The 288358-nt window shown below is 36.8% G+C and overlaps 2 protein-coding genes across 2 annotated transcripts; both read right to left on the bottom strand.

The window, feature by feature from the left end:
• Positions 1-67263: 67263 nt before the first annotated feature.
• Positions 67264-206143, bottom strand: FSIP2 (fibrous sheath interacting protein 2). The gene is made up of 23 exons (XM_061135004.1): positions 206045-206143; positions 205572-205697; positions 197783-197944; positions 197015-197104; positions 195907-196046; positions 191422-191563; positions 187831-187941; positions 173276-173402; positions 165298-165318; positions 160576-160688; positions 159688-159733; positions 158176-158282; positions 153835-153895; positions 121532-121589; positions 114014-114050; positions 102014-110957; positions 90638-100119; positions 87385-87879; positions 85737-85837; positions 78539-78582; positions 75259-75302; positions 71030-71099; positions 67264-67403 (listed from the first exon to the last, which is right to left on the bottom strand). The coding sequence occupies exons 1-23, from the start codon at positions 206141-206143 to the stop codon at positions 67264-67266; spliced, it is 20760 nt and encodes a 6919-aa protein (XP_060990987.1).
• LOC133050900 (zinc finger CCHC domain-containing protein 17) lies at positions 200099-201106 on the bottom strand. Its single transcript, XM_061135194.1, has one exon. It carries the CDS (start codon positions 201002-201004, stop codon positions 200279-200281), a length of 726 nt encoding a protein of 241 aa, XP_060991177.1. The 5' UTR covers positions 201005-201106; the 3' UTR covers positions 200099-200278.
• Positions 206144-288358: the final 82215 nt, after the last annotated feature.

Raw genomic sequence — 288358 nt, forward strand, 5'->3', positions numbered from 1 at the left:
ATATTTTAAGGGAGATTATTTATAATAAAAAGTACACAGTGTTTAAATTCAGAAGATATGATTGGATCTAGACTTTGCTATTTACTAGTTAAGTAGCCTTAAGAAAATAATTTAAGCACTAGAGCCTTCTGTTCATCATCTATAACTACAATTATAAATGCTTATGTACTAAGAAGGCTGTTCATATGATAAAACAGTGGACTATAAATGTTATAAACTACAAGCTCTAAAGTTATATTAGAAATATACAGCAATAAAAAAGTTAGTTTATGATTAAGTACTCCATTAGCTTAATAATAAAAATGGTCATATATTAGCAATTTCCGACCCCATGGACTATACAGTCCATGGAATTCTCCAGGCAAGAATACTGAAGTGGGTAGCCACTCCCTTCTCCAGGGGATCTTCCCAACCCAGGGATCAAACCCAGGTCTCCCACACTGCAGGTGGATTCTTTACCAGTTGAGCCACCAGGGAAGCCCTCTTTATATGTTAACTAGTTATATATGTAGGCAGAGTTCCAAAGAATAGCCAGGAGAAATGAGAAAGCCTTCCTCAGCGATCAATGCAAAGCAATAGAGGAAAACACAGAATGGGAAAGACTAGAGATCTCTTCAAGAAAATTAGAGATACCAAGGGAACATTCCATGCAAAATTGTGTTTGATAAAGGAGAGAAATGGTATGGACCTAAGAAGCATAAGATATTAAGAACAGGTGGCAAGAATACACAGAAGAACTATAGAAAAAGATCTTCATGACCCAGATAATCACAAAGCTGTGATCACTCACCTAGAGCCAGACATCCTGGAATGAGAAGTCAAGGGGGCCTTAGAAAGCATCACTATGAACAAAGCTAGTGTATGTAATGGAATTCCAGTTGAGTTATTTCAAATCCTGAAAGATGATGCTGTGAAAGTGCTGCACTCATTATGTCACCAAATTTGGAAAACTCAGCTGTGGTCACAGGACTGGAAAAGGTCTGTTTTCATTCCAATCCCTAAGAAAGGCAATCCCAAAGAATGCTCAAAATACCGCACAATTGCACTCATCTCACACGCTAGTAAAGTAATGCTCAAAGTTCTCAAAGCAAGGCTTCAGCAATACGTGATCCATGAACTCCCAGATGTTCAAGCTGGTTTTAGAAAAGGCAGAGGAACCAGAGATCAAATTGCCAATATCCACTGGATCATCGAAAAAGCAAGAGAGTTCCAGAACAACATCTATTTCTGCTTTACTGACTATGCCAAAGCCTTTGACTGTATGGATCATAATAAACTGTGGAAAATTCTGAAAGAGGTGGGATTATCAGACCACCTGACCTGCCTCTTGAGAAACCTATATGCAGGTCAGGAAGCAACAGTTAGAAGTGGACATGGAACAACAGACTGGTTCCAAATAGGAAAAGGAGTACGCCAAGGCTGTATATTGTCACCCTGCTTATTTAACTTATATGCAGAATACATCATGAGAAACACTGGACTGGAGAAAGAACAAGTTGGAATCAAGAATGCTGAGGAAATATCAATAACCTCAGATATGCAGATGACACCACCCTCATGGCAGAAAGTGAAGAGGAACTAAAGAGCCTCTTGATGAAAGTGAAAGAGGAGCGTGAAAAAGTTGGCTTAAAGCTCAACATTCAGAAAACTAAGATCATGGCATCTGCTCCCATTACTTCATGGGAAATAGATGGGGAAACAGTGGAAACAGTGTCAGACTTCATTTTTGGGGGCTCCAAAATCACTGCAGATGGTGATTGCAGCCATGAAATTAAAAGACGCTTACTCCTTGGAAGCAAAGTTATGACCAACCTTGACAGCACATTAAAAAGCAGAGACATTACTTTGCCAACAAAGGTCCGTGTGGTCAAGGCTATGGTTTTTCCAGTGGTCATGTGTGGATGTGAGTGTTGGATTGTGAAGAAAGCTGAACGCCAAAGAAAATGATGCTTTTGAACTATGGTGTTGGAGAAGACTCTTGAGAGTCCCTTGGACTGCAAGGAGACCCAACCAGTCCATCCTAAAGGAGATCAGTCCTGGGTGTTCATTGGAAGGACTGATGTTGAAGCTGAAACTCCAGTACTTTGGCTACCTCATGCGAAGAGTTGACTCATTGGACAAGATCTGATGCTGGGAACGATTTGGGGCAGGAGGAGAAGGGGATGACAGAGTATGAGATGGCTGGATGGCATCACCAACTCAATGGACATGAGTTTGAGTAAACTCCGGGAGTTGGTGATGGACAGGGAGTCCTGGCGTGCTGCGATTCATGGGGTGGCAAAGAGTTGGACACGACTGAGTGACTGAACTGAACTGAAATACAGGGATTAAATAATTTTTATAATCAAGTTATATCACAATATGGAGATAGTAAATCTAGTATACAAAATTTCTCTTCAGTTGTTAAAAGAAAGTAAGTTTCAAGCATCAAATATAATTGTTTCCCCTGTGCTTATGATTTTATTTCTTTCTGCATCATGCCTTATGCCCCAAGTATCTTAAATTCTTAGTCTCTCAATTTCCTCTTAGGTATTTAATTTTAATTTCTGATTTTTGAGCTGAGAACACAGACTGTAAATAAATACAGAATATACTCAGTATAGTTATGACAAATATTAAATACTAGACTCCCCAAAATACCATTGAAACCACTTATTAATAAGACAAAGGTGAGTCCATTACTTTCTTAAGAGTGAGCAGTACCTAGATAAGAGACTTAGCATTGCAGAGGGAGACCCAGAGTTGTGAAATTTATGACCTTTTTGATATCATAGTCTGATTAGGATATGATTAGGATTGGGTAAAGATTGATATGATAGTTCAGGCCTTGTGGATACAGCAAAGTGAGGATTTTGAAGAAAGGGTTTAGAAGGGTCTAGGCCTGGAAAATTTCATGGACAGAGGAGCCTGGTGGGCTACAGTTCATGGGGCTGCAAAAAGTTAGACATGACTGAACAACTGAGCACCAGGAGATCTTATGGTAGTTCTAATTATTCCACTTCTGAGTATTTATTCAAAGAAAGCAAAAACACTAATTTGAAAAGATATATGCACCCCTATGTCAATTACAGTGTTGTTTGTAATAGCCAAGATATGTAGGCAACCTAAGGTCGATTGATCGGTGAATGGATAAAGAAAATGTGGCGCACACACATACACACACACACATATATATATGTCACTTTTATGGTGACAGATGGTAATTGTCAAAGTAGACTTATTGTGTTGATTACTTTGTAATGTATATAAGTGTTAAATCACTATTTTGTACACTAATTTAATATTGTATGTCAAGTATACTTCAATAAAAACAAAACAAGAGTTTGGGGAAAGAGAACAATCATTTGGGATTGTTGATTAAATTACTCAATAATCTGATGTTCAATGAATAGATCTTTCAGGAAGTCCCTGAAATGAGTAATAAAATTATTTGTGGCTTTTTTCTTCCTTGGCAAGAAGTTCCTGGAAAACACAGGAAAAACTTTGAAAGCCATAACTACGTTTTGTCCACTTGGTGACGGTGATGAAGTAACTAAGTCACATAAATATAAACAGTAAACTGTGTGGATATACCCTCAGTTCAGTTCAGTTCAGTCACTCAGTCGTATTCGACTCTTTGCGACCCCATGAATCGCAGCACGCCAGGCCTCCCTGTCCATCACCAACTCCCGGAGTTTACTCAAACTCATGCCCATCGAGTCGGTGATGCCATCCAGCCATCTCATACTCTGTCGTCCCCTTCTCCTCTTGCCCCCAATCCCTCCCAACATCAGGGTCTTTTCCAATGAATCAACTCTTTGCATGAGGTGGCCAAAGTATTGGAGTTTCAGCTTCAGCATCAGTCCTTCCAATAAACACCCAGGACTGACCTCCTTTATGATGGACTGGTTGGATCTCCTTGCAGTCCAAGGGTTTCTCAAGAGTCTTCTCCATCACCATAGTTCAAAAGCATCAATTTTTCATCACTCAACTTTCCTCACAGTCCAACTCTCACATCCACACATGACCACCGGAAAAACCATAGCATTGACCACACGGACCTTTGTTGGCAAAGTAATGTCTCTGCTTTTTAATGTGCTGTCAAGGTTGGTCATAACTTTGCTTCCAAGGAGTAAGCGTCTTGTAATTTCATGGCTGCAATCACCATCTGCAGTGATTTTGGAGCCCCAAAACATGAAGTCTGACACTGTTTCCCCATCTATTTCCCATGAAGTAATGGGAGCAGATGCCATGATCTTAGTTTTCTGAATGTTGAGCTTTAAGCCAACTTTTTCACGCTCCTCTTTCACTTTCATCAAGAGGCTCTTTAGTTCCTCTTCACTTTCTGCCATGAGGGTGGTGTCATCTGCATATCTGAGGTATTGATATTTCTCCCAGCAATCTTGATTCCAGCTTGTGCTTTCTCCAGTCCAGTGTTTCTCATGATGTATTCTGCATATAAGTTAAATAAGCAGGGTGACAATATACAGCCTTGACGTACTCCTTTTCCTTTTGGAACCAGCCTGTTGTTCCATGTTCACTTCTAACTGTTGCTTCCTGACCTGCATATAGGTTTCTCAAGAGGCAGGTCAGGTGGTCTGATAATCCCACCTCTTTCAGAATTTTCCACAGTTTATTATGATCCATACAGTCAAAGGCTTTGGCATAGTCAGTAAAGCAGAAATAGATGTTGTTCTGGAACTCTCTTGCTTTTTCGATGATCCAGTGGATGTTGGCAATTTGATCTCTGGTTCCTCTGCCTTTTCTAAAACCAGCTTGAACATCTGGGAGTTCACGTTTCACGTATTGCTGTAGCCTGGCTTGGAGAATTATGAGCATTACTTTACTAGTGTGTGAGATGAGTGCAATTGTGCGGTATTTTGAGCATTCTTTGGGATTGTCTTTCTTAGGGATTGGAATGAAAACGGACCTTTTCCAGTCCTGTGGCCACTGCTGAGTTTTCCAAATTTGGTGACATAATGAGTGATGCACTTTCACAGCATCATCTTTTAGGATCTGAAATAGCTCAACTGGAATTTCATTACATCCACTAGCTTTGTTCATAGTGATGCTTTCTAAGGCCCACTTGACTTCTCATTCCAGGATGTCTGACTCTAGGTGAGTGATCACAGCTTTGTGATTATCTGGGTCGTGAAGATCTTTTTTTGTACAGTTCTTCAGTGTATTCTTGCCACCTCTTCTTAATATCTTCTGCTTCTGTTAGGTCCATACCATTTTTGCCCTTTATCAAACCCATCTTTGCCTGAAATGTTCCCTTGGTATCTCTAATTTTCTTGAAGAGATCTCTAGTCTTTCCTATTCTGTTGTTTTCCTCTATTTCTTTGCATTGATCTCTGAGGAAGGCTTTCTTATCTCTCCTGGTTATTCTTTGGAACTCTGCATTCAAATGGAAATATCTTTCCTTTTCTCCTTTGCTTTTCGTTTCTCTTCTTTTCACAGCTATTTGTAAGGCCTTGTCAGATTTTGCCGTTTTTCATTTCTTTTCCATGGGGATGGTCTTGATCCCTGTCTGCTGTACAATGTCATGAACCTCTGTCCATAGTTCATCAGGCACTCTGTCTATCAGATCTAGTCCTTTAAATCTATTTCTCTCTTTTGCTGTATAGTCATAGGGGATTTGATTTAGGTCATACCTGAATGGTCTAGTGGTTTTCCCTACATTCTTCAGTTTAAGTCTGAATTTGGCCCTAAGGGGTTCATGATCTGAGCCACAGTCAGCTCCTGGTCTTGTTTTTGCTGACTGTATGAGCTTCTCCATCTTTGGCTGCAACAAATATAATCAATCTGATTTCGGTGTTGACTATCTGGTGATGTCCATGTGTAGAGTCTTCTCTTGTGTTGTTGGGAGAGGGTATTTGCTATGACCAGTGTGTTCTCTTGGCAAAACTCTATTAGCCTTTCCCTGCTTCATTCCGTACTCCAAGGCCAAATTTGCCTGTTACTCTAGGTTTTTCTCAACTTCCTACTTTTGCATTCCAGTCCCCTATAATGAGAAAGACAGCTTTTTTGGGTGTTAGTTCTAAAAGGTCTTGTAGGTCTTCATAGAACTGTTCAACTTCAACTTCTTCAGCATTACTGGTTGGGGCATAGGCTTGGATTACCATGATATTGATTGGTTTGCCTTGGAAACGAACAGAGATCATTCTGTAGTTTTTGAGATTGCATCCAAGTACTGCATTTCAGACTCTTTGGTTGACCATGATAGCTACTCCATTTCTTCTAAGGGATCCCTGCCCACAGTAGAAGTAGAAGATATAATGGTCATCTGAGTTAAATTCACCCATTCCAGTCCATTTTAGTTAGCTGATTCCTAGAATGTCGACATTCACTCTTGCCATCTCCTGTTTCACCACTTCCAATTTGCCTTGATTCATGGACCTAACATTGCAGGTTCCTATGCAATATTGCTCTTTACAGCGTCGGACCTTGCTTCTATCACCAGTCACATCCACAATTGGGTATTGTTTTTGCTTTGGCTCCATCCCTTCATTCTTTCTGAAGTTATTTCTCCACTGATCTCCATTAGCATATTGGGCACCTACAGACCTGGGGAGTTCCTCTTTCAGTATCCTATCAATTTGCCTTTTCCTGCTGTTCATGGGGTTCTCAAGACAAGAATTCTGAAGTGGTTTGCCATTCCCTTCTCCAGTGACACAGATATACCCTAAATGGTTTCAGTTCTCACACATCTTAAAAATGGAAATTTAAAATGTAAATAAATTATGGAAAACTATTTTCTCCAAGTTAGTGTGACTGTTCAGTGTGTGTATGTGTGTGTGTGCGCTTATTGGTATACTGGATGTCTATTAAGGTTTATAGGCGAGAACAATATTTGAGAGGTCATCTGCTGTTTGTTTAGGGCTGATAATCCACTTGAGTGTCCCTGGTGGCTCAGTGGTAAAGAATCTGCCTGCCAGTACAGGAGTCACAGGTTTGGCCTTGGATTAGAAAGATTCCCTGAGGAAGGAAATAGTAACCCACTCCAGTATTCCTGCCTGGCAAATTCCATGGCCAGATGAGGCTGGTCGGTTACAGTCCAGGGGATCTCAAAGAGTCAGACACGACTTAGCGACACAACAACAACAACAAGAAGCACTTGAAAGCAAGAACAGTATTTTATTCATATGCCATATTTTGTCTTTGGGTTAGAGGGACCAATTATCTTTTTCTGCAATAGATATGCATGTAAATTTTAGTAAATCAAACCAGTAAATACCAAAATATAAAATAATAATATGGGAAAGAGTGTAACATGTCGGGAACCGGCGAGAGAAACCCCGCACATGATAAGGTCTGGGTTCAAGGAGCTGGCACGCAAAGGCGTCCGGACCTCTGGGGGTGTCTCGCGACCGCCCCGCCATCCACTCCCAGGCCTTCATCCTTTCATCTTCTAATGCTTGGCGTTCTTCTATGTTCCCTAAAAACTAGTCTGGCTCTTACCTAAAAGCCCTCCTTGAAACCTCTGCGTGGCAGCAACGCAGTCCCTGGGGGCACATGGGTCCCAATAAACAGGCCTATCTATCCCATAAGCAAAAGTAGATAGAGTCCATTACGAGATTGAGAAGATTCCTTAGGGTGTGATTAGGAGGGAATTCATGAGACCTCTGACCCTTAGGATTACATACCAGAGCTAAATCCGCCCGGGGCTGAGCTTCCCAAGATAAGGTTTGTAGATGGCTTTTCACAGTTGACTAGCTGCTGCCATTGAATTGTTTTAAAGTTATGTGTAGGTATTGACTGTTCTGGAAAGTTACTTATGATGTAACCCATGATTATGCACCTGGTACAATCTTATCATCCCCCCCCCCGCCCCGGGCCTTAAACCTCTTTAAAGGATTATTGGTTTTAGGGTATAGAAGCACTGATGTAAAAGAATACAGTAGTCTTGATTCTGCACTCAACCAAGACTCGACTCGCTTTCTTTTCTTCGCAGACGCCGCTCATCCAAAGGGAAGCCCTGGAATCCGCCGGGGCTGGACCCCGGCAGTAACACTACACAAAGATATACACCTTGTTAGTATTTCCGACTGTATAAAATATGGGTTCTTGGCTCAAGTAGAGATAACTGAGTTTAGGCAGTTTGGATAGATATTATGGTATGGATGATGTCTGTTCTGGGGCATGAAAGACATACAGACTTTCAATAATTAAAATCATCAAAGGCAGTCATATATACGTAGATGAACAAGAGTGCTAAGGTTGCACCTGGCACATAGTAGGTACTCAATGATTTGAGTAAAATTACAAGTGAGTTATGTGTTGGTAAACATTCCTGGTTGCTCAGATGGTAAAGTGTCTGCCTACAATGCAGGAGACCTGGGTTTGATTCCTGGGTCGGCAAGATCCCCTGGAGAAAGAAATGGCAACCCACTCCAGTATTCTTGCCCGGAAAATCCCATGGATGGAGGAGCCGAGTAGGCTACAGAGTCGCAAAGAGTTGGACACAACTGAGTGACTTCACTTTTATGTGTTGGCAAGTAGACTTGTGATCTTTAAACACAAATTTCCTGTAAGATATTAATGGGAAATTCGATTAAAAAACTATTTGGGCAAGGTTACAAAAAACATTAAGTAAGATAATGAATGTAGAGAGTTTTCTTACAGGTAGTAGAAAATTGATGACTCTTGCACAGAGAAATCATTTGAGGGTGTTTTTTGAAAGAATAAGAAAGAAACACTATGCTGGGACAATTCAAAGAAGAGAAGCTGGTAGTGGTGGAAGTAGTTGGAAAGAATGTCAATCTAAAATGGAACCAGAGGTATAAAATGGAAAATCTCAGCATGTGCCCTCAGGTAAACAAAACTTAAGGACTGAGAAACTGATTCCCTGTAAATGCTTGATTTACAGACGACTGATAATGGAATTTTCTTAAATAATAGGGAGTGGTTAAGGTTGCCTCATATCAACCTTGGAACAGTTTCCTTATGGTTTCCAGAGGCATGAACAAGAAATGACCCAGGTCTGGATGGTCTTGAAAAAATAAGCTGAATTGAAATTTGTTGATATGATTGGACTGGACTTGTCTGCTCAAGGAATTTTCAAAGCTGGTCCCCTTTGTGTGTTTTATTTTATTTTATTTTTTTTTATTTTAACTGACTCCAAATGCACTTTCTCTTTATATTCCCTGTCCATATATACAGCCTACCCCAAACCCTCAGTGGGCTTGCCAGTTTGCCTCTCTGGAATTGTAGTTCCTCTGTTATTCCAGAATAAACTTTTCCTTTTGACAATTTTCAGCTTGCTTTGTTTTACCTTAAAAGTTTAGGTTGACAGAAGTTTAATACAATATCCCATAAAGAGCTATATGTTACCTTTGTCTTAAGAGGAAGGACAGTAAATGGTTGTTTATTGAACATTTAAAATATGTGATTCATTATGTAGTGTTTTGGAAAACTGTAGTAATTTAATGCACAGCACTCACCAGCTTATACTTGACTATGACAGAAAGGATGTTACCTGGTTAGATCTTGACATCACTTTTAGGTTATTTACAAATAAGCTGAAATGCATATTAAAAACACATAATTTTTTCTGGATATAAAATTATAAACTTAATTCTAATATATTAACTATTTACCATTCTGTTCTTATAACTGGACATGTGAAAAGGGTGAACATCTTTGACAGGATAAAAGGGGTTATAAAATGTTTAATTAAATCCAAGCATTGCTGTTGATAATTTTGTGGCTAACTTGAGATGCAGTGGTTAATGTGATTTAATTTGTTGGCATTAAAGTCCTAATTAAAAAGAGGAGTACAGCCTTTTGTCATACATTAAATGAATTTTCTCTGATGTGGTTCATATGGTATATGACTTAGGCAGATATTTTCATAATAAAATGATGGGGGAGAAAAGCCTTTACATTTTTAACAACAGTAATTAAACCATATAGGTTTGTTGGCCAAAAAGCCATTGTAAACATTTATATATTTCCCTTTTTAGGTTATTTTAAAGTTAAGTGGAAATGAATAGATATTTTGAAGCAGGTTTGCAAACATATTAGTAAGTTTGACTGGTAGTGTCATAAATGAAAACATAAAAATTATTGAATGTGTCATTTGTGCAGAATTCTTTAAATAGAAAGAAGATAACACATAAATTATGCTCTAAAACATTTAAGGTGGAAAAATGACTAGTAATTTGTGTTATCTTTTAAAAAAGCAATCAAATTCTCCTTGAAATTTTGTTATTCATGCACATGTCAACTACTTGAAAAGAGATTTTTGTCTTAATTACTTTCTGCATTCCCAATAGTACTTTTTATATTTTAGCTTATTAATTACTTAACTATTATTGATAAATTTATATTAGATATGGAGATTATTTAGATCAAAGTTATAGTAGCTAAATTAACAAGCATGTATCATTATATTTTATAGTAATTTATTAAAAATTAACTTAAAGTTTGCCTTTTAGGCCCTCTACGAAAAGTCTTTCTTTCTCCAGAAATTATCTAAATTTTATCTTCCTGGGCTTTATAATTTTGTTTGTCATATCTGGGTATTTAATCTACCTGGGGCTCACTTTCATATATGATGCAAGTTAGTGATAACAGCATCCTATTTTTTTCATGAAGTGAGTTAAATTTCCCCCCAAAATTTGTGGAACATTGTATTGCTTTCACATTTATTTCTGATGATACATCTACACAAATCATACTGATTCCTGGATTCTATTTGTTCTGTTTGTCTATATCAGTTCATTACTCTCGTAATTGCAATGACTCCAGCTAACTTAACAGCATTTAGGGTGCATTTTCCTTGGCTTCTCTTATGTGTCTTCCTTTTAATTTATTTTGCTCACTGTGGGCATTGGTTTTCCCATGTAAAGCTTAGGACCCCTTTAAATAATTGCATATTTTTTTCAAATTTCTTTACATGTATAAGTTAAATTTATTATTTAAATATATACTTAAATTATTTTGGAGAGATTGGCATCTTTTCAGTATTAATATTTTTCATCACTGAATGAAAATGATATATGTCTACATTTATATAGGTATTCATTCTGTTCTTTAACTGGATTTTTTAAAAATATGCATAAAGGTATTATATATTTTTGTTAGGTTAATGTATTTATGCATTATGTTATAATTGATTACCTTTATATTGAAATTCATAAACTCTTCTTGGATCCAACATTTCCTCTTTCTGTTTATAGTCATTTGTTTCCATTTATATCACAGAATTTAAATTGTTTGAGACTTTATCCATGTATGGCTTTAAATCATATCATATTTTCATAAATATCACAGTAGTCCTTGAATTCTCATTTACATGGACCTCGGAATTCTCATTCTGTGTAACTTACTTACACAGAAAGTTTCTTGAGAACAAAATTTCAGTACTGAGTCTGTTGTTATTTTTCTTTATGAAAACCTTGCACTTTTTTCTGTTTTGTTATATACATTGGTTTATTTTATAGATTCCACATATAAGTGGTAAAATACAGTATTTGTCTTTGTCTGACTTATTTCACTAAGCGTAATAGTCTCTAAGTCCATCCTTATTGCTGCAAATGGCTATATTTCATTCTTTTTTAAGGTCCAGTAATATTCTATTACATATGTATACCACTCTTCTTTATCCATTCTTTAGTTAATAGGTTCTTTATGCTTCCCGTACCTGGATATTTGTTTCCTTCTTCTGGCTTGGGACAGAAACATTGAATTTTTGTTCAGAGTAGTAATTATTGTTATAGTGAGCAATGCAGAATTTGGCAAATGTTACTAGCTTCCATATCTTAACGATGAAGCGCAAATATACAATAAAATAGCAAGATATCAGAGAAGGTTCCTCTTCCCAGTGTTTAGCATCTTTCCTTTTGGGGAATTACTCTCTTGCCTGTTACGTCATCCTGGTAAGGCATTTCCAGGTTTTAGAGGGAATGATAACCAAGATTAGACCAATTATAATTCCTGTTTGTCAGCAGTGTTTGTCAAAGAACTATGCATATAATGTAAACAGTGCCAATGAAATATACTCTCAAATATTAATTTTAAGAAATAAAGAAAGAGGATGAAGACAAACTTCTGAGCCTGTTAAACTATGAGACATAGTGGTGAGGCCTGTGGTGGCCCTCTCACCACATGGAATGGTGGGAGCCCATCCGTGGAACTCACGAAAGGAGCCCTACACAGTAGGAAGCAAAGCTAAGTAAATAGGAAAGGAGAAGCCTGCATTCATTTTCTCTCTTCAGATTCTCAAATTAGGCACTATCTTTTCTTTTCTTAGAACTTGTCTGAGAGGTATTGGTATCATTTGCCATCAAGTTTCCTAAAACCTAATCTGATACTTGAAGTATCTACTGACAGGCTCTAAAGTATGAAATTTTTGGTGGTGTCAGAAGGATGGGAATATTTTAATACCTTCACTAATAAGTAGGAATTTGGCAATCCTTATATGGTAATAAAGTCCCTGGTTAAATTATCTCTGTGTGTGTGTGTGTGTGTGTGTGTGTGTGTGTGTGTTGGGGGAAGACATATGTTGTATGCCTTCAGAGATTGGAAGTTTAAAGATCTAAATAGAAAAATGTCAGACTGTAGAACTATGTTCACTCAACCTTGTGAGCTTTAATACTGTCTTGAGAGAAATAGGGACAAAACTTTACTGAGAAGCAAAGACCTTGGAGGATCACTCAGACCATTGTGAGAACTGTGGCTTTTGCTTTGAGTGAAATGGGGAGCCACTGAATGGCTCTGAAAGATAGAGTAAGATGATCTCAATAATGATTCTAAAGGCTCACTCTGGCTTTTGAGTAGACAATAGACTTAGAAATAAGAGGAAAGACCAATGAAAAATCTGTAATAATTACCCAGCTGAGGAATGGTGGTAGTTAGTAGCTTTGGATATAGCAAGAAATGGTCAGAGTTTTAGATAACATGTGTCTGTCAAGATATGCTAACTATGAAAGATGACCAGCCAATGGGCAATCACATACTGATCATCCAGAGAAACTGAGTGACAGATAACCTAACATACGTATGAATACTGATCCCTCCCAACACCATGAAGATGCCTGCATGCCCTTTTCATCTCCCTTGGTGAGTACAGTACCAGGTGGAGATATATGAGAGCCTTTGCTCCCTAGAGGACAGAATACTTAAGTAAATTTCTCCAGGTTCCACTCAACGTGATTTCCTATTGTCATACCAGCCAATAAAGGTACAAGTGTTCAGTGATGCTGCTCTATTAAAGCTGTATATTATAAATATAGACCAAAAGAGCTGACAGATATGTTGTGACTGTTTATTAATGTATCCACTTAAACCTAAACATTTTTGATGTGTATTGTTAAACTGGTATTCTGTTGTTTAAACAGAATTTAAATGTTTATATATATGCACTTTTCAGCCTACTACAGAGATAATCTATTAAAAGAAAATTTGCTTTTAGCCATACAGGGTTGTATATTTCCCTCTTGAGAATTGTATTGTCATACTCATTAAGTGGTGCATCTGAGAAGAATAAAAGTGTTAATTATGTTTATAATGAATAATAATAATATATAAATAAAATGGGTTGATGTCACATTAATGAATAATAGGAACATTAAAAAAGGTTTACACTATGCTTATTATAGCAAGTACTGTTAATTTGCACCAACATCTTAATTTTCACCTGTAATCTAGTGAGAGAGATAGCTCAATGATGTGAACTAGATACAGAGAGGGAGTCAGACAATATTATATTTCTTTTATTTAAGAATTATTCTGGACTTATGTATTTTAATGAAGAAAATTATTGATTAAAAACCTGTTGGCCAAGATGTTTTTTCATATTACAATCAAACTAATAATTTGCATTTCCTAGAGTAAGCAGTTTTGAAAGCTAAGCTGTTTTATTCTGTATACTACTAATTTTTCACAAGCAACTTATATAAAACATGGCAAATATTAGATTCTATCAAAACCTCACTGGAAGTTCTCAGAAACTCATAAACTGGTTCTCAAACTGATAAGAAAGTATGAAGAACTGAGAAAACCCAAAACATTTCAGAAAAAGAAGAGCAAATTTGAAGGATGTAAGCTGCCTGATTTCAAGATTTACTATAAAACTACAGTAATTAAGATAGTGTACTATTACTTAAGTATTAGATGTTTATATTGGTGGCATGAAATAGAGAGTTCAGAAATATTCTTGCACATATGTGATCAAATCAGTTTTGACAAAGGTGCCAGAGAAATTCAGTGGGAGAAATGATAGTCCTAAAAAAAGTGATGACAGGAAAGTTGAATATTCACATGGGGAAAAAAGTTGAATGTAAAAACTCTGTTTACACATTTGTAACACTTAATTCAGGGCTTTCCAGGTGGTGCAGTGGTAAACAATTTACCTGCCAATACAGGAGATGCAGTAGACATGGGTTTGATCCCTGGTCCAGGAAGATCTCCTGGAGTGGAAAATGATAACCCACTCCAGTATTCTTGTCTGGAAAACTCCGTGAACAGAGGTGCCTGGTGGGCTACAAGTCCAAGGGGTTGCAAAGAGTCAGACATGACTGAGCACACACAGCAATGATACCAAAGTTAGAGTTGATCAATGACCTAAATGTAAAAAATAAAACTGTAAAGCTTCTAGTAGAGAACAAAGAAAGAAATCTTGTGACCATGGGTTAGGCAAATATCTCTTAGACTGGACCAAAAAAAATCATGAATTATATATAAAAAAAAAAAAAATGGGACTTTATCTAAGTCAAAATAATGATACTTTTCAATTGTCATTGTAAGAAAATAAAAAAGCAAGTCATAAAATGGATGGAAATATTTTCAAAACATTTCTGATAAAGGTCTGGTGTACAGATATATAATGAACACTTATAATTCAATAATAATAACAGAATCTAATAGTTGATGATGAAAAGATTATGTTGTTGTTATTATTGTTTTGAAAGTATTTTCTTCCATTCTATGGCTTGCCTTGTGACTTATCTATTGCTGTGCACCGAATTACCCAAGACTTAGCAACCAAAACCGAGAAACATCTGTAAGCCCAGAATCTGGAAAGAGTTAGCTAGATTTTCCTACCTCAGAGTTTCTCATAAGATTGCAGTCAAAGTGTAGATGAAGGCTTCAGTCATTTTCAGACTCAACTGGGAGTGAATTAGCTTCCAAATTCATCCTCACAGAGGCTGAAAAACCTCAGATCTACTCGCAGCCTCAGTACATGGACCTCTCTCCACAGAGCTGCCTCAAGAGAGGGCAGGTGAGTGCCCCAGACAGAAACTTTTTAATAACATAATCTCAGAGTGACAGTCCATCACGTCTGTCTTACTCTATTCATTAGAAGTGAATCAGCGAATTTAGGGCATATGCAAAGTGAAGACGTTATATGAGGGTGTGACTACCAGGTGGCAAAGAATTTTGGGGGCCATCATAGAGAAACCAACTGCAGAATACTCCCTGGACCTCTTCCTGCATACAAAATACTCATAGTTGTGCTTTGTTTACTTGTTTTTTGATAGACCATTTTTGTGTTTTTTTTAATTGAGGTATAATTGACATATAACATTATATTTGTTTTGGGTATACAACATGATTCAGTATTTGTCTATATTGCAAAATGACCACAAGTTTATTTACCATCCATCACATGTATAGTTAGAAAAGTCATTTTTTTGTTGTTGCTGACAACTTTTAAGATACATTCTCTTAGCAACTTTCAAATACGCAATACAGTATTACTAACATCCCCAGGACTTACTCATTTTATAACTGAAAGTTTGTGCCTTTTGACCTCCTTCACCCATTTCACCCATCCCCTACCCCTGCTAACTCTGGTAACCAACAGTTTCTTCCCTGTATCTATGGTTTTGGCCCTCGTTTGTTTACTTGTTTATTTATTTATTTTTTGATTGTGTCTGATTCTTTGCGAGCCCATGAGCTGTAGCCCACCAGGCTTCTTGGTCAGATTTTCCAGGCAAGAACACTGGTGTGGGTAGCTATTCCCTTCTCCATAGGATCTTTCTGACCCAGGGATCAAACTCAGGTCTCCTGCAATGCAGGCAAATTCTTTATGGTTTGGGTCACTAGGGAAGGCCTATTACAAAATAAGAAAGATCAAATGGTTTTTTTCTTTCTCTGTTAGACATTTCACTTAGGATAATGCCTTCAAAAGAGCAAAATTTCATTCTTTTGTGATTGAATAATATTCCATTATATATAAATTTGCCACAACTCCCTTATCCTCTATTCTACAGAGGTACAATGAGGTTGCTTCCATATCTTGGTTATTGTAAATGTTGGTGCAATGACCATGGGGGTGCATATATCTTTTTGAGTGAGTGTTTTTCTTTTATTTCAGATAAATATGCAGAAGTAGAATTGCTGGTAAATATGATAATTCTAGTTCTAATTTTTGTGGAACCTCCATGCCATTTCGATAGTGACTGTACCAATTTGCATTTCTACCAACAGTACACAGGGTACTTTTCTCCACATCCTTGCCTACATTTGTTATTTCTTAACTTTTTGATTATAGTTACTCTAAGAGGTATGAAGTTATAATTCATTGTATTGATTTGCATTTGTTGAACATTTTTTCATGTACCTGTTGGTCATCTGCATGTGTTCTTTAGGTCATCTGTATGTTAGATCCATGAATCAAGGCAAATTGGAAGTGGTCAAACAGGAGATGGCAAGAGTGAACATTGACATTTTAGAAATCAGTGAACTAAAATGAACTGGAATGGGTGAATTTAACTCAGATGACCACTATATCTACTACAGTGGGCAAGATCCCTTAAAAGTGATGGAGTAGCCATCATAGTCAATGAGAGTCCAAAATGCAGTTTCAGATGCAATCTCAAAAATGACAGAACGATCTCAGTTCATTTCCAAGGCAAGCCTTTCAAGATCACAGTAATCCAAGTCTATGCCCCAACCAGTAATGCTGAAGAAGCTGAGGTTGAATGAAGTTCTAGAATGAGGTTCTATGAAGACATATAAGAACTTCTAGAATTAACACCCCCCCATAAATGTCCTTTTTATTAAGGGGATTGGAATGCAAAAGTAGGATGTAAAGGGATACCTGGAGTAACAGGCAAATTTAGCCTTGGAGTACAGAATGAATGAGGCAAAGGCTAATAGAGTTTTGCCAAGAAAACACACTGGTCATAGCAAACACCCTCTTCCAACAACGCAAGAGAAGACTACACATGGACATCACCAGATGGTCAATACAAAAATCAGATTGATTATATTTTTTGCAGCCAAAGATGGAGAAGCTCTATACAGTCAGCAAAAACAAGAATGGGTGCTGATTGTGGCTCAGATCATGAACTCCTTATTGCAAAATTCAAACTTCAGTTGAAGAAAGTAGGAAAAACACTAGGCCATTCAGGCATGACCTAAATCAAATTCCTAATGATTATACAGTAGAAGTGAGAAATAGATTCAAGGGATTAGATCTGATAGAGTGCCTGAAGAACGATGGATGGAGGTTTGTGACATTGTGACAGGGATCAAGACCATTCCAAGAAAAAGAAATGCAAAAAGGCAAAATGGTTGTCTAAGGAGGCCTTAAAAATAACTGAAAAGAAGAGAAACAAAAGGCAAAAGAGAAAAGGAAAAATATACACATTTGTACGCAGAGTTCCAAAGAATAGCAAGGAGAGATAAGAAAACCTTTCTCAGTGATCAATGCAAAGAAATAGAGGAAAACAATAGAATGGAAAAGACTAGAGATCTCTTCAAGAAAATTAGAGATACCAAGGGACTATGTCATGCAAAGATGGGCACAATAAAAGACAGAAATGATATGGACCTAGCAGAAGCAGAAGATATTAAGAAGAGGTGGCAAAAATACACAGAAGAACTGTACAAAAAAGATCTTCACAATCCAGATAATCACGATGGTGTGATCACTCACCTAGGACCAAACATCCTGGAATGCAAAGTCAAGTGGGCCTTAAGAAGCATCACTACAAACAAAGCTAGTGGAGGTGATGGTTTTACAGTTGAGCTATTTCAAAGCATAAAAGATGATGCTGTGAAAGTGCTGCACTCAATGCCAGAAAATTTGGAAAACTCAGCAGTGGTCACAGGACTGGAAAATGTCAGTTTTCATTCCAATCCCAAAGAAAGGCAATGCCAAAGAATGTTCACCTACCGCACAATTGCACTCATCTCACAGGCTAGTAAAGTAACACTCAAAATTCTTCAAGTCAGGCTTCAACTGTGCGTGAACCACGAACTTTCAGATATTCAAGCTGGATCTAGAAAAGGCAGAGGAATCAGAGATCAAATTGCCAACATCCACCAGATCATTGAAAAAGCAAGAGAGCTCCAGTAAAACATCTACTTCTGCTCTATTGACTACGCCAAAGCATTTGACTGTGTGGCTCACAACAAATTGTGGGAAATTCTGAAAGAGATGGGAATACCAGACCAATTGACCTGCCTCTTGAGAAACCTGTATGCAAGTCAAGAAGAGTTCAAACTGGACATGGAACAACAGACAGGTTCCAAATCAGGAAAGGAGTACATCAAGGCTGTATATTGTCACCCTGCTTATTTAACTTATATGCAGAGTACATCATGAGAAACGCTGGGCTGGATGAAGAACAGACTGGAATCATGGTTGCCAGGAGAAATATCAACAACCTCAGATATGCGATGACACCACCCTTATGGCAGAAAGTGAAGAAAAACTAAAGAGCCTCTCGATGAAAGTGAAAGAGGAGAGTGAAAAAGTTGAATTAAAACTCAGCATTTGAAAACGAAGGCATTTGGTCCCATCACTTCATGGAAAATATATGGGGAATCAGTGGCTGACTTTATTTTGGGGGGCTCCAAAATCACCACAGATGGTGACTGAAGCCATGAAATTAAAAGATGCTTGCTCCTTAGAAGAATAGCTATGACCAAGCTAGACAGCATATTAAAAGCAAGAGACATCACTTTACCAACAAAGGTCCATCTAGTCAAAGCTATGGTTTTTCTAATGGTCATGTATGGATGTGAGAGTTGGATTGTAAAGAAAACTGAGCACCAAAAAATTGATGCTTTTGAATTGTGGTGTTGGAGAAGACTCTTGAGAGTCCCTTGGATTGCAAGGTGATCTAATCAGTCCATCCTAAAGGAAATCAGTCCTGAATATTCATTAGAAGGACTGATGCTGAAGCTGAAACTCCAATACTTTGGCCACCTGAGAAGAACTGACTCATTTGAAAAGACCCTAATACTGGGAAAGATTGAAGGCAGGAGGAGAAGGGGATGACAGAGAATGAAATGGTTGGATGGCATCACTGACTAAATGGACATGAGTTTGAGGAAACTCCAGGAGTTGTTGATGGATAGGGAAGCCTGGCATGCTGCAATCCATGGGGTCGCAAAGAATTGGACATGACTGAGCGACTGAACTGATACTCATGACTTCTTTGGAAAAATATTAAGTTCCTTAGCCCTTTTAAAATTGGGACTGTTTGTTCTTTTTCTATTGAGTTGTTTGAGTCTATATATATTTTAGATATTAACCTCTTATCAGCTATATGATTGCAAGATTTTCTCCCATTCAGTAAGTTGCCTTTTCATTTTGCTGATGATTTCCTTCATGGGCAGAAGCTTTTTAGTTTTATGAAGTCCCGCTTGTTTATTTTTGCTTTTTTTGTCTTTGCCTTTGGTATCATATGATGCTCATATGATTTTTATCCTTCATTTTTTTCATATGGTATATCACATTGATTGGTTTGCAAATGTTGAACAATTTTTGCATCCATGGACTAAATTTCACTTTATCATTGTCTATGATCCTTTCAATATATTGATATTTTTGCTAATAATTTCTTGAAGATTTTTGCATCTATCAGGGATAGCAGATTGGCTGTTTTTTGTTAAACAAGATGTGTTATGATTGTGCTTTTATGTTCACTAGACTCTCAATCATAAGCTAGTTTAATGAAACCTTTATAACTCAGTTAAGGAAGTGGTTTGAATAGAATGTTTTTAATCATTCCCTTATTCTTAAAATGTATTTGCATTAACACATGTACAAGTATTTACTTTCAAAGAAAAATGTCTTTTTAATTTTGCCAAATGTCTTTCATTTCTTTTTTGATTTTAAATAAAACACTAGTTTTTTTTTTTAATATAATATACTCTGATAACTGCCAAGTAATTATTCTTTAAAATGACTTAGCATAATCTTTATTTATATTTCCCTTTTTCTAATCTGAATCAAATTGCTACTTCCAAATTTGAGAAATATGAAACCAATATAATTTTGAAATATGAAATAAAATGATTTATTTTTCAAATTTTGTAAGAAATCATGTTTAATAACATCAGTGGATATTCATCAGTTGACCATTTGATTTTCCTGACTTTGAATTAAATATTAACTACTTTTCATTTCAAACGGTTATGAGAGACTTGAACTTTCTCCTCCCTGTACTTTTCAAGAAAACAGTGAAGTTTGGATGGTTTTTGAAAACTCTTTTCCATTTCCTAACTGTTCTGTTTTCTGATATACATCCTATAGCTTTCCTAGTGGGCTCTTTATCACATGTTTTAATCAGTTCAAAGTCCAGAATCTTATCACATAAATCATGTCCACACAAGGGTCAGTTCAGTTCAGTCGCTCAGTCGTGTCCGACTCTTTGCAACCCCATGGATTGTAGCACTCCAGGCTTTCCTGTCCATCACCAAATCTGAAGCTTGCTCAAAATCATGTCCATTGAGTGGGTGATGCCATCCAACCATCTCATCCTCTGTCATCCCCTTCCCATCTCACCTTCAATCTTTCCCAGTAGCAGGGTCTTTTCAAGTCAGTCAGTTCTTCACATCAGGAGGCCAAAGTATTGGAGTTTCAGCTTCAGCATCAGTCCTTCCAATGAATATTCAGGACTGATCTCTTTTAGGATTGACAACTTTGATCCCGTAGTCCAAGGGACTCTCAAAAGTCTTCTCCAACAACACAGTTCAAAGGCATCAATTCTTTTGTTCTCAGCTTTCTTTATAGTCCAACTCTCAGATCCATACATGACTACTGGAAAAAACGTAGCTTTGACTAGACGGACCATTGTTGGCAAAGTAATTTCTCTGCTTTTTAGTATGCTGTATAGGTTGGTCATAACTTTTCTCCCAAGGAGCAAATTTAATTTCATTGCTTCAGTCACCATCTGCAGTGATTTTGGAGCACAAAAAAATAAAGTTAGCCACTGTTTCCCCATCTATTTGCCATGAAATGACGGGACCAGATGCCATGATCTTAGTTTTCTGAATGTTGAGCTCTAGTTCAACTTTTTCACTCTCCTCTTTCACTTTCATCAAGAGGCTCTTTAGTTCTTCTTCGCTTCTGTCATAAGGGTGGTGTTATCTGCGTATCTGAGGTTAAATTGATATTTCTCCTAGCAATCATAATTCCAGCCTACTCTTCATCCAGTCCAATGTTTCTCATGATGTACTCTGCATATAAGTTAACTAAGCAGGGTGACAATATACAGCCTTCCTTTCCCAATTTGGAATCAGTCTTGTTCCATGTCCAGTTCTAACTGTTGCTTCTTGACCTGAATACAGGTTTCTCAGGAGGCAGGTCAGTTGGTCTGGTGTTATCATCTCTTTAAGAAATTTCTTTAAGAAAATTATTTAGGAATTTTCCACAGTTTGCTGTGATCCACACAGTCAAATGCCTTGACATAATCAATAAAGCAGAAGTAGATGTTTTTCTGGAACTCTCTTGCTTTTTCAATGAACCAGTGGACGTTGGCAATTTGATCTCTGGTTCCTCTGCGTTTTTAAATCCAGCTTCATTTCATTTGTTATATTCTTAATTTTAAGATCATGTACTTCCTGGAGTGGCTGGAGATTTTTTTAAATCTTCAAGTTCTGGTTTGAAGAAAGAAAGAATCTTCTTTCTTTCAATTTATCTCTTTCCTCTTACAGTTCACTATTAGCATCATAATTCCTAGAAAGTAGGCTGTACCTTCAAAACTTTTCTTATACATCTCATTTGTTAACATATTTCTTTTCTTAAACATCTCTTCAGGGAGATCACTCATCTCATTAAGCACATGTTCTAGTTTCTACACAATCCATTTTAGTGTTGTTAATCTTTCTGTCTCTAAATTCACCTTATTCCTGTTTTCAGAAATACTTTCCTCATTTTCTAATTCCTTAGCCACAGTATAAAATCCAAAGTTCCACAGACAGAATGTTGAAGGCACTTCAAGGTTTTACTAACACTCTCCTCAAAGTCCATCGCTCTTTTCGAAGCTTTTTCCACATTTTAGGTTTTTGTAATGGCAGTCCTCACATTCAAACACCAAAGTCTGAATTAGTAATCTACTTTTGCCTCATACATTACTCCAAATGCAATGGTTGAAAATAGCAAACATTTATTATTTCATGGTTTCTGTCAGTCAGGAAACCAGACACAGATTTGCTGGGTATTTCTGCTTCATGGCTTCTCAAGTGTCTGCAGTCAGGGTATGAGCTGGGACTGCAGTTGTCTCATAGCTCAACTAGGATAGGATTCACTTCCAGACTTTCTTTCACAATTCTTGCTGGGCCTCAGAAGATCTGCTTGTCGGCACAGTGACGTGGACCTCTACACCTGGCTGCAGCTGGTTTCCCTCTGAGTGGGCAGTCCAGGACAGAGCACAAGAGACTGAATCTCATGTCTGCTGTATCATATTCACTAGAAATGAGCAAATAAGTCCAGACCATATTCAAGGGTAGAGTATTACAGAAGGGCTTGAATCCCAGCAGGCAGGGATAGGGGAGGGGTGAAGTGGGTAGCATCTCCAAGGCAACATCCTGTAGTAGTTTTTATACATATATATGAATGAATGTCTGTAAGGTGATTTGGGATTGTGCATAATATTGGGTTAAATATTACCACAAAGTGAAAGATTTTTTTAAAAAATACTATATACTTCATATCTTAAAGAGGAATCCACAGATGTTGAATGAATGGAAAGTTTCCTCAATGTATCTTCTAAGTTATAATTTTGCTTTGTTTCAGTCACTCAGTCTTGTCCGACTCCATGCACTGTAGCCCTCTGGACTCCTGTGTCCATAGGATTTCCTAGGTAAGAATACTCAAGTGGGTTGCCATTTCCTTCTTCAGGGGATCTTCCTTACCCAAGGATCAAATCCACATCTCTTGCATTGCACGTGTTTTTTTTTTTTTTTTTACCACTGAGCCACCAGGGAAGCTCCAAGCTATAATTTAGCAGACCACTTAGATGTTGTTGAAGTTAGGTTTTCTCATACTTCCTAGGTCATGTTTTGTATACATATGTACTGTGAAGAAAAAGATATCTACTTAAAACTGTGATTGTCTTGAATGTGTATTTTTAAATTGATTTTCCAGTATAGGAATTTCAATGCTTGGCTTGTTCTCTTATGCTGTCACATCTTTTCATGTCCTGTCTTCACAGTGTTCATGTTTATATACTAAGGTTTATTGCTATATAAGAATTTATATTCCACTCCCCCCTAGTTCTGAGAAAACATCCTGTATCAGTCAGGGTCCCGTTTTAATACAGAGATTAAATACAGTTAGCTGTTTTCACAGGTGGAGCCCAACAGAGGATAAAGGATGTTTAGGACACACAGAGAATCAAAACTGCATAAAGTTCCTACCATTGTTTGAACAGGGAAACCAAAGGGAAGAAGTGCTATCATGAGTCTAGTAAGCCTGAGTAATGCTGACTCTGATGCTCGGACCTGTGATGGAGGGCTGTGATTGATGATGTTCAGAGAGCAGATGACAGGTGTATGCTTCTGAAACTCTGACTCCTCAGTTCATGCTCCTGGCTGCTCTTCATGCTCCAGAGGGAGAGACACATGACCGCGAGGTGTGTCAAAAGATGCTGGATTCTAGATCTAACTCTCCTAACCAGAGAGCGGTCAACCAGACTAGTGAGCTCCTCATTCTAGCTTTCTAATCTTCCACCAGTGACTAGTAGGAGAGAGTAATTCTCAGCTGGTAACGGAATTGGCTGAATATAGTTTGCAGACAGAGGGGTAGGCTTGACCGAAGAAACTAAACGCCAAGTTTCCTAACAGAAAGTGTAGTGTTTTGAGGTTAATAATGACCTGCCCACAGATAAAGTTCTGTGAGCTCTTAAAAATGTCATAATGGTTTATTTAGATACTAGTATAACAAAATTGTCCCAGGTTGGGTTTCCGATAAACAGATACTGAGAAAGAATTGGTCTGCAAGATATTTATTAGAGATTAATATCTATTTCCCTGGTGGCTCAGACAGTAAAGAATCTGCCCGCAATGAGGGAGACCTGAGTTCGAGCCCTAAGTCGGAAAAATCCCCTGGAGAAGGGAATTGTAACCCACTCTAGTATTCTTGCCTGGAGAATACCATGGATAGAGGAGCCTGATGGGTTATAGTCCATGGTGTTGCAAACAGCTAGACATAACTGAGCGACTTTCACACACATACACACACAGACACGCACACACACACAGTATCTGTAGTGGGAGGGAAGAGAAAGAATGTAAGAGAGCCAACTTCAGCATCCATCAGAATTACCCAGAAATTGCTAATATCCACTCCTAGAATATCTGATTCAGTGTTTCAGAGATCAGCTGAATCTGCATTTTTAAAAAGATCCCAGTTACACTGCTGCTGTTGGTCTGGTCTTTAAGTCGAAAAACTCTTGAACTGTAATGCTGACTCAAAAAAAGCCTTGGTCAACCTGGAAAGGAGCTCTCAGGAGTGTTGCCCATCAGATCATACCCAGCTGGGCCCAAAGGATCGGTCCTTGTCTTCTTATCTCTTTTAGTCTGGATACAGGTGCCCTGGGAAGGGCATGAGGGTTGGATAAATTCAGCTCCTTGCAGCTGAGGCAGGCTCTGAGTAATTATGAGCTGGAAACTGCAGACCTTCTCTCTACTGTTAGGCAAGTAAACCTTCCTGATGGAAGACCTGGTTGTACATCTCTACATCTACCAAAAAGATTGAAATAATGTTTCTTTGTTGTGGACCATTCTAAGTGTTTGAAATTTTCAACTAAATTAATGTAGTGTCCAATATTCAAATCAAATACAAATTTTAGAACTGCAGTTCCTCACAGAAGCATTACACAACGGAAAGAAATAATGCTTATAAAATGAATGTGATATCTCTGTGTCCTCATATTGTTCTGAAATAATTGTGCAATAAATCTATAAACAGAGCTATTTTACAAAAATAATACAGGATGCAATTAAGGATGTTAGAGCTCTTTTGAAGGATATAGATGTAAAGTCCAGGTATAATAGGTAAAATTTATGATTCAATTACACAAAATACTCACTTTGTTGCAAACATAAACCATGTTCAGACCATGGTTGGTCTAATTATGAATTCATACTGAAACCAAAAATAAGCTTGTTGATAAACTATAGCATATTTCAACATTAATATTAAAGTATATTTAAATATACTGTATCTTCAGATTAATTTTGGAATCTACATATATTTTAAAGCATTAAAACTTTCTGTTTGCACATATCCAGGACCACAAAAATATTTTTTTATTCAGAAGGTAACTACCAGGTGGTTATTATTTTGAGAAATGAATCAATCATTCACTATAGTGAATTTTAATGTATAAAATTATCCCTTTTATTTTGAAATCCAATCTTAAGAGAATGAATTAGACTTTTTATTGTCAGCTGCACTTTGCAAATCCTATTGTTGCTGTGTACATCTCAGGTGTTCTTTTGTAATGGCCATTCTCAGCTAGGTACTTCCAACTCTATGACTTACTAACAAGCTTGTTCAAAAGTTGCCATGAGAACTCTGATATTCAGATTAAAAGATGCAACATCTAAAATAATCATACACCTGGTTGAAATTAATGACAAGATCTAAGGAAACTTATTATACGAGAATGTCCCATTCTCCATGTTGTTCACTTTGAAAACTAAAAGTGACTCCTTAGAGATTTGGAGCTAATCTTCATACAAGAAATGATATGGGAAAAGAGCTAAGGTGGCAGAGGAATAGGACGGGGAGACCACTTTCTCCCCTACAAATTCATCAAAAGAACATTTGAAAGCTGAGCAAACTCCACAAAACAACTTCTGATTGCTAGCAGAGGACATCAGGCATCCAGAAAAGCAGCCCATTGTCTTCAAACGGAGGTAAGACAAAATATAAAAGATAAAAAGAGAGACAAAAGAGTTAGGGAGGAGACCCATCCAGGGAAGGGAGTCGTAATAGAGAGTTTCCAAACACCAGGAAACCCTCTCACTGGCGGGTCTGGGGGTAATTTTCGAATCTTGGAGGGCAACCTAACTGGGAGGAAAAACAAATAAAACCCACAGATAACATGCCTAAAAGCAACTCCCAGCAGAAAAGTACCCCAGACGCTTGCATCCGCCACCAGCAAGTGGGGGGCTGAATGGAGAGGAGTGGGTGGCAGTACTTAGGAACAAAGGAAGAACTGAGCAATTCCAGAGAAGAGCTAGCTGGAGGTGGACCGGCCCATCCCCCACTGGAGGCAGGAGGCAGGGAGGAGGGGAGAAGGGCAAACTCGGTCCCAGAGACGGCACCCCCTACCAAACTGCAAACAGGCTCCCAGTCTCTAACCAAAGACTTCTTGAGGTTCTGGATGGTTGACATCCACCAGGAGGGTCGCAGCTAGAGACCAGCTCCCCAGAACAGACACAAGGCGCACCCAACCAGCACACGTGGAAACTGAGGCTGGGACCGCGGAGGGGATAAGGCACAAGGCACCTGGGGAGGGTGTGCTCGTCAGGCTCCTGGTTGCCTGAGCTGCTTCTGCCTGGGAAGGCACAAAACGCAGGCTCAACCGAGTCCGCGCTTTTGTGGAGTGCCTGAAAACTGGAACTGCACGCAACTCAGGGCCCACTCCCTATAGAGCAGCCTGGAGCCTGAGCAGTGTAGACGGGGAAAGCACACAGGCCGCGAGCGGGGGCAAACCCCGTGTGGCCGGAACACTGCAAGTGCTCCCCACACAGGCCAGTGACATTTGTCTGCAGGGCCCCTCCTTCCCACAGCACGACTGAACAAGCAAACATAAGAGAGACCACCTCCACCAGCTTGTGTCAGGGCAGAAATTAGACACTGCAGAGACCAGCAAACAGAAGCCAAACAAACAAAGGGAACCACTTCAGAAGTGACAGGGACAACAGATTAAAATCCCTGTAGTCAACACCGACTAAACCAGAAGGGGCCTATAGATATCGAGAAGTGTAAGCTGGAACAAGGAGCTATCTGAAACTGAACCGAACCCATGCTGCCCGCAACAGCTCCAGAGAAATTCCTAGATATATTTTTACTATTTTTTTGTTAATTAAAAAAATTTTTTTTTTGTTTTTTATTTTTATTTCTTATTTTTTTCTTCTATTTTCTTTTGATATGCCCTATTACTCCTCTATTACTCCTTACTTTTCATTTTCTTTTATTTTCTTTTAAAGCCCTCTATTATTCATCTATCATTCCTTAATTTTCATTTTCATATATATTTACTTTTTTTCCTTAATTAAATTTTTTTTTTTCTTTTTTAAAATTTTTTTCTTTTATTTTCTTTTAAAGTCCTTATTACCCCTCTACTACTCCTGAATTTTCATTTTTATTTTCATATAGTTTTACTATTTTTCTTTTTAATAAAAAAATTTATTTTTATTTCTTTTCTTTTACTTTCTTTTAAGTCCTCTATTACTCCTCTATTACCCCTTAATCTTCATTTTCATTTCACTATAACCTTGCAAAAAAAAAAAAAAAAAAAGACCATATTTCTAAAGCGAACTTCATATATATTTCTTAAATTTTTTGTGTTTTTGTTTCTGTTTTTAATATTGTATTTTTAAGAGTCTAACCTCTACTCTAGATTTTTAATCTTTGTTTTTCAGTATTTGATATCAAATTTGGACATTTAAGAATCCAATATTCAGTACCCATTTTTACTCAGGAGTGTTATGACTACTCTCTCCCTGTTTTGACTCTCTGTTTTCTCCCCCAGATCACCTCTATTTCCTCCCTCCCCCTTCTCTTCTCAATCCAATTCTGTGAATCTCTGTGGGTGTTCTGGGCTACAGAGAACACTTAGGGAACAGAGTACTGCGTAGATCTGTCTCTCTCCTCTTGAGTCCCCCTTTTTCTCCTCCTGCTTATCTCTATCTCCTTCCTCCCTCTCCTCTTCTTCATGTAACTCTGTGAACCTCTCTGGGTATTCCTCACTGTGGAGAATCTTTTCACCATTAGCCTAGAAGTTTTATTATCAGTGCTGTATAGTTGGAGAAGTCTTGAGACTACTGGAAGAATAAGATTGAAATCCAGAGGCAAGAGACGTAAGCCCAAAACCTGAGAACACCAGAGAACTCCTGACTACAGGGAACATTAAGTAATAAGAGATCATCCAAAAGCCTCCATACCTACACTGAACCCAACCACCACCCAAGAGCCAATAAGTTCCAGAGCAAGACATTCCATGCAAATTCTCCATCAACGCAGGAACATAGCCCTGAGCGTCAACATACAGGCTGCCCAAAGTCACACAAAACACACAGACCCATCTCGAAACTCACTACTGGACACTCCATTGCACTCCAGAGAGAAGAAATCCAGTTCAACACACCAGAACACCAACACAAGCTTCCCTAACCAGGAAACCTTGACAAGCCAATGGTCCAACCCCACCCACTGGGAGAAACTCCACAATAAAAAGGAACCACAGACCACCAGAATACAGAAAGGCCACTCCAAACGCAGCAATCTAAACAAGATGAAAAGGCAGAGAAATACCCAGCAGGTAAAGGAACATGAAAAATGTCCACCAAGCCAAATAAAAGAGGAGGAGATAGGGAATCTACTGAAAAAGAATTTAGAATAATGATAATAAAAAAGATCCAAAATCTTGAAAACAAAATGGAGTTATAGATAAATAGCCTGGAGACGAGGATTGAGAAGATGAAAGAAAGGTTTAACAAGGAACTGGAAGAAATAAAAAAGAGTCAAAAAATGAATAATGCAATAAATGAGATAAAAAACACTCTGGAGGAAACCAACAGTAGAATAACAGAGGCAGAAGATAGGATAAATGAGGTAGAAGATAAAATGGTGGAAATAAATGAAGCAGAGAGGAAAAAAGAAAAAAGGATCAAAAGAAATGAGAACAACCTCAGGGACCTCTGGGACAATGTGAAACACCCCAACATTCGAATCATAGGAGTCCCAGAAGAAGACAAAAAGAAAGGCCATGAGAAAATACTCGATAATAGCTGAAAACTTTCCTAAAATGGGGAAGGAAATAGTCACACAGGTCCAAGAAACCCAGAGAGTCCCAAACAGAATAAACCCAAGGTGAAACACTCTAAGACACATATTAATCAAATTAACAAAGATCAAACACAAAGAACAAATATTAAAAGCAGCAAGGGAGAAACAACAAATAACCCACAAAGGGATTCCCATTAGGATAACAGCTGATCTATCAATTAAAAACTCTTCAGGCCAGAAGGGAATGGCAGGACATACTTAAAGTAATGAAAGAAAATAACCTACAACCCAGATTACTGTACCCAGAAAGGATCTCATTCAGATATGAAGGAGAATTCAAAAGCTTTACAAACAAGCAAAAGTTGAGAGAATTCAGCACCACCAAACCAGCTCTTCAACAAATGCTAAAGGATCATCTCTAGACAGGAAACACAAAAAGGTTGTATGAATGCAAACCCAAAACAACAAAGCAAATGGCAACTGGACCATACTTATCAATAATTACCTTAAATGTAAATGGTTCAATGCCTCAACCAAAAGACAAAGACTGGCTGAATGGACACGAAAACAAGACCCCTATATATGCTGTCTACAAGAGACCCACTTCAAAACAAGGGACACATACAGACTGAAAGTGAAGGGCTGGAAAAAAATATTTCACACAGAGACCAAAAGAAAGCAGGAGTCACAGTACTCATATCAGGTAAAATAGACTTTCAAATAAAGACTGTGAAAAGAGACAAAGAAGAACACTACATAATGATCAAAGGATCAATCCAAGAAGAAGAAATAACAATTATAAATATATATCCACCCAACATAGGAGCACCACAATATGTAAGGCAAATGCTAACGAGTATGAAAGGGGAAAATAACAATAACACAATAATAGTGGGAGACTTCAATACCCCACTCACACCTATGGATAGATCAACTAAACAGAAAATTAAGAAGGAAACACAAACCTTAAATGAAACAGTGGACCAGCTAGACCTAATTGATATATATAGGACATTTCACCCCAAAACAATCAACTTCACCTTTTTCTCAAGTGCACACGGGCCCTTCTCCAGAATAGATCACATCCTGGGCCATAAATCTAGCCTTGGTAAATGAAAAAAAAAAAAAAAAAAAAATGAAATCATTCCAGTCATCTTTTCTGACCACAATGCAGTAAGATTAGATCTCAATTACAGGAAAAAAACATATTAGAAATTCAAACATATGGAGGCTAAATAACATGCTTCTGAATAACCAACAAATCATAGAAGAAATCAAAAGAGAAATCAGAACATGCATAGAAACGAATGAAAATAAAGACACAACAACCCAAAACCTATGGGACACTGTAAGCAGTGCTACGGGGAAGGTTCATAGCGTTACAGGCTTACCTCAAGAAACAAGAAAAAAGTCAAATAAATAACCTAACTCTACTCCAAAAGCAAGTAGAGAAGGAAGAAATGAGGAACCCCAGGGTTAGTAGAAGGAAAGAAATCTTAAAAATTGGGGCAGAAATAAATGCAAAAGAAACAAAAGAAAATAAAAAAGAAAAAAAAAAAAAAAAAAGAAAGAAAGAAAAAGAAAAGAAACAAAAGAGACCATAGCAAAAATCAACAAAGCTAAGAGATGGTTTTTTGAAAAGATAAACAAAATTAACAAACCGTTAGCCAGACTCACTAAGAAACAAAGGGAGAAGAACCAAATCAACAAAATTAGAAATGAAAATGGAGAGAGCACAACAGACAACTCTGAAATACAAAGGATCATAAGAGACTACTACCAGCAGCTCTATGTCAATAAAATGGACAACTTGGAAGACATGGACAAATTCTTAGAAAAGTATAACTTTCCAAAACTGAACCAGGAAGAAATAGAAGATCTTAACAGACCCATCTCAAGCATGGAAATCAAAACTGTAATCAGAAATCTTCCAGCAAACAAAATCCGAGGACCAGATGGCTTCACAGCTGTATTCTATCAAAAAGTTGGAGAAGAGCTAACACCTATCTTACTCAAACTCCTCCAGAAAATTTCAGAAGAAAGTAAGCTTCCAAACTCATTCTATGAGGCCACCATCACCCTAATTCCAAAATCAGACAAAGATGCCCCAAAAAAAGAAAACTACAGGCCAATATCACTGATGAACACAGATGCAAAAATCCTTAACAAAATTCTAGCAAATAGAATCCAACAGCATATTAAAAAGATTATACATCATGACCAAGTGGGCTTTATCCCAGGAATGCAAGGATTCTTTAATATCCACAAATTAATCAATGTAATATACCACATTAACAAATTGAAAGATAAAAACCATATGATTATCTCAATAGATGCAGAGAAAGCCTTTGACAAAATTGAACACCCATTTGTGATTAAAACTCTCCAGAAAGCAGGAATAGAAGGAACATACCTCAACATAAGGAAAGCTATATATGACAAACCAACAGCAAAAAATTATCCTTAATGGTGAACAACTGAAAGCATTTTCCCTAAAGTCAGGAACAAGACAAGGGTGACCACTCTCACCACTACTATTCAATATAGTTTTGGAAGTTTTGGCCACAGCAATCAGAGCAGAAAAAGAAATAAAAGGAATCCAGATAGGAAAAGAAGTGAAACTCTCGCTGTTTGCACATGACATGATCCTCTACGTAGAAAACTCTAAAGACTCCACCAGAAAATTACTAGAGCTAATCAATGAATATAGTAAAGTTGCAAGATATAAAATTAACACACAGAAATCCCTTGCATTCCTATACACTAACAATGAGAAAACAAAGAGAAACTAGGAAACAATTCCATTCACCATTGCAATGAAAAGAATAAAATACTTAGGAGTATATCTACCTAAAGAAACAAAAGGCCTATACATAGAAAACTATAAAATACTGATGAAAGAAATCAAAGAGGACACAAACAGATGGGGAAATATACCGTATTCATGGATTGCAAGAATTAATATTGTGAAAATGAGTATACAACCCAAAGCAATCTATAGATTCAATGCAAGCCCTATCAAGCTACCAATGGTATTCTTCACAGAACTAGAACAAATAATTTCACAATTTGTATGGATATACAAAAAACCTTGATTAGCCAAAGCAATCTTGAGAAAGAAGAATGGAACTGGAGGAATCAACCTACCTGATTTCAGGCTCTACTTCAAAACCACAGTCATCAAGACAGTATGGTACTGGCACAAAGACAGAAATGTAGATCAATGGAACAAAATAGAAAGCCCAGAAATAAATCCACATAACTATGAACACCTTACCTTTGACAAAGGAGGCAAGGATATACAATGAAAAAAAGACAACCTCTTTAACAAGTGGTGCTTGGAAAACTGGTCAACCACTTATAAAAGAATGAAACTAGAACACTTTCTAACACCATACACAAAAATAAACTCAAAATGGATTAAAGATCTAAATGTAAGACCAGAAACTATAAAACTCCTAGAGGAAAATATAGGCAAAAATCTCTCTGACATAAACCACAGCAGGATCCTCTATGACCCACCTCCCAGAATATTGGAAATAAAAGAAAAAGAAACAAATGGGACCTAATGAAACTTAAAAGCTTTTGCACTACAAAGGAAACTATAAGCAAGGTGAAAAGACAGCCCTCAGATTGGGAGAAAATAATAGCAAACGAAGCAACAGACAAAGGATTAATCTAAAAAATATACAAGCAACTTCTGCAGCTCAATTCCAGAAAAATAAATGACCCAATCAAAAAATGGGCCAAAGGACTAAACAGAAATTTCTCCAAAGAAGACATACAGATGGCTAACAAACATATGAAAAGATGCTCAACATCACTCATTATTAGAGAAATGCAAATCAAAACCTCAATGAGGTACCATTTCACGCCAGTCAGAATGGCTGCTCTCCAAAAGTCTACAAGCAATAAATGCTGGAGAGGGTGTGGAGAAAAGGGAACCCTCTTACACTGTTGGTGGGAATGCAAGCTAGTACAGCCACTATGGAGAACAGTGTGGAGATTCCTTAAAAAACTGGAAATAGAACTGCCATATGACCCAGCAATCCCACTTCTGGGCATACACACTGAGGAAACCAGATCTGAAAGAGACACGTGCACCCCAATGTTCATCGCAGCACTGTTTATAATAGCCAGGACATGGAAGCAACCTAGATGCCCATCAGCAGATAAATGGATAAGGAAGCTGTGGTACATATACACAATGGAATATAACTTAGCTATTAAAAAGAATACATTTGAACCAGTTCTAATGAGATGGATGAAACTGGAGCCCCTTGTACAGAGTGAAGTAAGCCAGAAAGATAAAGACCAATACAGTATACTAACACATATATACGAATTTTAAGAGATGGTAACGATAACCCTATATGCAAAACAGAAAAATAGACACAGATGTACAGAACAGAATTTGGGACTCTGTGGGAGAAGGCGAGGGTGGGATGTTCTGATAGAATAGCATTGAAACAAGTATACTATCAAGGGTGAAACAGATCACCAGCCCAGGTTGGCTGCATGAGACAAGTGCTTAGGCCTGGTGCACTGGGAAGACCCAGAGGGATGGGATGAGGAGGGAGGTGGGAGGGGGGTTCAGGGTGGGGAACACATGTAAATCCATGGCTGATTCATGTAAATGTATGGCAAAAACCACTACAATATTGTAAAGTAACTAGCCTCCAACTAAAAAAATTAATGGAAAAAAAAAATTACTTAGCTTTAAAAAAAAAAAAAAGAAACGATATGTTTTCTACGAAAGGGAACAGATAGGCTATATTATTGACAGTCCTACAGGATTTCTTATGTGAATATTTTATATTGCAATACCAAATGAAGCAATTCAATTGCTGTATTTTGGTATTATTTATTCTACTCTTTATGTACTTAAAGCATTAGAATATATGAATATGGAAAAAATATTTTAGAAATGATATTATTCCAATAATATTTATAAATCTATTTTAGTTACATTTAAATGTGTTTAGGTAAATGTGAGTTTATGTGTGCTTTTGGATCAATGGGTCTTTATGCTCTTGGATATGGGTATGTATGGATAGTTTGAATATGATGTTAGAATAATGCATGTAGAAATGAGAGAAGGTGCAAGGTGTTTATGAATGAATTGGTTGTTACATATTTGAAAAGTTCCAGTTCTTGTCCCTCTCAGTCTTCCTTTTATCCTGAGAAGAGGAGACCTCTCTAAGCTCTCTGTCAGATTTCCCTTCTGACACCTGCTTTTGGGGCCCTGCTATTTCAGGGTCTCTGACTACAAACCTAGCTCTGAAATAGTTATGTCCACATCACCTGGGAATCATAGGAATCCTGTTTTGTGTATAAACAAGGCAAAGACGGCCTCTATCTATTGACCCTATGTTGGTTATTTCTTCATAACAAGCTGGGGGCCCTTTAGCTCAAAAGCCCACAGTCACCAATGTCAGATATTTTAGATTAGGCCTTTTACAGACTGTCTGCTTTGCATACTCTGCAAAACTGCACTCAACACCTTCTAGCATCCATATTATAGACCTCAGTCTATAAGAGAGCCCAGACTGCTACAGTCCTTCAGCGCCTCCAGCCCAGAGACTACTGAGCTCTGACTACTGGGTCAGAGGCTGTGTCCCCACTGTGCTGCTGAGCAAAATCCCCTGTGCTGACAGAATTCTACTACTTACATTAGAATAAATAATATTTTACTACTTAAAATTTTCTTTTAGAGCCACATTGATGTTTGGTCACAAATCATTTTTTTCTCTTTTCTTTCAATACTAATAACAATAAGAAGAATATTAAGAATAAGAACTTGCTTATTAAATGCTTGTTATATTTCAGGCTTTTCCCTAAGCATTTATATATATTAACTCAATTCTCAACAAAAAAAAGTCAACTTTGTTGTAGGTCTTCGTATTATTCCAACTTAAAGATGAAGAAATTTAATCACAGAGAGGTTAAATAATTTGCCCAAGGTCACAGAACCAAGATTCAAACTCAAGCATACCTATCTTAGATCCTTACAACCTTGCTTGTGTTGGATTTCACTTTACTGGGCTCTCATCTGTTATTAAAATTATAGCAAGACAAACACAAATCAAAAACCTAAGCAAAGTAATACCTTCTATTTACTTTTGTTTTAAGAATTCTCTCCAGAACTGTTCTCATTATAGCACCTTAGATGAACAAGGCACATATAATAGTTCATCTTCTTTTATACATGCCACATATGTATATTATATATTATGGATATAACATACTCTAGATAGACAGACAAATATATATATATATGGAAGGGCTGCCCCAGTGTTTCAGAGGTAAAGAATCTACCAGTAATGCAGGAGATGTGTGTTCAGTCCCTGGGTTGGGAAGATTCCCTGGAGGAGGAGATGGCAATCCGCTCCAGTATTCTTGTTGGGGAAATCTCATGGATAGAGGAGCCTTAGGGACTATAGTCCACAGGATCGCAAGGAGTCAGATATGATTGAGGGGCTGAGTACAAATACTTTTATGGGGAGAAGGGAGGGGGAGACATTTATAAGGATAATTATTTTTCTTCTATCTTGCCCTATACTGCTGAGAGCACCCAGTGTAACACTTTGGAAATAAAATCAGGTCATTGCTTTGCTCAAAATATTTCATGGTTTCCATTTGCCAATATGGCCTTGTTGTTCTTGACACAAACATACTAAAAATTCACTGACATGCGTGGCACTCCACAAAGTTCCTTCTATCAAACACACCCTTCTACATTTCCCTCTGACTTTTCTCCTCTTTATTTTCAGGTCTATGTTTAAAGGTTACTTAGTTGAAGAAGTTATTCCTGGACCTCTCCCTATAGAACACACTCCTCTCTGCAGTATCATTAATTCTTACTTTACCCTAATTCTTCTTTATAGAATTCATAGGGCTCCAGAATGCAACTATCAAACCAGGGATTGTGTCTGTTTGGTTTACTATTGTATCCCCAGTGTTTAAAATAGTGACTAGACTGTATTCAGCACTCAGTACTTATTCCTTATGTAAATGAATATTTATAGCTAACTCTGATGATATATTAACCAATGTGCTGGGTGTTATGTTTAAGTGGTTTAAATATATGGTACATAACCATGAGAGGAATTCCGTGTCATAGAGAGAAAACAGCCAGCTTATAAGTGACAGAGGTAGGATTTGACATTAGGTAGATTTTAGAGATTACCCTATTAATCATCATATCAAACTACCAGACTATGAGAAATCTCTTTTCGTGTTTAAATTATTCTCTTCTCTGAGGTTTTGGTATTCTTCATTCTTTCAAATAAAGAGAGCAAATTTAATTAACCTGGTTGAGAGTTTAAAATACTGTTTACTCCAATCATTAATTCTGTCAATGCCATGGGATATATGCCTTCTCTAACATGCTGTTCCAAGTGGTTAGTTGTCCCCCCCGCTCCCGCCCCGGGGAAAATGCGGTAAATTAAAAAAAATTATACTTTGCCTTTAGGATCTCTAATCTAATCTTGTGTTATGCCTTATTTGTGACTTGCATTCACTGTCCTCTGGGAAACTCTAGGCTTAGACATTTCTCACTTCATTATCTTATAGTACCTCCATGCTTATTTCACTTAATTTTGTGCTCTGTGAATACTTTTCCTACTTTACAATGTAACTTTAATTCTAACTATATATTTAATGTTAATTTTACTTTCAATTCCACATATAAACTCAAAAAAATGCAAAAGAGTATATGTTACTTGGGCTTTATTCAGGAATTGACAGTATAATTTGGTCATAAAATTCTGCACTAATGTTTCACTGCTTTCTCACTGAGAGATTGAATATATAAATGGACAGTAACCAAACTAACCTGAGCCTTTGGACTTTTTAATCAAATAGAAATTGATAAAGAGGCCAGACAGGAAACTCAAGCAAGGATTTATTGGGACTCATGCTGCAGCAAGGGGGAGCAAAAGCAAGTAACAGGTGCCCTTGCTTTCTCCTTGAGGGTGGGGCAAGCTGGTTCCTTAAATGGGGTAAAGGTGGGGGCAGATTCGTGAGTCAGCCTGATGGGTGATCTGCCCATCCTCTTGGTGGCTGTGTGCAGGGATCATGTGCAGTACCCTGCTTTTGCTCCTGGAACCTCATAACTGTCAGTTTGTTTTTAGACTTTTAATATCTTACTGTTCATTACTTGCCCCAATTGTGCATACTTGCAGTTATTTTTAATGCCTTGTTCTTTGTATTCTGTTGCTCCAGGAGGAGATGTCTGTCCAGGAGCAAGGACTCTAGTAAAGGGTCCCAGGTCCCAGCCTGTCTCAAAAGCATATATAACAGTAGAATTCTGACCCTCAACCTGCAGCAGCCAATCCAGGAAGCTAAACAACAGCCTCAGTAACCTTTGACCCAAAATAGCCAGGACTTGATGGGTAACTGGGAGCTTCTCTAATTTTTGCCCCTGCTTCAGATTTAGGATCTAACCAATTATACAGAGTGCCCGCTTCTAGTTTGCTTACAGCTTCTCCATGGCAACAGCCTCCAGTCAGAGGATACTTGAAGCCTTCCCTTCCCTTTTTTGCTGTATAAAGCTTTCCTAGTAATCTGTCTGCCTTTGAGTCTCTGCCAGTCAAAGAGTTGATGGCTGACTTCCTTGCTCTCTCAAGCTCTGAGTAAATAGCATTTGGATAATTCAAATGAGAATAGCTCCTTCTCATTTGGATAGTCTTTTGTTATTTCCACAGTTCCTTTATTAGACTCTAACAATTAAACTTATTTTAGTTGCTTCTAGAGTATGTGTTCCTAATATTATATTTAAAATGTAGACTTTCACCTATTTACATATTTATACATTTTATTCCTGAACACCCATTTTTGAGACTGTAACTATGGAGAGAGTGTCAGTCAAGGACACAACCCCCTGAGGCACGTGCCTCAGCTGAAACCTTCTTACTAAGAAATTGTCTCCACTCTGACTCAGCACTTTTTCACTCCTAACACATCTCCTTCCCCCAGCTCCTAGCTACCTAAGCCTATAAAAGGCAAGAGAGCTTTTTTTGCTTTCTCTTTTTTTTTTTTTTTCTTTTTCAGGATCCTCAGCAGTGAGGTGGTTCCCCCACTGTGCTGGGTAATCTAACTGACCTGCTCTCGGTAGCATTCCACGGGGAGACATGGAACACTGGTTAGTTTGTCCTGTTTTCTTTGCCTCTTGCCTGCACTATCACAGTATTATGGGCTCAATTGTGTCCCTGAACAGTTTGGGACCCCTGGAGAGAATTTTAGGATGAAGACACACAGAGGGAAGATCAAGTGAAGGTGGCTATCTACAAGCTCTGGACAGAGACCTCAGAAGAAATAGCCCTGCCAACACCTTGATCTCTAGCATCTAGACCTGTAAGTTTAAACAACCCTGTGGTATGCTGGTCCCTTGTTATGGTAGCCCTAACAAACACATACACACAGTAAGTGAACAAAGGCTTGATTGACTTTAGGTATGGTGCATTGTCCTAATTTACCACCTTGACACCTGGCAGCTCAACATTTTTTCTCATCCATGTATAAAGGATGTCTTTTGAAGAATACTTTTTTTTTTTTTAATGAAGTCTCAGTTTACAATTTTTTTCTTTTATGCTCCATGTTTTGTTGAGTTTATTCAAAAAAAAAAAATCTTTATTAGATAACAAACTGCTTTCTTTGTGACATTTTATAGTTTTTGGTTGAATGTTTAGGTATGCTTTTCATTTGAGTTCATTTTTTATGCACGGTGTGATAAAAGGGAGAATGCTCAGTCTTTATACATACAGATTAAATTTAATTGCTTTGGTATCTTTGTCAGAAATAGATTGAGCCTATATATGCAGGCCTGTTTCTGGATGTTCTATTTTGCTACATTGGTGTATATATCTATCATTCACTAATACCAGTTTTTATTTTGTAGCCTTATTCTCAAAATTACATGGAATAAGTCTTTTGTTGTGTGTTTTTTTTTAATCATTTTTGAACCAGCTTGTCAACTTGTATATTTGGCATTGTCTTTAATGCATAGTTGAAATGGGGGGAGGGGGAGGGGGGGCTTTACTATCTTAAAAATATAAAATGTTTCAGTCCATGAATAATGAATATTTCTTTATTTTGTAGCCTTCATTTTCTATCACTAATGATTTGCAATTTACATTGTTGGGAAATAGTGCGTCTTGGGCATTTTATTTCATGTACAGTGAATGGAAATTGAAATGTTTTACTTCATAATTCTCACTGGTTAGTAAAAATACAACTAATTTTAGTATTTTTATCTTTTATCCTTGAACTTTGCCGAATTCATTCATAAATTTTAGTATTTTTGTGTGGATTGCATCGAATTTTCTATTTGCATAATCATACTCTCTCAGTTCAGTTCAGTCACTCAATCTTGTCTGAATCTTTGTGACCCCCATGGACTGCAGCATGCCAGGCTTTCCTGTCCATCATCAACTCCTGGAGCTTGCTCAAACTCATATCTATTGAGTCGGTGATGCCATCCAACCATCTCATCCTCTGTCATCCCATTCTCTCCAGTAGCATATTAGGCACCTACCGACCTGGAGAGTTCATCTTTCAGAGTGAGAGTCAGTTCTTAGGCAGGTTGATAGAAAGTCTGGGGTCCCCAAGGAGGACAGAGAGGTCTGGGGCTCTCAAATAGAAGATGGGGTCTGGAATTCTCAAGGAGGAGGAAAGGACAAATGTCTTTTTTCCTCTACCTTCCTTAGTCTTAGTCACATAAAATGCTTTTTTCTTTAAGTCCAGAACTGACAATTATACAACAAAGAGCTCAGTTTAAATTCTGTACTAAGGATTATATAACAGCAATGTATCCTGCTTGAGGATACATTTCTCCTTCTTGAAAACCTTCTGTCTAATACTGTTATCTTAGAATGTATATTCAGAGAAGGCAATGGCACCCCATTCCAGTATTCTTGCCTGGAAAATCCCATGGACAAAGGAGCATGGTAGGCTGCAGTCCATGGGGTCGCCAAGAGTTGGACACGACTGAGTGACTTCACTTTCACTTTTCACTTTCATGTGCTGGAGAAGGAAATGGCAACCCACTCCAGTGTTCTTGCCTGGAGAATCCCAGGGACGGGGGAGGCTGGTGGGCTGCCATCTATGGGGTCGCACAGAGTCGGACACGACTGAAGTGATGCAGCAGCAGCAACAGCAGAATGTATATTAAGGGAGTAGTTTCTGTAAGATCTTGTCTGTAAGTTCTAATCCTGTCATTTTAAAATGTAAATTGTGGCAGTGGGCCTATTAAGATCTTTACAAACTTGAGACATTCATTTGATTTGTTGTAATAACCAATTTAAAAAGTATATAGATTCCTCGCTAAGACTAGTGAGGGGGGCACACTCCATCCCCCTTCTAGAAGTGGTCTATGTCAGAAGCTTTCTCTGTCGCTTTTCATACTTTAATAAAACTCTGCTACACAAAAGCTCCTAAATGATCAAGCCTGGTCCCTGGTCTGGAAACTAAAACTTCTTCAGAGATCAAGAATCCGACACCTTCCACTACCAAGTGTCACATCTTATTGCCTTTCATACTGTTCATGGGGTTCTAAAGGCAAGAATACTGAAGTGATTTGCCAGTCCCTTCTCCAGTGGGCCACATTTTTTCATCACTCTCCATCGTGACCCATCCTTCTTGGGTGGCCCTAAACAGCATGGCTCAAAGTTTCACTGAGTTACAGAAGGCTGTGATCCATGTGATCAGTTTGGTTAGTTTGCTATGATTATGGTTTTCATTCTGTCCTCCCTTTGATGGATAAAAATAAGAGGCTCATACTCTCTGCAAAAGTTTATTTCTTACTTTCCTGTCTTTGTCTTTTATTGATGTTTTTGTCTTATTGCAATTGCTAGGACCTTCAGAACAATGTTGATCAGGAGTGTTGAAAGTGGGAATCATTACCCTTTTCCTCACTTCATGAGAAAATATTCAGGTTTACTTCATTAATGAAGATATAGGCTATAGATGTTTTTAGATTCATTTGATCAGATTGGGGAAGTTTCCTATTTTTAATAGCTTTGAGATATAATTGATATACATGCTGCATATATTTATTTATTTTCATTGAAGTATACTTGATTTATGTTTCATGTATTTAGTGTGTACAATTTGATGAATTGGGACAATGAAATCACCATGAAGGAAACAATAGAATGGGAAAGACGAGAGATCTCTTGAAGAAAATTAGAGATACAAAGGGAACATTTAATGCAAAGATGGGCTCAAAAAAGGAGAGAAATGGTATGGACCTAACAGAAGCAGAAGATATTAAGAAGCGGTGGCAAGAATACACAGAAGAACTGTACAAAAAAGTTCTTCACGACCCAGATAATCACAATAGTGTGATCACTAACCTAGAGCCAGATATCCTGGAATGTGAAGTCAAGAGGGCCTTAGAAAGCATCACTATGAACAAAGATAGTGGAGGTGATGCAATTCCAGTTGAGCTATTTCAAAGCATAAAAGATGATGCTGTGAAAGTGCTGCACTCAATATGCCAGCAAATTTAGAAAACTCAGCAGTGGCCACAGGACTGGAAAAGGTGTTTTCATTTCAATCCCTAAGAAAGGCTATGCCAAAGAATGTTCAAACTACAGCACAATTGTACTCATCTCACACACTAGTAAAGTAATGTTCAAAATTCGCCAAGCCATGCTTCAGCAATATGTGAGCCATGAACTTCCAGATGTTGAAGCTGGTTTTAGAAAAGGCAGAGGAACCAGAGATCCAATTGCTGACATCTGTTGGATCATCGAAAAAGCAAGAGAGTTCCACAAAAACATCAATTTCTGCTTTATTAATTATGACAAAATCCTTGATTGTGTGGATCACAACAAACTCTGAAAAATTCTGAAAGAGGTGGGATTACCAGACCACCTGACCTGCCTCCTGAGAAATCTGTATGCAGGTCAGGAAGCAACAGTTAGAACTGGACATGGAACAACAGACTGGTTCCAAATAGGAAAAGGAGTACATCAAGGCTGTATATTGTCACCTGCTTATTTAACTTATATGCAGAGTACATCATGAGAAATGCTGGACTGGAGGGAGCACAAGCTGGAATCAAGATTGCTGGGAGAAATATCAATAACCTCAGATATGCAGATGACACCACACTTAATGGCAGAAAGTGAGGAAGAACTAAAGAGCCTCCTGATGAAAGTGAAAGAGGAGAGTGAAAAAGTTGGCTTAAAGCTCAACATTCAGAAAACTAAGATCATGGCATCCGGTCCCATCACTTCATGAGAAATAGATGGGGACACAGTGGAAACAGTGTCAGGCTTTATTTTTGGGGGTTCAAAAATCACTGCAGATGGTGATTGCAGCCATGAAATTAAAAGACACTTACTCCTTGGAAGGAAAGTTATGGCCAACCTAGATAGCATATTTAAAAGCAGAGACATTACTTTGCCAACAAAGGTCCGTGTGGTCAAGGCTATCGTTTTTCCAATGGTCATGTATGGATGTGAGAGTTGGACTGTGAAGAAAGCTGAGTGCTGAAGAATTGATGCTTTTGAATTGTGGTGCTGGAGACGACTCTTGAGAGTCCCTTGGACTGCAAGGAGACACACCCAGTACATCCTAAAGGAAATAAGTCCTAAATATTCATTGGAAGGACTGATGCTGAAGCTGAAACTCCAATACTTCGGCCACCTCATGTGACGAGTTGACTCATTGGAAAAGACCCTGATGCTGGGAGGGATTGGGGGCAGGAGGAGAAGGGGATGACAGAGGATGAAATGGCTGGAGGGCATCACCAACTCAATGGACATGGGTTTGAGTAAACTCCGGGAGTTGGTGATGGACAGGGAGGTCTGGCAGACTGCGATTCATGGGGTCGCAAAGAGTCGGATATGACTGAGCGACTGAACTAAACTCAACTGATGGTATAAGATCTAAGATCTGTAGTCAGCAAACTCGTGATGCAGGAGAGCCAGTGGTCTAAGTTTTAGACTGAGTTTGACTGCATAAGACTGATTACTTGAAGACAATGAAGCAGCGAGAAATAATTTTTTTTTATTCAGACTTTTAGCCTATTCACCCCTTCAGTGGGTTGGATGAGGCTCCTACACGAGTCTTCTCCAGCACCACAGTTTGAAAGCATCAGTTCTTTGGTGCTCAGCCTTCTTCATGGTTCAACTCTCACATCTGTACATGACTACTGGAAAAACCATAGCTTTGACTAGATGGACCTTTGTTGGCAAAGTGATGTTTTTGCTCTTTAATATGCTGACTAGGTTTGTCTTAGCTTTTCTTCCAAGAAGTGTCTTTAATTTCATGGCTGCAGACATGGTCCACAGTGATTTTGGAGCCCAGGGAAATAAAATCTGTCACTGTTTCCATTGTTTCCCCATCTATTTGCCATGAAGTGATGGGACCACATGCCACGATCTTAGTTTTTAAGTGTTGAGTTTTAAGCCAACTTTTTCACTCTCTTCTTTCACCTTCATCAAGAGGCTCTTTAGTTCATCTTTCTGTCATTAGGGTAGTGTTATCTTCATATCTGAGGTTGTTGATATTTCTCCTGGCAGTCTTGATTCCAGGATGTACTTTATCCAGCCCTGCATTTTGCATTATATACTCTGCATATAACTTAAATAAGCAGGCTTGATATATTCCTTTCCCAATTTTGAACCAGTCCACTGTTCCATGTCTGGTTCTATTGCTTCTTCATCTGCATGCAGGTTTCTCAGGAGGCAGGTGAGGTAGTCTGAATATCCCATCTCTTTAAGAATTGTCCACAGTTCATTGTGATCCACACAGTCAAAGGCTTTAGTATCGTCAATGAAGCAGATGTTTTCTGACTAGGTTTTTTTGTCTTGCCTTTTCTATGATCCAACAGATGCTGGCAATTTGATCTCTGGTTCCTAAGCCTTTTCTAAAACCGGCATGTCCATCTGGAATTTCTCGGTTCACATACTGATGAAGCCTAGCTTGAAGGATTTTGAGAATTACCTTGCGAGCATTTGAAATGAGTGCCGTTGTGCAATAATTTGAACATTCTTGGCAATGTTCTTCTTTGGAATTGGAACGGAAACTGACCTTTTCCAGTCCTGTGCCACTGCTCAGTTTTCCAAATTTGCTGGCATATTGAGTGCAGCACTTTCACAGCATCAACTTTTAGGACTTGAAATAATAGCTCAACTGGAATTCCATCACCTTCATTAACTTTGTTCATAGCAATGCCTCTGAAGGCCCACTTGACTTCACATTCCAGGATGTCTGGCTCTGGGTTGAGTGATCACACCATCACGGTTATATGGGTTATAAAGATATATTTTGTATTGTTCTGTGTATTCTTGCACCTCTTCTTAATATCTTCTGCTTCTGTTAGATCCATACCACTTCTATCCTTTATTGTGCCCATCTTTGCATGAAATGTTCCCTTCGTATCTCTAATTTTCTTGAAGAGATCTCTAGTCTTTACCATTCTATTGTTTCCTCTATTTCTTAGCATTGTTCACTAAAAAGGCTTTCTTATCTGTCTTTGCTGTTCTTTGGAACTCTGCATTCAGATGAGCCTTTCTTTACTTTTTCCTTCGAGTTTCACTTCTCTTCCTTTCTCAGCTATTTGTAAAGCCTCTTCAGACAGCCATTTTGCTCTTTGTATTTTTTTCCCCCCTTGGGGATGGTTTTGATCCCTGGCTCCTGTACAGTGTTATGAATCTCCGTTCATAGTTCTTCAGGCTATGTCTATCAAATCTAAGCCCTTGAATCTTATTTTTCACTTCCACTGTATATCATACGGGATTTGATTTAGGTCATACCTGAATGATCTAGTGGTTTTTGCTACTTTCTTTAATGTAAGTCTTAATTTTGCAATAAGGATTTCATATAGATACATAGATAGATAGATACACTTAAAAAATCATATACATACTTTCCATACCAAGAAACTAGAAATTTTATAATAGCCTGAAGTATCCATTTTATCTTTGTTTTCCAGTTTTACTCACATTTTTTGACACATATTGTACGTTAAATCAATGCTTTCTAAGTGAAAATATAACTTCATATATCTATACTCTAGAAATTGTAAAAGACAGGATTATGAGATTATTCAGATAATGTAAGATATGCCAATCTACTTCCCATATTATATAATGCTTTCAAATTACCTTAGTTTTAATATTAGCATTTTCATGTTATAGGTTGTTTCTAACTTCTGATTATTTTATTTTTTTTTTATGAAATTTTATTTTATTTTATTTTTTTTTATTTTATTTTTTATTTTTTTATTTTTTTTAAATTTTTATTATTATTTTTTTTTTTCCAGTGGGTTTTGTCATACATTGCTATGAATCAGCCATGGATTTACATGTATTCCCAATCCCGATCCCCCCTCCCACCTCCCTCTCCACCCGATTCCTCTGGGTCTTCCCAGTGCACCAGGCCGGAGCACTTGTCTCGTGCATCCCACCTGGGCTGGTGATCTGTTTCACCATAGATAGTATACATGCTGTTCTTTTGAAATATCCCACCCTCACATTCTCCCACAAAGTTCAAAAGTCTGTTCTGTATTTCTGTGTCTCTTTTTCTGTTCTGCATATAGGGTTATCGTTATCACCTTTCTAAATTCCATATACATTTTAAATATTTTGCTTTATAAAGGAGGAGAATTACAAAGGAGGAGAATTACATTTAGAAAAAAAAATTCTAATGTGCATGTGCTTTTGAGTGGTTCTTAAAATTTGTAGTCAGGAACATCTTAGATCTATTTTTTCTAATGCCTAAGAAGAGAATGCTATTACTGAAGTCACTTAACATATCCAATTTGACCATAGCCAGAATATTTGCATATTTTCTCTCTACTTCAAAATAGTCTCCTGATACAGGTAAATTTTATAGTCATTTACCAATATAATAATAAACTGTCATGACAATGAAAAGTAAATTTCTTTACCTACAGTGATAAACTATCAAATAACAAATTTGACCCACATTTCACTTACCTATGTTTAATGATAATTTATGAACATTTAAAAAATATTCCATGGAAAATATTTATTCTAAAATATTTAAATTTAGAATATATAGTTTTTTAAAATATTTTTAAACTTTAATTAGTAGACCAGACAAAAAGAACTCATTAAATTACATGTGGCATAAGCAGAGCTCTCTGCCCATTTGAAAAGATGAATATACCATGGGCCTGGTGTAACACACTCTACAACATATTTTATGGAAGGGATTCTCAAAACTTGCTCTCAGAAGAAAAAATTCTTAAAAATTGTGGAGAACCTTAATGTGGGTAAATTCTATCTACATTTAAGTTAATTTTTATTGGAGTATAGTGGCCTTACAATGCTGTGTTAGTTCCTACTGTATAGCAAAATGAATCAGCCATGCATACACATATATCCCCTCTCTTCTGAACTTCCTCCCCATTCAGGTCACCGTAGTGCATTAAGTAGAGTTCCCTGTGCTATACAGTATGTTCTCAGTAATTATCTATTTTATACATAGTATCTAATTAATAATGTGTATATGTATCTAATAGTGTATATGTATCAATAATAATCCCTTAATTCCTCTTCCCTTCTCCCCCTTCATATGCATATATGTGTTCTCTATTCAGATATTTGTTCTCTATGTTTTTGTATTTCTGCTTTGCAAATAAGATCATCTATATCATTTTCCTAGATTCCATGTCTCTACAAATGACCAAATTTCATTCCTTGTTATGGCTGAGTAATACTCCACTGCATATATGTATTACATCATCTCTGTCCATTCCTCTGTTGATGGACATTTAGGTTACTTCCATGTCCTGGCTGCTATAAATAGTACTGCTATGAACATTGGAGTACATGTATCTTTTCGAATTATGGTTTTCTCTGGGTATATGCTCAAGAGTGAGAATGCTTGGTAGTTCTAATTTTAGTTTTTTAAGGAACTTCCATAGTGTTCACCATAGTGACCATTATCAATTTACATTCCCACCAACAGTACACGAGGGTTCCCTTTTCTTCACACTCCAGCATTTGTAGATTTTTTTGGTGATGGCCATTCTGAATGGTATGAGGTAATACCTCACTGTAGTTGTAAATTGCATTTCTCTAATAATTAGTGATGCTGGGCATCTTCTCATGTGTTTGTTGGCCATCTGCATGACTTTTTTTTGAGAGATATATATTTATTTCTTCTGCCCATTTCTTTACTTTTTTTTTTTTTTTTTCTGATGTTGAGCTGCTTAAGCTGCTTGTATATTTTGGAAATCAATCCCTTATTAATTGCTTTATTTGCAGATATTTTCTTCCATTCTGAGAGTTGTATTTTTGTCTTACTTATGGTTTCCTTTGCAATACAAAAGCTTTTATGCTTAACTAAGTTCCATTTGTTCATTTTTATTTTCATTACTGTAGGAGATGGGACAAAAAAATCTTGTGATTTATGTCAAAGAGTGTTTTGCCCATGTTTTCCTCTAAGGGGTTAATAGCATCTGGCTTTACACTCAGGTCTTTAATTCCTTTTGATTTTATTTTTTGTGTATGGTGTCAGGGAGTGTTCTAATTTCATTCTTTTACTTTTAGCTGTTCAGTTTTCCCAGCACCACTAATTGAATAAACTGCCTTTTCTCCATTATATATCCTTGCCTCGTTTGTCATAGTTTATGTGACAATAGATGTGTGGATTTATCTCTGGTTTTTCCATCCTGTTTCACAGACCTAGAGTTACATTCAGGTTTCTTTTATACTAAAAGGGGAGAGGGTATGGCTGATTGTTGCAAGCTTGGTACAGGCATCCTTTGATCTTGTATCTCTCTGTTCAGGTGGGGCTGTTCACAACTTCCTGTAAACCTCCAACAAGACAAGTGTTATTCTCTATTCTGCAACTTTTAATCTCTATATAAGTGGGAAAATGTTACACTTTTAAAGGTCAGAGCCTTGAGAATGGGTTATCATATATATCTCAGGCTATAGGCAACATTCTTTTACAAAGGTGCAGAACCAGAATGACTAAGCATGCGCAACAAAGCACATGGGTTGGAGCCAAAGGCATAAATCCAATATGAATAGATTTGTTTTTCTCTGTTATACTCTCATTTCTATCTTATATAGGTATTAAATATATACAAAAATGTAACATAAACTGTAAGGTGATATCCAAATATAAGCTATTTCAATGAAATATGAACACAATGCTGGCTCTTAGTTGTTGACATATGCATTAATAAATCCAAGATACATACCTGAATTCATGAATAGATGATGTCTTGGTCTCTATTATCCAAATATTAGTGTGAGAATGTGATTGCAGGTTGATGGTTCAGAAATAACTTGGATAGTTGCATGGTTTCTCTAGAGAGCAATGGTATTAGAAAATTCAGTCTAACCATAGATCCTTATAATCTAATAGTTGTTGGGAAATACAGATAGTTCTAAAGTTAATTGCTTTGTGGTAGCAGGCAGTGGACTACATTTGGCACTCAGTTGTTATCAGTGACCTAAGTGAAATAAGATAGTTTCTTGGTAGAGGAGCAGTAGCAGTGAATTCAAAAAGAAAGGGCTTAAACATTTTCCACAGTAAACTTAGTATGCCCTTGGAGGATAATATAGCTGATACAGTGGCAACGTAATTTCCCAGTGAGTATTCACTTTAGCCATACCAGCTGCTAGGCTCTACCACTAACAACAGCCTTGCTATTAAATAAAGATAGTCATTTTTGTAAAGAAGTAAATTGCTTTATTTATTACTGATGTTCTTGCCTCATATATTGAAACATTTTGTCACAGCTGGAGAATGCAGCTGCTTTTTTTCCTTATATTGCAATAAAAAATAAATCATAAGAGAAATACATTAGAGAGTAAAATAGTTTATTCAGTGTTTAAAATAGGCTGTCAGCAAGTTAGAAATATATAATTTTCAGAAAATGAGTAATTTAAAGCAAAACGTATTGATAATGATCAATTATCTGATTGTATTATAGAGTTATTTTGTAATTCATTTCTTAGTTAAGACAAAGAATATCCATATTTTAGAAATTTTTTAAGAAATCGGTTTGTGAATTTTGGAATCTTTTGTGTAATCATCTGTAAAACATTATCAGATGTAAAATTTTTATAAATATATCAGAGTCTGGCACATACTAGCAGTGTGAGTCTTAAACACAAAATATAGTTACTCTGAATAACATGATGAATCTGTTTAGAATATCAAAAAATGATTTAACTAAACTGCACTCCTCAAGTCAATAAAAAACTAATTTCATACACTCTTAGTTTTTTTTCCTAAGGTCAGGGATCTTTATTTTTTTTTTTTTTTTTTTTTTTTATTATTATTATTATTATTATTATTTTTTTCCAGTGGGTTTTGTCATACATTGATATGAATCAGCCATGGATTTACATGTATTCCCAATTGGTGTTTCAGGCTCAGAGGAAATTGATGTGCTCCAAAAAGAATGTATACAAAATGCTTTTGATCATGAACTGAACTGACTAAACCCTAGTGCATAAAATACTTTAGTTGACTAGAACCTGGTAGAAAGTTTTCAACTAAAATTGCCTAATGGCTTTCTAATAAATCTGGTCTTAAATTTTATAATCTGTGACCTTGGATAAATCTACTAATTTTCTCAATCTCTTGTTTTCTCATCTGTAAAGTGAAATTGCTAAACAAAGTCAGTAGTTGATAATAATTGGAAGTAATAAAAGTTATTGAGCATCATTTACATACCTCAGTAATTTTGACAACATTTCTGTGAAATGGGAATTTTTAGTATCCCATTTACAGTGAGAATAAGCAACCTGATCAAGGTAGTGGATGACAGATAGGTAATATGCACCCAGGTATGTTTGTTTCTCAACTTTGTCATTATTCATCACATTGTAATATTTAAATATTGGATTAACCAAAAACCACTTGTTAGTACATGTACTTCATGATAGGAATACAAAATAGTAAGATAATTAATGTAATAACAAAAAGAATATAGTTATTCTAAATATTTACAAAGCCAAATATGAAAAACAAAGATTCACTCTGATCTCTTGGGCCAAAATATTTTGTCAGTTCAATAAACTTCAGTTATGGCAATGTTACTTTGCTCATTTAAGAGAAGTTCTGTTTAGTGGAGTTAAGCCACTAGATAATAATTTATGTATATATCATATATTGAAAATTAAGCATGGTTTATTTTTTGCTATTTAAAATTATAGCATAGTATTCATCCTTGTACAAATATCCTTTTATATAAGAGTTTTGAATTATTTATATAAAATAATTTATTGAAGGTATAAAATTCTATGTGCATGTGTGTTCAGTCATGTCTGACTCTGCAACCCCATGGGCTGTAGCCCACCAGGCTCCTCTGTCTGTGGAATTTTCCAGGCAAGAATACTGGAATGGGTTGCCATTTTCTCCTACAGGAGATCTTCCCAACCCAAGAACTGAACCTACGTCTCTTGCATTGGCAGGTGGATTCTGAAGGTAAAGTTCATATCCATCATGCCAAAAAGATTCCTTATGCACCTTTGCAGCCTATTCATTCATCTGCTCGTGGATTCATATATCACTAAATGTTCTTTGTCACTATGTATGTTTCCATTTTCTGGAATTTTACTACAAAATAATCAGTTTAGATGCTCAGTCGTGTCCGACTCTTTGCGACCCCATGGACTGCAGCATGCCAGGCCTCCCTGTCCATCACCAACTCCTGGAGCCTGCTCAAACTCATGTCCATTGAGTCGGTGATGCCATCCAGCCATCTCATCCTCTGTTGTCCCCTTCTCCTCCTGCTCAATCTTGTCCAGCATCAGGGTCTTTTCCAATGAGTCAGTTCTTCATATCAGGTGGCAAAAATATTGGAGTTTCAGCTTCAGCATCAGTCCTTTAATGCATATTCAGGACTGATTTCCTTTAGGGTTGACTGGTCTGATCTCCTTGCAGTTCAAGGGACAAAATGTACTACTTACATTTTTTTAATATATTTTTACACAGGAAAGTGATTTTTAGATTTATCCATGTTGTTGCATGTAGCAGTAACAATTCATTTTACTGATTATAGAGTTGTGTATCATTGTATAGATAGACCATTGTTTTCAATCAACTTACCTGCTGAGCATCTTATCATGTGCTTATTGGCCATCCATAAATATAAGCTTTTGTTAAAATATTTTGCCTACTTGTGAAGAATTTTTTTCCTATGCTAGATGGCAAAGAAGCTCCCTAATATTTTCTCCTAGAAATTTTATATTTTAGCTTTTACACTTAGATCTATGATCCATTTAGAGTAAATTTTTGTGTATTATGTGAGGTAGGAGTTGATGTTGATTCTTTTTTGTTTCTTTGCCGTATGGATATCCATGCTTGTGTAATCAGTCACGTATGATTCTCTGCGACCCCATGGACTGTACTGACAGGCTCCTCTGTCCATGGAATTTTCCAGGCAAAAATACTGGAGTGGGTTGCCATTTCTTCCTCCAGGGGATCTTCCTGACCCGGGGATTGAACCTGCATCTTCTGCATTGATAGGCAGATTCTTTATCACTGAGTCACCTGGGAACCCTATGCATATCCATAGGGAATACATTTAAGTAGAAAGTTTGTAATACCAACTCAACTTTTTTTCCTCTGTTACCCCAGTGTCTGCTGACTTCATCTAATTTCTTCTAATTATTCTTGAACCATGGTGGGGGAAAAATATAACTCCAAAAAAAGAAGTTTACAGTTTTTCATGTTCTTTTCTTCCCTGAACCCTTGAGTAATAACACAGAGGCTGGTTCATATCCAAGAAAACATTCTCCCAAATGCTTTTGGCTTTGTGTTTGAACACTTTTCCTTCTGTCTTTGTTCTCTGTGTTTACTGAACTGAGTGGGTAGATGGTAGAAAGTGGTTCTTTCTCATTCAGTTTTTTTTTTTTTTTTAATCTTGCATCAAATTAGGTAGTTGATGACATTTTCTAGCACTACTACAAACAACATTAAAATATTATTTTAGAAATGATACTTGCTAGTTGACCATTATTTAATTTAATTGGCTTCCATGGTGAATGAACAGGTGAAGTGCAGGAGACAATGGGTTTGTTTCCTGGGTCAGGAAGTTTCCTTAGAGGATGAAATGTCAACCCACTCCAGTATGCTGGTCTGGAAAATCCCATGGACAGAGGAGCCTGGAAAGCTACAGTCCAAAGTGTTGCAAAGAGTCAGACACAAGTGAGAAATTGAGCCTGCACATGCACATTATTTCACTGCTTGTATTCATTTAAAGTTATCTTAGGATTTGGATTTTTGTCACCATTTTTTAGTTCCAGCATATGTTTAAAGTTTTCTATAAGTAATTTTTTCTTTTGTTTTTTTGTCAAGTTTTGGCAAGTAAGGGTAGAGGGAAGGTATTTGCTATGTGGTCAGCTCCTGACATATTCCCTAGTTTTGGAGTATTCGCTCATTGATAAAATTATTCAGAAGAAGAGTTTCAATTCTTCCCTTGGAAACATCACTTCTTAGTGTTCAATATTTAATATTTAGCATCATAGAAAGATTTTCTAAACATCCTTAATAAAAGGTTCTATCTACTTCACCTATTTTTCTGACATATATATATATATTTTTTTTTTCCCTTGTATTTCACTTCCTGTTGTTTTTTTTTTTTTTTCCTAGTCACAGCCAAATGATATGAGTTAATTTTTTGGCCCAATGAGACCACTTAAAATTTTGCCAGTTCATATGCTAACATTTAGGAAAGAATTAAAAATAGGTATTTAGTAATGTTTTAAAATGAATTAATTTAGGAAAGTCATCAGATAAACAGCTATTACAGTGCAGGTCTTATTCTCCAATCATGTAGTGCTTTCCTCAAATAGTATGACAAAATTCAATGAGAGTGTACTGCTTATACATTGCACATTTGATTAGATTAGTGTTAACAGGGTTTTGGGAATGTGTTGCCTTTGCTTATTTATTAGGAATTCATTAGAAATAGGTTTTGAAACATCTTTACCCATACAGTGGTTGAAATTGAGGAAAAGTAGATAATGTCCTTTTGTTCCTCTGTACAGATTTCATTTTGTTTAAATATTAATAATCTTAGTGAAATGCAATGAAAATTTAATTCATCTTGTGTAAATGAGCTAAACATATTGATTACTGTGCTATACTGAGCATCAGAACAATGCACTTATTACCTAATATGTTTTATTAATAATTAAACATGGACTCCCAGCTTAGTCAAAATGTAACAGAGAAGCATAGTATTTGGCAGTTCACAAATATGTTTGAAAGGCAAGTATTTAAAAGAAGCACTAAATAGATATTTGTGAGAGAAGTTATATTTTTGTCTTTTTTCCCTCATGTTTATTTTATTGGAAAAAATGAGTTGATAAAATTCTGACTATAAATCTGGAAATTTATAAAATTAAAAAACTGATTTTCTTCACATCATGTAATTGTGTAATATGGTGAGGGGTTATGCAACTAGGAACTAAACACTTCTGTGGAAGATAGAAAATTAAAATTTATGTTCCAAAATTTACCTACACATTTGAGGTAGTGAGAGAAAGGTGACTTATAAGTATGCATTTTTATATAATTATTTTTCTAACATTGCTAAACTTACCATTATTTCAAGCATTTTAATGGTTAAATGTTCTTGAAACTCTTTGACATTGAAATACAAAAGAAATTATTATTTTTATTTATTTATTTTTTCAGTGGGTTTTGTCATACATTGATATGAATCAGCCATAGATTTACATGTATTCCCCATCCCGATCCCCCCTCCCACCTCCCTCTCCACCCGATTCCTCTGGGTCTTCCCAGTGCACCAGGCCCGAGCACTTGTCTCATGCATCCCACCTGGGCTGGTGATCTGTTTCACCATAGATAATACACATGCTGTTCTTTTGCAACATCCCACCCTCACCTTCTCCCACAGAATTCAAAAGTCTGTTCTGTACTTCTGTGTCTCTTTTTCTGTTTTGTATATAGGTTATCGTTACCATCTTTCTAAATTCCATATATATGTGTTAGTATGCTGTAATGTTCTTTATCTTTCTGGCATACATCACTCTGTATAATGGGCTCCAGTTTCATCCATCTCATTAGAACTGGTTCAAATGAATTCTTTTTAACAGCTGAGTAATATTCCATGGTGTATATGTACCACAGCTTTCTTATCCATTCGTCTGCTGATGGGCATCTAGGTTGCTTCCATGTCCTGGCTATGATAAACAGTGCTGCGATGAACATTGGGGTGCACGTGTCTCTTTCAGATCTGGTTTCCTCAGTGTGTATGCCCAGAAGTGGGATTGCTGGGTCATATGGCAGTTCTATTTCCAGTTTTTTAAGAAATCTCCACACTGTTTTCCATAGCGGCTGTACTAGTTTGCATTCCCACAAAAGAAATTATTTTTAATGTTAAAATTTGTATTAAAAAGATGGTAATGATAACCCTCTATGCAAAACAGAAAAAGAGACACAGATGTACAGAACAGACTTTTGGACTCTGTGGGAGAAGGCGAGGGTGGGATGTTCTGAGAGAAAAGCATTGAAACAAGTATACTATCAAGGGTGAAACAGATCGCCAGCCCAGGTTGGATGCATGAGACAAGTGCTCAGGGCTGGTGCACTGGGAAGACCCAGAGGGATGGGATGGAGAGGGAGGCGGGAGGGGGGATCGGGATGGGGAACACATGTAACTCCATGGCTGATTCATGTCAATGGATGGCAAAAACCACTACAAGATTGTAATTAGCCTCCAACTAATAAAAATAAATGAAAAAAAGAGATATATAATATTTGTACTTTATGAGGTATTTAATTTCACTTATTAATTTTAACCCCAAGAATATTTTATAAAAAAAAATGTTCCTCAGAGCTAACACAACTTTTTCAATTTCCTATAACACCTTCCAGACTTCTGCTTATATACATGCCTATTTATAAATGTTTCTTTACTTTTAAATCTAACTTCCAGATTCTTTTCTACAATGTTGATATAATGTGGTTCTTTATCCCCTGGAGAAGGAGATGACAACCCACTCCAGTATTCTTGCCTGGAGGATCCCATGGAGTGCTGTGGTGGTTCTGATAACCTTCAGTTGTTTCAGGCCCCCTGATGACATCCACCAATGAAATTCCTCACCCCAAATTTCATTTTTGGTCACAAAGCTTAAAGCTGCCTTGCAATTATAATAATGTTTAAATATTTATTTAATTTGTGTGTGTGTGGGTATACTTGAATGGGTGCATGTTTATAAAAAATTCATAGCATTGCTAATTTATTTGATATATTTAAGAAGTTTGGTGACAAATTTTCTAATCATTATGTTTTTCTTCACACTTTGTTTGAAATACTTGAGTGTTTGATTTTTTAAATTTAAAAGTCTGATATATCAATTTAAAAGAGTTTTGTAGGTGACAGGAAGACTTTGTTGTCTATATTGAGATGTAGATATTTTGAATGCTTGAGAAAAATAGACTAATTATTTGCATGTAGCTTGAAATAACTCACAGAACTTGCATAATGAAATTTGTAAACCATGGTAACTATTTAAGGTAATTCTCCACCCTCAAAGTGATAAACTAATTGAGTATTATTTGAACAAAGAACATAAGTAAAAGTGAGTACTTTTAATTTCAACACAGATTTCTATATTTACAAGTGATTATTGTGACAGATTTTTAAGTTGTGTTACAAGTTGAAGGATACTTATGTTTATAAATTTAATAATTGAACACTAAAAATAAAAATGCAAGCTATTAATCAGTGAACTTTTGAGCCTATAGTACAGACACTGTACTATTGTTAACTCAGTGCCTGTGTCCCGATTAAATAACACTTTCCAAAAATCTGATCCATTGTATCACTGCACAACAAACATGGTCTCAAGAAAAAGAAACAGAAATCAGGGTAACAGGAATAGAAAATCAGATGGAAAAGGGGGGTCTAAGAACTGACTATAGAAGATGGTCAGGGATGGAGGAATGGTCAAGAAGTCAAAAAAGATTGAGGGTTGATCACCGTTTTCCTCAAAGTTTTATCAAGGGGCCCATCTTGCCATATGCTTAACTTACATCTGAGATTCATAATTTTTACTTGCTTTAATTAAATATAACCAGCAAATAAAATTAGATCATCTTGGATATGTGAGGGTGAACTCATAATTTTGCATTATTTCAGTAATGCGTCTCCTTTGTTATGTAGGAAAAAAGGAAGTCTAGTATTAAAGTACAATTTGATATAAATTAAGGGAAAAAATCCACAAAATTTCCTTGGAAATTATATAAGCCAGCAATCTGACCATGTTGTATTGGGAAATTGCACATTGTATTTAGTAATGATATCTGCATAAAACCGTTGGCCTGGTAAGCTCCTTATTGAAACTGATGCATAAAATTCATAGCATTGAGATAGGAAGCTTTGCATGCTAAGTTGCTTCAGTTGTGTCTGACTCTTTGCGACCCTATAGATTGTAGCCTGCCAGGCTCCTCTATCCATGGGATTCTCCAGGCAAGAATACTGGAGTAGGTTGCTATTCCCTTCTCCAGGGGGATCTTCCTGACCAGGGATTGAACCTATGTCTCTTAGGTTCCTGCATTGGCAAGTAGGTTCTTTACCACTAGCATGACCTAGGAAGCCAGGACAAGGTAAAGAGGGAAGAAGTTAGTTTTATTATGAGAATGTGAACAGATATGAGAAAAGTTTATATAATGCAAGTACAATAAGAAAAAGTGAGGGAAAACCTAGTATTTGAAATCTTATTAATATTATTTAAATAACAGTACTATTTCTGCTTTATTGACTATGCCAGAGTCTTTGACTGTGTGGATCACAATAAACTGTGGAAAATTCTGAAAGAGATGGGAATACCAGATCACCTGACCTGCCTCTTGAGAAACCTATTACAGGTCAGGAAGCAGCAGTTAGAACTGGACATGGAACAACAGACTGGTTCCAAATAGGAAAAGGAGTACATCAAGGCTGTATATTGTCACCCTGCTTATTTAACTTATATGTGGAGTACATCATGAGAAACACTTGGCTGGATGAAGCATAAGCTGGAATCAAGACTGCTGGGAGAAATATCAATAACCTCAGATATGCAGATGACACCACCCTTATGGCATAAAGTGAAGAAGAACTAAAGAGCTTCTTGAAGAAAGTAAAAGAAGAGAGTGAAAAAGTTGGCTTAAAGCTCAATATTCACAAAACTAAGATCATGGCATCTGGTCCCATCACTTCATGGCAAATAGATGGGGAAACAGTGGAAACAGTGCCTGACTTTATTTTTCTGGGCTCCAAAATCACTGCAGATGGTGATTGCAGCTATGAAATTAAAAGACGCTTGCTCCTTGGAAGGAAAGTTATGACCAACCTAGACAGCATATTAAAAAGCGGAGAAATTCCTTTGCCAACAAAGGTCTGTCTAGTCAAGGCTATGGTTTATCCAGTGGTCATGTGTTAATGTGATAGTTGGACAGTGAAGAAAGCTGAGTGCCGAAGAATTGATGCTTTTGAACTGTGGTATTGGAGAAGACTCTTGAGAGTCCCTTGGACTGCAAGGAGATCCAACCAGTCCATCCTAAAGGAGATCAGTCCTGGGTGTTCATTGGAAGGACTGATGTTGGAGCTGAAACTCCAATACTGTGGCCACCTGAATCAAAGAGCTGACTCATTGCAAAAGACCCTGATGCTGGGAAAGGTTGAGGGCAGGAGGAGAAGGAGATGACAGAGGCTGAGATGGTTGGATGGTATCACCGACTCAATGCACATGGATTTGGGTGGACTCCAAGAGTTTGTGATGGACAGGGAGGCCTGGAGTGCTGCAGTTCATGATGTCACAAAGAGTGAGACAAGACTGAGTAACTGAACTGAACTGAACTACCATGAACTAGATTTAAAACTAGTAGAGATAGATTTTCTATTATTCTGTTTACTTTCTCTTTTGCATCCCTATAGTGTCATGATAAAGAATATCCATAATAAAGAATTGCAGAAACTGTAAATAATTGCATTTCTTCTGAATTGTCAATGAAGATTACAATTTCAACCTGTCAATTTTACTCTATTTCCATTCCCAAAGTTTATTTTAAGAGAGTAACAGAAGGACTGTATCTCACTGGCCATTCATTTCTTCTTATCATTGCTTTTTTTCACTTAACTTTAAAAACATTACATCCAACTGTCTAGGTTTATCTAATGAAATAGGTCCTTCCGCTTTTTGCATTAGATGTGCCTACTAAGTAACACTTCTTACTTATTGATGCTTTTCTCAGTTGAGTTATTCTATGACCAGCTCCAGTTTGATATCACATCTTCAGTTGAGGCTTTTAAATTTCTCTTGTGATAGAACATAGAATATTTGACATTTAATATATATTTGAAATGTAAGATTTAAAGGCATGACATTCACAGTTTCAAGGAATCATCCCTGCTATTTCCAAAAATGTCTCAGTAGTCCCAAGTCGAAACTGCCACAATTAAGCAGTAGTTGTAAGCAGTGATCCCCATTCCTATCTCCAACCCTTGTTCCTGGTAATGTTTAATTTACCTTTTATCTTTATGCATTTGCCTATTGTGTACAATATGTAATTTAAGTAGAAGATATTTTTGTCCTGAATCTGGATTATTTCACTAATTTAGAATAACATTTTAGAGGTTCATTTCTGTTGTCACATGTATCAGGGCTTCATTCTTTGATGGCTAAATAATATTCCACTATATGTATAGATCACATTTTTTTGGGTATATTTATCTGTTGATAAATAGGTGAGTTGTTTCCACATTTGGCAAATAGTACTGCAATAAGTGTTATTGTATAAGTGTTTGAGTTCCCATTTTCAGTTAATTTTGGCGTATATATAGGAGTGGAATTGCTGAGTCACATGGTAATTCTATGTTCAGCTTTTTGAAGAACCACCAAACTTTTCCACAGCAGCTGCAATTCCCAAAAACAATTTACGAGTATACTGTTTTCTCTATGTCCTGACCCACTCAACATTTTTTTTTTCTTTTTTCCTTAAAAAAAAAAAAAGTTATCTTAGTATGAATGAAATAGTAAATGATTGTTGTTTTGATTTCAGTTTCCTAATAGTTAATGAAATTGCATGTCTACAAAATCTTATGGCCATTTTTATATCTTATTTGGAGAAATGTCCATTCAAGTTTTTAATTGTTTTTGAGTTGCATGAGTTCTTTGTATATTCTAGACATTACACCTTTAATTGTTTTTGAGTTGCATGAGTTCTTTGTATATTCTAGATATTACATCTTTATCAGATACTTGATTTGAAAATATTTTCATCCATTCTACAGGTTGTCTCTTCACTTTCATGATAATATTCTTTGCAGGTAAGTTTTTAATTTTCAAGTCTAGATTTGTTGATCATGGTTTTGGTGTCATATTCAGTAATCCATTGCCAAAAATATAGGATCATGAAGATACTTCCCATTTATTTAGTCCTTTTTAAAATTTCTTTCTGAAACATTATAAACTTTTTATTATAAGTCTTTCACATCCTTTCTTGATTGATTCTTATTTAGGTGATATTGTGGGAACTGCTCTTAATTTTGAGGGGGGGTATTTATTTCAGGTACCTAGAAATATAGTAGACTTTTTGTATTTATCTTCTATCCTGTAACCTTGCTGAATTCATTTATTAGTTCCAGTAGCCTTCTTGTGGATCTTCTTTGGGGATCTCTACTCATTATGCAAGCAGAGATAGTTTTACTCTTTTCTCTCTCACTTGGACAATTAAGACAATTTATTGTCTAATTGCTTTGGTAAAAAAAGTTCTACTCTGATGTTGAATAGTAGTGAATGAAACAGAGCATTAAACACCTCCCAACAGAGAAAAATCCAGGACCAGATGACTTCCCTAGTGAATTATATGGAGCACTTAAATGGGAATTAACACCAGTATTTCTTAAACTTTTCCAAAAATCAAGAGGAGGAAGGAACATTTCCTAATCTATACTATGAGGCCAGAATTACCCTGACACAAAGCCATATAAGGACATCACAAGCAAATAATTAAATATATTTTTTATGAATATAATCCCTGTCCATTACCAACTCCTGGAGTCCACCCAAATCCATGTCCATTGAGTTGGTGATGCCATCCAACCATCTCAGCCTCTGTCATCCCCTTCTCCTCCTGCCCTCAATCTTTCCCAGCATCAGGGTCTTTTCCAATGAGTCAGCTCTTCGCATCAAGTGGCCAAAGTACTGGAGTTTCAGCTTCAGCATCAGTCCTTCCAATGAACACTCAGGACTGATCTCCTTCAGGATGGACTGGTTGGATCTCCTTGCAGTCCAAGGGACTCTCAAGAGTCTTCTCCAATACCACAGTTCAAAAGCATCAATTCTTCGGCACTCAGCTTTCTTTATAGTCCAACTCTCACATCCATTTGTGACTACTGGAAAAACCATAGCTTTGAGTAGATGGACCTTTGTAGGCAAAGTAATGTCTCTGCTATTTAATATGCTGTCTAGGTTGGTCATAGCTTTTCTTCCTTGGAGCAAGTGTCTTTTAATTTCATGGCTGCAATCACCATCTGCAGTGATTTTGGAGCCCAGAAAAATAAAGTCACTGTTTCCACTGTTTCCCCATCTATTTGCCATGAAGTGATGGGACCAGATGCCATGATCTTAGTTTCCTGAATGTTGAGCTTTAAGCCAACTTTTTCACTCTCCTCTTTCACTTTCATCACGAGGCTCTTCAGTTCTACTTCACTTTCTGCCATAAGGGTGGTGTCATCTGCATATCCGAGGTTATTGATATTTCTCCCAGCAGTCTTGATTCCAGCTTGTGCTTCATCCAGCCCAGAGTTTCTCATGATGTACTGTGCATGTAAGTTAAATAAGCAGGGTGTCAATATACAGCCTTGATGTACTCCTTTTCCTACTTGGAACCAGTCTGTTGTTCCATGTCCAGTTCTAACTGTTGCTTCCTGACCTGCATATAGGTTTCTCAAGAGGCAGGTCAGGTGGTCTGGTATTCCCATCTCTCAGAATTTTCCACAGTTGATTGTGATCCACACAATCAGCAATTGCATGGAAAATCTCCTTTCCTATACAGCTTTATTTCCTCTCCTTCCCTGTACTTATTGTATGCGCAATACATATAAGTATTGTAAAAAATATATATTTATACATGCTGTGGCCAATACCATTGAATTATTATTTTAATGTACTTGTCTTTAAAATCCTATAGGAAAAGATGCAGCTACAAACCAAAAATAATCTCTCTCTCTCTCCCTCTCTCTGTCTCTCTCTCCCTCCCTCTGGCTAATTTTCTGGAGCATAGAAACCCGCTGAGCTCACTCTCCTGTCTGGACTTTCAAGATCTCCTTGAGAGGGCGCCCTGTGCCTTTGTGAGCGGTGCAAGCCCTGTTCTAGGGTTTTATTGGTTCTCTGTGTAAACCAGGGAACATTAGCTTCTTTCTCTCTTTCAGTTTCTTATGGTCGACTCTGGACCACCAGGTTCCGGTCCATTAAAGGACTGTAACATATATCATTTTTTTTTCAACCTGAAGGATTCTTATCAATTCTTGTAGGGTAGGTCTAGTGATAACATACTTCCTCAGTTCTTATTTATCTGGGAATGTCTAATTTCTCCCTCTTTTAAGGACAGTTTTGTTTTATGTAGAATCCTTAGTTGACAGTTTTCTTTTTTCTTTAACACTTTAAACATGTCATCCCACTGTCTTCTGTCCCACATAGTTAGATGAGAACTTACCTGTTAATCTTACTGAGGTTCCTTATAAATAAATGTAAGGTATCACTCTCACTGGTTTCATGATATTTTGTTCTTTGACAGGTTGATTATGTTTCTTGGTGTAAGTCCCTGAGTTTACCCAGTTTTGGAGCTTACATTTGTAGATTCATGAATTTCAATAAATTTGGAATGTTTCTGGCCATTATTTATTCAAATATTCTTTCTTTTTCTCTTTTCCTTCCTGTATTCACATAATGCATATTTTGGTCTGCTTGACAGTATCACATAGGTTCTTATCTCATATATGTTCTTTAGGCTCTGTTTATTTTTCATTTTTTTCCTGTTCTTTAGACTGAATAATTTTAATCTTTCTATCTTCAAGTTTACCTTATTATTTCTTTTATATTTTTAGTCTTATGTTGAACCCGTCTAGTGAATTTTCCATTTTCATTATTGTGCTTTTCATCTCCAGAATCTATGTTCCATTTTTTTTATATGCTATTTATTTATTATTATGGTAAAATATAACAAAATTTACCCTTTTACTTATTTTCAGTGTAATTCAGTGACATTAAGTACATTTACAGTGTTCTGCAAACATTACCTCTCTCCATTTCTAGAATTTTTTCATCATCCCAGAAAGAAATTCTGTACCCATTAAGCAGTAACTTCCCAATCCACACTCTTTCCAGTTCCTGTTAAAATCTGTTCAACTTTTCTCTATAAATTTTCTGCTTCTGTGTAGCTCAGATAAGTGGAACAATACATTAACCTTTTTTGAGTCTGGTTAATTTAACTTAGTGTAATGCTTTCAAGGCTCATCATTGTTGTAGTGTATATCAGAACTTTATTCCTTTTCAAAGCTGAATAATATTTTATTGTATGTTTATACTGTATCTTGCTTATCTCTTCACCTATTGATAAATATTTAGATGTTTTCACCTTTGACTATTGTAAATCATGCTGCTATTAACTTGTCTGTAAGTATTTGAATCCCTGGTTTCAATTCTTTGGGTATATACCTAGAAGTGGAATTAATGGAATATGTGGCAATTCTATGTTTCACTTCTTCAGGAGCTGTCATACTTTTCCACGGTGGCTGTTGGAGTCTGTTTTATAATTTTTACTTTTTTATTGATACACTCATTTAGTTCAAGCATTGTTTTCCTGATTTCCTTCAGTCTTTGTCCAGGTTTTCCTTTGGCTTTTTGAGCATATTTAGTATAATTGTCAGAGAAGGCAATGGCATCCCACTCCAGTACTCTTGCCTGGAAAATCCCATGGACCGAGGAGCCTGATAGGGTGCAGTCCATGGGGTCGCTAAGAGTCGGACGCTACTGAGCGACTTCACTTTCACTTTTCACTTTGATGCACTGGAGAAGGAAATGGCTACCCACTCCAGTGTTCTTGCCTGGAGAATCCCAGGGACGGGGGAGCCTGGTGGGCTGCCGTCTATGGGCTCGCACAGAGTCGGACACGACTGAAGTGACTTAGCAGCAGCAGCAGTATAATTGTTCTATGATCTTTATATATTACGCCAAAGTTTGGGCTTCCTGAGGGAAGGTTTCTTAATGTTTATTTTGTTCTTCTACAGGGGATATGTTTCCCTATTTCTTTGTATTCCTTGTGGGATTTTGGGGGGTTGATTTTGTTGTTGTTGAAAACTGGAAACTTGTGATTCATAACGTGGTAACCCTGGAAATCAGGTCTCCATCTTTTCCATGTTTTTTTTGTTTGTTTGTTTGTCTTTGATTGTTGAAGGCTATAGTAGCCCATTTGTTTAGTGAATTTCTTAAACTATAGTTTCAAAGGATGTATTTCTTGTCTTCGTGTGGTCACTGAAGTCTGTTCCTTGTGTTAAGCTAGAGTTTCAACAGAGGTTCCTTGAATACCAGAAGCTAAAAAGCACACATCCTAGTCTTTGCAGGATCTATGAGGGGAACTACTTAAAACACTTAGCTAGGCTTAGTTAGCCTAATGATTGGCTTGAAGTGAAAGCCTAAGGTGTTTCATATCTTTTCTGAGCATGAGTTTTGCTGTTGGCATGTGCATGGCTTTCTGTATTCCTGTTATAGATGCTTCTGAATGTCTTAATTTCTTAATGAAACTACATTAACTTTTGTTCCTCGGATTTTGGTATCTGTTTTATGTCTCCTTCATATTTTACCCCCTAAGCATCTGTGAGTTGTTAGCTTGGCTTGCAGTTTTTCTGAGTGATGTCTATTGATTTTCTGCTCTGAGTTCCCAGTTAGGATGGACTGGGAACAAGTGCTTTGCCACTATTTCATGCAGCTCCCAGATAGTTTGTAACAGACAAACACAACAATTTTCCAATGAAGTCTGCTCTGCTCCTTCCAGAAGCAGGGTCCAAGGACTTACACACAAGGAATGCAAGTTTCTTTCTTTTAGGACTGCCACTGTGCTGGGGAGAGAATGAGCAAGGATAAGTAAAAACAGCATACATTTTTGCTACCATTTTCCAGTTACCTTTTTCTTGATTCAGTGTTTGATTAGTTACTGTAAACATTTAACTTTCACGAAGTTCTGAAAAGTTGGGTTTGACTGTTTTTGCTTGTCAGTTATTTCTGTAGGGGGTTGGGAACTTTGAGCTGCAATCTAGACTGATGTTGAGAGGTTTTCACAAATGTGACTACGAAGTGTTCTGAAAATATGTCTGGATCCATTTTGATTTGCTATTTCTAAGGTAAGAACAAATTTTTACTGAAAATTCAACTTCAAATTTAATCTTGATGTAACTTTCTTTTTCTAATTCAAGGTGGCTTGTGGCAGAACGTACATGTGCCTTTTCAGAAATGTATTCAATAATCAAATTACAAAAAAGTGAATATTTGAACCTTATGTATTAATTTTTTGTAATATATTTTTAAACTTCCTTAGTAAAATTTCATTGCTTGTTTGGCCACACTGCATGATCGTGGGATTTTAGTTCTCCTACCAGGGACTGAACCTGGACCACAGCAATGAAAGTACCAAGTCCTAACTACTGGACTTCCAGAGAACTCCCCAAATTCATTGTTTTTAGGACTATTTTTAATATCAAAGCATCTTTGATTAGTACTAGTACCTTTAATATCAAACTCAGTTAATTTATGGGTCCCAAATTTTCACAGTACCTGAGTCAGGAAACTACCACCATGGGACATACCTGGCCTACCATCTCGTTTTGTGAAATCTGTGAATTAAGGATGGTTTTATAATTTGTTTAATCACTGAAAAAAACAAAAGACGTTTTGTGATGCAAACATTTTAAAATTCAAATTTTACTTTTCATAAACTGAATTTCCAGCCATATTCACTTGTTCATACATTAACTATGGTTGCTTCTGTGCTAGAAAGGCATAATGTAATAGTTCTGACAGAGACCATTATACCCTCCAAAAGTATGATGCTCACTATCTAGCCCTTTATGTAAAAGATTTGCCAACCTCTGTATTAGTACAGCAGAAATGGAATAAAAAACCTGAGAAATTATTCCCAAGCTTTATGGATTTAAAAAATATTTTTCAGTATCAAAAGTTCATTATTTATAGAAACTTAAACTACTACAGATTTTATCAGGTAATATGCATTTCCTTCAACTCAGTCCTTGATATTTTTAGCATCTTTTCTAATATTAGCTAAACAGCTACAAAGTTTATTCAACACATGACATGTAATAAAAACTTTTCTGGATTAAGGTTTTTCCTAGAACTTAAATTTATGAATAATTTAAATCACTTTTTTCATAATTTTGACAGCTTCAAGAATTTTGAACTTTATGCTTCTTTTTCTGCCTCAGTTGGAGAAAATTGGAAATTTCTTTTATCATTAAAAACTTATCAGAGAGTACATTACTCTTACATGTTAAATCTTTAATTAGAGAAGTATGTGAATCAGAGTGTCTTTGAATCAGATTTGCTAAAGATTTGCTTATTTCCTTATCAACTTTTGAAAACATGGATGAGAGCTTTGATTAATAACAATTTACAGTAAAACTTTTTTATGTTAAAAGACAACCTGAAAGCATGGGATTTCTAAAGTAGGGGACAATCAGTGGTTTGTTTGGATGACATTTATAAGGATACACTCAACTGTCAATTTATGCACACTGGTAGAATTAGTTCTCCTGAAAATAGTTTTCATCTGGACTGCCAATCATTTCTTATCAACTATCATTTTTTAAAAGATCTACATCTATAGTGTACATGATTTTGTATGATCTTTGAGATCAAATAACTTATAAGAAATTATTATAAATAGAATAAATGATGAATTGAGTATCTTCATCATCACTGGAATATAAAAATTCTTTATAATTACATTTTTTCCTCTGGAACTATCTGTCATAGCCTCACTGACTAAATTTATTAAAGGAAATCCAATTGTGTAAAACAAAATTTTCTCAGATGTTTCTGCTTTAATGCTGGCTACTGTCAAGAATATTATATAGAGAAAAGAGAAGATATCACATTTTCTTAAAATGTATGAGTCAGCACTGGGATAGCTAATGGTGATGACTGACATTCTTTATTGTTTGGTCCACCTTTTGGATCTTTTAAAAAAGACTTTTAGAACCCAGAAGCAAACATGCTGAATACATTTGGATCCATATCACAAAGTAGCAAGTTAACTGCTTTTAAAAAATTTCCTTTATCACTGTACTAGTGACCCATCTTGTTAAGTTTTCCTCTGTACTTTTTATGTTCTTACAAATAGAATGTTGAGAGCTGTGTTCCTATAAGGTGTCTATATAAAGAATTTAGTAAATTTACTGATCAGCAATTTGTTTATTGATGGTATTTTATCCACAAACATACCTTGTCTGAAAGGGTTTTTAAGGAGAGGGGTCATCTTATGTATATATAATATTTTATCCACAGTGATTCTATACTTCTTGATGGTTCTTTATCAATAGTTAAATATTTTTATTTGTGAGGTGTTTTATAAACTGATGAAATTTTACCTGTAGTGGGTAAGAGATACTTCTTATTTGAACATACAAATACATCTTTTATAGTGAACCAATCAGTTTCATATCTGTCAGAGAATTCAGCTTGAGTTTTATCTCAGCTTGCTAACTATTTTGGTGAACATACCCTCTGAAAATTTAATAGGAAAAAATTTCAAGTTCATTTTCTGGTGGGTAATGAGGGCTGATTGATTTACTTGATATATTTTTTGTCTCTTTATTTTCATGGCATGCATGTAATACCAGCACTCAGCATCTCCTTATACCAAAATTCTAATCTGAAGCATTGTCAAAATTTTGCTACTCAGGCCTCTCTTTCTCTTGCTCTTAATTTTTTGCTCAGAGTTATAGGAATCATCTGATTGGACACTATGTTATGTTTTAAAAAACATTTTATTTTCTAAGGGAAGCAAGCAGAGTAATATCAGGTATAAAAACTTCAGTGCTCATTCTGTTGAGGTGGTGAGGAAGATTTGGAAATATTGGTGTTAATATTTCGAGAAAACACCTTTGACAGAGCTGAAGATACCTTTGCCAGCATTTTAGATCCTTGTTTGGGAACATCAGACCTGGAAGTTTCTGTGGACAAAGCAAAGTAGTATAGATATTTATTAGACATTCTAGTTGAGGCAGTAATACCATAGGATTAATGATTTAGAATTCAAAAATTGACATTTATAAAATAAATTATGGGATTTAAAAAATATTCACAAAGATTTTGTTGATTTGATCCTTCTAATACCCCTGTGAAGGAAACAGAATGATATCCCCATTTTTGGTTATGAATCTTGATGAAGTCAGAAACTGTGCCTATGGTCACGATAGTAGAAAGCCATCACACTTTGACAGGGTCCAGCTTTCTGACTCTCATGGCATCATCATGCCTGCTGTACTCTGATGCTTCTCTAATCAGGTGTTCAAAGAATACCTTTCTTTTTCTAGCAGAAGAACCTCTGAGAAAGGCTAATGAGCGAAACTCACATAGAGAGTACTGATAAGTTTCAACTCTACACAGCGAGACTGTCTATTTCAGAGTGCTCAGTTGAAAACAGAAGTGCATTAAAACTGCTGTTATTTTTCACAACTTCGGGCAAATTTTTAGTTGACTGAGTTCAAGTGATTTTTTTGTCATGTGAAAGAAGACTGTATGGATAATAAAAGTTTCCATTTGGAATTATTGTTCTGTATCACTTCTTCAGGGCATGGACTCTTAGAGAATATCATATTAAAATTTAAAAATGAGTATTTTACATGTAAAGACGGAGGTGAATATTTATGTATTTTTATGAAAACTTATGATAGGATGTGATAGGACATGAAAGCACACATAATAGTAAAAGCCCATCTTTTCTTAATTCCAGGACATGCCAGAATTCAAGACTATACCTTTTATAGTTATTAATTTGTTTTTTCTAGCAAGGTGATCTACGGTTAAAGCTAAAATGTTGTTTAGTCACTAAGTCACGTCTGACTCTTTTGTGACCCCATGTATTGTAACCTGCCAGGCACCTCTGTCCATGGGATTTCCCAGGTAATAATACTGGAATGGATTGCCATTTCCTTCTTCAGGGGATCTTTCTGACTCAGGGATCGAATCCAGGCCTCCTGCCTCTCCTTCACTGGCAGACAGATTCTTTACGTCTGACCCACCTGGGAAGCCCCTTAAAAGCTAACACAGCTAACAGCAAATTTAAAGCTGTCAGACGTGAAAAGTGAAAGTGTTAGTTGCTCAGTCGTGTCCCACTCTTTGTGACCCCATGGACTGTAGCCTGGCAGGCTCCTCTGTTCGTCTAATTCTCCAGGCAGAAATACTGGAGCGGGTTGCTCTCCAAGGGCTCTTCCTGACCCAGGGTTCAAACCTGGGTCTCCTGCACTTCAGGCAGATTCTTTATCATCAATCACCAGGGAAGTCCAAGAAAGCCAACAGAATAAAGAATAAGAGAAAGTATGTTTAGGTTTTTTGTGCATGCCCAGTTGGTCAGTTGTGTCCGACTCTTTGCAACCCTATAGACTGTGGCCCACCAGACTCTTCTGTCTGTGGGATTTTTTGTTCAGGCAAGAATAGTGGAGTGTGTTACCATTTCCTTCTCCAGGGGATCTTACCAACCCAGGGATTGAATCTAGGTCTCCTGAGTCTCCTGCATTGGCAGGCAGATTCTTTACTACTGAGTCACCTGGGAAGCCTCTGTGTAGATTTTTACCATGCTGTTGTTTTTTAAATTATCTAAAAATTAAAAAGGAAAAAGCCAAAATCTACAGGAAAAAGACAGAAGTATGGATGAAAGAGAAAAATGTACATTCTGAAAAGGAAAGATAAAAATTTTTCTAACATGACTGAGGCATTATGACAAGGCTTCTGAAATTCTCATTGGAGAGGTAAGGGTTAATGTTCTGAAAACTTGGTGGTCTTGTTAAAAATGCATATTTCTGGCCATCATTACTTCAAGATACTAACTTAGCCAGTCTATAGAGGGTCTGGGAATCTTCACTGTCAGAAAGGTATCCTGGGTGGTTCCAGTGTTGTAAAGCAGTTTCTATAAACACCAAAGACTGCCCAAATCCATATTCTCTAATAGAAGACTGGTGGGTGGCTGGTGAACTAGGTTAATAGCATCATTCCCAGAGTGATCAGTGAACTATGTGTTTACCAATTAATAGTTCTTTTTACAACAAAACTATAAGCTATCTTTGGTCATTACCCACTGAGAGGGTAACAGGCAGGAAGGCCAGGGGTCTCCAAATGGAGGAAAGAGGCTGCAAGTGCCAGACATTTTTATCTCTCTTAAGCGGCAGGAAGAAACAAACCAGCAATATTTTTTTCTTCTCTATACAAATTTAAAAGGAGGTTTCTCTTAAAATGCTGTGTTGCCATGACACCTGGTTTCACCTGAGGCTAACTACTCTCAAACCTTGAGTTAACCAGTACATTTCTTTTTCTTATGGAAATGTTGTCTTAAGCTATGTTAATGTACCCCAGACTCTATCTTCAAGTTGGTTCCGCTCACTCAGGTATTGTTCCCCTAATCTATGTAAATGAAACTATTTGTTGGTATTCTGCCCTTCTACAAGATTCAAGTCAATCGTTTTATGGCCAGGGATGAATTATCTGGTGCCATTCTAAATTTTATGACATTCCTTTCTTTTCATTAACAGGCTGTGAGTGACTATATAACATATAGCTAAAGACTAGGAGGGGGTACTCTATTGCCCCCTTCTGATGCCTATGTCAGAAGCTTTCTCTATCTCCTTTATACTTTAATAAAACTTTATTACACAAAAGCTCTGAGCGATCCAGCCTTGTCTCTGGCCCCGGATTGAATTCATCGCCTCCAGAGGCCAAGAATCCCGGCGTCTTATCGTTCAACAACAACCTTTCACCACTAAGGACCTAGTTCTGGGATGCAATGGCAACTATATGGATCCACAGTGTAAAGAGAAGGCAGAATGTAGGATAAAAGCAAGAAGATATGTTTTTGAACCCTAAAAGCTCTTCATTTGTTGGCTGTATAACCTCCGATAGTTATTTACCTCCATTTTCTCATTTGTAAATTAAGGTTCTAAGACTTGCAGGGGGAACATTATATGGTGTAGGAGATATAAACAAGTTTTGTCCCATTCATCAGGTGTTTTGAAATTACGTCATAAAATCTGAAAGCCAGGATTTTTCACACAAAACTGTCTCTACTTTCTTCTGAAAAAGGTTAAGACCTGAATTAGAAGGCCTGGCAAGAAGCCAGCATGCCAATGACTGGACCTGAGTAATAGCTCCCTTCATTAGATGGGGCATGACATGGACCCCTGCTCAAACTACTGTTCTTGTTTGTCACCTACTTAGCTCCTGTGATCAGTTGAGTATGTCAGCTATGGTCATGCTGAATGAGCTCAGGCTTTGAAGTCTGGCAGATCTGTATTTGAACCCCAGTGCTGTTGCTTACTAGCTTGGGGTGACCTTGAATAACTTATTCTCACTTTCTCTTTAGTAAAATGAAGATAGCTGATACCTAATCAATGTTAATTCCATTACCTATTACCTCTTTGTTTTAAGAATTGCATGGTAAACTGCAAGTGGAAATAATATCTTAATATTTATATATAACATTTGTATTTTTATATATAGCAATCTCATACTGATAACATGCATCAAAACTGCAAAGGAGAAACTACTCATTCTAGAAGTAATGTTAAAAGCATAACATATTTTGTACCTGAAATGACTTCTTTTGAGGGATTCACACTGTGAAGAATATTCTTGTTTCCTTCAAAAATGGTGATAAACTGCAAGACAAAGCAAAGTACTGATTCAACCTTTTGTTAGATACTACATACTAGAGATATCTAAAAATCCTCATAGCATTTTATATGACTTCTGTGTTCTGCAGTTACAATTATTCTCTGAGACTCATACATTTTGCTAATTATATGCCTAGGACTGACCCTTATCATAGATATGAACCTTGACTACCAAATAATTGAAGGCTCAGGTATCATAAGAGACAAAAAAATGTCAGCTTTGTCTCTCCCTCCTCCTCTTTGAGATAAATTGCAATGAGTAGTAAGTTATAGATTATTTTCTGATAATAAAGAAAAGAGAAGGAAATAGATGTTTATTCCATAACTCAACTTCCTTTTATGGAAGAAAAGCTGTTTCCAAAGAGAAGTCAAGTGGCTGTGTGGATCTAGAGCAGGGAACATGGCTCAGATACTCGCTTTATTGCATAGGACTTTATCACATCTTTGAATGCAAAAGAAGCAATTTCCCCAGAAAGGCATGAAATAGCCTGGGACAGGTAGCAAGATTTCACTGTAGCTATTCTAGAATGCTAGTAATTTAAAAAGGAAGTAAGTCAATAAAGTAAGGCTAAATATATGTAACACAAAATGCCTTGCGCAAAGACCACCAGATAATTAATGAGTTCTACCACAGTTCCTCCAAGAAGATTTGAGGCAGAGTTTGAGATATTTTGAACAGGATGCTTGAAGAATAAAATGGAGCAGAGACTGTGTAAAGAACTTATTCTCAGCATTGGCTGCAAAGTAGAATTATCTATGAATTTTTTTTTTTTTTTAATATGAATCCCTGGGTCCCATACCACCATGGAATTGAAGTCCCTGAGGGTGGGGCAGATATTGATACTAAAGAAAAACACATGACTAATGTGTGAGAATCAGAGTTGATAATACCTATTCTATTAGGAGGAAGCAGATGCTACCATGTGTCTCAGGTGAATAAAATAACTTAAGTTCTGCTAAGAACTTCCAGCATTACATTAGATTCAAGAGTATCTGCTGTTACTTCATGAAACATTGTTAACATAATCTTTTTAATAAAAATTTATAGGTTCTTTAAAAAAATTTATTGTAGTTGTTTTACAATGTTAGTTTTTACTATGTAGTAAGTGAATCAGCTATACCTGGATCCCCTCTTTTTTTGGATTTTCCCCATTTAGGTCACCAGAGAGCACTGAGTTCCCTGTGCTATACAGTAGGTTCTCATTAGTCATCTATTTTATACATAGTAGTGTATGTACGGCAGTCCAAATCTCCCAATTCATCTCAACCCTCACTTCCCCGCCACCCTTGGTAACCATAAATTTGTTCTCTAAATCTGTGTCTCTATTTCTGCTCTGCAGATATTTTCATCTGTACCATTTTTCTAAATTCACATGTAAGTGATATTATACAATATTTGTTTTCCTCTCACATTTACTTCACTCTGTATGACAATCTCTAGGTCTACCCATGTCTCTACAAATGACCCAATTTCATTCCTTTATATGGCTGAGTGATATTCCACTGTATATATGTTCCACATTGTCTTTATCCACCTCTCTGTTGATGAACATTTAGGTTATTTCCATGTCACATCTATTTTAAACAGTGCTGCAATGAACATTGGGGTGCATGTGTCTTTTGATCATGGCCATTCTGACTGGTGTGAGGTGATACCTCGTGGATTTGATTTGCATTTCTCTAATAATTAGTGATGTTGAACATCTTTTCATGTGTTTGTTGGCCAACTGTATGTCTTCTTTGGAGAAATGTCTATTTAGGTCTTCTTTCCATTTTTTGGTTGCATTATTTCCTTGATTTTGAGCTGCATGAAATGTTTGTATATTAAGGAGGTTAATCCTTTGTCAATTGCTTTGCAAATATTTTCTTCCATTCTTAGGGTTGTCTTTTTGTCTTATTTATGGTTTCCTTTGCTGTGCAAAAGTTTTTAAATTTAGTTGGGTCCTATTTGATCTTTTTGACTCACCTCCTAGAATAACGACAATTAAAACAAAAATAAATCAGTGAAGCCTAATTAAATTTAATATCACTTAAAGTTTTTACTTGAAAATTTAAAAATATTGCCTATGTTGGAGTTGGCATCTTTGTCCTTTCCCTTTAAAATTATAGACACTGTCTTAGTTCTTTGTATGTTGAGTAATATTGTATTGCATCCTGACCATTTTGAACAATTTATATGATTCTAAGAACTGTTAAAATCCTCTGTAGAGGGTTGATTTTTTTTTTTTTTAAGGTAGTTAATTAACCCATTAAATTTCAGAACACACATCCTACCCTGTCTTCTGTGACTGTGGTTCCAATGTAAATTTAGTTTTCAGAGTCTTGGCAGTATTTTTTAGTGTGTATCTCTATTAAGACTGTAGTTCAATTTCTCATAGCCTTTTGTCTATAGAACCTCAAGTCAGTTCCTTGCATGCACATCTCAGGAGACACTATAAAAACAGATTTGGAGGGGCTCCTTTTTCATGTCCCTCTTTGATTTCAGTGTCTCTGATTCTCAACAGTCCCCTATTCTGACTCTATGTTTATAATGCTATGGCTCTAGCCTTCCTGTGGGCTGTCTCATACATCCCATGATGGTATCGATGTCCAGGGTAAAGTAACAAAAGAAGGCAAAGAAAAACAGCAGGTTTCCCCCTAGTGTTCTTCATGTTGCTAGAGACTAATTCCTCTTGTCAGAGAGAAATATTTTCTCTCAGTCTTAAGTGCCTCACAGCTTCATTGCCACTGTTGTGCAGGTTCATGGCTAAAACTTCCCTTCACACAGGGCAGAAGAAGGGGAAAAAGTGTTCAGTGAAAAGTGAGCTTCCCTACTTTCCATTTCACAGGTACTTCTTCCTAATTCTGGTACGAGGGCCATGGTTTCTCTTGGAGCTTTCTTATTTTATCCATTCTCTCTATGTAATTACAGGATTTGAACTGCCCTGGGTCTATGTTAGGAGATGTGAGAGGAAAAAACACATGAAACTCATAATGGTTTTGGAGTTCTGATCTCCTGCCTCAAACTACTGAATTACTTGCTTTTCAGTACCCTCAGTAGTTGTCTAGAGAGTTTTTAATCAGTGAGAGACACAATTGGAATGTGCTTTACTTTACCTTACTCAGAACTGGGCTGAATAAAAACTTTAAGCATAATTTTACCATGGAAAAGTGTTAAGTAAGGAAAAAGGACAAGAGCCAAAAGGGTGCAGACTAGCCAGCAATTCAGTTTGGCACAAGGAATGGCCTGTTAATCAGGTCCTTGGACTAGAGATTGTCTCCATTTTAGTGACATATGATTTTACTTGGAAAATATGGCCTAAGTGAAGCCTGAGGTTGTCAAACAGATGTTTAAGTTTAAAAATGAATATTAGGTTGAGTGAGGAACTAACCCAACATCTTTAGAGATGTGGTAAAAGTTATCTTAAGTATGAGTTGTAAGATTTGACTCTGAAAATTACTCTGGTAATGCAAAGTGACTGGATAATCAATGGATTGTCTGTCATGGGGTTGGGGAGATTTGCTTAAAAATAGGATTAAATTGAGCCAAGAAACAACCACAACATAAGAGGATTTGTTAGCTTGAGGATTCATTGGAAAGTTTCTAAAAAGGATTAGGAAGCAGGACACTTTCTGAGTTTACACTGGAGCATAGCTCAGTCTTCTGGAAAACTGTCTTCAGGCAGTCAGTCCTTAGGAATGCAGAGAAATAGATGGAATCAGCATTTATTTCTTATAACCTGCTCTCTTCCATTTTTGAAGCTTCTGTTTCTTCCCTGCCTCCACCAAACCCCTCACTTGGGTCTACTTGCCCTAAGAAGGGCCATGTGACGCATTCCTTCTCAGATTTCCTCCACTGGAACTCTGGTAACAGAGTTAAGGAATGGAATTGTTTTCAGGTGCTAAGAAGGAACAGTGGCTTATCCTGTGCACTTATTCAAGGAATGATAGCTTAAGGCTAAGGTGAGAATTGACGGATTTCTTGGGTACCATGGACAAGTCTTAGCCTGGAGGAGAGATTTGAGCATGAAGAAATTGCAAATAGGGGAATACTTCCTGGTGCCCCTCAAACAGTACCACACAGTCATTGATTTGACCTTGAAAAATAAAATATACTCAAATGGCCTCATATATTCTAATTAGAGGCTATAGAAAAAATACTTACCTTAACACTATTTGAATTTTCTGGCATTTGTTCCTGAGAACTTGCTGTGGAGAGGAAGAAAAAAACAGGAAAAAAAATAGTATTCTTTCTGAGGCACAAATAATATTGACACAAACCTCATCTTTTGTTTTTCACTGAAAAGTCATAATTAGGCTAATAGAAGAAATTGTTTTAGTACATTGACAATGTGAACAAAACTGAAATAGGTGAGATCCTTAGATGTATGTGGCATATTTTAGCCCTTCTTTTAGGAATTATGAAAGATGAAGTGTGATGTCATAGGAAAGACAGATTCTATAACTTAATAACTATAAATCTATGAATGACCATTCAATCCCTATGTGCCTCTTTATTATTTATTTTGCATGTAAAATAAGAAGTTACCCTATACGTGATTCCTTAAGGGCCTTTCCAGTTTTAGCACTCTTTGATTTTACATAGCTAATTAAAAGCAGACAATTGGAACAAAGAGGAAGTTTATCCTAAGAGCTAGTCTTATGAAAGATTCTGAGTGAGAATGAGGAGAATTTTGAGACAATGCCAAGAGGGAACCTGGTGGAGTTGCTGCACAACTGAAAGTTGCCTGAACTTTCAGGGGAAGTCAAGACACCAGTTAAAAAATTCAACCCAACGAAGTAGAAATGATACCATGAGATAAGTTTCACAAAGACCCATCACTAAGACGGCAGTGCACCTGCTAGGGCATCAGAAAACCTGAGTTTAAGTCTTAGCTTCACCAGTGAATTTAATGTGACTTCTCTCTCAGTTTCCTCCCCTTTATAGACTGTCAATGAGACTATTTTCCTGTCTCTGTCTCAAGAAGACTTAATATCTCATGTATAAAAAACTATGCATTTTATAGACGTGTACTTTCAAGAGTCCACACATGTTTTTTAGGATCAATTTAGGTTGTGGGGAAAAAAAAAACAGTAGTAAGACCTCAGTTAATTCAAGAGAAGAGCTAATTATCTGACTTACCTGACAAGGTTGGCAAAATTTCACTGTTGGTTAATAATATTTCTAAAGTATCTAACTCTATATTGCACATAACTGAACTGACTTTTAATAACTGAGGACATTTGGATTTACTACCATGGCTATTATTCCAAACACTAGTTTTTATCTTTCTAGGTTAGGTGACTATCAACTTTCCAGGATGTACTAGGAATTTGTTTTGATGAAAAGTCACAGAAAAATTCCTGCTAGTTTAGGATGCTAGGATATTCAGATTGAAGTTATTTGAGATTTTCTTCTATATTCTATATAAAACTATAAACTAAAATTAGGAATATTTTATAGTGTATATGAACCTATAAACTAAAATGTTCAACCTTAATCTTGTCATTCAACTCAAGATTTAAATATCCTATGGCTTATGTGACATCTTAGCTTTAATATCTAATATCTTAACATATTCAAAGCAGAATTCTTATGCACTCTCTTTAGTTAGTCCCATAGTCTCTCTTATTTACTGCCTCCTCCTACTATAAGCTTGTTTTAGGCCCTTGGGGATATGGCTGTGGTCTTCATGGAGCTTATATTCTAGAAGGAGATAGTGAAAAAAACAAACACAAAGTCTGTCATACTGTAGTAAGAGCTAGGGAGAAAAAAAGCAAAGAAGTGGAATATGCAGTAACCTCATCTCGACAGTGAGGTTACAATTTCAAAGAGTGTGGTCAAGAAGACTTCACTGAGAAGGTGACATCTGAGTTTCCGAAGGTGAAGAATAAGCAATGTAGATACAGGAGGAAGAGCACTACATGAGGATGAGCAAGTGGACAGATCCTGAATTCCTGGAATGTTTGAGGACTAGAGAAGGTCAGTGAGGCCAGGACACGGTGAGCCAGAAAGGGAAGCCGAGGAGGTGTTAATAGGGGTTTGGGTTGATGTCCAGATGATGTAAGGGTTTGCATGCCACTGTAATTTCATTGGTTTTTGTTTCATATGGGATGTAATTATCTTTGCTGCTCTGCCTCAAGTTACAAGGTAAATTCTATGATGTTGAGGACTCTATCAGTCATGTTCAAATATGGGATTTTAGAACACAAAGGAGGTGCTCAGTGAATTTCTGAATTAATGAATTGGACAGCTTCAATATTACTGAAGGATCTAAGAATTAAACTTGATCATTGTAATGAAGCTGGAATAAACAAAACACTGAATTTAGGGTCATAAGACTTGGGATCTAGACTAGGCTCTGCCTGTGACTTAAAGTAACCTTGGACAAGTCACTTCCTCATCCTGAGCTTGAATTTCCTCATGTAAACAATGAAGGAAGTTATATTAAGTGGTTTTTGTCTGACTCTAAACAGCCTAGGATTCTATAATATGGGAATCATACAGTGATTATTTTGACACCAGGTTATAGTATGTTTATAGAATTCTGGTGTACTTACTGTTATTTTATGAACCATCTTAATAAAAACGATTTCCTCTTTCAAGTTGAGAGAGTATGTTTCTTAAGTAACACCTTGAGTGAGCTGTATGTTCAAAATACCCAGGGTAAACTTGTGGTTCAGATTTAAAGGTCACTTTATAGTAGGCACAAACTCAAATTCTTGGACATGCTACCACTGCTAGAACCATATTAATTACCTGAGGTTTCAACAAATAGAGTGCTAGACAGTCCTCACACAAATGCTCTAAGCACTCAATATAATTATAGGTTGAAAAAAAGAAAACCAAAAAAACTAAGTGAGGTCCACACTGCTGCTGCTGCTAAGTCACTTCAGTCGTGTCCGACTCTGTGTGACCCCATAGACGGCAGCCAACCAGGCTCTCCCATCCCTGGGATTCTCCAGGCAAGAACACTGGAGTGGGTTGCCATTTCCTTCTCCAGAGGTCCATACTAGCCACATTTAAATGTAAGCATATGAATTTAGCTCTAAAGGCCTTTTTCAGAGGTACATTTTGATTTGGTTAAGCACAAAGAAAGGATAAGTTCTCAAATAAATTGTTAAATCCTAGTATCATGGTTTCTGGTTCAGCTAGAAACTATGATATATACCCTGATTTTGTGGATATTTCTCACAGGAGCATGGTAAACATAAATTCATTTATCACATCATATTCTTGACTAAAATCATTAATAATAATATAAAATAGTTCACTTATTTTAACACCTGCATGATATAGCACTGGATCCTTTCTAAATGTAGATAAGCTCATAGGAAAAAGTAGTATCAACTTAAGGCTTGATAACTTAAAAAAACTGATCAGAGCAGTACAGTATCCTTCTGAATAGTTTCTACTTTAAATTAAGAAAAAGAATAAATCCAACCTTCCAAAATTTTAGTTCTCTCTGCAGTATGATCTTCAGTTTCACTAAAACAGAAGAGAAAAAGAACATTTCATTTTTTGTGTGTTTTTAATGAATCAAGAAATTACTGGTTAAGTAAAATCACAATCTGTCCTCATTCTCCATACAGCGGTAAACCTGGAATAATGTATCACTGAGTTTCCAAGTCAAATGCAGATTATTTGTAAATTGACTTTCTTCCCACTTTTAAAATCTGGTTAAATACACATAAAATTTATCATCTTAACCATTTTTAAGTGTACAGTTTTATACTTAGTACATTCATTTTATTGTGCAACTATCACCATCATCCATCTCTGGAACTCCTTCATTTGCCCAGAACCTGAAACTCTGTACTCATAAATCCTAATTCATAAATACTAACACTGTACACCCCTCTCTCTCCATCCCCTGGAACCCATATTTTACCCTATGCCTATGTGATCTGACTAGTTAGGTATTTCATATAAGTGGAATCATAAATTTGCTATTTTGTGACATTTAGCATAATGTCTTCAAGGTGACATGTCCTTGTCAGGATGCCCTTCCTTTCTAAAACTGAGAAATATTCTGTTGAAATTATGTACTATATTTTGCTAATCCATTCATCCATCAATGGACTCCGTGCTGCTTCCAAGATTTGGTTATTGTGAATAATGATGCTATGAATATAAATATAAAAATATTTGTTTGAGTCCATGTTTTCAGTTCTTTGGAGTATATACCCAGAAGTAGAATTGTGGATCATATGGTAACTCTGTGTTTAATTTTTTTTTTTTTACAAACTCTCCTACTGTTTTCAACAGTGCCTGTGCCATTTTAAGTTTCCAGTGCATTGTGCGAGGGTTCTGATTTCTTCACATTCTTGCCAACATGTTATTTTATGAAAAAAAAAAAATTGTTTTTTGATTATAGTTACCCTCATGGGTATGAAAGAGCATCTCATTGTGGTTTTGATTTGCATTTCCCTAATGATCAGTGATGTTGAGGATCTTTTTACCTGCTTATTGCCCATTTATATATCCTCTTTGAGGACATATCTATTCAAGCTGCCCTTTGCCTAATTTTTTAATCAGGTTGTTTTTTGTTTTTGTTGAGTTATAGGAGTTCTTTATATATTCTGGATAGTATTTCCTTATCAGATATATGACTTACAATTATATTCTCCCATTCTATGTGCTGACATTTTACTCTCCTTTGAAGTGCAAAAATTTCTAATTTTGGTACAGTCAAACTTATCTAATTTTTTTCTTATTTATTTTTAAAATTTTTTTCTTACTGCTTGTACTTTTAGTATCATATCCAAGAAATTTTTACTAAATCCAATGTCATGGACCTTCCCTATATGTTTTCTTACAAGAATTTTACAGTTTACTTAGGTGTCTTTGACCCATTTTGAATTAGTTTTTCTACATAGTATAAGGTAAAGGTCTACTTCATTTTTGTATGTGGTTACCTAGTTTTCCCAATGCCATCTGTTGAAAAGACGTTTTTCTCCATTTAATGGTCTTGGGATGCTTATCAAAAAGTATTTGATGATATATTAAGGATCTGTTCTGGGTTATTTATTTTATTCCATTGGTCTACATATCTGTCTTTATGTCAGCACCACATTGCTTTGATTACCATGATTCTGTAATAAGCTTTATAATCAGGAGTCCAAGTTTGTTCTTTCTTTTCAGGATTGTTTTGGCTACTGGGAGTCCTTTGAGATACCATATAAATATTCAAATGTATTTTTTTCTTTTTCTGCAAAAAGTCAGACTTTTTATAAGGATTCCATTTAATCTGCACAATCCTTTGGGTATTATATATTGAAATCTTAACAGAATATTTCCATTAATTTGTGTCTTTTTAAACTTCCTCCAGGTATGTTTTTCAGTTTTCACTGGAGTATAGAAATGCAATGGTTTTCTTCTGGGTTGATTCTATATCTAGCAACTTTGATTAACTCATATATTTCTTTTAAAAGTATTTTTCTTTTCTTTTTTTTTTTGGTATGGAATTGTTAGGTTTTCTACATATAAGATAATATCATCTATGAGCAGAGCTCATTTTAATTCTCTTCCAATTTAGATACCTTTTATCCCTTGCCTAATTGTTCTGGCTAGGACTTCTGGTAATATATGAATAGAAGTGATGACAGTGTCAGCTATTGTTGAATAAAACTGGAGAGAGTAGACATCCTTTTCTTCTTTCTGATCTTAGAGGAAATGCTTTCAGCTTTTCATGGTTATATATAATGTTAGCTATAGGTTTGTCAGATATTACCTTTATTATGTTGAAGAATGAAATCCCTCATTTGCTCCACTGCTGCCTTCCTTCCTATTAGTTGAGGTTTTGCAGAGACACATTTTGATTCCCTTTTTGTTTTCTTTCATGTATATTTTATAGTTATTTTCTTTGTTAACACGGAGAGTACATATAACATCTTAAAGTTATGATAATTAAGTTGATATCAATTTAACTTCAGTTGCATACAAAAACTCTACTCCTCGATAGATCAACTGCCATCCCTTTGTTACTGCTGTCCCAAATTATGGCTTTATATAAATTCCATTTAGTCTTTGGGCTTCCCTGGTGGCTCAGATAGTAAAGAATCCACCTAAAATTATTATAATACTGGTTTTTACATTTGTCCATATATTTAACTTTACTAGAGAATTTAAAATTTTCACATGGCTTTGAGTTACCATCTAACATCCTTTAGTTTCAATTTGAAGAACTTGTGTTAACATTTCTTGCATTTCATTTTCTATTTTAGAAAGTTCTGATTTCTCTTTCATTTTGAAGGGTATTTTTTACTGGTAATAAAGTTCTCACATGACAGTTTTCTCTTTTAGCCCTTTAAATATATAATCTACTGCCTTCCATCCTGCAAGCTTTCCTCTGAAAGTTTTACTGACAGTTTTATGGAGATCTCTTGTACAAGCAATTTCTATGGTGCTACTTGAAGATTCTCTTTTGTCTTTAGCTTTTGGTGGTTGTGATTATGCCTCAGGTAGTCTCTGTGTACTTATGTTACTTAAAATTCACTGAACATATTATTTGTATATTCATGCTTTTTCAAATTTGAGGAGGTTTTAGCCCTATTTCCTAAAATAATCCCCTTGCCCTTTTTCTCTCTTTTCTCTGGAACGCGCCACAGTGTCTGTGTGTGGGTGTGTGTGTATTGGTATGCTTGATGATATCCCTTAAGTTCCATAGAATCTGTTCACTCTTTTTTTCAGCCTCTTCTTTTTGCTTGTTAGACTCAGTAATTTCAAGTGACTTGTGTTCAAATTCACTGATTATTTCTTCTGCTTGATTGTGACTGCTTTTGAGCCCATCTAGTGAATTTTACAATTTAGTTGCTATATTTTTCAGTTACAGAATCTGTTAGTTTTGACCAGTTCCTTTTTTAACAGGTTTTAATCTCTTAATTTTTATTTATATTATTTTTTTTTGGTATTCTTTTCCTTTGATTTCCTTTAGTTCTTTGTGTTTCATTTATTTTAAAATCTTTGTTATATATGTCCATTTGGTGTGCTTCTCCACAGACATTTTCTGAGGATTTGGTTTCTTAAAAATGTGCCAAATTTTCTTGTTTCTTAGTATACACTGTGATCTTATGATGGAATTTGAGCACTTAAAGAAACAGTTATCTCTTCCAGCTTTTGGAGATTGGTGTAGAAACCCTTCACTAATTAGCAGAATGGGGAACCTTGGGAACAGACGGAGGTAAAGCCTTCAGGTGTTCATCTTGTTTGGGTTTATGTCCTTCTGGGCCTATGTATGTACTTTTGTTTTTCCTTCTTCACTTTTCCCTACCTGCTGTTAAATGTTTTGTTTCCTAAGAGTATCATCATGTTTCTTCTCAGTTTAGTGCAGTCGCTCAGTCGTGTCTGACTCTTTGTGACCCCATGGACTGCAGCATGCCAGGCCTCCCCGTCCAACACCAACTCCTGGAGCTTGCTCAAACTCATGTCCATCGACTCAGTGATGCCATGCAACCATCTCCTTCTCTGTCGTCCCCTTCTCCTCCTGCCCTCAATCTTTCCCAACATCAGGGTCTTTTCCAATGAGTCAGTTCTTTGCTTCAGGTGGCCAAAGCATTGGGAGTTTCAGCTTCAGTATCTGTCCTTCCAATGAATGTTCAGGACTGATTTCTTTATGATTGACTGGCTTGATCTCCTTGCAGTCCAAGGGGCTCTTGAGAGTTGTCTCCAACATCACAGTTCAAAAGCATCAATTATTCAGGCTCGGCTTTCTTTATGGGCCAACTCTCACATCCATACATGACCACTGGAAAAACCATAGTCTTGACTAGACGGACCTTTGTCAGCAAAGCAATGTCTCTGCTTTTTAATATGCTGCCCAGTTGGTCATAGCTTTTCTTCCAAGGAGCAAGCGTCTTTTAATTTCATGGCTGCAATCACCATCTGCAGTGATTTTGGAGTCCAAGAAAATAAAGTCAGCCACTGTTTACACTGTTTCCCCATCTATCTGCCATGAAGTGATGGGACCAGATGCCATGATCTTAGTTTTCTGAATGTTGAATTTTAAGCCAGCTTTTTCACTCTCCTCTTTCACTTTCATCAAGAGGCTCTTTGGTTCTTCTTCACTTTCTGCCTGAGGTCTCTTCTCAGAGCCTTAGCTATTCTGCTGTTTCCCTCTATCTGTAATCTCTTGCCTTCAGGTGTCTGCGCATCTGTAGTCCCTTGTTATTTCCATGCACCATGGCATCCATCTACTGACTTCTGTGGCTTCCAGGCTTAGATCCAAACTATGCCATCATTCCCAATCTGTGCTTCTTCAGGTGAGACAGAAATAGTCTCTCAGGTAGTTCACAGATAGATCTGAACATTGCAAATAAGTTCCAATCTGCTCTTTCTACTCCAAGAGAAAAAACTGAGAATTGGACCATTTCTTCCCAACTATGCCACATCATGTTGCAGAAAGGGGTTGGGCAATGATAAGAAAAGTCTGTAGAATTTCCTGCCACTTTGAATGCGGCCTTTCTTTGGGCATTCCCTTGGTTGATGCTGTTATTTGATTGGTTTCTAGAGCTCTTGTGAAGTTGTTTTATCAGTCTGTAGTTATTTTTGTTTCTACAAGAAAATAAGGGTTTGCATTTTCTTGGCCTGCTAGCTTGCTCTAAATTGACTTTTATTCGGTATTATCTGTGCCCTCTGTCTTCATTGATATAAAGAGTAGAGGGGTGCCTGCATTACTATTTTGTCTTTTGATACAATAAATCATTATTTAGGGACAAGAGGCAATAATTTGGCCAGGAACAAATGTCCCAAAATAGTGTGTCAAAAAGAACTGCATCATGACGTGTGGGGAAAAATTATAACCAGGTGGATTTTTCTATTTATACCTATTGCTTCTCCCACAATAGAAATATTTCCATTTCTAGGTTATGAATACTCTTATAAACTTAAGAATAATTTTAGGCAACTTCTGTTCTAGATATAATTTCTAATTAGATTTAAAGTCTGTTGCTGTTGTTCAGTCACCCAGATGTTTCTGGTTCTTTGCAACCCAATGGACTGCAGCACATCAGACTTCCCTGTCCCCCACCATCTCCCAGAGTTTGCCCAAGTTCATGTCCATTGCATCAATGATGCCATCCAGCCATCTCATTGTCTGACACCCTCTTCTTCTGCCCTCAGTATTTCCCAGTATCAGGGACTTTTCCAAAGTATTGGCTCTTCACATCAGGTGACCAAAATACTGGAGCTTCAGCTTCAGCATCAGTTCTTCCAATTTGTACTCAGGGTTGATTTCCTTTAAGATCAACTAGTTTGATCAACTTGCTGTACAAGGGACTCTCAGGAGTCTTCTCCAGCACCACAGTTTGAAGACATCAATCTTTTGGCGCTCTGCCTTCTTTACGGTTCAGTTCTCACAACCGTATGGGACCACTGGGAAGACCATAGCCTTGACTATATAGACCTTTGTTGGCAGAGTAATGTCTCTGCTTTTCAACACACTGTCTCTGTTTGTCAAAGCTTTCCTGCCGAGAAGCAATCATCTTCTGATTTCATGGCTGCAGTAACCATCACAGTGATTTTAGAGCCCAAGAAGAGGAAATTTGTCACTGCTTCCACTTTTTCCCCTTCTATTTGCCATAAAGTAATGGGGCTGGATGCCATGATCTTAGTTTTTAATACTCAGTTTTGAGCTGACTCTTTCACTTTCTTCCTTCATTCTCATCAAGAGGTTCTTTAGTTCCTCCTTGCTTTCTGAGATTAGAGTGGAATCATCTGTGTATCTGAGGTTGTTGATGTTTTTCCCTCCTATCTTGATTCCAGCGTGTAACTCATCCAGCCCAGCATTTCTCACGATGTGCTCAGCGTATAAGTTAATAAGCAGGGTGACAACAGACAGCCCTGGTGTACTCCTTTCTCAGTCCTGAACCAATCAGTTGTTTCATACCGGGCTCTCACTGTTGCGTCTTGACTCACATACAGGCTTCTCAGGAAATAGGTAAAATGGTCTGGTATTTCCATTTGTTTAAGAGTTTTCCACACTTTGTTATGATCCACACAGTCAAAGGCTTTAGTATAGTCAAAACAGAGGTAGATGTTTTTCTGGAATTCCCTTGCTTTCTCTATGGTTCAGTGAATGTTGGCAATCTGATGTCACAGCTACACAGTTCAGATGTTGCTCTGATAATCATCCAAACTTGGGTTGACTTTTCATATAAATGCTGTCTATCTATACAGACCCACATCAAACTACATTGTTTTCTAGAATTCATCTCTGAATGCTCCAACTTACACTGTTCCCTGTCTTATTTGGATTCATACACACTGGAACATTTAATTACTTAAAGAGAGTTGAGTAGGAACTCTTTGGGCTGAAAGGCACTGGGTCGCATTCGTATCTGCACTATCTTCCAGATTAAAAAAACAAAACAAAACCGTAACACACTAGCAAATTCTTAATTCAAGACACTGTTAGACTAGGAAGAATGTAGAAGGCAGGTAACTAGGAATGGGGCATCAGATAGAATGAAAAGGCCTTAGAGAATGAGCACAGTGGAGAGGTAGGGGAGGAAAGGACAAGAAGGAGTGAAGGAAGTTGTAGGGTTGAATACTTGCCCAATCAAGTTTTACCAGGGACTTCATTCTTCCCAGAAGCATTACCCTCATCTCAGATTGCTATTTTATATTGCTTTAATTTCATATACCTGGCATGTGAAATCAGATCTTCTTGGTTGTATGAAGATGAACTCATAATTCTGTGTATGAAGTAATGAGTCGGCTCAGTAATAAGAATTTTTTCTTCTTTCTGGAAAAAATGCAAGCCATGTATTACATTTGATATGCACTTTATCATATACTTGGCATTTTCTCCCCTCTTAACATACACTATAATTAGAAAAAGTTTCAGAGATTACTTAAAAATGGATGGAACCTATAGTTCTAATTAAAATGTGTTTTTTCCAATATCGGTTTTAGGAAATGGCTAGTGAAAGGTTCTAGATGATAACATTGAAGGTTGAGTAAATGCTAAAGATAAACATAGCACAAAGTTTGATGTATATGGTTTTCTAATTCTATACTTTACAGGTATTTTATGAAAACTTAGTTCAAAAAGAACAGAGATACAACTTTGGTCAGTTCAGAAGCTTGTCAACTCAATCATGTGAACCTGTACTCTGATCTGTTTGTTGGGAAGTCATGTGTGACTTTAAGACCATAACTTTTGTAAGTTATTTTTATAACTTTTATAGTGTTGTGTCTATTATAATCTTGAAAAAATAGACTACTATTACTGGGATTACTGCTTATATAATCCATTTTTACTTTTGTTAATGTTATAACAATTATTTAGTTATCTGTGAAGCCAGTACTTCTGAATATGAGGCTCAAGAAAACTATTCTGCAGACTGCATCTAGTCATGTAATCACATTGATTCCCAAAAAATAGTTCAGAGTATGTGTTAAGATGATTTACCTGGGAAGCTTTTGAACTGAACAGAGTTGTATCTGTTGTTTCTGGTTCATCTCAGCTTTTGTGTTAACCTGGGAATCATTTCAAATGGATAATCAATAGGATTATCCCACCAGGAAACATAAAATCATATATACTTTTCAAAAACAAACTTCGGTATACATTTTTGAACAGGAACCACCCAAAGAGTCACTTAAGTTCAAACCATTATGTGAGGCACTTGGTACTAGGGATGAAAGTTGTTCTCCATGAATACAGAGGAGTTTATGGGCTGATTGCAAGGGTGATATTTAAAATATTTTGATGAACTTGTTAACTTTGGGCAAGTTGGTTAAGTAACATGTAGGAAAAAAAATGCTATGTAATTTCCCCAAAAGATGCATAGCTATGAAAGATGGGATTCAAACCCAGACAATCTGAAGTTGTATTTTTTCTTTTTTTTAAATTACCTCCTATCTCAACCCATCTTCTGGTCCTGCCCTACTTGTTGAAAATGTATTTACCAGTAAAAATATAAAAGGGATGAAATCTTCTAAAATACAAAAATAATTAACTTTCATTTCTCTTAAATAGCTTCCTTTTCTGTCATCCTTGGCTTTTAATTATTCTATGTCTGTTTCCATTATCTGCTTTCCTTCAATTGTGTTCTATGCATGTTGTAAATATTTTTAGAAAAGTTTCTTTCATTTTGTAAATTTTTCTTGCATACTTTATACATTTCTTGCATACTGTAAATGTTGCCAGACTTAGGAAGAGACTATCTGGAACCATTTTAGTATTTTTTTCTACTCAGTTAATGGGTGCATTCTTGGACAGAATCTCTTAAGACCTCTACTCTTTCCACAAACATCTGGTTATTGAGAGTTATGGTTCTCACTCACCTTACTCTGTGACTTTTCCTCCCAAGTAGAATTTGTTTCAGTGAAGGTTCCTGAGCCGGGGGACATGTCAAGTTCAGCAACAGTTCTTTTAATTTGTTCCTTCTTAGGTTCTATGACATGATTTGACATTGCTCCAGTATTTTCCACATTTGCGCTGGGCTGACAACATTTACTTAGTGAAAAAAACTTTTTCAGACTGCTTGTGCTTTGTGTTGGCTTGGGAGAAACAGCTTTGCTTTCTACTGGCTTTGTGGAATCTTTCACTTGATCTTCAGTATTTTCTCCTGAGTGTTCTTGTACAATCTCCCTTAAAACAACTTCATCTTCATCAGATGAAGTTAGTTCCTCTTCTATGGTACTTTCTGAGATTTCTTGTTCAATATCATGAGCTACTAACCGAAGGATAAGTTCTTTTTTGTTCTGAACATCTTTTAAAAGCTCCACTTTGGTGATATCAGGCTTTCTTATATTCTGAAATGAATTTCTGCAAACAGCCTAGAATTGAAGGTATAATGAATATCAGAAACAAATGCCTCAATCACTTTTCCTGTGATTCTGTTATAAAAGAGCTATTTCAGTATGATTTCTAGTTTTAATGTAAAATAATATCTTCAGATGCTATGTTTACATTAGCAATATTTTAAAAAAGAAACATGAAAATTGTAAGAAATATTTGTTGGTATCATTTCTTCTACATTCAGGGATTGTATGTAATCTATCATACCATTTTGTTAATCTACCATAATTTACTTGAGAGTTTAATGAAGGACTAACACAGGTTCTTCTTTGTCTCTTTTTGCTTAAACTTTGTATCTTGTTGCATCATGTATACTTGTTTTTATTCTTTTACTTTGGAAGTCTGTGAGAGAAGTAGACATGATGATATATTTTTCTAAAAGTGTAGATAGGTTATCAAAGAGAAACTGAAATATACATATTTTCAATAGAAAAGCAATGTATTATCTGCTCTTGATTTTTAAAAATGATGAATGACCAAGATTGTGAAAGTCTCTGACTCTTTAATCTCTATTATTCCACTCTTGATTCTTTGGATATGTTTTCCAAAAGAATCTTCAAAACATAAGTCTTCATTTTTTCCTCACCTCCCTAGACAAATCTCACCTTTCATTTTCAATGTCTAAAGACAGATTTAAATGTCTAAAGAAAAGACAATTATAATTGAGTAATATAACATCCCCATTTCAGTAGCCTTTGATGATGCCACAGAACCTCCAAACTGTTCCTAATCCTAGACCTCAACATTCCTTTGGAACACTGCAAGCCAATTTTTAAAATATTAGTACCAGAAAAGAATATTTTCTATGGAAACAAAATACACAAAGAGTCTCCTTAAGAACTTAAAACATAATCAGTTTTGATTTTCTGTGTTATTGGCGGGGGTGGGGTGGGGCAGTGGTTTAGAAAATCCAAAATCATTCTATATGGCTTTGAAATGTTACTATATATAGTTTTAATATGTACATTCCTAGTGTATTAGGAATTTATGGTATCTCAAAACAGAAAATAAAGCCCTGGGGCACAGCCAACAAATACCTAGATTCTCTCCTCTAATCTACTATTCTTTAGTCTTTTTGTCCCTGTGCAGGAGATTGATAGCATGGATACCCAGACTGGTTCAAATCATGTCTTATCAGAGTTGTCTAGGTCTGCTTCTTTATTTGTGCTTTATTTTTTGGATGAATTTTCTCCCCCTTAAGAGGAAAATGGCCATTATTTTCGTTTAAATATTCTCTTCCTGCTTTCTGTAGTCTATAAATGACTTAATGAAAGAGAATGGGTAACCAAGAGTGAGATTTGTGACAGACAATTCTACATATAATTAAAAACTATTTTTCAGCAATGTTATTCTAAGTCTTTTAACAAATTTTACTAAGGGGTTACATATATATATATATACACATATATATATATGAATGAAGACTACCAAAAAATACGCTAATACAAATGATGAGAATCCATGTAAGGAGTAACTTTTAGATCTTAAAAAAACCAGTCATCTGGTTCAAAAAAGTTAAGGCCAAGATTAAATTAGTATGTTTTTCCATAATAACCTCAGTACTTGGATATGAAAACATAAGTACCAATTAACATATTTAACAGCCCTGATACCTAGTTCAATGGGTTGCAGGACAGTGCTGGAGAAAATTTAATTCAAGTGTCTGCTCCAGGGAGAAGAGTTCTATAAAACTTGGCTCATTGTGCAAACATAGATTATACCCCTAAGCACACTCATTCCTCTTATGAGAGGACACGATCAGTACAAGGGGCTCTGATAAAAATGTGTAGATTAATGTAATTCCATTGGCCACACCATCCTTTGTCCTCAGTTGTATAGTTTCCTTCTAACAAGGACATCATTTTTGCATTTTAAAGTTTCCACTACTTTAATATATTTGGGGCCTAATATGGAACTGCACAGCAGAATTAGGGACTAAAACAAGAGGAAACAGATTCATAAATATGGAAACATTAAAGCAGCTAAATCTAGGAGAAGGATAAGAAGAAACTTAACACTTCTTGAGATTATAGAAGAACCTGAGGAAGACTATTAAAGTGAAATAATAAGAAACTAGTATAATCTAAGAGTTTGTATTCTGACGTGTGTTGACAAATGTTGCTAAAAGTAAAAAGAGTAGTATTACTGCTGTAGATCCTTATATTTGAGAAACCTATTTTAGATAGTTTTATTATTATTTTAGTCAGCACGATTCTGCTGTCAAGTGTGTGTATGTGTGCGCGTATGTGTTTGTATGAGAGTTGCTCAGTCATGTCCAACTCTTTGTGACCCCATGGACTATAGCCTGCCAGGTTCCTCTGTCCATGGAATTCTTCAGGCAAGAATACTGGGGTGGGTTGCCATGCCCTTCTCTAGGGGGTCTTCCTGACCCAGGGATTGAAACCCGATCTCCTGAATTGCAGGCAGATTCTTTATCGTCTGAGCCACCTGGGAAGGCCGGTCAAGGGTATATCCCTGTATTCTCATTATTGTTTTTTTTTTAAGTTTAAATTGATTGTCTTAGGAAGACTAGCCTGAGACTTTTAGAATGAGCCTCAGAGCTGGTGTGGCAAGTCCCCGTAAGTCATATAACTATACAAATAAACTTGTGCCACCAATTTTCCTATTGGGCTGGACAATAACAGCATCAAAAGACACATTCTCATATATCCATCTGAGGAACAGAACAGAACAACCATTTCTCACTTTTTTTTTTGCTATTCTTTTTATACTTACCTCAAAGGGTTTTATATCTAGTCGTCCTGTCTTAGTCAATGAGGTCCGTCTTTCTCTCTTCAACTCTCTTACAGTAAATGTGTTTGAAGGGTAACTTCTTCCACTTACTGATGCTCTTCTCAGTTCTGCTATGCTATGTCCAGTATTCTTTAAACATTCCGTCTGAAGTTTCTCAAGGGGTTGAGTTTTTATAGAAATTACTGCTAAGTGTTCTGAGATAATGTTTGGATCTATTTTGAGGGGTTTATTCCCAACATGTGGAACTATTTTAATTGTAGAGTCCTCTATAATTGAATATTTAGTTAATTCTTTATCTAAGTCAGGAATCATGTTAACAGCATGCTCTTGTGCCTTTTGAACAATTCTGTTAATGTCTAGATCTCCAAAGAAACCAGCATTTGAATTCTTTGGACTAACTGAGTCAAAGGGAAAATTTGAAACTTCATTAATAATTAAATTAGCCACTTTTTTAGGGAAAACTCTGTTTGTACTTTTTATATCATGATAAAGATCCTTTTGCGTTCCAGATTGTTGTAGTACATTACTATAAATAGAATCAATAACCTGAGAAACCATTTCTATACTTTCTGGATTTAGAAAGTGTTCTTCAGAATCAGCAGCAACAAGATTAATATTACTTTTTGAAATTTCAGCCGTCACAGATTTTGTCAGTTGAGATGCAATTTTATTTAATTCAGGTTTTGACAAGTTTTTTGTATGTTGGCTTGAGCCACTTGGCAACCTTATTATTTTAGCCAAGAACAAGGCCAGTGCTTCCTCTAAAAACATGGCATCTAACATAGAACCTTTTTTGGATGAAGACTTTTCCTGGGACTTAAATTCATCAACCATTTTGACTACTTTTTCCATAATTTTAACAGCTTCCAGAGCTAATTCTGGACCTGATAATTCTTCCTGTACTTGAGGTTGAAATTTAGATTTGGAAATTTCTTTCACCATTAAAAACCCTATTATATCAGAGAGGACACTACTCTTACCCATTAAATCTTTAAATATAGAAGTGAGCGAGCCGGAGTGTTTTAAAATACTGGTATAAACAGAATTAACTACTTTTTCAATAGCTTCATTGTCAGCTAAAGGTGCAGTAGGTGTTTCCTTTGCCAGTGATACAACTTTAATCTTATTTTTGGAGATAATTTCTTGTATTGAATTTAATATTTTTGATGTTACTTTTTGCATTTCAGTTTCTAGGGATTTGGGTCTTTCCTTATCGACCTTTGGAAACACAGATAAAAGCTTCGATAAAAATTTTACAGCAATTTCTTCTATTATGTTATAAGGTAGTATACGCGCCTGCGATGGATGAGGCTGGGGAATGTCAGCCGTTTGGATCACATCTTTAAGAATATTTTCAACAACACTGTCAACTTCTGCACACTGATACGGTGTTAGCTCTCCAGAAAAGTAGTTCTGCAACTGATTGCCAGTCACTTCTCGTTGAATGAAGTCAACTATGGTTTCTGAAAGAATTCTACATCCACTGGCTGCACAATTTTGTATACTCTCTTGTGACCCAAATTGTGACAAGAGATTATCATAGAGTTCATGAACCACTAATTGAATAATTTCATCATCATTGGGATGTAAGGATTCCACATACTGTATAATCATATCTTCATCTTTGGAGAGCTCTGTTGTAACTGTACTTAATAACTTCATTTGAAGGAAATCCAGTTCTGTAAACCAGCTGCCCTCAAATGTTTCTGCTTTGGTGTTTGATACTGTTGAGAAAATTTTAGATAAAAGAGTAGAAATCACATTCTCTAAAAATTCATGAGGCAGCATGATGGTATATGGTGATGATGTCTGACATTCTTTGCTGGCTGTTTGAGCCACTTTTTGGACCTTTTTAACAACATCCTTAGTTTCCAGAGGCAAACATGACAAAGCTGGAAACTCATCACACAATATCAAATTAAGCTTATGTTGAAAAATTTCATTTATCATTGCACTTGTTAGTCTTCTTGCTAAATTTCCCCCATTACTCTTTATATTCTTACAGATGGAGTCTTGAGATTTATATTCCTTCAAAATATTGCACACAGAGGCATGGACAACTTTGTTGACCAATGTTTTATCAATTGATGACATTTTATCTAAAAAAAGTATCTTATTTGAAGAGGGTTTTTCAGTCATTGTGTGACTCTTATCCGCAGTTATTCTCTTAACGGTGCCTGGTGCTTCATTTATATTTGATTCTTTATGCCTGGGATATTCCTTAGGAACTGATGACACTTTATCTGCAGATGGAAAAAACTGATATTCTTTATCTGGCCTAAATACCTTAATTTGAGCATCAGAAAACTCCTTTAACAGGGAATCAATAAGTCTCATAGCTGTGTCATAGAGTTCAGCTTGATTTTCATCATCACATGCATTTTGACATCTATCATATGTTTGTGTTTCTGGTGAGGAAGAAAAGACCAATTTGTTAACCATTTCAGTAATAACATCTTCTAAAAATTTAGCAGGGAAAACTCCAGGTTCACATTTTGGTGGGTACTGAGGACTGTCTGGTTTACTAGGTTCCTTTTTAATATCCTTAACTTTCACTCTGTCATCTTCTCTTTTCCCCCCTCTCTCCTTCTCCCTCTCTTTTTCTATTTTGCTTGCATTCTCTTTTTCTTCTTTCTCTTTGGCAGGGACATTTTTGTTGGCTGACAGGGATAAATCCTTTGTTAAAACAGACTGTGCAAAATCCTCGCCAACCTCCTGAGTTCCAGGCAATGCTTGAATTATAGGTGATGCTGAATGACTTGGAAGACTTTGTTGTTTTAAATAATCTGCTGATTCTTGAGAATGGTACATTCCAAAGATATTGTCATAAATATTTTCAGTGACATTTTGGACTAATTCATAATCTGAGTACTGTCCTTCCTTTGTGTCTGTTTGAGCTGAAGAGTCTTTCTTTTCCTCGTCGTTTGGCTTCTGGGTAACTGCTTCTGAAGGTCTCTCTATTGTGTTCTCTGTATTTCTCACTTTGGCTATCAAAGATGACTGAAGGGGGTTGTCTTCTGTTTTTAATGAACTTTCTGTTTTGTCAACCTTCTTCTCATTGTCTGTTTTAAAATCTAGTTGAAAGATTCCCCTTTCACCATCAGTAGCTACTAGAAATTGTGTGTGTACCACCTTACCTTGCCCCTCCTTATCTGAAGCTGATATTCTTTTCTTGTCAGTTTCACTATTTTCAAGTGTTCCCTTCAAATATGGCTTCCCTTTATCTTTAGTTTTCACACTACTAGTTGGACAAGTAACTTTTGATACGTTGTATTTTTGAATTGGAATTCCCATTTTGTTTTTATTCTCTTTCTTTGTCACACCTGCAGCTGGCCCTAACAGGTTAACTATGTTGCTTTTCATAATACTAGTTACAGAGGTAAGGACTGGATCTTGGATATCACCTGCTTTCATTGATGTCTCTTTAGTTTCGAAACTTTTCTTTTTGCTCATCGCACCTTTATCTACTTTCAAAGTATCCAACACATTTTTCTGGTCTGAAGCTAGAGACCCCTGTTTACATGACTGTTCTGGTAAAGTAAGTTGATTCTCTTTTAGGCATCTGTTTATCTGTGTAGAAGTTTGCTGTGGAAGTTGTTTAACCTTTTGAGTGATGTTATCTGGATTTAGAAATGAAAAGAAAGTAGAAGACCAGTCTCCTGAAAAAAGTGTTTGAATTTTGAAAGCAGAGATTGCCTTCTGGGCTAAAGTAGCAATCATTTCTATAACAATGTTATTTTTACCATGCTTCTGAATATCATTAGATTCATACGTTCCTATGAACTGATCATACACAAAATCGGATATCTTATCAACTGTCTCTTTATCAACTGGTGGAAAAGAAAACATTTCTTCAGCATTTGGCAGAACTTTAATTTCACTTTTCCTAAATTCTCCTATTAGAGAGTTTGCAAATTTTATAGCCAAGCTCACAACATCTGGCTCTGGTTTTTCTTTTTTCTTACTCTCTTCAGTAATACTTGGAAGAGAATAAAATTTGCGAACAAGGTCAACAATTACATCTTCCAAAAATGTAGCTGAATATAGAGAAGGCTGTGTCTTTTTCTCACCAGGTATAGAATGTACAGAGACATGGTCGCAATTAGATAAGCTATTGGAAGATGATTCTTCACCATGTAAAAATGGCTGCAGATGATGATCCATGATTTCCTTCATAATGAAACCAGCTATTTTACTGAGGAATGAGCCTCCATTTTTGTCTGCATCTTTCTGGACTTCAGCTTGAAATTCAGATTTTTTCAAAATATTATTACATATAGAGTTAATCAAATCTTCAATCACTTCTAATTGCACACTTCCTGCATTCTCCTCTGCCGTAGCAAGACGGATCTCATGTTCAGAAATTTCTCTGATGATTTCATCAGTTAGTTTTGATGCTGCATCCATGAACTCATAATCTGAAACCTCTTCCTCTTTTAGTTCACTTTCAGTGTCAGTCAAAGGGAAGATATGCACTAGAAGCTTGTAAATCATATCTTCTAAAAGAGAACGTGGCAACACAGTAATACATGATGGTAAGGCATGGCTATCTCTCATGATGACATTGAGTACATTTCTGATGATTTTATCAGCTTGAGGAGAAGAATAGGAAGAAGATATTGATTCTCCTGAAACTAATGACTTTACCTGGTAGTCATAAATTTCTTCCAAAAGGAAATTATATATTTTTCTTCCAAAACAAGCAGTGTCACTTTGCATAGCCCTATATATTTGAATCAGAGATTTATATTCATCTAATATTTTTTTATAAGTAAGGTTCACTGTTCTTTGAACCATTTCTTTATATTCTTCTGAAAAACACATATCAGCATCAAAGCTATCTGCAAGAAAAATCTCTGCTGTGGTGAACTCCAGAACAATTGATTTTACTAATGTTGTAACAATGCCAGTAACTTTGGCTTTTACTGTATCTGGGTTTTCAGCAGCCAAGACATTGTGTGAGAATGCATAAAGGAGTCTACATAAAAGTTCAGAAATTACTTCTTCCAAAAAGACAGCTGAGTTCATGATGAAGGACGACTCTTTTTCCTTAGGATCTAATACTTTCTGTTTATAAGTCTGATCAACTGCAGCTGAAAGGAGAGTTTTATCTCCAGATAAAAATGACTGAAGATGATGGTTAAAGATTTCTTTTATTATAAAACTTGCTATTTTTGAAACAGGTATATTACGCATATCTTTTTTATCTTTTGTAAGAGATTGGTATATACTTGAATAGGAAAGAGCAGAATAAATGGAATCAACCATGGATTGGATGTCTTTTTCTGAAATCTTACTATGTTTTTCATTCCCATGTTTAATAATACATACTGCATGTTTTGAAATTATTGACATGATTTCATTTATCAGTTTTATGACTGGATTACTTAAGTCTGATTGAGAAGTATCTGGGTGTTCTGTACTGGAGGCAAATGGACTCATCTGAGATATAAGCTGAGACACAATTTTTTCCAAATGAGCATGTGATAACATAGTAGTATATATTGTTGAAGCCTGTCTTTGGGACCTTGATTTAGTAATGTCATGGTGAACTTTCCTTATCAAAATATCAGTACCAAGTTTGGCTTGTGACCCAAATGGAAGCTTTTCTCTAAGATTCGGATGAATTTGGAAATCAGAGGTTTCTGACAGGATGATTTTAGTTATCTTTGCAGCCAGTGTCTTTGTGTCACTTAGAAAATTTTTATCAGGCATTATTTCCATTTCATATTCTTGTACAACTTTGCTGTACACCGTGTCAATAATGTTTTTGACTATATCTCTCTCTACTGGAGGCAAACATAAATTTTTCTCTGCATTCTCTAAAATGCTAACTTTAGCTTTTGAGAATTCCTCTGTTATGAAATGTATGAGTTTTTCAACTTTATCAAATAGTTCATCTTCTGAATCTCTTATTGATTTTGTTTGTACAATGCCTAACCCCCTGTGGAATATTTTGCTTATAACCCCAGAAATCACATCTTCCAAAAAAGCTGAGGTATACACACTGGCATAAAACCACTGCCTTCTCTCATCACCCAAATACATGTATGATGAAGAAGGTAATGACTTTCCCTCCACAAATGGCTGAAGATGTTGTTGACAGACATGTTTAATGATAAAACCTGCTATCCTGTCAATAAGAACATCATTACTACTTATGATACTTGGCTCAACTGATTCTTGAGACTCAGAGTTTAAAATATTTTTGAATACTGAGTCCACAAGATGGTGGATATCATCTTCTGAATAAAGAAACTTGGTTTCTTCTTCATCTTTTGAGAATCGAATTTCATGTTGGGAAATTTTCCTTCGAATATCACTGATTATATCTGAAGCAATTTCATTGAAATTAGCTTTTGATCTATCTTTTGGAATTTCTCTGTTTGCAACAATGCTATGTGCAGAGGGAAAAATTCTAGATAGTAGTACTCTGATTATGTCTTCTAAAAATGTGTATGGCAACAAGGTGTTATATGAAGATAAACTCTGACTTGGCTTGGTAGATCCACTGATGTTACTAAGAATGTCTTGAACAACATTGTCAGTTGTTGAAAGAGAATATGAAGATGACAAATTCCCAGAAAACAGTGGATGAAGAAGGTAATCTGAAATAGCTGCTACAACTAAGTTGGTAATTTTTTCCACAAAAATACTGCTGTCTTCAGACTCTTTTACAAACTCAGGATCTAATCCATACTGTTTTAAAACATTTCTATAAACTGAGGTGACCAGTTCATCCACAATATCTGTATCCACAGAGGGGTAAGACTGTTCTTTGTCATTATATAGAAGGTGAACTTTAGCTTTGTCAAAATGATTATTTACTGAGTTTACAATTTTTTGGGTCATGTTTTCCAGCTCAATTTCAGTGTTATGCTTTGGACTGAAAATTTTTGACATAAGTCTGGCAACAATTTCCCTTACAAATGTCTCAGGGTAAATACCTGGAGCTAATGGTGTCTGGGGTCTATGTGGCTCTATGACTTCATTGAGAACTTGTTTAACCATATTTGATATTGCATCTGAAGGAGTCTTTGGACGAGGTAAACCTTCTCCACACAAAAATGGCTGAAGGTGATTTTCAATAATCTCTTGGATAATAAAACTGGCTATTCGGTCAACCAAAACTGGGCTTCGGCTGAGTATACTTTTCTGTATTGAAATAAGAGAGTCATATGTTTGCATAATATTTCTATAAACAGAATCCACCATCTTCTGGAGGCTTTTTCCTTTACACAGATATTGATTATCATATATAGTGAACCAAATTTTATGTTTTGAAATGGCTGAAATAATCTTATTTATTATACAGGTAGACATCTCATTAAAATCTGAACTCATGAAATAATTTTTTTCCAAAGAGGAATCTTTACTGGGTGGAGGAATGAGTTGAAATAAAAGTCTTCTGATGATATCTTCTAAAAATGATTGTGATAACATGGTGCTATAGTCTGTTAAAGACCTAGGTTTGGAAGTAAATTCTCTCAGGTTATTTTGAAGTTTCTGCAATATAATTTCAGCATTGAGAGGGTAATATGAATTGTGTAACAGCTTTTCCCTGAAGCAAGTTGGGAGATGGTAGTCCAAAATCTCTAACAATATGCTATTAGTTATTTGTTCTGCTATTGAAGTACTGTCACATGCCAGATTACCACCACAGGTCACTTTTGATTTATATTGCTGTAAAACACCATAATAAACTGAGTCAACAATCCTACTAACAGTTTCTTTATGGATTGGTGGAAAACAGAGCCTTTCTTCAGAATTCCGTAAAACAGTGACCCTTGCCTTATTAAACTCATTCACCACACTGTTGACAAATAATGTATTCATCTCATTGAGCTGGGCATCCGTGATGTTTTCATTTTTGCCCAACAGTGAAACAGACAGATTAAAAAACAGTTCTGAAATTATGTCCTCTAAAAATGTGGCTGAATAAACACCTGTAGTCATATCTCCTGGATATTGCTTATTATGGATGGCAATTGTATTCATATCCTTTGTTCCCTGTCTTTTAAGAGGTGGCACATTAGCAAAATTTACTGAATACTTCTTGCCAAATGGTGCTTGTATTTTGGAACTAACTACACTGGGATTATTCAGGGGTCCTGTCAAAGCATGGACATAATAACTCATGGGTCCTAAAGAGCCTCTACCTTTTTCCAATTCTGTTAATTCTGGCCTTTTTGCTTTTATAAAACTAGATTGTATTTCCCTTGTTCCATACTTCAAATGCTTGTTTGCAAAAGGTGGACTTTGGGGGAGTTGTATACCATGACATAGTTTATCCATCAATGATTTAACCAAGCTGTGGGAGATAACAGTAAGCATAGAGTCTGATGACAGTAAATCCTGATCCATTTCTGCCAGGTTTTCCAAAATGTCTGACATATAATCCCCTTGAAATTGTCCACAGTCCACTGCTCCATTATAGTAGTCAAATTCTTCATCTACACTTTGAAGTATTTTTAAAAGTTGACATTCTTCTGCTGATACCTCTTCAGAGAGAGGGCAATTATCAAGAAAGATAGAGTTTGTGCATTTTTCTAAAAGTGTTCTGATTAGTTTCTCACATACAACATTGAGAAGGAAAACTGATTTAGGGGAGAGCCCTAAGTTATTTCCAAGTATGTTATTACATTGCCCTTCATATGATGATGAGAAAAATGTTCTTGCTTTTATTTCAGAATCTATAGCCTCATCTGGCTGTTCATCTGGTAAAAACAAATCTAAAACAATATTGAAAACTCTGTTGACTATTTCTTTGGATTCATGAGTTTTTAGGCTGCCAGTCAGACTATCTAACTTGTGTGCCAAATAATTTAATTTATTTTTTTGAATGATATGATCAATTTGGTGAGTAGCTAATCCCCAGTCTCTGGAACATTTCTGTCTTTGCATGGTATTTCTTCTGTTGCAAATGGGCACACTATTACTTCTAAGCATGGGAAATGGTCTGTTTCTTCCACTGTTTTCAAGGTGATGGTTTAACCCTATTTCTTTGGACAGTACATGAATCACACCTATTAAGAGGTCCTGAAAGAGATCATCAAAGTCAGCAGCACCCACTCCTGGGCAGTAAATGTACTTTCTTGTTAATGAAAACATTTGCTGTGCAGTGTCGGTCTTTATGATGTTACTATTTAACAGGATTTCAGTGATGATTTCAGAGATACTTAGAGCAAGTTCTCCAACAGAAATTGACCTACTCTCAAACACTTGAGAATCAATTGAAATAATAGTGTCAAATGCGGCATTTTGTCTTTCCGATGTTTTCTCTTTTTCTCTACTATCTGTGGTGCTGCCAGAAATGCTTGATATTAAATGGCAAATGACAGACTCAGTGAGATGTTCACAAAATTGATAAAGTGAAGAATCACTATATATGCTTCTTAGAGGCAATTTTGATTCACATTTTTTCCTTGACAGTGTGGAAACAATAGACACCTTCTCACTGGAAACTTAAAAAAGAAAACATTACCATTTTAGTATGCATTAAGGGACATATGGAAAATTCAGTATTTTGATAATTACTTATGTATGAATTTCATCTTTGGAACACCTCACTAAAAAAAAAAAAAAAAAAATCTAGTCAAGAAAAATACTGGGTTTTCTTCAGATACTTATTTCTCACCTGTGGAATCTTAATTTTAGCCATAAAGTTGATATTCAAATATCTAAGTCTACTGCTGGTATCTGTTTGCTTAGATGGTTAAGGTGCTCTAAAGAGCTGGAATTCCTGGGGCAGAGAAATGATTTCCAAGTGTAGTGTAGTGTTATATCTTAACAAGTGCACAGTGATCTCTGTGGAATCAGGCAAGACCAGTGGAGAGTGGAGGCTTTAAGCTGAACTTTGACAGTTAGACGGGTTTTAGATATCTTGAGGTGAAGGAAGTAAGGAAACGGAGCTCCACATGGAAGGAGCATGAGTGACATCACTGAAAAACCCTGGACGTGTCTGGGAATAGAGAAGAGACATGATAGAAAGAAGGGGCTAGTGGTAAAGAATCTGATCTGCCAAGGCAGTAGACACAGGTTTGATCCCTGGGTCGGGAAGATCCCCTGGAGAAGGAAATGGCAACGCACTCCAGTATTCTTGCCTGGAAAATTCCATGGACGGAGGAGCCACAGTCCATGGGGTCACAGAGAGTCAGAGTCTACCTTATCACTAAACCACCACAGAGACAAATGCCAATGGGATGGGATTACAGATCCTATCTTCTCCTGTTTTCTTTGTTTTTCTTCATTCTCTAAGTTCAATTAGGCGGTGCTTGAAGCAATTCTACTTATAAGCTTGGAATTGCAGACACACCCAACTGTCCACCTTGAAATAATACCAGTTTCAATTACAGGAAATGGCCTCATTGTATAAGTAGTTAGGACTGATAATATGTGTTCTACTATTTCAATGATGGTTAAGTGATGTATCTATACTGGTAAAGTAGCAATGAATTACTGGCGACTGGAATTAATGATCCAGCTCAAGGCTATAATAGTATTAGATGGAATTTTATGAAACTGCCAATAATTATCAGGTTTGACATAAAGTGGCTATCATATAGTTCAACCAAACATATAGATGTATGCATGCTCAGTCGCTAAGTTGTGTCTGACTCTTTTGCAACCCTGTGAACTGCAGCCTGCCAGGCTCCTCTGTCCATGGAATTTTTCCAGGCAAGAATACAAGAGAGGGATACCATTTCCTCCTCCGGGAGAACTTCCTGACCCAGGGATCAAACCCATGTATCCTACGTCTCCTGCATTGGCAGGCAGATTCTTTACCACTGAGCCGTCTGAGAAGCTAAATATATATAGATAAGTATATCTTCACCCCCTTTTAAAAAAATGATTTCAAGGATATGTATAGAGTATTATACCTAAAAGGAATATAATAATACTGGAATACAAACAAAACAAGAGGCTTCATACCACTGTTCTTATAAACTGTGACTAATCATAGCAATGGCTTCAACTGTACACCTTAAAGTTGAAACACAACTTTCAACCAGTTACCTCTATGTTTGGTATAATTATAAAGAAGTCACGCATGAGAACTTTAAAAATGTTTAGAACTCAGACCTCATGTTCAAACCAAAATCTCCTGCTTTTCAATAGTCACATTTTCTCTCATCTGCAGATATGGAAAAATTAGCAATACACCTTTTCAGATTCAAACCATATGAATGTTTAACTTTTTTTTTTTTTTTTTTTTAGTATCCTGTTATATTAAGAAGTGATTAAACACCCTCCCTCTAAGGCTGTTTTCAGAAAAACAGTAAATGAAGCTTCTTGAACTGGAGCTCTTTTACATATATTTGATTATTTTCTTTCTAAACTAAGCCCACTCTTACTTACCTCTAGTTTCAAAGTTCTTGAAATATGTGACCACAGATGTGGTGACATGTCTTGATACCAGATGAATTTCATTTGGACCCAGTTCATGGTCAGCAAAAGCAATGACTTCAACTTCCTTCAGAGGCTTTATTTTCAGGTAACTCTTATTTTCCCATTTTTGCAATAAAGAAAAATCTTCCCTTCTGACCTCAGCTTTTTTGTTTTCTTCTTCAAGTATATAGCTGATTCTTTTATCCCACATTCTAAGCAAACTTTTCTCATTCTTTTGTCCTCCAGATGTTATAGACAAAGGGTTTTGCTTTGATATGAAAAATGGTTTCATTGTTTCCGTGCTTTCACTAATGTGTGGTTGATTTGGAAATCCATAGCTTGACAGCACAGTACTGACAATATTTTCTGCAGCTAAACAAATCTTGAGTGGAGAAACACTTGTCTGAATTTGGCTAGGCTCAACAACTGGTTTGGAGATCTCGTAATGAAACACTCTTGGATTTTCACCTTTTCTCATTTCTATAAATGACATTACTTGCTTTAATGCTGTTTCTGTGGATTCATTTGCTTTCTTTAGCAGTTTTTCTAAGACACTCCCTTCAGGGAGGGAGCCATTTCCTTTCATAGCTTGATCAAAATAGCCCAAGTCAGATTCCTTTGGGATAGTGTCTTGCACTTTGTTTCTAGAAGATGAAGGTCTATTTTCTGAATCAGGCCTTCTCATTGGCTCTGAGTTTCTAACTGTGTCTTCGACAGAGGCTCTGGAATATGAGGGTAAATTTGATGAAGACTTATACCTTTTTTTCATATTTTCCTCTGAATAAAAACCCAAACCTGGAGCACTGCTTTGTGGAAGATTATTCCCAAAACTTACTTCCTTTAACTTTGACATGGGCATTTTCGTATTAGTTGCTAATTCAACCTGGTTAACAATGTAAGTATTTTCTACTCCTTGAAACAAATTTTCCTTGGGAAGGTTTTTGATTATAGACTCACTGAAATGAGCACACTGGTCCATCAGTGTCCCAATGATCTCACTTGCTGCAGTGTTCTCTTTCACTATGCTGACAGAAGATGGTTCCACTTGGCTTATTTCTTTGTCTAGCTTGTTCTTAATTACACCAAGCATGTTGCAGACAATATTAATAGCATATGTAAGTAATGCTGAATGGAATGAATGAACCTGTAGAAGGGTATTCTGTACATTTTCCTTGGAAACAATAGTACTTGACTTGGATTCATCAGAAAATTTTTTCAGTGGTTGTAACTTTGGCAACATCTTTTTGCTTAATAGTCTTTGTTGGACAGGAAAAAGATTTTCTACAGGCATTTTCACTATTTCAGAAAACTCATATTTAGAGGTATGTTTAAACTGTAAGTCCACAAATGACTCTAACATGTTTAAAACCCGTTCTACAATTTCTTGAACAATTTGGTTGCTAGAGCCCAAAGGACTTTGGTCTTTGGTTTTAGTGTTATATACTGGTACATTGCTGAGGGTGTCCTTGGTTGGAAAACCATATTTACTTTTAGTAGTAATGTGTTCTTTCCTATTTGCTGGAGTTTCTTTACCATATAGGGTGGGCATCTGGGACAAAAAGCACAGCTGTAATTTTTCAAACAGCATTTCAACAATTTCCCTTCCAAACATATTAATTTGTGCTTTGGTGTCTTCAGCTCTAGTAGAAGCTCCCTTAAAACAACTATGAAATCGGTTTTCACAGTCCTCAAGATGTGGCAGATTTAAAAGCGAAAGAGAATATTCTAATTCTTTTGCTTTTATTGAAATTTCAGTCAAACCATTTTCAGCTATCATCAAGAGCTTACACTTTTCGTTTTCCATGTCATTTGACTCAGCTTGCCACTTGTCAAACATTTTTTTAAATATACCTTCTTTAGGAAAAATCTGTTCTAACTGCGAAGAAACATTTTCCAAGTAAAAACAGGCTTGTGGTTTGGCAAGAGACTTTGCACCTATATTTCCCTGTGAAAGTTTGGGATCATCCAGATGTGAGAATTTGATAGGATTAGCTGAGTTGTGGTTATTGATCACATATAATCCTTGCAAAACTGTATCAACTATTTTATTTGCTGCCATGATTTGATCAGATGGTAAAGCTCTATTGTTTACCATCGCTCTAGTTCGTGTCACCTTTTCCAATTCTTTAACAGTTGTTTTCAGGATATTACTTATTATATCCTTGGCATATATTTTTAGTTCCGAAGCAGGCAGTTTCATTTCCAGTAAGTTTTTGGCATCTCCTGTTGATAGGATGTGTGGCAGCCTGATATCCATCTTAGCCCAAACGTCTTTTGGGGTCTTCTCTCCAGGACTTAATTTGGTCCTGCTCTTGGCCTTGGCACGACTAAGTCCTATGTGTGCTTTTGTTCTAAATTTAGGCAAAGGAGTAACTTTTGATTTTGCTTTTAAACTTGTTTTAACACTTGGCTTAGGGCTCACTTTAGAACTGTGTAGTCTTAAAGGTTGCAACTCATCAGAACAACTTTCAAGGGACACAGTCCCTTCTAGATAAAATGAGGCAAAATTTGTGATCTTATTGAGAACCACTTGAACTAGATCTTTCCCCACTTGTGATGGTGAATATCGTAAAAAAGTATTTTCCAATAGAGAGATATTTCGACTGTCTGCATAAGGATAAACTTGTGGTAGCACAAATCTAGTGACACTACTTCTTATTCCTGCTTTAGTTTCTTTGATGCATGGTGATTTCTTTGGTAAAATATTTTTGTCAGCTGGTTCTCCTTCATTATTTTCATATAATGATGTCACGATTACAGAGTACATTTTCCCCAAAACATTTTCAATTATGTCACTTGCCGCATTGTTGATATGTGATTGACAGAAGTTTTTTGGTGTTATGTCTGATGTTTTAGAGTTAGGTATAAAGTGGGGTATTTCATTAAAGGAAGGTAAATGGCCCATGATTTCTATTATTTTTTGATACACTTTACTTATAACTTCTTCCACTGCAATGAATAATGCAGTTCTTTCTTTTTGTTTTGATTTTTCATTTCTCATAAATATTTCTTCTAAAACAATTCTTTGGCTTTCCCTTTCCAATGCCATTTGGGTTTGTTCTAATGGATACTTTGAAGACAGAGACAGTTTGGTGTTTTTTTCCTGAGCTCTTTGTGCCAGTGATATTTCATTTGATATGGTTAATTGTGAAAATAAATTAGGATTGTCTTTTGAGTAAAAACTGATTTCCTTTGCAGATCTTTTATTATATAAACTCCTTAAGATACCATTGACAATTTCACTTACAATGGTAATTTCTTGGAAAGAAACATTGTTTGGATATGGATGCATCTTTTGGATTTCAAGGTCTAAGTCATTTTTAATAAAATTCAAAATGGCACTGGCAATGATGTCAGAATATTCCTTAAGACTAGTTTGTGATAGATGAATTGTAGATCCAAGTTTTTCTCTGTAACTGGCAAAAGTGGAATCCATGAGCTCTTGGCTGAGAATATTTTCATTTGATATTTTCAGAATATTCACATTTGATTCCACCTGGCTTGGTTCATGAAAGATGATGCCATCTTGCTTACAGTTTTCCAGTTCTGGTCTCACAAATGACTTTTTTTTAGGCTGGAAAGCAAGCATAATTAACGAATCTATTCTTTCTGTGGCAAATGATTCTAACCAATTAAAAATACTTTGAGTGATGAAGTTAGCACTTTCCTCACATGGATCAGGAACAAATTTCTTGGGGTCTTCTTTCTCTACTATAGTTATCTGGCTGTCATTAGCATAAGCTGGTTTAAGAATTTTTGAAGATGGAAAATGCTTTGTTTTCCTTTCACTTTCTGACTCCATAAGAAGAGACTGCCGACACTGTGCTTTTGGAAACGTATTACAAAAGGTCAGAGGCAATCTAGTAGAAGTAGGATCCTTTGCATTTATGCTAAGCATGACAGCAGAACTGAGATTATGAAGTACAATATCTACTATATCATTGGATATCAAAATAACATCAGATTTAGGAACTGAAAACTTTGGAAGAATTTTATTTACATCCTCAATGTCAGAATTTGCTCTGGGATGTTTGCCAGCTATGCTACATTTCAAAGTGGGTGTGGCAAATGAGAGATTATTCTGGTTGAGTGTTTTTTCATAAATATCACATAAGACACTTTCAATGGTATCTTGTATTTGAAACTGAAGTACTTTTCGATACTCAGTCTTATTAAACAGCTTTTCAATAATACCTTCTTGCTGATCTGAACTGATTTCTTTGTCAGAACTGTTCTTGTCACATTTTCCTTTGGATGATACAATATCTAACACTGTGTTAACAATTTGACTTGTAATACTTTCAGAAACCACAATATTATTCATTAAGAAAGGAGTTTCCTTCTCTTTATCTAATTCATTTTTGATTCCTTTTAAAATTTTTCTGGCCACTTCTGTTGCATATGTATTTAATTTGTTCAAAGAGACCTGACAAAATGAGTTAGTGTTTTGTGACATAACATTATCCACTGAGCAAGAGGAAAACTGACTCTCAGAATACAAATCTTTGGCTGACAAAGCTTTGCTTAATGTACTCTTATCCTGTTGAACAGGTAAAGCCATTGGAACTGTGAAGTTGATTTGGGGACAAAAAAGAGATTGTACTTTGGAAGTAGCAAAAGTTTCTAAACTTGTTAATATTGCCTGCATGATATCTTCAACTATGTTTCCTTTAGCCTGTCTGTCAATATTGAATCTGGACTGAAGAGTATACGGATTCTTGTTCAGTGCAGTGATGGAGGGTTTTCCTCTTCCATAGGTGTGTTCATGGAAAGAAACATTTGCTGAGAAGGTGATGGTTTTATAGCTATTTTCACTTGCAATTGTCTCTGTCTTAGCAGCTGTATAAAGTTTATCAAATACAGTTGTAACAACATCATCTGCCACTATGGTTACATCTGCTTCAGACACCATCATTTTATCTATAAATGGAACAGATGTTTGAGCAACTGGCTCACCAACATTGTGAGGGATGTCGCTTAAGCGGGAGTGGGAGAGAGAAAGCATATTTAATTGACTGACCAAAGCATTTTGAAAGATCTCATTCAAAATATTTCTTATAATGGGAACAATTGGAGATTTCTGTGGTTCTTTGAGCTTCACTTCAAGTTTGTTTAAGGTTCTTTCTAGAACCCACTGTTGAAGAGAATCTGATTGAGTTTCTTCTGTTAGTGGTATTCTCTCACCAATGAATTCTTTCTCTGTGTTTGTAGCATCTTCTAGAAATGAATCTGATTCAGCTCCACCAGGAAGAAAATTTCCATAGATTGGCCTGTATCCATTAGTTTCACTGTCTCTCTCTTTAGGTTGAGTTTCATTAAGCATATCTGAGGATACTGCATCTAAGATTAAACTGACTATATTCTCTAGCATTTGTTTCTCAGGTGGTGGTGTTTTCACACTTGTCCTCAAATCTAACGGGTTCATATTTAATTCTGTTTGAATAGCTTTCAAAATAGCACTTGATACTTTCTTTGCATTTGTGTATAAAGCTGACTGCAATAGTTCTTCATGTGTGTCTGTGAAAACTCTGAGGCTTTCACATTCCATGTTCATCTTACTGGTTTTTTTATTTTCATCGTTAGTAGAATCCAGAGTTTCTAAATTTCCATTGGCAAACCCTTCCAGTTTAGCAAAAACCATATTAAGAATATCCGAAGCTACCGCTTTTAGCTTATTTGAATGCATTTCTTTTGCGCTCCCTGTGTTGGAAGACTTGGGAGCAATAGGTTTTTCCATGCTTTTAGTCATCTCTTTATTACCCTCTTGAACCATCCTGGAAACTATGCTGGAGATTATTTCAGTGCATTTGGCCATTTCCTCAATAATTGAAGTAAATGATAGGTTGTCAATATCGAGAGGCTCTGAGATAGCTTTACATCCACAACTGACAGAACTAGTATCTGTGTCGACACTACATAATTTTGCAATGATATATTCCAAAATTGTTGTGGAAATGAGCTGAATATTAGACTGCAATTCAGTGGCTCTTTGCTGATTCTTATTGGTCTTCTCTCTGCTTAGCTTAGAACAAGATGGCTGACAGTGAGGGTGAGCCCCTATGAGCTTGCATAACATTTCATAGAGTGTTTCCCCAATATTATCTAACACTTGTAATCTGGAATTCTCTTTGAGATCTTTTCCATTAATGACACTATGGAGAGCACATGGAGTAGCTAAAACTTTGTAAAAAGATTTTTTACCCTGTCTGCTTGGCAAAATGTTCCCTTTATCAACATTATCAGATCCATGTGAAGCTGCTGGCTTTGAGTTATCTGAAGAGAGTGAAATACTGCTTTGATCTGAATGTCCACTTGATAATATTTCACAAATACAAGTTAATAATGGTGATTCCATGATGTCACCATTGAGATCTGAGACATGAGATTCTAATTTCTTAGTGTCAGTAAAACATCCTTTACCTGTGAGGGATTTGGTATGGTTTCTTTCCCTAAGATTTAGGTTTTTCTCACCGAGTTCTAGTTCATTCTGGATAGCACGCAAAACAATGTTTACCACTTTAGCTGTGTAAGTACTAAGTTGAGATTGCAATGAAGATTTCTCTGCAAGTGAAGGTTTGAAGCCCATTTTCAATTTTGGACAAATAAATAACTTCAGCTTTTTAAAAACTGCATTAATGATCTTATCAGTAATTTCATCTGCAAGTCTTGGTTCACTCTCTTCAGATTTTAACAGGGAAGGTTTTGCCAGATCTCCATCGAGTGAAGATAAATATTTCATTTTCTTTTCACTATCGAACCATTTTTTTAGTGGCTTTTTATTTGGTGCTGCTTTGACCATGGGGAGAGTGTCAGGACTCTCTAGAGAAGCTGGATGAACTGATGGTGAAATGGAATTTTTGGTGGTACTGGGAATGCAGCTTGCCTTGTGAAGTATGTTTAATATAGTGTCTGTTATTTCCTGAGCTACTGTACTAATTTCTGACACAGAAAACAGCTGGTCCATCCATTCTTGATGTGATGGTTCTTGAGATTTTTCTGAAACAAGAACTGAAGCTTTGTCAGTTCCACTTTCTAAGTGACCAGGAGGAACAGAAGATATGTCCTTGAGCATTTCTGTTAAAATACTTTTAACTGTGTTTTCTGAAGCCTTTTGTATTTGATGCTTTTGATCTTGGCTGAAAAGTAGAATGTCTTTATTCAAACAGGGTTTTTCCTTCAAAATTTTTCTATCCTTAAAAAATGGTAACTCAGTCCTTAATCTGCGACTATGAAACGCAACTTTGCTTCTTGGAGAAGTAGGCTTTGTAGGTAGTTTGCTATTTCTTTGGTATTCTAGACAAGCATTTCCTTTTGTAAACCAATGCTCAGAAATTTGTTCTTGTGATTTTGCTTTTTCCTCTTTGAAAGATGAATCAAGCACATTTTCCACAATTCTGTCTATTTCTTCATTATCATCTTCAGAATAAAGGACCATGCCAGGAACATTAACAGGTGGAAATGGTCTTCCAGACCTAGGGCCATTAGATAATCTAGTGCCAGTGAGTCTGTATTTTACTTCAGTGTCAGAAGGACTTCTCAGTCTAGAATGTCTACATTTTTGATTACCTGCTTTTACTGGTTCCTGATGTAGCTGAGTAAAGATATCATCAAGCAACTTAAGGAGTACTACTGTTTCTTCAGATGCAATAAGTCTCTCATTATTAAGTTCAGTTTGTACAAATCCTAGTATAGTGCTGATTGCTTCCTCTATATAGCCAACTAAAGAGGACTGGGAAAGAATATTTGACATTAAATTTTGTATCTTTTCTTTAACAATTAAATTAGCTGCATCAAGTTCAGGATTACATTTCTTTTTGTCGGCTTTTATATGGCGCATACATGTTGGGTCTGCCACATGTTGCTGATAGGAAAGTTTAGTTGCCTCTTCAAGATGAGGAAGCTCATTTTGCTTACGAGCTGTAAGAGTCATCAGCTTTTCTAAAATGGCATGCACCATATCCTCTGCAACATCACACATGGGTTCCGCAGTAGCAGGCACTGAAGCTATTAAAGGTTTTTCATATGATAGAGTGAGAGATTCTCCACTGGGTGTTAGGCTTGGTTGAATATTGGCTGATAAATCTTGTGAATATATCTGGACACATTTTTTCTCAACCGCAGACTGTAGCTTCTCAAGCATATTTTCCACAATTTCTGAAGCTACTGAGCAGATATCAGCATTGGAAACCAAGTCTCCTCTTATAGGCTCACTTTGGTCAACAAAAACTTCAGCAGTAACAGAAGAAATAGAGGGAATGGCATGTGTTAAATCAGACATTATTTCTTGAAAAATGCTTTCCAAAATCAATTCAGTTTCCCCTTTTAAGTGACACTTAAAGTTAACAAAAACATTCTTTAAACTCTTCATTTCATTCATGGCTTTTGCTTTTTGATCAGAAAACAATGGATTCTCTAAACCATCTGTTTCAGTGGTAGCATCCTTTGATTTTTTTGGGCCTGTTTCAAGTGATGCTAGAAGATGACTATCAGATTTGCAACTTCTGAGGTCAGGGTATGTATATACCATGCTTGTTTCATTATATTTTAGTCCATTTGTTACAGATTGTCCTGTAATGTGACATGTTTCTCCCACAACTGCTTTTTCCACATGGGCAGATGGCTTTAATGGTGTGGTTGGTCTCCTTACTGATATGTCAACTGCAAATGCACAGGGCTGTCTCTTAAATGATTTAGTTGTTGCAGAAGTGTAGCTTCCATATGTAAACTCTTCACTGCATGTGCTACAAAAACTTGAACTATCTGAGGAGAGGACAGAGTCTTCAGACATTGGATATGTATTATTTTTCAACCTTTCTTCATACTTTGTGATGGCTGGGTATAATATGCTGGTAACTGTAGCCACAACCCAGGTCATTATATTCTGAATTATGCTATTCAGTTCTTCAGAAGTTACCTGGTTTGAGGCAAGCAGGAATGAAAAGAAAATCATTTAACTATCTACTCTATGATGCAACAGAGGGTAATATTTGATGTTTTATATCAAACAATGCATAGCTTGATACCATCATGGTTATAAAGAGAACATGGTAAATATATATATTTAGAATTTCAAATTAATTTCAAGTTGGTTTATTCTCCACTAAAGTTAAAAAAAATAAGTTTCCATTTGGCTCCCATTCCCTCAGAACATTTTTACTTATTTATTTTTTCCTAACATTTATGACTGGGATAAAAGAATTTTTGGTTAAAAAGAAAGAAAATGAAGAATCACTAAATTGCTGTCTAGGCACATTATATTACATGCATGTATTTTTTAAAGAAGAAACATAGTGTCTACAACCTAGCAGAATTATTTTAAAATGATCCAGGTTATTTCTAACAAATTATTTCTCAAACAGATATGGTCAAAACACTTGGGTGCCTTCAGAGGCATCTGTCTAGCTAAGAGTAAGGATGGAAAAGAAGCCAGCTCGCCTCTCATTCCCTGATGCAGAGGTGAGCCTGTGATTTGTTTACAGGGAAAGGACTACAGCTAATTGTTAAGAATCTAATAAGCAAAAAAAAAAAAAGTTCATGCTTTATGGAGATTGCATGGGTTTGTATCTAACAAGATAGTATCAATGGAAACTGTCATAGAAGGCAAAGAAAAGGTGATACAGTGAAGGAACAAATGAGTTTAGATAGAAAATAAGGGACGCTAGAATTGCATCTCAAAGAGTCAAGAGGGTTGAGCAAGGATAGGTTTAGAGAATTCCTCCTTTTGAGCTTGATATAAAACCTCAGGGACTAGATTTGAATGACCATCCTTAGTGGTCAATGGTGCTATCCTATGTTTAAGTTTGGGCTTTCCAGATAGCTCAGTTGATAAAGAATCCACCTGCAATGCAGGAGACCCTGGTTCGATTCTTGGGTCAAAAAGATCTGCTGGAGATATGATAGGCTACCCACTCCAGTATTCTTGGGCTTCCGTTGTGGCTCAGCTGGTAAAGAAAACGCCTGCAATGCAGGAGACTTGGGTTCGATCCCTGGGTTAGGAAGATCCCCTGTAGGAGGGAAAAGCTACCCACTCCAGTATTCTGGCCTGGAGAATTCCATGGACTGTATGGGGTCACAAAGAGTCAGACATGACTGAGTGACTTTCACTTACTTAAAGTTAGACTAAGAGCCTCAGTAACAGAATCCATCTGTTTCTATATACTTCTGCTTATGTACTGAAAACATACTTTGGATTTGTATTAATAAAAATCCTCTTGCCTATAATAAACTAATCAGTTCAGTTCAGTTCAGTCGCTCAGTTATGTCCGACTCCTTACGACCCCATGAATCGCAGCACACCAGGCCTCCCTGTCCATCACCAACTCCTGGAGTTTACTCAAACTCACGCCCATCGAGTCGGTGATGTCATCCAGCCATCTCACCTCTGTCGTCCCTTTCTCCTCCTGCCCACTCCCAGCATCAGGGGCTTTTCCAATGAGTCAACTCTTCACATGAGGTGGCCAAAGTATTGGAGTTTCAGCTTCAACATCAGTCCTTCCAATGAACACCCAGGACTGATCTCCTTTAGGATGGACCGGTTGGATCTCCTTGCAGTCCAAGGGACTCTCAACTAATAGTCTGTTCAAAATTGTTATGACTCTTAAAACAAAAACTAGTAAACATAAGTAAACTGGCAGCAAAGTCTGGAAAGCTGTCATGTGGGCAGGAGAATTTAAAAAAAATAGGATTTCTGTAATGGGGCTGTTAACACCCAAAATACTGCCTTAAGTTAGCACAGAAAGCAGAGACATCACTTTGCTGACAAAGGTCAGTATAGACAAAGCTATGGTTTTTCCAGTAGTAATATGTGGATGTGAGAATTGGATCATAAAAAAGGCTGAGTGCTGAAGAATTGATGCTTTCAAATTGTGGTGCTGGAGAGTCCCTTGGACGGCAAGGAGATCAAACCAGTCAATCCTAAAGGAAGTCATCCCTGAATATTCATGAGAAAGACCTATGCTGAAGCTCCAATACTCTGGCCAACCTGATGTGAAGAGCCGACTCCTTGGAAAAGACCCTGATACTGGGAAAGACTGAGGCAGGAAGAGAAGGGGGCAACAAAGGATGAGATGGTTGGCTGGCATCACTGACTCAACAGACATGAGTTTGAGCAATCTCTGGGAGACAGTGAAAGACAGGGAAATCTGGTGTGCTGCAGTCCATGGGGTCACAGAGTCGGACATGACTTAGCAACTGAACAATAAGCACACAGTTATACCCATATTAGGCCAACAATCAAAGATAAGTTAACACCTATGCAGCATACTCTCTTTTGACACATGGTATTTGGGGGCACCCCAGGGAAAGCCATTATATTCTACTCTAATCCTTGAATCTTCTCATACATTTTGCATTCACTATACAACATCCAAAACATTATATAACATCCAAAATGAAATGTTTTGAGTAAAAACAATTTATTATAATCTACTATGACATATAAACTGAGACATTCAATATATATATTGCTTTTTGCTTTTCTTACTACCAGAGATCATAAATGATAGAACTACATTATTATTCTTAGGCTAAGTATGACATATGAAAGAAAGCTATTCCTAATATGTTTTGTTCTTAGGTGGTTAGGTCCCTTCCCACCAAACTGACTCGGGACAAATCCAAGCATCCCAACTCATGAGCTGAGTCTGCAAAGTGATGTGTAGTGGCTTCCCATGAAAGAATGGGTTTATGGTTATTTGACACTATTCTTATAATGGCTAGGTCCCTGAATGCTCCTCCCCTGACTTCCTGCCCATCTCCATGAGACCTCTTCTTGAATGGGCAAAATTATCTTTTTATGAGAACCTTACTGCAAAATCTAAGAATTAACTGAACGTGAACTTTAAAGAAGAAAAAATGAGCAAAGAGGGACATTAATATCAGTAAATGATTGCATAGTTTTTTTTTTCTACTATGAAACATTTAAAATTATCATTAATATGCTGCTTTATCAATGAGTTTTATGATACATACTTTTTCTTGCAAGCAGTTTTGTAGGATATGCTGTTTTCTGTAAAGTCAAGAAAGGTTGATAATTTTGTTATTATTTAGGGTCAAGAATTTATGTAGCTTTTTCCAAAACTTATAATCACTGAATCAGTTTTTTTCTCTTTATATCTGAAAGTTTTTTTTTTTTTTTAACAGAAATTCAGAAGAATAAACTGTATTTCCATCCCCCACCACCTATTTCTCTTCCTTCTTTGATACTGGCCCATATGCCTTAATATGGGAAGAAGCAGAATTATAGCTGTTGCATAAAAATGTCTATTAGAAAATTCTACTTCTGACCCACCTTAGACATTCCTGCTGTGTGGTCCTCTGGGAAAGGACACAGGCTTGGAGGGAGAAGGTAAGCTAGTCTTTCATGTTTGCTAAAAGGCAGCATGAAGTGGCAAGACATTTAACCAGAGCTTCAGATAATCCTTTACTTACCCTTTCAAATCCCATAGTTTTACCCATGCTTTCATCAAACAGCAAGGAATTATGTGATAACTATTCAATAACCATGGGTTAAAATAATACATTTATAGCCCTCTTAAATACAAATTTAGATGTAGCCCTTTTCTATGTATGACAATATTCTATCATTTATTCTAGTCAGATTTTTATCATGATAATGAAGTCAACAATGCAATTTTCTCATGGTAACAAGAACTCAATGAAAATTATAGAATAGTTAATAAAACAAAATCTAAGATTTAGATTCTTACTTATTTTTGTATATTTCAGGCGTTTATTTTCATGTATTTCAATGTAGGCCCTTTGCTTATCTTTTTCCTAATTACTTATAATAAAACTGATACACCTTTTTCACTTTTTCTAGTCCTGTACTTTACATTATAAAATCAGGCACTGAGTTTGTGCTGGGTGATGAGACACTGAGTTTGCAGTGATGAGACATGGGCTCCTGCTCCAGCAGCAATGAGTGTCTCTGAACTGTGAGGTCACATGCAAAGGAAACAGATTTGGAATGAACTCAGTGTTCGCTTGCTCATAAACTGGATTCTCCCAAGATCTCTGGAGAACATGTATACAGTTAAATAGATGCTTTCAGAAGGGTGACGAGATGGCAGAGTAGAAGGACTTGAGCTCATCTTGTCTCACAAAAACACCAAAGAGGCAACTAACTGCTGAACAATCATCCACAGAAAAGACTAGATCTATGAGAAAAAAGGTATTCTACATCTAAAGACATAGAAGAAGCCACAACGAAACAGTAAGTGTGCTTCTGTGATATAATCAAATCCCGTATACATTGGGTTGGTGACCCACAGACTTGAAACATATTGCAGTTTCTCCCAGAGGTCTGAGAGTTCTGAGCCCCACATCAGGCTTCCCTGCCTAGGGGTCTAGCATCACAAGTAGGAGACCCCACAGAATTTGGTTTAAAGGCCAGCAGGGCTTGACTGCAGAAGCCCCAGGACTAGGGTAAACAGAGACTCCACTCTTGGAGGGTGCATGCAAGGTTTCACATGCACTAGGACCCAGAACAAGGCAGTATCTCCATAGGAACCTGGGCCAAACCTACCTGTGAGTCTTGAAAGGTCTCCTTGGAGTTGGCGGAAGTCCCAAGGAATATTCCTCAGTGTGAGCTCTCCAGGAGGTCACCATTTTGGCACTGAGAGTTGGCCCTATCCAACAGCCTTCAGGCTTCAATGCTGGGATATCTCAGGCTAAACAACCAACAAGATGGGAACACAGCCCCACTCATCAACAAAGAGGCTGGCTAAAGTTGTCCTGAGCCCTGTGGCATGGCCCTGTCCACCACGGGCACAAAATCCAGCACCACTCACCAGTGGGCAGGTACAGTCCCTCCCAACAGGAAGCCTGCACAAGCCCCTAGACTGGCCTCACTCACCAGGGACAGACAGCAGAAGCAAGAACTATGATCCTACAGCCTGTGGAACACAAACCACAAACACAGAAAGTGAAACAAAATGAGCCATCAGAGAAATATGTTCTAGATGAAGAAACAAGATGAAACCCCAGAAGAACAAGTAAGTGATGTAGAGATAGGTAATTTACCTGAAAGAAAATACACAATAATGTTAGCAAAGATGACCCAAGATCTTGGAAAAAGAATGGAGGTATACACTGAGAAGATATAAAAAATGTTTAGAAAGCACTAGAAGATTTAAAGAACAGAGATAAAATAACTAAAATAAAAAATACACTAGAAGGAATCAATAGCAGAATAAATGAGGCAGAAGGATAAATAAGTAAGTTGGAAGACAGACTGGTGGAACTCACTGCTGCAGAACAAATAAGGAAAAAAGAATGAAAAGAAATGACAGTCTAAGTGATTTCTAGGATATTAAACACACCAACCAACACTCCAATTACAGGGGTCTCAGGAAGAGGAGAAAGGGCCTGGGAAGGTATCTGAGAAGACAATAGCTGGAAAAATCCCTAACATGGGAAAGAAAACACTCAAGTCCAGGGAGTGCAGAGTCCCATATAGAAAAACACAGGGAGGAGTGCACAGAGACACATACCAAACTGATAAAACTTTAAGACAGAGAAAATAATTAAAGCAGCAAGGGAAAAGCAACAAATAACTTACAAGGGAATCTGCATAAGGTTATCAGCTGATTTGTCAGAAGAAACTCTGTAGTCAGAAGGGAGTGGCATGATATATTTAAAGTAACAAATGGGAAAAACCCACAAGCAAGAATACTCTACCCAACAAGGCCCTTGTTCACATTTGAAGGAGAAGTCAAGAGCTTTACAGACAAGCAAAGCTAACAGAATTCAACACCATCTAGCCACTTTAGGTGCAACAGAATGGGAAAGACTAGAGATCTCTTCAAGAAAATTAGAGATACCAAGGGAACATTTCATGCAAAGATGGACTCGATAAAGGACAGAAATGGTATGGACCTAACAGAAGTAGAAGATATTAAGAAGAGGTGGAAAGAATACACAGAAGAACTGAACAAAAAAGATCTTCACGACCCAGATAATCACGATGGTGTGATCACTTACCTAGAGCCAGACATCCTGGAATATGAAGTCAGGTGGGCCTTAGAAAGCATCACTACGAACAAAGCTAGTGGAAGTGATGGAATTCCAGTTGAGCTATTTCAAATCCTGAAAGATGATGCTGTGAAAGTGCTGTACTCAATATGTCAGCAAATTTGGAAAATTCAGCAGTGGTCACAGGATTGGAAAAGGTCAATTTTCATTCCAATCCCAAAGAAAGCTCAAACTATCACACAATTGCACTTATCTCACACACTAGTAAAGTCATGTTCAAAATTCTCCAAACCAATCTTCAGCAATATGTGAACCATGAACTTCCAGATGTTCAAGCTGTTTTTAGAAAAGGCAGAGGAACCAGAGATCAAATTGCCAACATCCATTGGATCATCGAAAAAGCAAGAGAATTCCAGAAAAACATCTATTTCTGTTTTACTGACTATGCCAAAGCCTTTGACTGTGTGAATCACAATAAACTGTGGGAAATTCTGAAAGAGATGGGAACACCAGACCACCTGACCTGCCTCTTGAGAAACCTATATGCAGGTCAGGAAGCAATAGTTAGAAGTGGACATGGGACAACAGGCTGGTTCCATATAGGAAAAGGAGTATGTCAAGGCTGTATATTGTCACCCTGCTTATTTAACTTATATGTAGAATATATCATGAGAAACTCTGGGCTGGAAGAAGCATAAGCTGCAATCATGATTGCTGGGAGGAATATCAATAACCTCAGATATGCAGATGACACCACCCTTATGGCAGAAGGTGAAGAAGAACTAAAGAGTCTCTTGATGAAAGTGAAAGAGGAGAGTGAAAAAGTTGGCTTAAAGCTCACCATTCAGAAAACTAAGATCATGGCATCCAGTCCCATCACTTCATGGCAAATAGATGTGGAAACAGTGGAAACAATGTCAGACTTTATTTTTCTGGGCTCCAAAATCACTGCAGATGGTGATTGCAGCCATGAAATTAAAAGACACTTACTCCTTGGAAGGAAAGTTATGACCAAACTAGATGGCATATTAAAAAGCAGAGACATTACTTTGTCAACAAAGGTCTGTCTAGTCAAGGTTATGGTTTTTCCAGTGGTCATGTATGGATGTGAGAGTTGGACTGTGAAGAAAGCTGAGCGCTGAAGAACTGATGCTTTTGAACTGTGGTTGGAGATCCAGCTAGTCCATTCTAAAGGAGATCAGTCCTGGGTGTTCATTGTAAGGACCGATGCTGAAGCTGAAACTCCAATACTTTGGCTACCTCATGCGAAGAGATGACTTATTGGAAAAGACCCTGATGCTGGGAGGGATTGGGGGCAGGAGGAGAAGGAGACAACAGGGGATGAGATGGCTGGATGGCATCACCAACTTGATGGACATGAGTTTGAGTAAACTCCGGGAGTTTGTGATAGACAGGGAGGCCTGGCGTGCTGCGGTTCATGGGGTCACAGAGAGTCAGACACGACTGAGCGACTGAACTGAACCAGCTTTACAATAAGGCTAGAGGAACTTCTCTAGGTGGAGAAGATAAGGCCACAACTAGAAACAAACTATGAATGAATGGAAAAGCTCACCAGCAAAGGCAAACCTAAATGTAGAAAATCATTTGCACACAAATATGATATCAAAATCAGCAATTGTGAGGGGAATAATGATCAAAACTATGATTTAAGAACTTCCAACAGACAAATATCCAGGATCAAATTGCTTCACTGGCAAATTCCAAAAAATATTTAGAGAAGAGTTAATACCTGTCCTTCTGAAACTATTCCAAAAAATTGCTGCCACATGGTATCTTTAAAAAAGAACACTTCAGAATCACTTGGGCATGGTTTTCTTCCTTTTCATATCTACCTAATATCTACCATTATGCTTCAAATATAAATTCCTATTTAAAATCTTTTGGATATGGGCCTACTCTCTGTAATCCAAAATGAAGCATTTGTGCAGGTCACTAATGGACTTCTAACACTGGTTTCTACTTTCTTGCCATAAATTATTCTTATATAGTTCTGTTAGGTATTCATCATGTATTCCACTTTGATCATACCATTATCCCTCCTAACCAGTGTTGCCCAGTAGATAAACTATAAATTTCTGACCACAGTATGCAAAGTAGCAAGCACTCTTACTGTTTTCTTTACTGTTACTCCTTACATCTTTCATCCCAATAATATAAACTTACTCATTAACTAAGTGTAATGCTTAATTATTGAAACTTAATTATAAAAATTATTGAAGTTTATCCACACTGCTATCATATTTGTCTTCATTCTCTTGGTTTTGAACTTCCAAGTCTATTTTATAAATCTTTCTGTTTTTAGTATTAACGTTATAGAAAGTAGAACTAATCAACAGAGAAAAGGGAGGGAGGGAGCAGGAGGATGGTAGAATACATGTAATCATTCCACAGTAAAGTCTTATGAAATCTGGAGTTAAATCAGAAGAAGAAGAATGTGAATGTGTATGATTGGTAGAGTCAGACCAGAAAACATTGTTAGCTGTGTTTTGTTTGTGTTATGATGGGATGTTAGGCTGGTTAGGTGCAGCGAAAAGGTATTTTTCCCTGTCAATCTGGAAGGGAGCAGTGAAAAAGCTCCAAATAATGCAGAGAGTTACTCACCTTACTGAGTAATACGTGAACCGTGAACTTTCAGATGTTCAAGCTGGTTTTAGAAAAGGCAGAGGAACCAGAGATCAAGTTGCTAACAACCCCTGGATCATCGAAAAAGCAACAGAGTTCCAGAAAAACATGTATTTCTGTTTTATTGACTGTGCCAAAGCCTTTGACTGTGTGCATCACAATAAACTGTGGGAAATTCTGAAAGAGATGGGAATGCCAGACCACCTGACCTGCCTCTTGAGAAACCTGTATGCAGGTCAGGAAGCAACAGTTAGAAGTGGACATGGAGCAACAGACTGGTTCCAAATAGAAAAAGGAGTATGTCAAGGCTGCATATTGTCACCCTACTTATTTAACTTATATGAAGAATACATCATGAGAAATGCTGGACTGGAAGAAGCACAAGCTGGAATCAAGACTGCCAAGATAAATATCAGTGACCTCAGATATGCAGATGACACCACCCTTATGGCAGAAAGTGAAGAAGAACTAAAGAGCCTCTTGATGAAAGTGAAGGAGCAGTGTGAAAAAGTTGGCTTAAAGCTCAACATTCAGAAAACTAAGATCATGGCATCTGCTCCCATCACTTCATGGCAAATAAATGGGGAAACAGTGGAAACAGTGTCAGACTTTATTTTTCTGAGCTCCAAAATCACTGCAGATGGTGACTGCAGCCATGAAATTAAAAGACGCTTACTCCTTGGAAGGAAACTATGACCAACCTAGACAGCATATTAAAAAGCAGAGACAGTACTTTGTCAACAAAGGTCTGTCTAGTCAAGCCAATGGTTTTTCCAGTAGTCATGTATGGATGTGAGAGTTGGACTATAAAGAAAGCTGTGTGCCGAAGAATTGATGCTTTTGAACTGTAGTGTTGGAGAAGACTCTTGAGAGTCCCATGGACCGCAAGGAGATCCAACCAGTCCATCCCAAGGGAGATCAGTCCTGGGTGTTCATTGGAAGGACTGATGTTGAAGCAGAAACTCCAGTATTTTGGCCACGTGATGCAAAGAGCTAACTCACTGGAAAAGACCCTGATGCTGGGAAAGATTGAGGGCAGGAGGAGAAGGGGACGACAGAGGCTGAGATGGTTGGATGGCATCATTGACTCAACGGACATGGGTTGGGTGGACTCCAGGAGTTGGTGATGGACAGGGAGGCCTGGTGTGCTGTGGTTCAGGGGGTCACAAAGAGTTGGACAAGACTGAGCGACTGAACTGAACTGAAGCTGGATCTTATTTGGGTAATTGCTTTTTTTTTTTTTTTTTAAGGTAACAGTGTTGGGTCTAAAATGATAAGTCTCTCAGCTCTAACATTGAGAAAGCCTTATCTAAATACCAACAGAAACTGATCACCACCAGTTTGAGGAATAAAAACCCCTGAGGTACCCCAAATCTCTTTTTCAAAGTCTGGCAAGTGCCATCACTAGAGATTATTATTTTGGATTATATAGCAAACACATTTTAGGATAAGAATGACTAATTAAAAATTTAAAAATTAAAACTAATCTACCATATTTAGGAAGTCTGTAATCTCAAAAAGTTCAAGGAAAGGTAAATGTTTAAAAGGGGATAAAGGCAAAGAGACAAGTCTAGATTCTGGAAAGCTACCTGAAGAGAAGAGGTCATATTTGAAAGTGCCATGAAGACTCTAAATATAGGGTGAGTGTAGAGCCACAGTGGGATAAGGAAATAGAGAAGGAAATGGAACAATATTCACTTGTCTACTTTACAATTTAACCTTAGTGATGAGAATTTGCAAAATACATCAGTTCACTAAATCTAAGTAGAACTACAATGGAGTATCCCATGCAATTATTTGCTTTTTAACATCACTCATGTACTTCTTAGAATATTAATTTATAATTATATATTAACTTTCTTAGATACTTACGTATTTGAGAAAACACAAGAAGGGAAAATACCCTGGGCTGTGGCAGGAGCCTGAAGTCCTATTTAGCAGAAAAAGAACAATTAGTTTGCATCCTTCCCCAGCAAATTATAAAATGGCACTTCATGTCCTTTAATAGGTCTTTTTTCTGTTATCAGTCTTGTTTAAAAGCCTTCAGGGACTCTCCACAATGAAATCTAAATTCCTTAGCAAGGCATAAGATATATCGTAAAATCTGATGTTCTTTCTTAGCTCTCTAGTGTCCTCACTGGCAAGTCTTCCACATATATTCTATGAATCAGAGGCACAGAATTACTTACTTCTTAAGTGTATCATATTTTCCATGCCTCTGGGCCCTTGTTTTGCCATTTCCTCTGTCTGGAGCACCCTATGTCCTCTTTTAACTTATCTTTTTGGTCTCATTCAGCTTATGTTAACTCTTCTAGAAAGACTTCTTTGGAACTAAGTAAATGAATATTGGGACTTGCCTCATAGCTCAGCTGTTAAAAAGTCTTCCTGCAATGCAGGAGACCTGGGTTCAATTCCTGGGTTGGGAAGATCCCCTGGGGAAGGAAATGGCAAGCCACTCCAGTATTCTTGCCTGGAGAGTCCCGTGGACACGGGAGCCTGGTGGGCTCCCGTCTATGGGGCCGCAAGAGCCAGCCATGGCAGAGCAGCTAAGCACACACAGCACGCGTGGACACTCTGCTCCAGTGCTCCTAAAGCATTCTGCCGGTCCCACTGTACACTGACTGTGCTGCGCTGAGACTGAAGGCTTGCTCTTCTGTCCTCCTGAGTATGATAGAAATCCAACACTATATTCCCAACATTCATTTTTTGAGAACACTATTAATGTTTCCTCGAAAGTTATTCATTGATTTGTTGGCCATTAGTCTTCTCTCACTCAAATATCATCTAATTTGCCTCGTATGTAATCTAGTAAGATTCCATTACTGGGTTTTATTAAGTTGGTGCAAAAGTAGTTGTGGTTTAACATTAAACTTAGTTTGATCCTGGAATCCATTCTTAAATAAATGTGGTTATAACTGATATACCTCCTTTTAATGCACATTTCTCACTTTATCTATTTATTTTTTTTGCTAATTATTTGTTACTTGCTGCTTATTTTAGACTATAAAATGATGTTAGATAAAAAGCAAATTGGAGCAATTTTCTTATTTGAGTTCAAAATGGGTCATAAGGCAGGGGAGACAATTCACAACAGCAACATATATTTGACTCAGGAACTGCTAATGAATGTACACTGCAGTAGCAGTGGTTCAAGAAGTTTCGCAAAGGAGATGAGAGCTTTGGATGAGGAGCATAGTGGCTGGCCATTGGAAGCTGACAACAACCAATACAGAGCCATCATTGAAGCTGACCCTCTTAACAATGACACGAGAAATTGCCAAAGAACTACATTCTACAGTCATTCGGCATTTGAAGCAAATTGCAAAGGTGTAAAACCATGAAAAGTGAGTGCCTCATGAACTGACCACAAATCAAAAGATCATTGTTTTGAAGTGTCATCTTCTCTTATTCTGCACAAAACAATGAACCATTTCTCTATCAGAGTGTGACATGTGAAGAAAAGTGGATTTCATACAACTGTCAATGACCAGCTCAATGGCTGGACGAAGAAGAAGCTCTGAACCACTTCCCAAAGTCAAACCTGCATCAAAAAAAAAAAAAAAAAAAGTGATGGTCATTGTTTGGTGGTTTGACGACCTTCTGACTCACTACAGCTTTCTGAATCCCAGTGAAACCATGACATCTGAGAAGTATGCTCATGAAATCGATGAGATGCACCAAAAACTGCAACACCTGCAGCTGGTATTGGTCAACAGAATAGGCCCGATTCTTATTCACAACAACACCCAGCTGCAATTATCCTCCACAACAATGCCCTACTGCACAACACACAACCAATACTTCAAAAGTTGAATGAATTAGGCTATGAAGTTTTGCCTCATTTGCCATATTCACCTGACCTCCTGCCAACTGACTACCACTTCAAGCATCTCGACAAGTTTTTGCAGGGAAAATGCTTCCATAACCAGCAGGAGACAGAAAATGCTTTCCAAGAGTTCATTGAATCCTGGAGCATGGATTTTTGCAACACAGAAATAAACCAACTTATTTCTTATTGGCAAAAATGTGTTGATTATAATGGCTCCTATTTTGATTAATAAAGATGTGTTTGAGCCTAATTATAATGATTTAAAATTCATGGTCTGAAACCGCAATTGCTTTTGTACCAACCTAATAGTAAAGATTCTGGACACAGGTGACAGGAAGTTTTTACATACATCTCTACAGGCACAGTGGATTTAGTGTTTGTTAATTATGCAAATGTAGAAATGTAGAAATTTTAGACAAAAAGAATGTGTTGGATACAGAAAAGTATTAGTAATTAGAGCCTGTTCAAGTTTAAGTAGTAATTCTTGTTTCTCCCAATGAATGAGTAACAATAGGTAACAATGATGTATATAAAAAGTCTTACTTAAATCCTATGGACCTTTTTGTTTGTGCAGATATATTTGTTGTGTCTGTTCAGATTTTGAGAAGTAGTACTTCAATTTAAGATTTCATATAACTGAGAAATTAAGTGTGAGGATAATACAATTTTAAAAGCAAAATAAAAGAAAAACTCTTCTATGGTTTTCATTAATATGCTGTAGTAAATTAAATATTTTCCTAGAATTCTGTATAAAACATTATAGCTATCTTCTTTAAAATGCTAAGGTTTAAAGTAGGAAAGAGAAGTCTTTTAGAGTAAAAAACTGGGGGAACATAAATATAGAACTATAAGGAAATGTTGAAGCTGATACCTGCCCTCTGCCCATCTGCCATAACTGCAAACTTAATGGAGAGCCAGGGAATTAAAATACATCAGGCTCAAGTCATATGGGAAATTGAAACCTAGAGCTTATAAAAACATATTAGATTCCACAGAGCTACACTCTTGGTGAAAGAGCTGTCTTTAAAAAAAATCTGTGGCACAGAGATGCACATAATTCCAAGGCACAAACACATTATGCCTTGGTATCAGTGTGGAAGAGGGAGAAAAGGAGAAAATAAAAATATATCTTAATAATTCACAACCACAGATTATCTCTTATGTGATTTTCAGGTGTAAATTCACTTTATGGTCCATAAACTTCCAAATGAGAAATTAATTTAAAATGAACCTGTACTTATAGCTCTCCCAGATGCCTAGCAGAAGTATAATAAAAAATTAACAGCTTTACTGAAGTATAATATTCCAAGAGCTCTACATATTTAATGTGCGCAGTTTGAGTTTCTACATAGTAATACATCCTATCAAAATATAGAATTCTGTCATAAATGAGCTAACATGTAACAACACATCCCTGTCATACACATAGACAAATAAAAAAAAAATCAATGTGTCTTTTATCAGGAAAAAGAAATATTAAAATTAGACCTCAAAGATTTCATATATCTGAATTATCAGATATATAAAATATATGCATTTCATATGTTTAAATACATAAAGAAGTAATTGGAAATCATAGAACCTATCAAAAAATCCAGTCAAATCTGGAAAATGAGAAATTTTATAATGTATAAAATATACTTTACATATTAAAATATATTATATATTAAATAAATATAAAGTACATATTTATAATATATAAAATGTATATGTTTTTCTATAAACTAAAAGTGTATTGAATTAATATAATAGTAAAATAGATATAACTGAAGAGAGAATGGTTGAAATGGAAGACAAACTCAAGAAATTAACCAGAATGTTATAGAGAGAAATGGAAAATACAGTGGTTTTTAGAGGATGTAGAAGTAGAAAGGGAAATACACACACAGACACATGCATATATACATACATACATATTTGGAATTTTAGGAGAAAAAAATAAAATGAGAAGAGGCAATATAGGAGACAAATACAGCTGATACATATCTGGAACTGCTCATCATAGTGATACTAAAGTGAAGCAAGATCTTAAAAGCAGCCTGTGGTGTGGTGTGTGTGGCAGGGGGTGGGAAGGTCAGGGAGATGGATGATCACTCTTTGATACATGAAATTAAGTAGAATGAAATGTAGATCATTTAAGTAGAACAATCTTCTTAAAGTGTTAAAAAAAAATAACTGAGAACTGGTATACCCAGCCATAATTAATTAAATCCTATAACAAATAAAATACAGTTCTATCAAATAAAATCAGAGTTTACTAACAAAATATATTTATAACATTTCTAAAGAATTGATATACTTTAGGAAGAATGAAGGTGATTCCATAAAGTATGAAATGCAAAAAGGAATGATGAACAACAACAAAATGATAAATATATGAGTAAATATAAATACAACTTGACTGTATGAAAAAGAGGAAATTAGTTTAATTTTGAATGTTTTACTTGATAAATTATTAGAGAAATATGAGATTGTGATTAGAAGTAAAATATACCCACTTTGAAATATTCTAACTTTACGTATACATGTTAAAATTTAAGGATAATTGTCAAAAGAAATATACATTTTCAAAACAGTAGAGAGAAAACTGTATTTAAAATACATTTAATATTCTAAAAGAAAGGAGGAAATAATAAATTAAAAATATATATAATATGCTTAATTTAAACCTATATATTATGCATATATTAAAAAGCAGAATCAACTTCAAGCAAAGGAAGGAAAAATCTCCCAAAGATCTATAATTAACATAAATATAACTAGTTTACTTCAGTTAAAAATCAGAAATGCTAATACTGAATAACATGAAGGAAAATCCAGAAATATTTTTAAGAGCTACATCTAAACATTAAAGATTGAAAGTGTATACAACTATTTTAATATTAGACAAGGTGAATTTAAAACAGAAAGTATGACTCATGATAAAGGTCACCACACAATATAAGAGACTCAGTTTACCAAGATAAACTTGGATATGGCCCAGATGTTCAAGCTGGGTTTGGAAAGGGCAAAGGAACCAGAGATCAAATTGCCAACATTTGTTGGATCATCGAAAAAGCAAGAGAGTTCCAGAAAAACATCTACTTCGGTTTTATTGACTTGGTCAAAGCATCTGACTGTGTGAAACACAACAAACTGGAAAATTCTTATAGAGTTGGGAATACCAGACTACTTTCCCTGCCTCCTGAGAAATCTGTATGCAGGTAAAGAAGCAACTACAATTGCAGACAACTAGCCGATTTGATCACACGGACCATAGTTTGTCTAACTCAGTGAAGCTAAGCCATGCCGTGTGGGGCCACCCAAGATGGACAGGTCATGGTGGAGAGGTCTGACAGAATGTGGTCCACTGGAGAAGGGAATGGCAAACCACTTCAGTATTCTTGCCTTGAGAACCCCATGAATAGTATGAAAAGGCAAAAAGATACGACACTGAAAGATGAACTTCCCAGATCGGTAGGTGCCCAATTTGCTACTGGAGATCAGTGGAGAGATAACTCCAGAAAGAATGCAGGGATGTGGCCAAAGCAAAAACAACACCCAGTTGTGAATGTGAATGGTGACAGAAGCAAGGTACGATGATGTAAAGTACAATATTGCATAGGAACCTGGAATGTTAGGTCCATGAATCAAGGGAATTTAGAAGGGGGCAAACAGGAGAGGGCAAGCATGAACATTGACATTCTAGGAATCAGCAAAATAAGATGGACTGGAATGGGTGAATTTAACTCAGATGACCATTATATCTACTACTGTGGGCAGGAATCCCTTAGAAGAAATGGAGGAGCCATCATAGTCAACAGAAGAGTCTGAAAGGCAGTATTGGATGCAATCTCAAAAACAACAGAATGATCTCTGTTCGTTTCCAAGGCAAACCGTTCAATTTCAAGGTAATCAAAGTCTATGCCCCCATCAGTAATGCTGAAGTAGCTGAAGTTTAACGGTTCTATGAAGACCGCCAAGACCTTTTAGAACTAACAGGCAAAAAAGATGCCCTTTTCATTATAGGGGACTGGAATGCAAAAGTAGGAAGTCAAGAAACACCTGGAGTAAGAGGCACATTTGGCCTTGGAGTACAAAATGAAGCAGGGCAAAGACTAATAGAGTTTTGCCAAGAGAATGCACTAGCCATAGCAAACACCCTCTTCCCACAACACAAGAGAAGACTCTACACATGGACATCACCAGATCGTCAACACCAAAATCAGACTGATTATATGCTTTGCAGTGAAAGAGGGAGAAGCTCTATACAGTCAGCAAAAACAAGACCAGGAGCTGACTGTGGCTCAGATCATGAGCTCCTTATTGCCAAATTGAGACTTAAATTGAGGAAAGTGGAGAAAACAACTAGACCATTCAGATATGACCTAAATCAAATCTCTTATGATTGTACAGTGGAAGTGACAAATAGATTTAAGGGACTAGATCTGATAGACAGGGTGCCTGATGAACTATGGACAGAGGTTCATGACAATTTACAGCAGACAGGAATCAAGACCATCCCCAAGAAAAAGAAATGCAAGAAAGCAAAATGGCTGTCTGAGGAGGCCTTACAAATAGCTGTGAAGAGAAGAGAAGCGAAAAGCAAAGGAGAAAAGGAAAGATATACTAATTTGAATGCGGAGTCCCAAAGAATAGCAAGGAGAGATAAGAAAGCCTTTCTTAGTGATTAATGCAAAGAAATAGAGGAAGACAATAGAATAGGAAAGACTAGAGATATCTTCAAGAAAATTAGAAATACCACGGGAACATTTCATGCAAAGATGGACTCAATAAAGGACAGAAATGGTATGGACCTAACATAAGCAGAAGATATTAAGAAGTGGCAAAAATACACAGAAGAACTTTACAAAAAAGATCTTCATGACCCAGATAATCATGATGATGTGATCACTCACCTAGAGCCAGACATCCTGGAATGTGAAGTCAAGTGGGCCTTATGAAGTATCACTTTGAACAAAGCCAGTGGAGGTGACAGAATTCCAGTTGAGCTATTTCAAATCCTGAAAGATGATGCTGTGAAAGTGCTGCACTCAACATGTCAGCAAATTTGGAGAACTCAGCAGTGGTCACAGGACTGGAAAACATCAGTTCTCATTCCAATCCCAAAAAGGCAGTGCCAAAGAATGCTCAAACTATCACATAATTGCCCTCATCTCACATGCTAGTAAAGTAATGCTCAAAATTCTCCAAGCCAGGCTTCAGCAATATGTGAACTGTGAACTTTCAGATGTTCAAGCTGGTTTTAGAAAAGGCAGAGGAACCAGACATCAAATTGCCAACATCCATTGGATCATCAAAAAAGCAAGAGAATTCCAGAAAAACATCTATTTCTGTTTTATTGACTATGCCAAAGCCTTTGACTGTGTGCATCACAATAAACTGTGGAAAAAGAGATGGGAATACTAGACCACCTGACCTGCCTCTTGAGAAACCTGTATGAAGGTCAGGAAGCAACAGTTAGAACTGGGCATGGAACAACAGGCTGGTTCCAAATAGGAAAAGGAGTATGTCAAGGCTGTATATTGTCACCCTGCTTATTTAACTTATATGCAGAGTACAGCATAAGAAACGCGGGGCTGGAGGAAGCAAAAGCTGGAATCAGGATTGCTGGGAGAAATATCAATACCCTCAGATATGCAGATGACACCACCCTTATGGCAGAAAGTGAAGAAGAACTAAAGAGCCTCTTGATGAAAGTGAAAGAGGAGAGTGAAAAAGTTGGCTTAAAGCTCAACATTCAGAAAACTAAGATCATGGCATCCAGTCCCATCACTTCATGGCCAATAGATGGGGAAACAGTGGAAACAGTGTCAGACTTTATTTTTCTGAGCTCCAAAATCACTGCAGATGGTGATTGCAGCCATGAAATTAAAAGACGCTTACTCCTTGGAAGGAAAGTTATGACCAACTTAGACAGCATATTAAAAAGCAGAGACATTACTTTGTCAACAAAGGTCTGTCTAGTCAAGCCAATGGTTTTACCAGTAGGCATGGATGGATGTGAGAGTTGGACTGTGAAGAAAGCTGAGCGCTGAAGAATTGATGCTTTTGAACTGTGGTATTGGAGAAGACTCTTGAGAGTCCCATGGATCACAAGGAGATCCAACCAGTCCATCCTAAGGGAAATCAGTCCTGGGTGTTCATTGTAAGGACTGATGTTGAAGTTGAAACTCCAATACTTTGGCTACCTTATGCAAAGAGCTGAGTCATTTGAAAAGACCCTAATGCTGGGAGGGTTTGGGGGCAGGAGGAGAAGGGGACGACAGAGGATGAAATGGTTGGATGGTATCACTGACTTAATGGACATGGGTTTGGGTAAACTCCAGGAGATGGGGATAGACAAGGAGGCCTGACGTGATATGGTTCATGGGGTAACAATGAGTTGGACACGACTGAGTGACTGAACTGAACTGAAAGCAGCAAAAGTTAGAACTGGACATGGAACAACAGACTGGTTCCAAATTGGGAAAGGAGTACGTCAAGGCTGTATATTGTCACCTTTGCTTACTGAACGTATATGTAGAGTACACCATGTGAAATGCCAGGCTAGGTTAAGCGCAAGCTGGAATCACGATTGCAGGAAGAAATATCAATAACCTCAGATATGCAAATGACACCACTCTTATGGCAGTAAGTGAAGAAGAACTAAAGAGCCTCTTGATGAAAGTGGAAGAGGAGAGTCAAGAAGTTGGCTTAAAACTCAACATTCAGAAAACTAAGATCATGGCATCTGATCCCACCACTTCATGGCAAATAGATGGGGAAACAATGGAAACAGTGCAAGACTTTACTTTTTGAGCTCCAAAATCACTGCAGATGATGACTGCAGCCATGAAATTAAAAGATGCTTGGTCCTTGGAAGAAAATCTATGACAAACCTAGACAGGTTATTAAAAAGCAGAGACATCACTTTGCCAACAAAGTTCCTTCTAGTCAAAGCTATGGTTTTTCCAGTAGTCATGTATGGATGTGACAGTTGGACCATAAAGAACACTGAGCACCAAAGAATTGATGCTTTTGTGCTGTGGTGTCAGAGAAGACTCTTGAGAGTCCCTTGTACTGCCAGGAGATCCAACCCAGTACATCCTAAGGGAAATCAGTCCTGGGTATTCACTGGAATGACTGATGCTGAAGCTGAAACTCCAATACTTTGGCCACCTGATGCAAAGAGCTGACTCATTGGAAAAGACCCTGATGCTAGGAAAAATTGAAGGCGGGAGGAGAAGGGGATGACAGAGGTCAGATGGTTGGATGTCATCACCAACTCAAATAAGATGAGTTTGAGTAAGCTCCAGGAGTTGGTGATGGAAATGGAAGCTTGGCATGCTGCTGCCTTTGGGGTTGCAATGAGTCAGACACAACTGTGCGACTGAACTGAACTGAAATTAATCAATGTTATAAAACAGATTAACAAATGGAATAAAAAACATATGAAGATCTAAATAGATGAAGAAAAAGCTTCTGACAAAATTCAACATGCATTTATGATAAAAAGTTTCCATAAAGTGGGCATGGAAGGAACCTACCATAACAAATAAAGGCCATATAAGACAAATACACAGCAAACCTCATTCTCAGTGGTGAAAAATTGAAAGCATTTCCTCTAAGATCAAGAACGAGACAGGATATATAGTTTTTTCACTTTTATTCACAGAGGTATGAAAGACCTAGCCACAGCAATCAGAAAAATAAAATGGTTCCAAATTGGAAAAGTAAAACTATCACTGTTTGCAGATGACATGATGCTGTATAAAGAAAATCCTATCTGCTACCAGAAAACTAGTAGTTGATCCCTAGTAGGGCTCAATGAATTTGGAAAAGTTGCAGGATACAAAACTAATGCACAGAAATAACTTGCATTCCTATACACTAACAACTAGAGAAGAACAGTATGGAGGTTTCTTAAAATTTAAAATAGATTTACCATTTGATCAAGCAACCCCACTCCTGGGCATATATCCAGAGAAAACCATTATTCAAAAAGATACATGCACCCCAATGTTCACGGCAGCTCTATTTACAATAGCCAGGAAATGGAAGCAACCTAAATGTTCACCAAATGATCAATGGGTAAAGAAGATGTGGTTAATATATACAATTGAATATTACCCAGTAAAGCAAAGAGACAAAGTAAACAAAATAATTGCATTTGCAGCAACATGGATGGACCTAGAGATTGTCATACTAAGTCAAGTCAGACCTAGAGAGACAAATTTCATATATTGCTTATATATGGAATCTTAAAAAAAAAAAGTACAAATGAACATTGTGCAAAACACAAATAGAGTGACAAATTTAGAAAACACATGGTTACCAGTGGTAAAAGGTAGGGAAGGGATAATTTGGGAGACTAACATATACACACTACTGTATATAAAATAGATAACGAATAAGGAACTACTGTATAGCACAAAGAACTCAATCTTCTGTGATGTGCAAAGGCCTATATGGGAGAAGAATCCAAAGAAGAGTGCAGATATATATTTGTATAACTGATTCACTTTGCTGTATACTAGTAAGTAGTAGTAAATCAACTATATTCAATAAACATTTAAAAAACCAGCACTGCTGGTCCTGGGTTGCTCTAGGTTCTGAAAGTAAGAGAGAGCTACAAACTATACCTGAAGTGAGGTATGGGAGTGAGAGACCTTCCCTTACCAGAAGGCTGTTTATGATCCTATTCATCCTGTCCCCTTAATGCAGAAATAATTGTGGTTTCCTTTACTTGCTTCCTGCTAATATATAGGCCTAACTATATTTGCCATTTCATGGAAAATATATGGGTGAAATGTGGAAATAGTGTCAGATTTCATTTTCTTGGTCTCCAAAATCAATGCAGACAGTGACTGCAGCCATGAAATTAGAAAGACACTTCCTCATCGGAAGAATAGGTATGGTCAACCTAGACAGTGTATTAAAAAGCAGGGACATCACTTGGCCGACAAAGGTCCATATAGTCAAAGTTACAGTTTTTCTGATAGTCATGTGTGGATGTAAGAGTTGGACCATAAGGAAGGCTGAGTGCTGAAAAATTGATGCTTTTGAACTGTGGTGCTGAAGAAGTATCTTCAAAGTCCCTTGGACAGCAAGGAGATCAAACCAGTTAATCCTAAGGAAATCAACCCTGAATATTCACTGGAAGGACTGATGCTGAAGCTGAAGACCCAATACTTTGGCCACCTGATGTGAAGAGACGATTCATTGGAAAAGACCCTGATGCTGGGAAAGATTGAGGGCAAGAGGAGAAAGGGGCTATAGAGGATGTGATGGTTGGATGGCATCACCAACTCAAACTCAGGGAGATAGTGAAGGACAGAGAAGCCTGGTGTGCTGCAGTTCATGGGTCAGAGCAGAGTTGGACATGACTTAGCAACTGAACAAAAACCGCTGAGAACATAAAGTATGAAGCAGAAGAGAAAATTTTAAAACTCACTTAATAAGAACTCAGCAATAATTGGGCTAAGAACCACATATGACATTCTCAAAAGCAAAACTGATGAAAGACTCAAGCTATGCCTATTGACTGCATATTACCTACGACTGATTTCCAGCTTAATTGGCAGAGCTGAATAGTTCCAAGAGAAACTTTATGACTGCCAACACATGAATTAAAACATTACATTTCTCAGAGAATGTTTTTTGATATATCTGTGAAACGTTTAAAAACAATGATGTGGGCTTCCCTGGTGGCTCAATGGTAAAGAATACATCCACCAATGCAGGGGGACATGGGTTTGATCCCTGGTCAGATTCCACATGTCATGGAGCAACTAAGCCCATGTGTCATGACTATTAAGTATGGGCTCTAGAGCCCAGGAACTACTGAGTCCTGGAGCTACCAAAGCCTGTGTCCCCTAGAGCCCAATCTCTGCAACAAGAGAAGCCACTGCAATGAGAAGCCTGTGCCTGTGACCAGAGATATCACCTAGTTGCACAACTAGAGGAAAGCCCATGCAACAATGAAGAGCCAGCACAGCCAAAAATGAATATATAAATAAAAGTATTAAAGAAAATTGATGCATATTTGGACATGAAGAAAACTGAACTTCATTGAAGAGAGTTTCAAGGGCTATATTTTTCTGATATTAATTTAAGGAAAATAAAAATAATAAATACCCAAATTATTTACTAGAAATTTAAAAATATACACACAGATAGATGCTTTATTGAAAAATAATGTGAGGGAAAGTAAAATATATATATAAATCAAAAAAAGCAGAACAATTTACAGCACAATGTATAGTATTGAGCTGTACAAAAAGAAAATGTCTATCATAGAGGCTATTATTATAATGGAATTAAAAAACACAATCCCACAATCTTGTAAGACATAGTTAAAAACTTGGTTAAGAATGTTCTGTCTTTCAGTTCAATTTAGTTGCTCAGTCATGTCGGACTCTGTGACCCCATGAATCGTAGCACGCCAGGCCTCCCTGTCCATCACCAACTCCAGGAGTTCATGCAATGTGCATCGAGCTGGTGATGCCATCAAGCCATCTCATCCTCTGTCATCCCCTTCTCCTCCTGCCCCCAATCCCTCCCAGCATCAGGGTCTTTTCCAATGAGTCAACTCTTCGCATGAGGTGGCCAAAGTATTGGAGTTTCAGCTTCAGCATCAGCCCTTCCAATGAACACCCAGGACTGATTTCCTTTAGGATGGACTGGCTGGATCTCCTTGCAGTCCAAGGGACTCTCAAGAGTCTTCTCCAACACCACAGTTCAAAAGCATCAATTCTTCAGTGCTCAGCTTTCTTCACAGTCCAACTCTCACATCCATACATGACCACTGGAAAAACCATAGCCTTGACTAGACAGACTTTTGTTGGCAAAGTAATATCTCTGTTTTTAATCTGTGGAAAAATTAATGTTTGACTTCTTTAGCCTATTAAATTTTCCTTATTTCTTTATATTGAAGTGTAATTGATTTATAATATTTCATTAGTTTCAGGTATACAGTAAAGTGATTCAGCTATATATATTTCTTCAGATTATATTCCATTCTGTATTACAAACATTGAATAAAATTCTCTGTGCTATACAGGAAATCCTTGTTGCTTATTTTATGTATAATGGTTTGTATCTGTTAATCGCATACTTTTAATTTGTCCCTTCTCCCTCCCTCTCCCCTTTGAAAACCATAAATATATTTTCTGCACCTGTGAGACTGTTGCTGTTTTGTACACAGAACTGCTTTTGCTGGATCCCATAGATTTTGTATGGTTTTGGTTTCACTTTTGTCTCAAAGTATTTTCTGATTTCTTCTTTGATTTCTTCATTGGTCCACTAGTTTTTTAGTATGATGCTGTTTAGTTTCCATTAGTAGTCATTCTTTTCCCATTTTTCTTTGTGTGGTTGATGTCTGGTTTCATGTCATTGTGGTCAGAAAATATGCTTGAAATAATATCTGTTCTCTCAAATTTGTTGAATATTGTTTGGTTACCTTAGTGTGTGGTCTATGCTAGGGAGTGTTCCATACATGACTGGAAAGAATGTGCATTCACTTTTTTTTTTTGAATGTAGTAACCTGTAGATGTGAATTAAGTCAAACCTACCTATTGTGTCATGTCTGTTGCCTTATTTGATATTCTGAGAAGAAAAAAAAATATGTGAATTAAATAATCTAGTTTTAACATATCAAGGAACTAATTAAAGAAGAACAACCTAAGCACAACAGGTGAAACAATAAATATCAGTGTAGAAACACAGCCTCAAAAGAAAATAGGAAAGATTATAAAAATAAATACTCTTTCTTAAAAATTAACAAAATAGACATTTAGCTAGACTTAACAGAAAAAAAGGAGAAAAACTCAAAATCAGAAATGGAAATATTAAAATTAATACCACATAAAGTCAAAGGATAATAAACTATCATGAATAATTATATCCCAACAAATTAGTTAACGTAAGGGGAAAACAGGATAAATTCTTACACACATCCAACCTGCCAAGGTGGAATTATTAAAAAAAAAAAAAAAAAACACAGAAAGTCTGAGAGATCAATTACTAACAAGGAGATTGAATCTGTAATCAAAAAACTTTCCAGCAAAGAAAAGTCCAGGACCAGATAGTTTCACTGGTGAATTGACCAAACATCTAAAGACAAATTAATATTTGTCTAAATATTGACTAAATTAATATTTAGTTGCTGAGTCATGTCTGACTGTTTGTGGTCAATGGAATGCACCACACCAGGATTTCCTGTCCTTGACCATCTCCCAGAGCTTATTAAAACTCATGCTCATGTTCATTGAGTTGGTGATGCCATCCAATCATTCTGTTCTCTGCCGTCCCCTCTTCCTCCTGCCTTCAGTCTTTACTAGCATCAGGGTCTTTTCTAATGAGTCAGCTCTTTAAATCAGGTGGCCCAGAGCTTCACCTTCAGCATCAGTCCTTCCAATGAATATTCATGGTTGATTTCCTTTAGGTTGACTGGTTTGATCTCTTTGCAGTCCAAGGGACTCTCAAGAGTCTTCTCCAACACCACAGTTCAAAAGCATCAATTCTTCAGCACTCGGCCTTCTTTATGGTCCAACTCACATCCATACATGGCTACTGGAAAAACCATAGCTTTGACTATAAGAATTAATACTAATCCTTATCAAACTCATTGGAAAAAACCAGAAGCTCGAGAATCACTTATAAATTCATTATAAAAGGCCAGCATTACTGAGATAAGAATGGCAGGCAAGAATACACAAGAAAAAGAGAACTGTAGGCCAATATCCTGATGAAAGTCGTCAGTCGTGTCTGACTCTTTATGACCCTTTGGACTATAGCCTGCCAAGCTCTTCTATCCGTGGAATTCTCCAGGCAAGAATACAGGAGTGGGTAGCCATTCCCTTCTCCAGGGGATCTTCCTGATCCAGGGACTGAACCAAACCTGGGTCTCCTGAATTGCAAGCAGATTCTTTACCATCTGAGTTACAGGGAAGCCCATCTCTGATGAACATGGATGCAAGAATTCAAAGCAAAGCATTAGCAACTGATTAAATAGCACATTAAAAGGAACATATGCCAGGATCAAATGTGATTTGTTCCTGTGATGCCAGAATGGTTCAACATATGCAAGTGGTTACCTGTGATACACCATATTAATGAAATGAAAATTAAAAACTATATGATCATCTCTGGATGCATGAAAAGCATTTGATAGAAATTCACATCATTTCATGATACAAATTCTCAACAAACTGAGCACAGAAGGAATGTTCCTCAACATAATAAAAACAGCACATGACAAGTCCACAGCCAACATCATATTCAATAGTGAAAATCTGAAAGCTTTCCCTCTAGGTTAGGAACAAAACAAGGGTGTGCAAACTGGGCACTTTTATTCACATAGTACTGGAAGTCCACTAGTCAAGAAAAAGAAAATATGGCTAAATCAGAAAGAAAAAAAAGAAGTAATATAATCTCTATTTTCAGATGACCTAATATTATAGGTCATATAATATAGAGAAAATCCTAAAGAATGGATCAAAAAACTGTTGGAGATAATAATAACCAAATTTAGTAAAGATATAACATACAAAATCAGTATATAAAAATCAGTTATGTGTCTGTATACTAACAAATATCAGAAAAAGAACCCAGGAAAATAATTTGTCATGAAATGATGGGACTGGATGCCATGATCTTCGTTTTTTGAATGTTGAGTTTTAAGCCAGCTTTTCCATTCTCCTCTTTCACTTTTAGCAAGAGGCTCTTTTGTTCCTCTTCACTTTCTGCCATAAGGGTGGTGTCATCTGCTTATCTGAGGTTATCGATAGCTCTCTTAGCAATCTTCATTCCAGCTTGTGCTTCATCCAGCATGGCATTTCACATGGTGTATTCTGCATATAAGTTAAATTAGAAAGGTGACAATATACAGACTTGACATACTCCTTTCCCGATTTGGAACCAGTCTGCTGTTCCATGTCCAGTTCTAACTGTTGCTTCCTGACAGACAAAACTTTTTCAGAGGCAGGTAAGGTGGTCTGGTATTCTCATCTCTTTAAGAATTTTCTACAGTTGACTGTGATCCACACAGTCATAGGCTTTAGCATAGTCAATGAAGAAGAAATAGATGTTCTTCTGGAATTCTCTTGCTTTTTCTATGATCCAACGGATGTTGGTAATTTGATTTCGGGTTCCTCTGCCTTTTCTAAATCCAGCTTGACCATCTGGAAGTTCTTGGTTCACATACATTTGAAGCCTAGCTTTGAGAATTTTGAGCATTAATTTGCTGGCATATGAGTGCAATTGTACGGCAGTTTGAACACTTTGGCACTGCTTTTCTTTCGGATTGGAATGAAAACTGAACTTTTCCAGTCCTGTGGCCACTGTTGAGTTTTCCAAATTTGCTGGCATATTGAGCACAGCACTTTCACAGCATCATCTTTTAGGACTTGAAACAGATCAGCTGGGATTTTATCACCTCCATTAGCTTTGTTCATAGTGATGCTTCCTAAGGCCCACTTGACTTCGCATTCCAGGATATCTGGCTCTAGGTGAGTGACCACATCATCGTGGTTATCTAGGTCATAAAGATTTTTTCGGCATAGTTCTTTTGTGTATTCTTGCCACCTTTTAATATCTTCTCCTTTTGTTAGGTCCATACAGTTTCTGACTTTTATTGTACCCATCTTTGGATGAAATGTTCCCTTGGTTTCTCTAATTTTCTTGAAGAGATCTCTAGTCTTTCCCATTCTATTGTTTTCCTCTATTTCTTTGCACTGATCACTAAGGAAGGTTTTCTTAGCTATCCTTGCTATTTGAATCTCTGCCTTCAGATGGATAGATCTTTTCTATTCTCCTTTCCCTTTCACTTCTCTTTTTCTCTGCTACTTGTAAGGCCTCATCAGACAGCCATTTTGCCCTTCTTTTTTTGGGGGGGGGGGTAGTTTTGATCACTGCCTCCTATACAATGTCATGAACCACCATCCATAGTTGTTCAGGCACTCTGTCTATCAGATCTAATCCTTTGAATCTATTTGTCACTTCCACTGTATAGTCATAAGGGATTCGATTTAGGTCATACCTGAACAGTCTAGTGGTTTTCCCTACTTCCTTCAATTTAAGTCTGAATTTGGCAATAAGGAGTTCATGATCTGAGGCACAGTAAGCTCCCCATCTTGTTTTTTGCTAACTGTATAGAACTTTTCCATCTTTGGCTGCAAAGAACATAACCAATCTGATTTTTCTCTTGACCATCTGGCAATGTCCATGTGCACAGCCGTCTCTTGTGTTGTTGGAAGGTGTTTGCTATGACCAGTGCATTCTGTTAGCAAAACTCTGGTAGCCTTTGTCCTACTTCATCTTATACACCAAGACCAAACTCACCTGTTAATCCAGGTATCTCTTGACTTCCAACTTTTGCATTCCAGTACCCTATGATGAAAAGGACATCTTTTTATGGTTTTAGTTCCAGAAGGTCTTGTAAGTCATCATAGAATCGTTCAACTTCAGCTTCTTCAGTATTACAGGTTGGGGTATAGACTTGGATTACTGTGCTATTGAATGGTTTGCTTGGAAATGAACAGAGATCATTCTGTCATTTTTGAGATTGCACACAAATACTGCATCTTTGACTCTCTTTTTGATTATGAGGGCTGCTCCTTTTCTTCTGAGCGATTCTTGCCTACAGTAGTAGATTCAATAGTCATCTAAATTAAATTCGCCCATTCCAGTCCATTTAAGTTCACTGATTCCTAAAATGTCGATGTTCGCTCTTGCCATCTCCCATTTGACCACTTTCAATTTGCCTTGATTCATGGACCTAACAGTTTAGGTTCCTATGCAATCTTGATCTTTACAGCATCGGACTTCCATCACCAGTCACATCCACAACTGGGCTTTGTTTTCACTTTGGCTCTATCTCTTCATTCTTTCTGGAGTTGTTTCTCCATCTTTTCCAGTAGCATACTGGGCACCTACCGACCTGGGGAGTTTATCTTTCAGTGTTATATATTTTTGCCTTTTCATACTTCTCACTGCAGATGGTGATTTCAGCCATGAAATTAAAAGACACTTTCTCCTTGAAAGAAAAGCTCTGACAAAGCTACACAGCATATTAAAAAGCAGAGACATTACTTTTCCGACAATGGTCCAGTTGTCAAAGCTAATCTGCCTGCAATGCAGTAAATCTGGGTTCAATTCCTGCGTCTGGAAGATCCCCTGAAGAAGGAAATAGGAACCACTCCAGTTCTTGCCTGGAGAATCGTATGGACAGAGGAGCCTTGCAGGCTACATTCCACTGGGTCACAAGAGTCAGACACGACTTAGCTACTAAACCACCATCATGGTTTTTCTAATAGTCATGTATGGATGTGAGAGTTGGATCACAAAGTTGAGCAATGAAAGCTTGATGCTTTTGTACTGTGATGTTGGACAAGATTATTGAGTCCCTTGATTTGCAAGGAGATCAAACCAGTCAATCCTAAAGAGAGCAGTCCTGAATATTCATTGGAAGGACTGATGCCAAAGCTGAAGAACCAATACTTTGGTCACCTGATGCGAAAAAGTGACTCTTTAGAAAAGACTCTGAGAAAGCTTGAAGGCATGAGGAGATGGATATGAAATTACAAGAACTCTAAAAGCTGGTAAAACTTTAAATTGGTGAGCCCCTTCAGCAATCTACTTAGATATATACAAAGCAATGGCCAAGCAATTTTATTCTTACATATATATCCATAGAACACATCACAGCACATACAAATGTACTAGAAAGTTCATAAGTTTTACTCATAATAACTCATACTGGAATATCCATAAACAGTAGAAGAGATAAACTGTACATTCATAAAATGGAATACTATATAACAAAATGAATTATAATTGCACACAAAGATAACATAAATCTCAGAAATATAATATTGAGGGAAACCACCAGAAACAAACATACCTTGATTCTATTTATAAATAAATTTCAAAAATGGAATATTAATCTACTGTGGCAGAAATCAAGAAAACAAAAAGGAAGCAAAATTCTTTAATTTCAGGGAAAAGAATGAGGAATTTGACAGTGCAGATAATTTTATATCATTGGTCATATCAGAGGGTACAAAGATTTGTGTGCTTTGTGATGATCTATTGAACAGAAATTTGTATTTTCTGAATACTTTTAATTAAAAGTTAAAGTACTAGTAGGGTATATATATGAGATCAGTTCAGTTCAGTTCAGTCGCTGAGTCATCTCCGACTCTTTGCGACCCATGGACTGCAGCACGCCAGGACTCCCCGTCCATCACCAACTCCCAGAGTTTACTCAAACTCATGTCCATTGAAGTGGTGATGCCATCCAACCACCTCATCCTCTATCATCCCCTTCTTCTCCCGCCTTCAATATTTCCCAACATCAGGGTCTTTTCAAATGAGTCAGCTCTTCTCATCAAGTGGCCAAAGTATTGGAATTTCAGCTTCAGTATCAGTCCTTCCAATGAATATTCAGGACTGATTTCCTTTAAGATGAGCTAGTTAGATCTCCTTCCAATCCAAGGGACTCTCAAGAGCCTTCTCCTAAACCACATCTCAAAAGCATCAACACTTCCACACTCAGCTTTCTTTATAGTCCAACTCTCACATCCATACATGACTACTGGAAAAACCATTGTTTTGACTAGATGGAGCTTTGTTGAAAAGTAATATCTCTGCTTTTTAATATGCTCTTTAGGTTGGTCATAACTTTCCTTCCAAGGAGTAAGCATCTTTTAATTTCATGGCAGCAGTCATCATCTGCAATGATTTTGGAGTCCAAAAAAATAAAGTCAGCCACTGTTTCCACTGTTTTTCCATCTATTTGCCAAGAAGTAATGGGATCAGATGCCATGATCTTAGTTTTCTGAATGTTGAGCTTTAAGCCAACTTTTTCAGTCTCCTCTTTCACTTTTATGAAGAGGCTCTTTGGTTCTTCTTCACTTTCTGCCATAAGTGTGGTGTCATCTCCGTATCTGAGGGTATTGATATTTCTCCCAACAATCTTGATTCCAGCTTGTGCTTTATCCAGCCTAGCATTTCTCATGATCTACTCTGACTATAAGTTAAATAAGCAGGGTGACAATATACAGGTTTGATGTACTACTTTCCCAATTTGGAATCAGTCTGTTGTTCCATGTCCAGTTCTAACTATTGCCTCCTGACCTGCATACAGGTTTCTCAAGAGGCAAGTCAAGTGGTCTGGTATTCCCATCTCTTGAAGAATTTTCAACAGTTTATTGTGATCCACATAGTAAAAGGATTTGGTATAGTCGATAAAGCAGAAATAGATGTTTTTCTGGAACTCTCTTTTTTGATGATCTAGCAGATGTTGGCAATTTGATCGGTTCCTCTGCCTTTTCTAAAACCGGCTTCAACATCTGGAAATTCACAGTTCAGGTATTGTTGAAGACTGGCATGGAGAATTTTGAGCATTACTCTACTAGCATGTGAGATGAGTGCAATTGTGTGGTAGTTTGAACATTCTTTGCATTGCCTTTCTTTGGAAATGGAATGAAAACTGACCTTTTCCAGTCCTGTGGCCATGGCTGAGTTTTCCAAATTTGCTGGCATATTGAATGCAGCACTTTCACATCATCATCCTTTAGGATCTGAAATAGCTCAACTGAAATTCCATCACCTCCACTAGCTTTGTTCATAGTGACACTTCTTAAGGCCCACTTGACTTCACATTCCAGGATGTCTGGCTCCAGGTAAGAGATCACACCATTGTGATTATCTGGGTCATGAAGAGATTTTTACGTACAGTTCTGTGTATTCTTGCACCTCTTCTTAATATCTTCTGTTTCTGTTAGGTCCATACCATTTCTGTCCTTTATTGTGCCCCTCTTTGCATGAAATGTTCCCTTGGTATCTCTGATTTTCTTGACGAGATCTCTAGTTTTTCCCATTCTATTGTTTTCCTCTATTTCTTTGCAATGAACATGAGGAAGGTTTTCTTATCTCTTCTTGCTCTTCTTTGCAATTCTGAATTCAGATGGGCATATCTTTCCATTTCTCCTTTGCTTTTCGCTTCTCTTCTTTTCACAGCTATTTGTAAGGCCTCCTCAGAAAGCCATTTTGCTTTTTTGCATTTCTTTTTCTTTCAGATGGTCTTGCTCACTGTCTCCTGTACAATGTCACGAACCTCCGTCCACAGTTCATCAGGCACTCTGTCTCCCAGATCTAGTCCCTTAAATCTATTTCTCGCTTCCACTGTATAATCATTAGGGATTTGATTTAGGTCATACCTGAATGGTAAAGTGGTTTCCCTACTTTTGTCAATTTAAGTCTGAATTTGCCAGTAAGGAGTTCATGATCTGAGCCACATTCAGCTCCTGGTTTTGTTTTGCTGATTCTATAGAACTTCTCCATCTTTGGCTGCAAAGAATATAATCAATTTCAGTGTTGGCCATCTGGTGATGTCCATGTGTAGAGTCTTCTTTTGGTTTGTTGGAAGAGAGTGTTTGCTATGACCAGTGCATTCTCTTGGCAAAACTCTATTAGCCTTTGCCCTACTTCATTCTGTATTCCAAGGCCAAATGTGCCTGTTACTCCAGGTGTTTCTTGACTTCCTACTTTTGCATTCCAGTCCCATACAATGAAAATAACATCTTTTTTGGGTGTTAGTTCTAGGCTCAGCTGGTAAAGAATCCCGCCTGCAATGCGGGAGACCTGGGTTTGATCGCTGGGTTGGGAAGATCCCCTGGAGAAGGGCTAGTCTACCCACTCCAGTATTCTGACCTGGAGAATTCCATGTACAGTCCATGGGGTCGTAAAGAGCCAGACATGACCAAGTGACTTTCACTTTCTAGAAGGTCTTGTAGATCTTCATAGAACTATTCAACTTAACTTCTTCAGCATTATTGGTCTTGGCATAGACTTGGATTACTGTGATATTGAATCGTTTGCCTTGGCAGTTAAGAGATCATTCTGTCATTTTTGAGATCGCATCCATGCACTGCCTTTTGGACTCTTTTGTTGACTATGATGGCTACTCCACTTCTTCTAAGGAATTCCTGCCCACAGTTGTAGATATAATAGTAATCTGAGTTAAATTCACCCATTCCAGTCCATTTGTTTGCTCATTCCTAAAATGTCAACGTTCACTATCTCCTGTTTGACCACTTCTAATTTGCTTTGATTCTTGGACCTAACATCCCAGGTTCCTATACAGAATTGCTCTTTACCGCATCAGACCTTGCTTCTATCACCAGTCACATCCACAACTTTCTGTTGTTTTTGCTTTGGCTCCATCTCTTCATTCTTTCTGGAGTTGTTTCTCTACTGATCTCCAGTAACTATTGGGTACCTACCAACCTGGGGAGTTCATCTTTCAGTGTCCTATCTTTTTGCCTTTTCATATTGTTCATGGGGTTCTCAAGGCAAGAATACTGAAGTGGTTTGCCATTCCCTTCTCCAGTGGACCACGTTTTGTCAGGACTCTTAACCATGATCTGTCCATCTTGAGTGGCCCGACAAGGCATGGCTCATAGTTTCACTGAGTTAGACAAGGCTGTGGTCCATGTGATTAGATTTGTTAGTTTTTTGTGATTGTGGTTTTCAGAGTGTCTGCCCTCTGATGGAGAAGGATAAGAGGCTTATGGAAGCTCCTGATGGGATAGACTGACTGAGGGGGGAAACTGGATCTTCCTCTGATGGGCGGGGCTATGGTCAATAAACCTTTAATCCAATTTTCTATTGATGGCTGGAGCTGTGTTCCCACCCTGCTATTTACCTGGGGCCAAACTATAGTGGAGACTTTCCTGGTGGCTCAGAAGAGTAAAGCAGTAAAGCCTACAATGTGGGAGACCCAGGTTCAGTCCCTGGGTTGGGAAGATCTCCTAGAGAAGGAAATGGCAACCCATTCCAGTATTCTTACCTGGAAAATCCCATGGAGGAAGAGCCTGGTAGGCTACAGTCCATGGGGTCACAAAGAGTCAGACACGGCTGAGTGACTTTTCACCATTTCATAAACTATAGTGGAGGTAATGAAGATAATGGTGACCTCCCTCAAAAGATCCCATGCATGTATTGCTACACTCCATACCCCCAATCCTGCAGCAGGCCACCACAGACCCACATCTCTGCTGGAGACTCCCGGACAGCCACAGGCAAGTCCTGGTGCACACAAGGTTCTGCTTGTGCCATCCAAGAGTCTATTTCCCAGTCCGGTGTAAGTTCTGGCAGCTCTTTGGTGGTGTTAATGGTGACCTCTTCCAAGAGGGCTCATGCCATACCCAAGTCTGCTGCACCCAGAGCCCCTGTCCCTGTGGCAGACCACTGTATATGTATATGTATATATATATGTGTATATATATATATGTATATATATATGATATACTATGGATAATTTTATGCTAATACATTTGGAAACTTAAGTTTATCAATTTCTAGAAAAAGATAACTTACCACCAGGACAAACAGCTAAATGATCCTATATTTAAAATCTTTAAATTGTAGAAGTAGCTATTGAACAACCATTGACAGGAATATGCTGGAACCTACCAAAAAATGATACCCCACATCCAAAGACAAAGAAGAGACATCAGTGAGACATCATGAGGGGCACAATCATGAAGAAATCAAATCCATACCCACCAGGTGGGTGACCTACAAATTGGGAACAATAATACCAAAGAAGTTCTCCCACAGTTGTAAAGGCTCTGAACCCCACATCAGGCATTCAAGCCTGGGGGTCCCACAATGACTAGGACTCCCCAGGGAACCTGACCTTGAAAGCCAGAGGGATTTGATTATAAGACTTCCACAGGATTGGAGGAAACACAGACTCCTGTCTTGGAGGGCACAAAGAAAATCTTGTGATACCAAGACTCAGAAGAAAGAAGCAGTGACCCCACAGAGTTCAGTTCAGTCGCTCAGTCGTGTCCAACTCTTTGAGACCCCATGAATAGCAGCACGCCAGGCCTCCCTGTCCATCACAAACTCTCGGAGGTTACTCAAACTCATGCCCATCGAGTCGGTGATGCCATCCAGCCATCTCATCCTCTGTCATCCCCTTCTCCTCCTGCCCCCAATCCCTCCCAGCATCAGGGCCTTTTCCAACAAATAGACTCTTCACATGAGGTGGCCAAAGTACTGGAGTTTCAGCTTCAGCATCAGTCCTTCCAATGAACAGCCAGGACTGATCTCCTTTAGGATGGACTGGTTGGATCTCTTTACAGTCCAAGGGACTCTCAAGAGTCTTCTCCAACACCACAGTTCAAAAGCATCAATTTTTCGGCACTCAGCTTTCTTCACAGTCCAACTCTCACATCCATATATGACCACTGGAAAAACCATAGCCTTGACCAGACGGACCTTTGTTGGCAAAGTAATGTCTCTGCTTTTTAATATGCTGTCTAGGTTGGTCATAACTTTCCTTCCAAGGAGTAAGCGTCTTTTAATTTCATGGCTGCAATCATCATCTGCAGTGATTTTGGAGCCCCAAAAAATAAAGTCTGACACTGTTTCCACTGTTTCCCCATCTATTTCCCATGAGGTGATGGGACCAGATACCATGATCTTAGTTTTCTGAATGTTGAGTTTTAAGCCAACTTTTTCACTCTCCTCTTTCACTTTCATCAAGAGGCTTTTTTAGTTCTTCTTCACTTTCTGCCATAAGCGTGGTGTCATCTGCATGTCTGAGGTTATTGATATTTCTCCTGGCAATCTTGATTCCAGCTTGTGCTTCTTCCAGCCCAGTGTTTCTCATGATGTACTCTGCATATAAGTTAAATAAGCAGGCTGACAATATGAAGCCTTGACACACTCCTTTTCCTATTTGGAACCAATCTGTTTTTCCATGTTCAGTTCTAACTGTTGCTTCCTGACCTGCATACAGGTTTCTCAAGAGGCAGGTCAGATGATCTGGTATTCCCATCTCCTTCAGAATTTTCCACAGTTTATTGTGATCCACACAGTCGAAGGCTCTGGCGTAATCAATAAAGCAGAAATAGATGTTTTTCTGGAACTCTCTTGCTTTTTCGATGATCCAGCGGATATTGGCAATTTGATCTCTGGTTCCTCTGCCTTTTCTAAAACCAGCTTGAACATCTGGAAGTTCTCGGTTCTCGTATTGCTGAAGCCTGGCTTGGAGAATTTCAAGCACTACTTTACTAGCATGTGAGTTGAGTGCACTTATGTGGTAGTTTGAGCATAAGACTGAACCAAAACTACCTGCTGGTGTTGGAGGGTCTCCTGTGGACGTGTGGTTCTGCAGGGGCTCACCACAGAAATGGAGGCACCAGTCTGGAAAGGTCTCCTGTGGTGTAAACCCTCTTGGAGTTCTCCATTGAAAAGAAAGTGAAGTTACTCAGTCATGTCAGATACTTTGCGACCCCATGCACTATAGCCTACCAGACTTCTCCATTCATGGAATTTTCCAGGCAAGAATACCAGAGTGGGTTGCCATTTTATTCTCCAGGGGATCTTCCTGACTCAGGGATGAACCCAGGTTATTACAGGCTCTGAGCCACCAGGGAAGCTTAACCCAACCATAAAGCCTTGGGTTGCCTCAAGCCAAAAAACCAGGGAGAGAGCACAACCCCACCCATCAGCAGATAATTGGATTAAAGTTTTACTGAGCAAGGCCCTGCCCACCAGAGCAAGATCCAGTTTTTCCCATCACCAGTCTCTCCCATCAGGAAGCTTACACAAACTTCTTAACCTCCTCCATTAGAAGGTAGACAGAAGAACAACCACATCCCCACAGTGACTAAAGAAAAAAACACATTACAGAAAGGTAATCAGTGTGAAAAAGCAGAAAGTTATGTCCCAGATGAAGGGACAAGATAAAACCCAAGAAAAACAACTAAAGGAAATGGATATAGGCAACCTTCCAGAAAAAGAATTCAGAATAATGATAATAAAGATGATTTAGAATCTCAGAAACTGAGAATGGAGGCAAATATTGTGAAGATGCAAGAAATGTTTATCAAAGACCTAGAAGAACTAAAGAACAAACAGATGAATAATACACTAGAAAGAATTAGTAGCAGAATAACAACTAAGGCAGAAGAACAGATAAATGCCCTAGAGCACAGAATGGTGGAAATCACTGCCACAGAATACAATATAGAGAAAAAGAATGAAAAGAAATGAAAACAGCCTAAGAGACCTCTGGGACATTAAATGCACCAACATTTGCATTATAGGGGTCCCTGAAGGAGAAGAGAAAGAGGAAGGACCTGAGAAAATACTTGAAGAGGTAATAGCTGAAAACTTCCCTAACATGGGAAAGGAAATAGTCAACCAAGTCCAGGAAGCAGAGTCCCAGGCAGGATAAGTAAAAGTAGGAACACACCGAGGCACACAGTATTCAAACTGACAAGAATTAACGACAAAGATAAAATATTAAAAACAATCAGGGAAAAACAACAAATAACATACAAGGGAACTCCCATCAGGCTATCAGCTGATTTCTCAACAGAAACTCTACAGGCCAGAATGGAATGGCATGATATATTTAAAGTGATTAAAGGGAAGAACCTACAACCAAGAATACTCTATTGAGCAAGATTCTCTTTCAGATCTGATGGAAGAATCAAAAGATTTCTAGACAAGCAAATATTAAGATAATTCAGCACCACCAAACCAGCCTTACAACAAATGCTAAAGGAATTTCTCTAGGCAGGAAACAAGGAAAAGACTTATCTACAGAAAATAAACCTAAAACAATTAAGGAAATGATAATAGGATCATACATATCCATATGTTGTTCTTAGTAGCTCAGTAATGTCTGACTTTCTGTGACCCCATGGACTATAGTCCACCAGGCTCTTCTGTCCATGGGGATTTTCCAGGAAAGGATACTGGAGTTGATTGCCATGCCCTCCTCCAGGGATCTTCCCAACCCAGGGATCAAACACAAGTTTCCCACATTACAGGCAGATTCTTTACTGTCTGAGCCACCAGGGAAACCCAAGAATACTGGAATGGGTAGCCTATCTCTTCTCCAGGGGATCTTCCCTATCCAGGAATGGAGCTGGGATCTCCTGCATTGCATGCAGATTCTTTACCAGCTGAGCTACCAGGGAAGCCCATATATATCCATAATTACCTTAAATGTAAATGGATTAAGTACACCAATCAAAAGACATAGACTGACTAAGGAGATGAAAACATGTGCATGTATGCACTTCAACTTACCACATCACTCTGCTTGATCCCCCCAAATTGTATGTAATTATTTTATATTGTTAGGTTAATGATGTTCCCATTATGGCTTGTGATTGTACTTATCTTTTATTTTTTGTCTGGCTATTGATTGTGAAAACTGATCAACATCTTTCACTACAGCAATTACGTAACTATTACTCAATACAACTGTATCATGACTGGTTAACAGAAAAATAACAGAATTCTGTGTCACTAAAACTACCATTTAATAGAAAAACCTGTAATAACTTTTTAAAATCCAGATGCTAATCAGAACTATCTTGGAATTTTTCGAAAAATACAAATGCTCAGGTATGGCTTTTCCTTTTACCAGGGCTCCAGATATGTTTCTATTGAGCAGGCATGTTTAAAAACAACTGGGCTATATGAAAATCTTTTACTTTTATCCAGTTCGTTTCACTTTATTTCATATTCAGTGCTCCCATTTCATTTAGTTTATGATTTCCAATTTTTCCATCTCTTTTTTTTATGTTCTTTCTCAAGCCTTTATCATGTGTAGTAGAAAACCTCTTGTATACATATATATAAATAATATGTATAATGTATATTTTAGAAAACATCAATTTCTGCCTAACTAAAACATTTATGACATTTTAATTCTACTTGTTTGACTTACTGTAAATAGAATACTAGATTTATAATTTAAAAAATAGATATGCAACAAGCAACAAAGGCTTACTGTATAGCACAGGGAACTATACTCAATATCTTGTAATAACCTATATGGAAAATAATTTAAAAATAATATATGTATATATTATAACTGAATCACAATATTTAGTAATGTTTATCTTTTTGACAGTTTTCCTAAATATCCTATAGACATGTAATAACAACACAGGAAATACAAAATTTAAACATATTTGTGTAGGATACAAGATTAATATAAATATAAATCTATTATATTTTATTTATTAATGACATCATTAAAGATGCTACTATTCTTATTTTTTTCTGCACTAGATAAAATATTCTCAGAGAAATGTCAATATGTCTCACCATGATTATATATTTTTTTCATTTCCCTTTTATTTCTTCTTATTTTTGCTTTATGTATTTTTTTGGTTAGGTGTCTAATGGTTTATGATATCTATCTTCTTTGTGAAAGTATCTTTTACCATTAAAAATATTCATTTTCATTTAAAAATAAATTAAAAAAAACAAATTCAACAGACTTTAAAAATGAAAAATAAATTGTTTTAATTGTAATTAAGAACTACCTAAAAAGTAACTCCTAGCCCAGATAGCTTCACAAGTAATTCTATAAAATGTTTAAGGAAAAAAAATCATTCCAATATTCTACCTAGCTCTTCCAGAAGAAAATAAAGGATGAAACAGTAATGAGAATAGCACAAACATGTCAAAAAGGAATGAGAAGTGAAAGTTATAAGCCAATCACTGTCATCACTACAGAAGCAAGAAATGAAAACCAAACTTGAGCAGACTGAGTCCAGGTGCAGAGAAAAATAATACATAATGATCATATGGTTATTATTTCAAGTAAGAAAAGTTTGAGCTTTCCTGGTAGCTCAGATGGTAGAGAATCTGCTCGCAATGCAGGAGACCTGGATTCAATCCCTGGGTTGGGAAGATTCCCTGGAAAAGAGAATGGCAACCCACTCCACTTTGGTATTCTTGCTTGGAGAATCCCATGGATCTGGGAGCCTGGCAAGCTACAATCCATGGGGTCACCAAGAGATGGACATGACTGAGTGACTAACACTTTCTTTCAAGAAAAGTTTGGAGCAACATTTTGAAAATCAACATAATTCATTAACCAGATAAAGGAAAAAAATCATATAACCATCTCAATTGATGTAATACAAAAGCAAAATCCAGGTGGAAAAAACTCAACATCCATTCATAATGCAAGATCTCACTTAGCAGGTTAAGGCTTTAAGAAAACATTCTTAATATGCTAAGATCTAAAAAGAAAAAAAAATTAGCAGACATTTTTGCTAAGTTTTCACTCTCAGATTGGGAAGAAAAAACTGCCTTGTTCAACACACACTAATGCTAGTTCAGTTCAGTTCAGTTGCACAGTCGTGTCCGACTCTGCAACCCCATGAATCGCAGCACGCCAGGCCTCCCTGTCCACCACCAACTCCCGGAGTCCACCCAAACCCATGTCCATCGAGTTGGAAATCAGATTGATATTCTATGCAGCCAAATGTGGAGAAGCTCTATGCAGGCAGCAAAAACAAGATCGGGAGCTGACTGTGGCTCAGATCATGAACTCCTTATTGCCAAATTCAGACTTAAAATTGAAGAAAGTAGGGAAAACTGAAGCGACTTAGCAGCAGCAGCAGCAGGGAAAAGCATTAGACCATTCAGGTATGACCTAAATCAAATTCCTAATGATTACACAGTGGAAGTGAGAAACAGATTTAAGGGACTAGATCTGATAGACAGAGTGCCTGATGAACTATGGATGGAGGTTCATGACATTGTACAGGAGACAGGGATCAAGACCATCCCCATGGAAAAGAAATGCAAAAAAGCAAAATGGCTGTCTGAGGAGGCCTTACAAATAGCTGTGAAAAGAAGAGAAGGAAAAAGCAAAGGAGAAAAGGAAAGATATACCCATCTGAATGCAGAGTTCCAAAGAATAGACAGGAGAGATAAGAAAGCCTTCCTCAGCGATCAATGCAAAGAAATAGAGGAAAACAACAGAATGGGAAAGACTAGAGATCTCTTCAAGAAAATTAGAGATACCAAGGGAACATTTCATGCAAAGATGGGCTCGATAAAGGACAGAAATGGTATGAACCTAACAGAAGCAGAAGATATTAAGAAGAGGTGGCAAGAATACACAGAAGAACTGTACAAAAAATATCTTCACTACCCAGATAATCACGATGGTGTGATTGCTCACCTAGAGCCAGACATCCTGGAATGTGAAGTCAAGTGGGCCTTGGGAAGCATCACTACGAACCAAGCTAGTGGGTGTGATGGAATTCCAGTTGAGCTATTTCAAATCCTGAAAGATGATGCTGTGAAAATGCTGCACTCAATATGTCAGCAAATTTGGAAAACTCAGCAGTGGCCAAAGGACTGGAAAAGGTCCGTTTTCATTCCAATCCCTAAGAAAGGCAATCCCAAAGAATGTTCAAACTACCGCAATTGCACTCATCTCACACGCTAGTAAAGTAATACTCAAAATTCTCCAAGCCAGGCTTTAGTAATACGTGAACTGTGAACTTCCAGATGTTTAAGCTGGTTATAGAAAAGGCAGAGGAACCAGAGATCAAATTGCCAACATCCGCTGGGTCATCGAAAAGCAAGAATTGCAGAAAAACATCTATTTCTGCTTTATTGACTATGCCAACGCCTTTAACTGTGTTGATCACAATAAACTGTGGAAAATTCTTAAAGAGATGCGAATACCAGACCATATGACTTATCTCTTGAGAAAGACTAATGCTACTAGACAGTTAAAATGTCAAAAAGAAATAAATAAAGGGTTGAAAAGGAAGAAATACTGACACTTGTAAGAAACAATGATATGTGTAGAAACTCTAAAATAATCTGCAAATGAATTATTAGGAATAATAATTGAGGTTACACAGGTTTCTTACTAATATAGAAAACAATTTTATTTCATTAGACTATTGATAAATATAAAAATACAAATTTAAAAGATACTATTCAAATTATCATTAAAAAATCAAGCTCCCAGGAATAAATCCAATAGATATATTTAAGACACAAAAGCATTAAGTATTATTGAGGGAAATTAAAGTAAACTTAAATATATTCTTGGAAAATTTATATGGAAAGGCAAAGGGTCAAGATACTCTACTTGCTCTACTGGACATCAAGATATGTTACAAGGCTTTTGGAATGAGGACAGTGGAGTACTGGTTTGATAAGAAGATGGTAGGGACCTGCACTAATATATACAAATATATATATATGTATATATATATATAAACTATATCAGAATAGTTTATATGATAATGATAGTATTTGGTGAGAAGAGAGAATATTGCTTGGGAGTGAGTATAACTAGGCTTTCCTTCTGCTAGATTTGCAATGTTCTATTTCTCCTATGTTGTGGTTTCATGGGTGTTTTCCTTTGTTAATTCATTAAGCTGTATTGTTTTGTAGTCTTTCCTGATTATGTTTTACTTCAATTTAAAGAATATACAAAAGTAAAATATGAGTGCAATTTATTTCTGATTAGGAAAATAGTATATGATAGAATCTGTCAATATGATCCTTATAAATCAAAGGAGAAAATATCACATGATTATATCAATAGGTACTAGAAAAGATTTTTAAAATGACTTTATTTCATAAAATAAATTCATAATTTCATCATCAGCCATAATATTCCTAATAAGATAGGAAAAACACTATTTAAAGATAATAAAAGTGTGTTTACCAAAACCAATGGCAAATACCCTAAATGGTGAAACATCAAAACTATTTCAGGTAAGACACAAAATTTAACAGGCATATTGTTAACTACCATGCCACTTAATATTGGAAGTTCCAGTAATTATATTTAGAAAGGATATTAAAATGAGCACAAACACTTGGGAATTAAGAATTTTTTCACATGATTATTTATTAAGAAAAAAGAGATGAGCAAAAATATTAAAATTAACAAGAGATTTTCATAAGATAATTCAATAAAAGATTAAAAACTTTACTGTGTTTCTCTAGCATTAGGAACCTATTTATACATGAATGTAGAAAATATTTATAAAAATGATAAAATTACTTAGTAATAAACTCATGCACAAATCAATCTATCCCATGTTTCACATATTTATGTGTCATCTATGTATATCATAAAACAATATTCAAGGCAACTTCTTGATAGAAAAGTACTCAATATTTAGAGAAAGAACAATTATTAAAAAGTATCAATTTTCTCAAAATTAAAATAGAAAATTGCTTCTCATCCTTCATGTCTTAATTATGACCTATTCTGTAAAGGCTTCTCTGAGGACCCTAGGTAGATCTAGGCATTGTCTTCTTTATATTTCCTCTGCTATGTATGCACACCTACTTTCTTTATTGTACTTACCTTATTGGGTGTGGCTATTGGCATGTCTATCTCCTTACTACACTATAACTGAACTATGTGTTTTCTTTTTTCAGTCTTTAGCGCCACTTGGCATGGATCAGGAGCTCAATAAATGTTAGTTGAAAAAATGAATTAACAGACTGCACGATTTACTCAACAGCTGTTGATATTTACCTGATTCGCAGAACAGGTTTGTTCTCTTTGATCTTCCATTCCAGTCAACATTTATCTCCTTCTACATAATACAAACAACAAAACAAATATCTTCAAATACGTTTCTCCAGGATCTGATCAACTGTTATTTATATATTTAAAACACAAAGATTTATGATTTTTGAGAACTCTTAAATTTTTTAAAGCAATTTTTAAAGAAATGCATGTATTTTGATGGTTATATTACATCTATTATTTACAGAATTAAACAAGTTTATATTTATATTTATATATATAATATAAACATATTTATATTATATTATGTATTCTATATATATTCTATATATATTATATTATAGGAGGGCCACAAGACTATGCACATGTGGTAATTTGCTGAGACTCATGGGACTCAGAATATAGTTGTACTCACATCTAATATTTATTATATTAATAGTAAAAGGATACACTATAGGATAAGTAAGGGGGAAAGACAGGAGGAGTCTGGGAAAATACAAGCACAGTTGCTTTCTCCCTCCTGTGAAAGGACACATTTGAACATGCTCTTTTCTCCAGCAATAAAAGTACATGTGTGTAATGTTTTGCCTCAGAAATCCATTAGAAACTCAGCACTTAAGGATTTTATTGAAGGTTCATCATGAAGACATCCTCTGCCTAATGCATATCTGAAATTCTAGCCTCCCAAAAGGAAATCAGATGTTCAACAAAAATCACATTTTCTGCAGAGTCTAGGTACATGTATGCACTGTTCAGCTGGGGAATTTTCATATCAGTTAGAGAATGTTAGAAAAGCCAGGCTTCCAAATACTAGCCATAGGCCAGTCTTGCAAGCAAGCCACTACAAAGTCAGCAGTCTCAAGCTTGTTCTTTTCTGCACAATATCATTTACTGTTAAATTAAGTATCTTTGGAGTGCACTGATTAGTAAGGAAGCTAACTCAATGGAATAGATGAACAGGTACATTTTTTTTTACCAACACTAAAAGAATAAATGTTTAAGTAGAGCTGGAAGGCAGAATACAGATTCTCTGAATATACGAGAGTTTGAGAGCAGTGAATCAGGTGCAATAGACTTTTTCCTTTTTGGGGGCTGCACTGTATAGCTTGCAGGATCTTAAGTTCCAGACCAGGTATGGAACCCAGACCTCCAACAGCAAAATGCCAAGTCCTAACCATTGGAGTGCCGGGGAATTTCCACAATAGGCTTTAAAAATAATTTTTTAAAAAACTTGAAGGATAATTGCTTTACAGAATTTTGTGGTTTTCTGTCATATATCAACAAGAACCAGCCAGAGGTACACCCGTGTCTCCTCCCTCCTGGGCCTCCCTCCCAGCCCACACTTCAGCCTGTCGCAGAGCTCCTGTTTGAATTGCTTGAGTCATATAGCAAATCCCCATTGGTTATCTCTTTTACACATGGTATTATAAATTTCTATGTTACTCTCTTCATACATCTCCCCTTCTCCCTCCTCTCATCCCACCATGTCCACAGGTCTATTCTCTATGTCTGTTTCTCTACTGCAGCTCTGAAAAGAAATTCATCAGTGCCATCTCTTCAGACTCCATATATATGTGTCAGTATACGATATTCACATTTCTCTTTCTGACTTAGTTCACTCTGTATAACAGGTTCCAGTTTTGTCCACCTCATTAAATAGATTCAGATGTGTTCCTTTTTATGGCCGAGTAGTATTCCATTGTATATATGTACCACAACTTCTTTATCCATTTATCTGTCGATGGACATCTAGGTTGCTTCCAAGTTCTAGATATTGTATAAAGTGCAGCAATGAACATTGGAGTACATGTGTCTTTTTCAATTTTGATTTCCTCAGGGTATATGTCTAGGAGTGGGAATCCTGGGTCACATGGTGGTTTTATTCCTAGCTTTTTAAGGAGTCTCCATACTGTCTTCCATAGTGGCTGTATCAGTTTACATTCCCACCAGCAATGCAAGAGGGTGCCCTTTTCTCCACACCCTCTCCAGCAATTATTGTTTGTAGACTTTTCGATGATGGCCATTCTGACTGGTGTGAGGTGGTATCTCACTTTAATTTTGACTTGCATTTATCTAATAATGAGTGATGTTGAGCATCTTTTCAAGTGCTTGTTAGCCATCTGTATATCTTCTTTGGAGAAATGTCTCTTCAGGTTCCTTTCCCACTTTTTGACTGGGTTGTTTGCTTTCCTGGTATTGAGTTGTATGAGCTGCTTGTATATTTTGAAATTAATTCTTTATCATTGTTCCCTTTGCTATCATTTTCTTCCATTCCAAGGGCTGTCTTTTCACCTTGTTTGTAGTTTCCTTTGCTATGCAAACATTTTTAAGTTTTTTTAGTTATTTTTTAAGTTTTATTTTTTTAAGATTTTGTTTTAAGATTTAGGTCCCACTTGTTGATTTTTGTTTTTATTTCCATTACTTTAGGATGTGGGTCACAGAAGATCTTGCTTTGATTTATGTCATTGAGCATTCTGCCTGTAAGAGTTTAATAGTTTCTGGTCTTACATTTAGGTCTTTAATCCATTTTGAGTAATCCATATCTTTGTGTATGGCATTAGGAAATGTTCTAATTTCATTCTTTTGCATGTAGCTGACCAATTTTCCCAGCATCACTTATTGAAAAGGCTGTCTTTGCCCCATTGTATATTCTTGCCTCCTTTGTCAGAAATAAGGTACCTGTAGGTACGTGGGTTTATCTCTGGGTTCTCTGTCTTGTTCCAATGGTCAGTATTTCTGTTTTTGTGTTAGTACCATACTGTTTTGGTGACTGTAGCATTTAAGTATAGTCTGAAGTCAGGAAGGCTGATTCTTCCAGCTCCATCCTTCTTTCTCAAGACTGCTTTGGCTATTCCATATGAATCATGAAATTTTTTGTTCTAGTTCTGTGAAAAATGCCATCGGTAATTTTATAGGGATCACACTGAATCTGTAGATTACATTTGGTAATATAGTCATTTTCACAATATTGATTCATCCTACCCAGAAACATGGAATATCTCTCTATCTTTTTATGTCATCTTTGACTTCTTTCATCAGTGTCTCATAGTTTTCTGTATACAGGTCTTTTGTCTCCTTAGGTAGGTTTATTCCTAGATATTTTATTCTTTCTGTTGCAATGGTGAATGGTATTGATTCCTTAATTCCTTTCTGATTTTTCATTGCTAGTATATAGGAGTGCAAGTGATTCCTGTGTGTTGACCTTGTATCTCACAACTTTGCTGAATTTGTTGATTACTAGAGCTAATCAGTGAATTCACAATAGACTTTAAATTCCCAGATAAAAGTGTTGAACACAGACCATCAGACATACATTTTCTGACAGTGGTAAGCTTTGAACAATATGTTGGAAACAGGATGTAATACTTTTCATAAAAAAATTCTAATGGTATTTCTCATAATAAACTAGATATTTGTGGACATTTAATATTCATTTTCAAGAAATATGGATGGCAAATTTAAGAATATACATATTACTCAAAAATGTTAATAATAAAATGTATTTAAAGAAGTTTAAGAAGTTTTTCATTTTTTTGTTGTTGTTTTAGTTTTTAGTAAATGACATAGTCTTCAGTATTTGTTGGGCAATATGAGGACTTTAGATGTTGAGAGTTAGTAAAAAATGTCTTTTTCATGCTTAATGTGGTTATTAACATAGCAGAACATTGAAACGTAAACTGCTTGTTCATAATAAAACTGTACTACAGAAAAGCATATTATATTAAACACACATTTATGAATTGTATATAATGGACTCTCTCAAAAATTATACATTAGAAGACATGGAAAATGATGCTACTTTCTACTGTAATCAAATAGAATTCATTTAGAAAAAATTTAATAAATTTCCAGTATATTGAAATCTCTTTTTAAATCATGTTAAGTTTTTAAGAGTTCAACCAGTTAATACTGTGCTGCTAACGTAACGGAAGATGTGGTTTTTGACTCCTGTGATAGCAAGTTGGCAACCCACAGAGAAAGGTATCTATGCGTTTATGTAATACCCAGAAGTCACACCCTGAACTTTTGCTGGTAACTTTTCAAAAGCAAGTAACTGATCATTAGTCAAAAGGGAATGGGAAGAGATGGTCTGTCTCAGAACACTCCATCAGCACTACCCAAAGCCCAATCAAATAAGCCTAATTTGATACTTTCTCTGAAGGTTGCAGGTATGTACCATGAACTATATGTTGCAGCCTATTTTGGGGAATTTTAGGATATGATTAATTTCAGCGAGTAAAGCTGTTCTATATAGTAGCTTCATGAATGAATTTTTTTAACCAGTGTTGATCATAAAACTGTACTTCATTTATTATTTGCATTTGGAGCAAAGAAAATATTATATACCTCAACTTTTGAACGATTCAAATAAGACAGTGAAGATCTGGGAAATTTTCTCGTAGCTGAATTCTGAGGTGAAATCATTGAATCTTGAATTGAGACATATGGCTCCCCTGGACAAAGAAGAGAAACAATTACATACAAAAAGATAATATTGCTGGATTAAGGATGAATGTTCATGAAAAGAACTGATCCAATGTTCTCCCTGCTGACTGAGCACAATCACTGGGTTACATCAATCGGGGATTCACCTGAGTTAAGGAAGTATCACCAAGAATAACATGTGCTTTTTTGATGTTCAGTGCCTACCAGTTTCCAGTGGCTCACCACTGCCCTCAAAACCAAGTCTGAGATCCTTAACCTCTGATCCTAATTCATATACTACTATGCCAATTTAATTCCTATAATCACAAACCACTGGCAGGTGTAACTGGATATTTGCATTTCATTTAGTCTGCAATGGAAAACCATTCACAACTTGAATAGGTGAATAACCAAAACTGTGTTTTCGGAAAATTGGTTTTATACCAAAACATATAGTGAATTAAAAAGAGGAGGAAGAGGTTGGGGAAAGATTACTAAAATATTCAAAGATGGACAAAACAAGGTCAGCTGTTTTGGGAATGGAAAAGAGGAGAGGGGAAGAAGAATTAAGGAGGTAGGTTAGACAGAGACTGGTAATGTTGGGATACAAAATTTAAGAAAGAGGATGAGTCAAAGATTAGTCAAGTTTTGTGCCTGGGTAAAAACAGAGGATGAAGAATTTGATTTCTGTATTGAATCTGAGGTGGTCATTGGCTATGACGTGGAGGGTTCTAGCATGTTCTATGTGTGTATACTGTAGGATATGCGGAAGTACTTTGAGTGACTTCCAGAAATCTAACAACATGCAGAAAAACTTAGCTTTTGTATATTCCACTCATGAGGAGATACAAGTTAGGATATATTGCCTATAAGGAATATATGGCAGTGGAATATGAGGGCCTTCCTGGGAAGTGCTCTGTATTGTAACCTACTGAACCATAGTATGTCAGTACCTTACTCTACTGATCACCGAAACAGCTACAGCAGGTATGCTAACTTGTCCACACCTCACAATTTTTTTTTTTTAGTTTTTTTTTATTAGTTGGAGGCTAATTACTTTACAATATTGTAGTGGTTTTTGCCATACATTGACATGAATCAGCCATGGATTTACATGTATTCCCCGTCCGGATCACCCCTCCCACCTCCCTCTCCACCCGATTCCTCTGGGTCTTCCCAGTGCACCAGGCCCGAGCACCTGTCTCGTGCATATACCTCACAATTTTCAAAAACCATACTCATCAAGAAATCATTCAAATTTTTAGGCTAATTAAAAAATCAAAATTCATAAATAGTTTCATATCATGCTTTATTTTCCAAAATAACCATGAGTTTTATAATCAAGTAAAACAACTTGAGAAACTATATGGTGAAACCATATTTAGGTACTTAACAAATAACAGAACAATTATGAAATGTTTTTTATTTTCTTACCTCTATCATCAAAAACACTTGGTTTTCCACTTATGTCTCCATCTTTCTAAATGGCACAACATTAAAGATAAGAACATTCATTAGTAACTTTACTTCTTAAAGAGATTTGCCTTCCATCAATCAACCAAATTAATACAGATTTTCTTGTCTTTAATCTTCTAACTCTCTCATAAAAACTATCTCAGGGGCAATACTTAATACCAGCCTCCTATAGTACCTTCTACAGGTAGGTACTAGTTCTATAGGTATTTCACTAGTTCAAAATTGAGTTTAGTATGTAGCCATGTATAAATCTGCTCCTCTTCCAGTATTCCATACTTTGTTTAAATTCATGGTAATCTATTTAATGGCTGATTCTAAAAACTTTAGTCATTTGCTTTGTTTCAGGGAAATATAATCCAAACTATTCTAATCCAATTAATGCTTTAAAAACACATTGCTTAGAATCAAAATAAAATTTATCTTTCCATATTCTTTATTTACTGTAAAACATTTTTTTGTGTTTGTCTGCTTCCCTAAACAATAACTCCTCAAGAGGAAAGATTACGTATTATTCTCCTTTGTATCCTGTGTGACTGGTTTATTCATTTTCCCTTCCTTCTGGAAAAAGCCATAGAGTTTTGGCCAACAGATGCACAATAGACGTTAGATATTATTATCATTGCAGTGGCTAAATGATTGTTTGGATCATTTTCTGCTAAATTACATAGTGAGTTTAGCACAAAGGTAAATCAACCCATATAGGGAAAAGGATCAGTTCTCAGGAATAGACCCTAGTATCCCTAACAGATAAGTTAACATGCTAGAGAAGGAGATGGTTCATAGAAGCAACAGTTAACAAGATAAATTAATAATCAGCATACAAAAGTTTGAGACATAACTTTATACCTTTTGTTCAGCATCATCTTGTGCATCTGGCTGACAAACAACAGCAGGTACAGTTTTTTTGGCAACATTCTTTGAACTACTTAGAGATCTATGAAGAGTGTTTATAGAGGGTCCTGAAAGAAATGAAAGAGAAACAGCATATTTTTAAAAAGAACTCACTTAAGTATAATTGAAGTAACATAAACTGTACTATTTTAACTGCATGGTTTCCTGAACTTAAAAATATGCTCATAACTGTGAAGCCATCACCACAACCAAAATAAAATTTATAATACCCCCTGGAAGTTCTCTCATTCACCTTTGTAATCCATCTATCTCTTTCTTCCCATTCTCTGACAACACTGCTCTGTACTTCTAACACAAGATTTATTTGCATTTTCTAGAATTTTATAGGAATGGGATCATATAGTATGTATTCTGTTTTTGCCTGCTTTCTTTCCGTTAACATAATATTGTATGTTTTAAAAATTCATTCCTTTTATTTCTAAAAATTGTTCCATTGCAATGGATTTGTCACAATTATTTTTATCTACTCCCCTGTTGTTTGAGATTTACAGTTTTGGCAACTTACAAATATTTATGAATTTACCTGCACAAGTTTTTGTGAATATATGTTTTCATTTTTATTGAGTAAATACATAGTAGTAGATGGCTAGGTCATATGGTAGGTATACGTCTAATTTTTAAGAAATGTCAAACTGTTTTCCAAAGTGGTTGTACCATATCATACTATTCAGCAGTGTATCAAAGTTTTAATTCTTCCACATCCTTGTCACACTTAATAGGCAGAAGAAAAGAAATAAGATCCAAGTGAAAAGGAAATAGAAAAACAAGAGAAAATAAACAGTTTAAATAAAACTGATAAGTCAGACTGATCAGAGAAAAGAGAAGACACAGAGATAATGGCATAACAGAGTCTATAGATAATACTAAAAATAATAAATTATGAAAAGGTATAGCAATAAGTTATAAAATGAGATATATTTTCCATAAAAAACAAAAAAAAATGACCAAATCTCATTCATGAACAAACAGAAAATATGAAGAACATCATATCTATTTAACAAATGGAATGTGTAGTTTAAAACATTTCCACAAAGAAAACTCTAGGCTCAAATGACTTTCCTTCTGAATTATACAACATACCAAAGAAAGAATTTACACTAATCCTACACAAATTCATCCAGAAAAATGAAGAGGAGTAAACTCATCTCCTAACTCATACTTTGAGACCAGAATCACTCAGATATAAAAATCATATAAAAATTACAACACATTACAAGAAAAACTCAGTTAATATCCTCCCATGCCAAAAGATGTAACAATTATAAATAAACTGAATCTAACAATATATACTAAAAAATAATACATAATGAATAGTGACGCTTATACCAAGAAATATGGTGGTTTATTATTCAAAAATAAGTCAAAGTAACTTACTACAGTAGGAGCAAATTTAGATGATTACCTCCAAGATGCAAGGAAAAACATGGGAAAACTCAACACCCATTCATGATGAAACTTCTTAGTGAATGGGAGTATAAAAGGATATGTCTTTCTTTTGATAGAAGTTATCTTCAAATCTCTAGAGCTAATATTTTAGTTTATATTGATCACTTAGCCTTAAATTTTAGAACAAGATCAGGATGTACACAATCACCTTTTTGTTCAACATTGTTCTGGAAGTCCTGGCCAGCAAGAAAAAGAAATGAAAGGTGAACCCACAAAAATTCCAAATGACTGTTGTAGACACTGGAGAGCTGAAAAGATACATGCATGCCAATATTCACAGCATTGCTATTTATAATAGTCAAGATACAATAATCCAAGTTCCTGTCAACAAATGACTGACTTAAGATACACACACAAACACACAAAATGGAATATTAATATTATGTGGCCATAAAAAGAATGAAATATTGCCACTTGCAGTAACATGGATGGACCTAGAGAATATTATGCTTAGTGAAGTCAGTCATACAGAGAGAGACAAAATACTTTATGATACCACTTATATGTGGAATCCAAAAGGTAATACAAGTGAATCTCTACAAAACAGAATCAGACTTACAGACTTAGAAAACAAACATGGTTACCACAGGGGAGACGGAGTAAGGGAGAGACAAATCAGTATGGGATTAATGGATACAAACTATATTCATAAAATAGATAAAACAACAAGGATTTGCTGTATAGCACAAGGAATTATATTTAATAGCTTGTAATAACCTATAAAGGAATATAATTTGCAGAAAACCGTGAATCATTTTTACACCTAAAACTAGCATAATATTGTAAATAAACTATACTTCAACTAAAAAATTAAAATTTCTATGGAAATGCAATGGCCCTAGAACAACCAAGTTAACCTAGAAAAACAATAAATGTTGGAGCACTCAAACTGCCAAATTTCGAGACTCATTATAAGGCTACAGTAATTAACAGGATACTGTTTTCACATAAGAGCAAACAGACCAATGAAACAAAAGACCATGTCCAGAAATAGGTCCAACTATATATATCACTTCATCTTTTCAACGATGCCAATGAAATTTACTGGTTGAAAACAACTGAATGTGTAAAGGATAAGCTTCTGAGTTAACAAGAAAGCTAACAAAAATCAATAGGGTTGTGTCAAAAAGGACTTAAGAGTTATCTTGAAGGGGCTCTTACCTGCTAGAGCTGTCACAATTTCAGCATAAACAAGCACAGTAATAGCAATATGGGCAGTTTCCCTGGTAGGTCAGTGGGTAAAGAATCCACCTGTAATGCAAGAAACTGCCAGTAGTGCAAGAGAGTCAGGTTTGATCTCTGGGTGGGCAAGATACCATGGAGGAGGGTATAGCAACCTACTCCAGTATTCTTGCCTGGACAATCCCATGGACAGAGGATTCTGATGGGCTACAGTCCATAGCATTACAAAGAGTTGGACATGACTGAAGCGACATAGCACACATGTATGGAAGATGCTACTGAAATAATTCATTATTTTGAAAACTAATAAATGATGCTAAAATATTAAGCATCAGTATGCTTTTCTTAAATACCTGTATCACAATGTAACCAATCAGAAGTTGAGAGTAAATTTCTTTTTATTAGACTATTCTAATTTATAAAAGAGAGATGATAGAATTAAAATAACCCAATTTTGAAATCTATAATTAATCCATGGATCAGGCCTTGAGCACAAATGGCTGTTAATATCACAAAGAGAAAAACAATGCAATATTATGGTGCTTCCTGATAGAAAGATACACGACCATCTATCAATCAAGCTTGCTAAACAACCTGAACCTGAAAGTAAATAAATTAATATTTACTAGAAATACAGAAGAAATAACATACACTATAGAGATGCAATCAGCAAAATTTCAGTCACTGAGGAGCTCAACAAGGCAAACAATTCAGAATTCAGAATTCAAACAATTCTGAAACAAATAAACTGTAGTTTGAAAAAAGGGGAGGAAGGGAAGGAGGGAAGAAGAGGGATATATGGAAGGAGAATCCATAGATTAAAAGAGACTCAGAAGATATACAAACTACTGTAATATTTGTCAATGTAGATTCAAATAACTTCCAAATATTTTTGTGATATTTATGAGATTACTGGAAAGCTGAATAGTGATTTAATGTCTGATTACATTAAGCAATTCCCTTAAGGGCTTCCCTGGTGGCTCAGATGGTAAAGTGTCTACCTGCAATGTGGGAGACCTGGGTTCGATCCCTAGGTTGGGAATATCCCCTGGAGAAGGAAATGGCTACCCACTCCAGTACTCTTGCCTGGAAAATCCCATGGACAGAGGAGCCTGGTAGGCTACAATCCATGCGGTCACAAAGAATTGAAAACAACTGAGCAGCTTCACTTTCTTTCACTTTACATTAATGACTTACTCATTTGTGTAATGCGATCATGGTATTGTGGTTATGCATTAAAAATAATCCTTATCATTTAGGTACATAGTAATATATTGATGGATGAAATAATGTGTGTGAGGTGCTTTAAAACAATAGGGCACCAGGGAGAAGTTGAGGGCACAGACAAAACAAAATAGTCCATGAGTTGTTGAAATTGAAAGAGAGGCACATAAGTATTCTGTTGGTTTTTGCTTATGTTTGAAATGTTTAATAAGAAAGGCTAAAAAATGCCATTAACAAAATGATGAAAATATTTCCCACAAATAAGGTAAAAGATTCATAATTTTTCATTATCAAAGAGAATTCATACAAATGAGCCTGAAAAAGTAACAAAATATACAAACTATAATGAAAATATATGAAATTTTATTGTACTGAATTGAGAATTTCTTCACATCAAAAAATATTTGAAAAAGAATAGATACATGTATACGTTACTTTTCTGTACACCTGAAACTACCACAAATTGTTAATCAACTGTACTCCAACAGAAAAATAGTTAGGATAAAAAGCATAAAAACAAACAGAAACATCAGGGGTTAAAAGACAACCAAAATGTAAATTATTTGACTAAACATAATAGATTGTCTACCTCTATTTAGTTATTTAAATAATGATTACTTTGTGTGAGTGGGTGTTTGGTGTATGTAGATGTAATATATAAGGTACCTAATAACAAAGGGGAGAGGAATAAGGAATAAGGAAAATAGTGCTAAGATTTCCACATTTTACACTTTACATTTTACATAAAGAGGTAGAATGTCTAGTTAGAGTTGATTGTGATAAGCTAAGTAAGTATACTATTACCTTGAACAACCACTAAATTATCTGTATAAAGAGATATAGTAAAAACAATAGCCACAGACAACTGGGAATCAAATTTTTAAAATACCATGTATAATAGTACAAAAAATGAAGCACTTATTCATAAATATAACAGAACATATACAGGATTTCTAAGCTGAAAACTACAAAACACTTATGAAAGAAATCAAGGGTAACCTAATCAAATAGGAAGAAATACCATGTTTATGAACTGGAAGACCCTATAAAGATTTATTTCTCTTTCATTAAAAAATCCTGGCATATTTTTTGATGTAAACCTGAGTATAAAAGTTATACTCAGGCAAGTAAATTAAAATGTCCATCAAAACTGGGAAGAAAAATAAACTTGCTGGAAATTATACTACTTCATTTTAAGACAATAACAAGCTACAATAATCAAAGTGCAATATGGGCAAAAGGATAGACATACTGAATAATTAGAAATGGAAAATTGAAAGGCAAGTCACAGATTAAAATATTTTCAAATCACATACCTGAAAAAGACTTATATTCAGAATATAGTAGTAACTTTCAAAATTCAATAGTAAGAAAACTGTCCAAATAAAAATGAGGAAAAGGCTTCAACAGCTACTTCACCAGGCAGGATTTACAAAAGGCAAAAAGCATATGAGAAAATACTCCTCATCATTAGACATCAGAGAAATACAAATGAAAGCCACAATGGTATATCATTACATCTATTTAAATAGCTAAAATAAAAATTACTGATAATATCAATGGATCAAGGATGCATAGTAAATATATCTCTCATTCATTACTAATGGGGGATACAGAATGTTATAGCTACTCTGAGAAATAGGGAATTCTTTATAAACTTCAGCATATGCAATAATAATCTCTTGTTCACACAAAAAGTTTAATGTATACTTAATGTATACTTCTGATCTTTCTATTCATAATCACCCAAATCTGGAAACAACCAAATTTTCTTCAACTGATATATGCATAAATAAATCCATTGCATACACACAATGGAAATAAAAAGAAGTAAACTACTGACAAATGAAATAATTTGAATGAATTTCAAAGGCACTATGTTGAGTGAAAGGAACAATTATCAAAATGTCCATTTATAAGACATTTTCCAAAGGAAAAAAAATTGTAGTGATGGGCAACATATCAGTGGTTGTCTGGGCTTATCAGTGGGAGGGAGGAATACAAGACTGCCAAAGGACATTTCTGGAATGTTGGAAATGTTATGATTGTGATAGAAGTCACACAATTTCATGTGTATTAAAACTCATGCAATTACATAAAATCATTCCATTTTGCTTTAAAGTAATTTTAAAACCAAAATAAATTACCTCCAGATATTTTTTTAAGAATGTAAAAATATAGAGACAAGAAGCAAGAACTGTAGAGAATTCTGACCTCTGAACTCTGCCTGGATTGTTGCCAATTACAAAATGTTGAGAAAACTGCCCATAATAGTGGAAAGGCTATTACACCATATGGAATTCATACTCAATTCAATGATGAGAGGCAAAGTAAGGAGGTTTGATTATGGTGAATGAGAGAGAGGAACACTTTTAATATATAATTGTGATATCAGTACTGTACATTTCTAAAGTTCATAAAAAAGAATGATTCACATGCCAATCACTAGGAGTGGAAAGTAGAAATAGTACCTTCCCGCCACCCCCAGATAAAGCATTAATACAGTTTTAGAATTCATCTTTGTCTTTCAGTTATACTTAGTTAAATTTATAGTTTTGATACCTGGAGAACTGTCACAGATAGACCAGTACCCTGGTGAGGCTGAAAATAGTACTTTCCATTTACCATTCCCTCGACCAGTATCACTGAGATATTCTGACATCAATGAGAAGTAAATGGCAACCCACTCCAGTACTCTTGCCTGGATAATTCCATGAACAGAGGAGCCTGGTGGGCTACAGTCCATGGGGTCACAGAGAGTTGGACATGACTAAATGACTAACTTTCTTTTCTTTCTAAGACGAGTCTGACCTGCATTCAACACTACAGTTTTAGAAAATCATTCTGCATAGGATAACTGCTTCAGAAACAGAATTTAGTTTTATTGTCTCTGTTAAGTGGATATGTGGCTTGTGTTGTCATAATTGTATATGTTGTAAGGAATTCTTTGGTGTTTTATTAAAAAAAACAAAAAAACTTTGGATTTTAAAAATGAGACCCACAAAGTTTAGAGCTTAATTAAGTAAACTACAGTAGTCCTGATTGGAAGACAGCCTTAGCTCAATCCTGTTTCACCCTAGAGACTTTATGAGAGTAATCAAATTACACCCTCGGGTAAGAAAGATTTTAAACTTTTTATTTAGAATTTAACTGATAAATAAAAATGGATTTAATTTCTATACCTAATTTTTCCTTAGAAATTTAATATGGGAGAAGAATTCATATTGCTCAATTTAAAATAGTCTTATACTTTTGATAGTGTATTATTTGGAGGATATTTATGCTGTTATTTGGGTTCCTGGTCTAATCCAATGAGCTCTAACAGGCAACATGAAGTAACACAGAATGATGTAAATAATAAAGCGATGTTTCATTGGAGTTCATGGTGGACTGAATTAATGTACTTAATTTCTGATCCACTTCATAATTTCCAAAAATAATTTTGGGCAATATAAAATTTATCTTGAAATTTTTTGTTTCACATATTGTTCATTCAGCAGCAATAGACCATTTAAGTTTTCTAAAATGATGATATAAGGCCAGAATACTAAATTAATAATTAGAGAGAAAATTCTGGAAGCAATAGAGTTGTATCATTATTTGTAAGCATCACCCTAAATCTGTCATTTGACAAAAAGGAATAGAGGAATTATCTGCACTCAAGCCAAAAAAAAAAAAAAAAGCCATCCAAATTTAGTCTTCCCTAAAAATACTATTTAATATTTCTTATTATAATATTAAATTACCATATGCTCCTCTGTTTGGTTTCTGGTCAGCAACAGCATAAACTACCTTTATGTAATCATTATTCTTCTTTTTCTTCTTTGGAGAAAAAGCTTTAAAATGCAACAAAACATTTATTTTTAATAATGGTGATGACAGAATTACCCAAGATATACTCTTATCATACCATAATAGGAAATGAGCTCACAGGCTAATTATATTCAGCATTTTGGGGAGGTATTGTAGAACAAGAAGAAATGTGAAATGGGATTACTCTTCAAATATTATCCTTTTAGGTTAAAAGATATACTTGAAGGGACAGAATTTTCTTCTGACAGAAAAGCTATACCTGGGCTATTAACTGTAACTTACTATTTCCTTTTCATAGAGATGGGATATCAATAGAGCTACCGGCTGGAGACCCACTAGCCCACAGTGACAACTGCAACTCTTGAATGTGCCTTACAAATTAGCAAAAGTAACCACATACATATTCCTTCTCTGTAAAAAAGGAAATGATAATTCCTGCTTCTAACAAATTAGGAGAACAAAAGAACTTCATAGCATGTGTGCTCAATGTTTTTTCAGTAAAATTGTAACATATGAGAGTGATCTTTCCTCTAACTAGACCAGGTTCAGCCAATACTCCTTTCCTCTCTTATTCTCTCTGTCCCTCTGGAAGCTATTTGGAAGATGACAACATCACTATAGAGGTATAACTCAATTTGTCACCTAGATAAAATAATTTATATACCACTTTCTCAAAAGAGGAGATTTGAGGTAACAATTTGTTTCAAGTGTCTTCTTGACCACATTCACAAACACACAGACACACACACACAGAGTACTTAGTATTCTGTGAAACAAACACAAAGTTGGGAGTTACAATATTATGGGTAATTAAGATAGTAGGAAATATGGAATACATGGATTAAGAACAACATAAAGTATTAGAGAGTTCAAAGGAGAGGTATCTTCCAATTATAGACATCAAGAAAAATTTTTTTTATTGTGTCATTTATGGTGAATATTTAAAGAACTGTAGGATTTGAATAGATGAACAGTAAACATGGCATTCCAGGCTAGAAACTTGGATAAAGAGAAGCACAAAAGTATAAATGGTAACTTGTGTTTTGGGAAAGGTTAGTAGTCTCATTTGATTAGACAATTAACTGAATGCTTGCTATGGGCTAGAACTTTTGGGCTCTTTATGGGATTTAGAAGTGTTATCTTCTCAGATGATAAAACTGATTCAAAGATGTTAAATAATTTGTATAACCTATTTACAAGGCTAGAAAATGATAAAGCAGGACTTGAACTTCAGCAGTTTGGCTCCGGTTTGGGTGCATATCACCCCTAGAACATATCCGTCTTCTTCAAGGAGGTAATGTGAAGTAAAGTTAGGTTTAAGTTTGACCCTCGATGGTGATGAATGGTTGCTTAAGAAGTCTGAGCTTCATTTAAGAGTTAATAGGAATCTAAGTTTGGCAGCCAGGAGAAGAAATTATCAGAGTAGACCTTTACATATAATTATGTAATAGCATAAAAAATGGATTTGAGGCAGGTAAAAATAAGACCCAATGGAGACTAGTTAATAATCTACTGGAGTGACAAAGGGAGGCTCTCACCAAGAAACAGCATTGATGGGACAAAGACAGGATTGATGGGAGGCTGTGATAACTCATGGAAGATTATTATGTTCTTCCCTGATACATATACTCACAGATAATTAAAAATAAACCTACATATTTTTATCCTGGCCAAGAAATTTTAATTTATAATTAATTTAATAAATACTACTATGGTCTTATAATGTTAGAAATAAGAGGGAGCTGGTAGATACTGGGCATAACAAAGTAATGACCTGAAGTCCTTCCTTTAAACTTTCTTTGTTTCTTACTTTTTTCCTTTTTCTTCCCTTCCCTCTTTTTTTCTACTTCCTCCTTTCCTTCATCTTTTTTTTCTTTTTTTCTGGTACTATGTATTTTTTATGGCTGACAAAATAGTAGAACATCATGTTTGTAGGTAATAGCAATTATTTACAAATTTCTAGTTCTAGTAGCACAAAATATTACAGGTTCCTATGCAATATTGCTCTTTACAGCATCGGACTTTACTTCCATCACCAGTCACATCCCCAAGTGGTTGCTGTTTTTGCTTTGGCTCCATCTCTTCATTCTTTCTGGAGTTATTTCTTCACCAATCTCCAGTAGCATATTGGGCACCTACCAACCTGGGGAGTTCATCATTAGTGTCCTATCTTTTTGCCTTTTCATACAGCTCATGGGATTCTCAAGGAAAGAATACTGAAGTAGTTCACCATTCCCTTCTCCAGTGGACCACATTTTGCCAGAACTCTCTAACATTACCAGTCTGTTCTAGGTGGCCCTACACAGCATACTCATAATTTCATTGAGTAAGACAAGGCTGTGATCCATTTGATCAGTTTAGTTTGTTTCCTGTGATTTTGGTTTTCATTCTGTCTGCCCTCTGATGGATAAGAGGCTTATGGAAGCTTCCTGATGGGGGAGACTGAGGAGGAACTAGGTCTTGTTCTGACAGGCAGGGCCCATCACATTGATTATATTCTTTACAGGCAAAGATGGAGAAGATCTATACAGTCAGCAAAAACATGACCAGGAGCTGGCTCAGATCATGAACTCCCTACTGCCAAATTCAGACATAAATTGAAGTCAGTAGGGGAAAATACCGGACTATTCAGGTATGACTGAAATCAAATCCCTTATGATTATACAGTAGAAGTGACAAATAGAGTCAAGGGATTAGATCTGATAGAGTGCCTGAAGAACTATGGATGGAGGTTCACAACATTGTACAGGAGGCAGTGATCAAGACCATCCCAAAGAAAAAGAAATGCAAAAAGGGAAAATGGTTGTCTGAGGAGGCCTTACAGACAGGTGAGAAAAAAAGAGAAGTGAAAGGCAAAGGAGAAAAGGAAAGATATACCCATTTGAATACAGAGTTTCAAAGAATAGCAAGGAGAAATAAGAAAGCCTTCCTCAGCAATCAATGCAAAGAAATAGAGGAAAACAATAAACAATAAAATGGGAAAGACTAGAAAATTATAGATACCAAGGGAACATTTCATGCAAAGATGGGCACCATAAAGGACAGAAACGGTATGTACATAACAGAAGCAGAAGATATTAAGAAGAGGTTGCAACAATACACAGAAGAACTGTACAAAAAAGATCTTCATGACCCAGATAATTATGATGGTGTGATCACTCACCTAGAGCCAGACATCCTGAAATGTGAAGTCAAGTGGGCCTTAGGAAACATTAGTATGAACAAAACTAGTGGAGGTGACGGAATTCCAGTTAAGTTATTTAAAATCCTAAAACATGATGCTGTGAAAGTGCTGGACTCAATATGTCAGCAAATTTGGAAAACAGAGCAATGGCCACAGGACTGGAAAAGGTCAGTTTTCATTCCAATCCCAAAGAAAGGCAATGCCAAAGAATGTTCAAACTACTGCATAATTGCACTCATCTCACACAGCAATAATGTTCAAATCTCCAAGCCAGGCTTTAACAATACGTGAACTGTGAACTTCCAGATGTTCAAGTTGGATTTAGAAAAGGCAGAGGAAACAGAGACTAAATGCCTATACCCATTGGATCCTCAGAAAAGCAAGCAAGTTCCATAAAAACATCTATTTCTGCTTTATTGACTATGCCAAAGTCTCTGACTGTGTGGATCACAAGAAATGGTGGAAAATTCTTAAAGAAATGAAAATAACACACCTGACCTGCCTCCTAATAAATCTGTATGCCTGTCAAAAAGCAACAGTTAGACCTGGACATGGAACAAAAGATTGGTTGCAAATCTGGTAAGAGTACGTCAAGGCTACATATTGGCACCCTGCTTATTTAACTTATATGCAGAGTACATCATGTGAAAAGCTGGGCTGGATAAAGCACAGGCTAGAATCAAGATTGCCAGGAGGAATATCAATAGCCTCAGATATGCAGATGATAACACCCTTATGGCAGACAGTGAAGAAAAACTAAAGGGTCTCTTGATGAAAGTGAAAGAGGAGAGTGAAAAAGCTGGCTTAAAACTCAACATTCTGAAAACTAAGATCATGACATCACTTCATGGCAAATATGGGGAAACAATGGAAACAGTGAGAGACTATTTTTGGGGGGCTCCAAAATCACTGCAGATGATGGCTGCAGCCACGAAGTTAAAAGACACTTGCTCCTTGGAAGGAAAGCTATGACCAACTTAGACAGCATATTAAAAAGTAAAGACATTACTTTGTCAACAAAGTTCCATCAATGGTTTCTAGTCAAAGCAATGGTTTCTCCAGTAGTCATGTATGGATGTGAGAGCTGGACTATAAAGAAAGCTGAGCACTGAAGAATTGATGCTTTTGAACTGTGGTGTTGGAGAAGACTTGTGAAAGTCCCTTGGACTGCAAGGAGATCCAACCAGTGTATCCTAAAGGAAGTCAGTCCTGAATATTCATTGGAAGGATGGATGCTGAAGCTGAAAACTACAATACTTTGGCCACCTGATGCAAAGAACTGACTGTTTGGAAAAGACCCTGATCTTGGTAAAGATTGAAGGTGGGAGGAGAAGGGGATGACAGAGAATGAGATGTTTGAATGGCGTCACTGACTCAAGGGACATGAGTTTGAGTAAGCTCTGGGAGTTGGTGATGGACAGGGAGGCCTGGAGTGCTGCAGTCCATGGGGTCGCAAAGAATTGGACATGGCTGAGCGACTAATCTGAAATAAGCACAAAATATATTTTAAGTATAAGGAAGTTGGCTAGAACTGCAGTATAGGGATGACTCTGCTGAATCACTTGATAAGGCTATTTTAGTTTGTTTTAATTTATCTATCTATCTATCTACCTATATATATATATGTCTACATTTCAACTTGCACTGTGATAGGGAAATTCCTAGAATCCTGCCCTGGTACAAAGCAGATAGCAAGCATGAGTAATTGTTTTGCAAAAGAATTGTTTACATAAATATATAGTCAAGTACTTTCTACATAGCTACATTAGATATTAATATTCTCACATGCATAATGTTGTTCATCTTGTTCTCCGTAATCATTTGTATTTTTCCTCATATCTTCTTTTTTAATGCCACTTTCTTGCATTTTTTGTAAATGATAAGCCATTTTTTTCTCTAGAAGAGCTTGTTTCTAAAATATTAAACAAGTATATTGGTTAACATCAACTTGCTGTTTAAAGATACAAATAAATATTTAAAATGTGACAGTATGTTGGAAATGAGCAGTCATTCCTGTCCTGTGACTTGTAAGGTTATTCTGAACATAAATTTGGGAGGGTGGTAATGGGTAAAATTCCATATGTTGTCAAACAGGAAGAATATATTTAACCCTTAGATGCCGTTGTTCTCATTGCACACCTTCAGGGTATCCAGTTTCAGATCAGACATCATCTCAATGTATTGCTCTCCTGTGATTTTAGGCAATTTCTAAATCATTTTCAGTTGGAGAATTCCTTTACCAAAAGTCACTCAGGTCAAACACATATAAACAGAAAATCATACATGAAATCTGGCTTTTTTTTGTATATCTCTGGACTAATGTTGACACTGGATATACCAGAAAAGAGACAGCTGCACAGAGAAAGAGCCCCAATAATCTTCAGAGAATTTCCTAGAGGAGCAGTCAGCAAGAGAATGGATTAGTACTTATATGACTTTTATGTGAGAAACTACCCAAGACCAAAGACAGGCCCATCCCAAAGGAATCAAGAAAAGAATACTTGATACCAATCTATGATGCTTATTCACATGAGGCTACCCAGAAAAAAATCCATTAAGTCATAGAGCATTGAGTGGAGTACTAAAATGGGTCTTGCTTCTGCAGTGATGAATAACTCACCCCAGGTTCAATATGGTTCTATTCTCATCTAACAAATATTAAAAAGCAAGACTTATAAAAATCAAACCATTTCCAAATAAACCTATCTACAGATAAGAAAAAAGAGCTAAAGAATATTATACGAAGATGAAAACACTCAGCACACACAATAAAAAGTTCACAATATTTGGCATCCAATCAAGGAATACCAAGCATATAAAGTAGCACAGAAATATGACCCATAAAGAGAGTAATCAATCAAAAATAACTCAGAAATGATACAGATGTTAGACTTAAAGATAACATTAAAATAAATAAGCTGAAAATAGAGTTACCATATGATCCTGCAATCCTATTCTTGGGCATATATATAGAGAAAGATACACTCACAAAGATACACTCACTTCAACATTCACTGCAGCACTATTTACAACAGCCAAGACAAGGAAGTAATGTAAATGTCCATTGACAGGTGAATGGATAAAGAAGACACGATATGTGTGTATACACATACAATGGAATATTACTCAGTCATAAAAAGAATGACAATGCCACTTGCAGCAACATGGACCTAGAGATTATCATACCAAGTGAAATAAGTCAGAGACAAATATACATCAGTTATATGTGAGCTCTAAAAAATAATACAGATAATCTTATTTACAAAGCAGAAATAGACTCACAGGCACAGGAAAAAAAAAAAAAATTGAAAACTGCCAAAGAGGGTAGCAGGCAATGGGTAGAGAGACAAGTTAAGAGTTTGATATTAACATATACACACTACTATATATAAAATAGGTAAACAAGGACCTACTGTATAGCACAGAGAAATATATTCAGTATTTTCTTATCATCTATAGTGGAAAAGAATTTGGAAAAGACTTTATATATGCACATGAATATATATATGTGTGTGTGTGTGTGTGTGTGTGTGTGTGTGTATAACTGAATCACTTCTGTACATTTAGAACATCATTATAAATTAACTACACCTGAATTAAAAACATACAATAACTGAATTCCAAATATTTATAAGATAAACAAGAGACACAGAAAGTACAGAAAGTGCCCAAATCAATTTTAAATGTGTGAGATAAGCAATGCATTTGGTGCATTAATGGTAGAGTTCACACTGAAGGGGAAGAGATTAATATATATTCAGAAAAAGAAACCATCCAAAAAGAAATACTGAGAGGAAAAAAAATGCAAAATTAGGGAATGTGGCTAAGATGGTAGAGAAGGGAGACCCCAGGCTTCCTTCCTTGATCATGGACATACCAAAATTAAAACTATTTTCAGGGTAACTAAGAGAATGACAGGAAGACTAGCAGAAAAGACTTTCCATAACTAAAGACAGAAAGAAGTAGCCACAATGAGATTGCTAGGAGACAAAGAGATGTAATATAGTCTATAGCCTCACCTTGGGGTCAGTGACCCATAAACAACAGGATAATCACAACTGAAAAGGTTCTTCCCAAGAAGAAAAAGGTCCAAGCTCAACATTAGGCTTCCCAGCCAGAGAGGTCCTGCACCAAAAAGACAAACTTCAAGAATATCTGGCTTTGAAATTTAGCAGGGCTTACGTATGGAAGAACCAGAGGGTGGTAGGAAATAATGACTTTGCTCTAGAAAGGCACATGCAAATATATGTTTTGAGGCCCAGAGCAGAGGCAGTAAGGTGAAAGAAGCACGGATCAGACCAGCTTGTTCATCTTGGACAGATTCTTGGAGAGACAGGAGGCAAGTGGCATTCCCTTTGGGGATGGGGATGAGGGTGGCAGCCACTTTTGGAGGCCTGATTTACTACAAGGATACCAATGCTGCTAAGTACCATTTTGGGGTCCTCCTTTTAGGTCGTTAGCACTGAGGGATGACCTGCTAACAAGGGAGCTGGCAACAGTCCTGGGACCCATCTGGGCTATATGACCATCTGGATTGGGACCCATCATCTCCCAACAGGGGCCTGGTACCTGCTCCATTTACCAAAGGTCCCACAGCCACTCTTATTAGGACATGCATTGTCTACCAGTCAGCTGGCTGAGGCATGGGACCCTTGGGCCTTTCAACCAGCTGCACCAGGACCCAGTGCTGTCCACCAGTGGGCATGGCAGCCATCATGTGATGCAGAGCTTGGCAGTCAGCCAGGCCATGTAGATCTGATATGGGACACCTTTTGAGCACATAGTTCTCATGACCAGAGGAGAGTGTACCGCTGTGCCTCAAAGGATATTACCCACATAAGTACACATCTTCAGGACTTGGAAATATAACCAATGTATCTAATACATAGAAATAAATAAAAAGAATTAGGCAAAATGAGAGAAACATGTTCCAAACATAAACAAAACTTCAGAAAAGAACTAAATAAGGGGAGACAAGCAATCTACCTGATAAAAGAGTTCAAGATTATGGGCATAAGCTGCTCAAGGAACACAGAAGATGGATGAACCAGTGAGAAGTTTAACGAGCGTTAGAAAACATAGAGAGGAATCAAATGATTAGCTGATACAGAGGAAGGGATCAGTTAATTGTAAGACAGAGTAGTTGGAATCACCTAATCTGAACTGAAAAAAAGAGTTAAACAAAATGAGAGTTTAAGACAATTCTGGACATCAGTCATGCCATAATTTGCATTACAATGGTCACAGAAGGAGGAGAAGAGAGAAGCAAAGTGGCTGAGGACTTAGATGAAGAAAAAATAGATGAAAACTTGTCTAATGTGGGAAAGAAAACAGCCATCCATGTCCAAGAAGCACAAAGAATCCCAATCAAGATCAACCAAAGAGGTTCACACCAATTTCTGGCAAAAATTAAAGAAAAAAAGGAATCCTGAAAGCAGCAGGGGAAAAGCAAATAGTTATATATCCGTAAGACTCTGAGCTAACTTTTCAGCAGAAATTTTGCACTCCAGAAGAGTGGTACAATACTTCAAAGTGATAAATGGAAAAGTTACAACTAAGAATATTTAGCAAGGCTGTCATTCAAATTTGAAGGTCAGCCCATGAATTTTGTAGGTAGGTGCCCAATATGCTACTGGAGATCAGTGGAGAAATAACTTCAGAAAGAATGAAGGGATGGAGCCAAAGAAAAAACACATCCAGTTGTAGATGTGACTGGTGATAGAAGTAAGGTCCAATGCTGTAAAGAGCAATATTGCATAGAAACCTGGAATGTTTCAAGGCAAATTGGAAGCGGTCAAACAGGAGATGGCAAGAGTGAACGTTGACATTCTAGGAATCAGCAAACTAAGATGGACTGGAATGGGTGAATTTAACTCAGATGATGATTTTATCTACTACTGTGGGCAGGAATCCCTTAGAAGAAATGGAGTAGCCATCATAGTCAACAAGAGAGTCCAAAATGCAGTACTTGGATGCAATCTCAAAAATGACAGAATAATCTCTGTTCATTTCCAAGGCAAACCATTCAATATCATGGTAACCCAAGTCTATGCCCTGACCAGGAACGCTGAAGAAGCCAAAGTTGAACGTTTCTATGAAGACCTACAAGAGCTTTTAGAACACCAAAAAAGATATCTTTTTTTATTATAGGGGACTGGGAATAAGTCCTGGGTGTTCACTGGAAGGACTGATGTTGAAGCGGAAACTCCAATATTTTGGCCACCTGATGCGAAGAGATGACTCTTGAAAAGACCCTGATGTTGGGAAAGATTGAAGGCAGGAGGAGAAGGGGACGACAGAGGATGAGATGGTTAGATGGCATCACCGACTCAATGGACATGAGTTTGGGTAAACTCCGGGAGTTGGTGATGGACAGGGAGGCCTGGTGTGCTGCAGTTCATGGGGTCGCAAAGAGTCAGAAACGACTGAGTGACTGAACTGAGCTGAACGGAAAAGACAACTAAAAAGTTTTATAAGAAATGTGAAAAGGACTGCTCTAAGCAGAAAAGAGCACAACTAGAAATATGAAAAACACAAAAGGAAAAATCTCATTGGTAAAGGCACACACACAGTAAAGGCAGTGGATGAAGCACTTATAAAACTAGTAGGAAAGTTAAAAAACAAAAGTAGTAAAATCATATCCACAGTAAGTAGTTAAGTCAAAATGAAAATTGGTTGCATGGTTGTGTCCGACTCTGTGATCCCATGGACTGTAGCCCATCAGCCTCCTCTGCCCATCAAGTTCTCCAGGCACGAGTACTGGAGTGGGTTGCCATTTCCTTCTTCAGGGGATCTTCCCGACCCAGGGATCGAACCTGGTTCTCCTGCATTGCAGGCAGATTCTTTAACAACTGAGCTACTAGGGAAGCCCAACCTGGGGGTCCAGCAAAGTGACTCAGAAACCCTAGGGAATTTGACTTTGGAGGCCAGTAGGATTAGATTACAGAACTTCCACAGGACTGGGGAAACAGATTCTTGGAGGGCACAAACAAAACCTTGTGCACACCAGGAGCCAGGAGAAAGGAGCAATCCTGACAAGAGACTGAGTCACACTTGACTGTGAGTGTAGTTAAGTAGTTAAGGGATGCACAAAAAGTAGTTACGGGATACCCCAAAATATATAAAATATAATATGTAAAAGCATTAAAAATGGAGGGGAGAATAAAACTATAGGGTTGTTAGAAAGCATTTGAATCAAAGAGATAATCAACTAAAGCAATCATATGTAATGCACACACACACACACATATATATATATATACACATATATATGATTTTACACACCACACACACGTTTTATGCTTCCCAGGTTGCTCAGTGGTAAAGAATCTGCCTGCCAATGCAGGGGACACAGGAGATGTAGATTTGACCCCTGAGTTGGGAAGAGCCCCTGGAGTAGGAAATGGCAATCCACAAAAATATGTGTATGTGGAGGCTAGATAATATGCTACTAAAAAACCAATGGGTCACTGAAGCAATCAAACTAAAAATATCTGGAGACAAAAGAAAATGGAAACACAATGACCCGAAATCTATGGGAAGCAACTTTTCTAAGAGGGAACTTAAAAGAAGTTCTAAGAGGAAATTTACAGCAATAGAAGCTTATATCAGGGAACAAAATTCTCAAATAAACCACCTAATCTATACCCAAAGAAACTAGAAAAAGAACAAACAAACTCAGAGTTAGTAGAAGGAAGGAAGTCATACAGGTCAGAGCAGAATAAATGGAACAAAGACTAAAAAAAGTTGGAAAAGATCAATGAAAATAAGATCTGGTTCTTTGAAAAGATAAAAAAATTGAAAAATCTTTATCCAGGCTCATCAAGAGAGGGCCCAAATAAAATCAGAAATGGAAAAGAATTTATAATCAACACCATAAAAGATTATGATGAACAGTTATATCCCAATAAAATATACAAGCTAGAAGAAATATACATTCCTAGAAATGTATAATCTCCCAAGACTGCAGATAAAATATGAAAAAAGAAATTGCCAGTAATGAAATTTAATCAATAGGACCAGAAATCTTTACTGATGAATACTACCAATATTTAAAGAAGACTTAATATCTATCCTTCTAAAACAATTCCAAAATATCAAAGAGGAAGGAAGGGTCTTCCAAACTAATTCTAGGAGACCAGCATCACTCTGAAACAAGACAAAAACACCACTCAAAGAAGGAAATTACAGGTCATTATCAATGGTAGACACAGATGTAAATAGCCCCAAAATATTAGAAGTCAGAATTTGACAATACATTATAAGGATCACACACCATGATCAAGTGGAATTTGTTCAAAAAGTATAAGAGTGTTTCAGTACCTGCAAAAAAATCAATATGATACATATTAATAGTGTGAAAAATAGAAATAATACAAATATTTCAATCAATGCAGAAAAAGGTGCTGATAAAATTCAATATCTATTTATGATAAACACTCTCCTATGGCTGACTCATGTTAATGCTTGGCAGAAATCAACACAATTATGTAAAGCATTTATCTCTCAATAAAAAAATAAAAAGTTAAAAAAAAAAAACCTCTCCACAAAGTAGGTGACAGGGGAAGGATACCCCAACATTATAAAGGTCTTATGTGATAATCCTACAGCCAACATCATAGTTAATGGTGAAAAGTTGAAAGCATTTCCTATAAGAGAAGGAATAAGACAAGGATACCCCATTCCACTACCTTTATTGAACACAGTATTGGAAGTCGTTTTGAAGAGGCAGAGGAACCAGAGATAAAAGTGTGAATATTTGTTGGTTCATGGAGAAAGCAAGGATGTTAAAAAAAAAAAAAAAAAACATCTACTTCTGCTTTGTTTACTACACTAAAACCTTTGACTATCTGGATCACAACAAACTGGAAAATTCTTATAGATATGGGAGTACCACACCACCTTACCTGTCTCCTGAGAAAGTTAAATGCAGGTCAAGAAGCACAAGATAGAATGGACATGGAAGAATTGACTGGTTCCAAATTGGGAAAGGAATATGACAAGACTGTATACTGTCACCTTGCTTATTTAACTTAAATGCAGAGTACATCACACAAAACACTAGACTGGATGAATCACAAGATGGAATCAAGATTGCTGGAAGAAATATCAACAACCTCAGATATGAAGATGATACCACTTTAATAGCAGAAAGTGAAGATGAACTAAAGAGCCTCTTGAAGAGGGTGAAAGAGATGAGTGAGCTGGCTTGAAACTCAGCGTTCAAAAAACAAAGAACATGGCATCTGGTCCCATCACTTCATGGCAAATAGAAGGGGAAAAAGTGGAAGCAGTGACATATTTTCTTTTCTTGGGCTCCAAAATTACTGAAGATGGTGACTGCAATCATGAAATTAAGACACATGCTCCTTGGAAGAAAAGCTATGGCAAATCTAGACAAGTATTCAAAAAGCAGAGGTATCACTTTGCTGACAAAAGCCCATACAGTCAAAGCTATGGTTTTTCCAGTAGTTATATACAGATGTGAGAGTTGGACTATAAAGAAGGCTGAGTACAATACAATGCTTTTGAATTGTGGTGCTGTTCACAGAAGACTCTCGAGAGTCCCTTGGACTGCATGGAGATCAAAACAATCAATCCTAAAGGAAATCAACCCTGAATATGCATTGGAAGGACTGATGCTGAAGCTCCAATGCTTTGGTCACTTGATGCAAAGAACTGACTTACTGGAAAAGACCCTGAGGCTGTAGAGACAGAAAGCAAATGGAGAAGGGGGCAACAGAGGATGAGATGGTTAGATAGCATCACTGACTCAAGGGATATGAATTAGAGCAAACTCCAGGAGATAGTGGAAGACAGAGGAGCCTGGTGAGCTACAGTTCAGGAGAGAGCAAAGAGTCAGACATAACTTAGCAACTGAACACTGGAAGTCCTAGCCATAATACTTAGACAAGTAAAGAAATGAGCTGTGTCCAAATTGGAAAAGAAGATGTAAAACTGTTTGCAGATGACATTTTATTATATAGAGAAAATCCTAAAGATGCCCCCAAATTTATTAGAACTAATAAATTAATTCAGTAAGATTGCAGGATACAAAATTAATAATCACAAGTCATGTTTGTACAAACCAACAATGAACTAACAGAAAGAGAAATTAAGGATCAATCTCATTTACAATTGCATCAAAAAGAATACATTACCTAGGAATAACTCTAACAAAGGAGATTAAAGACTTAAAATCACAAACTCTAAGACATTAATGAAATAAATTTAAGACAACACAAAAAATTGGAAAGACATACTGTGCTCACAAATTGGAAGAATTAATATTGTTAAAATGACCGTATTTCCCAAGGCAATGTACAGATCCAATGTAAATCCTATTAAAATACCAATGGCATTTACGGAACTAGAACAAATAATTCTAAAATTGGTATGAAAACAAAAGTTTTTGAGATAGATGAGCGTCTTTTCTCAAAATAATCTTGAGAAAGATGTTCAAAATCATAATCCCTGGTTTCAAACTATACTATAAAACTACAGTAATCAAAACAGTCTGGAGATGGCACAAAAGCAGAAACATATATCACTACAACAGAAGAGAGCGCCCAGAAAGAAACCTGCACTTATATGGTCAATTAATATACAACAAAGGAGGCATAAATATACAATAGGAAAAAGATAGCTTCTTCAATAAATGGTGTTGGGAAAACTGAACAGCTAAAGGGAAAAGATAAAACTGATTTACTTTCTCATACCATATACAAAAACAAATTCAAAATGGATTAAGGATTTAAATGTTTAAGATTCCAAACCAAAAAACTCCTAGCAAAAACAGGTATTATAATCTTTGACATAAATTTTAGCATTATTATTACTATTTTGATCTGGCTCTTCATGCAAAATAAAAGCAAAAATAGACAAATGAGACTGCAAAAAACTAAAACTTTTTTGGACACATAGATTCTTGGCAAAACAGAAAGGCAGTTTACTGAGTGAGAGAAGATATTTGTAAATGATATACCCAATAAAAGATTAGTATCCAAAATATAAAACAGAATCATATAACTTATCAAAAACAAATAAACAACCCAACCAAAAATGGGCAGAGGACTTGAATGGACATTTTTCTAAAAAACATACTGATGCCCAAAAAATACATGAAAAGATGCTCAACATCACTAATCTTCAGGGAAATGCAAATCAAAATCACAATGAGTACCACCACACCTCTGCCAAAATGGCTATCATTAAAAACACAACTAATAACAAATGGTAAGGATGTGGAGAGTAAAAAAGTTGGCTTAAAGCTCAACATTCAGAAAACGAAGATCATGGCATCTGGTTCCATCACTTCATGGGAAATAGATGGGGAGACAGTGGCTGACTTTATTTTTCTGGGCTCTAAAATCACTGCAGATGGTGATTGCAGCCATGAAATTAAAAGACACTTACTCCTTGGAAGAAAAGCAATGACCAACTTAGACAGCATATTAAAAAGCAGAGACATTACTTTGTCAACAAAGGTCTGTCTAGTCAAGGCTGTGGTTTATCCAGTGGTCATGTATGGATGTGATAGTTGGACTATAAAGAAAGCTGAGTGCCAAAGAATTGATGCTTTTGAACTGTGGTATTGGAGATGACTCTTGAGAGTCCCCTGGACTGGAAGGAGATATAACTAGTCCATCCTAAAGGAAATCAGTCCTGAATATTCATTGGAAGGACTGATGTTGAAGGTGAAATTCCAATATTTTGGCCACCTGATGAGAAGAGCTGACTCATTTGAAAAGACCCCGATGCTGGGAAAGATTGAGGGCAGGAAGAGAAGGGGACGGCAGAGGATGAGATGGTTGGATGGCATCACCGACTCAATGGACATGAGTTTGGGTAGACTCCGGGGTTGGTGATAGACAGCAAGGCCTGGAATGCTGCAGTCCATGGGGTCACACAGAGTTGGACATGACTGAGCAACTGAACTGAACTGAACTGAAGGATGTGGAGAAAAGCGAACCCTCAAGGCACTGTTGTCTGGATTATAAATTATAAGCTGGTAGCAGCCACTACAGAAAACAGTATGTAAAATCCTAAAAAAATTTAAAATAGAGCTACCATATGATCCAGCAATTTCACTTCTGGATATTTAATCAAAGGAAATACAAACACTAATACAAAAGATGCAGGCACTCAAGTGTTCACTGCAGTAGTATTAACAGTAGCCAAGAAAAGGAAGCAATTTAAGTGTTCATCCATAGTCAAATGGATAACTAAGATGTGGTCACACACAATGGAATATTATTTAGCCATTAAAAATATTCAATCTTGCCATTTGTGACAGCATGGACAATCTGAAAGATATTATGCTAAGTGAAATAATTCACAGACAAATGTGACATAATATCAAATGTAGAACCTAAAAAATAAAACTAACAAATTCAGATACAGACAACAAGAAACATGTGGTTTCCAGAAGGAGTTTGGTGGGAAGCAGATGTAGGGATGTAGGGTATTAAGAAGTACAAATCTCAAGTTATCTAATGAATTAAAGGGACAAAATATACAGCATCTGGAATACAGTCAATAATATAAATCAGCTTGTATAACAAAGTTTACCAGACATATTGTGGTGATCATTTTACAATGTATGGGTGTGTCAAATCATTATATAATACACCTGAAGCTAACATAATACTGTACACTGACTATATTTCAATTAAAGTACTACAAAATGAAAAACATCATTAAGGTCTGGTGCAATGTCAAGCAGTCTAATATCTCTGTAGAGAGGCAAGACAGGACAAAATAAATATTTGACAATAATGTCCATTATGATTTCTTCTAATAAACATTATACTGGAGGTTCTAGTCAATGCAATCAGGCAAGAAAAGGAACTAAAAAAGCATCCATGTTTAATGAGCACCAAGATCATTTGTAGCACCATGATCATTTATGTAGAACATCAGTTGGCACCTACAATAAAACTACTAGAGCTAGTAAGTGTTTTTATCCATATAAGATGAATATTAAAAATTGCTTTCCTATATCCTAACAAAATAATTGGAATTTAAAATTAAAAATACAAATTATAATACATTAAATTATGAAATATATAGGAATAAATCTAGCAAAAGATGTCTAAAAGCTGTACACTTCTAATTATATAAGAAAAATTAAGAAGACATAAATAAATAGAGGTATTTGGTTCATGAGTTGGAAGATCCGATATATTGAAGAGATCAATTCTGCCCAAAATGACCTATACAGTCAATACAATTCCCATCAAACTCTCAGCAAACTTTCCTGGCAAACATTGACAAGATGGTTTTAAAATATATATAGAAATATAAATGTAAATATAGATTAAACAAAACAACTCTGAAATAGAAAAACAAATTTGGAATATTAAAATTACTGATTTAAAGAATTATTAAATGTATAATCAAGATAAGACAAATAGGTCAAAAAAACAGAAAAAAGGAGTAAAGTTAGACTAATGAAACTCATTTTTGACAAAGAAGCTAAGATAAATCTCTTATCTTAAAAGTTTTTGATAACTTTCAAACAAACACATAATTTGAGTGAAAATATAGGTAATGTCAAATCTAAAAGAAAAGAATATAGATTATACTAAGAAACACATAAAAATGAATTGAAAAGCTTTTATCTTAAAACATAATTCAAAAAGACAATTTGGAATAGCTGCACTGGAATTCAAAAAGCCAATTTAGAATAACTGCACTGGAAATACCAACAATTCAAACTGCTCTGCCATTAAGATGCCCCAAGCAGCCTGTGGTATTACCATGCCTACCATCAGTGGTCATGTTTGATGGGTACGCCCAGTGCCAGAATTTGATTGAGACTAAAGTTTATGGAGACACAGTAAATGTCATCAGGTGAAAATTAAGAGGAAACCTGGGGCATTCTATTGCTACACCTAAAAGAATGAAATTTGAATATTCACTAACACCATACACAAAAATAAATGCAAAATGGATCAAAGACCTAAATATAAGGCCAGATTTATAAGACTCTTAAGAGGAAAATATAGCCAGAACACTCTTTGACATAAATCACAACTATATGTTTTTCTTGATCCACCTCCTAGAGTAATGAAAAGAAAAATGAAAAAAAACAAAGACAAAAAAACAAACAGGACCTAATTAAACTTAAAAGCTTCTGCACAGCAAAAGAAACCATAAACAAAAAGGGAGAATACATTTGCAAATGAGACAGAAAAGGAATTAGTCTCCAAAATTTACAAACAGTCCCTTCAAACAGCTCAGTTAGAAAAACACACAGCCCAATCAAAAATAAGCAGAAGGTCTAAACAGACATTTCTCCAAAGACCAGCAGATGGCCAAAAAGCATAAGAGTGTAGTTCTATTTTTAATTTTTTAAGGAATCTCCATACTATTCCCCATAGTAGTTGCACCATTACATTGCCACAACAGTGTAGAAGGGTTCCCTTTTCTTCTCCACACCTTCTCCAGCATTGATTGAATGTAGACTTTTTGATGATGACCATTCTGACCAGTATGAGGTGATATCACATTGTAGTTTTGATTTGCATTTCTCTGATACTTAGTGGGGAATAGTATGGAGATTCCTTAAAAACTAAAAGTAGAACTACTATATAAGACCTAGTAACCCCACTCCTGGCCAAGTATCCAGAGAAAACTATAGTCCAAAAGGATACACACTCTCCAGTGTTCATTGCAGCATTATTCACAACAGCCAAAACATGGAAGCAATTCAAATGTCCATTGATAAAGGAACGGATAAAGAAGATGTGGTACATATATACAACAGAAAATTACTCAGCCATAAAAAATGAAATAATGCCATTTGTAGCAACACAGATGACCTGGATAGAGATGATCATACTAAGTCAGACAGAAAAGACAAAATATTTTATGATATCACTCATATGTAGGATACAATTTAAAAAAAAAAACAAATGAACTTATTCACAAAACAGAAACAGACTTACAGATACGGAAAACAAACTTATGGTTACAAAAGAGGAAATGTGAGGGGGTGGAGGAATAAATCAGAAGCTTGTGATAACACACACAAAACACTACTATATACATGATAGATAACCAACAAGGACCTATTGTATAGCACAGTAAACTCTACTCAATATTCTGTGATGACCTACATGAGAAAGGAATCTAAAATGGAATGAATCCCTTTTCTCTACACCTGAACCTAACTCAACGCTGTAAATCAACTAGTGCTGTGCTTAGTCGCTCAGCCGGGTCCGACTCTGTGACCTCACAGACTGCAGCCCACCAGGCTCCTCTGTCCATGGGGATTCTCCAGGCAAGAATACTGGAGTGAGCTGCCACACTCTCCTCCAGGGGATCTTCCCAACCTAGGGATTGAACTCAGATCTCCGGCACTGCATTCCAATAAAAAAGTGGTGAAAAATTAAATAGAAAATAATAATTATAGTAAATTCAAGTAAGCTGAGATTGCCATATGAAAAACGAGTCACTAACAATACTAAAATGTACATGTAGTAAGTCTATAGGGCTTCCCTAGGGGTCGCAAAAGAGTCGGACATGACTTAGCAACTAAACAACAACAACAGAATGGTAGAATAAAAGATGAATATATTTCAATTTCAATATTTAAAAAAATTATATAGCAGTGTGTATCAGTATAACCAAACTATGTAAATCTTACACTAACACATAGGTTTGTCAACAAGAAATTGGCTAAAATAATTATTTCGATAATTTTAGATAACATTTATTGACATAGAGTTGTCAATGTTATTTTGTTAATAAAAAAGCAATATACAAAAGAATCTGTAAGGAATAATAACATGAATGTATGTATTCATTCAAATACATAAACATTCATAGAAGTATTACACAATGTGTAAGAATACAGTTCTGTGTGTATGTATACCAATAAATAAATATGGTGGTGATGGAATTACAAATGAATTTTATTTCTTTTTATACTGATTTATACTCTAAATAATAAAATATTATTATTTAAAGTTCAAAACAAATATTCTGAAAAGATTAACTGCTGGGGAAAAACAGAACTTGCTTCAAAATTCTAATTCTAATAAAAACAATCAGTTATATAAATTTTTTCTATAGGAATTACAAGTGTAGTTTATGGTGTGAGATAAAGTCAAAAGCAGCTTTATCAAATAATGGGGAAGTACTTTTTATATTACAGTCACAATATAATATGACCAAAATACAATAAAAATTTTTATAACTTTCACTTTGTATAATACAAATCATTTGGGGTAACTGTTCTATTGCCATCTCACAAAGTGAACTACATTCAAAAATCAAAACTATCAAAAGTACATCCTCAATCAGCCCCAACCAGAGGTTAAATCTCACCCTACCTTCTTGTCAGTCTCTTCTCTGCTTTTACGCCGTTGTTCCTCTATCCTAGCTTCTCTTTTAACATCTTCTCCAATCCTTGTCAGAAGTAACATCTCTTTTGTCTTCCATTCCTAAAGACCATCATGTTACCATATTCAGTATGCATACACAATTAACCTCTGTATTTTATCCACTACCAACAAACAAGTTATTCAGAACAAGTCAAGAGCTTAACAGAAATCAGACCAAGCATAAGTATTAGGTTGGTGAAAAAGTAATTGCAGTTCTGCGAATTTTAAATCATTACAAATAGGCTTATGCACATCTTTATTAAGCAAAATAGGCACTGTTACAATCAACACATTTTTGCCACTGAGAAATAAGTTTATTTACTCCTGTAGCATAAAAATCTGTGCTTCGTGCTTTGAGATTCATTGAACTCTTGGACAGTATTTTCTGCTTCCTGCTGGTTGTGAACAACAAGCAAAACGTCGAGATGCCTGAAGAGGTGGTAGTCAGTTGGTGAGAGGTCAGGTGAATATGGTAGATGAGGCAAAATTTCAAAGCCCAATTTGTTCAACTTTTGAAGCACTAGTTGTACGATGTGTAGTTGGGCATTGTCAAGGAGAAGTGGACACATTTTCATGACCAGTGCCAGCTGCAGGCATTGCAGTTTTCGGAGCATCTCATTGATTTGCTGAGCATACTTCTCAGATGTAATGGTTTGGATGGGGATTCAGAAAGCTATAGTGGGTTAAGCTGATAGCAGATGACCAAATAGTGACCATGACATTTTATTGGTGCGAGTTTGCTTTGGGAAGTATTTTGGAGCTTTGTCTTGGTCCGACAACTGAGCTAGTCATCTCATTACCAGTTGTCACATAAAATCGACTTTTTGCCACAGATCACAATTTAATTGAGAAATGGTTCATTGTTGTTGTGTAGAATAAGATGAGACTTCAAAGATTTTTTAATTTGCAGTTAGCTCATTAGGTATCCACTTAACAAGCTTTATTCACCTTTCCAATTTGCTTCAAAAGCCAAATGACCATAGAATAGTCAAAGTTCAGTTCTTCTGCAACTTCTCATGTAGTTGTCTTTAAGATCAGCTTCGATGGAAGATCAGCTTTGATGATCTTCTCAATTGGTTGCTGTCAACTTCCGATGGCCGGTCATTGTTGCTCGTCATCTTCAAGGCTCTTATCTCCTTTGCAAAACTTGAACAGCCACTGCGCTACAGGTTCATTTGCAGTTCCTGGGCCAAATGCATCGTTGATGTTGTGAGTTGTCTCCACTGCTTTATGACCATTTTGAAGCTGAGTAACAAAAGTGCTCAAATTTGCTTTTTGTCTAACATCATTTCTGTTTGCCGCTGTTGTTCAGTCGCCAAGTCATGTCTGACTCTTTGCAACCCCATAGACTGCAGCATGTTAGGTTTCCCTGTCCTTCACCATCTCTCCGAGTTTGCCCATGATCATGTATATTGCATTGCTGATGCCATAAACCATCTCATCCCCTGTCACCTTCTTCTGCCAACAATCTTTCTCAGCATCAGTGTTTTCCAATGAGTCAGCTGTTTGAATCAGGTGGCCAAAGTATTGAAGCTTCAGTGTCAGTCATTCTAATGAATACTCAGGGTTGATTTCCTTTAAGATTGATTGGTTTTATCTCCTTCCTGTCCAAGGGACTCTCAAGAGTCACCCCCAGCACCAGAGTTTGAAGGCATTAATTCCTCAGCAGTCTCCCTTCTTTATTGTCCAGCTCTCACAACTGTACCTGACTACTGGAAAGGCCATAGCCTTAACCATATGGACCTTTGTTGGCAAAGGGATGTTTTTGATTTTTAACACACTGTCTATGTTTGTCATAGCTTTCCTACCAAGAAGCAGTTCAGTCAATTTAGTCATTCAGTTGAGTCCGACTCTTTGCGACCAAATGGACTACAGTATGACAGGCTTCCCTGTTTATCACCAACTCCTGAAGCTTGCTCAAACTCATGTCTATACAGTTGATGATGCCATCCAACCATCTCATCCTCTGTTGTCCCCTTCCTCTCTTGCCTTCAATCTTGTCCAGCATCAGGGTCTTTTCCAATGAGTCAATACTTTGCATCAGGTGGCCAAAGTATCAGGAATTCAGCTTCAGCATCAGTCCTTCCAATGAATATCCAGCTGTCTATCATGCTTTCCTTTAGGATTGACTGATTTCCTTTAGGATTGACTGGTTTGAACTCCCTACAGTCCAAGGGACTCTCAAGAGTCTTCTCCAACACCACTGTTCAAAAGCATCAATTCTGTGCTCAGCTTTCTTTATAGTCCAACTCTCACATCCATACATGACTACTGGAAAAACCATAGCTTTGACTAAACAGACCTTTGTTGGCAAAGTAATGTCTCTGCTTTTTAATATGCTGTCTAGGCTGGTCCTAGTTTTTCTTCCAAGGAGCAAGCATCTTTTAATTTCATGGCTGCAGTCACCATCTTCAGTGATTTTGGAGCCCTCCCCCCAAAAAGTCTGTCACTATTTCCACTGTTTCCCCATCTATTTTCTATGAAGTGCTGGGACCAGATGCCATGATCTTAGTTTTCTGAATGTTGAGCTTTAAGCCAACTTTTTCACTCTGCTATTTCACTTTCATCAAGAGGCTCTTCAGTTCTTCGCTTTCTGCCATAAGGGTGGTGTCATCTGCATATCTGAGGTTATTGATATTTCTCCCAGCAATCTTGATTCCAGCTTGTGCTTCTCCCAGCCCAGCGTTTCTCATGATGTACTCTGCATATAAGTTAAATAAGCAGGGTGACAATATATACCCTTGACGTATGCCTTGCCCTATTTGGAACCACCAAATTCTCTGTGATCCAGCAAATGTTGACGATTTGATCTCTAGTTCTTCTGCCTTTCCTAAACCCAGTTTGAACATCTGGAAGTTCTCGGCTCACGTAATGCTGAAGCCTGGCTTGCGGGAATTTGAGCAGACCCTTACTAGCATGAGTGCAACTGTCTGGTGATTTGAACATTCTTTAGTACCGCGCTTCTTGGGAATTGGGATTAGGATTGACCTCTTCCAGTCATTTCCCTAGTCTAAAATAAATACACAAGTAATAAGTCATTAGCAAAAAACATAAAGGAAGAAATGTACATTAAAATGATATATAACATAACCACATTTACTTAAGAATGCATTCCAATATCAAACAGCAACATTCAGCAATGCAAAATTGCAACTGCTTTTTGCACTAACCTAATAAAATCATTCATTGGCTCTAGAATGGGCTTTCTTTACTTTACTGTACTCCTATTAGGAATGCATGGGTATTTAAATCTAAATTTAAAATGTTTTCCTCTCCACACTGAGGGCTATAATGGAGTAGAACAGCATCTAGTAACTTTCTCTATCATCACTTTAAGAGCAGATACTGGCTGATATACATAGTGTGTGGTGTCATCCTTACTTCCTGTAACAACTTCTGATTACAGCTGTGGAGAAAGATCAATGTGGGTAAAATGTTTAGACCTGACATTACCTGGAGAAGCATGATGGACAGCTCAATTTATTTACAAATGAACAACTGTACACAATTTTTCTCTATTTTAAATTTGCTGTCTCTCACCTCTTCAATTTTTCTACGAAGACTAAGTTTTCTTCTTGCATGTTCTCGCAGTCGTCTTTCTTCTCTATCCATTTGGAGTAGGCGTTGCTCTTCAGCTGTGTGCTCAAGATGTTCTAACTCCCTCCTTATCATATCCAGATATCTAAGTAAAAGCAAATGTAAGTCACGGTGAACTAGGAATTTTTTACAATGACATCATCTGCTTTGATATTCCAAAACTACCTCTTTGTTTGGTTTTTCTTGAGCTTATATATATAATATATATATATATATATTATATATATAAGGATCTGTTATTGTAGCCAAGAAAAGGATAAATGTGGGGCATATTATTAAAAACATTTTGTATAGTACATATTCACAATAGGTTTAGGAATATGTATTTGCAAAGAAGGTTGAAATAACTGAAACACTGACTTCAAATCTGGAAAAACAATTTGAATTTTCTAAGAAAAGATGTATGGTGATTCCCTTGTAATTTAAAAGGCCTTGAACACATCTTCCATGTATAGTCTCAGTCTCTGGTATGTCTCTGTGTTACAAAATTACCATGGAACATAGCAGTTAGGAAATGCAGCTTAACTCCACATCTTAATGAGGGAGGAGGGATAAAAATAAAATATATTTTCACTTCCTAAGCAATGGTCTTGACCATGGAAAGGTAATGACTGAACATGAATAGATGGCATCTAAAGAGCTTGCCCCTTCATGGATCACTGCCTTGTCATGATGGAGGGGCTTGCATAACTCAATGAAGCTATGAGCCATGCCATGTAGGGCCATTTAAAATGGACATATCACAGTGGAGAGTTCTGACAAAACGTGATCTACTGGAGGAGGCAATGGCAAACCACTCCAGTATACTAGCCATGAGAACCTCAAGAACTGTATAAAATGGCCAAAAAATATGACACCAAAACATGAGCTCCCCAGGTTGGAAGGTGACCAATATGCTCCTGGGGAAAAGTGGAGGACAACTACTAATAGCTCCAGAAAGAATGAAGCAGCTAGGCCAAAGCAAAAATGATGCTTGGTTGCGGATGTGTCTGGTGATGAAAGTAAACTCCAATGTTGTAAAGAAAAGTATTACATAGGAATCTGGAATGTTAGGTCCGTGAATCAAGGTAAATTGGATATGGTCAAGCAGGAGATAGCAAGAGTGAACACTGACATCTTAGGAATCAGTGAACTGAAATGGACAGGAATGGGTGAATTTAATTCAGATGACCATTATTTCTACTACTGAGGGAAAGAATACCATAGAAAAAAATGGAGGAGCCCTCATAATCAACAAAAAAGTCTGAAATGCAGTACTTGGATGCAGCCTTAAAAATGACAGAATGATCTTGGTTCGTTTTCAAGGCAAACCATTCAACATCACAGTAATCCAAGTCTATGCCCCAACCACTGATGCCAAATAAACTGAAGTTGATCAGTTCTATGAAGACCTAGAAGACCTCCTAGAATTAACACCCCTCCCCCAAAAGATATTATGTTCATTATAGGGGACTGGAATGCAAAAGTAGGAAGACCAAAGATTCTTGGAATAACAGGCAAGTTTGGCCTTGGAGTACAAAATGAAGCAGAGCAAAGGCTAACAGAATTCTGCCAAGAGAACACACTGGTCATAGCAAACACCCTTTTCTTTTAAACTACATAAGAGATGACCTTACACATGGACATTACCAATGGTCAATACTGAAATCAGATTGATTACATTCTTTGGAGCCGAAAATGAAAAAGCTGTATTCAATCAGCAAAAACAAGAACTGGAGCTGACTGTGGCTCAGATCAGCAGTTCCTCATAGCAAAATTCAGGATTAAATAAAGTGGGAGAAACAACTAGGCCAGTCGGGAACAACTTAAATTACATCCCCTATGAATATACAGTGGAGTTGATGAATAGATTCAAGGGATTAGATCTAGCAACCAGAGTTCCTGAAGAACTAGGGACAGAGGTCTGTAATACAGTACAGAAGGCAGCAAACAAAACCATGCCAAGGAAAAGAAATGCAAGAAGGCAAAGTGGTTGTCTGAGAAGTCTTTACACATAGCTGAGGAAAGAAGAGAAGCAAAAAGCAAGGGAGAAATGAAAAGGTACACCCCACTAAATGCAGAGTACCAGAGAATAGCAAGGAAAGACAAGAAGGCATTCTTTAAAGAACAATGCAAAGAAATAGAGGATAACAACAGAAAGGGTAAGACTAGAAGATCTCTTCAAGAAAACTGGAAATATCAAAGGAACATTTCATCCGAAAATGGGCACAAGAAAGGACAGAAACAGTAAAGACATAACAGAAGCAGAAGAGATCAGGAAGAGATGGAAAGAATACACAGAACTGTACAAAAAAAGATCTTAATGACCCAGATAACCACAATGGTGCAGTCTTTCACTCAGAGTCAGATAATCTGGAGTGTGAAGTCAAGGCAGCCTTAGAAAGCACTGTTGCCAATAAAGCTAGTGAAGGTGATGGAATTCTAGCAAAGCTTTTTAAAATCCTGAAAGATTACACTATTAAAGTGCTGCACTCTTTAGGTCAACAAATTTGGAAAACCCAGCAGTGGCCCCAGGACTAGAAAGGGTCAATCCGCCTCCCAATTGCCAAGAAAGGAAGTACTAAAGAATGTTCAAACCACCAGACAACTGCACACATCTCCCATGCCCACTAAGGTTATGCTCAAAATTCTCCAAGCTAGGCTTCAACATTACATGAACCGAGGAACTTCCAGATGTTCAAACTTGGTTTAGAAAAGGCAAGAGGAACCAGAGATCAAATTGCCAACATTTGCTGAATTATAGAGAAAGCAAGGGAATTCCAGAAAAAAAGAAAAAACATCTACCTCTGTTTCCTGACTACGCTAAAGCCTTTAACTGTAGATCATAACAAAACTGTTGAAAACTCTTAAAGAGATGGGAATACAAAGACCATTTTAACCTGTCTCCTGAGGAACCTGTATGCAGGTCAAGAAGCAACAGTTAGAACCCTGTAGCACAGCTGACTGGTTCAGGACTGAGAAAAGAGTATGACAGGCTGTTTATTGTCACCCTGTTTATTTTACTTATATGCAGAGCATATCATGAGAAACACCAGGCTGGATGAGTTACAAGCTGGAATCAAGGTTTCTGGGAGACTTCCCAGTGTACCAGGCCCGAGTACTTGTTTTTGGAAAAAAAATAAATTTTCTAGGAGAAATATCAACCTCTGATATGCAGATAATACCACTCTAATGGCAGAAAGCAAAGAGGAACTAAAGAGCCTCTTGATGAGGGTGAAGGAGAAGAGCAAAAAAGCCAACTTAAAACTCAATATTAATAAAACTAAGATTCTGGCATCTGGTCCCATTACTTCATGGCAAATAGAAGGTGAAAAGGTAGAACAGTGATAGAGTTCCTTTTCCTGGGCTCTAAAATCACTACTGATGGTGACTGCAACCATGAAATTAGAAGATGATTACTTCTTGGCAAGAAAGCTGTGAAAGACCTAGACAGTGTGTTAAAAAGCAAAAACATCCCTTTGCCAACAAAGGCCCATATAGTCAAGGCTACAGTCTTTCCAATAGTCACGTACAGATGTTAGAACTGGACAATATAGAAGGCAGAGTGCTGAAGAATTGAATCTTTCGAAATGTGATGCTGGAAAAGACTCTTGAGAGTCTCTTGGAAAGCAAGAAGATCAAACCAGTCAATCTTAAAGGAAGTAAGCCCTGAATATTCATTAGAATGAGTGATGCTGAAGCTCGATTATATTGGCCACCTGATTCAAACAGCTGACTCATTGGAAAAGACCCTGATGCTGGGAAAGATTGTTGGCAGAAGGAGAAGACGGCGACAGAGGATAACACTGTTGGATGGCATTACCAATGCAAAGGACATGAACTTGGGCAAACGCCAGGAGATGGTGAAGGACAGGGAAGCCTGGCATGCTGCAGTCCACGGGGTCATGAAGAGTCGGACATGACTTGGCAACTGAACGACCACAACAACAACAAAGAGCCTGCAGTTTTTTTAAGCAATCACACATGTTTTATCAGTATTAAAGCTATATCTAACCTCCTTTTTTGAATTTGCATTAATTTCCTCAAACAATGCTGCCAGTTCTTAAAGATGACTCAATAAAAAACTATTAAAAGCATAAGCTAAAGATACTTTCCCTCCATTTCCGACTATAGAATGGATTTTGGATTTGATTATTCAGTTAACAGCTCGGATTACCTCCTGGACTCCCAGAAACTGTATCTTCTCTAGCAGAAATTCATGATTATAGCCTTGGTACCAGAGTTCCCAATTCCTGGACCTTTTAGTCTCCCTTCCTCTCCATACTGAAATAGTGAAGTTAGATAGCATCCCGTACTTTAAAAAAAATCCTAGCTTCAATTATTTCTAGCATTTTGTAACTTATATATACAATATATAAGTTATATATATATACAATATATATACAATATACAATATATACATAAAATATGCATTAACTTCAATCTCACCTGTGCCTTATTAATCGTTCTTGGTCCTTACTAGAGGGGGCGCCTTCCTCTAACAACCAATTTTGGAACTGCGTGACATCAGAACGTCCAGGTATTTGATTGTCTTCCTGTAGTTTATTTACTTGTTTTGCAAGCATTTTCTATTAAAAAAAGTGTATGTGTAACACATCTATATATATGTATATATAGACGTGTGTATATATGTATATACAATTTTTTAACATTTCCCAGAAATAAAAATGCCTTTTGATCTGCTTTTTTTATATTTAATGTTTAGTGAAATTCCCATACTTTGTAAATAACTAATTCCATTTAACTGCATTTAAATCTATTTTGAATCCACTGTAGATAAGGACAATTGAATCAAAATCAAGATTTCTGTTTCTGAAAATTAAAAAAAAATTCAGCTTATTTTTCTATCCATTCTAAATAAATTAATTTAAAAGAAAAAGGAACAAGCAGAGGAGAAACTCCCAGCACAGAGGAGGAAATGAGGGGAAATAGAGAACACTTAAAAGTTAGGGGAATCATCTTCATTTCTATACAACTCTTGACCTTAGAACATAAATCTGTAAAACACACATATGTGCAGCTTTTTCATTTTTATCCAACTCGTGACTCTAAAGTCTGAATTCACTTACACACACATGGGCAGAGGCTCACATGTTTTAGTGGATGAACACAGCCACACATGTGTACAAACATACAGTGTACATGTTCTTGCATTTTTAGGATGTTATAACTATTCATACTTTTCCTCTCTTGTTACTTAACTTGTTTTGGTTTCCAGCCTAAGAATCTTGCTGCCACAACAGACTCTTCCAATTGGTCCCAAATCAGGTAGATGGGGCATATCCTAGCAACAATTTAATTAGTAAATTTTGCCAGCTACCACTGGCATATTAATAGGTGACCTGGTCCCTTTCCCTTTCTTGGCCCAAAATAGCAACCTCAAAATATTACCTTCTTCTGCTCTAAATTTTTACTTGGAGAAATTATTTAGGTGACCAAAATTAAAGGTAGAATATTATAAGAAAATACTCTGCCCACAAGCAAACCATTGTTCCAAACCCCACATACAGAAACCAAATTTAAATATTTAACTTACTTGTTCTCTTATATAGTTTCTTTCGAAGTCTAATTTTAAACTGGTAAGATATTGCCTGTACTTATTCAATTCCCTCAAGGTACACACAATCTAAAAAAAAACACAAGATAAAAACAAATGTATATAAATAAAAATATCTGAAAATCAAAGCAATTACTTTATAGAAGTAAAATAACACTCTGGTACCGAGTAAAAACCTGCTAACAATTTCGTAAGTAATATCTCTCTAGAATTTTTAATCAACAGGAAATTGCTATTCAAACAGCATTACTTTATTTACATGACTTATGCTATGGCAAGGAATTGAGTACATACAGTTATTAAAATAAAATAACAATGTAATAATAATGTTCAACCTCAATAAGAACAGAGTGTAGTAGGACTGTATCAGGCTGATTTTTCTAGGTTCTTATTTTGTCTTAATTTTTTAAAAAGTACATGGGACATAATCCTTGACAAGCATACAGTGCCATTAGAGACAAAGAAAACTATGATACAGTTGGGAAAATTCTTTTTATATCTTCAAATTATTTGGTAGTCATCTTTTGATATTTCAAGGAAAAAAAGTTAAAGGAAGAAGTAGTTTCACTTGGAAAATAATTACCGTCTGATTTTCTTTGACCCAAATACTGATTGATTTAATGGAATTTTCCATTAAGTATCTCTTCTGACCAAATTAAAGGTGATCCAGGTCCCCCAGTGAGGAACAGAAGCAAGCTTTTATCAAATCTTAGAGGTTTTCAATGATTAAAGTTATCTTCAACTCACTTTATTATTGCTGGTGATGTAACCACCTTTCTTTAATCTTCTCAAGATGTCCTTACGCTTATGGTAGGCTCTTAAATGTGGATCATGAAGACTTTTGTATTGGTTTTCCAAAAGTCGACAGTAAGGATCAGTCAGGTTAAAACCGTAAGAAGGTTGAAAAAGCTGCAAACAGAGATTTAAGCATATTGTAAATGTACAATTAATCAATTTCTCTTTTAAATATCAATGTATTAAAATGACCAGACTATATATAGAAAATAAAGCATGTAAGAATGTGAAGTGGGAGAAAATCAGAAAAAGAATTTGGAATGGGCAGTGTTAATTGCTTATCCCTACCTTTTTTTCTTCACTAACTGCAATTATTCTAAAACCATGCCCTCACTCAATTAATCCCCCCCATCTTTATCAGTCCCTAGCCCAAAGCTAGAAAAGGAAGGAGGAAATGAATAGAAAGCATAAAGTATAAACTTTATTTTAATGTATAAAGCCAAAACTAAGACTCTCTCTTTTCCTCTTCCCTCCTCCAGATCCAGGAACTGCATTCAAAGGATAAAGGGATAATATCAATATCATTATTGTACCTCATATTCTGACAATAAAGAAAAACAGAAAATCTTCCACAAAGTTTCACTGAAACAACTTTGACCAAAAAAAAACAGAAGTAAAACTCATATGTTAAAGATGATGAATAAAAGAATTATTGTATTTTGAACTCTTATCTAAGAAACCCAATAATTTCTGAGTGCTACAGTCAGGAAAAAGTTACCACTCTATATTATAAAGTTCAATATATTGAAGAAGCAATTATAAAGAATAATGTTAGGGATTGAGATTTCTCCATACATGTAAAGACCAAATACAACCTTATGAAATAGCCATTACCGTATCAAAGAAGGAAAATAACAAATAGTCATGTTAGTTTATCTGTTACTCTAGAGGAAACATGAATAATTTAAGCTCATATGTAAGTTAAAACATTACCAAGGTGAGGCACTTTAAAATCTGCCAGGGGGCATATGTCAGTACTTAGTTCATTTTTTCAAAATTTTTTCAATAGCAGGATGGTGATAATAAGTAATGGGAGAACCTCTGAAAGGGGAAAAGGAGAGGGTAGAAGTAAGTGCAGAAGTCATCTAAATGTTGTCTCTGTATCCTATATTTATACTATCCTTTAGATCGTCTTGGCCAGACAACAGAAATTTTTAGTCTAAAGTTAAAGTACTGCTTTCACTGTCTTAAGTGAAAGGCAACCGGAATGTGTGGGAGATGTGGCAAACCTGGGAGCACACCATGCCCTGTGCAGGCATGCTATTCAAATTCTGTGATCTGACACACCATGCATCTTTGCACACTGGTATCTGTCTGCAAGTACCAATTTGTGTTCAGTCTGTGTTCTGTCTGGCAGTAGCCACCTCAGTCAGATTCTGAACACTAAAGAGCCTGGCTTGGGTGGGACCCTAAAAAGAACTCCTTCATGGTAAGTTGAGGATGCTTATGTGAAAAAAGAGGGAGACTGGGGAGCTGACAGGATGCTAGGATGCCTTATCCATTTAAAAGTTCCCTTGATAAATATCTGACAATTTGCTTAATATCAGACTTTACTCTCTTCCAAGGTGTCTACGTTTTAAAGCAGAATTCCCTAATTACCAAAGATTCACTAAGAAAGGAAAAAAAAAAAAAGGAATTCCATAGGGCAATGTCATAAATTCAGTGAGACCAGAAGTGAAGTCCATATCTTTCTTTTTTTTTTTTTTTTTAAAACCAGACACACTTCCATTTAGTACCAGGAATTTAAGCAGAAACCTGAAATGGAACCAATTGACTCACACTGTAGTAAATACAAAGTAAAGCAATGATTTCGGCTTGAGCTGTCTGGTTCAGTGGTCTGGCGGAATGTCACAAACAAGCTAAGTCACTGCAAACAATGTTTTTCTGGCTGTGACCACTGGCTGTCACTTCTAACATAGCAGAATCATGTTGGGGGATGGAAAAAGTGAGCACCACTTCTTAGCGTGTTCTCCCTCATACTGCCAATCTCCCTCTGCCCGTGTGCTGGATGTAGCAGAGACCATCCACCAATCAGGCCAGGGTAGGTAGGCCAATAGGGAGGGGCCCATCACTCTGTTCAACTATAGCCAGACTCACCCCCACAGCAGTTCCTGTGGCTCTAGCCTGGACTCCTGTACAGGAATCTGGCTCTGGCAGTGGCAGCTGGAGAGGGTAATACGACCTCCTGCTGAATGAAGTTGGGTGAATGAATGGGTGAGCTGCAGGGGTCACTTGCAAAGGGACCAAGAGTGATCAGGAAACAACTCATTCAGGCAGATGCTTTTGATACCTAACTCCCAGACTTGCCTGTGGCACAAGGGGACGCCATCTCCCATGGGAGAGAAGAGGGTGGGAGGCCATATTCTCACACTGAGTCTTTCTAGGAGCCAGGGCTTCAAAGCACAGGCTCCGATTCCTTCTCTCAGCCACCCTCTCTACTCTCCACTCTCACTCCTTGTGCTTCTTCTTGTGCTTCTTCTTCTTTTTCTTCTTCTTTGCTGCCTTGCTGTCCTTTGATGTGTGCCTTGCCCTCTTGCCTGTATCACTCTCAGAGTCTGAGCTGTCAGAGTCAGATGACTTCCTGTCTCTATGTTTCTTTTTCTTCTTTTCCTTCTTTCTTTTTCTAGAAGAATTTCTTGTGGGGTCAGGCTTTTCAAACTCTGCTGACTTTGCCTCTTCTTTCTCCTCTTCCTCATCGGGTATCAGAGAGTACTTGGTCCCACCTGGTTGCATGAAACAATCCTTTGCAAAGTGGCCTTTACAGCCACACTTCTTGCAGGTGGTGTTCAGGACAGCCTCAAGGGTGATCTTCTGCCCAGTGTAATCCTGGAAGGACCGCCTCCGCCTCTCTTCTTGCTCAATGATAACGTTGTTGGGATCAAGGTCCTTCCCAGTCCCTTGGTTGACAACCTTCATGGAGAGGGATACTTTTATCCTATCATTTTTCATCTCTCGGCCAATAAGCTTCACCCACACTTTGTCTCCAACATCTACTATCTCAGAGGGCTTATCCACGCGACAGGATGACATGTGAGTTCGATGGACCAGACCTTGCTTCCGACAGCCTGGGATTTTGATAAAGGCTCCATAGTCTGTGACCATAGCAACCTCTCCTTGGAAAATAGTGTAGAGAGCAGGCAAGTTCTCCATGGTCTCGGGTCTTCCTGAATTCATCCTTAATGCTCTATGGTTCCTCCATTTCTCTTCTGCTAAAGCTAACTGAAGTATTACTCACTCGTTGTCAGCTTCTGGTCTTCCCCTCGCAGCATTGCACGAAACACCCTATATCTTTCTCTAAGGAAAACAATCAACAATCTGAGTCGTGAGTCATGAGTCAAGAAGTGGATTGTTTCTTTTAGATGTTGATATTTACCTGTCAACTTCTTTTAGATATTCAGTTCAGTTCAGTTCAGTTGCTCAGTCATGTCCGACTCTTTGAAACCCTGGGGACCACAGAACGCCAGGGTTTCTGTCCATCACCAACTACCGGAGCTTGCTCAAACTCATGTGCATTGAGCTGATGAAGCCATCCACCCATCTTATTTTCTGTCATCCCCTTCTCCTCCTCCCTTCAATCTTTGCCAGCATCAGGGTCTTTTCCAAGGAGTCAATTCTTTGTATCAGGTGGCTAAAGTACTCAAGTTTTGGCTTCAAAATCAGTTCTTCCAGTGAATACTCAGGACTCATTTCCTTTAGGATGGACTGGTTGGATCTCCTTGCAGTCCAAGGGACTCTCAAGAGTCTTCTGCAACACCACAATTCAAAAGCATCAATTCTTCAGTGCTCAGCTTTCTTTATAGTCCAACTCTCACATCCATACATGACTACTGGAAAAACCACAGCTTTGACTAGATGGGCCATTGTTGGTAAAGTAATGCCTCTGCTTTTTAATATGCTGTCTAGGTTGGTCATAGTTTTTCTTCCAAGGAACAAGTGTCTTTTAATTTCATGGCTATAGTCACTATCCATAGTGATTTTGGAGCCCCCCGAAATAAAGTCTGTCACTGTTTCCATTGTTTCTCCATCCATTTGCCATGAAGCGACAGGACTGGATGCCATGATCTTCATTTTTTGAAAGTTGAATTTTACACTACCTTTTTCACTCTTCTCTTTCATTTTCATCAAGAGGCTCTTTAGTTCCTTTCCAATTTCTGCCTTCGGGTGGTGTCATCTGTGAATCTGAGGTTATAGATATTTCTCCCAGCATTCTTGATTCCAGCTTGTGCTTCATTCAGCCCGGCATTTCGCATGATGTACTCTGCATAGAAATCAGCCCTGACATACTCCTTTCCCTATTTGGAACCAGTCTATTGTTCCATGTCCAATTCTAACTGTTGCTTCTTGACCTGCATACAGATTTTTCAGGATGCAGGTAACATGGTCTGGTATTCCCATCTCTAAGAATTTTGCACAGTTTTTTATGATCTACACAGTCAGAAGCTTTGGCATAATCAGTAAAGCAGAAGTAGATGCTTTTCTGGTATTCTCTTTTTCCTTCTATATCCAATGATGTTGGCAATTTGATTTCTGGTTCCTCTGCCTTTTCTAGACCCAGTTTGAACATCTGGAAGATCATGGTTCACATACTATTGGAGCCTGACTTCAAGAACTTTGAGCATTACGTTGCTAGCATGTGAGATGAGTACAATTGTGCACTGGATTGAACATTCTTTGGTACTGACCTTCTTTGGAACCTTTTCCAGTCCTGTGGACACTGCAGGGTTTCTCTTATCTCTCCTTGCTATTCTGTGGAACTCTGAATTCAGATGGGTATATCTTTCCTTTTCTCCTTGGCCTTTAGCTTCTCTTTTTCCTCAGCTATTTGAAAGGCCTCCACAGACAACCATTTTGCCTTTTTCATTTATTTTTCTTGGGGATGGTCTTTATCACTACCTCCTGTACAATGTCACGGACCTCCATCCATAGTTCTTTGGGCACACTATCAGATCTAATCCCTTGAATCTATTTGTCACTTCCACTGTATTTTAGATACTGAATTTTAGCTTTGATGATCTCAGTTCAGTTCAGTCACTCAGTCACGTCTGACTCTTTGCGACCCCATGGTCTTGGCATTGACTGCAGCATGCCAGGCTTCCCTGTCTATCACCAACTCCTGGAGCTTACTTAAACTCATGTCCATCGAGTCCGTGATGCCATCCAAACATACCATCCTCTGTCTTCCCCTTCTTCTCCTCCCTTCAATCTTTCCCAGCATCAGGGTCCTCTCCAGTGAATCAGTTCTTCACATCAGATGGCCAAAGTATCGGAGATTCAGTTTCAACTTCAGTCCTTCCAATGAATATTCAGGACTGATTTCCTTTAGCATGGACTGGTTAGATCTCCTTGCAATCCAAGGGACTCTCAAGAGTCTTCTCCAACACCACAGTTCAAAAGCATCAATTCTTTGGCACTCAGCTTTCTTTATAGTCCAATGCTCACATCCATACATGACTACTAGAAAAACCATAGCTTCGACTAGACAGACCTTTGTTGGCCAAATAATGTCTCTGCTTTTTAATATGTTGTCTAGGTTGGTCCTAGCTTTTCTTTCAAGGAGCTAATGTCTTTTAATGTCATGGCTGCAGTCACCATCTTCAGGGTTTTTTGAGCCCAAGAAAATAAAATCTCTCCCTGTTTTTATTGTTTCCTCATCTATTTGCCATGAAGTGATGGGACCAGATGCCACGATCTTCATTTTAGGAATGTTGAGTTTTAAGCCATCTTTTTCACTCTCTTCTTTCACTTTCATGAAGAGTCTCTTTAGTTCTTCTTCTTTTTCTGCCATAAGGGTGGTGTCATCTGCATATCTGAGATTATTGATTTTTCTTTTTCCTCCCAGTAATCTTGATTCCAGCTTGGGCTTCCTCCAGCCCAGCATGTCTCATGATATACTCTGCATATAAGCTAAATACGCAGGGTGACAATACACAGCCTTGATGTACTCCTTTCCCAATTTGGAACTGTCTGTTGTTCCATGTCCGGTTCTAACTGTTGCTTCTTGACCTACATACAGATTTTTCAGGAGGCAGGTTAGGTGGTCTGGTAGTCCCATCTATTTAAGAATTTTCCACAGTTTGTTGTGACCCACACAGGCAAAGGCATTGGCATAGTCAATAAAACAGAAGTAGGTATTTTTCTGGAACTCTCTTGCCTTTTTGATGATTCAGTGGATGTTGGCAATTTGATCTCTGGTTCTTCTGATGGTCTGTGTTTCTCAAAATCAACCCTGGGCTACCGATCGGTAAACAAAGAACATCTTTTATACAAACCCATTCCTTAGTGTCAGGGTAATCCTTCTGCTGTCAATTAAAACTGGGTTAAAAAAAAAAAAAGTGTAAATATAAGGCACTACTTCATTGAGGAGATTTTACTGAAAGAAAAAGAAGGCTATCACAAAGTCAGTCTTCAGGGAAATTTTGCCTAATTATGGTTAATGAAGAATTTGAGGGAAATGAATATAATAAAGAATAGAGAGTGTCTTTATTTATTTATTTATTTTTTTGAGAATGTCTTTAAAACCTAGTTGACAACCGAATTAATATTGGACAGAGAAAATGTTAATACAGCAAATAATATATTTGAGGAAGCATTTGGAAGACAGGGCTAAGTTTATATAATAAGAGAAGTGATATAGGTTGAGCATTCTTTCATAAACCTGGTTTGTGTGGCTATGATGCAATCAAACTGTGTGTGGTATCATGTTTTCAGGTAATTTGCTCTATGCTAATAGATTTTTTTTTAAAAAAAGAGATATTACATATTTTCCAAAAGCAAAGTTTCACTTTTAATAAGTTATGTTTATTAGGCAAGGATTAAATACGGAGGGTCCTACTCATTTCTGATGACATCACAGATACTATGTTGGGCTTCCCAGTTGGCATTAGTGGTAAAGAACCTGTCTGCCAATGCAGAAAACGTAAGAGAGGTGAGTTCGATTGCTGGGTCAGGAAAATCCGCTAGAGGAGGTTATGGCAACCCACTCCAGTTTTCTTGCCTGGAGAATCCCATGGCCAGAGGGACCTGGTGGGGTACAATCCATGTAGTCGCAAAGAGTCGGAGGGGTACAATCCATGTAGTCGCAATGAGTCGGACATGACTGAAACAACTTAGTATGCACGCATGGCGGTTAACTGAAAATTCTTTCTGGTAGAATTTTTTTGCCATATTGATGAAAGCAGATGGTTAAAAAGAATGCATTGCACTTCCTGCCCTGTTAATTACTGAATCAAGGAGTGGGAAGGTTTGAGGGAGGCTATTACACTGAGGAATAAAAACATGGAAGGGTTTGAGGGGCATATACACTATAACCTAGTAAGATTTAAATTATAAAATTATAGTATTGGGTCGACTTATACAAACCAAGGGCAATGCAAACTCTAAGGAAATAAATACAAATTAGGGGCTGTAACAGTTGAAAAGAAATCTTGAAAGATGGCCCAAGTTCATAGCTGGGGAGGAGAGCAAAGGATAGGATTGAACCAAGGTCTCCTGCACTGCAGGCGGATTCCATCGGATACCATCCGAGCCACCTGAGGGTTATATCTCTGTGTGGGGAAGACCCATTGGAGAAGAAAATGGCAACCCACTCCACTATTCTTGCCTGGAGAATTCCATGTACAGAGGAGCTACATGCATGGGCTAGAGTCCATGAGATCACAAAGAGTTAGGCGCAACTGAGCAACTAACACTTAATTTTCAGAAAAGAACGAAGTCAATGTAAGAAAATTAAACATCACCTTACCTTCTCACTTAATTTCGTGGTATAGTATAAACTACTGCTTCCTGGGATCACAGGCAGCTTGACCCCAAGAGGCAGATCCAGTAGCTGAGCTGCTCCGACCCCCGAAAATTGAGTTTTGTGCTCACCCTGTCGGATACAATTGGAGAGTTTTATCGTTCCTTTAGGTATGTTAGTTTAGGCCAACTTAACTGCTACTCCAATTCTGAGGAAGGAAGAAAGGGAAAGGTCCCGCCCTGCCAGGCAGCCTGGAAGACCTTGGCTTCCAGTTAGCAGCTCTCTCGGCAGCGCCGCGCCAGCACCCGCCCAGCCCCGCCTCCTGCGGCTGCGCTGCTTGAGGGCCTCGGAAGCTGGGCCGTTACGGGCCTCACGGAGGGCAAGTGACCATTCGCGGCCCTCACCGGCCCGGCCCTCCCTCCCAGGCTGGAGGCCCGGCAGAGGGGGACACAGAGCTGACCAGCCTGGGGGCCACTCACGTCTCCACACTGCTGGCTTTCCGTGGTCAGGCCGCTGGTGGCCGTCTTGGTGGCTGCGACGTTGGCGGCCTTGGAGCAGGCGCTGAGGTACAACTCCATAGCCGGCTTGGGCCCCTCTGCGCCCCCGCTATCCTCCCCTCACACCCCGTCCCTGACGTTGTCCCTCCGTCCCCACCGGACCGAATGACCAGTATCCTGCGTCCCAGAGGCCCACGCTCGCAGCGTTCCAGGCTCCGAACGTGCGGGTGCTCAACTACGCAGAACAGAGCGCCCTCCCGAGGGCGAGCCCCTCGCGTGCGCGCGCTGGCTTGGGAGCCTCAGAGCCAGGAAATTAGGGCGCGGGGCCTGGTACCTACGTGCCGAGGGCGCCATATTTCTCTAGGAAACCTACAGCCCTCAACCACACCAAACCAAAGTCAAAACTTACAGAATTTCCCTGGCGCATTAGCTGGCTAATTTCTCCTCTTCTGCAAGAAGGTTTGGTTCTATGCAGAAAACAAGAGTGATTGTGCAGCCCATTCTAGAGCCAGAGGCTTGGCAAATACACATGGCTCCCTTGTAAACTGTGACCACATCCCACCCCCATGTTTCCATAATAACCTCTTCCCAATCCACTCCAGATCCCACATAACTTACTGTCCTTCCTCCTCTTGTAGTCTCCCTCTTTCATTTCTAGCTCTCTTTTTACTTTCTTCCTGTCCCTATTGTCTGCCTCTCTTGTGTTCTCCTGTGGGCCTCTTTTTCGTCCTCTCAACCTTTCAGTGAAAATTTATCAAGTGCCTGGCTCCTTTAGGCCAGTCATCTGAGCTGGGAATTTAAGGATACAATGATGAGAAAAAAATATGGTCCTTCCTTCAGGGAGCTAACTAGGCTGTGAGTACTTTAAAAGCAGAGACTGTATCTGATGTTAGGAATTTGGAGTTAGCCCCTTAGATACCTTGATCTATTCTTATCCTTTTATTTTATTTTTTTGCCATTTAATAATAGTACCTACCATTTATTAAGAATCTGCTAACTCCAGGTACTGTGCTAAACAGTTTGTGCATTAATGGTTTTAACACCTTTGTCAATTATCCCATTTTTTCAAAGATTAAAGAAGGTCAATATTAAATAGTGGCCCAAGAGACAGTTTCTTAATCATTACACTCTTCTTTTACATCTGCTTTATTTGTCTTAACGTCACACATATGCTTAGGACTTCGAAATTTGAAATCTAAACTTAGGTTATAATCCACAAGGATTTCTCACAATCAACTCAGATTCAACATATTCAAATATCAACCCACACTTTTCACCACAGGACAAAACAAAGGTGCCATTCTTCCTGCATTTCCTGTCTCAGTGACAGTACCAGTGTCTACCCAAACCAGAAGATGAGAAATCCTCCTAGATGACTTCTCCTTATGAGCTCCCTGACTGAAAACTCTCTATCTTGCTGTGCTGCTTTCTCTTCCTGACAGCCCTTCCCACTTTCTTGCTTGGATAATTTCAGTCAGCCTTTGAGACTGCTTAAGTATTCTCACTTCTAGGAAGCCTTTCTGACATTTTAGTTCAGTTCAGTTGCTCAGTCATATCTGACTCTTTGCGACCCCATGAACGGCAGCACGCCAGGCCTCCCTGTTGATCACCAACTCCTGGAGTCCACCCAAACCCATGTCCATCGACTCAGGGATGCCATCCAACCATCTCATCCTCTGTCGTGCCCTTCTCCTCCTGCCCTCAATCTTTCCCAGCATCAGGGTCTTTTCGAATGAGTCAGGTCTTCCCATCAGGTGGCCGAAGTATTGGAGTTTCAGCTTCAGGATCAGTCCTTCCAATGAATACCCAGGACTAATCTCCTTTAGGTTGGATATCCTTGCAGTCCAAGGGACTCTCAAGAGTCTTCTCCAATACCACAGTTCAAAAGCATCAATTCTTCAGCGCTCAGCTTTCTTTATAGTCCAACTCTCACATCCATACATGACCACTGGAAAAACCATACCCTTGACTAGATGGACCTTTGTTAACAAAGTAATGTCTCTGCCTTTTAATATGCTGTCTAGGTTGGTCATAACTTTCCTTCCAAGGAGTAAGCGTCTTTTAATTTCATGGTTGCAGTCACCATCTGCAGTGATTTTGTAGCCCCCCAAAATAAAGTCGACCACTGTTTCCACTGTTTCCCCATCTATTTGCCATGAAGTGATGGGCCCAGATGCCATGATATTAGTTTTCTGAATGTTCAGCTTTAAGCCAACTTTTTCACTCTCCTCTTTCACTTTCATCAAGAGGCTCTTTAGTTCTTCTTCACTTTCTGCCATAAGTGCGGTGTCATCTGCATATCTGAGGTTATTGATATTTCTCCTGGCAATCTTTTTTTTCTTTTCATTTATTTTTATTAGTTGGAGGCTAATTACTTTACAATATTGTAGTGGTTTTTGCCATACATTGACATGAATCAGCCATGGATTTACATGTGTTCCCCATCCCGATCCCCCCTCCTGCCTCCCTCCCCATCCCATCCCTCTGGGTCTTTCCAGTGCACCAGCCCTGAGCACTTGTCTCATGCATCCAACCTGGGCTGGTGATCTGTTTCACCCTTGATAGTATACTTGTTTCAATGCTGTTCTCTCAGAACATCCCACCTTTGCCTTCTCCTACAGAGTCTAAAAGTCTGTTCTATACATCTGTGTCTCTTTTACTGTTTTGTATATAGGGTTATCATTACCATCTTTTTAAATTCCATATATATATGTTAGTATACTGTATTGGTCTTTATCTTTCTGGCTTACTTCACTCTGTATAATGGGCTCCAGTTTCATCCATCTCATTAGAATTTTGAGCATTACTTTAGTAGCATGTGAGATGAGTGCAGTTATGTGGTAGTTTGAGCATTCTTTGGCATTGCGTTTCTTTGAGATTGGAATGAAAACTGACTCTTTCCAGTCCTGTGGCCGCTGCTGAGTTTTCCAAATTTGCTGGCATATTGAGTGCAGCACTTTTTCAGCATCATCCTTTAGGATTTGTAATGGCTTAACTGGATTTCCATCACTTCCACTAGGTTTGTTTGTATTGATACTCTGTAAGACCCACTTGACTTCACATTCCAGGATGTCTGGCTCTAGGTGAGTTATCACACCATCGTGATCATCTGGGTCGTGAAGATCTTTTCTGTATCATTCCTCTGTGTATTCTTGCCACCTCCTCTTAATATCTTCTGCTTCTCTTAGGTCCATACCATTTCTGTCCTTTATTGAGCCTATCTTTGCATGAAATATTCCCTTGGTATTTGTACTTTTCTTTAAGAAATCTCTAGTCTTTCCTATATTGGAGAAGGAAATGGCAACCCACTCCAGTGTTCTTGCCTGGAGAATCCCAGGGAAAGGGGAGCCTGGTGGGCTGCCGTCTGTGGGGTCGCACAGAGTCAGACACAACTGAGGTGACTTAGCAGCAGCAGCAGTCTTTCCTATTCTATTTTTTCCCTCTATTTCTTTGTATTGACAGTCATATAACAATAATCAGGGACTTTAACACCCTATTATGTCAATGGATATCTCATCCAGAAAGAAAATATGTTAGGAAATCCTGGCCTTAAACAACACAGGGGATCATATTGATTTAACATATCTATAGAGCAATGCACATTCTTTTCAATTGTAGTTGAAGCATTCTTGAGGATAGATCATGTGGTAGGCCCAAAATTTAAGAAGACTACAGTCATCTAATGCATCTTGACACACTGTGGAACGAGAAATCAACGACAATAAACACAAACACATGGAGGCTAAATAGTATGCTACCAAACAATGGATCACTGAAGAAATCAAAAGGAGTTTAAAAGATACCTGGAGATAAATGACAGTGAAAACACAATGATTCAAAATATATGGGTCACAGGATAAACTGTGTAGGAGTGAAGTTTATAGCAAGCCTACTTCAGGAGACAAGTAGTGTCAAATAAAAAACCTAACATACCTAAAGGATCTAGAAAAATAACAAAGCCTAAGGTTAGTAGAAGGAAAGAAATGTTAAAGGTTGAAGCAGAAATAAATGAAACAGAGAGTTAAAAAAACAGCAATGAAACTAAAGCTGGTTCTTAGAAAAAATGAATAAAATTGATTAATCTTTAGCCAGATTCATAAAGAAAATAAATAAAAGGTGAAAAAAGAGAAGTTATAATGTGTACTAGAGAAATACAAAGGATCATAAAAATTATTATAAACAAATTAATCAATTTATACACCAGTAAAATGGACAACATATAAGAAATGGACAAATTACTAGAAATATACAATTTCCCAAGACAGATTCAGAAAAAAGTAGAAAATATGAACAGACCAATTCCTAGTGATTAAATTAAATCAGTAATCCGTACACTCTACCTGGATAAAAGCCCAAGACAAGAAAGCTTAAGAGGTGAACTCTATCAAAATTTTTAAAAAAAGATTTAACACTTTTCTTTCTCAAACTATTCCAAAATGTGGAAGAAGAAAGAATGCTTCTGAAATTATCCTACAAGGTTGTGCATGCATGCTGAGTCATGTCCGACTCTTTGTGACCATGGACTGTAGCCTGCCAGGCTCCTCTGTCCGTGTGATTTTCCCAACAAAAATACTGGAAAGTGAAATTGAAGTCACTCAGTTGTGTCTGACTCTTTGTGACCCCATAGACTGTAACCTGCCAGGTTCCTCTGTCCATGGGATATTCCAGGCATAAATACTGGAGTGGGTTGGTATTCCTTCTCCAGGGAATCTTCCTGACCCAGGGATCAAACCCATGTCTACTGTGTTGCAGGCAGATTTTTTACCATTTGAGCCACAAGGAAAACCCAAGAATACTGGATGGGATGTAATTTCTTCCTTCAAGGGATCTTCCCAACTTAGGAGTTGAAGCAGTGTCTGCTGCCTTGGTAGGTGAATTCTTTACCTCTGAGCCACCTGGGAGTCCATTCTACAAGGTTAGTATCACTCTGATACCAAAACCAGAAAAAGACATTGCAAGGAAAATTACAGGCCTATAATCACTGATTCCCAGGTGGTGCATGGGTTAAGAGTCTGCCTGCCAATGCAGGAGAAGTGGGTTCCATCCCTAGGTCAGGAAGATCCCCTGGAAATGGCAACCCATTCCAGAACTCTTATGTGGAAAATCCCGTGGACAGGGGAGCCTGGCAGGCTGCAGTCCATGGGGTCGCAAAGAATTGGATACAACTGAACACACATGCATACAATTACTGATGAAAAGGCTGCATAAATTCAAGATACCAGGAAACCTAATTCAATAACATGTTAAAAGAACTGTAAAACATAATAAAGTGGGTTTTATCTCAGGGATGCAAGGATGGTTCAATAGCCCAAAATCTGTGTGATAAAATACATTAACAAATTGATGAAAAATCATTTGATCATTCTAATAGATGCAGACAAACATTTTGACAATATTTAATATCCATTGGTAAAAATGCAACAATACAGGTACAGTGGGAACATATCTCAACATAATAAAGTCCATATATGAGAAGCCAACAGCTAACATCATACCCGATGAAAAGCTTAAAGAATTTCCTCTAAGATCAAGAACATGACAGCGGTGCCCACTCTCATCACTGTTATTCAGCGTAATATTGGAATTCCTAGCACATCAATAAGAAAAACAAAAGGAATCCAAATTGTAAAGGAAGAAGTAAAATTGCCACTGTTTTGCAGATGACAATATATTGAAATTCCAAATATGCCACCCCAAAACCTATTAGAACTAGTAGATGCATTCAGTAAATTTATAGGATACAAAGTAAATGTAAGTCTGTCACATATTTATACACTAGCATTATATCAGAAAGATAAATTAAGAAGCAATTGAATTTACAATTGCATTAGTGTCATCAAATACCTAGGAATAAAACCATCCAAGGTTGTAAAAGGTATTCAAAAAGTATGACATTCATAAAATAAAGACAAAAAAAACGTGAAGATGTACCATGTATCATGCTCAAGAATATTGTTAAAAATGACCAAGTTACCTAAGGCAATCTACAGATTCAGTACCCTCTCGATCAAAATACCAGTGGTATTTTTTACAAAACTAGAGCAAGTAATTCTAAAATTTTTATGGAAATGCAAAAAAAAAAAAAAAAAAATCCTCAAAAAAGCAAAAATAATCTTGAGAAAGAACAAGTCTGGAAGTATCACACTTTCTTATTTACTGAATGGGAGGAAATATTTTCAAATGATATATCTGATAAGAGGTTAATATAAAAAATATCCAAAAATCACATAACACAGCATTAAAAAAAAAAAAAAAAAAAAAAAGGAGAAAAACATCTGACTAAAAAGTGGGCAGAGGACCTAAATAAACATTTTTCCAAAGAAGAGATTTAACTGGCCAAGAGATACATTGAAAGATGCTCAAATTCAGTAATTATCAGGGAAATGCAAATCAAAGCCACAACAAAATATTACCTTACATCTGTCAGAATGGGTATTATAGAAAAGATAACAGACTTTTAGACTCTGTGGGAGAAGGCGAAGGTGGGATGGTCTGAGAGAACAGCATTGAAACAAGTGTATTATCAAGGGTGAAACAGATCACCAGCCCAGGTTGGATGCATGAGACAAGTGCTCAGGGCTGGTGCACTGGAAAGACCCAGAGGGATGGGATGGAGAGGAAGGTGGGAGGGGGGATCGGGATGGGGAACACATGTAAATCCATGGCTGATTCATGTCAATGTATGGCAAAAACCACTACAATATTGTAAAGTAATTAGCCTCCAACTAATAAAAATAAATGAAAAAAAAAAAAAGATAACAAATAACAAGTGTTGATATGGATGTGGAGAAAAGCGAATCCTTTTGCACTGTTTGCAGAAAAGCAGAAATGTAAATTGGTGCAGCCACTATGGAAAACAATAGAGAAGTTCTTTAAAAAACCTTAAATACAATGACCATATAATCCAGAAATTCCACTTCTTGGTATTTTCCTGAAGAAATCAAAACCACTAATTTGAGAAGATAAATGCACCTTGGTGTTCATTGCACTATTATTTACAACAATCAAAATATGGATGCTATCTTTGACAGCTAAATGGATAAGGAAGACGTGGAGTACATATACAGTTAGCCATAAAAAGTGAAATCTTGCCTTTTGCAGCAGTATGGATAGATGGAGAAGGAATAATGCTAAGTGAATGAGAAAGGACAAATATTGTATGAAATTACTTATGTGTGAAATCTTGAAAAAAAAAAAAGGAACCAACATAATAAAACACAAACAGTCATAGATACTGAGAACAAACAGGTAGTCAACAGAAGAGAGGAGGATGGCTTGAACTATTTGAGAAAAATTAAGAGGTACAGTGAGTTTCAGCAAACTCTGGTAGATAGCGAAGGACAGGTAGCCTAGCATGCTGCAGTCCATGGGGCTGCAAAGAGTCAGACATGACTGAGCAACTGAATGACAACAACAAAGAAGTACAAAATTCCAGTTACAAAATAAATGAGTAACAGGGATGAAATATATGGCTATGAAAAGTCAATAATGATCTTTTTGCATGGTGACAGTAAACTTATCATGGTGATCATATTGTAATGTATAGATATATCAAATCACTATGTTGTTGACTTGGAACTAACAGTTCCATATGGGTCAATTATACTAAATAAATACCAATGGATTAAGCTTGGTATGTACAGGATGCTCTCTTTTGATTTACATAAAATCAACTGATTAGGGATGTTAATGTTTATAAAGTCCTTTTACAAAAGTAGAACATAGAAAAATGTTTGACTGAATAATCAAGAGAAGGTGAGTATATGGTAAAAGATGACTATAATCACCTTTCTTTTAACTGTCTCAAGAAAATATTCCCTGAAGCTTACTCTGTACACTAGGAAGACAATTTTGAAGAATATTGTTCAGCCAAGTTGATACATCAAGAAGCCATCACACAGTGACCCGAAACATCTTAAAACAGGGGACACATTTCACTGAAACGTTTTCCATTACTCACCTCAAAGTTTGTATGAATGATAGTCCAGCTGTCATCTTGACATTCTCCAATCTGCCTTTCTCCTCATATGATTTTAGACATAGTATCTTTGTGACATTCTTCAGTTCAGTTCAGTTGCTCAGTCGTGTCCGACTCTTTGCGACCCCGTGAATTGCAACACGCCAGGCCTCCCTGTCCATCACACCTGGGCACAAATCTACATGAATTTTCAGTGATATAATGAAGAGATGGTCATAACAGAAAAATCAAGTGATACAATGCTTGCTTATTTTATATAATATGTAGTATTGAATAAAAATTACAACATAAGAATATTGAAGAATGGATTTTTATAATATGCTGCCAGCATACATATGACTTCCTAAGTCACATCCAAAGTATGAGCAACCTGTCAAAGACTTTCCCTTTGCCTTTCTCATGAAGTTTGTATAATTCTTGGTTTACTGTCCTGCCTGAATGTTTCAGATACTTTAGAAAAGTGACTAGGTTTTGCCTATAATGCTTTATTAAAATTAACTTATTTTAATTGGAGGATAATTTCTTTACAATATTGTGGTGGTTTTTGCTATAATCAACATGAGTCACCCATGGGTGCCCATGTGTCTCCCCATCCTGAACCCCTTCCCACCTCCTTTCCCATCCCATCCCTCTGGGTTGTCCCAGAGCACTGACTTTGAATGCCCTGCTTCATGCATCAAACTTGTACTAGTCATCTATTTTACATATGGTAATATACCTCTTTCAATGCTATTCTCTTAAATCATCCCACCCTCACCTTCTCCCACAGAGTTAAAAACCTGTTCTTTACATCTGTGTCTCTTTTGCTGCCTTGCATATAGGATCGTCATTACTGTCTTTATAAATTACCTATATATGTGTTAATATACTGTATTGTTGTTTCTCTCTCTGACTTACTTCAATCTGTATAATAGGCTCCAGTTTCATCCACCTCATTAGAACCAACTTAAATGTGTTCTCTTTTATAGCTGAGAAATATTCCATTGTGTATATGTACCAAAACTTCCTTATCCATTCATCTGCCAATGGACATCTAGTTTGCTTCCATATCTTAGTTATTATAAACAGTGCTGCCATGAACATTGGGGTACCCGTGTCTCTTTAAATTCTGGTTCCCCAGTGTGTATACCCAGCACTGGGATTTCTGGGTCATATGGCAGTTCTATTTCCAGTTTTTTAAGGAATCTCCACACAGTTCTCTATAGTGGCTATAACAGTTTGCATTCCCACCAACATATATAAGTGTCAGAGGGTTCCCTTTTTTCCACACACTCTCCCACATTTATTGTTTGTATGTTTTGATCATGGCCATTCTGATAGGCATGAGATGATACGTCATTGTGATTTTTATTAGCATTTCATTAATAATGAGTGCTGTTGAGCATCTTTTCATGTATTTATTGGCCATCTGTATGTCTTCTTTGGAGAGATGTTTGTTTAGTTCTTTGGCCCATTTTTTGATTGGGTTGCTTGTTTTTCTTGTATTGAGCTGCATGAGATGTTTGTATATTTTGGAGATTAATTCTGTGTCAGTTGCTTCATTTGCTATTATTTCCCCCCATTCTGAAGGCTGCCTTTTCACCTTGCTTATAGTTTCCTTCATTGTGCAAAGCTTTTAAGTTCAATAAGGTCCCATTTGTTTATTTGTATTTCCATTACTCTGGGAGGTGGGTCATAGAGGATCTTGCTGTGATTTGTGTCAGAGTGTTCTGCCTATGTTTTCATCTAAGAATTTTATAGTTTCTGGTCTTACATATAGATTTTTAATCTGTTTTGAGTTTGTTTTTGTGTATGGTGTTAGAAAGTGTTCTAGTTTCATTCTTTTACACATGGCTGACCAGATTCCCCAGCACCACTTGTTAAAGAGGTTGTCTTTTGTCCATTGTATATTTTTGCCTCCTTTCTCAAAGAAAAGGTGTCAATAGGTGCCTGGATTTGTTTCTGGGCTTTCCATTTTGTTCCATTGATCTATATTTCCATCTTTATGCCAGTACCATACTGTCTTGATGACTGTAGCTTCATAGTATAGTCTGAAGTCAGGCAGGTTGATTCCTCCAGTTCCATTCTTCTTTCTCAAGATTGCTTTGGCTATTCAAGGTTTTTTTTTGTGTTTCCGTACAAATTGTGAAATTATTTATTCTAGTTCTGTGAAAAAGCACCATTAGTAGCTTGATAGGTATTGCATTGATTCTATATATTGCTTTGGGTAGTATACTAATTTTCACTATATTGATTCTTCCAATCCATGAACATGGCATATTTCTCTATTTGTGTCACTTTGTTTTTTTATCAGTGTTTTATAGTTTTCTATATATAGGTCTGTTTCTTTAGGTAAATTTATTCCTAAGTATTTTATTCTTTACATTGCAGTGGTGAATGGAATCAGTTCCTTAATTTCTCTTGCTTTGTTTTTCATTGTTGATGTATAGGAATGCAAGGGATTTCTGTGTATTAAATTTATATTCTGCAACTTTACCATATTCATTGCTTAGCTCTAGTAATTTTCTGGTGGTATCTTTAGGGTTTTCTATGTAGAGTATCATGTCATTTGCAAACAGGGAGAGTTTTGCTTCTTTTCCAACCTGGATTCCTTATATTTCTTTTTCTTCTCTGATTGCTGTGGCTAGGACTTCCAATACTGTGTTGAATAGTAGTGGTGAGAGAGGCATCTTTGTCTTGTTCCTGATTTTACAGGAAATGCTTTCAATTTGTTCACCATTGAGGATAATGCTTGCTGTGGGTTTGCTGCATATGACTTTTATTATGTTTAGGTATGTTACTTCTATTCCTGCTTTCTGGAGAGTTTTGATCATGAATGGGTGTTGAATTTTGTCACACGCTTTCTCTACATCTATTGAGATAATCATAGGGCTTTTTGTCTTTCAGTCTGTTAGTTTGGTGAATCACATTGATTGATTTGCAAATATTGAAGAATCATTTTATCCCTGGAGTAAAGATCGTGATATATGATCTTTTTAATATGTTGTTGGATTCCGTTTGCTAGAATTTTGTTGAGGATTTTTGCATCTATGTTCATCAGTGATATTGGCCTGTAGTTTTCTTTTGTTGTGTCATCTTTGTCTGATTTTGGTATTAGGATGATGGTGGCCTCATAGAATGAGTTTAGGAGTTAACCTTCCTCTGAAATTTTCTAGAAGAGTTTGAGTAGGATAGGTGTTAGCTCTTCTCTAAATTTTTGGTAGAATTCACCGGTGAAGTCATCTGGTCCTGAGCTTTTGTTTGTTGGGCGTTTTTTTATTACAGTTTTGATATCCATCCTTGTGATGGCTTTGTTAAGATTTGTTTAATATGCTTTTGTTGAACTTTATTTTTAATATTGTATGTAAGATTCAAAAGTTTGACATAAAATGTTGGAAAATTAAGTTTAGCCATATATTGTAATGCTCAGATGATCAGGGCTTTGTTCAGTTATTCTTTATTGAGATTCTACTGTCCCCATACTTTTACTAAACAGTTTACATGTAGTGAATACTAATGTACATTGTCTATTTTCAAAAAACTTATTTTCAAGGGATGAGGCATTACAGTCAGATACTTAGAATACAATATGATGAGTGCTTTACATGAATACTATGGGAGGACACATGAGTCTTGACAAAGCACTGGGGAAAAGAGTGATCTAAGCCAGAGGAAGCATCTAAATGTTTAAGTAGACCAGTATTGAGAAGAATAGAATAGCTATGTCAAAACTAGACCGTTTTAAAAAGCAGAGACATCACTTTACCAACAAAAGTCCATACAGTCAACACTATGGTTTTTCCAGTCATCATTATGGATGTGAGAGTTGGACCATAAACAAGGCTGAGTGTCAAAGAACTGATGCTTTCAAACTGTGGTGCTGGAGAAGACTCCTGAAAGTCCCTTGGACTGCAAGGAGTTCAAACCAGTCAATCCTAAAGGAAATCAACCCTGAATATTCATTGGAAGGATTGATGCTGAAGCTGAAGTTCCAATACTTTGGCCACCTGATGCAAAAAACTGACTCACTGGAAAAGGGGACTGTGATGCTGGGGGAAAAAATGAGGGAAAGAAGAGAAGCAGGTGACAGATAATGAGATGGTTGGATGGCATCACTCACTCAATGGAGATGAGTTTGAGCAAACTCATGGACACAGTGATGGACAGAGAAGCCTGGTGTGCTGCAGTCCAAGGGGTCACAAAGAGTCAGAACTTAGCAACTGAACAACAGCAATAAGAAGGATTGAGAAGTAGCAAAGTAGTGGAGAAATAAAGAACTTAAAATAATTGGATTTTGTAGAAATAGATAAGCTCACTGAAGGGTTTTAAGGAAGATAATAAGATGATTAACTGAGTTTTAGCAAGGTTAGCCATACACACATGCACACTGGTCCCAGAGTATATATTAAATAAATACTGGATAAATGAATGAGTAAATGAATGCAATACAGGGAATGAATTAATTTGCAAAAGCAGGTCAATCAGTCAGTTCAGTCGCTCAGTCATGTCTGATTCTTTGCGACCCCATGGACTGTAGCACACCAGACTTTCCTGTCCATCACCAACTCCCGAAACTTGCTCAAACTCATGTCCATTGAGTTGGTGATGCCATCCAACCATCTCATCCTCTGTTGTCCCCTTCTCCTCCTGCCTTCGGTCTTTCCCAGCATCAGGGTCTTTTCAAGTGAGTCAGTTCTCCACATCAGGTGACCGAAGTATTGGAGTTTCAGCTTTAGCATCAGTCCTTCCAGTGAATATTCAGGACTGATTTCCTTTATGATGGACTGGTTGGATCTCCTTGCAGTCCAAAGGACTCTCAAAAGACAGGTAGTCCAGATCATAGGCTGTTGAAGTAAACTAAGCTAGAGCACATGGGTTTAGCTAAAATTGGCCTGATGGAGAAAAGGTATAGATTCTAGAAATATTAAGAAAGTAGAGCAAGGGATACTTCATGATTTAGTTGTTTAGTATAAGAGTGGATAAAGAAAAGGAGGAAATGAGTTGAAAATTTGTGGCTTAAATTACTGAGAATGGAAATATAGGATGAAGAGAAGATATGAGTATCAGTGAAGAATAATTCCAGTAATATTTTTATTACTGGTGTCTAGAGAGGTTGAATAAATCAGAAGATGTTATTAAAGGATACATAGTTGCAATTTGAAGGTGAATAAGTTCTAGAGGTTTAATGCATAGCATAATAATTATAGTCAATAATCCTGAATTATATTCTTACTTCAAAGATGCTAAGAGACTAAATTTCATCCATCACCCAAAGAAGTTATATTATGTAATATAATAGAGGTGTTAGCTAATGCTTTGATGATAATCATACTATAATATATAAATTTATCAAATCAATACATACATCTTAACTTACATAATATTGTATGTACATAGATCTGTACATATGATGGTGGGTGGATTGAAGAACCAGTGCTTTCCACAACCCCAGAAGTTCTAGGAACATCAGTTGTACCCATGACCCTGGTGCCCTTAGCAACAGTAGCAACACCTGCAGCCCCAGCTCCCCCAGCTGTGGTTGTGGTGTTTGCAGCATAGGGCACCTTGGTTACCCCAGCGATGATAGTGGTGTCTATGATTCTGGCAATCCTATAAGCAGCAACAGAACTGGTGACCTTTATGGTGCAAGAAAGGACAATGGCACTTGCAACTCCTCTGGCAGAAGGAATAGGGGGTGGAAGTGTGCACTCCCAAATATAGCTGGAGGCAACTCATAAAAACAAAAGAAAATGTGTGCTACAGTGCCACCTTCTAGGAAAGAAAAGAAAGGCCTCTAATTCCCAAGGTAAATAAAGCTTCACTTAAAAAAGAAAGGTGTCCCTAGTTCAAATGTACTGGTAGAGGCACATCTCATCAAATACCATGAAAAAAAAACCCACAGTGATATGGTTTCACAAAAAAGAGAATGGCAATTTTCCAACAGCCAAACTCAAAGTCTGGAAGATTGGTATCTAACTAATAGAGGATTCAAAATAGCTGTTGTGAATTCAGTGAGCTATAAGAAAACTCAGAAAGGTAATCCAGTGAACTCAGGAATAAAATTAGTAAAGAGATATAAATTGCCAAAAAATACTAAAATTATAAAGAACAGAAAAAATTCTGAAGTTGAAGAACTCAATGTATGAGATGAAGAATGCACTAGAACACATGGAAACAGATCCAGTGGAAGAGAGAATAAGCAGTCTGGAAGATAGGAATCTAGAAATGATTCAGTTGGAATAGGAGAGAGAACTAAGATTTTAAAAAAGTAAAGAAACTTTATGAGAACCATAAGACTCCATTAGGAGAACTAACAGAAGAATAATAGTTGTACCAAAAGAAGAGAAAGAGAAGGGGACAAGGAGGATATCCCAGGAAATAATAGCTAAGAACTTTGTAAACCAAGGGAAACATGCAGACATATGGTCCATGAAGATAATTGATCATCTTACTATCTCAATGCAAAAAGACCCCCTCCAAGATACATTACAATTAATCCATCAATCTCAATAATGAAAGACTATTGAAGGCAGACAGGGAAACCTATAGATGAACCTCCATTAGACTATAAGCAGATGTCTCAGCAGAAATTCTACAGACAGAGTGGAATGACATGTTAAAAGTATTGAAAGATAAAGACTTCCAGACAAGATACTCTAGTCAAGTTACCCCTCATATATGAAGAGTAAAGAAAAAGCTTTCTCAGATTAAAAAAAAAAACAAAAAAAGCCAAGGGAGTTCACCATTAACTACTAAATCTGCCTTAAAAGAAATGTTGAAAGGACCTTTTCTACTTAAAACAATAAGACAGAAATACACAATACTTTGAGTCAGCTGGTAAAGACAGAATCAGAAAACTGTAATGCAATTATAGAATAGGACTCTAAACAACTATAGCATTGAGGTTCAAAGGAAAAAAAAGCATTAAAAATAATTATAACTACTACTGTTCAGTTACAAACTCACAGCATAAAAAGGGATCATTTGTGACAGCAAAAATATAAAAGGGGGTGGGAAAAATGATGGGACCTCTAAAAACAAATGAAGATAAGTTGCTATCAGCAGAAGAAAAGACTGTTTTATCTATAACTGTTTATTCAAACCTCATGGTAACCACAAAATACATGTCTAAAGCAAAAGCACAAAAAAGGGAAACTGAACAAATCATTCTAGAAAACTACCAACCCTAAAAGGTAAACTGAAATATAAAGTAAAAAACAAACAGTAGAGATACAAAACAATCACTGGTGGCTCAGTGGTGAAAGACTCACTTGCAAATGCAGGAGATGCAGTTTCAATCCCTGGGTCAGGAAGATCCCCTGGAGAAGGAAATGGCAACCCACTCCAGTATTCTTGCCTGGAAAATCCCATGGACAGAGGAGCCTGGCAGGCTACAGTCCATGGGATCACAAAAGTGTTGGACATGACTTAGCAACTAAATAACAAGTCCTTATATATCAGAAATCACCCTAAGTGTAAATGAGTTGAACTCAGAGGTCGAGTGAGTTCAACTTATCACTGCCTTAAGAGACTCAACTCTATAGACAAACAAATTTAAAGTGAAAGAGTAGAAGATGATACTCCAAGTGAATGTTACCAAAAGAAAGCAGGTATAGCCATACTGGTATAGTACAAGCTAGAATCAAGATTTCCAGGAGAAATATCAATAATCTCAGATATGCAGACAACACAACCCTTATGCCAGGAAGTGAAGAAGAACTAAAGAGCCTCTGGATGAAAGTGAGAGAGGAGAGTGAAAAAGGTGGCTTAAATCTCAACATAAAAAAAATGAAGATCATGGCATCTGATCCCATCACTTCAGGGCAAATAGATGGGGAAACAATGGAAACAGTGACAGATTTTTTTTTTTTTTTGGGGGGCTCCAAAATCACTGCAGATGGTGACTGCAGCCATGAAATTAAGACACTTACTCCTTGGAAGAAAAGTTATGACCAACCTAGACAGCATATTAAAAAGCAGAGACATTACTTTGTCAACAAAGGTCTGTCTAGTCAAAGCTATGGTTTTTCCAGTAGTCATGTATGGATGTGAGAGTTGAACTATAAAGAAAGCTGAATGCCAAAGAATTGATGCTTTTGAACTGTGGTGTTGGAGAAGACTCTTTAGAGTCCCTTGGACTTCAAGGAGATTCAACCAGTCCATCCTAAAGAAAATCAGTACTGAATGTTCATTGCCAAGACTGATGCTGAGGCTGAAACTTCAATACGTTGGCTACCTGATGCGAAGAACTGACTCCTTGGAAAAGACCCTGATGCTGAGAAAGATTGAAGTTGGGAGAAGGGGAAGCCAGAGGATGAGTTGGTTGCATGGCATCACTGACTCGATGGACATAGTTTGAGCAAGCTTCAGGAGTTGGTGATAGACAGGGAAGCCTAGCGTGCTGCAGTCCTTGGGGTCTCAAGGAGTCAGACATGACTGAGTGACTGAACTTAATATCTAAATGAAGTTGACAGCTAAGTATCAACATCTGAAAGAAAGTAACTTGAAAGAATTGCATTTTAAAATTTAATCTATTGCAAAATATGTAAGAAAAAGTGATACACCTATAAAACAATCACAGGGAAACTATGATTCATTTAAGTAGAAATAATATATAGTATTTATAAAATCTAGAGTAGATAGGTCATTATTAATTCATAAGGTATAAAACCTTATATGAACTTGATATGAAAATAAAAAGAAAAAAATTGACTGTTGAAATTGATTTTAATCAGCAAGTTAGACAAAGCTTCATAAAATATTAACCTGGTCAAAATTTAAGACATATTTATTCTTGATGACATATTATGTACAAATGAAGGAAATTAAGTATTTCATTTGCATATGATATTTTACATATTGTACTTATTTTATTCACTTATTAATCTCCCATTCTGTCTCCAGAATTATATCTTGAACTTCCAACTTACTTTGATTAAAAAGTAGTAATTTACTATGAAAACTTTAAAATTTGACAATTATGTAGTAACTGGATTTCAGGTTTTACTGGTTAAATTGTATTTGAGCACTTAAAATCTGAGGTGTTTGCTCTCAGAGCCATATGGAGAAATTCAGTAGCTGAATTAAGCGTAAGCAGGACTAGATATGTAGGCTTCACTTCTCTAGCAAAATATTCACTACACAATAGACACACAATGTTCATTTTTCCAGTTTCTCTGCCTACATATGTCCTCTATTAAAATGTTTTACATGTCTGAGCATTTATAAGAATTGTAGAAATGAAAAGGACTACTGAAATAGTTGTACTAATAGAATGGTTGTCTATAGAAGATGCACAAATAGCCTGAATTCATTTGGTACTGGTTCAGTAACATAGTTCAGATGAAAGATAAAAGGTCCAAAAAATTCCTGTTAGGAAGGTTAGCCCCTTTAATAACTAGCTGATATTTGTGACACTTTAAATGACAAGAATTTTAGTTTGACACAGCAAAGTCTATACATAATGGCTGTCAGAATTGTTGTCAGTCACAGAGGAATAAGCATTTAACACACTGGTCCTCCCACAAATTAGTTATTAATAATCTGCAGGGAAAACACAATGGAACACTTCTTGGGGGCTATGTGTCAACCTGGAGTGATTCTCACAATAGTTGCAAAAGTGGCAGCCCTGAGTTCCAAAAGCTTAATAGAAAAAATGTGAAATCTTTGAAGCTAGGGGAACCTAGTGAGGAAGCACCAGGAAACCACAGCTGCTGGAGAGTGAAGAAGGAATCTCCAGTAAGGGGAAAGTCAGGAGAAACCCAATTCCTTCATTAAATAAGTTCATGTCACTGAATGGTCCCTGAACAAGATACATGAAGGTCACAATGAAAGTAGCTTGCAACCAAAGATTAAGAAATCTAGTGGATATCTAAGTTGACACTCAATGCATGCATGAGTCAGCAATTTAAGTTTAATAAACTAAAACAAAACATTTGTATTCTTGGAGAAATATAATAGAATCTAGAATGTACCAAACATGCTATTCACAATGTTCAGGACAAAATACAATTATTCAACAGTCAGGAAGATGTGATCTATTATTTAAAAAAAAAAAAAGTCATCAACAAATGGTGATTGCTAATTAACTCAGATGCTGCAATTTTCAGACCAATACTTTAAAACAATTTTATCAGCTATTTTCACTGAAGTAAAGGAAAATATGCTTATAACATGTGAAAATATAGGAAATGTCAGTAGAGGAAGAATAATCAACTAATATACTCTTGGTTGAATGTAAAATGGCAAAACAGCTGTGAAAAACAGTCTAGAAGCTTTTTTACCCTTCTTTTTAAGTGAAAATGAACTACCCTTTAACCCAGCAGTCCCCTCCTGGGTATTTATTAAAAATAAATAAAACTTATTTTCACAAAAATAAGTATAGATGAATGTTAATAGCAGTTTTATTTCATAATAGCCAAAAACATGGAAATATCCCAAGTGTCTTTCAACAGGAGAATTGATAAACAAATGTACATTCATCGGATGGAATACTACTCAGAAATGTAAAGGAACAAATTAATATTTCACAAGGTTCCAGTAGCTAAATATTTGCCTAAATTCTAAAACAGTTTACCAGCACTTTGCAAAACTGTGTCAGCATGACTAACAAGACTTTTCTCATTTTAGTTTAGTTTTTTCCCTAAAAAAAGAAGCTACAATATAAATATTGTGAACCAAAGGAAAAAAAAAAAATGTCTGCTTACATTGCATATCTCTTAAGGTCCTAAGGAAAGAGCAAAAAGAAGACATAAAAGGAGGCGGGTAAAACAACAAGGTTGGAAAACATGAAATGGAGAAACTACAGTCCAAGATGCTGAAAAGCAGACTGATAGAAAAAATAAAAACCAGGGAAACACTCAGCCAAGAGAGCAGAGGAAAGCATAGTTCCTCCCAAAAGAGCTTGGAACCAACTGCAGCAGAGAAACAGTCAATATAAGGAGTAGGTGGGGACCTCTGGCCCACGGGCAGGTTAACTACTAATAACTTTTATTCATGACAGCTGGCTCCATGAGTGCTCCTTTTTCCCACTTCTTGGGCACAGGGAACAGGTTAACTACTAACATTTATTCTTGACAGCTGGCCATGTGGACAGCGCCTTTCTTCATTCCCAGGTTCTGTAGAGAAAAGTTTTAACTTCTTAAATAAAACTTGAAAACCACTCTCAAATGTAAGCAATTTGTGTGTGTAGCAAAACAGTGGGGTTGTCAAGCCCATGGTAAAAGAGCAAAGCTTGAAGAAACTCTGGACTTGATATCAGATGCCGAAAAAGAAATACATGTGTAACAAGTGTTGAAGCAACTTTACCCAGGAGTATATGCCAAATGTTATCTCTGGAGAAGAGCCTTTATTTTGGCAGTTGTGGGGATCCACAGCCTGGTTCCCTCTGTGTTCCACCTACAGCCAGGCACACTTCCAAAAAACACCCTATGGTCTATCAATTAATAGGAATGGATATTAGGAAAACAAATCTACAGCAGCAAAGGAAAACCACCAATACAGCTATATTCATCAATCAAATTCTTTGTGGTAAGTTGTAAGATGTGATCACTGAGTTTCTGAGGAAATATTAATAGAATATGTTAAAAACAAGATAACAGACCCAAAATGGAGACACATGCTAAGCTACATGTGGCCAACCAAGACAAACTTAATTACAGCTTCAGCTGTCTAGGAAACAGAATCTTAAACCTGTCACTCAGGAATCACCTGATCAGCACTAGTTAGGTAAACTGCCTGAGATACTCCTGCCATCCCCTAAAGGAAAGTTAACTTTGTAATAGCTAACCTACTTTTATTTTTTTGCATAGCATGATTTCCTTGTTTCCACACCCCTCTGCCTGTAAAGCTTGCATTTCATATGGCTCTTCCGAGCTGCTTTCTACCTCCTAGATGCTGCCTGACTCTAATGGATTTTTTCTCAAATAAATCACTTAAAGTAAATGAATAAATAAAGCTAATCAGAAATAAAAGGAAAAAATTAGTGATATATGCCACAGCATGGGTGTATTATAAAAATACTTTGTTGAGTGAAATATACTTTCTCTAAAGAATACATATTGAATGATTCAATTTATATGGATCTGTAGAATATGGAAAACTAATGCTTAAGGGGGACATCATACAATGCTTATATTTGGAGTGTAGGTTAACAACTAAATGTAAAGGGAAAGAAAGGATATTTTTGAGGTGATGATAATGGTCTTTATCCTCATGAGGATTTTGCTTACATAGGACTGTTCATTCAAAACTCTGTCAATGTACACTTAAGATATGTGCATTTTATTGTACTTGAATATTACATAAAGACACGAAGAAATTGGATAACATAAGTTAAAACAATTTTCAATCCCCAAATTAAACAAGGGGAAAAAAATAGAAGAACTCAGTGCAGTATACTTTGTAAGATTTTTTTTTTTATGTGAATCATTTTTTAAAGTCTTTTTTTAGTTTGTTATAACATTGCTTCTGTTTGTTTTTGTTTTTTTTCGCCCTGAGGCATATGGGATCTTGGTTACCTGATCAAGGAATGAACCCACATGTCCTGCATTGGAAGGTGAAGTCTTAACCACTGGAGCACCAGGGAAGTCCAAGTGCCACTTAATTTTTAGATAAATATGAAATATTCCAAACCCAGAGCTGTATGCATATGATTACAGTGAGTTGGAGAGCCTTAAGTATCTCCCTAATAATATAATTTAAATGGAAGCCTTCTTCTACTTAGAACCTGCCCATTTTTTTCAGACCTTAGGTTTACTCTTTGCATGTTGTTTGCAACCTCCTACCCATTCAAAAGAATAAAATGCCAATACCAGTACTAAGCAACATTATTTCTTTATTCATACATATGAAGTACTAATCAAGGATTAAAGGCCCGAGTAGAAAGAAAAATATTAGGCTATAAAAACTGAACTACAGATTCCAAAACTTATTGAGATAATGTAAAGAATAGAAGAGTCACTTTTTAAAATATAATTAATATTCCTTAAGAGGATTAAGAGTACACTATATTCAGTTTTTTAAATAACTAAAAAAAAAATCCTAAAAACAAAATGATTAAATAATAGTAATACTGTCAGAGGAAAAATTATTGTAATTTGTTCAATGAAACTGAAGTTTAATAAAAGTTGAACATGTTTTTATACATTATGAAATCATCAAGTATAATTTGAATTTGTTAGGCAGTAATATTTGAGAAAATACTCAAATAGCATTTTGAACAGCAGTGTAGTGTGAGTGATATTGGTGATCTAAAGGGCATGTTATGATGATGGGAAATAGGCAGTGTGCTTCAGTGGATTAAACTAGGAATTATGAGCCTCAAGTTGTAATTTCAGCCCTGCCTCAAATTTATGGTATGAATTGGCAAATACTTTTCCCTCATAGGTGACAGTTTTTTCTCATCTACAAATTTAGTTTTGATCATATTTGAATTTTGTATTATTATCATGCAACTCATGGCAATATTTGAATAATTACTTATAGTGTGTTTAAATACATGAACTTTAGATCTCCAAGAGAGTGAGTTTTAGTTTTTACCTTTAATAAATGTTTCATGCCTTTTACGTTTTCTTTTACTTTTTCATGTCTGTGTATTCTTCTGCTGCAGGATCTGTAGTTTACATTTTTGTAGTTCATAATTCTTTCTGGCTCCTGTGCCATATTCACCTTGGTGTAGCACCCACCTTTTCTGCATCCGCAGCTCTCACAGGGGTGGTAAGCTGGAAAGGATGGATGAAGTGTCTGATTGCAGCCATGGCTGGCATACTCAGACAAGCAAGCCTCTCATATTCTTTTGTTTGCTTAACAAATCATGTAGGACAAATTAAAGCAGCAGGCCAAACATGCCTCAGCTGTACCCCCAGGGTGCTGTCCCCATATTCACGCATGGGCACACGCTTCTATTGTGACCCTTTGTAGTTTGTTTAATGAACTTATCATTTTCCTTATCCTGTGTGCCAGATGTGCTCTAAGCATTTATAACCAAAATTCAAATACACTGCAGAAGATAAACTCACATACTTCAAAATAATACAATTTTCAATATTCATTTTCTCTCTTAATTTGAAGGAGGATAAATGAATAAATTTTCAGCCTCAAATCTTGATTTCAACCAATTATAACTATTCCATGCTGGAAGGTAAATTGAACCAGGCACAGAGTATCTGTTTTATTCAGTTACTTTGTGTAGAAGACATTTAATAAGTGCTTATTATAAAATAACAAAGTATCAAATCTCTCCCATTCAGAATCCACAAATCATCTTCAATGGATATATCATTTAAGCAGTTGATAATTAAACTTCTTTCCCAAATAGTGATGCCATTGGTTCTTTAAATATTCCCCAGGAGAAAGGAAAGCATTCATGAGAACACTTAAACCAATTTTTCAATTATCTACAGAAATAACAAAAAAATCTACCATTGATTATGAAATTTATTTTATTTCAATGTTAAATTTCTGGAAACTACCATACTTTTAAAGAGGACATTGACGTAGTTACATGGGCCATTCAAATATAAGCAAAAAACTTTTGAAATACAATAAACACATTGGAATAATTTCTCTATTAAGTATTCTCATGAAAGAAAAATGTTTTTCTGTCTCTTCTTAGTGTATACCCTATTTCATCTTAGTTCAGCATTAAATATAAAATAACTGAGAATTGATGGTTGATCAAATGGAGTAAATTCTCTTTCCTTTAAAGGCAGTTAGAGCTAACCTGTCTGGAATGGAATACTTTTATTTTTATTGGGCCATATCCTTAAGTCAGTGCTGCCTAAACTCTAGTGTGCCCAAGAATCAGTAGGCACTCTTTTAAATATGTAAATTCCCATAGACTCAGATCAGCCAATTATCCCATTAGAATAAATTATTGGTATATTTGTAGAAACATTTTCTACCCCTTTCTCATCAACATTACTTATTCACAAAGATATAACCTCACTCAATTTTTTCTTTGTGTGGAAGAAAATTTACTCTAAAACAATCACTTTAAAATGTATTTTGAAGTGTGACATGGCAATTCCAATTCTTACTTCATAGAGCCAGAAAAGGGAGCTACATAGGTATATAAAAAAAAATCTACCATCTTCAAATTTGTGTCTGACTCAAAGCTAGAACATCGTTTTGCATCTTTAAAAAAAAAATATTTACTCTTTTCTGGAACTTGGTTGTTTCTCTTTATTTTTATCTCAAATATGTATTGAATATTTTATATTTTATTGCCTCTCAATTCAGTGAATCTGGGCTAGATACCAGTATACTTCATTTCTTATCAAGGTAGAGGTAGTATGAACCTGGCAGGCTACAGTCCATAGGGTCACAGAGTCAGACACGTCTAAAGCAACTGAGCACATAGGTAGTATAAAACTCATTGTTTCCTCCCAAAGCTCTCAACTGCTCAGTTTTCACTATAATGATTCAAACATCTATTCTTCATGGAGCTAGTTATCACAGAGGAATTTTGTAGTGTATCCTTATCTTCTCCACTTACTCTATCCAACTTTATTATATATCCACGTATATTTAAAGCAACTTCTATGTTATTTTGTATTTGGGAAACTTTATTTGATTTATTTTCACTTTTTCCACTTTGTATCTGTTCCTTCTTGATAAAATATAGATTTAGGCTTTGAAAATATATCACATATCATCTATTTAAAATCTGTAATATTGGGATCGGGATGGGGAATACATGTAAATCCATGGCTGATTCATGTCAATGTATGACAAAACCCACTACAATGTTGTAAAGTAATTAGCCTCCAACTAATAAAAATAAATGAAAAAGAATAAAGTAAACATATCTTAAAAAAATAAAATCTGTAATATTTACAGATAAGGATACATTTAATCTAGATTATTCAGGTGACATGAGAAATCCTTTCTGACTACATTTCAGCATCTTCAAAAATGGTTTTGAAGTGTTGAATGATGTTCCAAGGTGGGCCCTTGGAACAAGAACAAGTAAATATTCATAAGTATAATCTAAGGGTTAACATATCTAAAATTATTTTACTGAAAATAGAGCAACAGGTCTTAACATCGGATGAAAGCAGGTGTTAGAGCTATGTGTCTACTATATGATAAGTATTGTACAGAATATAAAAAGTCATCAGTATCTAAATGTAATATTTGAATTAACTAATAGTCCTATTTAATATTTGAAATTACTTGATCTCTCTTGAGTTGATCTCTCTTATTTTCTTCCTCATTAATGTGTTTTTGAAAAAGTGGTGAAACATTTATAAAATATAATTTTACGTATGTATACTTTCTTATTTAGAAAGGATTGCAGAAATTTACAGTTTACCAATCATGGTATCTAGTAAACATGAGTATATATTCTCAAATATATGTTAATTGATCAAATTATCTCAGAGGCTAAATAAGTATTGCCTTACAAGAAATCAGCAATTGTTGCATTTCTTTGTCAGATTTGAAGAAATATCAGAGCTCTTAAATGATTTCCTATATTTGTAGAATAAATTTTTTCTGTATTTTAGTTGGTCTAAACTTTGTTTTTGACTATATAAAATAGATTGAAAATAAAAATTGATAGAAAATTTATAGAAATATGAAGAATTTTCATGCTTGTATTAATACATAATTGCTTGCTAATTATCAACCTGGAGTAGTAAAAAAGGGTGATTCTGATTTCCTTGACATCATCATATTTTGGCACAATTCAAAGTTATTCCAAATATATATTCAGATGTTTGGGTATTTAAATATTTGCTTCATGATGTGACTATGTTTATAAAATAGTTTTTAATTAAAGCTACAAAAGTTGTTTGTGTTTTATTTAAGAAGACTAGTTTGCTTCTGTTCAATCTATTAAAGTAGCAACCAAGCAAAGTAATATAACAACTATATTATTCAACATAATTTCAGACAATTCATAAAATGACCTAATGAGGAGCATAAGGAATTAGAAACAAGTAGGATGTATTTTTCTTTTTTCAGAAGTGGGCCATCATCATTCTTTGAATAGGACATTTGTTTGCAAAGCTCTAAATTAGCCATGTTTTGTTAATTTAATATTCACTGAATAAATGAATGATGTAAATGAGCATAGAAAAGGGATGCTTATTTCTCAGCCATCACTGTGCATTGATTTGAAAAAAATGTAGTCTTTGAAATGATGCTGAGTACATTGGATTACTAAAGATAATGCTGTAGAATGTAAAACTTCTAGATTCTGAGTTCACACTGTACTTTTTTCTAATATTCCCACAAGATTTCTTTAATAGTTTTTATAACTTATTCCTAAAATATTTCATTAAATTAACAAAATTCAATTTGAAATAAATCAAATTGAATAGTTATACAAGATATAACTGTTTGTAAAACATACAAATGCTAGCATTTACTTTCTTTTGTTAAAAGTTGTATAGTATTCCATGTGATTATATCTTTTCAATAGAATAAAGCCATAGTGATACAAGGAGTTGCATGCTTTATATTGCATTAGATATTATGAGTCACAATGCATGCTTGTGTTTGGTGATACTTTTAAAAAATAAATTAGATCCTGTAGTATAGGGAGAAAGAGTAGATGTAAAAGCAATATTTCTTTATGGCCATCTGGTAAACATATGGTAATGTCATGTACTATGAAGGGGCTGAAGTTTTACCCTACTCATAAGTTAACAACTTAGCAATGTAGCTTGAGACTCCTTTGTCAGAGATGAAGGATTTATTACTCACAGCACAGAAGGCAATATGAATTTTATGTTTGTATTAGTTTACTTTGGCCCCAGTCTCCCAAGGAAAGTGGGAGAGGTCAGAAGTAGATGCTAAATACACAGTGGGTTTATGTTACAGTTGAGTAACCCTGAGTTTAGGAAATCCAAGTTCTTTATCAGATTCTCCAAGCAAGCCTGCCCAAGTTTTGCCCTGGAGAAAGACACTGTCTTTCTAATACTGAAGAGGAAATAAGTCTGCTGTTTATTTCAATGGGAGATACTATCTCCATCTTCCAAAACTGTTTGCTATACTAACATCCTCAAAAGGGTGCTTTGAAGTTGTCAGTGTCTCTGCAGAAATGCAAGAGGCCCCTGGAGAAGTTTCTTTCAACAATATCAACCTCTCATTTCTACACTGTCTGAGCCACTGGTGAGTCTTTCATGTATATGTTAATTACTCTGATTTATCTGATTGACAAGGATTGGGACCGAATTTGTTTAATTTGTTGTAGGCAGTGTAAAATTAAGACCACTATCAAGACTAGAATCAGCAAGATGAGTCAACTGCAATATTGGCTTCAACCTTGTACTGCAGAGTCCTAGAATCAACTTACTGAACAAATACTATATGCTATCAGAGTCTCATTTAGAGAGTCAGGTGACTATCTTTTAGTTTCTGTATTGGCCTTTCCATTTAACCAAAGGCATTAATCTAGATATAACAGGATGTATTAATCATTGTACAGAGTTTAACTTGGGCCATGAAAAGGACATCTGAGCAACACTTATCTCTAGCTACATTGTCTAAGCAATCATAACTGACCTGAATAAGTTCCATGGCCAATATTGTGTTATTGATTGCTTCAGCTAAAATGTGGGATATATTTTGTGTTCACTTTCTTAATTGAACAACTCCTATTGCAGGGAAGCTGCCTGCAGCATGCACATAAATAAGGAGAGCCTCATTTTGGAGAAATTTCCTCAGTTATCCGACAGCTATATATGATCTGCTTGTAAGCTGCTTATGAGCATCCCTGAGGTAAAAGTCACTGTGTTTCAGATAACAGGAGAGTGTATCCCTGGCTTCCACATAAGATGTACAATTCTGGGAGCACATATGTACGGCCAGAAAGAAAGTGGTGTTTACAGTTGCTGTGCCTCTCCCCAGTGAGATCTATATCAGACAGGGGGCACAGTTGGAAAGTGTCTCTAATGTGGTCTTGCAGCAGGCTGGTAGTTCTTAGGGACCCCCAATTCAGTTTAAATAATTGAGTCTAACTCTTGTTTTTGTTTGTTGCCTGAAAATAGTTTATCTAATGTGTCCTATTTGTCTAGGCTGCCAGCCAGGTGGCCTTCTTTCCATATATGTGGAATAATGGGGAGTGAAGATGTGGAAGATCTGGAAGCATTTTGCGAGAGTTCCAGAAACTGGAGCTATTTCCTGATTCTTTTGATAACCCTTCCATTAAGGTGAAAGGGAATGGCAAGCATGCCATGGCCAGAATTATCTGGAGGGCCACTGCAGACCAAGCAGTTGATTAAATGTATGGTGCTTGCAAGTTTGAGCATGCAGTTTGGGAGAGCCTACCAGAGTATTTGCCTTCAAGAGAAAGGATGCAGGGGCAATGCTAAAAGATCTTCAGTGACAGTAGTTCATTAATGCTTCCTCTCCCTCATCCCTCTCAGGGTCTAAGATGTTCTCTCCCCAGTGGAAAGGTGCTCTCCCTCTTCATGGCGCAGAACCTGTATGCACCATTAGAGTAATTATAACTATCTTTTGTCCACTTATTTCTTACTGAAATGACTGAACTTTCATGCAGAAGAATCAGATGCAAGAGACAGTGGCATTTGTATAGAAAAACTAACCAAGTATTCTTGGATATAGAAATCTATAAAATAATCTTTCACCTTGGAGAATGTAGAAAGGGGCAGCCATTCAGATGAACAATCTGGCACATCTCAGTCTGATTAATTATACTGATACCCTGTATCCTAGCTGTCGTGATCCTAGCTGTATGTTCTACTCCTCATTCTCGTCTGTCACAGACTTCTCATATAGTTCAATAATGGGACATACATTGCAATGCTTATTAAAGTGCTACCTGTGCTGTTAGCAAGATGGAGAAAATTTTAGTGTCAATTATTGAGTTAGTGTAACACAAAGAACTGGAATGGGCATCCAATGTGTACTGGGACATACACTGCTGTAGTCGCAGAAAACTGATCACAATTCTGAGCAGTTTCAGTATTGTTCCTCCACCTTACTTTGGGAGTAAGCAAGCTGTGCACACTCTTCATGAGTGGAATATAGGTTTCTTACAGTCCTACCATTAGTCACACTGATTTTCAAACCACATAAGGGGTCTTATTTATCCAGTGTTAGACTCCAGGGCTGGGTTGCCCAATATGTGGCTTGAATGGCTCACTTCTGAGGGAGGATCTCTGAGCCCATTTAATCTACTGGTTCTTCTGTGCTCCCTCCAACATGACTGCGTCTCTCCCCTTCCCACCTGACTCTGTGGATATTTCCTAAAGGTTTGGTTGTGTAAGTGTCTTTCTGCCAGTCTCCAGTTGTTTTCAGTGAGAACTGCTCCAATGTAGATGCGTGTTTGGTGTGCCCATGGGGGAGGTGAGTGCTATCTCCCCCTTTGCCATCTTGTTCTCCTCCAAGTGGCAGGTTTAATAAGCCAGGAAACTTACCAGGTTTACCTTGGGTGGCCACAAGACGTTGATTTCTACCCTTGCTTGCCAAATATTAAAAGTTTATATAGAGGACTTAACTGAGTTCAGCCAGTTATATGGTCAGTGTGGTCTGGACACCACATGACCCTCTCAAGGCTGTGTCCTTTGGCAGCTTCCAGCTCAAGAAGAGCAAGTGGAACACACATTCCCAAGGACAGGAGTGGGGATGAGGAGCTCCTGATTGCCCAAGACCAGGTCACAGGTCAAATGGGCAGTCACATCTTATTAGTAACCACCTCCAACAGTTTTATGTTCACTTAAGGTATTAAACATAATTTTTAAACCTCCCCTACATAGTAACTAAAACCTGTCAATTGCTTGAATTGTTTGAATTTACCCCTTGTCAAATTTTTTCAATATTTTGTTTAAAATGGAATGTCAAGGTTATCATTTGAGCCACCAAGGGAAATTGAACATCTTAAGATAACCTTAGACTATCACAAAAAGATATTTTAAGCAGATTTAAAAAAAAAAAAGAAAGAAAAGAAAACAGATAATTCACCTGCATTAAGAAAAAAAAAAAAAAAGCCTTCAATCAGCCAAACCCTCCAACTCTAGAAGGAAGGTTTGGTAATTAGAATCTGAAGTAGCCAAGAGTTCATTAGGGATTTCAGTTTTGAATGAGGAAATGACTGCTTAAATTAAGCTATGAAATTAAACATGAGACTTTCAGTTTCTGATAAGATGACACACTTAGCAAGGTGTTGTCCTCCTCCCTTTCTCCCACAGAGTCCAAAAGTCTGTTCTTTATATCTGTGTCTCTTTTGCTGTCTCACATATAGGGTCATTGTTACCATCTTTCCAAATTCCATATATATACATTAATATACTGTATTGGTGTTTTTCTTTCTGATTGACTTCACTCTAAAATAGGCTCCAGTTTCATCCACCTCATTAGAACTGTCTCAAATGCCTTTTGTTCAATAGCTGAGTAATATTCCATTGTGTATACATGCCACAACTTTTTTATCCATTTGACTTCTGATGGACATCTAAGTTGCTTCCATTTCCTAGCTGTTGTAAACAGTGCTGCAAAGAACATTGGGGTACATGTGTCTCTTTCAATTCTGGTTTCTTCGGTGTGTATGCCCAGTAGTTCAATTGCTGGTACATATGACATTTGTATTTCCAGTTTCTTAAGGAATCTCCACACTGTTCTCTATAGTGGCTGTACTAGTTTGCATTCACACCAACAGTGTAAGAGGGTTCCCTTTTCTCCACACCCTCTCCAGCATTTATTGCTTGTAGACTTTTGAATAGCAGTCATTCTGACTGGCATGAGATGATATCTCATTGTGGTTTTGATTTGCATTTTTCTGATAATGAGTGATGTTGAGCATCTTTTCATGTGTTTATTGGCCATCTGTATGTCTTCTTTGGAGAAATGTCTGCTTAGTTCTTTGGCCCCTTTTTTGATTGGGTTGCAAGGGATTTCTGTGTATTAATTTTATATCCTGCACCTTTACTTTATTCATTAATTATCTCCAGTAATTTCATGGTGGTATCTTTAGGGTTTTCTATGTGGAGAATCATGTCATCTGCAGTGAGAGTTTTACATTTTCTTTTCCAACCTGAATTCCTTTTATTTGTTTTTCTTCTCTGTTTGCTGTGGCTAGAGTTTCCCAAACTATGTTGAATAGTAGTGGTGAGAGTGGGCACCCTTGTCTTGTTTCTGACTTTAGGGGAAACGTTTTCAATTTTTCGCCATTGAGGATAATGTTTGCTGTCGGTTTATCACATATGGCTTTTATTATGCTGAGGTATGTTCTTCTATGCCTGCTATCTGGAGAGATTTGATCATAAATGAGAATTGAATTTCATCAAAAGATTTCTCTGCATCTATTGAGATAATCATATGGTTTTTATCTTTCAATATGTTAATGTGGTGTATCACATTGATTGATTTGCAAATATTGAAGAATCCTTGCATTCCTGTGATAAAGCCCACTTCGTCATGATGTCTAATCTTTTTAATATGTTGTTGGATTCTATTGGCTAGAGTTTTGTTGGGGATTTTTGAATCTATGTTCATCAGTGATATTGAGCTATAGTTTTGTGGCGTCTTTGTCTGGTTTTGGTATTAGGGTGATGGTGGTCTCATAGAACGAGTTTGGAAGTTTACCTTTCTCTGCAATTTTCTGAAAGAGTTTGAGTAGGATAGGTGTTAGCTCTTGGAACTCACCTGTGAAGCCATCTGGTCCTCAGCTTTTGTTTGTTGGAAGATTTTTGATTACAGTTTTGATTTCTGTGCTTGTGATGGGTCTGTTAAGATTTTCTATTTCTTCTTCATTAAGTTTTGGAAAGCTCTACTTTTCTAAGAATTCATCCATTTCTTCCAAGTTGTCCATTTTTATTGTCATATAGTTGCTGATAGTAGTCTCTTATGATCCTGTATTTCTGTGTTGTCTGTTGTGATTTCTTCATTTTAATTTCCAATTTTGTTTATTTGATTCTTCTCCCTTTTTTTCTTGATGAGTCTGGCTTATGGTTTGTCTACTTTATTTATCTTCTCAGAGAACTAGTTTTAGTTTTGTTGATTTTTGCTATAGTGCCCTTTGTTTCTTTTTCATTCATTTCTGCTCTGATTTTTATGTTATCTTTCCTTCTAACTTTGGGGTTCTTCATTTCTTCTTTTTCTAGTTGCTTTAGGTATAAAGTTAGGTTATTTATTTGATTTTTCTCTTATTTCTTGAGGTAAACTTAGTATTGCTATGAACCTTCCCCTTAGCACTGCTTTTACTGAATCTTATAGGTTTTGGGTTGTGTTTTCATTTTCATTTGTTTCTATGCGTATTTTGATTTCTTTTGTGACTTGTTGGTCATTCAGAAGCGTGTTGTTTAGTCTCCATATGTTTGTATTTTTAATAGCCTTTTTGCTGTAGTTGACATCTAATCTTACCTCATTGTGATCAGAAAAGATGCTTGAAATGATTTCAGTTTTTTAAAATTTACCAAGGCTAGATATATGGCCCAGGATATGATCTATCCTGGGGAATGTTCCATGTGCACTTGAGAAAAAGGTGAAATTCATTGTTTTTGGGTGGAATGTCCTATAGATATCAGTTAGGTCTAACTGGTCCATTTAGCAGCTATGCGATGCAGGAGCAGCGAGTGGCAGTTTTTCCAGTGGTCATGTATGAATTTGAGAGTTGGACTATAAAGAAAACTGAGCTCCGAAGAATTGATGCTTTTGAACTGTGGTGTTGGAGAAGACTCTTGAGAGTCCCTTGGACTGCAAGGAGATCCAACCAGTCCATCCTAAAGGAGATCAGTCCTGGGTGTTCATTGGAAGGACTGATGTTGAAGCTGAAACTCCAATACTTTGGCCACCTGATGCAAAATCTGACTCATTTGAACTGATCCTGATGCTGGGAAAGATTGAAAGTAGGAAGAGAAGGGGACACCAGGGGATGAGATGGTTGGATGGCACCACTGACTCAATGAACATGAGTTCGGGTAGGCTCTGGGAGTTGGTGATGGACAGGCAGGCCTGGCGTGCTGCAATTCATGGGGTCACAAAGAGTCGGACACGACTGAGTGACTGAACTGAACTGAACTGGTCCATTGTATCATTTAAAGGTTGTGTTTCCTTGCTAATTTTCTGTTTAGTTGATCTGTCCATAGGTGTGAGTGGGGTATTAAAGTCTCCCATTATTATTGTGTTACTGTTAATTTCCCCTTTCATAGTTGTTAGCATTTGCCTTACGTATTGAGATGCTCCTAATTTGGGTGTATATGTATTTATAATTATTGTATCTTTTTCTTGGATTGCTCTTTTGATCATTATGTAGTGTCCATCTTTGTCTTTTTTCAAGGTGTTTATTTCAAAGTCATTTTATCTGTTATGAGGTATTGTTACTCCTGCTTTTTTTGGGTCTCCATTTGCATGGAATATCTTTTTCCAGCCCTTCACTTTCAGTCTGTATGTGTCCCTTGTTTTGAGATGGGTCTCTTGTAGATAGCATATATAGGGGCCCTGTTTTTGTATACATTCAGCCAGTCTTTGTCTTTTGGTTGGGGCATTCAACCCATTTACATTTAAGGTAATTTTTGATAAGTACGATTCCATTGCCATTTACTTGGTTATTTTGGGTTTAGTTTTATAAATCTTTTCAGTATTTCCTGTCTAGAGAAGATTCTTTAGCATTTTTTGAAGAGCTGGTTTGGTGGTGCTGAATTTTCTCAGCTTTTGCCTGTCTGTAAAGCTTTTGATTTCTCCTTCATTATCTGGATGAGATTCTTGCTGGGTATAGTAATCTGGGTTATAGGTTTTTCCCTTTCATCACTTTGAATATGTTTTGTCATTCCCTTCTGGCCTGAAGAGTTTCTATTGAAAGATCAGCTGTTATGCTTATGGGGATCCCCTTGTGTTGTTTTTGTTGTTGTTGTTTGTTTGTTAGTTTTGTTTTGTTTCTTTTCCCTTGCTGCTTTTAATATTTGCTTTTTGTGTTTGATCTTTGTTAGTTTGAGTAATATGTGTCTTGCCTTGGATTTATCCTGTTTGGGAATCTCTTGGTTTCTTGGACTTGGGTGGCTATTTATTTCCCCATTTTAGAGATGTTTTCAACTATTATCTCCCCAAGTATTTTCTCATGCCTTTTTTTTTTTTTTGTCTTATTCTTCTAGGACACCTATGATTTGAATGTTGTGATGTTTAATATTGTCCCAGAGGTCGCTGAGGTTGTCCCAATTTCTTTTGATTCTTTTTTCCTCTTTGCTTCATGTATTCCCACCATTCCATCTTCCACATCACATACTCTCTCTTCTGCCTCCGTTATTCTACTGTTGGTTCCCCTCAGAGTGCTTTTGATCTCAGTTATTGCATTATTCATTATTGGTTGACTCTTCTTTATTTCTTCTAGGTCCTTGTTAAGCATTTCTTGCATTCTCAATCCTTGTCTCTAGTCTATTTATCTATAACTCTATTTTGGTTTCAAGATTTTGGATCATCTTTACTATAATTATTCTGAATTCTTTTTCAGGTTGATTCCATATCTGCTCCTCTTTTGTTTGATTTGGTGGGCATTTATCATGTTCCTTTACCTGCTGATTATTTCTCTGCCTTTTCATTTTATTTAGATTGCTGTGTTTGGGGTGTCCTTTCTGTAGGCTGGAAGCTCCTGGTCCCTCCTTATTGTGGAACCTGCTCCCTGTGGGTGAAGTTGGACTAGTGGCTTGTCAAGGTTTCCTGGTTAGAGGAGCTTGCATCTGTGTTCTGGTGGGTGAAGCTGGATCTCTTCTCTTTGATGTGCAATGAAGTGTCCAGTAGTGAGTTTTGGGGTGTCTATGGGTTTGATATGGCTTTGGGCAGCCTGTCTTTTAATGCTCAGGGTTGTGTTCCTGTGTTGCTGGAGAATTAACATGGTATGTCTTGCACTGAAACTTGTTGGCTCTTGGGTGGAGCTTGGTTTCAGTGTAGGTATGGAGACTTTTGGGTAAGCTCTTGTCTATTAGTGTTCCCTGGAATCAGTAGTTCTCTGATATTCTCAAGTTTTGAGTTAAGCCTCCTGCCTCTGGCTTTCAGTCTTTCTCTTACAGTAGTCTCAAGGCTTCTCCATCCACACAGGACAGATAAAAAAACAACTACATTAATGGTGAAACAGTTCTCCACAGTGAGGAACCTTTCTCCACAGAAAGATTCACAGAGTTTCATAGATAAGAGAAGAGGGAGGAGGGAGATAGAAGTGACCAGGAGGAGATGTGTGGAAGTCAAAAGGGATGGTAGTAATCAAGCCAGTAATCACATCCCTAAGTGAAAATGGATACTGAAGATTAGATTCTTAAAGGTACAAAATTGATACTGAATATCAAAAAGCAAAGATTAAAAATCTAGAATAGAGGTTAGACTCTCAAAAATACAATATAAAAAATACAAAACAAAATCAATCACAAAAAATAAAATACATATATGAAATTTGCTTTAAAAATAGGGTCTTTTTGGGCAAAGTACTAGTATGCTATAAAAAATGAAAATTAAAGGAGTAATAAAGAACTTAAAAAAATTAAGATGTGATAATAGTAAAACTATATCTAGGGATTTCTCTGGAGCTGTTGTGGGCAGTGTGGGGTCACTTTGGTTTCAGATAGTTCCTTGTCCCAGCTTGTGCTTTTTCTCAGGGTCTATAGGCCCCCTCCAATGCTTAGTCAGTAGAAACTGCAGGGTTTTAATCTGTTGTACCTGTCACTTCCAGAGCAGTTCCCTCTTTGTTTATTTTGGCTCCCTCTGTTTGCAAATTTCTTCAGTGTCTAATTTCCACCCTGACACAAGGGGACGAAGGTGGTCACTTATTTAGGCTCACTTGTTTAGTTGTGTTGTGGGGAAGGAGGGACACTGCAAACGAATATTGCTGGCATGTGTGGGGCGTGCTCACAGTGTATGGACCACACTGGGTCTGCTTCAGCTCAAGGTGGTGTGTGCTTCCCGGGTCTACACTGATGAGGCTCCAGGGTGATCTGCAAGGGCACTGTCCGAATTGGGCCCTGTATTTCCCAGATCTAAGCTGCTCAGTTTCTCGGGTACTCTGCAAGGGCACAGACTTGGTTGGGTGTGCATCATACCCTTTCTTGGTCCAAGCAGCTCAGGCAAATGTGCTTGGTGAGCATACTGTCCCAGGTGGACTGTGTGCCTTAATCATTTCCCTGGTTCCAGCCGCTTGGTTTCCTGGGTGCACTGTGAGAATACTGTCTCAGGTGTGCTGTGTGTATCCTCTGGGGAGCTGATCTCAGGGTGACCCTCCTGGCAGATGTCAACCATCCAGGATCACAGGAAGACGTGGTTAGCAACTGGGAGCCTGCTAACAGTTTGGTGGAGGATGTCGTCTCTGGGGCCGAGATTGCAGCAGCCCCTTCCCTTCTGGCTCTGGCTGTCGCTTGCCCACCTCTCTGCCTCCAGTGGAGAGGGGCCTGTACACAGCCGGATAGCTTTTCTTTGGTATTCACTCAATCCTTTGTTTTGTGAGCAGGCCAGGCTGCGTATAAGAGTCTTTCGCAGGAAAGTTCTCTCTCTCTCTCTCTTTTTCTTTTTTTCTCTCTGGCTATCCCACAGTTTGGGTTGCTATCTCAGGTTAGCTCCCTCAGATTGTCCTCAGGGTATTCATGCCTGGTCCTTACCCTAAGTACTAATGAAGCACCTCATGCCTCCCTGTCCCACCCCTGCTCCTGGTGGTGGACATGAGCATTGGGGCTATTCTCTGCTGGCAGTTGTGGTTAGGCACGCATTCTGTGTTTGTTTGTTTGTTTTTTTCTTCTCCTGGTTATGGTGCCCTCTGAGATCCCAAGACTCCCCACAGACCTGCCTGTGAAAGGGTTTCCTACTGTGTGGAAACGTCTCCTTCTTCACGACTCCCTCCCCAGGATGGGTCTTCATCCCAAACTCTTTTGTCTCTCTTGTGTTTTGTATTTTGTCCTACCTCCTTTTGAAGAGAATGGGCTGCCCTTCTGGGTGCCTGGTGTCCTCCGCCAGCATTCAGAAGTTGTTTTGTGGAAGTTGCTCAGCATTCAGATGATCTTTTGATGAATTTGTGGTGGAGAAAGTGGAAAAAAATTTCCTCTGCCATCTTGGGACCACCCCCCCCCCCCACCCCGAAAGTATTCTGATTAAAGAATAAACAAATCATGGAAAACAGGGATTATGAATTATGGGAAGGATAAGTGATTGACTCTAAACAACTTAGACCTGATAGTGTGATAAGCAGTGATATTAAGAAAGAAAATACCTGCACATTCCTAGCTAAAAGCTTGAAGTAAAATAATGTTAGAGAATGAGCAGAGGAAAGTGATAGAAGATATATCTGTAGGTTTTGGATGAAATATAACGTTGCTAAATTTAAGAAATGAGTAAGTAAAAATAACTTAATGGATTATGTTAGGAAAAATCAGAATGAAAAAAATAAAAATGGAATTTTTCAAGCTAGTAAAATTTTATGTATTTGGTATATATAATTGAAAACCAAAAGAAAAATGTGATTTTGGTTAGATGTTAAGGAAACATTTTTCTATTCTTCATAACAATTTGACTCGACTTTTTCACTTTCCGCACTATAAACCTGCTGAAATTGGATTAGCTAAGCAGCATTACTTATGATCAAATTAATTTCTGATTAGTAAATTGAAACTGAACTTGGAAAAACTATAAATATTAAGGTGTAGCCTGAACTTTGTTTTCCTGATGTTGGCCCTCATGCCTTCTTAAGAGGTACTCTTCTGGACTTGTTACAGCTCTTGCGTGGCTTGAGATTTCCAAACTAAATGAATCCATAACCAGAGGTGTGATCCTGGTCTCCTTACACCTGAAGAGGCTTGAGGGCTCAGAGAATATCTCCTGGATAGCTATATAAATGATGTAAAGACCATTCCTAATGTTGTGGAAAATCTGATACTTTTTGATGGCAAGTTGTTTTCTCTTACCCTATATACATTAAAGTAATTGTGATATTTAATGCAAACTTTTTAGTCTCATGAACTTAAATGTTTGGTTAATACTGAAAAGACTCTCTAGTGAGCACTGTAATGGTAAACTGAAAATAGATAATAAAATTAAAACTTAATATAATGTTAATTAGAAAATGCTTTAAATAAGTTACATTATTGATCAAATTCAAATTATCTGATTTGATGTAATAATTAATAACATATATTATATGGCAGATATATAGAAAATGAAAAGACATGATGATTTAGAAAATTTCAAGGATGGGAAATAAATACATAAAAATTGGACCAGAACTTACCAGGCAGTTCAGTGGTTCCAAGGCAAGGGGTGCAGTTTTGATCCCTGGTGGGGGAACTAAGATCTTGTATGCCACTGCTGCTGCTGCTAAGTCACTTCAGTTGTGTCCGACTCTGTGCAACCCCATAGACGGCAGCCCACCAGGCTCCCCCGTCCCTGGGATTCTCCAGGCAAGAACACTGGAGAGGGTTGCCATTTCCTTCTCCAATATATGAAAGTGAAAAGTGAAAGTGAAGTCTCTCAGTCATGTCTGACTCATAGCAACCCCATGGACTTCAGCCTACCAGGCTCCTCCATCTATGGGATTTTCCAGGCAAGAGTACTGGAGTGGGGTGCCATTGCCTTCTCCACCTGTATGCCACAAATTCCCCTAGATTCTACTGCTATAGGTTTGAGTTAGAGCCAAAGAAACTACATTGTAAACAAGCATTTAAGGTGATATTGTTGCTGTTAGTCTACTGAAACCAGTTTTGAACCTCAACTATGAAAAGTCATGTGAAATACTCCTTGAAAAAAAAAAATGTGTAGTAATTGTTACCCACACTAGTTTGTGTGATCATTTTTCTTGTCTGATAATTTTTGTTAATATTATTGAACTATTCAGTTCAGTTCAGTTCAGTTCAGTCGCTCAGTTGTGTCCGACTCTTTGCGACCCCATGAATCGCAGCACGCCAGGCCTCCCTGTCCATCACCAACTCCCGGAGTCTATACAAACTAATATCCATCGACTTGGTGATGCCATGCAGCCATCTCATCCTCTGTCGTCCACTTCTCCTCCTGCCCCCAATCCCTCCCAGCATTAGGGTCTTTTCAAATGAGTCAACTCTTCGCATGAGGTGGCCAAACTATTGGAGTTTCAGCTTCAACATCACTCCTTCCAATGAACACCCAGGACTGATCTCCTTTAGGATGGACTGGTTGGATCTCCTTTCAGTCCAAGGGACTCTCAAGAGTCTTCTCCAACACCACAGTTCAAAAGCATCAGTTCTTCAGCGCTCAGCTTTCTTCATCATCCAACTCTCACATCCATACATGACTACTGGAAAACCATAGCCTTGACTATACAGAGACTTAGTCTATTAGTGAATAGTATAGTATATTCATTATACAACACCTGCTTATTCACTGTCTTAGGTTTTATAGTACATAGATCCATGCAGATATTATACTGAGTTTTTTCTTGCTATCTAAATGTATATTGTTATCTTTATAACCAATACATTTCTAAACTTTGAAAACAAATATTTATTGAGTACATACCAAGTGCCAGATAATCTTTTAGTCATTTGGAACTTATCAGTGGCCAACTCAAACAAAATTTTTGCGTTTCTCAAGTTCAATAATAAGAGATAGATAACTTGCAATAAAGATAATAAATAATCTAATGTATTATAAGGTGATAAGTGTTGTGAAAGAAACTAAACAATAGAACAGGAAGAAGGCTGAAAAGCTTGTGGAGTGAGATATTGCAGAATACAGTATTGAATATAGTGGTAAGAACAGAACTTATTGAGAAACTCCTTGAAAAAAGGTAAGGGATTTCTTTTTTTTTTTTTTTAAGGTAAGGGATTTCTATGCAGATATCTGCATAGAATGGTTGGAGTGTTGCAGACAGAGGACAGAGCTAAAGAAAAGCTGCAAATGTAGCACTGTACCTGGTATACTCAGAGGCAATGTGAAGGGAATAGAGAACATGAAGAGGTGATTTATCCTGGAACTGAGGAGAGGATGATATAAAATGACATCACAAATATTTTGGGTTTTATTTAAGTGAAATGGGGACTGAAGTGGCATATTTTAAAATGATTTTCTACTAAAAGCATACTGGGGTAGGGGAGGGTGTCACACCAGGAAGAACTTTAGGAAGCTATTTTTGTTTTTCAAGTGAGAAGTTGTAGTGGCTGAGCTAGATTATAGTTGTGAAGTTGTAAAGAAGGGGAGGAGTCTGGATATATGTTCAAGGAAAGCCAGGGGATGTCCTGATTATTTAATGTAATGTATAAGAGAGAAATAAAGGGGTTAAGGAAACATTAAGGTTTCTGGCCTAAGCTATTGGAAAGAATGGAATTGCCATTAACTTTAATGCAAACACTCAAAGGCAGGTCTGGCTCAGTCTCTGTGGGGTCTCTGGGTCCTAGTGCGCACAAGGTTTTGTTTGAGCCCTGTGAGTGCCTCTGGTGTGTATAGAGTTTGACTCTAAATGCAATTTCACCCCTCCTACCATCTTGCTGGGGCTTTTCCTTTACCCTTGGATGCAGGGTATCTTTTTTTGGATGTGATCCAACATTCTTCTGTCAATGGTTGTTCAGCTGCACGTTGCAATTTTGAAGTTCTTGCAGAAGATGAGCACACATCCTTCTACTCTGCCATCTTGCTCAGCCTTTCCATGTTTGACAAAACTGACTTTGAGTGTTTGAGTGTCTCCTGCGGAGGCACAAGCCAGCAGTGGCCTGCTGCAGGGGCAGGGGTTCAGGGTGCAGTAAAGCTGGGTCACACAGTGTGTGGCATAAGCCCACTTGGAGAAGGTCACCGTTAATCTAACCATAGAGCTGCCAAGCAGATGACCCACCAACTGCAGAAGAATCATACCAAATAAATTCTCACACTGTTAAGAAAGCTCGAGGACCCAAACATATTTCCCAACCTGGGGATCTGGCAAAAGAACTGAGAACCCCGGGGAATTTGACTTTGGAGGCTAGTGAGATTTGATTCCAGAACTTACACAGGACTGCGTAAGCATTCTTTTGGAGAGCACAAGCAAAACCTTGTGCCCACCAGGACCCAGGAGAAAGGAGCAGTGACCCCACAAGAGACTGACCCAGACTTGCCTATGAGTGTGCAGGAGTCTCCAGTGGAGGTGTGGGATGACAGTGGCCTGCCGCAGGGTCAGGGACACTGAATACAACAGTGCCCGCACAAGTCCTTTTGCAGGAGTCACCATTATCTTCATTACCCCTACCATAGTTTGGCCTTAGGTCAAACAACAGGGAGAGGATACAGCATAAAATTGTATTAAACAGAAACAAAAAATTGTATTACAGATTTACTGAACATGGCCCCACCCCTCAAAACAAGACCCAGTTTCCCCCACTGTCAGTCTCTCCCATCAGGAAGCTTCCATAAGCCTCTTATCCTTATCCACCAAGGGCAGACAGAATGAAAACCTCAATCACAGAAACTAATGAAACTGATCACGTGGACCAGAGCCTTGTCTAACTCAATGAAACTATGAGCCATGCTTTGTAGGGCCACCCAAGATGGACCGATCATAGTGGAGAGTTCGAACAAAATGTGGTCCACTGGAGAAGGGAATGGCAAACCACTTCAGTATTCTTGCCTTGAGAACCTCATGAACAGTATGAAGAGGCAGAAAGATATGACACTGAAAGATAAACTCCCCAGGTAGGTAGTAGTCCAATATGCTATTGGAGCAGATTGGAGAAATAATTCCAGGAAGAATGAAGAGATAGAGCCAAAGCAAAAACAATGCCCTGTTGTGGATGTGACTGGTGATGGAAGTAAAGTCTGATGCTGTAAAGAACAATATTGCATAGGACTGGAAAGTTAGGTCTATGAATCAAGGTATATTGGAAGTGGTCAAATAGGAGATGGCAAGAGTGAACATTGACATTTTAGGAATCAGTGAACTAAAATGGACCAGAATGGGCAAATTTAATTCAGATGACCATCATATCTACAACTGTGGGCAAGAATCCCTTAGAAAAAATGGAGTAGTGCTCATAATCAACAATGAGTCCAAAATGCAGTACTTGGGTGCAATCTCAAAAATGACAGAATGATCTCTGTTTGTTTCCAAGGCAAACCATTCAGTATCACAGTAATGCAAGTCTATGCCCCAACCACAAATGCCAAAGAAACTAAAGTTGAATGGTTTATATGAAGACTTACAAGACCTTCTAGAAATAACACCAAAAAACGGTGTCCTTTTCATCATAGGGGACTGGGATGCAAAAGTAGGAAGTCAAGAGATACTTGGGGTAACAGGCAAATTTGGCCTTTAGTACAAAATGAAGTAGAGCAAAGGCTAACTGAGTTTGGCCAAGAGAACACACTGGTCATAGCAAACACCCTCTTCAACAACGCAAGAGAAGACTCTACACATGGACATCACCAGATGGTCAATACTGAAATCAGATCGATTATATTCTTTGCAGTTGAATATGGAGAAACTCTATACAGTCAGCAAAAATAAGACCAGGAGCTGACTGTGGCTCAGGTCATGAACTGCTTAATGCCAAATTCAGACTTACATTGAAGAAAGTAGGGAAAACTGCTAGATCATTCAGGTATGACCTAAATCAAGTCCCTTATGACTATACAGTGGAAATGAGAAATAGATTTAAGGGACTAGATCTGATAGACAGAGTGCCCGATGAACTATGGATGGAGGTTCGTAACATTGTACAGGAGACAGAGATCAAGACCATCCCCATGGAAAAGAAATGCAAAAAGGCAAAATGGCTGTCTGAGGAGGCCTTAGAATAGCTGAGAAAAGAAGAGAAGTAAAAGGCAAAGGAGAAAAGGAAATATATACCCATCTGAATGCAGAGTTCCACAGAATAGCAAGGAGAGATAAGAAAGCCTTCCTAAGTGATCAATGCAAAGAAATAGAGGAAGGCAATAGAATTGGAAGGACTAGAGATCTCTTCAAGAAAATTAGAGATACCAAGGGAACATTTCATGCAAAGATGGGTACAATAAAGGACCAAAACTGTATGAACCTAAGAAAAGGTGGCAAGAATATACAAAGGAACTATACCAAAAAGATCTTAATGACACAGGTAACCATGATGGTGTGGTCTCTCACCTTAAGCCAGACATCCTGGAATGCGAAGTCAAGTGGACTTTAGGAAGTATCACTATGAACAAAGCTAGTGGAGGTGATAGAATTCCAGTTGAGCTCTTCCAAATCCTAAAAGATGATGCTGAGAAAGTGCTCCACTCAATATGTCAGAAAGTTTGGAAAACTCAGCAGTGGCCACAGGACTGGAAAAGGTCAGTTTCATTCCAATCCCAAAGAAAGACAGTGCTAAAAAATGTTCAAACTACCGCACAATTGCCCTCATTTCACACGCTAGTAAAATAATGCTCAAAATTGTCCAAGTCAGGCTTCAACAGTATGTGAACCAAGAGCTTCTAGATATACAAGCTGGATTTAGAAAAGGCAGAGGAACCAGAGATAAAATTGATGACATCATTCGATCACAGGAAAAACAAGTGAGTGCCAGAAAAAATATCTACTTGTGCTTTACTGACACGCCAAATCCTTTGACTGCGTGGATCACAACAAACTGTGAAAAATTCTTAAAGTGATGGGAATACCAGACCACCTTACTTGCCTCCTGAGAAATCTGCATGCATGTCAAGAAGCAACAGTTAGAACTGGGCATGGAACAAATTGGGAAATGTGTCTGTCAAGTCTGTATATTGTCACGCTGTTTATTTAACTTATATGCAGAGTACATCTTGTGAAATGCTGGGCTGTATGAAGTACAAGCTGAATACAAGTTTTCTGGGAGAAATATCAATAACCTCAGATAGGCAGATGACACACCCTTATGGCAGAAATCAAAGAAGAATTATAGAACCTATTGATGAAAGTGATAGAGTGAAAAAGTTGGTTTAAAATTCAACATTCAAAAAATGAAGATCGTGGCATCCAGACCCATCACTTCATGGCAAATAGGTGGAGAAGCAAATGAAACAATGAGAGAGTTTATTTTCTTGGGCTCCTGAATCACTGCAGATGGTGACTTCAGCCATGAAATTAAAAGACTCTTGCTCCTTGGAAGAAAAGGCATGACCAACCTAGACAGCATATTAAAAAGCAGAGACATCACTTTGCTGTCAAAGTTCCATCCAGTCAAAGTTATGGTTTTTCCAGTAGTCATGTATGAATGTGAGAATTGGACTATAAAGAAACCTGAGTGCAGAAGTGTTGATGCTTTTGAAATGTGATGTTGGAGAAGACTCTTGAGAGTCCCTTCAACTGCAAAGAGGTCCAACCAGTCCATCCAAAGGAAATCAGTCCTGAATATTCATTGGAAGGACTGATGCTGAAGTTGAAACTCCAATACTTTGACCGCCTGATGTGCAGAACTGACTCCTGGAAAAGACGCTGATGCCTAGAAAGATTGAAGGCAGGAGGAGAAGGTGATGACAGGGGATGAGATGGTTGGATGGCATCACTGACTCGATGGGCATGAGTTTGAGCAAACACTGTGAGTTGGTGATGGTCAGGAAAGCCTGGCATGCTGTAGCCCATGGGGTTGCAAAGAGTCGAACACGAATAAGCAGCTGAACTGAACTGTACTTAATGGCAAACATTGAGGGAAGATTTTTGTTTTGAAATACTGTGTTTGGTTCGTTTGTAATAAACATACACATACAAATGTAGAGTAGTCAGTTTGCAATATAAATCAGAATTAGTAATATCGTTGTTGGTGGTGGTTTATTCCCTATGTCGTGTCTGACTTTGCAACCCCATGGACTCTAGTCTGCCAGATTCCTCTGTCCATGGGCTTCTGAAGCATGCATACTGGAGTGGTTGGCATTTCCTCCTCCAGAGGATCTTCCTGACCCAAGAATCAAACCCAAGCCTCCTGCATTGCAGGTAGATTCTTTTCCAACTGAGCTACATTGGAATCCCAAGTTTTAATTGCTCAGTCATGTCCAACTCTGAGACGCCATTGACTGTAGCCTGCCAGACTCCTCTAGAGGTTAATGGGATTTCCCAGGCAAAAATACTGGAATGGGTTGCCATTGGAGCCAATTAATAATGTTGCAGAAAATATCTGACTTCCATAGCTTTGAAATACCATGCCCCAATTAAGTTTCAGAAAGTATTGTAGCAAGATTACATTTTTACCTTGTGCCTTCTGATTTTGAATATTCAGTCTTTGGATTTATGCATTTCAGATAGCTGGTAATAAGTTATTACTTTTGTTCTAGTTCCTTCTGCTTCCTAACTCTAAGTTCCCATTATATTTCCATATTTACATCTAATTTATTAATTTTTAAAATGTCCTACCAGAGAAAAGTTTAGAAATACATGCCAGGTTCAGAGTAAATTTTAATGGTCTAGATGGAAAACAGAGTTACGCAAATATTCCAGTTGCATATCTGAGTTTTATATCAGAAAATAAAATGCAAATATGAATCATACCTGTGTGATTTTAAAAGAATATAAACCAAAATAAAAAAGAAGGAAAGCACACTTTAACTTTCTATCATTTTGAGTTATTAGAAAGAATGCAATAACATAAATATTGTTTCTGCTAAACTGTTTTCCTTAATCAGGTAATTTAAAAATGCATTTAAATATAAACTAATGTTAAGAAGTTATAATAAAATATGCCCTACCTGTCTACATTAGAAAACATAAATCATGCAGGCAGAGCTGAAAATTTCTATTAAGGAATAGGGAATATTTGAGTAGAGATCAAAAGTTATTAGAAGAAGAATATGTTTGTTTTTCTATCTTTGAGGGAAGGAGAGATAGATATAAGTTAAATACTAATAAAATTTGGCCCTATTATAACTTTATTAGCATTCATATTTCTACAGTTTATTTAATAAACTGTATGTGTAGAATACATATATGTATTTACGTATATATGTAAAGATATATATATAGATATAAAACCATCACCTCATACTTTAATTTGCAATTTTGTGTTAGTTTCAGGTGTACAGCAAAATTATATATGCATCTTCTTTGTCAGATTCTTTCCCATTATAGGTTAGTACAGGATATTGAGTATAAGTCCCGGTGCTATAGAGTAGATCTTTCTTGTTTATTTTATATATAGTAGTGTGTATCTATTAATCCATAACTCCTAATTTATTCTGTCAAGTACTTTTCATTATAGAATTTGAAGAATAACTAACCTATATTACATATATATTGAATCATTGTTGCTTTTTTTTTTTTTAGTTTAAACCACTTTTTGTGCCACCTATCTTACTTGTGGCTGCAATATTGATGTGGTGTCATCTGAACAGTTTCTTACACACACACACACACACACACACACACACACACACACACACACACAGGAAAAAAATCAACAGTAATCGAGGCAGTGGAATCAAAATAAGGTGTTTTTGAGATTTGTCTTAGGATGTGAGAGTTGGACCTTAAAGAAGGCTGAGCCCCGAAAAATTGATGTTTTCAAACTGGGGTGCTGGAGAATACTCTTGACAGTCCCTTGGACAGCAAGGAGATCAATCCAGGCAATCCTAAAGGAAATCGACCCTGAATATTCATCAGAAGAACTGATATTGAAGCTGAAGCTCCAGTACTTTGGCCACCCAATGTGGAGAACTGACCCACTGAAAAAGTCCCTGATGCTGGGAAAGATTGAGGGCAGGAGGAGAAGGGGTGACAGAGGATGAGATGCTTGGATGGCATCACCAACTTAGTGGATATGAGTTTGAGCAAACTCTGGGAGACAGTGAAGGACAGGGAAGTCTGGCATGCTGCAGTCCACAGGATCGCGAAGAGTAGGACACAACTGAGAGACTGAACAACAACAAATTTCCTTAAGGGCATAAAATAGCTGGGAATCCTTGTTTTCAGAGGTGACTGGAATACTTACAACCATGCTGATAATTTTTAGTGGTTGAATAGACTGTCTCAATAATTCATCAATATTTCTGTAACTTTGTTAGAGGCATTCTTGTTGAAAAAGATGAAAAATACACAGTAAGCCAAATTTAAAGTGGGAGTAAGGTTAAGATTTCAGAAAAATGTGAGAGTCAAATGGATGCCCATTCTGGATTTTTTACCAAATCGTGAAAGACTCCTTTGATTAAAAATCATACAATGAATTATTCATATTGCATTCAGTAAGTTCATATTGGTTCATAAATAAAAGTTCATGTTGATTGATAAATAGTTGATTTTAAAATGTAATTGTATATGTATTCATTTTACTGTTTCATTTTGCTGGTTAAGAAACTCAGTCAGTAAAGTGAGCTTTGAAAAGATATTTAGAAAAATATGTTTATGTAGACATTTGCAGTAAGTATATGTTCATTCTCTAATATCTGCTCTATGTACATTTCAAGTATTATGACAGGTGAAATTATAATGAAAATATCAAAAGACAAATTTAGAATTTTCTTTTGTTTCTATGATATCTGCCATGATCAAAATGAAATCAAACTTCAGGTTTGCTGTCTCTATTGTTATATCTACTATTGTGGGCAGGAACCCCTTAGAAGAAATGGAGTAGCCATCATGGTCAACAAAAGAGTCCAAAATGCAGTACTTGGATGCAGTCTCAAAAACGACAGAATGATCTGTTTGTTTGCAAGGCAAACAATTCAGTATCACAGTAATCCAAGCCTATGCCCCAACCAGTAACACTGAAGAAGCTGAAGTTGACGGTTCTATGACATACAAGACCTTTTAGAACTAACATCCAAAAAAGATGTCCTTTTCATAATAGGGGACTGGAATGCAAAAGTAGGAAGTCAAGAAACACCTGGAGTAACAGGCAAATTTGGCCTTGGAGTACGGAATGAAGCAGGGCAAAGGCTAATAGAGTTTTTCCAAGAGAACTCACTGGTCATAGCAAACAACCTCTTCCAACAACACAAGAGAAGACTCTACACGTGGACATCACCAGATGGTCAACACTGAAATCAGATTGATTATATTCTTTGCAGCCGAAGTTGGAGAAACTCTATACAGTCAGCAAAAATAAGACCAGGAGCTGACTGTGGCTCAGGTCGTGAACTGCTTAATGCCAAATTCAAACTTACATTGAAGAAAGTAGGGAAAACCACTAGACCATTCAGGTATGACCTAAATCAAATCCCTTATGACTATACACTGGAAGTGAGAAATAGATTTAAGGGACTAGATCTGATAGACAGAGTGCCTGATAAACTGTGGATGGAGGTTTGTAACATTGTACAGGAGACAGGGATCAAGACCATCCCCATGGAAAAGAAATTCAAAAAGGCAAAATCGTTGTCTGAGAAGGCCTTACAAATAGCTGTGAAAAGAAGAGAAGTGAAAAGCAAAGGAGAAAAGAGAAGATATACCCATTTGAATGCAGAATTCCAAAGAATAGACAGGAGAGATAAGAAAGCCTTCCTAAGTGATCAATGCAAAGAAATAGAGGAAAATAACAGAATGGGAAAGACTAGAGATATCTTCAAGAAAATTAGAGATACCAAGGGAACATTTCACACAAAGATGGGTTCTATAAAGGAAAGAAATGGTATGGACCTAAAAGAAGCAGGAGATATTAAGTAGAGGTGGCAAGAATACACAGAAGAACTGTACAAAAAAGATCTTCATGACCCAGATAATCACGGTGGTGTGATCACTCACCTAGAGCCAGACATCCTGGAATGTGAAATCAGGTGGGCCTTAGGAAGCATCACTATGAACAAAGCTAGTGGAGGTGATGGAATTCCAGTTGAGCTATTTCACATCCTGAAAGATGATGCTGTGAAAGTGCTGCACTCAATATGCCAGCAAATTTGGAAAACTCAGCAGTGGCCACAGGACTGAAAACGGTCAGTTTGCATTCCAATCCCAAAGAAAGGCAATCCCAAAGAATGCTCAAACTACTGCACAGTTGCTCTCATCTCACACGCTAGTAAAGTAATGCTTAACATTCTCCAAGCCAGGCTTCAGCAATACATGAACCGTGAACTTCCAGATGTTCAAACTGGTTTTAGAAAAGGCAGAGAAACCAGAGATCAAATTGCCAACATCTGCTGGATCATCGAAAAAGCAAGAGAGTTCCAGAAAAACATCTATTTCTGCTTTATTGACTATGCCAAAGCCTTCGACTCTGTGGATCACAATAAATTGTGGAAAATTCTGAAAGAGATGGTAATATCAGACCACCTGACCTGCCTCTTGAGAAACCTGTATACAGGTCAGGAAGCAACAGTTAGAACTGGACATGGAACAACAGACTGGTTCCAAATAGGAAAAGGAGTACATCAAGGCTGTATATTGTCACCCTGCACGTCATGAGAAATGCTTGGCTGGAAGAAGCACAAGCTGGAATCAAGATTGCCGGGAGAAATATCAGTAACCTCAGATATGCAGATGACACCACCCTTATGGCAGAAAGTGAAGATGAACTGAAAAGCCTCTTGATGAAAGTGAAAGAGGAGAGTGAATAAGTTGGCTTAAAGCTCAATATTCAGAAAACTAAGATCATGGCATCTGGTCCCATCACTTCATGGGAAATAGATGGAGAGACAGTGGAAATAGTGTCAGACTTTATTTTTTGGGGCTCCAAAAGCACTGCAGATGGTGACTGCAGCCATGAAATTAAAAGACGCTTACTCCTTGGAAGGAAAGTTATGACCAACCTAGATAGCATATTAAAAAATCAGAGACATTACTTTGCCAACAAAGGTCTGTCTGGTCAAGGCTATGGCTTTTCCAGTGGTCATGTATGGATGTGAGAGTTGGACTTTGAGGAAAGGTGAGTGCCGAAAAATTGATGCTTTTGAACTGTGGTGTTGGAGAGGACTCTTGAGAGTCCCTTGGACTGCAAGGAGATCCAACCAGTCCATCCTAAGGGAAATCAGTCCTGGGCGTTCATTTGAAGGACTGATGCTGAAGCTGAAACTCCAATACTTTGGCCACCTCATGTGAAGAGTTGACTCATTGGAAAAGACCCTCATGCTGGGAGGGATTGGGGGCAGGAGGAGAAGGGGACGACAGAGGATGAGATGGCTGGATTGCATCACTGACTCGATAGGCATGAGTTTGAGTAAACTCCAGGAGTTTGTGATGGACAGGGAGGCCTGGCTTGCTGTGATTCATGGGGTCGCAAAGAGTCGGATACGATTGATTGACTGAACTGAACTGATTGTTAAAAATATATAATTTTATACATTTTAATATAACAGTTAAGAATCCCTGAGGGAATTAAATTTTGATCTTTTCTGGAAGGAGTAAATATCAGTGTATTCTGCAAATGTTAAGATTATCTATGATTGATCAAACACACTAAATTCATACCAAGTGTCTTCCCCCAGGAGTCAGAGGCTTTTTACAAAAACCATTGCTTTTTCTCAGATAAGGAAAATTGTAGTGAAAGTTGCTGGTACAGTGCAATGGGCATAGAATGGGGAAAATTTTATCAATAACACAAGGAGTAACAAAGCAAGGACATGTAAAATTCAAAAAAAGTGTGAAATTGACGATTTCAATCGGAAGCTTACTTCATGTACACACTGCTATATGTAAAATGAATAACCAGCAGGGACTTACTCTATGGCACATGGAGCTCTGCTCAATGTTATGTGGCAGCCTGCTTGGGAGGGGATTTTGGGGGAGAAGGAATACATGTATATATATGGCTGAGTCCCTTCCTTTGTTCTGAAGCTATTGCAACATTGTTAATCTGCTATGAAACTGAAAGTGTTAGTTACTAAGTCATGTCTGAAGCTTTGCAATCCCATGGACTATAGCCCACCAGGCTTATTTGTCTATGGGATTCTCCAGGCAAGAATACTGGAGTGGGTTGCCATTTCCTTCTCCAGGAGATCTGCCCAACCCAGTCATTGGACCTGGGTCTCCTGCATTGCAGGCAGATTTTTTACTATTTGACCCAAGCTGCTTTGAACAGCTATATCCCAATATAAAATAAAAAGTTTAAATTGAGAGAGAGATGCTACCCAATATCTCTTTCAGAGGGTTTAACTTGGTCTGAATACCCAGTTAATATGGCTTAGAGGAAGTGAGGATTGAGTTGGGAGAGTATAGATGGGTGGCAAGGTGGAAGTGGGGGAAAAGACCTGGAATTAGTGCATATTTGGGTACTTATGTGTTTTTTGAGGATCCACTGTTCCATATTTTTCATTACCTCCAAAAAAAAGACCAAGAACATTGTTCTAAAGATGTTTATGTATGAAGATATTTGTATTTTCAGAAACTACCAGCAAATATTCCCAGATCTACAATATATTGTTTGCATCATAAAAGCACTTAAAATATTTAATATTAAAATAAAACTCAGCAACTTGGAAATTTAGGTCTATTACAAAATGATTCTTTTTGAGAAGTGCAATTTTTAATGAACTTTTGTTTTTACATTTATTTAAATTTTAAAATTTATTTTTTCATATTAATAATGTATTCTTTTTAATTATATGCCATCATTGCCTCACAAATGCTATATTTTATCATGCCTTTTTATATTTTAGAGATTCTTCATCTTTTAATTCTGAGATTATTAATTAAAGGTCATTAAATTTTACTTGTTGTTTTTTCCCTTGGGTTTTATTTATTTATTTATATGTTGAAGTTTGGTATAGTTGTCTTTTTCTCCAATGCCAATATCAAGTTATTTTTTCACCTTTTCTGCATAATTATTCCACTTGTTAAATGCCTATAATTTGAAATATATTTATTATATTATTAAAATAATATATAATCATAAACAACATTCAATTGTGTAGAAAAGGACACATTTCTTGGGTTTTATGTGTAAGCCTTTTTCACCTGACTTTTACTCTCTTCCTTTTTCCCCCTTATTTAATTGTTGTAAGAGCATTTTTGCTTGGTTTTCATTTTAGTTTTTTCTCAAGTTGAAGGCCTTGTTGAAATGTCTGGTCCATGGCTATCCATTTAAATTTTACAATGAGGGGCAAAAGGGTTTGGGAAGGCCTAATCAATTAGAAACTGTCACTGCAGAGTGATCAAGTAGGCGATAAAGGTATTTTGATGGAGAATCCTATTGTCAAAAGTATAGATCCTTTCTCTTAGGCCAGTCAGTTTCTGCAGAGAGAAATCCTGCACACTTCTAGTGGGAGTACATAAGGTAGCTCTCCTTTTTGGACTAAGATAGAAAAGGGAGATTATAGGCAAGGACAATGGGGCTTTTATCTTGTAGTCACCTTTTTTTTTTTTTTTTCAATTCAGCGCCCTGACCACTATTGTATTCAAAGTTTTTAAGTCCAGAATATGTTCGATTTAGAAGCTCTGGGAAAAAAGAAAAAAATCAACTCATGACAGAGTTAGTAAATAGCAGTATTTGTCTGCCAGGATTTGAGAAATTGCATCCAGGGATATAACTGTTCTCTATATAGACCTTAAACTCACATAGAACTCTTTTTCTTCATAATTCAATTCTTATTAGCATCTCAGAATTACTGCAATATGTTAAACATCATCATGACATTTCAGGTATAGTGGTAAACTACCATGTTCCAAATTTTATCAGATCCATATCAGACACATTTAATGAGCAGCAAATACTTAGAAAATGGGCTTTTTTTCCTATTTGAGATGCCATGTAAACATCCACCGGAAAAAGGCCTACATTAAACTCAGATTTGTCAATATCAGACCTTGGAGGCTGTGACTTATTTGATTTTTTGTTAGAGTATTTAGCCTATTCTTCTTCAAAGAGCTAGAATGGGGAAAACAATTCACAAATTGCAGTGATTGTACCAGATGGCATTGCACTTTTAGAAATTTCAGTCTATCCCTTGTTAGTTATAATCCCCATTGTGTAAGTCTACATACAAACTGCAAGCTTGGAAAGCTTACCAGTGGCCTTCTTTCTTGGTGGATCCTAAACTATAGTCTTTCTCCTCGGTATTACGAGAGTGTCAAAAACTGTTCTGCTATTCAGTGTCTTTTTCTCGACTTGTTAACCTCTTGCTCTGCTTAATAAGAAGTCAGCAAAAGCTTCAAGGAAAAAATTGCTATGTGCCATGCTTACTTCTATTCACCTCCATTTTCTCAGAGATCAGACCTCTTTCCTTTTCAATTTCTTGATCTCTTATGTCCTGGTTCCTTAACATTGACAATCACCTGGCCTATTTACTCTCTTATCATTTTAGTGAAGTCTGCTGCCAGAAATTCCTAAAGAGAAAAGTTGGACACAGAAAAATAAGTTTGCCCAGAAAAAGTCCTCTTCTTCTCAAGATCTTTGCCCTTCAAGCCCTGATGCATTTGTAGTTCTGTGATTCTTTTAAACTAAAAATTTTAGGTGATAAATATTAAAAAATATATTATTGCTGTTCTTGATCTGAGCATTGTCCTGCTTACATGATATTCCATCATATATTGAAATTTGGGTGAATGGTTGGCTGAAGAAAAAATGTTTCTCAGCCAAAAGAGTTTTGAAGAGTGCAGGGTCTGAGTGGAATGTCCTCAAGCAGGAGGAGGCAAAGAAAGTATGACATGGGAGAAAAGAAAATAAATTCATGTCAGAGTCATCACCACTAGCTGTTCCTTGAACTATGCTGCTCATTCATCTCATGTGCTGCAGAGAAATTGGGAAGACTAAAGTTAGGAGTCAAAGGACTATCTACTCCTTGTTTTCTCACCTACAGAGAAGTAAAGTGGCCTGGGTTATGGAGACATTACAGGAAATTTGCCACTTGAAGTAGCATACAAACACTTATGCACAGGTCTCTTGATTAATTACAAGTGATATCTCCTCAGAATTTTTTGGCTTACATTATTATATCAAGTGCTTTTTCCTTAGCTTTTCTGTTGTTTCCTAATGTTTCCATATGCTGTGCTTAGTCATCAGTCATATTTGACTCTTTGTGACCCTTTGGACTGTACCTTACAAGGCTCCTCTCTCTATGGGATTTTCCAGGCAAGAATACTGGAGTGGGTTGCCATTTTCTTCTCCAGGGGATCTTCCTGATTCTGCTATTGAACCCATGTCTCCTATATCTGCTGCATTGCAAACAAAAATTTATCTGCAACAAGAATAAAACTTACTGTTATTGCTTCTATATCTCTTCCATGACTAGAACTCTCCTGACATGCTGGGGTTGCTATGGTTCTAAAATTTAACTGGGACTTATTACTTTCCATGGGTTTGGGTATTAAAAATAGTTTGAATATTTTGTATGGGTTGAGAAATATGTTACAAATAGTTTGACTCAATTGGGGCAAATATCAAGTATGATTGTTATAGTCTCCTTGTTTTAAAACATATGCCTTCATTGAGATACTTCATGCTTCTATTTTGGAATTTCTTATCCAATCAGTTTAAAAAAAGAAATCTTGGAAGTGTTTCTGGTTCAGGCTGGTATTCTGGCCTTGTGTTTGTACTTCATCAAGCATAACACCTCTATATTGGTAAAAACATTACAGGCTAAACTGCTATACCAAAACTTTATAAATCTCTATCAAGCCTGTAAAAAGCTTGATTAATTCTTACTTTTCAGCTGAGTAATATTGAGGAACTGAATGCAGACATACTGATAGGCTGTTCTGTTCCCATGGTCACCCAAATACCCAGGTTACTTCAACTTTCTTGGTCTGCCATCTGCTAGGTTACATATCTGCTCTGTCATCTGTATAGTCAGTAAGAATTAGAATCTGTCTCACTAGCAGTCTTATATTGCAGCTTTGTGAAATTACAAATGAAAAATAAATAGTAAAGGGAATACTCATCTAATCATTTTACAGGCAAATTGTTTGTGCTCCTGTTTCATTGGTAAAAACTTAGTTACATAACCAAATGAATCTGTGAGGTGAGCTGGGAAATATAATCTCTAGGTGGATGGCATGGGCTTGGTGAAAGCTTAGGGAGTTCTATTCATCAAGAATAGAGGAAAAGACTTTCTACTGGAAGATAATTTGCCATCTTTGACCCCACGTTCATCAGGAATTCTTAATTTTCTTATGTTATTTAAGTGCTATAAAGATTGTAAAGCACTACTAGATGTTTTTTGGTTAATTTTTGCAACCAAGAACCTATTATACCCTCACTATTTCAAAGGGTTTGGAATTTTACTTATTTTCAGTAACTTCTGATTCTTACATGGTGGCAATAGTACTGGCTGATAATTTTGGTTTTGTGATAAAATTATAACATTTCTCTCTAATATGGGTCTAAGGCAAATCTGACAAAGAACTGGATGGGATTCTGGGTCAAAATCCTGGGTCACAAAATAACAGGAAAACTGAAGAGGGTTAAGCTATATGAATTATTGAAAGAATGTCATGGGAATTAAGGTCCCACCAAATCCAAGGTTCAAATGTACACTCAGATTTGGTCAGCTACACTATGAGTACTGGGTAGTGGATGATTAAGATTATTAAAGCATACATTGTGTGCTTACTTGTGAATTTATATGGACGAGTCAGATATTAATTAGATTACTATTAAGTGGATATATTATTGGAAAGGAACACACTGAAAGAAAATAAGAGTTTATATGAGGACATAATAAAGGAAGCTGACTTGGACTAGAAGATCTGGGAAGGAATACTTCTGTAAAATTCACTTCATGGTAATAAAGCTGGCCCAGGCAGGTTGTTGTATGCTATGTGTGGAAGAAAATAATACCTATTAATCAGAAATGCATTTCCTTTTCTTCGTGGCAACCATGCCAGACTGTATCCTCTGATCTCCTTGCAGTTAGGCATGCCAGTGTAACTCTTTCCAGCCAAACAGATGTGAGCATAAATCCTGTGTGCAGTTTTGGCTGATATTGTTAAGAGACGATGTACTACTTCTTTATTAACTCTTATCTTTTTGCTGGCTAAATACAGTGGCAATGAGGCCATAAGAGATAATTGGGCAATACCATAGAAGGAATGCAGATTCTTATTTTCATGTAAATAACAAGAATCTTCTACTGCATTTTACACTTTACAAAGCTTCTACAGCTAGCTTTACTCTAAGCAATATACTATGTGGCCATACTCATGCTAAGTTATAACACATACTGGTACAAGCACTAGATTTGATGCAGAAGTAGCTCATCCATTAACAGGTCAAAAGCTGTGATTTGGTTGGGAAAGAAAAAAAAAGAACTTGAGTAATTTAATTTTATTCCTGGGTAGAGCCAGTTTCATAAGTATGTGACCCTTATAGTCCTCGCTTAGAAATACACCTTCCCTGGTTCAATATTCTGCCTTTTGAAATTCTTAATAATTTTTGAAGATGGGGCCCTTGCTTTCACTTTTCACTGGGCCTTTCAAATTATATAGCTGGCCAAGCTACTGAAACTGAGTAAATGAGAACTTCCTGCTATGTCAGAGGAATTAAAAACATAGAGAAAAGGGGAATGTTGAGGAAGCATTTGAGAAATGTTGAGAAAAAGGGAAGCTAACTCAAAAAGTCAATTAGGTGAGATGGGAAACAGAATAATGTAAAACTGAAGGGCCATGAAAGAGAAACGTTAAGAAATGGCCAGCATCTGAAATAAATTTAGTTTCTGCTCTCCCTGTGGCCTGGATTCTCAGCTACTTGTTTTCAGTAAGCCCTTTATTTCCTCAGAAAATTGGACTATTTTTTATAATCAGAAGAGCTTGATAATACATATATCAGGCTGTCTTACATATTAATTTCCCATCCTGCTAAATCGTACTTGATACTAGGAAATGTCGTGACTGGAAATTTGGAAGACCTCAGTTTTATATCCATAGCCCCCAAGTGAATATCATCATGTTTTGGCTACCAGTGAAACTGTGCATTGTTAGAGCTACAACCAGATCTAGAAATTTAATGGCATAAGGTAGTGTGATAAAGATCTTCCTGGTTGAACTTGTATAGCTTTTGAATAAACAGATTTTTAGTTCAGGTTTGAAGTTTAGGTACTTCATTACATAAAACAGGGACACATTTTAGTATGTGAAATTATGTTAATTGCTTATTACTTTAGTTCAGTATTCTTAAATTTTCACTAGTCGTTATAACTTATTCATGATATTTCTGTATTTATAGTGTCATCCCTAGTAGTTACTGTGAGAATTCACTCACCCACCTCCTGATGCCTTGCCTCCACCCCCCACTGAAATTATCAGCAGCTTAAGTTGCGTCTGCCATAAGAAAATTGCCAGGAGAAAAATGTTCCTAGAAATGTCATTTATATGCCAAGATATGACTTCCTATATTTTTCTAGGTTATACCAAAATAATATTTTATTACTTTAAATCTATAAAAATAAAGGTTTAAACAAGAATAAAATATTTAGATATACATTTAGGGTCAGCTATGTGTACTCACTAGTGTTGTGATTTTAAGAGTGGAGATACTCTGACTCAGTTCTGTTTTGTGAAATATCTTCATTAATCTTTTCTTGCTAATACTTGTTGAGAATCAGGCTTTGCCTCCTCAATTTTTGCCTTTTTTGTTTCTTTGTTTCTTTACTGGCAAGAAGATTTTGATGGCAACACTTTCAAATATTTCTTTTGTACTTTTGCTGAAGGTAGCCTGCTTTCTGTATTTGTAGTTATATATTTTACATATTCAGGCCTTTGAAATCCCAAACAAAGCTAAGGCAAAATCCATGCCTAATTAATATCATGGAACATCCTTGATTTTAGATTTATGCATAGGAACCCTCTGACTTATTTTTAGAAAATCTCATGAACTTTCTGACACCTGTTCATTTTCTCCTTGATCGTATTCTTAATATCAGTATAATTCAAACCAAAAGTTCTAACCCAGGCTGCTTTATCAACTTCAGCCTCTTTATTCTTTCCATTGCATAATGTTCTAACATTTACCAAGCTGGCTTATTGTTCATTGATTAGTGCAGAGATATTTCTACCTCAGAAATCTCACACTCTCTGTTCCCTCTGTCTGGGATACTTGTCTTCCACTGCTTTCACTAAAGATCTGTGTGCAAATGTCTTGATTCTGGAGCTTTCCCTACCTTCCCTACCTAAAATATTTTCTACCCCCTCACCACTACCCAAACTCTTTGTATCTGCTTCCTGCTTATTTTTCAGCATGATATTTATTATGACCTAGTAGTACACTGGGGGCTTCCCAGGTGGCTTAGTGATGAAGAATCTGCCTGCAGTGCAGGAGACGCAGAATACATGAATTCGATCCCTGGATTGGGAATATCTCCTGGAGGAGGAAATGGCAACCCATTCCAGTATTCTTGCCTGAAAAACCCCATGGACAGAAGACTCTGGTGGGCTACAGTCCCTGGGGTCGCAAAGAGTTTGACATGACTGAACTGTTAAGCCTGTGATAGTACATTGAATGTTTGTTTATTAATGTCTTGTGTTTCCTGTCAATATACTGTAAGTTTCAAGAGAATGGGCACTGTGGGCACTGTGTCTTTCTCCCCCAATACCATTGAATCTAATAAGTAGAATTGTCCATTTTTTTACAGTAGATACTTAAGAAAAATTTCTTCAGTGAAGGAATGAATGGGTTTGCCAAGTAATTGGAAGGATGCTTTTCTAACAAGACTTAGAGAAAGCACTAGGGTTGATATAGAATAAAAAAGACATGATTAAGATTCAGTGAAGTGGTAAATAGGTGGAAATATAAAAAGAGTTGGGTTTTCTTTGAAGAAGTATAATTTCTAAGAATGAATAGTTATCCTACTTAAAGATAACAGAGAATCTCTTTATTGCAGTGTGCAGGAAGTATTTGGACCTTGATACTTGGAACTTTCCAAATCGTGTTTCCTTCATATAAGTCATGCATCATGAGTAAGTTCAGTTCAGTTCAGTCACTCAGTCATGTCCAACTCTTTGTGACCCCATGAATCACAGCATGCCAGGCCTCCCTGTCCATCACCAACTCCCGGAGTTTACTCAACCTCATGTCCATCGAGTCAGTGATACCATCCAGCCATCTCATCCTCTGTCTTCCCCTTCTCCTGCCCCTAATCCCTGCCAGCATCAGGAGTAAAGCAAGTTCTAAATAGAATGTAGCTGAAAGAAAGGAAGGAAGAAATGAAAAGAAAGGAGGAAAGGAAGGGTGATTATATAAATCAGAATTTACCACAATTCAATTTTTGTAGGTAGGAATTTCTTTTTTAAGTGGACTTGCAGCAGCACCAGATTCAAAGTTCAAGATCTGTGTTTTAATAGACTTATTAATGTCCATCCCACACAGACTGAAGATATTTTCTTAATGGGATATACCGTCCATGACCTTGAAATGTAAGAAAGGTTATTTAGTCTTATCATAATAAATGTCTCTTCATTTCCTAGACCCAAACATTACTCCTTTTACAGAAAACAATTACAAAGTACAGAAAGCAATTTTAAGAATATCAGGAGACAATAATACAGAAAAAAATTCTTCAGTCCTTTCTTTCTAACCCAAATAATTTTGAATAATAATAAAATATAACCTTCACTGATTTTCAAATCATTTTGAAATATTTCAAATTCTTTTTCAAATAGTGACAGTATATAAAGCTCAATTCTTCACAAATGAGAAAGAATAGTTACATGGCAAACATCCAAAATATGCTATACTCTTAAATTCAAAAAAATTGAAATCACTCTAAGCATCTTTTCTGATCACAGTGTGGTAAGACTAGATGTCAACCACGGGGGTGGGGGGGCACTATTAAAAATACAAACATATGGAGACTAAACAAAATGCTTCTGAGTAACCAACAAATCACAGAAGAAATAAAAAAAAAAAAAAAGAAATCAAAATATGCATAGAAATGAATGAAAATGAGAACACAACAACCCAAAACTTATGGGATTCAGTAAAAGCAGTGCTAAGGGGAAGGTTCATAGCAATACAAGTTTACCTCAAGAAACAAGAAAAAAATCAAATAAATAACCTAACTTTACACCTAAGGCAACTAGAAAAAGGAGAAATGAAGAACCCCAGGGTTAGTAGGAGGAAATAAATCACAAAAATTATGGAAGAAATGAATGAAAAAGAAACAAAAGAGACTAGAGCAAAAATCAACAAAACTAAATGCTGGTTCTTTGAGAATATAAATAAAATAGACAAACCGTAAGCCAGACTCATCAAGAAAAAAAGGGAGAAGAATCAAATCAACAAAATTAGAAATGAAAATGGAGAAATCACAACAGACAGCATAGAAATAGAAAGGATCAACAACTGTATGACAATAAGTCAGACAACTTGGAAGAAATGGACTAATTCTTAGAAAAGTAGAACTTTCCAAAACTGAACCAAGAAGAAATAGAAAATCTTAACAGACCCATCACAAGCATGGAAATCGAAACTGTAATAAAAAATCTTCCAACAAACAAAAGCCCAGGACCAGATGACTTCACTGGTGAATTCTACCAAAAATCTATAGAAGAGCTAGCATCTATCCTACTCAAACTCTTCCAGAAAATTGCAGAGGAAAGTAAACTTCCAAACTCATTCTATGAAGCCACCATCACCCTAATACCAAAACCAGACAAAGCTGCCATAAAAAAAAAAAAAAGAAAGAAATTTACAGCCCAATATCACTGATGAACATAGATGCAAAAATCCTCAACAAAATTCTAGCCAACAGACTCTAACAACATATTTAAAAGATCATACATCATGGCAAAGTGGGCTTTATCCCAAGGATGAAAGGATTCTTCAGTATTTGCAAATCAATCAATTTGATACACCACATTGACAAATTGAAAGGTAAAAATCATGATTATCTCAATAGATGAAAAGAAAACCTTTGACAAAATTCAACATTCATTTATGATAAAAAACCCTCCAGAAAGCAGGCATAGAAGGAACATAGCTCAACATAATAAAAACCATATGTGATAAACCCACAGCAAACATCCTCAATGGTGAAAAATTGAAAGCATTTCCCCTAAAGTCAGGAACAAGACAACGGTGCCCACTCGCGCCACTACTATTCAACATAATTTTGGAAGTTTTAGCCACAGGAATCAGAGAAGAAAAACAAATAAAAGGAATCCAGATCGGAAAAGAAGGAGTAAAACTCTCACTGTTTTCAGATTACATGATCCTCTACATAGAAAACCCTAAAGATACCACCAGAAAATTACCAGAACTAATCAATGAATATAGTAAAGTTGCAGGATATAAAATTAATACACATAAATCCCTTGCATCCCTATACACTAATATCACTAATCCTCTCAGTGACTTTGAAACTTTTCAATTTTCAATATTATGCAGATAATATTTTTTTCTTTTCATTTATAATCAAATAGTGTACAGGTTTTGTGCTGCAGCTGTTGTGTGTAAACAACATTTGGTTTGGCATCATGAGACTTGCATTCAAATGACAACTGTCCAAATTCCTGCTATGTGTGTGACCTTGGTCAAAATATATCATTCCTGTATCCATGATCTTCATTTCCTTCTTCCAGAAAATGAGTTAAACTTGCATAGAGTTAATGGGAAATATGAAGGCAATAAAGTATTTGGAAGCATCAATATATTTTCTGTCTCATTGCAAATACTCAATAATAGTTCAAATGAATTATTTAATTGTCTTTTGTCAACATTAAAATGCTGGTTTACACTCTGAAATTCCTTTTTTTTTTTTTTTTTTGCCGTACCACTAGGCTTGTTGGATTTGTGTTTCCTAGCCAGGAATCGAACTTGCACCCTTGGTCATGAAAGCAATGTCTTAACCACTGGACACCCAGGGAATTCCATTATCTTTTTTTTTTTTTTTTTTTTTTTAACAAGGTAAGCTTTATTTTTTTTTCCCCCACTTATTTTTATTAGTTGGAGGCTAATTACTTTACAATATTGTAGTGGTTTTTGTCATACATTGACATGAATCAGCCATGGATTTACATGGGTTCCCCATCCCGATCCTCCCTCCCACCTCCCTCTTCACCCGATCCCTCTGGGGAACAGATGGCTTCACAGCTGAATTCTTCCATTATCCTTTTAAAGATTTCAGTGTAGTAACGAAAGCTTTCTTCAATAAAACCATCTTTTATATCCTCAAAATATTTATTTTAACTTTGCCCAAGGTCAGCCAAATGTACAGAATATTTTAGCATATCATAATAAAATAAGCCCAAACTTGAATAAGGAAAGATTGTATTCAGAAAGACTATGGTAATGGGAGAATGCTCTGACAAAATCTACAAATGTCTAAGAGTAAAGAATGAAGGGGATTCCTTTTTCTTATAAGGAGAAGCAAAACAATGTGCAAGAAAAGACTAGGTATGGAGAAGTAGGGTGAGCAAATAGCATGGTCAAAGAGCTGAACAAAAAACAGTCTTCTTTGTGGTCATCTGATTTTCAGAAGGTGTCATTAACAGGATACTGATCTTCATTACAGTGCTTAAGCTCAAGCATGGGACAAAGTTCAGGGGTCTAGTAAGAGAATAGAAGCCTGACTAAAGTTTGGTCAAGTCAAGTTTGCAGGTGATTGAGGAACATTTGGTCAAACACAAATATAAGAAGGAAAGCATTGAGCAATGTGTCTTTTTCATAATACTGAATGTCTTAGGAATACTACAGTAGAATAGTATAGATTGTGTAGCTTAAACAACAGAAGTTGATTTTTCACAGTTCTGTGGTTAGAAGTCTAACATTAGACTAATAGTGTGGTTGATGAAGATCCCCTTCCTGGTTTATATATGGCATCTTCTCATGTCTTCACATGGTGGAGAAAGATTACTTCTCACTTGTCTCTTTACTTGTCTCTTTTTGTAAGGGCACTAACCTCATCATGAGGGTTCGACCCTCATGACCTAAATACCTCCCAGAATCTCTACCTCCTAATATTAAGGGTTAAAACTTCAACATATGATGAGAGAATGTCAGTACACCCTTTGGCATATAGTTTTCTCATTTTGAAATGGCTAATATTGTATAAAATATAAGAATTATTCAAGTTAATAATCATGAATAACTTAATTTCAAAATATTCTAATAATAAATGCAGTCATGTTAGATGTTATAATAAAAGGTATGGTTATTCAAGAAACTGACAACATAAATATTCCTTCTCTTGCTTCCTGCCCCAACCCTATTACAGTCATCTTTCACTCTTGGTTCAAACACCTATTTATGCCAGTATGTATAGGTCAAATCTAGGGGCTGTAATTAAGAGAACCCCTGCAGGATTCTTTTCCATCTAGTCTTATGAGATCCTGGAGAATAGGATAGGACATCTACACAACTAGGATCAAAAAAGAGTAAATAAATCCTCCTTGGGAGAACCAGAGAGGTCTTAGGAAGTTTGGAAGGGCCACAGTTATTCCTTTGGATGTGCTTCCCTCCCTGGCCCTCAGAGGCATATGTGTATAATAAACCTAGGTGTTGAATCAGAGCCTCTGTTAGTTATACTTTTTATAATCTATATTGACACTTATTAAACAGGTATCTTAATGAATAAACATATTATTAATATATTATATCGCAAATATAAACACAATATTGTCCATTGGGTGGCAGCCCACTTTAGCATTCTTGCCTTGAGAACCCCATGGACAGTATGAAAAGGCAAACATATATGACACAGGAAGATGAGCTTCCCAGGTCAGTAGGTACCCGATATACTACTAGAGAAGAGTGAAGAAATAGCTCCAGAAGGCATGAAGAGGCTGAGCCAAAGCAGAAACAATGCCCAGTTGAGGATGTGTCTGGTAGTGGAAGTAAAGTCCAATGCTGACGATATTGAATTGGAAACTGGAATGTTGGGTCCATGAATCAAGGTAACTTGTAAGTGGTCAGACAGGAGATGATAAAAGTGTATATCGACATTTTAGGAACCAGGAAACTAAAATGAATGGGAATGGGTGAATTTAATTCAGATGACCATTATATCTATTACTGTGGGCAATAATCCCTTAGAAGGAATGAAATAGCCCTCAAAGTCAACAAAAGAGACTGAAATGCAGTACTTGGGTGCAGTCTCAAAAACCACAGAATGATCTCTGTTTGTTTCCAAGGCAAATGTTCGTTTCCATTCAATATCACAGTAATCCAAGTCTATACTTCAATCACTAATGCTGAAGAAGCTGAAGTTGAATGTTTCTATGAAGACCTACCAGACCTTCTAGAACTAACATCAGAAAAAGACGACCTTTTCATCATAGAGGACTGGCATGCAAAAGTAGGAAGTCAAGTTCATGGAGTAAAAGGCAAGTTTGGCCTTGGAGTACAAAATTAAGCAGGGCAAAGGCTAATAGAGTTTTGCCAAGAGAATTCACCAGCTACAGAAAAGACCCTCTTCCAACAACACAAGAGACAACTCTACACAGGGACATCATCGAATTGTCAGTTTCAAAATGAGATTGATTATATTCTTTGTAGCCAAAGATGGAGAAGCTCCATAAAGTCACCAAAAACAAGACCAGGACCTGACTGTGGCTCAGATCATGAACTCCTTATTGCCAAATTCAGATTTAAATTGGAGAAAGTAGGGAAAAAATACCAGGCCATTCAAATATGACCTAAATCCAATCCCTTATGATTATATGATGGAAGTGGCAAACAGATTCAAGGGATTAGACCTGATAGAAAGCCTGAAGAACTATGGACAGAGGTTCATAACATTGTACCAGAGGCAATGATCAAAACCATCCCCAAGAAAAAGAAATGCACAGTGGTTGTCTGACAAGGCCTTACAAATAGCTGAGAGAAGCAGAGAAGTAAAAGGCAAAGGAGAAAAGGAAAGATATACCCATCTGAATGCAGAGTTCAAAGAATAGTGAGAAGATATAAGAAAGCCTTCTTAAGTGAACAATGAAGGAAATAGAGGAAAACAATTGAATGGGAAAGATCTCTTCAAGAAAATTAGATATACCAAGGGAACATTTCATGCAAAATAGGCACAATAAAAGAAACGGTATAGACCTAACAGAAGCAGGAGAGATTAAGAAGAGGTGGCAAGAATACACAGAATAACTATACCAAAAATATCTTAATGACCTGGATAACCACAATGGTGTGATCAGTCACTTAGAGCCAGACATCCTGGAGTGTGAAGTCAAGTGGGTCTTAGGAAGCATTACTATAAACGAAGCTAGTGGAGTTGATGGAATTCCAGCTAAGCTATTTCAAATCCTAAAAGATGATGCTGTGAAAGTCCTGTACTCAATATGCCAACAAACTTGGAAAACTCAGCAGTGACCACAGGCCTGGAAAAGGTCAGTTTTCATTCCAATCTCAAAGAAAGTCAAGGTCAAAAAATGTTCAAACTACCACCCAGTCGCACTCATTTAACATGCTAACAGGGTAATGCTCAAAATCCTTCAATCTAGGTTTCAACAGTATGTGAACCAAGAACTTCCAGATGTACAAGCTGGGTTTAGAAAAGGCAGAAAAAACAGAAATCAAATTGCCAACATCTGTTGGATCATAGAAAAAGCAAAGGAATTCCAGAAAAGCATCTACTTCTGCTTCAGTGACTACTTGAAAGTCTTTGACTATGTGGATCACACCAAACCGTGAAAAAGCCTTAAAAAGATAAGAATACCAGACCACCTTACTCTGTCTCCTGAGAAACCTGTATGCAGATTGAGAAGCAACAGTTACAACTGTACATGGAACAATGGACTGGCTCCAAATTGGGAAAGGAGTACATCAAGGTTGTATATTGTCACCTTATTTAACATATACCCACTGCATCATGCAAAATTCCAACAAGCTGGAATCAAGATTGCAGGGAGAAATATCACTAGCCTTAGATATGCAGATGAAAACACTCTCATGGCAGAAAGTGAAGAGGAACTAAAATGCCTCTTGATGAAGGTGAAAGAGGAGAGTGAAAAAGCTGTCTTGAAACTCAACATTCAAAAAAATGATTATGGCACCTGGCCCCTTCACTTCATGGCAAATAGATGTAGTAACAGTGAAAACAGTGACAGATGTTATTTTCTGGGGCTCCAAAATCACTGCAGATGATGACTGCTGACATGAAATTAAAAGAGCCTTGCTCCTTGGAAGAAACGCTATGAAAAAACCTAGACAGTGTATTAAAAAGCAGAGACAATACGTTGCTGACAGAGGTCTGTAAAGTCAAAGCTATGGTTTTTTCAGTAGCCATGTACCGATGTGAGAGTTGGACCATAAAGAAGGTTGAGCTCAGAAGTGTTGTTGCTTTTCGAACTGTGGTGGTGGAGAAGACTCTTGAGGATTCCTTAGACAGCAAGGAAATCTAACCAGTCAATCCTAAAGAAATCAACCCTGAATTTTCATTGGAAGGACTAATGCTGAAGCTGAATCTCCAATAGTTTGATCATCTAATGGAAAGAACCAACTCATTGGAAAAGTCCCTGGTGCTGGGAAAAACTGAAGGCAGGAGAAGGCAAGGACTAAGGATGAGATTGACTGATGGCATCACCAAATCAATGAGCATGAGTTTGAGAAAATTCTGGGATGTGGTGAAGGACAGGGAAGCCTGTCATGCTGCAAATTATGGGTTGCAAAGAATGGACTCAGTCATGACTGAGTGACTGAACAATTGTGAATAATCTTACTAACTCGTCATTTGACATATATGAATTATCCTCTTTTCATTTGTATTTATGATCAGAATTTTTAATTACAGTTTCCCTGCTTCAATTATACATAGGATGTTTTTATTCTAAAAATAGCAGTTGGAATTATATACAGGAATTAAATTATTTCTTTATTTCAGATGTGTCCTTTTCTGGTGTACAACCTACAAACAGTGAAAACTATTAGATCCACATAGAGATCTTTAAAATGGTAATACACTAAATAAACCAAGATATTTTTATGTTAAATTATTTATCCAAGCTCTTTTATTTTAGCTGAGCTTTTAAGGAAGACCTTTCCATTGAGAATAGTACTTATCTTTAGGTTGAATTTTGTACAAAAGTTGTCTAGCATTACATACAATATTGAAACTCTTCTTGCAGAAGTCAGCAATAAGTGTACATTGCCAGAGGCAATGGCCTGTTTTGTCTCTTGTCTTTTATTTGTCTAGCATCTGTGACACTGTTTGCTCGTTCATCCTGTCCTTCATGAACATTTTTTCTATCTTGAGATCTGTGAAACCCATCATATTAGAAATTACTTCTTAGTGTTTATAAGCTTATTTTTTATCCTTTTCTTACCTAGATAACTCCTCTTACTTAGATAAGCCTTACACAGATTAACTCCTATAAATTTACTCTTGGTCTTATTTTTCTACTCTCCTTTGAAGCACTTTACCTACCTGCATATTTTCTGGAGCTGTTATCAAAGTTTTATTACAAAGAAATTTGTTTTGGAAAACACAATTGACATTCACTTAGGATAAAAGGTGAGTGCCTTTTATGGAGACACACACAATCAAATATCATTAGATTTCTAATTGACAGAATGAATAGGAAACTGGGAGTGGTGGGAGAATAGAAGAAAGGAGAGAGAGAAAAAGAGTGGGATATAGTAAGGACAATATAGACTAGTTGAAGAACTCTCAAGGACAAAGTTGTGTAATGTTTGATTAATGTTCATTTTATTTTAAGTTAACTATCATCTGTGTCTTCTCTCTCACCAAGTTACATAGCTTCACATTCAGGATTAGGACATCAGTTTTTTTGTTTGTTTGTTTGTTTTTTAATTTTGATTTGTGTGTATTGATGGAAAGAACTGAGCACTGCATTTGTGTCATTGAAGAAAATAACACTTGCAAGGTGCTGAACCAAGAAATGAGCCATATCACCAAGTAAAGGTTTCTCCTTTAGAAAATTGCAGAAACTTGTAGAAAACATTAGATTCTTTTTTTCATAAGCCTCCCTGCATATTTTTGACTTAACACTAATCATTCTCCAGAATTTTATCACCAATCTATTGTCCCACTGGACTTCAAACTACTTTAGCACAGAAGCCATGCCCTTTGGTACTAAAATAATAACCTACTTCTACTAGGAGCTTAAAAATGAGCGACTACAGCAATGAAGGACTTAATGTTGGCTGTCACAGGCATATTGGGCTTAAGGGAGAAATCAAGAAGTAGACCCAGAGCATTGACCTAGTTAAAGAATTGGACGTCATGAGGTGAGCCTTCAGTCCTAATTACCATGTTCAAGAAATTGTGAAAAACCCAATTTTCTGTCAGGCAATGGGATAAAGAGTTAAGAGTACTTCTTTTGGAGTCATTCAGACTTGTGTTTAAGCACTAGCTCTCTCATTTACTTCCTGTAATTTGTTTTCACTTAGCTCTTCTGAATTAAAATTTAGTTCATTTTAATTCACAGCGTTACAGGGAGGATTAAATTGTTTAACACATGTAAATGAGTTAATGTTCAACTAAGGTAAATTTAACGCCTTGAATGTTTTTGCAGAAGTGGAACAATATTACAGCAACCGTAGACAAATGTTGCTTACTCTGCAGTTTCACCTGGACCCAGTTGTGCCACGAGGCAGTCACTATTTATGTCTGAAAAGGTTATTGCTGAAGAATTGGAATCAAATTTCATTTTTGTTTAAAGAACCCAACTTTTGCTATTGAGATATGCAGCCAAATCAGATGGACAAATGGGAATGGGTATGGTTATTCTCAAGCCTGGGCTTGGTGAACATGTGGATTATAGGACGAGGGCAAACCTTGGATTCAGCAGCAATACTCTAACATGCCTCTTCCCCAAGACTTCATGAAATCAACTATTCATGAGGAAAAATAGACCAAGGAAAGCAACTTAATTCATTTTCTTAAAAACATTTGCTTTAAAAAAGAAAAAATTTGCTTTGTATTAACCTACTATCTAATTCATAGGAGATGGTGAAATGAAAAAAGTCTGAAATGTGCCTGAAATGTAGTGTTTGATTGTTGCTGCTATAAGAGGAAATATACCTGTAATTTATTTTGCAAAGCCCATTTCCTGTTACTTGCTACAGAGATTGCTGCCACATCTAATTGTGTTTGTGTAGTTCCTTAATTTGCATGAAAGAAGATAACATAAATGAAAAACTCAGGAGGAAAACTAATTCAGATTACTAGCCCAGGCAAGCTAATTTGTTATTCATTAAATGCTAATGAACTCAGCACCAATGTTTTGTTTGCTTCACTCTGAGATTTGAAAGGTCTTTTAACATAGTTAAAGTCTACAATAAACAGATATATGAAAGAAAAGCATTCCTTTTCTCTTGTGTCTGTTTGGTAGATGTGCAGTTATTTCTGGACTAGGAAAATCAAGTAAATCAATATGAAAAAAAATTGTTTTCTTTCTGTTTGAGAAAACAAATTTACTAAAATTAAGCTATCTTACATGTATCCTTTCTTCAATTCCATAGCATCTAGACATTCTATATGTAAGTTTGGGGTCAACCCTACGTTAAAAAAAATATCTACAAGTGAAATGGACTGTGAGTGAAGTGAAACCTATTATATATATGTATATGTGTACGTGTGTTTATATGTATATACTATACATACATACATATATAAAATTATGTAAACTATTTTTGACAGGTTGTTTTTTTTTTCTGACTGTATTTTCTGTGACTGATTTCTATATAATGAAGCAATTGGAAAGTGATGATGGCATATGTAATCAGGGTAGTTTTGTTGTTTATTTTTTCACCTAGTGTTTGCATTAATTGGTGGATTATTCAATGGTGAACTTGACTGTTATGTAGAATTACTGAGTTTATTTACCTTTATATGTCCTTCAGTCAGTTCAGTTCAGTTCAGTCACCCAGTCGTGTCTGACTCTTTGAGACTCCATGAATAGCAGCATGCTAGGCCTCCCTGTCCATCACCAACTACTGGAGTTTACTCAAACACATGTCCATCGAGTCAGTGATGCCATCCAGCCATCTCATCCTCTGTCATCCCCTTCTCCTCCTGCCCCCAATCCCTCCCAGCATCAGGGTCTTTTCCAATGAGTCAACTCTTCGCATGAGGTAGCCAAAGTATTGGAGTTTCAGCTTCAGCATATGTCCTTAGTTTACTATAAATTCTTCTATATGCTTTATTGGCTATTCTGTTACAATATTCCATACAGTAAGTTCAAGATCAGAATTATATTTCAGTCATCACTTCTCATGTATCATTAAAATCATGGGTGTTTACCTATTTGTTATCAGTGCTCTTCTCATTTATATGAACTTTGACTCACAAGGAGATGTAATTAAGAAAAGGATAGCAATTATTACTTTGGCCACCTGATGCAAAGAGCTGACTCATTTGAAGAGACCCTGATGCTGGGAAAGATAGAGGGTGGGAGGAGAAGGGGACAACAGAGGATGAGATGACTGGATTGCATCACCGACTCGATGGACATGAGTTTGAGTAAACTCCGGGAGTTGATAATGGACAGGGAGGGTTGGAGTGCTGCAGTCCATGGGATCGCAAAGAGTCGGACGCTACTGAGCGACTGAACTGAACTGAACTGAACTAGCAATTAGACTTTCTCCTTTTTGTATAATGCGTATAGTAGAGCTGGAAATCTACTAACATTCCATAAAGTAGGCTATCAGGGGCACTTACAACTTTCAGTGGGGGCGGGTAAGTTTTAGTTTTTACTGGGGATCACTCAGATGGTTAATTAATGACTGATCTAAGATGTGATGTGGTTTGCTCGTAGAGGGCTACCTATACAACTTCTATATCAGAGCAAATGACAGTATGTTGAGCCAGATTATTCTTTTTTAGGCCTATTATCTTTCTATTATCCAGATATGAGCAACCTTTGGGGTACTGAATGACCATAGAGAGAAAAGTGTTTCATTTCTTGCAATTTAGGGAATTTTTCAACAAAACTTCTTACAGCTGCTACAAATGCTAACCACTTTAATTTTTTTATAGGCCACTTTTAAAGGCCTCAATCCATTAACAGGTATAGAACTAGCTGTCCCATCTAATTGTCAGCTAATCGTTTTTAAAGAAAGTTACAATTTTGGGGAGTGGAGCCATGAACAACATTAAGAGAAAGAGCACCTATGGGCTTTGGAGAAACAAAAGAAGGTTTTAAAAAGGACTCAATTGCTTGTTAGAATATTGATATTTTTAATATAACTATACCTCTGTTTTTTAATCTGTCCAATTAGAGTAATCACACTTTACATCATTATTATACATATGCTTGCTTAAAAGTCCCTATGACATCCACCTGTACATTGTAGGGGCTTACTTCACATTAGCTATAATTGAAAGCTTATAATCTGATCAACTTTATTTATCTATAGATTTCTTTATTGTCTACTTTAAACAAATGAGGTCAGAGCCCTGTCTATCATGTTTGTTATTGTTTTATAGCACCTAGAACAGAGCCTGTTGCACAATATCATTCAGTAAGTATTTGTTAAATCAATGAATGACTTGCTTACAGGTCTTATATTGTTGATTTTGTATCAATTCCAAAAGAGATTAGCAATTATAAAATGTTGTGTTTCTAAAGCTTACCCTAGGACTATTTCTGTTTTAGAATATAAGTAACACAGTGAATATTTTTAAAATTTAATTAAAAATATTTCCAGTCCACTTCTATTTTGGAGAAGGGAATGTCAGCCCATGCCAATATTCTTGCCTGGAGAGTCCCATGGACAGAGGAGCCTGGTGGGCTTCAGTCCATGGGGTCACAAAGATTTGGACATGACTGTGTGACTAACACTTCCACACTTCCACTTTTATTTATTTTTTTAGAAATATCTTAATAACAAAATTAAGTTTTGGCATGTTATTATAGTATGAGGCAATTTTGAAAGTGATTGGTAATTGGTAGCCTTTGAAAATACATCCTCAAGGACATATGTTTACTACCACTAGTTTATAAATAAACCCACTCTTTCTAACTGCACTTTGATTTACTGTTATTAAATGATATTGCAAGGTGAGTACTATTTTAAAATGTATAAATGTCAATGAACTTTCTGCAACTCAGAAGAAAAAAAAAAAAGAAAATGTTTCTTGATCTCTTTGGCCTTATGGTTAAAGTCTAAATTACTTCTTGGAAAAAAAAAAAATCACTACTTGGAAAGCAAGATTAAGAAATAAACAATAGGACTAATGTATTTTGAATCCTATCCCCTAATGAAATATCTGTGACAAGTTTAATCTTCCAATGATGAAGAAATTTGTGATAAATACTGATTTTATTGGTTTGTTAGACAGTTCAACTTTATATCTGTGTATCAAATTTAAGTGAATGCTTTCATTTCTCAATAAAGCTTTATGAAGGGGGTGAAAGGTCATGTGTCTTTGCTTATGGTTCTTGCAGTGACACAGTTGCCACAGGTTACAGATGTCACAGACTTTTATGAGGTTAAAATTGCAATACAACTTGGTTAAGACATTAAAAGTCCCTGTAAATGAACCTAAGTGATTTTTTTTTTTTTTTTTTTTAGTTTCTACCAGTTGACAGTTGTATATCTATCCATCCTTGTCATAAAGCTCTTCTCTGCTAACTCCACTCTTATCCTGCACAGGTCAAAATCTAGGAAGTAACAAAAAGCACCTGGGCTTCCCAATGGCTCATCAGGTAAAGAGCATACCTGCAGCACAGGAGATGCAGGAATCTCAGATTTGATCCCTGGGTGGGTCTGGAAGATTCCCTGGAGGAATGCATGGCAACCCATTCCAATATTCTTGCCAGGAAAATCCCATGGGCAGAGTAGCCCAAATTGGTTACACAAAAAGCTCCAGAATTTTTTTTTTTTTTTTTGCATATAAGAAAAGGGAGAAAGACCTTGTTCTTTCTTACTATCTGCAACCCTGTGGCAAGTCATTGACTTTTTAGAAAGAAAGAACCTAGGCATTTCTCCAGATTTTTTTCTGGTGATAGGCACAGGAAGGGACCAATATAAGTGGCTGAGTGTAGACTGACAGAATTAGAATGAGTGCATTGTCTAAATTACCTGAAGTTATGGGGAACTATCACAAGCTGGAATCAGATGGTGTAGAGAAACATCAACAACCTCAGATATACAGATGATACCATTATAATGGAAAAAAAAGCAAAGAGGAACTAAAGATCCTCTTGATGAAGGTAAAAGAGGAGAGTGAAAAAGCTGGCTTCAAACTCAACATTCAAAAAACTAAGATCATGGCATCTGGTCCCATCACTTCATGGTAAATAGATGGTGAAAAAATGGAAACAGTGACATTTTTTTCCCCCCCTTGGACTCCAAAATCACTGAGGATGGTGATTGCAGCCATGAAATTAAAAGATGCTTGCTGCTTGGAAGAAAAGCTATGACATACCTAGACAGTTTTTTTTTTTTTTTTTCATTTATTTTTATTAGTTGGAGGCTAATTCCTTTACAATATTGTAGTGGTTTTTGTCATACATTGACATGAATCAGCCATGGATTTACATGTATTCCCCATCCCGATCCCCCCTCCCACCTCCCTCTCCACCCGATTCCCCTGGTCTTCCCAGTGCACCAGGCCCGGGCACTTGTCTCATGCATCCAGGAAAGATGGTAACGATAACCCTATATGCAAAACAGTAAAAGAGACACAGATGTACAGAACAGAATTTTGGACCCTAGACAGTTTTTAAAAAGCAGAAACATCACTTTGCTAGTAAAGATCCGTATAGTCACAACTAAGGGTTTTTCAGTAGTCATGTATGGATGTGACAGTTGGACCATAAAGTTGGCCGAGTGCCAAAAAAATGCATGCTTTCGAATTGCAGTGCTGGAGAAGACTCTTGAGAGTTCCTTGTACAGCAAGGAGATCAATCCAGTCAATCCTAAAGGAAGACAATCCTAAATATTCATTAGAAGGACTGATGCTGAAGCTGAAGCTCAGATACTTTGGCTACCTGATGTGAAGAGGTGACTCATTGGAAAAGACCCTGATGCTGAGAAAGATTGAAGGCAAAAGGAGATGTGTGTGACAGAGGGTGAGATAGTTGGATGGCATCACCGACTCAATTGACATGGGTTTGGGCAAACTCTGGGAGATAGTGAAGGACAGGGAGGCCTGGCATGCTGCAGCCCGTGGTGTCACAAAGAATCAGACTTGATCTAGTGACCAAACAACAACAAATGGGGAACTATGATGATATTTAATCTGTTATAATGTGGTGCTAAATCACCAAGTATGAATTACATCATAGTTGGGGCCACCAGGAGACAGTCAGAGTTATGTCAAAAATCAGTGGACAACTAAAGAATCATTAAAATAATCATTCAGATTATGTGGCAGTATTGAAAGATTTTTAGAAAAATACTGAGTGCAAAAGCAGGGTACATAATTGTACATACTCTGATTATATATCTATATAACATACTTGCAAAAATAAATGGTACATGAAATAATGAAATATTAAAAGTAATATTTTGGACAATTATGTTTCAACATACATTTTGGCAAAATAACAGTATCAAATTGTACAATTAAAATTTTAATGAAATAGCTTGGACTGTACTATTAGCTTAGAGTAATTCTCTGAAAGTTGGACCATAGTAAATATTATTAGAACTATATACATACATAAATATCCTTGAGAAAAATAAGCTTATGGGAAACAAGTGAGTGTATGGATAGATCACTCACATAAAGTTCTCTATCTCAAGGGAGGTTATGATATCTGTGAATTGGGAAAATTAGGCTAATATAAATAATTTATTTCAATAGATTAATTTCCACTTGTAGTTAAAATATTTTTTCCATTACTGAAAGCTATCCATATTTATCTTTTTCTATTCTTATATCTTGGCTAGCAGAGAAAGAAATCATAAAGAAAGTGTGGGGCAAGAAGGACACTGTTGGCTTATATTATTACTTTGTGTAGGTATATTGTGACTTAGAAAAGGGAATGGGATATGGTAAGGTCATGGCCTCAAATGAAAAAGAGAAAAATATCCTTTTATTAATTGTAATTGAAAGTAATCCATCAAAATTTAATAAAGCATTATTTCTATATTAATATAACTTGCTCATTCAAAGTATCAGTGTCAGTTTAGCAGAGGTAACAGCTGGAAGAAGGCTAAAGACTAGAATTACTGAAGTGAACCTTTTGGTACAAAGGGAATGATTCTTTTACATATATATTTAAGTAAAAGACATTAACCCTGCCTAAACTTTGACTATATTTCTACTCTAAATAAATAACTCTTTTCTATTGCCTTTAAGAATCTAAGTTATTCTCTGTTGTTTCATGGAACATTAGAAGGACTTTTACATACATTACTTTTTGTTATCTTTTTCTGGCCATTGATTATTAAGAAGGGAAATTTTAATCACCAAAAAATAACATCAGAGTTTCTTCTTTTGTTGTTATTTGTGTGACAGTTAATATTTTTATCCTTGCAGTGCTCAAATGAGTTCTGGGCTCTAGGCTGACACACCAACTCTTGTGTGATTTACAGCTAAATGTTGAGTGACATTTTATACCACTTATATCATTTTGCGTTATGATATGTAATCATTGTGGCTCCTACAAGAAAAGAAGTAAGAAAGTTCTTTTTCTTAAAAGTTTGCTTACATTACTCTCACCTGCTGATAGTTAAGAAATACAATAGAAACTAGTTCTATTTTACATGAATAAAGCATGCCAGCACACCATGAGTATAAAACCTGGTACGCAATCATTTCTGAGGAGTGTATTTTTTACTGCCTTTATAAACTTAGACACAATCTGACATTTCTCCTAAATAAATGAGCAAGATATGAAAGCAATGTATACTTATTTATAAGTGTTCTTTTAGTGTAGAAAGGGATAGTATTTATATGTCAAAGAACAATTTTTCTATATTTAAGTGAGACAAAAACATAAAGACATTAAGATATTTCAATTAAATAGAACACAAAATTGGTTACAATTTTTTTCTTCCTTGAAAGTAAGGAAATAATTCAGGCAAAAGTTTCATTCCTTTACTTATATTTCTCTTGTTTTATTTTTATTTTTTGTTTCCTCAGCTCTTGCCTGCTCAGTTGCTCAGTGGTGTCTGACTCTTTGCAACCCTGTGGTCTGTAGCCAGCAAGGCACCTCTGTTCATGGGTTTCTCCAGACAAGAATACTAGAGTGGGTTGCCATGCCCTCCTCCAGGGGATCTTCCTGACCCAGGAACTGAACCTGTGTCTCCTGAGGCACCTACATTGCAGGTGGATTCTTTACCACTGAGCAACCAGGGATACACTTTGGCTTTCTTAGGTAGGTTCCAGTTCAGTTCAGGTCAGTCTCTCAGTCGTTTGCAACTCTTTGTGACTCCATGGACTGCAGTGAGCTAGGCTTCCCTGTCCATCACCAACTCGCAGTTTGCTCAAACTCATGTTCATAGAGTTGGTGATGCCATCCAACCATCTCATTCTCTGTTGTCCCCTTCTCCTCCTGCCTTCAATCTTTCCCAGCATCAGGGTTTTTTCCAATGAGTCAGTTCTTTGCATCAGGTGGCCAAAGTATTAAAGTTTCAGCTTCAACATCAGTCCTTCCAATGAATATTCAGGACTGATTTCCTTTAGAATGGACTGGTTGGATATCCCTGCAGTCCAAGGGACTCTCAAGAGTCTTCTCCAACACCACAGTTCAAAAGCATCAATTGTTTGGTGCTCAGCTTTCTTTATAGTCCAAGTCTCACATCCATACATGACTATAGGGAAAACCATAGCTTTGACTAGATTGACCTTTGTTGACAGGGCAACGTCTCTGCTTTTTAATATGCCATCTAGTTTGGTCATAGCTTTTCTTCCAAGGAGCAGGCATCTTTTAATTTCATGGCTGCAGTCACCATCTCAGTGATTTTGGAGCCCAAAAAAAATAAAGTCTGTAACTATTTCCACTGTTTCCCATCTATTTGCCATGAAGTGATGGGACTGGATGCCATGATCTTAATTTTCTGAATGTTGAGTTTTAAGCCAACTTCTTCACTCTCCTCTTTCACTTTCATCAAGAGGCTCTTTAGTTCTTCTTCACTTTCTGCCATGAGTGATGTCATCTGCATGTCTTAGGTTATTGATATTTCTCCCACCAGTCTTGATTCCAGCTTGTGCTTCATCCAGCCCAGCATTTCTCTTGATGTACACTGCATATAAGTTAAATAAGCAGGGTGACAATATACAGCCTTCACATACTCCTTTCCTGATTTGGAACCAGTCTGTTGTTCCATGTCCAGTTCTAACTGGTAGGAAACTGGTAGGTATGTTTAATCCTAGGTATTTTATTCTTTTTTATGATGGTAAATGGGATTGTTTTCTTAATTTCTTTTTTTGTCATTTTGTTTTTAGTGTATAGGAATGCAACAGATTTCTGTATGTTCATTTCTTACCCAGCAAGTTTACTAAATTCATTTATGAGCTCTAGTAGTTTTTGGCATCATCTTTAGGATTCTCTGTGTATACTATCATTTGTTATCTGCAAACAGTGACAAGTTTACATCTTCTTTTCCAATTCAGACTCCTTTTATCTCTTTTTCTTCTCTGACTTCTGTGTCCATGAATGTGTGTGCTCAGGCACATCTGACTCTTTGTGACCCTATGGACTAGATAAGCCTGCCAGTCTCCTCTGTCCATGGGAATCTTCAGGCAACAATACTGGAGTGGGTGGCTATTTCTTCCTCCAGAGGATCTTCCCAACTCAGAGGTCAAACTTATGTCTCCTACATTGGCTGGCTGATTCTTTACCACTGTGCCACCTGGGAAGCCTACTGATTTCTGTGTCTAAGATCTTCAAAACTATGTTGAATAAAAGTGACAATAATGGGCATCCTTGTTTTCTTACTGTTCTTAGCAGAAATGCTTTCATTTTTCACCATTGAGAATGATGTTTGCTGTGAGTTTGTCAAATATGGCCTTCATGGAAAGAGGAGCCTAGTCGGCTATAGTCCATGGGGTCACAAAGAGTAGGACATGACTGAACAACTAACATTTATGTTGAAAAAGGTTCTCTCTATGCCCACTTTCTGGAGAGTTTATATTATAAATGGGTAATGAATTTTGTCCAAAAACTTCTGCATGTATTGAGATGATCATGTGGTTTTTATTCTTCAGTTTGTTAATGTAGTGTATCTCATTGATGGACTTGCAGATATTAAAAACTCCATGCATCCCTGGGGTAAACCTCCCTGATCATGGTATGTGATCCTTTTAATGTATTATTGGAATTGGTTTGCTAGTAGTTTGTTGAGGATTTTTGCATTTATGTTCATCATTAAAATTGTCCTCTAATTTTCTGTTATTGTGTGATGTATTTGTTTGCTTTTGGTATCCGAGTGATGGTGGCTTCATAGAATGAGTTCAGAAATGTCTTCCTCTGCAATTTTTGGGAATAGTTTGAGAAGGATAGTTGTTAACTCTTCTCTCAATGTTTGGTAGAATTCATGTGTTAAGCCAGCTGATCTTGCACTTTTGCTTCTTATGAGTTATTTAATCACAAATTCAAAATTTCAGTACTTATAATTGGTCCCTACATATTTTCTATTTCTTCCTGATTTAGTCTTGGGAGATTGTTACTTTGTAAGAATTTCTTAATTTTTTGTAGATTGTCCATGTGATTGGCAGCTAGTAGTCTTTTGTTTTCCCAGGTGCTGCTAGTGATAAAGAAGTCGCCTGCCAATGAAGGAGACTTAAGAGATATAGGTTCAATTCCTAGTCTGGGAAGATCTCCTCTAGTAGGAAATGACAACCCACTCCACTATTATTTCCTGGAGAATCCTGTGGACAAAGAAGCTTGTTAGGCTACATTCAATAGGGTCACAAAGAGTCAGACAGGACGGAAGTGACTTAGCATGCACAGTAGTCTTCTATGGGTCTTTGTATTTCTGTGATATAAGTTGTAGGTTTACCATTTCTGATTTTGTTGATTTGAAACCAGTCCCTTTCTTTTATAATGAGTCTGGCTAAAGGTTTATCAATTTTGCTTATGTTTTCAAAGAACCAGCTTTTAGTTTCATTGATCTCTGGTATAATTTTTTTTATTCTCTATGTCATCTGTTTTTGCTCTGGTCTTTATGATTTCTTTCCTTCTATTAACTTTGAGGGTTTTTTTTTTTTTCTTCCTGATTGCTTTAGGCATAAGATTAGGTGTTTTGTTTTGCAAGATTTTTTTTGCTTCCCGGGGTAACCTTCTGTCTCTAAAGTGCCCTCTTAGAATTGCTTTTACTGCATCCCATGGATTTTGAATCATCATGTTTATGTACTAATTTGTCTCTAGTAATTTTTAATTTCCTGTATGATTTCTTCAGTGATCCATTGGCTATTTAGTAACATGTTTTTTTAACCTCCACATATTTATGATTTTTGCAGTTTTTTTTCTTATGATTGATTTCTCACCTCATAGTTTGTGATCAGAAAAGACACTTGATATGATTCAAACTTCTTAAATGTACGGAGGCTTGCCTTGTGGCCTCATATGTGATTTCTCCTGGAGAATATTCCATGTTCATTCTCCTGGAGAATATTCCATGTTCATTTGACAAGCATATGTTTTCTGTTGCTTTTGGATGTAATGCTTTATAAATATCAATTAAGTTCATCTGGTCCGATGTGTCATTTAAGGCATCTGTTCTTATTGACTTTATGTCTGGATGACCTATTCATTGATGTAAGTGGGGTGTTAAAGTCCCCCACTATTATTTTGTTACTGTCAATTTCTCCTTTCAGGTTTGTTAGCATTTGCCTCATATATTGAGGTTCTCCTCTGTTGGGTGCATATATATTTACAACTGTTGTATCCTCTTGGATTGATTCTTTGATTATTATATAGTGTCCTATTTGTCTTTTGTAACTGTATGGATTTTAAAGTCTCTATTGTCTGATATAAGTGCTACTACCCTTGCTTTCTTTTAATTTCCTTTTATGTAGAATATATTTTTCCATTTTCTCATTTTCAGTAAGTACACATCACTAAATCTGAAGTGAGTCTCATATAGGCAGCCTATATACAGGTCTTATTCTTTTGGTATCCAATTATCCAGTCTGTGTCTTTTGGTTGGATGACTTAACTCTGCTTACATTTAAGGTAATTATTTATATGTCTGTTCTATTGCCATTTTGTTAATTGTTTTGGATTTATTTTTGTAGATTTTTTCTCTTTATTTTGTTCTTTTCTCTTTTGATTTGATGACAATCTTAGTATTTTAAAGATATTTGGCTTCATAATGCTCAAAAATCTTTTCTCTAGATAAAATTTTTGCCTGTGTTTTATCTGGTTTTCTGTCTCTTGCCTATTCTATGGTTATTTTTTAGTTCATTTCAGTTCATTTCAGTCACTCAGTCATGTCCGACTCTTTGTGACCACATGGACCACAGCACGCCAGGCCTCCCTGTCCATCACCAACTTCCAGAGTTTACTGAAACTCATGTCCATCGAGTCGGTGATGCCATCCAACCATCTCATCCTCTGTCTTCCCCTTCTCCTCTGGCCTTCAATCTTTCCCAGCATCAGGGTCTTTTCCAATGAGTCATCTCTTCGCATCAGGTGGCCAAAGTATTAAAGTTTCAGCTTCAACATCAGTCCTTCCAATGAACGCTCAGGACTGATCTCCTTTAGGATGGACTGGTTGGATCTCCTTGCAGTCCAAGGGACTCTCAAGAGTCTTCTCCAACACCACAGTTCAAAAGCATCAATTCTTTGGCATTCAGGTTTCTGTATAGTCCAAATCTCACATCCCTACATGACTACTGGAAAAACCATAGCCTTGACTAGATGGACTTCTGTTGGCAAAGTAATGTCTTTGCTTTTTAATATGCTCTCTAGGTTGGTCATAAATTTCCTTCCAAAGAGTAAGTGTCTTTTAATTTCATGGCTGCAGTCACCATCTGCAGTGATTTTGGAGCCCAAAAAAATAAAGTCAGCCACTGTTTCCACTGTTTCCCCATCTACTAGCCATGAAGTTATGGGACTCGATGTCATAGTTTTAGTTTTCTGAATGTTGAGCTTTAAGCCAGCTTTTTCACTCTCCTCTTTCACTTTCATCAAAAGGCTCTTTAGTTCCTCTTCACTTTCTGCCATAAGGGTGATGTCATCTGCATATCTGAGGTTATTGATATTTCTCCCAGAAACCTTGATTCCAACTTGTGCTTCATCCAGCCCAGCGTTTCTCATGATGTACTCTGCATATAAGTTAAATAAGCAGGGTGACAATATACAGCCTTGACATACTCCTTGCCCTATTTGGAACCAGTCTGTTGTACCATGTCCAGTTCTAACTGTTGCTTCCTGACCTGCATACAGGTTTCTCAAGAGGCAGGTCAGGTGGTCTGGTATTCCCATCTCTTTCAGAATTTTCCACGGTTTATTGTGATCCACACAGTCAAAGGCTTTGGCATAGTCGATAAAGCAGAAATAGATGTTAAGGAATTTCAATAAGTTATGTCTAGCTGTGAATTTTTATTCATTTATCCTACTTGAAATTTTATAGTTCTTTGCATTGAAAAATCTTAATCTTCTATTCTGGTAAATTTTATCTCTGAATTGGAGTGTATCTCCACAGTGGGTTTTGGTTTGCTTTCATCAGACATATTAGGAATTCAAGCCTCAGTGACCAACTTTAATGTCCAGGGCATTTCTGGGGTGAACTGAGAATCCTAGTTATTGTATTTCTTTTCAACTATAGCTCATGCAGATATAGAGAAGCTTGTAATAGTTTCCACATTTCTCATTCTACCTACTCTTCTTGGGATTTCTGGTTTATCTTCAGCTATCTTATTTTCTACCCTCTGTCCTGCGTGGGCACAAGGCCTAATGTCCTGTATTTATGTGGATGGAAGCCTCTCATCCTGTGTACCACTCTGTGACGTCACACAGGAGCAGCCTCAGGTCCGTTACTTTCATCACTAGATTCTAGTCTTCCACCTTATATCTGGAAACTTCTTTTTCTTTAATGTGAGATCAGATTTGAAGTTAAAATATGTTAGGATTTACTTATGATTTCCAGATGTTCAGGGCAGGAGAATACTTAAATTTCCTTAGTTTATTGTCTTAACAATAACCACAAAATATTCTACATATCAGTCTCTTTTTTAAATAGTTCAGAAAAGTTTTCTGCTTGTTCAAATAAGAGATATTTCACAGAAAAGTTTTAATTCACAGGAAAAAAAGGAAAAATAATCCATTAAATCAATATCGATAATTCTACTTCTAGACTTTAAAAAGTATTTCATTTTTAAAAATCACTCCAGATAAATACCTTGCTAGTTTTTGGCAATGGCAAATAGTAAGCACTTTTTAAATATATGTATTTAGTTTTTATAAGAATCAGCTGTGTTTCTTTTATTTAGTCACTTATTTTTTATTTGTCTAGCTTTATTGAGGTATGCTTGATAAATAAAACATTGGTATTTAGGTTGTACAATGTGATTTAAGATGTACGATGTGATGATTTAATATACATATACACTGTGAAATGATTATCAAAGTTAATTAACACATTCATCACCTTACCAAATTTACTGACAATAAGCATTTATTAAATAAAGAAAGGACACCATAGGTATACACTTTATGACCCTAAACAGTTTTAAAAGTTGCTTATTGTGTGGCTATTATATATGACATGGTGACAATATTCAGTGTTACCTTTTATTAATCAGTTCTTCCACCTTCATATCTTCATACACATAAGGGTATCACCTTGTAATTTTGGCAGTCACATGCCCAAGCAACTGCCGTTAAATTTCCACGAAGAAGCTTCCACCAGAAGCTTCCTACTGTCTAAGGACCATGAAAAGTGAGTGATAGTCACTCAGTCCTGTCTGACTCTTTGTGACCCTATGAACTGTAGCCTACCAGGGTCCTCTGTCCATGGAATTCTCCAGGCAAGACCATTGGAGTGGGTTGCCATGCCTTTCTCCAGGGGGTTTTCCCAACCCAGGGTCTGAACTTGGGTCTCCTGCATTACAGACAGATGCTTTACTGTCTGAGCCAGCAGGGAAGCCCCTGAGAACCATGAGTGAACTCCTATTCTCTTAAGCATTTCTTTCAAATGTGAATTGATGCCTATGAATGCATAATTCTGCCAAATTGCAGTGTTAGGCAAGTACCAAAAGACCTACTCATCTGAAATAGAAATTACTATGAAACTAGAGAAGTGTTGTCTCACTATAAATCTAATATTTAATTAAGTAGAGTGAATATTGAAAGAATCATAAAAAATTCAACATCATTTCCTATTATAAAACATTTTTATTTCCAAAATGTGATATTTTGATTTATTTCTTTAACATAAACTTTATTCAGATAAGTTAAAACAAGTGATATGTTTATAGATATTTTTATCTAGGCTTTCAAATCTTCTGTAAAAGAAAAAAAAAAAACCTGTCTCTTCTGCCTGGAAAAGTTGAGCATAAGTTTTGATATGACTGAAGCATATTTTCTTTTTAAAAAACTTTTAAAAATACTTAAGAAATGTTAAAAAAAAAGTAATGGAACACATTAACTCATTTCATTCACTCTATAATTTGAGGGATTTAAAATGGATCATTAACTATAATTTGACAGTGCTGTTCTGAGTGGGGGAAAACAGAAATGTTACTACAAAGCTTGATACTGTATTCTTTTTGAAAATGTAGGTTAGCATACTAACAAAAGCATTTAAAATACTTTTTCCCTTGAATGTGAAATTTGATTATATATGGCATCCTTCAAAAAAAAAAAACCTTTCAGTGAGAGC

Source organism: Dama dama, chromosome 33 (genome assembly GCF_033118175.1).
Source record: "Dama dama isolate Ldn47 chromosome 33, ASM3311817v1, whole genome shotgun sequence".
Classification (NCBI taxonomy): domain Eukaryota; kingdom Metazoa; phylum Chordata; class Mammalia; order Artiodactyla; family Cervidae; genus Dama; species Dama dama.

Excerpts from the sequence above, each read along its gene's own strand:
- LOC133050900 (XM_061135194.1), bottom strand. The coding sequence starts at position 201,004 with ATGAATTCAGGAAGACCCGAGACCATGGAGAACTTGCCTGCTCTCTAC.
- FSIP2 (XM_061135004.1), bottom strand. The coding sequence starts at position 206,143 with ATGGAGTTGTACCTCAGCGCCTGCTCCAAGGCCGCCAACGTCGCAGCC. Across the intron at positions 173,403-187,830 it reads GAGAAGAGACTGACAAGAAG|AAACAAGCTCTTCTAGAGAA; the intron begins GTAGGGTGAGAT and ends TTAATATTTTAG. Across the intron at positions 71,100-75,258 it reads AAAATTCAAATAGTGTTAAG|TTTATCACCATTTTTGAAGG; the intron begins GTAAGTATTTTT and ends TTTGTCTTGCAG.